The following is a 288,358-nucleotide window of genomic DNA, read 5'->3' as shown; positions in this document are numbered from 1 at the left end:
ATGTGACCCGGATGGTCTACATGGGTCCCACTTGTTGTTCTTTTATCTTTCTGGACCACAGAATGGGCTCTGGCACAGAAACACGGAAGAACAGATGTCGTGATGACAGACATACACTGTGACGTGGTGTGGCCTCAAGACCATGACTTCCTAGGCCTCTGGAAGAAAATTGTTCCCTAGAGGTTCAAATGATGCTTTGATTCCAAACTTGTAACCTCTAAAACCACAGAAGAGCACGTTTAACTTTCTTAATGCCACCAACCTTGTGGCAGTTTGTAACACCACCCACCGGGATGAGTTTATCTTTAAGATGGTGTTTTCCAACATTTGTGTGACAACCCCTTTAAAGGGTCACACATGTCAGATATTTCACATGTCAGATATGAAGTAGCAATGAAATTAATTTTATGCTTGGAGTCACCTCACATGAGGAACTGTGAAAGGACTGAAGCATTAGAAAGGTTGAGAACTGTTCACTGCTCTCAAAACAAATGGCCATGACCTCCTTGGCAGTGGTCTCTTGTTGTGATTCTTAGGGGCTGTCTGACTTCAGAGATTCATGGAGGGAAATTCTTCCCATTTGTTGTAAGTGATACTCATTAAGGGATGCTGTTGATGCTCACAGTACTGTTGGGTGGCTTTCACAGTGGGAATCGAGCTTGGTGGGACTTATCCAAATTGTTGCTATGGTAAAACTTACCTATTTTCCTAATGTTCCATGAGATGGGAAAAGTTGTGGCATAACTCCGAAGAAGAAATGCACACCTGCATGCATATATACACACCCATACGGACATCGCATGTATCCTTGATGTGACTTGAATATAAAATGTCCCCCATGGGTCTATGTGCATGCACACTTGTTCCGCGGCTGGTAACACTGTCTGAAGTTGAGTATTGTTGGAGGAGGTGGTTCACCAGGAATGGGGCTAGAGGTTTTCAAGCCCATCTATTCCCATCTCTTCTCTTACCGTGGATGTTTATTGATGGCAGATACAATATGGCCAGTTGCCTCATGCTCTGACTGCCATGTCACCCCTGTCGTGATGGGCTTACCACTTGCCTTGGTTAGGGTCTCTATTGCAGTGAAGAGACACCATGACCACAGTTAAAGGAAAGCATTTAATCGGCTAGCTTACAGTTTCGGAGGTTTAGTCCATTATTATCGTGGTGGCACATGGTGGCGTGCAGGCAGGCATGGTGCTGGGCAAGGGGCTGAAAAGTCTACATCTTGATCCTCAAGCAACAGGAAATGGACTGTCTCACTGGGTGTAACTTAAGCATATGTGCGACCTCACAGCTCACCCCCACAGTGGAGGACACACTTCCTCCAACTAGGCCATACCTATTCGAGCAAAGTCACACTTCCTACTGGTGCCACTCCTGATGAACTTACGGGGACCAATTACATTCAAACTACCCTGTCACTCAAACTCTGAGCCAAAATAAACCTCTCTGAAGTTGCTCCTTGATAAATATCTGACACAACAAGAAAAGTAATGGACACATCCATCCATGTTCTTGATTTTGTTTACCTGGCTTAAAAAGTTTTTCTTTCTTTCCTTTTTTTTTTTTTTTTTTTTTTTTTTTTGCAAGACAGTTTCTCTGTGTAACTGCTATGACTGTCCTGGAACTCACTCTGTAGACCAGGCTGGCCTCGAACTCACGGAGATACACCTGCCTTGACCTCCCAAGAGCTGGGATTAAAGGCACGCGCCGCCACCGCCCAACTTAAAATATTTTTTAAAGATTCGTTTATTTTATGATTTTGTATGTATCTGAGTTTTGTCCGCATGTGTATCTGTGTTCCACATATGTGCCTGGTCCCCATTGAGCTCAGATGAGGACATCAGATCTGGAGTTAACAGATGGTCACGAGCCACCACATGGGTATTGGGAATCAAACCTAGGTCCTATGTAAGAGTAAAAGGTGCTCTTAGCAGCCGGGGCAACTCTCAAGCTCCCTTACTGTCTCTAAATTCCTAGACTGACTATTAGTTTGTCCTACTATTATCTTTATGGTCATTTCTCTCTGTTTTGGTGGTGGTGGTTGTTGGCTTTGCATCTGTCTGTCTGTCTATCTATCTATCTATTGAGACAGGGTCTCACTATGAAGCCCAGGCTGGCCTTGAACTCATGATGGTACAGCCTAGCCTCTCAAGAGCCAGAATCATCAGGGTGCCCCACCATGCCCAGCTTCTCTGTTTTGTTTACAGCTTTCAATGTTTAAATGTTAACTAGGCCAAGTTCATCCCAGATTGCTTTGGGTGGTTTTGTTTTCTTTGTAGTTTATAAGACTTTGTCACCTAAAATTTACCCTCTGTGCTTCTTGTGTGTGTATTAAAAGAATACTTCTGTTCCCTGTCTTAAAATTGTTTGAAAAAACATGCTTTTCCCTTAAATCATACCGTGTTTTATGTATGTCTCATCAAGAATCGTGTGTGGCTTGACTTTGGGTTCCCTCTCTTTGTGGTCTGTTTAGGGGATGAACTGAGCTTTTCCACTTACATTTGTCATCATAACTGGTCTTTCCTTTCTTGCTTCCAGCGCTGTTTTGTAAGTTATTTGTAAGTAATGCATCCTCAGTTCTCCTAGTCTGATTTTCTTTCCCTTTGTGACTACGAAGGTGGAAGCATCATTTTAAAACTCCCTTCTGGGCAGGACACCTACCAGCTGCCCCAGTGCTTAGGAAGTCACCCCTTCCCATCACCTCTAGCTACCCACCCTTCTGCTACTTATATAGCACATACTTTGCGTACACATGCCATGTACCAGGCCCAGTGCCAGGTCCCAGGAGGCAGAGATGAACAAGGCAAGGCATCTCCAACATCAGGGCTGAGGATTTGATGGGGAGAAGACCATAATTATTCCACCTCTATTAACAATTTCTTTTAAAATTGATTTTATTTCGTGTGTGTGCGTGTATGTGCATGTATGTGCGTGCGTGCGTGTGTGTGTGTGTGTGTGCATTCATGCATGCAGAAGTCAGAGAACCACTTTGTCATGTCAGTTCTCTCCTTCCACATTTTACATGGGTTCTGGGGCTGCAACTCTTTCACGGCAAGGGCTTTTACCCACTGAGCCGTCTCACTGACCCTCCACTAACAATGCCTGTAGGCACAGTTCCCACAGCCTCAACTGCTTTCAAATTCTACAGCGGTGGGACGGTTGAAAATACAGCTGGACTTGCTTGTGAATGCGAGGATCTAGACTTTAGAGGATAAAGACTCCATGGGAACGAGATCTCAGGTACCCACTTCTCACAGGCATGCCACGTTCTGGAAAAGGCCAGCCGCCCTGGGCCTGGGAGTCTCTTGGGAACCTGCCCCGAGTCTGCTGGAATCTCTTCTGCCCATGTCTAGTGCCCCACACCCCACCCTGGCCCTTTACCACTACAGAGATAGAGCTGTGGAAGCTCGGAACTAGTAAAGTTACGCTGTGAGATGACACGCCCACCATATCTGTTGCTCTGAGCTGCCTCGATGGGAGAACGGGGACAGTGGCTGGTTAGAAGACGTAGCAGATAAAGGTTTTAGCGGACAGAGGTGACTTGAGTTCAATCCTTTGTCCTACAAGGTGGGAAGAGAGAACTGACTCTCCCAAAATGTCCTCTGATCTCCACACCCACACCATGGCACCTGTGCGTGGGTGTACACACACGCATGTATATATGTACACACACATGCACATGGACATGTGCACATATAAATAAGTGCATATAAACAAAACTATTTTAAAATTTTAAATTAAGAAAAGAACATAGGGGCCAGGCATGGTGGTATATGCCCTTAATCCTAGCACTCAGGAGGCAGAGGTAGGTGGCTCTTTGTGAGTTCGAGACCAGCCTGGTCTTTACAGCAAGTTCCAGGTGAACATGAAGGCTATATAGTGAGACTTTATTTAAAAAAATAAACTAAAAATGAATAACACAAGCAGACAAGCAGTGGGAAGGCTCACTGGGTGAGGGTGACTGACACAAAGCCTCACAAGCTGAGTTCTATCCCCAGAACCTACAAGGTAGACAGAAAAAAAGAAAAAGAAAACAAGTCTCAGAAGTTATCTTCAGGATGTGTCCCGCAGGTACACACACACACACACACACACACACGCGCGCGCCAATAATTACACTTAAAATGCTTATGTGTATGCATGTTTTGCATCTGTTCTCTGTGTATGTGCAGTGTCTGTGGAGGCCAGATTAAGGTATCAGAGCCTACTTGTTAGCTGCCACATGGGTGCTGGGAATTGAACTCAGGTCCTCTGGAAGAGCAGCCAGTGCTCTTAACCACTGAGCCATCTTTCCAGTTGCCAATTTAATTATTTTTACAAATATGGTGAGTAAATAGGTTGTTCTGTCTTCTGCCATCAGCTTCCGATTCCTTACTGTGCCCTGATGACCCATGGCAATCGCATCATCAGTAATGGACGTGGATAAACGTCAGACCTTTGGAAGGACCAAGGGGTAGCAAGAGAGAGGCTGGGTAAGAATCTGTATCCTCAGTAGAGGAACACGGAAGGCCATCCCAGTGGGGAGCTGGAAATTCTGAATCCAGAAATAGATCAAAACCAGCTCTGGGCCAGGCCTCTGAGGAGGCCGGCGGTTGGGCACTGGAACCCAAAGGCTTCTACGCTGGGAGGGTGAGATGGTCTTGGGGCCCTACCCAGCTCTCATGCTGTGGTTCCTCCGTCCTAATTCACTGTGGTGTTCTGGAAACACACAGCTCTGGGGCAAGGCCACGAGGTTTCCTGTTTCGCTTTCCACTGTGATCAGTCAGTGCCAGTCAAGTTTTCCAGTGGCACTCCCTTGCCAGGGGCCGACGCAGACCGTGAGAGGCTGACTCACAAGGACCAAAGTGAGCCCAGTACTCTGGGATCACAGCAGAGGTAGGGCTGACAAGCACCTGATGGGGTCCCAGCAGAAGGAGACCGAGCTACAAAAGGGAATCTAAGGGGATGGGTAAGCAGAGAGAAGTGGTCCAGAGACCCATTGAAGCCCATTCCAGGGCTGGCAGAGTTTAGCATCTTCCCCATCATCGTCTCTTCCTTCACCCTGAAGACAAATATTTTCAGGGAAGTCTGAGCTTGAGGTGGGAGTAGCAATGTGGAAAAGAAAACGATTCACCGTGTGCCCTACAATTCTGCCTTCCTGCAGAACAAGCTCCCCACAGGAAGAACCGTAAATAAACAGGCCCGACCGGGGAAGATTTTGCTTTTCACGTTTCCTTTTTTTTTTAAATTTTAAATCTGGTGTTTATAATCCCAATTGGTGTAAAGTTTCGTGATGGTTTGCACATCACATTACCGACACTTTGGTACGTGTGACTCACTGCTAAATAATTGACTAGCTTCGTAATTTGGGAAGTAAAATCGCATTTATGAGTCCCCAGAGGTGAGAGTCTATATTGTCGTGCATAAAATGTAGATAAATCATAAAAGCAAAATCTGCAAACATTCCCATTAGCAGGGGTCCTTGGCATGAAGGTGGGGCCTCTTAAGAGAGCACAGCTGTGCGCGATCAGCCGAGGGCTTTAAAACCGAGCCCTGTTTTATCTTGACGGTGAAATTACACACTGGTTGCTGTAACCCCGTCTGTGTCAGTGGGCCAGCCACCCTCCACATCCTTTTCCATCCTCACTTTCCATCCCAGCTCACAGCATCCAGGCCACATAGACTCCGCATGCTCAGTGGCCACTGTGGAGGCCCATCAAGGAGAGCCACTCCCCAATTAAGCCAGATTCGATTACAAGCAGCGTCCCCAAGTAATAAATAGGTGTGGTGGCGATTTGGGGTTCAACAAAGCCACAAAATGATCCTAACAAGACCCGACAAGGTTTCTTTCTTTTTCTTTTTTTTCCCTAGTGGTCGGGAGTCAACTGTTATTATTATGTCCTAACTACATACATGCATGCATTTTTAAGCATATCTATTTTTAAGGGCAGACAGTCCACACAAAACCCAAAGGGCAAGCGCAGGCCTGTGCTGTTTTGTGTGGAATCCTAATTGTATTTTTATGTGCCGTGATCTGAAATCTAGAAGTCCTGGGATTTTAAGCCTCGGGTCCTTTTCCCACTTTTCCAGAGTGCTGTAAATTAGTTTAGTATGCTTGAAAGAAGGCCTAATTGCGACTGCTCTTGTTGACATATCAACTTGAGGCCGCCCAGAGCTGGCTTTGGGACTGCTGCCCTTGGTTTTGTAGTTACAGTGGGCTTCAAGGGCCTGACAGGTCCGGTGCTAAGATGTTCTGAATTAGATTTGAATTACAACCGCTAAATGCCCTTGTCAAAGATTGTTAGCCCTGACACTAGCCATATCCCCTGAGCTGACTGTTCCGATGCGAGGCCGACGGTTTAAACAAAGACATGCACCCAAGTTTCATTCTGAATTGTCAAAATGTAATTGAGTTAAAACGAGCAACTACAGCCTAAGCATCGCAATCTTTACTGCTCCTTTTTTTTTTTTTTTTTTTTTTTTGCTTTGAAATAAATCCAGCAAACAATTTAGCGGCATTGTAGGCACAGAATGAGAAGAGCACTTCCACCGTGAGGTTCACAAGAAAATCAAAACAAAATAAATCCAGAACCAGACCCTGTGGTTCAGGATCAGAATAGCCTAAGCCCCTTTCACGTGGCATTCAGTTTGGGATTCCATCCTTTCCGAGCAAAAGAAATTAAAATAACTGCCTAGACCACTGACCCAGCACAGTGCCTGCTACATGATGGTCACTTAGCAAATTGCAGCCCCAGACGCGAGCAGAGGGATTTTAAGGCAGGCGTATGAGATGTTGGAGCCAAACGACCTCAGATGAATCCTCTTCGTGCAGCCCCGATAGGACTGGCTGCTTCATTTCCTGGAGTCTCATTTGCAAACTTGAATATAGCCCCACCCCTTTTCCAGGGTGTCGCTGTTAAAGCCAGCCCAGCGCAATTCCATCCTGAGTAGGCTTCCTTTCTCCCTTCAAGAGCTTGCCCAGGATGGGACTTTGTGAAACTGCACTATAAATTTTGCCTCAGAAGATCATAGAGGAGCAAGGCGCATGCAGACTAGACTAGCGTACCCAGCCAAGGGAAGATGGGGGTGCAAAGCCACATGGGAAGCTGCCAGAGTCACACAGACATACTGAGGCTCACGGTAGTCACAGAGCACCTGGTCCATCTTTAAAAAAATCCGAAATTCAAATTTCAAAGACATCATCCAAAACAAACTTTGCTGCCGCTGGATCCAGTCAGGACCTCCATCTGCACCTATAGGATTTACACCTTTTCATTTTAAGAGAAGGCAGATGGAGGGCTGCCTGTTGGGCTGTCAGGTAAAAAACAGAGCACCCAGTTGAGTCTGACGTTCAGACAAATCTTTCTTAGTATATGTATAGGTTCCAAATATATCTTGAACAGACCTGAAATCACTCGTCATAGGTCTGAATCGCGACTTAGCTAAGCATCTTCCCCTTGCCCCCTAATTAATCTGGCATTCCTCAGAGTGCACCACCCCCCAGCCCTGGGTGCTGCTGTAGTCAATGCTAACATCAGCCTAGGTGAGGGACCCAACACCCTATTTCCAGGGGCCATGAGATGCCCCATGGATGGCCACTGGGACTTTTATTCCAGAATCTTCAAGTGTCACAAAAAACACCAAGGGCAGAAGATGGCTTTCTTACTCTAGTGAAAAGTCTCTCCTCCCTCCTCCCTCCTCCCTCCTCCCTCCTCCCTCCTCCCTCCTCCCTCCTTCCCAGGGAAAGTATGTGATCTCTCCACAGCACAACTGCACAGGGTATAGAAATAACAGGTGATCAAATTGCAACCGTTGGCTTCTTGGACTTGAGCACTGAGCACAAATCCAAGTGGCTTAACATGAAGAGGGTTGGGGAAACGCCCCAGAGAAGACAGTCCGTTCCGGTGGCTTGTTTGGGGGATCCCCATCCAGGTCCAAGTGGGTACACTGAGGCTCTGGGCCACATCGGGAAAGGCCATTTTGTGCCCCTTGTGGGTACTCTGGGAGATCCTTCAATCAGGGAGAAAGGGCAGGGGGCAGACAGAAGTGGAACAGGCATCTAAGCAGGAGGATTTCCCGAGACCTGGAGTACAGGGAATAGCCTCCCTCCTGGTCTGCAAGTCTCTTCTACGCTTTCAAACGAATGCAAGAGAGGAAAAAAAATCATTTTTTGTGGGCTATGCATAAAGCCAAAGCCAAAAGTCCTTTAAAAAAAAAAGCTGAAATGATGAAGCACGCTTCTGAAATTACCTACCTACTGTCGTGCCCTTCAGACAAGCAGCTTTATGAAGGTCAAGTTCTTGGCTAGAAGACTCCCGACACTTGTCTCCTGGCCCACCGGCTCCAGTATGCAAGGCACGGTTTGGGGGTGGGAATTAGCTCAGCCTGACACCCCTTCAGCCCCTTCACCCCCTTCCTAAAGTTAATTTCCCGATTCCATTAAGCAGCCATGGTCCCCTGCAGCCCCTCCTCCCTGTCCCCAGGCTGATTTCAGATGCAAGGCATACATAGCCTTGGAGTTCAGGCCGCCGCCGTGTAAGGAAGCCCACTTTGACACAGTAATTACAGGGCTTGAACGATGCTTTACATTAGAGTATAAAACACTCATTAAATTAAAATTCTTCCATGAAATCATGAAAATAAACAGTCTGTCCAAACTGGCATCAACAAATTCGCAGGGCGCCTCTGCGTTTTCTCAGGCCCGGCCAGCTCCAGGCCGCATTTAACCACAAAGTGTGAACGGCTCACACGCCTTTGAAGGCGGGCATTCTGCTTCTCTTTAACGTTATTGCCTTAATTGTTTTTACAACTTGTAAGATTTTAAAGCTATTAAGCTTCAAAGTTGGGGGGAGTGGGAAAACTTGAAATGGGGACCCTTGCACCCGGCCCAGGTTAGAGGTGGGGGAGGTTAGCATTCCCCAGCTGGAGACCCTTCTAGGACAATGAAAATACAGGGAGGAGAGGGGACCGGAGATTTCTCCAGGATCCCTTGGGAGACAGAAAATAAACCTCACATTTCAAAGGCTCAAGCGGAGGCAGCGACAGCCTGGTTGCCTGACAAGAGCAGGCGGTTCAGACCCAGCTACCCTGCTTGTGAACTGGGGGCAGACCTGAGCTCAGTTTCCATAGGGGAACACACAATGGGAAGGGCCAGGAAGTGCAGTAGCTTCCCCTTATCTCTGAGAGTTACAGTGGCCGGCACAAGCATCAAATTAGCAAACATGAAGTCAGCATTCCCGGGTTCCCAAATGCCTTGCCACTGATCGGTACCCAGTTGTGTTTTCCCCCTGATCTGTTTGCTTGGCCTCATTGAACAGGTGTCGTTGGGTTATTCACGTGGAACTCACAGCCACAGCACTGCTCCTCAGGCCTGAGCAAAGGAGACCTAATGGATGGATTCTCTCCACACGCTAGCCTGTGTGTGATCTCTGCGCGCTCAGAGGCACACTAAGATGCCCAGATCATCTATCAAGTGAGTAGCAAAGACAGACACCGCACAGATGGCAGCAAGGACATGTGCATGCTATCGAGTGTGACCTTGTCCATCCACAACCGGAGGACTGGCAGTGACACATTTTTTTTGTGATTCCAAACGTGTTCCTATGTTCCCCGGTGATTATAAGCATGGCACTGTGACTGCATTTAAATTTCTGTGAAGGAGGCCAATTCCTAAACACAGAGCCATGAACAATTAGGACCAACTGGACTTTAGAGGCATGAAGGCTGGGAGCTGGGAACAGCAGAGGTCGCACCTTGCTCTCCAAGCAGAGGGGTGAAGAAAGGGAGTGGGGATGAGAAATGGCATCTATTAGCTCCTACCAGAGAAGAATAAACTGGGCTCTGCTGTTACCTGCAGAGCACTCATGCATGAGTAAGTGGCATGCACGCATGAGTGGAGAGCACATGTGCACACACACACACACACACACACACACACGCAGGCACACACACGCATGCCCGCACACACACACACCACACACGCGTGCGCACGCGCACACACACATAATGACAAGACTGATAAAACTGAAGAAAGGCAGGTTTTGAAACTCAGTCTCAGATAATTAGTCTTCAACAATATTTTCTTAACATGCCAAATGTGGGGAATGGCCGGGCGGTGGTGGTGCACGCCTTTAATCCCAGCACTCGGGAGGCAGAGGCAGGCGGATCTTTGTGCGTTCGAGGCCAGGCTGGACCGATAGCCTCCGAAACAATACAGAGAAACCCTGTCTCGTAAAAACCAAACCAAACAAAACAAAACAAAACAAAAAACAAATGTGGGGAATGATCTAGAAAGAGAACCAGTTGTAAGTAAAGAAAATCTAGGTTCCTGGGGTTCTTGGAAAGAGTTGTGGAGAGCAAGCTGAAGGGCGGCACTGCCAAGACAGACCCTCTAGAGCAGTGGCTCTCACCCTTCCTAATAAATACGGTGACCCTCTAATACAGTTCCTCATGTTGTGGGTGACCCCCAACCACAAAATCACTTTATTGCTACTTCATAACTGGAATTTTGCTACTACTACAAATTGTAATGTAAATATCTGATACGTGACCCACAGGTTGAGAACCACTGCTTCAGACAAATGTTGCTGGAATGGTTCATCTTCATTGTCAACCTGACTGGATTTGGAGTCACCTACAAGATACATTTATGGCAAGTGAAGGTGTTTCCAGAGAAGTTTAACTAAAAAGAACGGAGGGGGCAAGCAGGACAGCATCCGAACCCCACCATTCATCTGCCTCGGCTTCCTGACTGTAGGTATAATGTGACCAACCACTCCGTGCTCCAGCCCCAATGACTCCCCCAGGCTGATGGACTGTATCCTCACACTCTGAGCCAAAATAGACCTTATTCTTCATAGCAACAAGAAAAAAAGCAATACAGAAAATTGGTACCAAGAAGTAGGATTGTCTCTATGGTAAACTTGGCTATGTAGCTCATGGGCTTTGAGCCTGGTTTGTGAAAAGATGTGGACAAGTTTGGAGCTGTGGGCTAAAAAACCTCTAGATTATTCTAAGTGAGGCTTACTAGGCCATTCTATGGGAGTCTGGAAGACCAGAAATGTAGACAGTGGAGGCCCAGCTAATGAGGTTTCAAAGGAGAATACCGGCTTTCCTGGGCTAGAGAGCATCTGTGTTAGATTCCAGGAGAGAATCTGGCTGCATTCTGCCCATGTCTTAAGAACCTGAGTGAGGCTAAATTCAAAACTAACAGACTAAGTAACTCGGTTACACTCGGGCTGTGGCCTGGTTACTGACCACTGTTCTCTATCAGATTTATAGTGAAAGAGAGCAGAAGAGTATGGCGGGGGGGAGGCTGTAGTTTGTCAAGGAAAACAGCTTGAGAGAGACAAAGCTAAATGGGGAGGCAGCAGCTGTAACATTTAGAGAAAGCAGCTCTGTTAACGATGAGTCTTGTTCTCTGTACTGAAGAAAAGGGTCCTGCCTATGGAAGGCTCCTGCTTGTAACAAGGTGAGTTTATTGGAAAGAAAAGAGCCCCAGTTGAGATCGCTGCAGAAAGTTTCCTGAACCTGAAGTCAGGCCATATGTAGCAGGAAGGCCCCGAAAAGCCATTGTATGAAGCTGTAAAGGTGAGATCTAACTTGCAGAAAAAAATCCAAGACTGAATATGCCAGCACTGTGAGACATTTGCCAGGGACAGTGAAGACTTAGAATGAGAACCAATTCAAGAGAGAGCTTTGCAAGTGTTTATACAGCATAGCTGGACATTGGGGATGCCCAGTCCTTTAGGAGCCCAGGTGATTCTATCATGACTCCTAGATGCCAGTCATGGATCTTCAAGATTTGGTGCTTGCCCTACTGGGTTTTGGTCTTGCTTTGGGTCAGTATTTCCTTGCTATATGTCTCCATTCTTCCTTTTTGAGTAGGAATGTTTGTTCTGTGACATTACACTTTGAAAGCATGTAAGTTGCCTTTAGACTTTACAGGTGCTGACAGTTAAGAGACTGCCTTGAGAACCAGGCATGGTGACATACTACCACATGGAGGATTAAGTTTCAACATACAAATTTGGAGAGCACACACATTCAACCATAGTAACAGCTTAGGGATATATTACACACTTGAGACCTGGGATACATCTGACAGCTGTTTAGTGTTATGATGTTTTCCCACTTTAAGCATCCCTCATCCTCTACTCCATCTGAGATATAAGGGGTACCATATGGTAAACTAGGTGTGATGGTATACACCCATTATTCTAGCACTCTAGTGACTGAGAAAGGAGGATTTTAAGTTTGAGAGCAACCTGGGAGTATTTGCCAGGGTTCTGTACATACAGGAACAGAACTCACATAGATATATTCATATATATATATATACATATATTCATTCTATGTGTGATTATATTATAAAAATATAATCTTTACAACAATGGCTATCTACCAATAGAAGGCCTAAGAATCCGGTAGTTGTTTGGCCTATGAGGCTGGATTCTCAACTGATCTTCTATATATCCTGGAATCCTGAAGAAGTAGATCCCAATGTCAGTGAAAGAATGGACTTACCAGAGAGAGAGAGAGAGAGAGAGAGAGAGAGAGAGAGAGCAAGCATCCTTCTTCCATGTCCCTATATAGGCTGCCAGCAGAAAATGTGGCCTAGATCAAAGGTGGAACTTCCCACCTCTAAAGATCCACACTAAAAATGGGTTTTTCCATTTCAAATGACTTAATGAAGAAAGAAAAATCCCTCACAGGTATTCCCAGCAACTTGGGCGCTAGTTAATCCAGATGTACTCAAGTTGACAACCAAGAACAGACATCACACCAGGCTATGTAGGGAAACCCTGTCTCACAAAGAGAATAACTAATCAGAAATATTCCAAGAGTCTGGAGGTCTAGGGCAGCCATCCTATTCCATGATGTCATTGATGGCCATGGTCCCCTCTGTCTACTTTTCCAGCTCAGGATGACTTCCAGCCTCCTGGCTTCAAAATCATTCCTTTGTAGAGCAGAATGCAATAGTTTCCCAGACTTAGAGTTACAGGCTGCCATTTGCTCCTCACTGGGCCAAAGAGCAGTGCCAACCACAAGTGAGTAATTTTATGCTGAGGACACTACTACCCTAAACAGAATCTGGGTTCTGCTCACAAAGAAGGGAGGAAAATTGTGCTGAAAGAGAAACCGAGTCTGTCGGTGAAAGTTGGAAGCTATCAACTGGAATGTAGCTCCAGGATTCTGTCATGGAGAAATATTCCAAAAAGATTTTATTCATAAACAGTTTTATTGCTGAATTAGCTATAAGTAAAAACTTGAGAGCAACTTGAGGATCCAAAAATAGAGATGGGCACTCAGTCAAGTTCTAAGGCACACGATACATTCATTCACTCCACGAAATATTATACAGCCATTAAAACTTCTCTTAAGAAGGCAGGGAGGCAGCATGGAAAATGTTTATGCTCTTATGGTAAGTGGAAAAGCAGAACGTGCAGTTATTTCTGCTCATGAATAGCATACTGTGAAGAGTGTAAGCAAATGAAAAAATACTGAAAGTGGTTAACAAAAATATTAGCTCTGGGGGCTGGGGAAATGGCTCAGTGGATAAGAATGCTTGCCGGGCAAACACAGAGACTCGAGTTCAGATCCTCAGCACTCAGATTCTAAAATAGTCAGGGATGGCTGCATGTGTCTGTAATCCTAGCAGTGGAGGTGGATGGAGACAGGAAAATGCGGGGGCTTGCTCAACAACTGGCCTAGAAGGAAGGCAGCAAGCTCCAGATTAAGAGGGAGAGGGAGATCTTACGTCCTTTCTCTAGGGCAGAAAGTGGCTGAGCAGGACAACCAGTGTTCACTACCATAAGCACTCATGATCTCATACACGATCTCTCTCTCTGTCTCTCTGTCTCTGTCTCTGTCTGTCTCTCTCTCTCTCACACACACACACACTCACACACACGGTATCTCTGATGGAGTGGCGGGGTGTTTAGTAACAATTTTTTTTCAAATTTTCTGTTATGCTATTAGACTGTTTTCTTCCGACAGAAAAAACTACACATTAAAGAAAAACAAAATCACCCTCATAGCCCCAGCAAAAATATTTGTCAGAATCCTGTGAAGGAGTGATTGCTTTCTAAGTTTCGAAGCCAAAAAGCATTTCAGAAGAGAAGAAATACAGTTTGGATGAAACCAAATATAAACTCACAGCCAGATGCAATCCTCAACAGATCCACTTAACTTTGCAACAAAAAAAACTGTTTGAATGGCAGATAAACTCCTGGTAATGTTATGTTGTAGCCCAGGGCCAGTTAAGAAGGGAAGAATTGATGAGACTGTGGGGGAAGACAGCTTGGCAATGTATCAAGGGCTGTGACTATAATCCCAGGCTTGGGGCTGGTGTTACAACCCTGGAGACAGCATGCTGAGGACAGACTGCAATGGATGGCAATACTGTGGGCACAGGGCTAGTCCTTTCAGTAAGTTATTCCTGCAAGGTCCATCGTGGGCTTGGAAGTGCATGTGCAACACTCATGGGATGCTGACAGCCTCACTCTGAAGACTGTGCTGGAAATGGAAATGTGCTTTGACAAAATCATGGATGGTTATGGCATACAAGCAAGAGTTGAGGGTGGAAACTTTGGCTGGACATAGTGGTACAAGCTATGAACCATCACCTGGGGATGGAGGCAGGAAGTTCATGAATCTAAGGCCAAACAGGACTGCAGGGTAGGACTCTGCACTCAGTTAATCAATCAATCAACCAAAAGAGCAAAAGAAAGAATTGACTTTGTCAACTAAGTTTTACCTTAAAGTTTATTACAAAGTTTGTCTTCCTGGTGTGAGGTAGGGCGCTAGTTTCTTTGTTTGTTTTTATCCCATTATAAGTCTGATGGGGGATGTTCTTCTGTATATATGTTTCTCTTGTTGGTTGATGAATAAAACATTGGCCAATAGCCAGTAGAGGCAGGAAGATAGGCAGGGCTATGAGACAAGAAGAATGCTGTGGAGAGAGGCAGAGAGATGCAGAGAAGATACTCCATGTAGTGGAGGAAGGAGTAACAGGTTGGGACCCTTCTCTGGTAGGATAAGACCACGCGGAAATACTTAGATTAATAGAAATGGTTTAATAATTAAGACAGAGCTAGCCAATAAGAAGCCCTAGTCATCGACCAACAGTTTTACAATTAATATAGCATCTGCATGGTTATTTGGGGCTGAAAGGACTGCGGAAGCACGCAGGACAAAGGGAAAAGAAAGCATCTAGGAGTTTAATGGAAATGGCTTAGATCCATCAATCAGTTTGGGAGGAGTTGGTGTGTCTATGAACTGTTTCATCTTGCTGTCCACACAGCTGTGTGTTTGGCATGTGCTTGGTATTTCAAATGCCTTCCAGTATGTTCTCATTGGTCAGTCTTGAGCTCTTGCATTTACCCCACTTTGAGACTCCTTAACCTTGGCCACTGCTGGTGGTGGCTTCTTGCTATTGATTGCTAGTGTATAGAGACTTGGGTGGCATTTGCAGGTACGGACACATGTTGGGTGCCTTACACAGCAGGCATTATTCTCTCATGGTTCTGGAGGTCAGAAGTGCAAGCTGGAGTTGCTTCTGAGGCTGGTTTCTGGTAAGGCCTCTTCATTTACATTGCAAGCAGCTGCTTCTCTCTTTGTCCTAGTGTGGACTTCCCTCTGTCGCCCACATGGAAAGAGGCAGAGAGCCCAGTGTCTTTCTTCTGCTTACAATGATCCTTATGCTTAAGGGTTAAGGCTCTGACTCCACAGCCTGATTTAAGTGACATAGTCTCCTTTAAACTCTTGTCTCTGAACATGGTCATTTGGAAGTTGAGGGCTCAACACATGAACTTGAAAGGGACACAGTCTGATTCAAACATCACACTGAACTGCCAAACTGCTTTGCGATTTCTAATAAACGAGCCCACGATTCTTTTCTGTCTTCCACATTCGGAGAATATCACATATGCAGACCATAGCTCCTGGTTTTCTCTCCTTGCTTCCTAGCTTTCTGCACTGATATCTCCAGTTACATGGTCAGTAGAAGACCCAGTAGGAAGCATATTTGCCTTCTTGATTCCAAAGAGAGCCTTCTTAACATATTTAAAATTTCACCCTTGAGTGGGGGTATGCAGTGTGGAACTGACAGGTACCCTTTATGGGAAGGAATGCTCCCATAGTTACTAAAGGCTCCAGACTTGACTTTAATCCCATGTTTTCCCTATAAAGTCAGTGCCCCCTCTAACCCATACAGGAGACATTTTGAGACCCTGGTGGATGTCTGAAACTGAATTGTACCAAACCATACAAATGCTGTTTTCCCCTCTACACCCACACCCATGAGGAAGTTTAATTTACAAACACACCAGTAAGAGGTTTGCAACAACTAACAGGAAATAGCATTCTTAATAAGAACTGCAGTAAAAGTTACATGGATGATCTCTCTCATTTTCTGTCTCTCTCTCTCAAAATGTCTTCCCCATTACTCACACAGAGCCTATAATGATTAAGGTGAGCTGGGTGACAGAGCAATCTGAGGCAGCAGAAGCTGCTATTGCATCCTAACAATTTGATAGCAGAAACACATACTGGGAGGGATCCTGGACCCAGGCCATCTGACTGCAGTTGTCCTAGCTCATGAACGGTACATGGGAAGGGATTTTGGATCATTACAATTGTGCTTTGGGGCCATGATTAAGTACACGGTGACTTGACTGAAAGCGTTATTACTCCATGGTCCAACACCCTCCAGCACAGCTGCTAATAGCTGATGGGAGAGGCATAGGCCCCATGTGGATTTGCTAAAAGAAAAAATGCTTCACTTTCCAAGTGGGGTAGAACAGGGCCAGGTGAGACCCCATTGTGTTCTTCAGGCCTGGTGACTCATCTCTGTCATGCCAGCAATCAGGAAACTGAGTCAGGACTGTGAGGTGAGGGCAAGCTTAGGCTACATAGCAGGTCTGAGGCTAGCCTAAACTGTAGAGTGAGACCCTAGCTAAATAGATGTAATCTTAAAATGTATGGATGATTTTCTTTCTAGAACTTTCTGTTTGATATTTTGGACTACACCTGACTGCTGGTAGCTGAAACTGTTCTGTGAGTAGAGCTACTGCATCAAGACAGCCTTGTGGCTTGTCTTCCTAAAGCTGCCAATAACACAAGTTTTCTGTATGCATTTTCTAATATTGATTCTGCCTTGCATGCCTGGTATACACCTCATTTAATCGTGGTTTATTTTCTTTTTTTCATCTTTCTGAATCCAATTCACTAATATATAAGATTTTTGCAATGCAGTTCCTAAGTGGTATTAACCCATGGTTTTCTTTGGTATATTACTTTTATTTTGTTTTATATGTGTGGGTGTCTTATGTGCATGTATGCCTGTAGTAGCTGAGGAGATCAGAATAGGGTTTTAGATCCTGTGGAAATGTAATTACAGACAGCTGCAATCTGCCATGTAGGTGCTGGGAATTGAACCTGGGTTGCCTGCAAGAGAGGCCAGTGCTCTTAACTGCTGGGCTATCTCTCCAGTCCTAATCTCCTAATATTTAGTAGCTTAAAGCAATACATTTGTATTATCTTCTAACTTCGATGTTTACCTTATGTAGAAGTCTCAGCCATTAAAAAAATTAATTTGTGAGATGGTATCCCACCATTCCTGCTATATCCCACTTGTTAGAAGTGAGTCTTCTCACCCAATGTCCACACAGGGATCTGTCCCAGAGCATGAAGCCCAGCAGGCTGGATCATGGGAGGTGGTGATTAAGCGAACAGTTAAATAAATGGTCTTACTCCAAAGAGCTGAGGAATTCTTGTGTATGTGTGTATACGTGTGCAGTATGTGTGTGTGTATACATGTACAATGTGTGTGTGTGTGTGTGTGCATGTGTGTGTACTGAGGGGGAGGGTTGAGGTCCACAGGAAGCCAGATTCCAGCTTAAGGGCTGGGGGAACCTAGGCCCCGGGACTCCAGAAACCTTGGGGTTCCCATGTAGCATGGAGGGGATGTTTAAAGTCATGAAGCGCCAGCCAACATGGCAGCTTGGGAGTGTCTCGATGCTTCCATGTTTGAAGAAAGCGCTTTTCTCATGGCTCTCACTTCACCTTATTCAATGTTCTCAAGTCAAGAGCCACAGTGTCTGGTGTTCATTATGTCCTAAGACCCTGTCATGGAGGAGGGTTCCAGACCACAGATGTCCTTGGAAGTTCTTCTTTCCTTGGAGGGACAGAGGGGCCTCGCTCGGATCTCTTTGCTCCATGGCCCCTTTCTAGCACCTTCTCTCCTTTTTCTAGCAGCCTTTCCTCCAGGACATGGATGAGCCTGCTTGACAGCAATAGAGCGGGCACAGACACCCATAGGTAGGGGCCCCCAGCAAAGCGCCGAGACTCCAGCTGTGCTTTGGGGAACATTGCCCCGCAGTAGAGAAGCCCTGCCTGGGATTCTGAGAGGGCTGATGCAATCAAGGCGGTTGGTCTGATCTGCCTGGAACATTCTTGGATCATCTCTGCTCCATGAGTCCACAATTATGGTGGCCAGCTTGTCTGAAGCCATTCCAGGAGATGGGCTGCCTTGGAAATTGCACCATTTTTATCTCAAGATGCAGATCAGAGCTTGAGCTCCCAGCCTTATGAAGTTACAACCAATATGCTTTTTTCGTTTGCCTAATATAAATCTGAAACATACACACTCTTACAGTTTGACTCCAGCTGGTGAGTGAGCATGTGCAACTCTCAGCAACAACCAGTATGCTGGCCTCAACTTCCCGTCTATCTACCCAGTTGCGCCCATAGGACCATCTGGAGAGGAGCAGGAGCTGTTTCCTGGGTCCTGTCATTCCCAGGAAGGTCTTTGAGTCCATGCTTTGCTCCTACATTCTGGCCACTAGAGACAGTCACTGCACCATGCCAGGCCATAACTACGAGAGGATCTAGGACAGATCTACAGTGCCTACCCCCACCCATCCCTGGACCCTGTGGTTTTTCCTTCTTGCTTCAAAACTTGCAGCATCCCTAGTGTGACAGGACATGACTGCGGAGCCTCGGTACAGAGCCCAGCGCTGCCCTGTCCAGTCCCCAAGGCTTAGACTCACGAGCTAGTCACTCTGAGCTTCAAACCAAGCCAATAAATGTAAATGGAGTTATCAATTGGTCCAAATAATAAGAACCTGGAGTCAGATATAGAGGAAAATTCTGAGATCAGAGAGAAGAAGGAGCACGCCAGAGCCACCTTTACCTCATTAGCTTCCCAGTGGAAAAGAGAGCGAGTTACAGTTTCTTCCCACTTATCTCCTCTCTCTGCCCAGCCATCTCACTTCCTTTCTCCGCCTAGCCATTTCACTTCCTGTGTGTCTGTCCAGACCTCCAGACCTCTATGGTTAGCTAGTAACAAGCTCTATCCTCTGATCTTCAGAAAAGCTTTATTTGTACAAGCGAGATATCACATCACAATAAATAAATAAAAATAAATAGTCATTTTACACTCTGATCTAGGATGTTCAAATGCCTTTTAAGTTTCTGGGACCGAGATCAAGTAATATTTTCCAAACTGAAAACTCCTAAGGTGTTCTGCAGTTGGCACCTGCTGGGCTCTGTCTGCCCAGCACCGCTCCCTCTGCTTTCAGGGAAACAGCTGATCTAGCCCTTTCTCCATCACCTGCTTCATGAAGTTGGCTAGGTGGTTTAAGGCCTGCCCAGGAGAGTCCCTCTGGCACTTCTCTGCCTCCTCTATTTGTGAGAAAATCCACTTTCTGCTGTGGCTCCTGAGTTGGCCCAGACATTGAACACAGAGGGTCTGGATCCAGCCTCCCCTAAAGTCATCTACCCCGAGACTCTGGGTTAGGTTTCAGTGCTAGAAACAGAAAAATTATAAAGAATAACAAAGTTAAAAAGAATATAAAGTCAGTTATCAAGAATATCCTGGGGACAGTGCACCAGGGAGCCCATTTCAGGTAAGGTGTGTGGTCGGTCATGGGGTTTCCAGCTTCTAGAACAGAAAAACAGTCCCAATGGCAAAGAGCATGGATTTCTTCATCCAAACAGAGTTTAGTGGAGCACAAAGAGTCTGACTCCTGTTGGTTCCCATCTGGCACGTCAGTGGGTTCCTGAATATGCCCCTTGGCTGTCACCATCCCAGGCATCCATGAAAATGAGCAAGACAATGACAATGAGGGAGAGAAGGAAGGAAAGGGGAGAAAAAAGAGAAGGGGATGGAGAGGGGAAGAAGAAGGAACAGCTGGTCCCTCCCTGTATCCAGTTTCTTAAATGCCCTCTGTGCAAAGCCCACCTGGCTTCCCATCAAGAGTCTGTCCCAAATCCAGTGACAGTGAGGAAATTCGGGTTCCCAGAGCCTACCCAGCCCTCCCTGCGGACCCTAAGCAGATCCCAGAACAGAGACTGACTGGTGCCCGCAAGTAGGCGCGTCTGCTCTGGCACTAACAAGTTCATCCAACTGGCCAAGTATGTTGTCATCTATTCACATACCCAGCAAACAGGCTTTGGTGCCAAGCTCTGCCCTGTGTAAGACACTATGGCTGTGAATAAAACAAGAATGAAAGAGACAAACACCAATGCCTGCATGAAAATCTATGACTTAGGGGCTCCTGGTTTCCAGGGACCCACCTGGCCACCCAAAGAGCACAGACAAGCAGAAGCCATGGGGTCCTTTGGGCACCCACATGAGGCGGCAAGGGCCTTGGGGAAGGGCTCTGGGGAAGGCAGGTGGAGACCAGACAGAGTCCAGGGCAGCTCCCCAGGCATGGCAGGGATCTCAACCCAAGGTCCTCACATGGAACAGGGAATGCCTGGTTCTATCCAGCCCAGGCAGGTGGAACTTTCTGGGCCTGGCAGAGATGGGGACTGCTACAGGATTGGCAAAGTTACCCCACTGTACAGAGGAGAAAACTGGAGCGCAGGAAGGGAACCTTTGGGGCATATTGTACTCCTGGTGTCGTTAAAGAAGGCTGAGAGTGGTGTGCACTGCAGGGACACTCCCAAGATGCACAGGACCAGGGTCTCCACTGCATGGCCCTCAAACTGCTCATGTATGTCCACCAAGAAGCCCCTTCCCACTGGCACTTGGTGTAATTCTTCAGGACCTAATATGGGACTAACCTTGCTTGTCCCTTGTCCATTCCTCCTTCATCCAATCCAGGAGCAAAGCCTTGGAGCTGTTTGTGTCCTAAAATTCTTCCTCCTGGACAACAATAATGCAATCCATCACTTTACTCTGGGTGTGCAGTTCCATGGTCTCCAATATTTCCACCATGTGAGCGATGCAGAGACAGACATCCAATCCACCACAGCAGGCACTTCCCCACTCTCTCTTCCCCAACAAGACTCAGGCAGATGTTCACATGTTTTCTGTCTCTGCTAATTTGCCTGTTTCCCAGAGAGGCCAGAAAAGGATGTCAGAGCTAGAGTTACAGGTGGCTGTGACCCCGTGACATGGGTGCTGGGATGTGAACTCTGCCCTTGTGGTAGTCTGAGTAAGGAATGTTCCCCATAGGCTAGGGCATTTTTTGAACACTCGTTGGTGTTGCTGTCTGGGGGTGGAGACTGGAAGTGCAGCCTTGCTGCAGGAAGTGTGTCACTGGAGGTGGGCTTTAAGATTATATAGCTTTGTCCCACTTGCAGATCCATCTCTCTGCTTCTTGCTTGCTCTTATCCCTTTGGAACTATAAACCCAAATAAACTCTTCCTTCTCTAAGTTGGTTTTTGGTCAACGTGTTGTAGCACAGCAACAGAACAGCGGCTGCTATAGGCCCTCTGTGAGAGCAGCAAGTGCTTCGCCAGCCCCTGGGCAAGTCTTATGGCTGGAATCACACTCTTTCCAAGATCACCCATGTGGTAGCAGACATCAGTACTTCATCCCTTGTGTTGCCTAGTAACATTGAATTATGCGAAGCCGGGCGGTGGTGGTGCACGCCTTTAATCCCAGCACTCAGGAGGCAGAGGCAGGCGGATCTCTGTGAGTTCGAGGTCAGACTGGACCAACAGCCTCCAAAACAGAGAAACCCTGTCTTGTAAAAACCAAAAAAACAAAAAAACAAAACAAAACATTGAATTATGCAGACATTTTGTTCATTTAGCTATCAGTTCATCACCCTTGGGTCTTTCTTCTTTCATGGCTATTAGAAATAATGCTTTTGACAACATTCACTTTCAGGTTTTTGAGTGGCTGTACTCTCTTTTTCTCTTGGACATCTGTGCAAGAGTGGACTGTTGGGTCATACGGCAATGCAATGTTTAACCCCTTAGAGCATTGCCTTGGTGTTTTCTGAAGTGGCTGTGCTACCTGGAGATGCAACTGGCGATGAGGGTTCTATCCTACTAGTATGACATGGTTTTTGATTTGCTTGGAGAATAAGTGGCAAATGCTCCCCATGCTTGTCACCATTCTTACATCTTTCTTATTTAAATCTGTGTGTGTGCACGTGTGTGTTCGTGGGGGATGCACACATGTATGTGTGTGGTGGGGGTGCCTGTTTATGGAGGCCAGAGGATAATCTGAAATTCTGCCTATCTCTGTCTCTTGTGTTTTGAGGCAGAGTCTCTCCCTGGCCTGGAACTAGTCAAGTATGCCAGAGTAACTTATCAAGATGACACAGAGATCGGCCTAGAGTTGCAAGCTCTGTCATTCACTTCTTGCTCTTTTCTATGAGTTCTGAAAATCATATTGAATTAATGCCTTCATCCAAGGTGAACACTTTACCAAGTGTGAGCTATTTCCCCACACCCACACCCTTTGCTTTTTGTCTTTAATCATTGAGTTTATTCATATGCGCACATACTTCAGACCACCACTAGACAGCTAGTGCAGTGCCAGGCATGATGGCACATGCTTTTGGTCTCCTTTCCCCCAGTGTTAGGGAGGCAGAGGCAGAAGGATCTCTGTGAGGTTGGGGCCAGCCTGATCTACACAATGAATTCCAAAACAGCCAGGAAAGTCTGTCCATGTTCAGTACAGATGTAAAATTCTGAATTCTTGCCTACAGATGACCTAGTCTAAGTGAAGAGCCCACAGAAAGGAGAGGCAACTGCAGATACAATTCTAGAAGCATCAACTGAGATCTCTGGGTTCTGGGAAATCTGTCTGCTCAAAATAAAATTACCAGTCAGCTTTTGGAAGGAGCTAGGGCTTCCTTGAAGGCAGGCACCACCCTAAACTGTGCTGGATTGATTCTCTGTGCCTACCCCAACATCCCTGTGACACTGGGGAGACAGGGTGTTCCCCTGAGAGGGGCCTCAGCCATAAGTCAGTGAGCACTTCAGGGTCTCTCAAAATGCTAGACATTTCCCCAAGTGTGGGAAGGGAAATGAACCACCTATCTGGGCTCCAGGCTTCCAATCTGTTTCCTTTAAAACCAGCCAAGTTTGTACTCTATGGGAGCCTCTTAAAGACAGTGGGATTTATCCCATTGAAATTGAGTCTGTAAATGCAAAACATTAAGAAAACACGACGAATCGGTATTTGATATTCCTATATTTCACTATTCCTTTGATATTCCAATATGAAATGTAAACTGCTGGGGTTTTATGCATTCTTTGTCTTTCCTTTGATTCGGCTCAACTCACTGCTTTGAGTAGGTCTGCTTTAATCACCCGACCATGGACGTGCGTCTTGCTGGAGGAGGGGTGGGGTGTAGCCATCTGGGCCCAGAAAAGGACTGCCTTCTACATCTTCCTGCAGGGACCCGTCCGAGGCACTGGAGGCAGGCCCCCAGGGAGGGGCAGACCTCCCTGGCTCTGCTCCAAAGCAGCCAGTTGAGCCTCTACCTTAAATTTAAAGATATAACACAAGAGTGCCTGCAGGTGCCAGGGCTGGGGACAAGTTCCTAGGACATCTGATGCGCAGTTGATCTGGAATAGGCAGTTTGCCAGCTGCCAGACTCAAAGCAGGACAAAGAGAGACACCTGAGGGGAATCTGTCACTGGCTAGGCAGCCACAGAAGTCCAGCCTCCATGGCCATGGTGACAATGACGTCACACGTGTAATGATGACAGCTGCAAAGGTCCACATCAATGAGCCACTTACTATGTGTCTGGCATGGTGCTGCACCTCTTAGAGGGACTGTCTTATTTCACCCTTACAATTGTCACACTTGCATTTCTCCACAGTGCGCTGTTGAGTACTGGACTTGGCACTTTCACTTGGACTGGCCTGGGAGGGATAGACAGGCAAAGTTGGGGGTGGTGATGCCAAGGGGCAGCTGGCCTCTGCAGGCTGCTGGCTGGCCTTGGTCAGGACCCCCAGGATTTTGACTCAGACACACCTTCAAAGGTTGATTTGGCTACTTTACTGAAAGCAGGCCCCACCCGGGGCAGCCCACACCCAGTGACTGAATAAAATGGAGGTGTAAAGGGTCAGCCCTTCCGTATAGCAAAGCTCTCCATGATGCTAAATGAGGGTGATGCCTGAGGGTACCAGTGGAGCTGTCTTCCAGCGAGCACTCTAGATGCAAAACTGTTTGGGTCTAATTGATAGTTCATAGCAGCAGTAAGGGGTGGGAGGACCAGAGCAGCCTGCAAAGGCTCTGCTCCCTGCCAGTGTCCCCACAGGCCTCGGCCACACCAGGAGAGAGGGCAGTAACTCTCTAGCAATTCCCACGAGGAACAAACCAGTGATGAGCATAGGCAGACGGCCATCACCCAGGGACATAGGCCTGGGTTGAACTCCACCTGCTTCAACAGCAAGTGACCCTGACATAGGTGACAGATATCTGTGTATGTGTGTGTGTGTGTGCGTGTCTGTGTGTACATATGTGTATGTGTGTGTCTGTCTGTGTATGTGTGTCTGTGTGTGTGCGCGTACGCATGTGTCTGTTTTCGTGTACGTGTGTGTGTGTGTGTGTGTGTGTGTGTGTGTGTGACTCTGTGTCTGTGTGTATAAGTGGAGACCAGAGGTCAATACTGAGTGTCCTTCCTGGTTGTTTTCTACTTTGTTTTTAGAGACGGGATCTTTCCAGCTAGACTGGTGGGCCAGGGAGTTCCAAGCATCTTCTGTGTCTGCCATGTCAGCACTGGGGTTAGACTAGACCCTGACTTCTTACCTGGGAGCTGGGGATCTGAACTCAGGTCCTCATCCTTATGTGGCAAGCACTGTACTGACTGAGCCAACTACAGACACACACACACACATGCATGCGCACACATGTACACATACATGCACACTCATGTACACACACATACACACTCATGCCCACACACATAAACACACACACCCAAGCAATTCTTCTGCCTCAGCCTCCTAAATGAGATGACAGGCATTACTCCCCAAGCCTGACTATAAATACTTTATTAACCCCATTTTCTATAGGGCCATGGAAAAGACTAGAAGGTGCCAGGCAAGGAACGCACACGAACCTCACTCGGAAAGTACCTGCTTACCATGATCCATGTGTCTACCATGGTGCCTCCAGGGAGAGGGCAGATAAAAATAACTACACAGTCTCTGTCCCCAAGAGAGTTATGCCAGATGTAAGCTGCCACACCCATGACCCTGCATGGCAACTGTTACCAAGAAGTAAGCAGAACAGGGAGAGGGATGGGATTTCCAGACTCAGCCAAGATGGCTAGAGAAGCTTTCTCAAAGGGGTGACATCTGTTTGAGGTGTCATTGCTGCATATCAATTCGTTTATATAAAAGTCAGCCTCGATAGTTAAGAAAAACTTAGTAAGTGTCTGCCCGCAGAAGAACCACTTGGATCCCTCCAGGCCTCTCAGTATCTTCCTAGCCTCAGGCCATGGCAAACCCATAGGCCATGGTTTGAAGAGCCAAGCCACCCAGATGGACACCTCTCTCTCTCTCTCTCTCTCTCTCTCTCTCTCTCTCTCTCTCTCTCTCTCTCTCTCTCTCTCTCTCTCTCCTTCCTTTTTCCTCCTTCCTTCCTTTTTCCTTCCTTCCTTTTGCATATGCATGTGTATGTCACTGTGTGTGCATCTGGAAACCAAAGGTTGACATCAGGTAGCTTCCTCTCTCACTCCCCACTTCGGTTTTTGAGGCAGAGTCTCTTGCTGAACCTGGAACTCACTGATTTGGCTTGCGGGTAGGCAAGCCTTGCGGCTCTTCTTATCTCTCTCTACCTTTGTGAGTCTAGAATTACAGGTGCATGCTGCCAATCTTGTATATTTTCACATGGGTCCTGGGGGTTCCCAGCTCAGGTCTTAACTTGTGCACAGCAACCACCTCCCAGGACCAAGGTGGATACGTCTCTAAGCATAAAGGAACTACATGGGTTTCATTGGCCTAGCAGTTCATAGTCAGGAAAGCAGGAAGTCCAGGGATCCCCCCCAGAAGGCCACCATGGCTGTGCACAGGCCTCTCCCTGGCCAATAGAAGAAGTGAGTGTTGGTCCTCACCACTACTCAGCAAACACTGAAACCACTGAGCCATCTCCTTACCCTTTTCCGTGACTCATGCATGCCTCTGTCTTGATGGAAATGAGGACACCCCTCCACCACTGACCTACACAACCACAGCCCCACAAATGTTAACGGACTCTGCAATGAATCCTTTCCAAAACTCTTGTGGTTGACTCTATCCAAATCCACCAAAGACACTACTCCACACATGCCCGTATGAAGTACATTTCTTAAAGATGTGAGTGCCAAAATCACTCCTCAGTCCAGCAGCAGAGCGGAAGGTATGCCCACAGATGTTCAAACACCCATCTTGCTGCATGGCTCCATCACTGGTAGGACACCAGGTGTGTTACCAGCAATGCTCTGGGAGCCACATTTTCCCTAAGGGATTGGTCTCAATAACAAACATGAAATATTTAATAAACCATGTTGTAAGCAGATGTGCTGTCGGCTGGGCTTTGCTATTCTTAGCACAGGCCAAAGGTATTTTGTAGAATTCTTAAGGGGCCTGGGGTTTTAGAATGGCAAATGAGCATTGGCTCCAACTGTGAGTGTGGGGGTGTTGCACAGCCAGGTATGAGGCTAGTGTAAGTGTATGAGTGTGGAAAAGTGTTCCTGCATTCGCACCTACAGAAAGTCGGCCTGTTGTGTGCTTTGAAGTCAAGCGCTCAATTATGACGGTCCTTATTGCTACCTCCCTCCCATAGGAGCCTGTTTGATCTCCACTGAAAATCCACTGGTTGGCAGAGCCACTTGACAATGGTCTCAGCACGTCCTCTGGATACCTTCTGGGAGCTTCCATACCAGCATCCCTGGAGTCACCTGTACTTGCATGTTACAGAGACAGCCTCTTTCCATGATCCTCATGAACTGACCATGTGCACTTCAAAGATTCTTCTGGAACTACCTCCTTTTGGCATTCACAGAAGAGAAGGGAGTGGGGGTTCAGCTCTGGCCTGGATGTTGGCTAAGGGAATGCTGTCACTGGTTCTAGGAATGCTGTCACTGGTTTGATAGTCTGTGAGGGTCACTAAGAAACCCTGCACAGGCACCCAGTGTGTTTTGCTTTCCAACATGTGTGTGCTCGCCCGAGGAGCAACAACTCTAACTCCCCTCAAGAACTCTCCCTTTGCCAGTTTGGCTGTTTGAAACAAGGAGGCTAGGGTTTGGAAACAAGGGAGGCAAAAGGCTTACCCAACATGGAGTTGCCACAAAACTTCATGTAACAAGCACAGGATCATCCAAGCACAACTAAGGGAGGCATGCTTGCGTGTAGGTGTCTGAGGGAGTTATCAGGCTTGGCCATGGACTGTGGAGGCTAAGAACTCTCACTATTTGAGGTCTGTGGGCTGAGAAGAGCTGTGATGTCATTAGATCCCTGGCCAATGGCCTAGGAGCTAAGGCCAGGTGGGTAACACATGCTCTAGAAGATGAAGGCCTGAGAATTTGGGACTCCACTGCTTGAGGCAAATATCTCATCTCACTGAGTGGGAGGGGAGGAAGGAAGAGGAGAGAGGAGGAAGGGGAAGTTGGAGAGAGAGATAAAGATGGCCTTTCTTCTCCCCTCAGACCTTCTGTCTGGTCCCTCGGTGAATTGTATAGTAGCTGCCCACACTGATGAGGGCAGATTTCTCTGCCAATGCACATGACAAGCTTCCAAAGACAGCCTCCCAAAGGAAGACTCACCCAAAAGGAATGCTGTACCAGATTCCAGGGTTCCCCTTAGCCCAGCCAACTTGATATGTGACATTAGCCATCACAGATGCTCACACTCTTCTGAGTAAGGAAAAGTATGTGCTAGAGGTGGGGGAGGTGGTGTGTGTGTGTGTGTGTGTGTGTGTGTGTGTGTGTGTGTGTTCATGAGGGTGCAGATGAGAACACGGTAATTGCCTTAGTGTTCCTATTGCTGTGAAGAGAAACCATAACCATGGCAACTCTTGTAAAAGAAAAGCATTTAATTGGAGTGGCTTACATTTTCAGAGATTTAGTCCATTACCATCATGGTGTGGCATGGTGTGTACAGGCATGGTGATGGAGAAGGAGCTAAGAGTCCCACATCTTGACCTGGGAGCAACAGGAAGTGGTCTGAATGTCACACTGAGCAAAGCTTGAGCAAAGGAAACCTCAGAGCCCATCCACACAGTAGTGAAACACTTCCTCCAAAAAGGCCACACCTACCCCCAACAAAGCCACACCTCCTCATAATGCCACTCCCTATAAGCTTATGGGGGTCAATTACATTCAAACTGTCACAGTAATACATGGCACTGAATCTGGGTTTGGGTGCTTATACATGTGTGAGTGTGTGACACGCTGGGCGTGAGGCTAGTATGTGTGCAAGGGTGTGGAGGGAAAGGAAGGATGCTGGAACCGAGTGGGACTGAGTGGGACTAAAGGGACACAGCTGTTACATATTGGAATCCAGCCAGCCAGATAAAGGCTCAAATAGCAGGTCCCATTTTATTTCACCCCCACATTCCCCCAAAGCCTTTAAAAGGTTGGAGGTGTCTTAGCTACTATCCTATTGCTGTGAAGAGACACTATGATAAAAGAAACTCTTACAAAGAAGCATGTAATTAGGATCTTCTTTACAATTTTAGAGGGGTAGCCCATCAGTGATTGACATGGAGGAGTTGGACAGGCGTGGTACTGGAGCAGTAGATAAGAACTTTACATTCTGAACTGCCGGCAGCAGGCAGAGAGCAGGAGAGAGGGAGACAGAGAGAGAGACAGACAGAGAGAGAGAGAGAGACAGAGAGAGAGAGACAGAGAGAGAGACAGAGAGAGAGGGACAGAGAGACAGAGACAGAGAGAGAGACAGAGAGTGAGAGACAGAGAGAGAGGGACAGAGAGAGAGAGAGAGAGAGAGAGAGAGACAGAGAGAGAGAGAGAGAGAGAGAGAGAGAGAGAGAGAGAGAGAGAGAGAGACTGGGCCTGGCATGTGTCTTTGAAACTTCAAAGTCTTCCCCCAGTGACACACTTCCTTCAACAAGGCAGGCCACACCTACTCCAACAAGGTCACACCTCCTAATCCTTCCCAAACAGTCCACCAATCAATGACAAAGCATTCAAAGTGTGAGTCTATGAGAGTCACTCTCATTCAAACCACTGGGGTAAGGGGGTGAACAGGCAGCAAGTGAAGCTAGTGTACAAACTATAACACCATCATTAAACAGGGAGACAGCTCACACTGTAGCCTGGGTGGCTGTCCCCCCAGCCAAGGGCTCAAGGATGGAGCTGTGGCCTCTTCAGAGAAACTTCTCTTCCCATGCCTGCAACTCCAGAGATGGCCGCTCAAGCAGGGGAAAGGGATCATCTCTCTTCAAAGGAGGAACGCTGGGAGCGGAGTCAGGCTTACCAGGCTGTACATCCACAGCTTCCATTCTCCATGGCCCATTCCGAGTGGTACAGCTTCATTGAGAAGGCAGCCCGGCCAAAACCAATGTGGGCGCTGGAGACTAATCATTCACTTCCCTCTAGTCAGCAAAGACCTGTGTCCTCGGGCTTCTCAAGTGTTTACAAGGCAGAGTGGAGGAAAACCAAACAAACCTTCCTGGGAAAGAATTTGGCTCAGGACAGGGCAGGGGTCCAGAGCCCTTGCCCTGGGGTGATTTTAAAACAAAGAGTAAGCATTTCTGGGTGTGTCACAGGCACGGGAGGGCATGGAAGAGCCCAGAACTGGGGGTGGGAGACAGTGCGGACACTGAGGGACCACCCCGTTCTACTTCCACTTTGACCTGTGCCCAATAGCCCGAGGCCTGTTTCTTCCACATGACTGTGACACAGATCAGAACAGTTAGTCAACCGTCAGACAACCAACTTACCCTGCCTGGCTCCAAACCATAAAGGACTATGGAACATAAAAAGACACATGCAGGGCTGGGGACATCATACAGTTCATAGAACGCCTGCTTAGCATACGTAGCCTGGGTTTACTCTCCAGCACCACATAAACTGGGTGTGGTGATGCACACCTGGAATCCTCACACTTGGAAGTTGGGGACAACATGTTCAAGGTCAGGGCTGGAATGGCGGCTTGGTGGTTAAGAGTGGATACTACAGAGGACCCGAGTTCTCACAGAGGACGACTTATAACTGCCTGTAACTCCAGCTCCAGGGGGATCCAACTCCGACGGCTATGAGCTTCTACACTCATGTACACACACACACACACACACACACTTATCTTTTTAAGTTCAAGGTCATCCTCAGCTACATAGTAAGCTGGAGGGAGGAGTTGGTATCCTGGCATTATGCAGACCCCGCTCCCTGACAATCGACAGGTAGGCACAACTGCATTCAGGCAGATACTGAGACAGCTCAAAGGGCCCTGTGTTGCGTGGCTACACCATGGCTACGTCATGGCTACATCATGTGTTACGTTACTGTATAAGGACTCTGTACCCGCATGAGCAAGCTTCCCCTATTTAAACCTGTACCTCCCACCCCTTCTCTCTCTTCCATCTCTACCGCTCTCTTTGTTCCCTTTTCCCAATAAACTCCACATGGGTTTGTTGAGTTTTGTGGTTCATGTTTCATCAGCCACAGCCTTAACTAAAGCAAACATCAACAGGAGGGAGGGAAAGAGAGAGGGAGGGAGGGAGAAAGGAAGGGGACAGAGTGGGGGAGGGGGAGAACACCTAAAGGGCTGGGGGTGTAGCTTATTTGATGGAGTGTTTGTCTAGCACGTAGAAAGCCCTGGGTTTCACCTCTAGCGTGGCATAAGCCAGGTGTGGTGGGTGCGGATGCCTGCAATTACAGAATTTTGGAAGTGGAGGCAGCAACACAAGTTCAAGGTCATCCTTGGCTACATAGTGAGTTTGAGGCTAGTCTGACCTTGACTCAAAAAATGACACAGAGTGTAATGGGAAGAGGGACAGACAGGACAGTGGCAGGCAGTGGTCAAGCTAAACAGGACACTCTGCTCTTAGTGACAAAAGAGGGGACTGGCGTGATCTAAACAGTTATTCCATTCCACCAAGAGCCATAAAACGGAAAACAGATGGAAATGGGCTCTCTGGGTGAAGGAGGGGGCGCCCAGGGGTGCCCTCTGATATACCGCGTTAGCTAGGGTTTCTACTGCTATGATCAAACGCCATGACCAAAGGCCACTAGGGGAACAAAGGATGTGTTTCACCTCACAGAGTGAAGTCCGTCATCCAGGGAAGTCAAGGCAGGAACTCAAGCAGGAACCTGAAGGCGAGAACTGATGCCGACACAAGCCTTTAAGCAGCACTGTTATCTGGCTTGCTCCCCATGGCTTACTGAGCCTGCTTCCTTTCAGCATCCAAGACCACCAGCCCAGGCCTGGCACTATCCACAGATGGAGGATGTGTCTTGACTTCAGAAACAGAAAAAGGTAGGAAGAGAAGAGGGAAAACCAGTCATCTAGGGGAAAGAAAATATGGAGGTCTCCGGCCCACAGACCTGCAAAACTGTGGTTTCTATGCTCCTTGCCTGGCGACATGCTTTTTTAAAACTCCAAAGGTGAATGTGTAGCATGACCACAAGCTCTAAAAGGTGAATGTGTAGCATGGCCACAAGCTCTAAAAGTGTAAGGATGTACAAGGGGAGAGCCACAGCAGCCTTCCCAGCGTGAGCCACCCGCCTCTCTGCTGTGTGTAGACAGACCACAACCATTGGCACCGCTTCCCATGTCCTGGTAGACCATCCGCACAGCCACCCAGCCACCCAGCCACATAGCCACCCAGCCACCCAGCCCCGTCCACATGCTCTGACCACAATCACTGGCACCGCTTCCCATGTCCTGGTAGACCATCCGCACAGCCACCCAGCCACCCAGCCACACAGCCACACAGCCACACAGCCACACAGCCACACAGCCACACAGCCACACAGCCACACAGCCACACAGCCACCCAGCCCCGTCCACATGCTCTGACCACAATCACTGGCACCGCTTCCCATGTCCTGGTAGACCATCCGCACAGCCACCCAGCCACCCAGCCACCCAGCCACCCAGCCACACAGCCACCCAGCCACCCAGCCACCCAGCCCCGTCCACATGCTCCTGGGGGAGGAGACACTAAGGGAAGTTCAAGAAAGGGGAGAGATATTAACACACACCTACACGGAGCACCCACCCTGTGCCCCTGGTTTGTTACGTTCTACGTTGAGAAAGCTACCCAAGGCCCCACCTCTTCCTCCTTGTGAGAGAAGATGATTGAAGATGGCTGTAACCCTGCTGCCCCCACATCAGCCTCTGGGAGGGAGCTACATGTGTGATGTCCTACAGGCCATTCCCCGAACTTTGTTAGACTGTGACTGTATCCCGCCCATTCCACTGACAAAGACACAGGGGCCAGGTGACGTCAAGTGTCAGAGACGGTCTGAATTAAGCTCCTCTCCCCAGGTCCCTGCTCTCTGTCCCAGGTACCCCTTTTCTCTACAGCCCATGAATCACACAGACACCAGCAGCTAAAAGACATCCCATCCTCCCCAGAAACTGGGCACTCTGCAGCCCCTGTTCATGCTTGTGCCACCTCCCAGCTGGCCACTCTGCCCACAGTGCTTCATTTCCCCTGTGAAGACCTTAAACTGGACCAACAAGGCCACGGTCACAGAAAGATACCGTGACTTCCAGCTATTGGCAGAATGGATTCCCACAACATCCAGCAAGTCTGGTCATTATAAAGTGCAAACCGGAAAATGCCCTCTCCAGTTTAAAGTCCTCCAGTGGCATCTCTTTGGCTTTAAAACAGGGCTACAAATGACTGACCCATCGACACCCACCCTGCCTGGTCTCACTTAGATCATTAAGAACTCAATGCTCCTGCCTTCTGTCCATGCCATACCTCTTTCTGGCCTCGGAACACTCCTAAGGGTGTTCTTGGGCCTGAGATGCTGTCTTAGTTAGGGTTTCTGTTACTGTGAAGAGACACCATGACCACAGCAGCTCTATAAAGGGAAGCATTTGATTGGGGCTGGCTTACAGTTCAGAGGTTCCGTCCATTGTCAGCGTGGCAGGGAGCATGGCAGCAGGCAGGCAGACACGGTGCTGGAGAGGCAGCTGAGAGTTCTACATCCGGATTGGCAGATAGCAGGAAGAGAGTGCCACCTTGGACCAGGCTTGAGCATCTGAGACCTCAAAGCCCACCCGCCCCCAGTGACACGCTTCCTCTATCACCACTACACCTGCTCCAACAAGGCCACACCTCCTGATAGTGCCACTCCCTATGAGCCTACGGGGCCGTTTTCATTCAAACCACCAGAGATGTCCTTGTCTTCCACCAGCCAGCTCCTCATCTTGTTCACTTCCCCAGGCAATATTGCCACAGTCATCCCGCCCAGTGTTACATTTGTTTCCAGAGCGACCTCAGATCTTCATTCTTAAGACCTTCACCAGCCAGGCAGTAGTAGTAGCACACGTCTTTAATCCCAGCACTCGGAGGAAGAGACAGGCTGATCTCTGTGAGTGCAAGGCCAGCCTGATATACAAAGCAACTTCTAGGACATCCAGAGCTACAGAGAAACCCTATCTTGAAAATCAAAACAAAAAACAATAACAACAACAAAAAACCCTTTCACCAAATATTAGAATTGTGTCTTTTTCCTCTGTGGAATATATAAACGCTCCCCTGAGCCATTGGCTCACAGATGCCTGGAGCTGGTTGGGTACTGTTTTGTTCACTGCCATGTTGTTGAGGCTGCGCACAGTCTGTGTCACACTACGAATGTGTGGATTAATGAGTAGGAACAGCCCCAAGTCCTCGGCCTGGGGTTTCCCTTGCTAACAGGACAAGGCTGGTGTCCTTTCTTATCACTGTGTCTTAACTGCTCCCCATGGAGTTGAGTAGACCATTTTGATGGAATTTGGATTAAATAAACTATCAAATTCATAACATGGGCTACTGCTCCTCGTGAATACAAAAGAACCAACCATTGATCCATACAAGAACTTGGATGATCACAAAGGAATTTTGCAAAGTGGAAAATGCCGGTGTCCAGGACTAACCTATTGTGTGAGCCCATAGATTTAGTATTCTCAAACCAGTCAAATTACAGGGATAGAGGAAAGAGCAGCAGTCACAGGGATTAGACATGGCGGGAGGGCGTGGCTGTGGAAAGGAAGAGCAAGGGAGCCCCTTCATCATGGCGGGAGGGTCTACATACTGGCAGTGGTTATGGAATCTATACATGGGATAAAATGTCAGAAAACTGTACACAAAGATACACCCAAAACGAAACCACATGGAAGCATGTGAGAGCGTGTGAAATCCAAGACAGGGCGCACTCCAGTTAATTATAGTGTATTGTGAGGGACAATGCTTTGGTTTGAGTGATGTGCCACAGTCACAGAGATGTCACCCCCTGGGGGAGGCTAAGCAACGGATCCATGGCACCACTGTGCACTATTTTTGCAAGGTCCTATGAGTCTGTAATCATTTCAAAAGAAAAAAGGGGGGAAAGAATCCATAAAACCCAGGCTCAGAAACAATCCCAACTTTCTCAGCCTCTGCCCTTGGGCCACGAGGTGATTTCTACACCTCGGTCTGCCATGCCCCCTTAAGTCCCTGCTTCTGATTCAGGCCACCCCATGGGCCACTGTCCTTCACTCACGTAGTCAGAAGTCTCTGGCACACACAGCCACACCTCCCTGCACAGCTGGGGCAGGCACGCAGGCATTAGGCAGCCACACTGCTCCACTTGCCGTGAATTTCAAGAGAGGATCTGGTTTATTTCCAATGTAACCTGAGGGAAATTTGGAGAAAACCCCCTCTGGTCGACTGTTAGTTGACACCCAAGCCTGAACCCCCAACTCTGGGCCTCAGAGTCAGTGGGGGGAATGGTCAGATGGGAGTCCTCCCTTGAGTGTAGAGCCACCCCCAAAGACCCAGAAAAGAAAAAAATGGCATTTGACTGAACTGGTTTGTCCTCCGTGGCTGGGACTTCCTTCATCGGCCGTGCCACCAGCAGAAAAGGTCCTGGTTTTCGTTATGGGTAGAAGCATTGCCAGCAATCACCGTATTCCGGCAGAGGATGGATGCTCAGGAAAGCCTGCTTAGCTTTGTGGCTCGGGGATGAGATGGCAAGTCTGGTTTGGGTGGGGTCCAGATCCTGATGGAGGAATAGAAAGGAGAAAATAGCTCTCAGCTTGCAGCAGCCACGCAGCAAGCTGCAGCCGTGCCCACCCGCAAACACAGCCATGTGGGCACAGTGGCGTCTTAACCCTTAGGGAGACCCTAAGCACCACTTATCTAGTCAAGCAAATGCCAGCAGGGGTGACCTATGTTGTGTTAGCGACCTTGGCATCGCTGGGACGGCATATCAGGAATAAACGGTTTAGGAGGAGGAGGGGAAGGATTTGTTTCAACTCGTGGTTTTGGGGGGTTCAGTCCAAGATCGCTTGACCCCCAGCACTTGGGAACAATGTCATGATTGGAGGACCATGTTCGGAGGAGGGTCTCACCTCACGGTGGATAAAAAGCAGAGAGAAGAGGGAAGAGTGCAGGAGAAGCTGGAGGAAATACGCCCCCAAGGACCCGCACACAGCCACCTGCCCCTCAAGCTAGGCCTCATATCCTAAAGCTCCGATAAGTCCCAAAATACCTCCACAAGGCTGGAGACCAAGCTTCCAACACAGGAGCCCTTTAGAGGGGACACTGCATATCCAGAAGGTCACAGCAGTGATTCCAGCAGCTTGGTGTGGTGGGCAGTTGGTGGGGACCCCCCAGGCTCTGCCACAGCTCACGGTAAGCCTTTTCTTCCCAGCCCCCAGGTGTCAGAGTCCTCAGCTTTGAGTGCCGACTTCTGAAGGCCTCAGCTGACCTCAACATTTTCCCAGCCCAGAGTCTCTCAGTCATACTCAAGGAGCTCTCCATCTTGTCCTGTGTATCCCAGGATCTCAGGCAGCAGACCTGGCTTCTCATTATTAGACACCTAGAGCAACAGTATCCCTAGACACATGTTTCCCAGATCCAGGACTCAGCTGCACACCGGCTAAGGAAGAACAAGAGGCCAGGCCCAGGCCTGGGATAGGAGGCCCCGCCCCTCCTGCTTCAGACAGCTTTCTGTATGGACACCCATAGTAGGGTCCTTCCCTCCAGGGCAGCTGTTTGACCAGAGCCTGCTTCACCAATTACAATTATCTGAAAGCCCCCTTCTCTTCACCAACTGCTCTGAAGGCTGATAGGAGGATGGGCAGGCAGAAGGAAGGCAGCTCAGCTCTGAGAGGGTGCAGCCCCCACAGCTGCCCAGAGCCCCAGCCTGACAATTGCCAAGAACAGAGTCCTGGAGAGGAGATGGAGATCTGCAGCCTGCCTCCCTGCTGAGTGTGCCTGGCTCTGGGCTCAGTGCCCTTACGCAGTCTGACCCTTTGTTTGGTAACTTAGGCCTCTGATGCTAAGACACTGAAAATGCTTTACAGGCAGTTTGATTCCACTAGGGCTGCTCTATCCCCATAAAATCTCCTGATCTACCTAGGATAATAGCTGCAGTAGTCTGAATGTAATTGTGCCCCCCTCCCCAAGCTCATAGCAAGTGGCACTGTTAGGAGGTGTGGCTTTGTTGGAGTAGGTGTGGCCTTGTTGGAGGAAGTGCGTCACTGTGGGAATGGGTTTTGAGGTCTCCTTTGCTCAAGCTTTGCTCAGTGTGACCCTCAGACCATTTCCTTTTGCCTGCAAGATGTAGGACTCTCAGCTCCTTCTCCAGCACCATGCCTGCCTGCATGCCGCCATGCTCCCCGCCACGATGATAATGGACTAAACCTTTGAACTGCAAGTGAGCCACCTCAATGAAATGTTTTCCTTTATAAGAGTAGCCGGGGTCATGGCGTCTCTTCACAGCAATAGGAACCCTACGACAATAGTCTAGAACATCCCCCGGACATAAGAATGAGCCCATACTATGGGAAGGGTCTCCTCTGAATTGACCACATAGGCCCAGCCTCCCGTCTTCATCTTTCTCGGTGCTACCCAAATGATTCCCACCACCACACTGTTCCCCTTGGTCTCACACGAGGGCTTTGTCTTGTTCACAGATATGAGCCCACCCATTCGCCAACATGCTCCCACATGGGTGCAGCACATGTTTGTGAAATGCACGCAGACATGGCAGGAGACCTCACTGTGAAAGTCCTTTAGGGACATTGGAGTTACAAGGGGCCACTGTCTAAGTCTTGAAGATCCCTGTGAGCTGGTATCGTGGCAGAAGACAGCAGAGAAGTCAACCCTTGGTGCTGGGCTTCAGACCCATGGCACAGGAGAACCTTGGTGAAGGCTAATTGGCAATGAACTTGAAGGTTGTAGTAGTGGCTCTTGCTCAGGTGCAATCCTTAATCTTCATTATGCCTTCATGTCTCTCTCCCCCCTCACCCTCTTTCTTTCTCTCATGGCTTCCAGAGAGAGAGAGAGAGAGAGAGAGAGAGAGAGAGAGAGAGAGAGAGAGAGAGAGAGAGAGAGAGAGAGAGAGAGACAGAGACAGAGACAGAGACAGAGAGAGAGAGAGAGAGAGAGAGAGAGAGAGAAATATGTGAATTTGTGTGAGAGTTCAAGTGTGTAGAAGTCAGAGAATAACCTCGTGTGTCGGCTCTCATAATTCCACCTCGTTTGAGGCGGTGTCTCTTCACCACTGTGTCAGCCAGGCTTCCTGGCCCTCATGCTTCTGGAGGCTCTCTTGTCTCTACCTCCCATTTCCCATGGGGACACTGAGATCACAAACATCCGAGCTATTGCATCTGGCTTTTCGTGGGTTCCAGAGATCTGAACTCAGGTCGCCAAGCTTATGTGGCAAATGCTGTACTCACTGAACCATCCTCAGCCTGATCTGCAGTGTGTTTATCAGTTTTTATGGACATGTAACTGAGTACGTTAACCAATACATGGATGCAAACTTGAAGTCTATTAAATATATTCCAGCATGTGTGCATGACATACACTAAATGATTTCATCAACAACGTTTCATTTCTCAGCAATCCTCTGTCACAGTGGTCCGAAACTAAATGGGACCCCTGTTTGGTCCACAGTTTGACATCTGGATTCCCATCCTCTTCCAGCGGTGTGCTCCTCAGAATCATTAGGCCACTGGCGTCTGTCCCTTTGCTGCATGAGCTTGTTCTGTCCCCATCATGTCCCTGACCTCATCCCATTGCTGTCCCTCCGCTCTTACCTCCAAAGACCTCTGCCTGCGCTCCCTCCCAGCCTTTGTCTCTCCTGTCCCCTGTGCCTAGACCCCCCCTCCATGCTGACAAGAGTGTTCCCCCAACTGCTCCAACTTGTCTTTCAAATGTTCACTTGTTCACTGAGCACTCCGTGGCCACCAAGACACTAACACCCACTCCTCAGCTCCAACTGCTGTTCTTTGTTACAGCACTGAGTTAGTTATCCAGAAACAAAAGCTAGAATATCCCCTTGGGGACCCTAAAGGGGTACCCTAGATGGGCCCATGCTACCCTAGGAAGGCAAGAACTATATAGCTTATGGTAGGAAAATCCAGAACAAAGTTTAAAAGATAGCGGGTGGAGAAAAAACTTGAGGGGAGGGCTGACACATCTCTCAGCTATTTCCTCTTCTCAGAAGAACCTGCTTCAGTAGACTGCGTCCTCCACCACAGAAGGTTTGGAAAAGCCCAAATTCAAGTCCTGGAATGGGTTAGGTGCACAACCAGGGTCAACAGGTTAACCTGTCCAAAAGCTCATATCTAGAGACAATAAGAGTACAAGTCAGAGACCCGAACACCCTGGGGGTTGTGACACCTCTCCCCAGCCCACTCGGGGATCTCTAAAGTCAGGGTGTTAGGAGCATTGGAGGGACCTAGGCAGTGGGGCCTGACACTCTGGGGCTACAGGCGAGGTTTAGCCCTGCCAACAGAAGCCCAAGGCCCTGCCCCACTCCTGCCCCCCACCTTCCAAGCTGTCTGCTCCCATCAGGACAGGGTTTCTGACGTACAAAACCCAGGCCCTGCCTAGGGCTGGTTTCAGGTTTCTCCAGCACAGTAAACCGGCATGTTTTTATTTCTCCATCTGTAAACATCTCTCCATCTAATATGCTAACTGCTGTTCATACAGAGCTATAAAAACAGAGGTCAGAACACAATACGATTATAGTCTTACTTCAATACATCCAACCCGTAATAAAATAAAATCTTACAAACGATCCCGAGGACCCGTTTAGGGGTTCTTTAAGAATTAATGTCTGTCATATGTAAGGGTTCTATTTGGGCATAATATTTTCCACAGCTGTCAAGAGCTATTTAAAAGGCAATATCCTTTCACTGGCACTCTAGCTAGACTCTGTTTATGCCGTGGGGAGGGCTGTTAATTCTGCGATGTCTGACTCAGAGAGGTGTTTGATTACAGGAGGCCACCACCTACAGGGTGACATATGACATGGCTGGTGCAAGGTTGGGAGCAGGCCCTCATGGCCACTGAAGTGCGCCTGTAGGGGTTGCAATGGGTACCAGGAGGGGGAAGAGTTCTGGTTCCTAAGCCGGTGAGGTGATAGCATAAAGAATTGTGGCCTCAGATGAATAGGATGTGACCCAACCATCCACGGGATGATGACTTTGGAAATTCACTCTCCAACTGAAGGTCAGTTTCCCAGTTAGGAGGTGGAGAATGTGCCTTGCCCCCCCAGAACAAACATGCTGCTTGCCCTCCCATCCCCACAAGACTCCACTAAACCAGGGGGACCCCAACCCAGCCCCCAGACCACTCTCCCTCCTGCAAGCCTCCCCTTATAGAGAGTGTCACTATCCCAGGAAAGGCAGAATCCATTGTCTTAGCCACAAAACTTGGAGACCTCCTCAAATACTCTCCTGCCCCACCCACACCCAGTTCATTAGAATACCCCTTCCCATTGGCTCCATTGCCATCTGTCCGGAATCCCATCATTTGCCACTCCCTGGAAGGTGCCCTGTCCAGCAGACCCTGTAGCATAGCATCTTCCAGCCCTCACCCCTTCTTTGTCTCTTCATGGATGAGTTCCTCCTCAACCACACTGTCTCACTCACAGCTCCCAGGCCTGTGAGCTCCTTCCATCATATGCCCCAGTGGCACTGGTCCTGCCTGGACTTACTATTATCTGACATCAATTTATTTACTAATTGTCCTGTCTCTTCTGCTTTTCCACCTCTGGTTGGTACGGGGACGGACAGGTATTCAGTCACAATTGAACAGACAGGTATGCACTTTGACTCATCAGCGGATGAAGATGAAACCCGAGAAGCCACAAATTGGTTACTGAGTCAGGACATACCAGAGTTTGAGCTCTGGGTCCCACATACCCTGTTAAAGGTCCTTCAGAACTCTGTCTGGTGGACGGTCCACTTGCCCTCAGATTAAAGGGCTAAGATTGCTCTGGTTCTATAGGAGTTCCTTGAGGGGGGGGGTCACAGACCGTATCATCTGAATTCCAGAATTCTGGCAAAAAAAGTATAAAGATTGAGCTAACAATACATGCTTGAGAACTGGAATGAAGAATGGATAAAGGCATGGGGAGGGTAGATTGAGGAAGGAAAAGGATGGATGACTTTTGAGTATGTGCACATGCAGTGACGTGTGTGTATCTGTATGTGTATGCTTGTGCAGTTTGAGGTGTGTGTTTGTATGCATGAATACATACAGAGATTTATTGTATGAGATAGACACCCAATGCATGACACACACTGCAAGTGGCCCCTCAAACTGGAAACTCAGAAAAAGCTGATGTTGAAGTCCTAGACCTTCTGTTGCACAGCTCCCTCTGATCAAGGGTGGGACAGGGCAGTTTTCCTCCTGTTGAGCCCTTGTTAGATTAGATGGAGCCTACCTACATTCTGGAGGGCTGTCTGCTTTGCCCAGAGTCCATCCGTTCACACTGTCTTTTCATAAAAATGCTCTCTCAGAAACATCAAGAACGTTGGGGTCTGTTGACCATGCTGCCTCTTTCCAGCAGGCACTAGGAAAGGGAGAGATTAGCCAAGTCACCTCATATGTCTGAACCACGGATGGAATGGGACCACTCCAAAGAGCAGCTGGCATGCAGAGATGGTCAGGGAATATAATTCCATATCAGCAGCAGTGTGGAAGCCCGGGGCGCCCATGGAGGCCTGCCCTGGCGCCTACTCCATCTCTTACCCCCTAGTCCTCTGTGTACCTAGCTCAACCTGGATGTTGCTGGAACTTCAGTTCTGCCTGACCCCCTCCTTAGGAACATGTCAGCTTCTGCCTCCCTCCCCACAAACTGTATACAGTAAGTGCCTCATATGTGCACCTTATTGTGACTGACTTGTGTTTCCAGAGTGGAAACACACACACATCCCCAGAAGTTGTCAGTTGTGGGGTTGCACAGAACACGGAAGCATTTTGCTTGTGCAAGCATTTTAGTGCTACTTTCAGACCCCCAAAGATATTTTCACAGAATAAGTGTGAGTCTGGTCTCTGACTGTCCAGTTTCACTGGCATGTTTAGCTGCTCAGGAAAATAAATACAAACGAATCTGTGGACACCAGGAGATGAACTCCAACCAAACAAATGTGGCAGTCAGCAGTCCCATTCACCAGGATGGCAGAATCTCAAACCAGATGACCTGACCTGATGTGACTGCCCTACAGCTGGAGGATGGACAGGGCCTCACAGCCCATTCTTCACGGGTGACAGGATCCTCAGCAGAAAACGAATCTGCCTAAGGGCACATGACAAGATTTTGTCAGCCTTCTTAGTTATCTGATATTTTATATTACGCACACAGTAATAAAGTCTTTTTAAAGATCTATTTTTTATGTGTATGTATGATGTTTTGCCCATGAGGGTACGTGCATACCTCGTGTGTGCAGGAGCTGATGGAGGCCAGAGAAGGCATTTGGTCCCTTTTGGAAAGGACTTACAGGCAGTTGTCAGCCTCCACGTGGGTGCTGAGAACCAAACTCAGGTCCTCTGCAAGAGTCATGCCCACACACTGATTCTGTAAACAACATATTCCCTACAGCTTTCTGGGGGATCCTCTGTTGATCTGAAAGTATTTATTGTCAACGTTTCACGGTCTACATTCACCTAAGAGGAAACATCTCTGGGCATACCCGTGAGGGATTATCTAGGTTGGGCAAGCCTCTGGCCAAAGCCTGTGGAGGATGCCTTGATTACACTGCAGTGGAATCTGATCATGCCCTAGCCCCCCCGGGGCTTCTGGACTCTTTACACAGAGAAAGTGAGCCAGGCATCCGCGTGCGTTCCCCTCTCTCTGTCGTCTGAGTGTGATGTGACCCAGCTGGAGAAGAAACCAAGACAACGGAGAGTGATTCTGTCTGGGTCGTCTTACCACCACGTCAGGCTTCGCAACCACAGGCGTGCCGTGGCCACCATAGTCCACTAGGGTGGGCTACCACGCACTGCAACAGGAACCAGTCACCCGTGCACCCCCCCCCCCCGCTGGATCTCACATACACGATGCCTCAAAAGAGGTAGGCATAGAGGGCCAAAGACCAGGGACAGCCATGCAGGCTCTGAGAGGGGAGTGGGCATGGCAGAGACGGCTATTCCTCTTCCTTGAGAGGTCTGTCCCCAGCGCTTGATGGCCAGCCCTGAGAGGGTCAAAAGGCTGGTGTGGGATTCTTACGTGGAGCATCTGAGTGAGACAGAGGAGGATGAGTACCCTCCTGTCAGCATACAACACCATCATCTGCAGAATCTGAGCAGGCACAGCTCCTGGGAGAAACACCACTTGAGTAGGAGAGGAGAGAGAAGCAGGCCCAGTTACCTTTCTGTCTGCCTTCCGGTCTTGTCCAGTATTCTGCAGCGATGGGCACTGTGGTCAAATGTGGCGTCTCATTTGAGGTGATGCCCCATCCATGCTTCCAATAGAGAGGGAGATAAGATCTTCTCCCCAGTCCGCAATCAAAGGCTCAACACCTTGTCTTCCTTGGGATACAAGCCTCAATAGCAAACCCTGCCTCCCTCTCCCAGACTTACCCCAAACTGTCTCTGGAGTCCCATGCCCATGACCACATCCAAGGAACGCCTTTTCCTGCCCAGGGCTCCACAACTTGAGGACTTGGAAGCCTTGAGACCTGCAAGGCCACCGCAGGTCCTGCATCAGTGAAAGCGGTATCCAAAGAGACTGTGTCCAGGTGAGGCAAGCCCAGGTGTCAGTGGGTCATACAGAGCTGGACCAGGAAAGCCCTGGTGAGAATGTTAAATGAACAGATAGAGCAGAGGCCTGAAGGTGGATAGGACCACTGATGTCCTAAGGACACCATAATGAAGGGACCTACAGTGAGTGACTTCAAACATCAGAATCGATTCTCAGCTCTGCAGCCCTAAAATCTAAAATCAAGGTGGGGTCATAACTTGACTCTCCTTCCTTCTGGTGGCTTTCAGTAAACAACGGTGTCTGTTGCCTAGTGTCAGGCTAAGCCCAGGCCCTGTGTCCATGAGGGATGTGGCTTTCACCTCACTGATTTTTTTCACATGCTCCTCATTGGGACACCACCGTGGGTTTGCAGTCACTTTGACCACACGGCCTCATCACAACTCCAAATACCTCGGGTCCAGATGCCAGGACATCTTTTAGGGGTACACAATTCCAACCCAAGTCAGGCAAAGCCAGAAATGCCCAGTTAGCCCCAAGTCAGCACACTGGTGGCACATCCCTGGTGTTCTCGCTCAGTTTGTACTCTTGCAGGGAAAAGTTCTGCCCTCCCGGTGGCCTCCCCAGACCATCTCACAGTGGTTCCCTGACTGTGAACCACGGCCCATTGGCTGTAAACTGTTTGTAAGGTCTTAAATAAACACAACCAACCTTCTGAAGCTGTGAATCATCGCTTACCCAGCAAGTCCCACAACCCCAAGATTCAAAAAACAAACCAGCAGGCAGAGCCAGCCACCCACGGAGGACAGCACTTAGGGTCTCCGAGGCAACTGCATAGCCACGGCCCCTCCCGTGGTGACCCTGTTAGAACAGGACCAAGGGTGTGGATACAGCTCAGGATACAAAGGGTCCAATTGTCGGGGGATAATTCAAGAGAAAGGCTTTGCCTCTTGATGAACTGAGCCCACAGTCAAGCCTTTCCCTTTGCTGTCCCAGAAGCTGAGTTAGCTTAGTTTCTCCATCTGTCTTCTAAGTCCATCCAAAAGATAGTTTCAAATGATGTCACTTTATAGCCAGGACCACAAGCCTGGGGGAAAGATACAGGCTCTGAACAAGGTTGGTTCAGTCATTCCATGGTAGGCTTTTAATAGTGACCAATAGTGTGTGTGTGTGTGTGTGTGTGTGTGTGTGAATGTATGTGTGCATGTGTGTATGTGTATATGTGTGTAGGTGTGTTTGTGTGTGTGTAGTGTGTATGTGTTTGTGTATATGTGTAGGTGTGTTTGTGTGTGTAGTGTGTATGTGTGTTTGTGTGTTTATATGTATATGTGTGTATGTGTGTGTATGTGTATATGTATGTGTGTATGTATGTGTGTATATGTATGTATGTATGTGTGTGTATATGTATATGTGTGTGTATGTATGTGTGTATGTGCATGTATGTGTGTATGTGTATATGTATGCGTGTATGTGTGTGTATGTGTGTATGTGTGTATGTGTGTGTATGTGTGTATGTGTGTATGTGTGTGTATGTGTGTATGTGCATGTATGTGTGTATGTATGTGTGTATATGTGTGTATGTGTGTGTATGTGTGTATGTGTGTGTGCATGTATGTATGTGTATATATGTGTGTGTATGTATGTATGTGTGTATGTGCATGTATGTGTATGTATGTGTGTGTATGTGTGTGTATGTATGTATGTGTGTATGTGCATGTATGTGTATGTATGTGTGTGTATGTGTGTGTATGTATGTATGTGTGTATGTGCATGTATGTGTATGTATGTGTGTGTATGCTCCTGTGCTGAGGGCCACTTGTGCCCTCCTTGCTCTTCGCCGCTGTTTCCCTCTTCTCTGCCCGAGGAGGGCAGTGACCGGTCCTCTTGCTTACTTCACAAGTGGGTGGGCTAGAGGCCTGCCAAGGGGACCAAGTACTCCCAAGGAGCAGTGGGAAGGGAAAAACAGGCTGGACAGCTAAGGCTCCCTCTTACCAACATTCACAAGAGATCACGTGGATGACCTTTCTAATGCTGTTTCTGCCAAAGGCGGTGAAAGTAATAATTACATTAGCTCGCTGTTCAACCTGAGATTAAGTCTTTTATGTTCCCTGTCTCTGCTTCTTCATTCATAAAGCAAGGTGTCATTTCCTCCAGAGTCCAAAAGGACCAGGAGGATGTAGGGAAGACAGTGGTCCCAGCAAGTTCTCCAGGCCCCTTTGAGAGCTGGAACCTAGCCTGTACTCCTGGCTGTGAGGTCTCCGGGAGTCGTCCAGCTTTTAAGCCCATCTGTAAACAGAAGCCACTGCAGGGGGATGAGTGGGCCCATCAGCAGAAGACCAGGCATGACAAATGACCCGCATGCCAGCAGCAGCTATTTTATTGCCACCATGGCTGTTGTCCCTGTTTCTGCTGGCAGCAGACTCTTCTATCCTCATCTCAGTCTCCCAGGAGCCAACAGGGCTCCGATGTGGGCAGGTTGCGGGAGGCAGGAGGATTCCGTGAGTTAGCAGGGGCCTAGAGAGTTAAGACTAGAAGCAGGGGAAAACCACCAGATCTCCAGCCACAGTGCTGGACACTGTAGACAACACATACTTAGTCCTGCCAGGACAGCCTGCAGCCAGTGCTGCTCCTGATCAAGGCAGTGGAGCTACGGATACCTTGCTCCCTGAGCTCCTACAGGGTGGACTCTGGTGTGGGGACCAGACAGCTGACGGTGAACCGGGGCCTCCGAAAACACCAAGGGAGCCTACGGCCTCAGGCTTCTCTTTTCCATTGGTGTAATACACATTCAGGGCCTGAGGGTATGGACCAGTGGTAAAAGCCCTTGATGTGCAAGTCAAAAGACTAGAGCTCAGCTCCCCAGAACCTATGGAAATGCCTGGTGGGTGCCCCAGTCTGCCTGTAACTCCAGCCTAAGAACACGGAGATAGGCGAGCCCTGGAACAAGCATGAGAGCTCTGAAACGAGCTCTCTAGATTTGACTGAGAAACCCTGCCTCAAAGAATAAGGTGGAAGAGCGATGGAGGAAGGGCTCTGACATCAACTTCAGACCTCCATACACATGAGTATGAACATCACACACACACACACACACACACACGCACACGCACACGCACGCATGCATGCACACATGCATGCCCCTGAGATCGTCATGATACCACTTATAAGAATGGTGCACCTTGCTCTATGTGTTCTCCCAGGGATGGTGTGCATTAGCCATGTACCGTCTACATTGCATGGGTGGGGAAACTGAGTCTCGGAGCTCTGTAAAATAACCAAATAACACACACTGGACGGGAGAGCTTCCACGGCAAAGCCCACAGAGGCCATCAAGAAACTCCTCTAAGTGTTTCATTCAGGGAGGCAGATGGGAGTCTCGGAGTTGTCCTGGGAGGGAGGGTGGGCGGTCAAGACTTGCCTGCTGGGGTGGACATCATGGTGGCTGTGTAGTTTGGGGATCACAAAAGGCTGACGTGGAGCAGAAGAGCTGTGGGGGAGAGAAGGTTAGTTGGACGGAGGACCAAGCCTAGAGTTCAGCTGGAGAAAGAACTGTCAAGGACGAGGGGCTTCCTGGGGATGGGAAGCATAGGATGAGGGAGTTGACAGATATACCTTTGAGACCTCAGTCCGGGCACTTCAGGGATGGGATGTCTTTACAGTGCGGACCTGTGAAGATGACTGATTTTCAGTCCTCTAGAGAGATGCTCCCTGGGTCTGGTACTGAGAAGGCTTCCTCTGTGCTGCAGCCTTGGACAAGAAGAGGACAAGGCAGAAAGAGCAGAGCCAGGGATACAGCTAGAAGAACTCACTTCCAGGGCCAGGCAGAGAGGAAACCTGTGTGGGAGATGGGGCTGCGGTCCCCAAGGCCAGGTGAGAGAACCCTTCAGAAGGGACAAGCTAGAGAGAGTAGAACACTTGTTCCCAGGGCCCTACCTGGGCCTAGCTCTCATTGGCTACTTTAAAAACGTATTTCTTAGGAACTGGGGAGAGGGCTCGGTCAATAGTGCACTTGCCCCACAAGTACAAGGGCCTGAGTTCAGTCCCCAGTTTGTGGATAACAAGCCAGGAGCAGTGGTACATGCTTGTAATCCCTGAGCTGACAAATTGAGCAACAGAGACAGGCAGGTCTTTTTGAGTTCCCTGACCAGCTAGCCCAACCTGCTTGCCAAAGCTCCAGGCCAATGAGACACCTGGCCTCAAACAAAAACATAGAAGGCTCATGAGAAACAGCACCCAAGATTGTCTTCTGACTGCCACATGCATGAGCACACAGATTTAGTACACACACACACACACACACACACACACACACACACACACACAATGGTCTCAGTCACAGGCACACAGATAAGCTGCTTGTTATTGGTTTGCTCCTTGCACAGTTTTTCTATAAGGATCAACCTCATGACCCTTGCATAAGCAAAACTAAGTAGATGCAGGGGTCTTCTGAAGCTGCAGCAGCTGGGTAGAGAATTGAATTCATAGATACTGCACAAGGCAAGGATGAGAGCAATAATCTGAGTCCTTTCCTGGCTCCCCACAGCTCTGCCTGACTCTGGAGGCCAAACGGGGTACTAATTGGTACCCCAGGGTTAAGCACTTTCCCAGAGCCCTGCCCTGCATCCCTCCTGTGGCCTCTCACACCACTTACTCCAGGCTAGCAGGTTGCACCAAGAGTACATTTGTGCACAAAAAAACTGATTGGTTTCTGACAAATCCAGCTTGGCCTCTTTTTAGCACCTACTCATCCCCAGGGGCAGGAAACCCGATACACAATGATTTGCTCCAGACCCACTGGGGTGGGGGTAGGGGTTTTATGGAGGGAACACCTCCAGGGGGAGGCCTGTAGATGTGATTAGCAAGTGAGGGTTCCAGGGGCCAGGAAGTCAGGTGCTGTCAGCACAGAAAAGGCTGCACTGGTGACCCGCTTCCAGCTGGGAGTCTAGGCAGGATGGGCTGGCTTCCTGTCTAGAGAAAGATAGACTGGAGGAGAGGCCTCTTTTGATGTGGCTGGGCAACCTTTTTTCCCTGTACCTGCATCGCTGGCCAGTCATTGCCCGGCTTCCCTGCACCTTTCCATCCTTTTTTTTTTTTTTTTTTTTTTTTTGACTCTAGATGAGGAAGGCACAGACATTTTCCAGCTTTGTCTAATAAATGAAAAGAAAAATCTGAAATTCAGTGACTAGGAAGGACTTTTTCTAAGATTACAGCGAGTCAATATAACCATTGTCATCATCATAATTTTCATCTCCAGACCATCATCATCACCACCACCACTGTCACCACCATCTTCACCATCACCACCAGTCACCACTGCTATTACAATCAGCACCATCACCACTATTATAATTACTTTTACTGTTTTAATCACCATCATCACCATCGTTACCTTAATTATCATCACCACCAACAACAACCACATCGTCACCGCCGCCTTTACAGTCATCACCATGCCAACCACTGTCACCATCACCACCACTGCCGTAATCACTATCATAACCCCTCCCTTTACCATCAACATCACCGTTAACCACCATTGCCATCATCACCACCATCAGCAGTACCATCATCGCCGTTATCCTCGCCGTTATCCTCATCACCTTCATCATCATCACCATCATCTATTTACTGCTGTCCAACCTTACAAGGAAAGGATTTAGTCCACCTCGGTCTCAGGCACCACAAATACCAGGTCTGCAGGCCCGGGAAGTCTTCCCTCCCTGTCCTACTCCCCTCTGCGTGCCTCCCTGCCTCTGGTGACCTCCTCTTCCCCACTCTCCCACAGCCTCTACTCCTCACACAGGCACACTGCTTCTCAACCAAAAGACCTTGAGAAGAAACTCCCGCACGTGAAAGGGCCGGGGCTGCGTGCGCATGGAGCGACCGCGGAGTAAGATGCTCTCCAATGCGCAGGAAAACCACTTTCCCTCCCGGCACCCACGAGGAGAGGAGGTGATGGGTCGCACTGGGAAGGTTCCTCAAGTCTTAGCCGGCTCTGTCTTTCTCACTCTGCAGTGGGAAGGGAGGGAGACACCCTCGCTGGCTTCCCTGAGAAAGGGGAAAGCAGCCTTCTTTATAGTCCCTCACTAAGGCGCTGGCCTTGCGGTCTGGACTGTGCCCTGCGTCCTACCGAGGAAAGAGGGCTCCCGCGACCAATCCCTTGACAGCCATTCCTACTGATTGCCACGCCCGAGGGCCTTTTGGCTACTCCCGGGAGGCAACAGGGCCCAGTGTCGTCAGGGGTAAGCATACCAGAAGGGCCCTTGGCGAGCCTATGCCCCCTTTCTACCCTTCCCACCCAGATTCCCAACTGTGTATCCCCACTCAACCTCCTTGGCTGGGCTGACCTTGTGTACTTAGAAGTCCAGGGTTCAACTTCAAGGATGGGGTTGGGCATAAACAGGGAAACTCCATCTGTACATATCCTTGGGAGAAGTTTAAAAGTCCGCCCCTTCCTCTTGAAGTTCCCGCCCCCCCCCGACAGGAGGGACAGAGACGACTTCAAGCCACCCACCCACGGGCCCCAGGGAGTCTAGTGCTCGTGTGTCGGCCAAAGACTGAATTATGCCTGGCACAGCGAATCTGACAGCCTGGGCTGACTGCCTTCCCCACAGCTGCCTAATGAGGCCCTCTGCGTGGCTGCGGCGGCGAGGAGAGTGGCCAAGGTGATGATGACATCCAGGGGACCAATTTGGTCACTGAATGACTGACCCAGCCATCGTGCCTCCTGGAGCAATTATTCCCCAGCCTGCCTGGCAGCTTAGGGAAGCTTTGGAGCTCAGAGTTCCCCGGGGTAGACCCTTCAGGAAGAATGAGTCTGAAGTCGCCCTGAAATAAAAGGCAGCGTCCCACTTTGGGGTAGGGGCAGCTGACCGTGAGACACAGTTGTCTGTAAGACAGTGACGTAAGTCCAGACCTGTTCATCTCACATTTGCCCTGCATCAGACCCTGGGCTGAGCTTAATACTGTGTCTCCTGCTGTTTTTGGGGACTCCTCTGTAGTGAGGTATGTGATGCTCAGGCGCAGTTCCAAAGTCACTTGTGACCATGTATGACCAAATTCTTATGTGAGCCAGGGCAGGGGTGACGTGGGAGAGTGGGAGAGCAGATGGAACAGCAGAGGGCAGCCTCAGATGGCACAAAACCCTAGCAGATACTTAGGCTAAGGCTGGCAGCCAAAAAAAAAAAAAACAACCGCTAAAGATGTATGGCAGAGGCCAGGCAGGTAGAAGGCGGCTATTCCCAGAGCAGAAGCCAAGGCTGTGGCAGGGTGTGAATTTGCTCCAGTTTGGGTCTGAAGGCATCTGCCAACCTACTTGGAGCAGAGCTGGCAAATAAGGCTGACCAGACCCTGCATTGCCTGGTAGATGCACCCCCGTTGCAAAGCTGCAGGCCTTGGCAGCAGCATTCCTGGCCCCCTGCCAGTTGACATCAGTGTCCAGTGGATGGGCTTCCTGAGTCTGGGCTCTATGCAGGACAGCCTGTCCCTGCCCAGCCTCAAGGACAGCCCCCCTTTCAAGGTGATACAATTTCTGTCTCTCTGCTTCCCCTTCCAGCTTCCACTAGAACTCATCACTCCTTCCTCTCAAATTGTGGGGGATTGTGTTACCTTCTTAGGGGTACAAACTGTGTTCTTTCTGGCTGGCTCTCATGGACATCTAAGCACTTCTTGACCTCTCTGGGGAATTGATGAGAGTTAGAAGCTCCAGAATCAGACTGCCTGGAAGAAAATCAAAGAGATGATGTTTTCTGGAAGAGTTGACCAAACTGGGTCTTGAAGGGTGAATAGGAGTTTGTAAGATGCAGGAGACAGGAGGAAGAAGTCAAGGAAGAGAAAGTAAAGGAAACAAAGTTAGAGGCGTGAAAAGAGTGTGTGTGAGCAACGGTGAGAAGCAGTGAGGCAGAGGTGTGGGAAGAGAAGATGAGCTACTTATACGTGGAGAGCCCCGGGTGCCAGGTGAAGGAGGAAGGAGTCCTCCCTGTGCTCTAGCCAAGAGCACCCAGCAGGTTCCCAGTGGCCGTCAGCTGCCCACTATGCAGATGACACCATGCCTTCAGCCTGCTCAGCCCTCCAAAAGCAACAACCTTGGCCAGCGTTCTCCAATAGTTCCTGAGATGGAGGTGCTCCCTGGCTGGCCCGGCTTAGCCCTCCTCCATCCCAGGGCTCAAGCATGTGGTTCTATTGCCATCATCTTTTCCTCATTCATTCGCTCGCTGATCGTTATCCTCCGACCCTTCCAACGCTTCAGACAGGCCGTCCATTTAACTTCGTAAAACCAAACAGCACGCTGCTTCTCTCTGGATGCACAGTGAGTGTGATACGGTCTGCGGAATGTTTCTCAGCGCAGTGAAAAATTTAATTTTTCCCCCCAGCATCAAGATGTGTCAAACATAATTTATGCCTGGACATAATTCATCCCCAAAGATAAATATTGAAACCCAAGAGAAGAGAGGCAGCTGCAGAATTTTCTGGGGCAAGGGGCCTGAAGAGCGGGTCCCCCTCCCATTCTGCCACTGACAGGGTGAAAAGCATGGAGGAAACCAAGGTAAAGTAGCTAGCCTGGGGTCTGGCCTCAGTCTCCTGGAAATGCTGAGTGATTTTCTTTTTCTTTTTTCTTTTCTTCTTCTTCTTTTTTTTAACAGGCCTCTTTGGTGTCTGTGGACTGTTGCTCTGTCTTGCATAAAATCTCTCGCAATAGAAGTCTTCAATTAAAGTCACCTGCTGGTCTTCGTCAGTTGAACTTGATGCTGTCAAATCACACAGACTCCTTAAGCCAATACAAGTCATTACAGAGGGAGTGAAAAAGAGCCATGGCTGGCAGGAGCCCTCTGTGATCAATTGATATCTTCCTTTGCTTGGGTCTCTGAGTCCTGCTCCCCGCCGCCTCATCCCCTCCACAGGGGCCTGAACCCCTGGATCCAATTAGACCACAGCTCGGCGGGTTTGAGGGTGCGCTGAAAGGCCATCGGTAGGCGAGCCCATTAATAACTCGCCAGTGCCCTGCGTATTGTAATTGTCAGTCTGCAATTTACAGTAATCCTCCCATGCAAAAGCCCAAGTCGCTGCAGCTGATTGGAAATTCATACGCCCGTTTGAAAGAGAAAAACACAAGCTGCATGGGTTAAAAGGCCACAGCGTGCAAGTGTGTGTGTTGAGTGACAGACATTTTAGTACTAGCCTGGGACCATATTTTAAAAGGTCACTGAAAACTCTTGGCTTGGGCTCTCTGACAAACAATGAACGTCCTGGGTATTTATTTGCCATCTCTTTGTTTTTACAGCATGCAGAATAAATGACTTAAATGACGTTGTGCGGGCCTGCATATTGTCATCACAGGTTACAAGTCATTATTAAACTCCGTCAAATCAAACCAAACCCGGTCAAGGCAATGAGACTAAGAGTTATTTGCATTCCTTCTGTCATAAAAAATCATATCCCCTTACTCAAGACTTTCAATTCGTTATTAAATGCAGCCACAAGAGTATTTCAGGTCTGGCAATATAAGCCCAGGGAAACCTTCTTGGTATAACTCAGTGTAACAGCTCAGACCCGATCCCACTAAAAAGTCCCAGTTGAGCGTATCTGGGCATTCAATCAAGACATACATATTACTTTTAAATAAGATTAGCCTCTATATTTTGCTGCTTAAGTTAAAACTTTTCATGTCTTTTTCTGCTTTTATATAAACTCCAGCATAATTCTGTTTTAGAAAAATACTTCAAACAAATTAAAAACCTCAAGTTGAATGTGTCCTTAACAAAAACTTTCTTAATGGCATTGCAACGTGTTTGCTGACGTTAAAAACACTTTCCCATAGATGGGGTTTTCTGTGCTCCCCACCCCCCACTTCCTTGCCTTTGTAACCACAGCAGCACAGCGACTTCCTTGGCATGGCTACGGCATGGGATCTGACCAGTCACTTTCCACTGACCCATAGTATCCATTTTAAAAAAAGTATCCTATCCTATCTAACTGTAAGTAGGTTCTGTGTTAATTGTGAAACTGAAAGCCACGGGCAGGGTATTTGGGAGGATGTAAGGGGGGAGATTCGGAGTAGATACTAGTTTGGGACCTGTGTCTTAGTTTAGTTTCTGTTGATGTGATAAGATACCATGACAAAACACCTTAGGGAGAAAAGGTTCGTTTTATCCTATAGTTCAGGCTGCTGTCCATCGCTGAGGGGGAAGTCACAGCCACCGGAACTGGAAGCAGCCAGCCAGTCACACTGCATGGGCAGGCAAGCAGCAGGGAGCAATGAACTAGCCAATGCAAGCATGCCCGTGTTCCACTGGCTTTCTCCACTCTTACAGGTCAGAGTTCCGCGCCTAGGGAATGGTGCCACCCAGGGTGGGCGGGACTTCCCACACTGATGAATGTAATTAAGATAACTCCTCAAAAGCCTCCTAGACATCCTTTTCCCTGGTGATTCTAGTTTGTGTCAAGTTGACAAAGCGGAGTATCACATATGAGGACTGTGAGCTGTAGTGGCTTTCTGATCTTGGAAGAGAGGAGAGGAATGTGAGAGCTACATCCATTCCTAATCCAAAAACAATGGCTGTGACCGCTATGAGGTGGAAGGGTCAGGACAGACAGCTGCTGTGAACAGCAAGTGCCCAGTGATTCCAGTGATTCACTCCATAGCGCAGCAGGAAGATGGCACCTTATCTGACACCCTGCCTGTGAGTGCAGGCGGGGCCCAAGAAGGTAACGCCTGCCATTGCTGTGGCAGGCCTATGCACTCTGGCAAAGGTGCGAGGGTTTGCATCAGGGATTGGGTTCCCTGCTCAGCGGACTGAGTTCATGGAGATAGAGATGCCCTAGGTAGAGCAGGCCCTTTAGAAGCCAAACCAGACCTTCCTGAGAAGACAGCCATGAAATTGCGGGGCAGGGTGCTTGTGGGCAGTAAGCAGACAGGAACCTGCCTCTGCAAGATTGTGGAAGCTACCAGCAGCCAGAGTCCAGGTGAGCCCAGCAGAACCCAGCGCTACGGGGAACCTTGACTACAGCTATGCTGTACTGAGACTGCAGAACAGAGAGAATGCCAGCTAATATACGTGTCTTCTGAGCCGCTAAGCACGGGGGCTTGTTATGTGGCAAGAGAAAATGAACAGGCACGGGAAATGAACTCCCAACTTCCTGACCCGCTAGCAGACTGAAGCTGTTTCTCAGCCTCTCATTTGGACTCTCTCATATGGCAATCTAAACATTACATTGCTTTAAGACGTCTTGTTCTTAAAGACATTTATATAAATAATCTACTTCTTGATTTGGCTGTCACTGTGTTCTCTAAAACAAATACCTTTTCCTTTTTAAAGTCCCGGACAGGCAGCACGCTTGACATCAGTATAAAATTCTCGTTAAGCCCCCAGAAATTAGCACTTATGAGAAAAGCTGTACCTTAAAAAAAAAAAGACACCTGACCAAATATTTCATAAAAGCAACACACAGCCAATTCCTAAGGTGGATTCTCTGGATTTACAACCATCAAACTATATTAAACTTAACAATATCAAGATTTATCCCCTATTAAGTGGAGTCTCGTTTTGGTAATAGCTCACATTTGGTCCCAGAGGATCTCAAATACCTTTGGCCCTTCACCGGGTACTCCGTCATGAGTCATAGCGAGGTGTTCAAAACCCTCTTTATGAGGCTGTGTGGCTATGCCAGGGTGTGACATACCCACCTGGAAATGGAAGTGTGGAAGCAATGCAGAAATGGCACCAGGATCTGGCCATGCAGGAGAGGAGAGGCACCGAGTGGTATCCCTACAGGCTCCTGTCCCAGGGCACCGAGTGGTATCCCTACAGGCTCGGGTCGCAGGGCACCGAGGGGTATCCCTCACAGGCTCATGTCCAGGGCAACGAGGGGTAGCTCTCACAGGCTCTTTCCCAGTGCTGTCAAATGTCAGTGTCGGGCTGAGCTGTCTCTAACAGTGCCATCAGAAAAGCGCAATCCACAGAACAGATAGAATTGAGACAGCTGTGGGGACAGACAGCAGCATCACCTCCGCTCAGGTCAGTGTCTGCTCATAGCTGTCCCCAGTTGGCTCTACCATGAGGTCCTCAGGAAACTTCTGAAGGAAAGTGCTTGGGCTACACCCAGAGATCCCAACTGTGTTGTGAATCACTGGTCTGGTGGCAGTCATCCTACATCTGGGAACCCAGAACCGAGCGAGGGAGAAAGATTTTCCCAAGAAAACACAACTTTGGATTGTAGCTTGGAAGGGCAGAGCCCATCCTCAGAGCTGTAGGGATGTGCGACAGCCCGTACTGGAATCGCAACTTTGGGTAGAAATGTAGAAATTGATTTTGAAGACTCTTAGTGATCAAGCACCTTTAAATAATTCTTCTAAAATTATTTAGGGTTTCGAGCTGGTGTTGCGGCTCAGCTTAGCATACATAAGGCCCAAACTCAACCCCCAAACCTGCCAGCAAAAAAAACAAGTGAGCTCTTTATTCTCTCATACATGGCGTCCTCAGAGTGTGCACGGCCTTTCATTAAAAAAAAGTCTTAATATTTGTTCTTTTTGCTGTGATAGAATAGTTCGAGCAAAAGCAACTCACAGGTAAAGTTCTGGCTCATAGTTCAAGTGTGCAGTCAAAAATTGCAGGAAGAGCCTACATGGCGTCCGTGGTCAAGAAACAGAAGACAAATAAAGGGATGCCAGTGCTCAGGTCATTTCCCCTGTTTTATTCACTCCAGACCCCATGACCAAGAAATGGTCCCACTCACAATTAAAGTGGGACTTACCACATTAACTGGAACCCCACAGGCATGCCCTAAGGACCACCTACTAGGTGAGCCTGCATTCTGTCCAGGTGACAATTAGCAACAATAAGCATAGTGAACAGCCTACTGAAAAGATGACACCCATCCCGGTGGGTGTCATTAACCACGGTGTGAAGTCCTCTGTGTGAAGAACTGTTTGTCCCTCCCTCAAAACACAGCATGTCTTCCTCCTTGTGTGGTGGTTTAAATAGGAACAGCCCTCATAGGCTCATAGATTTGAATGCTTGGTCATTATGGAGTGGTGCTACTTGAGAAGGATTAGGTGTGGCCTTGTTGGAGGAAGTGTGTCACTGGGGGGGTGGGCTTTGGGGTTTCAAATGCTCAAGCCAAGCCCACTGTCCCTCTCTCCCTGTTGCCTTTGGATCAGGATGTGGAACTCTCAAGCTACTTCTCCAGCACCATGTCTGGCTGTATACTGTGATGACAATTCACTAAACCCCTGAAATGTAAGCCAGCCCCAATGAAATGTTTTCCTTTGTGAGAGTTGCCGTGGTCATGGTGTCTCTTCACAGCTATAGAACTTTGAGTAAGACAGCAGTTGTGGATGTGTCCTTATGCTCTAGCCTTCTGGACCCTACCCTGATCAGTCCTTATCAACTGTTACATGTGCCTCCTCAACCAACTCCAATGTACAGACAAGGAGACAGAACCCCAAGAGGTCCACAACCTAGCTGAAGAGTGACAGAGTGGGGCTCCCCAGGCATGATCTCCATGCTCCCCACTGTCTCTCTCTGGACCTGAAGGGTTATAGTTAAGGTGTCCTGGGACATGTGTGGGCCTCAGATATTCTGGATACCCAGCGCTGCCGGCTGGTTGTCAGCACCTCCCCTTTGTCCACACCAGTGGTCTCCTAGAGCATCAGGTCTGGAGAGACTCCATCTTGTACTTATAAACCAGACCACAAACTGGCATTCTGGCTTGTTGGAGAGACTGACTCAGCCTTTCATAGCAGAAAAGGTGAATATAATTTAAGAACTAACCACCATGGGCTGTGGAGGAGGCTCTGTTAGTAAAGTGCTTTCTATGCAACTCAAGGACCCGAGTTGAAGCCCCAGTACCCATGTAAAATGCTCAAGATCCCAGTTCTGGGGAAGTGGAGGTAGGGGCTACACTACTCAGCAAATTCCAGGCCTGAGAGAGACCTTGCTTCAAACTAGGTAGACAGCGTCTTAAGAGTGACACTTAAGCGTTCCCTCTGGCCTCCACACACATGCCCATGCACACACAAGCACACTCCCATACCAACACAACCACTGACCCAAACCCAAAGTGCCCTTAGAGCTCTAAAGCAAAACCCAAGACAAACAGCAACAAAACCCAGAAAGTCCAGGTCCCTTCCCATTAAGCTACTGCTTAAGGCACAACAGGAAGCTGAGAGCACATACCTTCGAGGTGTGGAGAGCCAGGCCTGCACAGAGCTGCAAGGGCTGTACCCCCTTCACACATACCCCCCCCCCAGGACAGACCAGCAAATACAAGATCAAGTCGGAAGCAGGGCCTGAGGGATGCAGCTTGCTGCCTCAGGCCTGCCCCACCCATCCTGGTCAGCATCTGCCAGCTCAGTAGTTTACTTCATCAATACATCTGAGACTGAGAGAATCCTCTGTGCTTATCTGCTGCCTGAACCCATTCCCCCAAAGAAGCCACAGCAAGAGAACAACAGCCCAGATGTTGCTACACAACAGGGTGGAGGCAGGAAAGGGAGAAGTGACTCCTGGTCAAACTGCTTTCTTTGTTCCCACATGGTAGATCTATTGACTTGGCTATAGTTTGTTTTCCCCACAGAACATAACTGCCATTGACCATGTCAGGGTCATGTTGTTCACTGCTTTGTCTCCAGGGCGTTGAAGAAGTCAACGGAGATGCTAGGCAGTCAAAGTAAAAAGGAGAGACATCAGCTACAAGATGCAGTATCCATCCAGACCAAAGCTCTAAGAAAGAGTCAAGCCTTTTCTGTTCTCCACTGACTCCTCTCCTTTCTACACATCTCAACTTGTGTACAACTGGCCAGGAGGTTCTACCGTTCTCCTAAGCCCACAATGCACTGAAATTTAGAAGGGCCCAGTTCTCACTTCCTTTGGCAAAAAGTGTTAAAAAGGCTGGAAAGTTGGGAATTGTCCTGGTCCCTCTACACCGCATTTCTCCAGGAACCATTCACACAGAGGCACTGGAGGCCAATTGAATGAGGATTACATTGCCTTTCAGCTACACACAGCCTGAGGCCTGGAACATGGGTGATTGACATGTCCTCTGTACCTCAATGGGTCAGACAGGTGATGAGATGGTGCCATTACATGAGTGGGGTGTGAGGCATTGATGTGGGCCCAGAACAGTGGCCCCAGATGAAGAGGGGTTGGGCACAGGAGGCAGCATCCAAAGTTGCAGCTGGGGCTTGTGGGCTGGTGAGGAGTGAAGTCTCAGGGCTGGCAGGGCTCCTGGAAGCTGCAGAGTGGGAATAATGTGAAGACAGCATCCCTCGTTCTGAGCTGGATCAGGTGCAATTCCTCCAAGATAGACAACCTTCATGGGTCATGGTCACATTCTTCTCTGTGACAATCAGGAGCCAGCCTGTAGATGCAGGAAGACGGTTCCTATATAAAATCTATTCAGTAGAACCTTTGCTTCACGGCTCACTGCACCAGAAATGGGTCCCCTTCTAGCCCAATGGCAGGGTTGGCTGCTTTCTGGTGTGAAGTACCAAGGTGGGGTCCCAAACTGCTTCAGAGCTGTTTGACCTTGCTTGGGCATGTCCTGAACACTAACTACTCAGGATGCCACCAAGCATGCAATTGCAGAGGGGTCTGTAGTTAAAGAAGTTAGAGAAATGCTGCCCTCTCTGAGACTCTGTGCACTCAGGCATAAATAAAACTCGAAAGCCTTGCAAAGAACACTTTGTTTCACCCACAACTGCCTGAATATCATTAACAAAGCAGCACATTTTTAATATATACCATATCACATCTGTGGAGATCTCTAGAATGCGCTCATCTCCATTCCACAGGGCAGATTTACACACTAAGGGAAGTGAAGGATATAGGCAAGCCAAACTTCAAAACAAAGCCAAACAGGGAAAGTTGAAAGTGAGCAACTTACTAAAATTAATTTCTCAGAAATGCCAGAAAACATTTGGAGATGTGACTAGCCCCACCTCAGCAGCTCACAAGTCCTTAGCTAGATTCTGCTCCTTACATGCCAAGCATCACCATTCCCAACTTCCGCCACGAAAAGTTGAGACAGTTACCAGACCTAGAATACCCACTGTGGGCATGCGAGAATGCTGTAGTGGGCATACCGTGCTTTTGCTGTGAGGTGCGTGCGTGCATGTAGTCTGCACTTTGGATCTGAAGCCAGCATTGCTCTCTAAGTGGAAGAGAACACTATCTACACTCCGCTCCCATCTGTTGACCAACCTGTGCCCCTTCTGCTTGCATTACTTAGCTCTTGGGCAGAATCCTTGACAGATTTACTTTGCTCAGGTTCAGGTGACAGCCAACACTTAGCACAATCTCAAGCTCACTGTTCCCTTCTCCATGCGTCATCAGTCCATCTGGGAGGGACTGTACTATTAACAGGCCTCTGGGAGGGACTTACAGACAAATCAAGCCTGATGTCCTGGCTTTCATAGAACCCCTTTACCCCACCCTGCCCCAATGGGCTCCCTGAAGCTGACTTTATGGTTATACACTTTGGCACAGGCCTAAACCTAGTACTTCTCTCTACATCTTACTCATGGCAGGCCCACGAGCCCTTAGCTGAAGTTCTTGAGGCCAATGCAGGCTCCACTGAAGGATCAAAGTTTACTCAGCTCAGAGAATTCCCATGTATCACATAGAGCCCATTACAGTCCCCCTGCAGGTGGGAGAAGCCTATAGATGCTCACATTGGTGGGATGGAAGACACACAAGTTTGTCACATTTCTTACTAATTCTATATGCTTTCCAGACTTGAGAATTCAGAACCTGGATTCATGCATATCCATGTGCTCAAGAGAATTATGGCTTCCTTACGATCAGCAAGAACCAGGTACAACACAAAGATCTGCCAAGGAGCAGCTACCAAGGAACCTTTCTAACATGCTTATGACATTAACTTCCCAAGGTAGGTGGCTCTCTAGGTGTGTACACACACACACACACACACACACACACACACACTGTACACATAAGTGATTACAGGTTGACAACACTATGAATTACAAGGAAACAATAATAAGCAGGCAACCCTGACAGACTATTCTGAAATCTGCTAAGGTTTTATTAAAAAGGAATGTGTGAGTGTGTACTTAGAATGCTACCCTGTAAAATGGTAAGGGCATGCTAACTGCTGGCAAAACATTCTTAAAAACTACATCTTGCCAGGCGGTGGCGGCGCACGCCTTTAATCCCAGCATTCGGGAGGCAGAGGTAGGCGGATCTCTGTGAGTTCGAGGCTGGGCTGGACCGATAGCCTCCAAAACAATACAGAGAAACCCTGTCTCGTAAAAAACAAAACAAAACAAAACAAAAAACTACATCTTACTACATCTCCTCCCAACCTGACGACCCCTCTTCATGTTACCAACTTTCAAAAATGTTAAAAGTTTAAACAAATTAAAATCTTCACTTAACCAGCAATGCTGGAAATGTGTTCTAAGATCTGGAAGTGAACGTACTGTCCACTTAGTTTCAAAATAACCCATTTCAGTAAGGAGCATGTCAAATATGTGAGAAAATCCAGGGGTTGGGACACATCAGTCAGCAAAGCACACCGTATGATACAGGTCTTTAAAAAAGACAACTGTGCCATTTCTCAGAACATGAAGCAAAACTTGAACACTTAAAATACACAGCTCACAAGTGTCCCTATGTGATGAAAACCTTCCAAGACCACTACAGCTACCACAGCTTACCTGTTCATAGTGCATTGAGTCACAACATTAAAACAAAAAGAAAAAAGACACAAAGTGAACAGACCATAACTTTATTGGCTACAATTATTAAAAAGAAAAACTAAACAAACAAACAACTAAAGGTAACTGTGATCCATGAGTGCTGACCGCAGATCTGCAGTGACAGCCATGTGCACGAACTACGTTTCTTTAAAAATCAGCTGCAGCATGTGATGGCCATTGGCTACTGTCAGCGGAACCGCCAGGCTGACTTCGCCTTAGTCATTTCCCTTTATTTACAGCAAAGGCAGATGTGTTCTTCCCAGCCACCTCTGCACTTCTGCTACAGAACCAGCGGCTGAGGTGAATTCTGGGGGCATCTGTAACATTTAAACTGTCCGTGGTTGTTCTTCAAAGAAAAATGGACAAGAAAAAAGTAAAATGAGTAAAATAATATATGCAAGTTAGTTTGAGGTGTTCATTTTCCCTGCTAGTGGACAGCACACGGTCTCCATGCCACACACGACTTTTACAATCATTTTAACTATCCTTGGTCTTAAAACATATCTTTAAAATGTCTCATGTACAATATAAAATACAAAATTTATTGAGAAATAATTAAATTCCAGAAGAGTAATCAGCAGGTGGGAACTATAGGTTCTTAGAAGCTGTTAAATCAAGCACAGAGGCAGCACACAGAACCTGTGTGCCCCTGCAGACAAGAATCAGTTAAGGACGAGAATGCAGGCTCAGCTCAGGTCCATCCGTGAAATAAAAGGTGCAAGGCCTCGGTTTGCTAATGTAAGTTTGTGGAAGGATTAGATGCCTTCACTGAGCGAGGATTCGTTTTAAATCAACAGGCCCCTACAAGCACACCGGGTGGTTGTGGGGTTTTCACTGTTTTCGGTGCTCTGCAGCCACTGTCTGGTGGTGAGTGACTGCACACAGGAACTCAACAGCGGAACAAAGCAGCCTCAAAGCCCCTGCTCATCAGACAGCACGTCTGAATCTTTCCGAGGATGGGCTACTGACAAGAAAGTAAAACATCAGTATTTTAAAGGATAACTATAGGAGTGTTAGACAGAGGTCATTTGAAATTTAATCATTTCACATAATACAAACAAACAAACAAAAAAGAAATGTAACCAAACATTTTAAAAGCATTAATTAAGTGTTCAGTCAACAAATTTCTGCCATGCTTTCACTTTACAAATAGAAAAAAAATGCCACAGACAAAATAATAGTTAAGTTATGCAAGTGTGTGACGAAGGACAGGCATCACAGTATCTTCTCAAATTTGGAAGTCAGAATTGCAGCAAGGACCAACCATGTCCCCTCCTCTGGATTACGCAGGAGTTCCTGGAAACCAGGTAGAGCACACGAAGCACTGCCCTTGCATGTGCAGCATGCACAGGACAGAGGACAGAGCCACACATGCAGCATGGCTGGGACTGCAAAAGTGGGCCACAGAGGACATCCCAACGCTGCAGCACCCCGGCGAGCGCCCGTGCCTTTGCAGCTGCTTCCTCCAGTAAACCTCACCAGTCTACAGGCGCCGGCCATCTTCTCTACCTTCCACTACACTGGCAGAGGAGGCACAAAGTCACCGAGTGAGGTGACAGAGCAACTTTTCTCTGAAATGCAAAGCCCTGCAGCCAGTGGGAGCTGGGGAAACTGCACAACACTGAAGCATTCCTGATCATCGTGTGTCTAACTTATGCTTTTATTTTTCCAACTTGGTCTCTGGGTGAATCACAGAATGCTTCAAACTGTGAGTCAAATTATCAGGTACTTTCATCCAACAAGAAAGAAAAAAAAAAACAAAAAAAAACACCCGAAAACAGCCCAAGCTTGCTGTGGATATAACATTCTGAATAATGGCAGGAAATCTGAGCCCTGAGAATGGATGATCTAATTATATCCAACTCTGAACTTCTCAATATTAACAAAAAATACTCTCCTTATGGTTACAAAATATATTGAGGCATTTTTCTCCCACCAGGAATCGGAACTGTGAAACAATCTGATTTTGGTGCCAGGATGAAAGCGCATCCCATGACACAGGGATAAATGCATGAGTCACAATGCAAAGGATCAGGTAGTTTATAAATTACCAAGAGACTGTGATAGGACAACAAACTCCACCTCCCCAAATCCCACCCCTTTACTGTCTGACTGTACAAGCTACAGCTACAACATTCAAAAGATCACCTGGTTTGAACTTGCTATGATGTCTTGCATTAAGGTTTGTGTATGTGCATGAGTGGGGGTGCTTTAAATCAAACAATCTCAAATCAAAACTAAATATTTAAAACAAGAGGTCCAAATTATTTTCTCAAAAACTCACTTAATAATTTAGATTCCCAATTGAAGTTTAAGATCAGTGCCAGCAAATGATCCTAGAGAAATTCACTCTCCCCCACCTGAGGTTCCCTAGGAAGTGAGGCCAACAGCTTCTGTGTGTTCACACACAGAGTGTCTCTTCCAGGGTGGAAGATGCACAGCAAAACCAATGGTAATTTAACCTAAGTGCAGCATTACATGAAGCATCAGCCTCAGAAGGATGTGGGAAGTAGGAGCCATCCTGGCTCAGCTTGCTGAGACTTCAAGCATAATAGGGCAAATTGCAGCAAACCTCTACTGTATGTCGATGGAAGGGCATGGCAGCCCATATAGCATTTTAAAAATGTAAATTAAGAGGTATTATAGTCACAGTGCAAAAAATTAAACTTCAAGCATGATACATAAACATAGCACCAACTGGGAAAATGCAGGCAAGGGGGGGACTGAGGTGTGTGAGTGAAGAGTGCCTACAGACCTAATCAAGAAGCTTCAGCAAATGCCTAGAAAGCTTTAGTTCCTCTTACTGAGACAGAACTAATGACCTAGTCCATCTAAACTAGTGACTTCCATCCCAGGTGTCAGTCCTGGCCTCCTGCCCGTCTGTCTCAATGCTGACCCCAAGCATACACAACACAGCTTTGGTGATGCAGCAACATTGCTGGCACAGTCGGGACCTGGGCAGGAGCAGGAGATGCCCTGCTGTGCCGCTCTCAATGAGCCTCAGCTCCACTACAAGCCTGCAGCATCTCTAGGCACACTGCATCTCAGGGTCATTTTGTTACAACAGCTGACAGGCAAGCATTTCCATCACCGCAACTACCTGGCAGGAAGGTCTGAGGGAAACTGGGCACCTACTCACACATCCTGCCTATAATGATGTTTTAAAAATCCAACTACTCACTCTGGCTTTTAGAATGTCTTCAGGGTATATACAGGTGACAGAATCCTATCTGCAATCATTCTGCTGCAAGTACTCTAGTGAGCTGTGTCATCCATCTCATCTAATGCATAATAAGATAAAGGAAAGGGGAAAATAGTTTGTTCCCAAAAGACCGAAAAGGAAGAAAACTATCAAGTCTCTACTTTTAAGGCAAGAACCCTCTCTGTGCAGCATGTGGCATCAGAAAATCTGGCCTTGACACCAACTCAAAATCTGTCCCTTACTATTAAGGGCAACAGCGTCTGGGAGTTTGCTCTGCCCCAACAACACTGGTGCTTCTGTCACAAACTATTCTGCTCTGTTGGGCTCAACAACTGCCGCAGGACAGGCACGAGTGCTGAGGGACTGCAAGGCCAGAGGACTCTCCCCACTTCAGGGACTGCTAGAGGGTAAGCTCCACGACCTCTTAATACCAAGCAAAGGCAACAGAAATGAAATGCAAAAACCCAAACAACACAAAAACCCATCAAAATGATTTCAAGAACTTGCTAAACACCGGCATTAAAGCACTCTTGTGATTTAAACAGAGCAGAAGTGGGGAAAGAAGACAAGATTGTGTTTGCGCAAAAAACTAAAACTACAATTAGTTCCAAAAAGTTTATACACATATTAAATGTTTTATTCTGTTATCTATCTTGTTATCAAACTTTAAATTCTGCCTTCAGTCATTCTGCTCCGTGTCAACTCTGAATCCTCCTTTGCTGTATTTCTGTGATGCTGGTTCATCGTCTTGCTGCCTGCGTCTGGAGGTTTCAGCTGTTAGGAACCTGAGGCTGGTTAGCTTTGAGGCTGCGGAGGGCTCGTCTTGCTGCAGCAGACTTTGCGATCCTGTAGCTCCGGCCGACACCTTTAAATTTCCCCTTTCCCACCACTTCCACGGTGACTCTGACCTTCCCATCGTAAGTTCTCTCCGCCGGGCTGCAAAATCCAGACAGTTTGAATTAGAAGTCGGAGGCATTTGTTGTTATTGTCAGTCAGCACCTCTAGCTGTCTCGGGCTGAGCGTCCCTCCTATGAGCTGACTGTGTATCACACACTATCAATGCAGGCTACTCTTTCCTCCTTTATTCAGCTCTGCTTTATAAAAACAAAAAAGCAAAAGAGCCGCCAGTCAAACCAAAAATGCAAACTAGGTCACAGCACATCTGTGTGGACACTCTCAGAGTCAGTAGTTATAGTTTCTTGAGAACTCTTGTTTTTAATTACATTAGTTTTTCAGGTCATTCCCTACTTACCTAAACTTGGCAGTTTCTGGTTCCATCTCAAGCAATTCTCTCACTGGAGAACGGGGCACATTTGCAGAAAACTTTTCTATAATCAAAATGAAAGATTATATAACGTGACCAAAAACCCTAGAGGCATTTTAAATAGTGTTCTTAAATACACAAAGGAGGAAGAGCCGGCACTGTACCTATTAGTGGCCGCATCATTGGGTAGTACACCTGCCAGACCACCTCCAGAGACATCCCACTGTCCATATAAATGGCACCAGCAAGAGATTCAAAAATGTCCCCCATGGCCTTGGGGACTTCGATATCCTCTTCTTTCTCCTCATCCTCCTCGGATCTCCTAAGCTATTGAAGAGAAGTGACTTGTCAGAAAAAAAGGCACTTTCAAAGGCTGTCCATAGACTGGTTTCCTCCGCTGACTTTTGCTATTTAGCAAGAGTGGCCGACCATGGCATGCCTGCTTCCCAGCAGTGGGTATCCCCAAACTACCTTATCAAAAACAAAAAAGAAAAGTGACAAGTAACTGATGCCCAGCAAAGGGGAAAACAAAACAAAAACTACTTCTAAATTACAACAATTTAAATTTAACACAGAACTAGAAGTTAAAAATTTTCAAAATCACCAGTAACCAAATAACTGTATTTATTAGAACACCCTTCTCTCAGCACCCAGCAAGAGCAACAGTGCAGGCACGAGAGTGAAAACTGTCACTTCTAGGGCACAGAAATCCTTTCTGCAGCCCTTCCCTTCCAGGCTCCCGTCACTAAAACATGAACATACACTCTCTATGACAGCAGAGCTGACACAGTGTGTACTTGGATCAATGGAATAAAACCTTTAATGCTGTAATACTATCTTTGCCAATAACTAGCTGTATACACAAGCCTATGGATCATACTTATATTCACTAAACGCCTTAACTAAAAACTACTTAACTATCTCCTTAGAAGGACCATTTAAAGAAACGAGCCATCTCAAGTTGAGTGTGTGATCAGCACAAGTCAGGATGCCAGCTGGTACTGAGAGCTGCAGAGCATATCAAGTCCAAGACCAGCTGTGGTGTGCAGCACCCCAGCATCTCTACGTACTCTGAGTCTGGACACAAGAGCAACAGTGTACCACCCAGTACCAACACTGACTATGAAACCACATCACCAGACTACTTCAATTTTCTCTCTTTTTTGTTTACTTGCATTTTCTAAGAACAACAATAAAGCACAAATTATTGTGGAAGAGAAGAAGAAGGGAAAATTTTAATTTGTACACAAATTATTTAATACATTCAAATGCTGGCTTCTATAAGATACTCATATCCCACGGCTCTGGGATATGAAGAAAATTTAAAACCTGGTAGGTTTTATTCTCTCTCATTATAGCTAAGGAAGCTAAGGCCCAGAAAGATAGACTTCCTTAAGAAAAAGCATTGCTGCTTCTATACATGTCCATACAGACAAAGGGCAGTAAAAGAAGAAAAACTAACAGCCAGTATGTCTCACTGGCATCAAAAGAGAACCTGCATTTTACTAAACTCTCAAACGTAGAGCTTAACTATTTGTAAAGAATTCAACTAGAAACGGACGTGGATGGTTCCCTTCGTCACCTCACTGCTTGCTGGCTGAACTCTGGCAGGGAGTGTTAACAGAGCAGAGTGGGGAGCCTAAGTCCTGCTGTGGCTGCTAGGGCTTCAATCCCAGACTCTACACTCTCACAGAAAGCCCAGAAACTCACTGTTCTCCAGGGGCTTGGGGTGACTGCAAAAGAGACAGTAAAAACTGAAGTCAGAACAGTGAGCTGAGAATGAACCCTCGACTGGAATGCAAGTTCCTTGGCACCGGGTGCAGAGGGGACAGGGCAGCTGAGCAGTGCCCCTGCCTAAGAGGCAGAGCAGTGCAGCATGCACACATTTGAGCCAGGCAGCACTGAAGAGCAGCGATGCCTCCCAGCACCCAAAGCTTACAAACAACAGCTCCCATTTCAAACAATGCAAGTGTACATCTGCAAGGCTTACCTGAGATGCTACCAAATATTTCTGAACCAATTAAGAAAAGACAGGAACAGATCATCCTGTGATGGCAGAGAAGCGAAGGCCACTTTGGGGCATGGGAGGAGATGCACTTCTACAATTTTCTATGCCTGCTGTAGGAGCCTCACTGAAGGAACTGAAAATCCAGGCTCCTCGCCTGAATGACCACTTGGTCCATGGAGTGGGCAGCCAAGTCTCAAAGGCCCACCTGAGTGAGGCAAGTAATTCTTAGTTCTGCTTGGAGATCCCGCAGCATGTGGGCAGCCTGGCCCTGGCCTGTAACTATCCCTCTGGACAACCATGAGTCAGAGCTCACACTGCCCAAACACAGCTGGCTGCTTCCCTCAGCACTGAGCTCACAGTTTAAACAGCACTAACCTCAGAGTCCATCCCCTGCATCTCGTTCTTCTCAAGCTGAAACTGCACAAAGTCGTCAATGACATGGAAGAGCTCGGGAGAGACAGCTTTAAAGTACTTGTGGTAGTCATACTTCACAGCCAAAGATGCAAAGATGGTGTTATTGACCAGGGCAGAGCGCAGGTCGGTCAGGACCCCTGGGGAATGCTGACGCGGGTCTTCATAAAGGTGCTTGGTTATGAGGTAGTCCAAAATCGCATCTCCCAGGAATTCTAAGCGCTGGTAACAATCTGCGCAGAGATCCAAAGTGCAACGGTGAGCCTGCATGAGCACATGCACTTTCTGCATGCTCTGTCTGCATGGGAGCAGATGGAAAAGTTGCAGTCCCAGGCTCCTTTCGAGACTTCTACCAAGACATTTTCATCTACCTTCCTCAATGAAATTATTGGACATATACTTGCTAATGCACCTGGAAGTTAAGTTTTAACAGCAACTGAAAGCATATGTCTTATATATAAATTGGGTCATATAATCCTCAAGTGCCCAAATAACATGTTTGTTTTGGAGGAAAAAAGCCACTTCCAAGACACAATAGAAGTCATAGCAGCCCTTTCTGTGGGTACTTACATTAGCCAGACAGGCACTGGGCATCACTCCTGAGTCTCTATCACATGGTGGCATCTCAGTAAAGCCACACATGGCACACATACCTTCTGTGCACTGTCATCAAGGCATTGTGTCCTATACTCTGCAACGTGTGCTAAGTGGAACAATTCCTTAACACTTCAGGGTTATACGGGACATGAGATAACAGCAGGGAAAACATGACTTCTTCAACTAACTAGACACACTGAACCTAACACAAACCAAGGAACTAAGAAAGAAGTTGTGCACTAGAGCAAAACCCCAGACAAAAAGGGTTGCTTGCTTGTCAGAATGAAAAAAGCTACCGGTGCTGAGCAGCACTCTGATTTCCTCAGGGCCATTACAAGAACTCCCTGAGCTGAGAAAACTGAGGCTAGGACAGGAGCTTCATTCCTGGGTGCCACAGGGCAAAGAGGCAGGAAGAGCCAAGCCACCCTGGAATCCAGGCCTCACGGCGTCCAGCAATGTATGGGAACTAGGCCATTTCCTTTTCACACAGAAAAGAGGCTTTAGTTTAGAACATCATTTTCAGGGTTTATATTTTGTAAACGGCCTTAACCTATACAGCTTTTACTATCCAAACTATAAACTTTTTATTTTGCTTTGGTATGTTTGATATTCTTATACAAAAGGCAAAATAAAAACTTTATCTGGGTCCAGAAGCTGAAGCTAACTGATTCTGGGCATTCTCTTAGGTATTAGGAGAGAACTAAATAAAGGAGGAGATAACCACAGAACAATGGGAAGTAACCAGCCCTTCCTATAGAATAGTTATGTTTAATCTCATTTAAAAAGACCAGAAGAGAGCACCTTTTTGTCTAGGAACAACAAAAAGATGTGGAAATACAACCTGACTGTATGAGTAAATCAAGGAGCAAAAGCAGCAATGAATCAGCCCAAGAAAGGAATTTAGTTAGGAAAAGACAGGAAACAGCGAAACACCCGGGCTTCAGTTTCTAAGCACGCAGCACGTAAGACTCCACACGTGAGACACTGTAAGAGCCCCACTTCAACTGTCACAGTCACAGAGCATGCCTACTCCCCAGCGATGGAGAACATAAAAACATGTGCTTTGTGTGGCTCCCACCCCCTGCCATGCATACTGAGTGCTAAGACTGCAGACACACATCTTATTTGTGCACAGCCAGAACAGAACAAAGCAATAGACACAGTCTCGTTGTTGGGACTCCTTACCAGTGATAGTGTTGTAGTGGTAGGAGGCATGTGTAAAAGCCTGCAGAAGGTAAGCCTTATTCTTGAATCTGTAGTTGATTTTCTTCTCAAAATTTTCAAATCCAGATATCAGGTGGTTCAAGGTTTTCTCTGCATCTGGATGGTCAAACATACACCTTGGTGGGATCTTCAGGCAGCCGTACTCCAAGTCTTTCCCTGCAGAGGAGCGTGGGCTGGCTGCGGCGGCAGCACAGCTCCCTGAAAGGCTCTTTTGTTGGCTGCTGAAGTTCTCCTGAGCAGGGTACAGGGCCTTTTCCCGGCTGGTCCTTTTGATGACTGGGAGCACCTTCAGCCCCAGCGAACAGAGGAAAAGCTGAGCAGCCCTCTCGCCGCAGCTGGTTAAATAGCAGCCCAGCAGGGCCTCCACACAATCTGCTATGCTTTTGTCAGCAATGCACTGCTCCGTGTGCAAGTCGTAAGAAATGGACTGCTTCCCTGTGTCAACGCCACAGTTTTCTTCTGATGGATTCCAGAAACCCACCACAAAGTCATCCTCTTCAACTGCTTTGCTAGGATCCAGATAGCACATTGCATCCCAAGAGCTGTAGTCAAAATCCTCGAGGTCTGAGGAAAATGGCATACTGCCTAAGGAGGACTTTTTGGGCATTTTCCATTCATAAGCAGAATCGGAGGTTGAAAAAGGAGAAAGAGAAATTTTCTTCACAAAGGCTCCTGACCCCATTAACATGCTGTCTATAAACTGGATGTGCTCCTGATCATACTCCAGGAAGTCGTCTTCATACTCAGCCTCCTCCTTGGGTGCCCTCCACGTCAGGTCCTCCCCCTCCTCGCAGTCCTTACCTAGTTTGCCATTAGCCAGCAAGCAGTCTTTTGTCTGAAACGGGCAATGGGGAAAGGAGGAGAGACAGAGCCGCTGTTTTTAAAAGAGTTTGAAACTCAATAAAAGCAAGGGTTATGGATAATTTCAAATGACAACCACAAATACTGAAAGGCAACTTTTAAAAATCATGGCCATTTGCTTTCAATTAACATTAAATAAGTTATTTAATCATATAAACAAAGTCAAGCAAGCTCTTTGAATGCTCATTTTCTAAGTTATAAAATGACCTTTATCTAGTATAAATCTGTAAGTGAAGAATTCTGAACATGGATAAAGTTAAAATTGATGTCCACCATGCAAAACGTCAACTGAGTAGCCCTAACTCTGCAAGGAGAGAGGCCTTGTGTGTTGGTCAGAGGCCTTCCATTTAGCTGTCAGAATTTGAAAATATGGTAGCATGCCTTTCAAACCAACAAAATGAAATTCCTGATGTAGAAAGAACATTATCTTTTCAACTATATGCATAATATAAAAACAGACAAAATTTTTAAAAACTTTAACTATTAAAAACTACAGGAGAGTTTTATAATACGTTCTCTCACTATTTCCACTTCAAATCAAAAATCATTTGCTACAATTAAAATTAAACTGCTTTGCTTAAAAGAATGAATGTGACCACTGAAAGAGGGGATGAATTTGTGAAATTATTTTTTCACCCTCTATTCTGAGCCATGGTATTCAGGCCAACAGCGCATAACAGACAGACTGACAAAACAGAAGAAAATTTAGACTAACATGAAACGTAACAATCCCATTTCTGTCAAAAAAATCTTTGCTAATTCCAATATCTTTGGCAAAAGCTTCTTTGTGAATGATAACCTTAATAACGGGCTATGATTCAGCAGTGATGTAACCTCTCGGCAATGCTAAAAAGATGCCCATAAACACAAACTCACATGGGCAGAGCCACCACCACTGTACTTGGGGCAAATACTGGACAGTAAGCTTCAACTTTGACTGGGACAACTTTCCTAAGTATCCTGACAAAACACTTTCAAACTATTGCCCAAGTGTTTTCAAAAGAGACATATATTTCATTTTCAACCAGACTCAAAAGAGATAGAAACTCTGTGTTTGCCTGAAAAAAAATAACAGTGAGTCTAGCCCTGTAATCACACACAGTCCACTGTTTTAAAAAATACAGCAAAATCCTTTTGAAAAATAAAGAACACCAAACTATCAAAGGGTGGAAGGGATGGCTCAGAGATTAAGAACACTGGCTACTCTTGCCAGAGGACCTGGATTTAGTTCCCAGCACTGACATGGCAGTTTATAACCATCTGGATCAACACCCTCTTCTGGCTTCCACAGGTACCAGCACCTACTAGATACATACATATACATGCAGGTAAATCACTCAGCAAGTAGCAAATCTCAACAAACTGTCAGAACCTTTGTACCTTTCCAAGATAAAATGAGAGGCTTTTTGTTTCTGTTTGTTTTGTTTGAGACAGGATCTCACAATGTAGTCTTGGCTGTCCTGGAACTCACTGTGTAGACCAGGCTGGTCTTAAGCTCAGAGATCCACTTGCCTTTGCATTTTTCCCAAATGATGAGGGGGGGGGGGGAAAAACCATGCACCACTACACCGGCTCTATTATTTGAATCGTAAGACAAAATGGGTCAAGTTTAAATTACTCAATCTGAGCTTTTAAATTGCAAAGCTTCTCCATAAATCATTGTTTCTATAACATGGTGGGTTGTCTTGTGTGTCCCTTGCACTATTCATCCTCACATGGAAGATGCACAAAAACCCTCTAAAGAGTCTATCCCGGACAGTACAGTCTACCTAGGCTGCCCTCCCTCCTTCTCTTTGGAGAGGCATTAAGACATCGAGGTGTGACCTGAACAGAAGAAACTGTAAGGATACAAGTCAAAAACAGTTTAAGTAAAGCAGCAGATGAAAGCCTGAGGAGTACGTTAGTGTACCTAAGAACCAAATTGCTGAGTCAGCAGAAAAGGTCAGGAACCAGAAGTCCGTGTTGTAGCATGTAACTAAGGAAAGTCCTGATATCTCCCTGACACCTGAAGGAAGGATCAAATGCACATAAAGGAGGCCTGCTGACTGTTTTTTTTTTTAGAAATGAAATACTTTTTCTAAGGTTCAAATCAATACATTTTTCTACTAAGGTGTGTGTATACATATACATGTATGTAAATGTATATGTGTATTCTAAATAAGTAATAAATATCATCCTCAGATCTAACTTGAATCAAATATTCTCTTAATGCTTTTCCATCTAAGCTGAATTTCTGTGACAGTCAACTCCTACTTGAGTTACAAATACACTCAGCAAACAGACCTGTATCAGAACAGCCTCTCAGACCACATTACAGATGTTTAGGACTTATTAGGATAAAAATGTCAGAAACGAGACATGAAGATGTTGCTATTTAGAAACCTGTAAAGGAAATGGTGTTATCATTATCAGCCTGAAGTAACAATGACGGAACAGGAGCCCATTAATCACCAATACAAAACAAACCTGGCAAGCAGAGTTGCCTGAACAAATGGTTACTTCAAAGAAGTGTAAGACAGCTCTCTCCCAGCCACTAGCCCAGGGCACACAGCCCTCCCAGCTGCCCCCTGGTGGCCTTTGGGACAAGACAAAGGAAGCTGCGGCTGCTAAAGAGATGAGTCTTAAGTTTCTGGCAAGACTTAAATTATTTACAGTACACTACAGCCTTCCCATATGATGATCTGTTGTCCAGTTTGCAAGGGGAAACAGTCCCAAGCTAGCCCTGTGTTGCGCAAGCTAGTGTGCTGCAGTGAATTCTTCTGGACAGAGCCTGGCGATCACAGGCCTGCAAAGTCACTTCAACAAATAGCTAAGGATACACTGTGACATGAGAGTAAAGAGCTGACAGAGCTCTGATTTTATTTTTAAGCGGAAACAACAAAATTTTATACCTTTGGAAAAGAAGGTAACAGAAATTACATCCCCCTAAAACGAACACTATTTCTGAGGTCAGACAGCCTACCAACACATGAAATATCGACTATACTGTAAATGTGCTCAGTTAACAGAAACGGAGGTGCTGCTTACTGAGCGCTTGCTTACCATTTCATCCTTTTCCCATTTCTCTGCGTTACTTTTGTCTTGATTGACCACATAACCAGGAGGAAGCCAATTCACAGGAGGATCAAATATGGACACTACCATGCGGCTGGGCAGCCCCTTCTTCTTGCCAAGGCGATACAGGTTACAGTTGCTGACCTTGGGTGAAAAAGAGTCACAAACACTTACCCATAAATGGCCATGGCTGGAAAGCACACATGCCAATGTCCTTTGTATTATGCAACCAGTCACCAAATATAAGGACCACACAGTTTTACTACCTATTTATAACAATGACTAAAAATTCCCAAGTACTGGATATCCTTTGGTGTCATCAAGTAAATATTCACTACAAAATGGAGTCACAAAAACCTAATGTATACAAATTCCTTTCCTTATACACGAATCAGAAAAAGTTCAATTTCAAAGTTGTAAAGCACAGATTGATAGTATGAAATGCAAGATGGCAAGTGCAAATGGGTGCAGAAGATGTCAAGATGCTGTGACTCAAGATGTCATGATATTCTTACCGAGTAAGGGGAAGAACATCGTGTTACATGAAAACTGTCACTGTATAAAACCATTTTATTTCTCTAGAATCTAAGCACCAATACAACTCCAATCCTAACATTCTCAAATACTGTTCTTTGGTTGTGGGTAGCATTTCAAGACACTGGAATAAAAGGTGTTACAGAACGTTTGTTGTACAAGTACATCACTGAGGCAGCTTTATTATCTTTTCTCTAGTCCACTTGCTTTTCCTAAGGGCTCTACCACATCCCTAACCTACTTAAAACATGACATTGCTATCTAGTTTTCACTTGGACACTGGGCTCTAATACCATCAATCTCATTTCCAGTTTCTAAAAACGCACTGGAATACTCCAGAAGCCCTTTCCATATAACTCAAGTACTACTTAGTCAGCATGTGGTACCCATGATCAGTACTGGCTAGGCAATCTGGTAGAAAGCAGGTAAAGGGACAGAGAAGAGTCCTTACAATGTGTACAGACTGACAGACAGCTCTGCCTGGGACTGCCACGTGCCGTGCCAAAGCATTTCCCAGCTGTCTATAATGGAGCCAATGTACATAAATGCTGGTTTCCTTTTCCATGCTATACAAGAGCATCCCAAGAGAAGAGGGAAATAAGAGCTCAGAGAGGGAAAATATTCCAAGTCAGAAATGCTTGGCAAAATGGAAAAGATACAACTAAGGACTTGATGTGAGGCAAAATTCAAGGTCGAGAGAACCAGCAGGTAGCAATGAGGAAGATCACAGTGAGAGCCAGCTTGATCCAGGACACAGTCTGTGCAATGAGCATGAGGCTTGTATTAAGAATGGCAAGCAAGAGCCTGGTCAGAATCTGTCTGGAAGAGTATTCTGAACACACCTTAACACCAGGCAGAGGAAATAATTATTTCTGCAAGAAACCAAGTCAAAAGGCTCTGGGTAGATGAATGCATTCTTCCAGTCCCTATACCATGAGGTCTAAATACCCAATCCTGCCTGATGCCTCACGCTGTCTTCCTCACAGCACTCACCACTGCTACTCTCCACTACTTGCAAGCTGTCATAATTGTCAGGGCATTGCATCGGTGGCCTGTCTTAAGCTCGCTGGGAAGTCAGCCAGCAGGTATGTGGTCTCTAGTCTCAGACATACTCCTAAATATCTGGGGCTAGTGAATAACCTCACACAAGCTAATGTCACTATCTGGACATCAGTTTCTTCATCTGCAAAATGGTGACACATCTCACTGCAACAGAACTGAAGAGATAAAGTGTTGTTTGTAAAATGTTCACAAGTCTGGTGTTGGAAGCTAGCTGCCACTGTGACAGGCAAGGAGGTCCATAGCTATAGTGTCAGCTCAATCCCAGCTCTGCTCCCTACCACAATGTTTTCAGGCAAGTTATCCCTCTCCTGCCTCATTGTCTTGCCTATCAAATGGGGATATAAAAACATACACCTCTCTAGGCTATTAGAAAACTTACATTAAAGAAATTAGTATTTTTCTCTATACCCTCACGTATATGTTCTATATAAAAGGAACTAGAGTAGAGTCTAGTAGAATAAGAAGTTTGTCGAACTAAAATGATTTTTCCTGAATTACCACTCCGCCAGTCCTCTCCGTTTAGCCATTTTTGTTCTGCTTTTGGCTTGGCTGTGCTCTGCAGCTCATACTACATCCTGTGCCACACCAATCTCTCTAACAACCAGCCTACTATGTAACATCTCCTTGCTCAAACTTCCTCTCAAGAATCCACAGCATGCACACCATGCACAACCTCCTCTGCCAAATTCTCTTCCCACAGCTGGGGCTCTTCTCATGTCCTCCCTCAGCTGTTTCCCAGCCCCCAATGTCACTGCCTTCTTTCTTTACTGAGTGCTACCACACTCTGCAGATGCAGCTTTGTTTTGTACTGTAAAGTGTTGATGGATGTTTCTGTCCCACCTGGTCCCGCAGCTGTTCACTACCGAATACACACAGAGGCTTATATTAATTATAAACTGTTTGGCCAATGGCTCAGGCTTCTTATTGGCTAGCTCTCTCTTAATTATTAATCCATTTCTATTAATCTATGAATCTATGCATCTCCATGTGGTCTTGGCTTACCAGAGAATGCTCAGTGTCCTACCTTCAAGGTAGCTAACATGGCAATTCATTCTCTCTCTCTCTCTCTCTCTCTCTCTCTCTCTCTCTCTCTCTCTCTCTCTCTCTCTCTCTCTCTGTCTCCTCATTCTCCACCTTCCTCTTCCCAATATTCTCCTAATCTGGTAGCCCCGCCTATACTTCCTGCATGGCTACATACTGCCTGTCCATTGGCTGAAACAGCTTTATTCATCAACCAATAAGAGAAACATTCACAGCATACAGAAGGACATCCCCATCAATAAGGTTTCCCATGAGCACCTTCTCTGACACACAAGTGACATTCCATCCTACTTAATGTCAGGTCATTAGCAGCTTTGTAAATTGTCAGAGTTCTGCTTTCTATTTTATGACCATTTAAATATTTTACCTTAATTACTCTTCTTCCTCACTAAGCTTATGAACTAAGCGGATAAAGTGCTTGCTCTGTAAGCATGAACCCCTGAGTTTAGATCCCTGGCACCAACATACAAACCAGCACAGTGACACTATCTATAAGCCCAGTGCGGGTCAGGGTAGGGGCAACCACACAAAACAGGCAGATCCCGAGGGTTTGCTGGCTAGTTTGGCTGAATAGTGAGTTCCCAGCTCTGTGAGAGATCTTGCCTCAAAAAACAGAGCTCACTGATAAGACACCCAAAGCAGACCTGCAGCCTGAACAGATGCACACACAGCTGAACATACTTGTGCGCTTATGCACACACATAAGCATGCACATATGTACACGTAGGAAAATAAAAAGAACTTACTCTTTCTCAGGACTGTGGAACAACAGTTCAGAACTATGGGGCACCACTGTCTACACTGGGTAAAGCCTGATGCTCTTCCCTTGCCTGGCTCCCTGAAATTGGGAAGAAGTGCAACTCTGGGAATGACTGCATCGGACTTGTATGCACACATCCGTTTACCAAATCACTCTCCTAACCAAAGGCAAAAGTCCCTGAACAGTAACAATGGCAGTTTCTACCCCTTCACCATCTAAGAGTTCCACCCATTTAAAGCACAGAGGTTTATTTAACCTAAACTTCTATCAATAGAGAAGGTTATCAGCCAACCCCACAGCCTGTTTGTACTGTTGGTACACAGCTGTCATGGCATCTATGGGCAATGCTCCATGGGCTTGGCTGGCCCAAATATACTGGAACACAGCTGCAATGACTGGTGGAGAAAGTTCCACAGGTAACCTGCCTCATTTTCAGGCACACTGAAGAAGCCTCCAGCTCAGAATAAAAACCGTGCCTTACCTTTTTGCTTCTCATATATGAAAGGCGGCCCTCGTGAGCATCAGGGTAAGTGCAAAAGAGATATGTGGTGATAGCATGCTTTAAAAAGGAGTCGCCAAGCATCTCAAGCCGCTCCAGGTTAAACCCATCGCTAGCATTTGACAGTGTCAGAGCCTGAAGAATCAGTCCAGGGTTGGGGCCAAGAGTCCTCGAGGAGTACCCAACAGAAGGGCGCTGCTCAGAATCCATCCTGTCCTTGAGTGCTTTCACAGCACTCATCACGGCAGGCATCGTAGACACCGCGGGGCTTCCATCTGAGGTAGATGTGTTAGCGTTTCCATCAAGGTATTTATTACTCAGTAGAGTACATTCATTGCTGGGCTTGGGCTGGTTCTCATAATGGTATAAATTCTGAATGGGATATGAGGTAGTTGGTTGCACAGGTATTTCCTGCTTGAAGTAATTCAGCTGATTTCCTTGGCAAAAGTCTCTGTTAACTAAATCATAACTGCCATTGGCAAGATTTTTGTTGAAAGAAAGACCATTGATTGCTGTAAGATCCGTTGAAACTTCAATTTGGAGCTTACCAGGTGACTCAGCAGGTAGCCTTCTGCAGTTCACAGACATTTGGTCATGGTTTTCTAAGGGGGTTCTAGTAGCACCTTGATGTGCAGCATTTTCAGGGACTATAATTGTGCTGTGCTTACAGTAATTATCATTTTCAGCCAACGAGGAGTTACAAGTTGAGATGAAAGACTTGCTATCAATAGATTTTTTCCACCCGAAGTCTAAGTTAGGGTATCTGTAAAGACATTTTTATAACTTTCTATCCATTCTTCAGAAGGGTAAGCTCAGAACAGCAGCATTTTGGCTTAAAAACTAACAAAGCAAGCAACTCTAAAAGTCCTCCTACTTTCGAAGAAAACCAATCCCAAGCTTAAAAGAACATAACTAGAGGTTCTGCACAAACTCAACTATAATACACAACAGTTTGCTCTTGGACTTCTGTTTATGCGTCCACAGCAGGGGGACTGAGAAGATCCAAGAAGGAGGTACCTGCAGGACCTGGAGTCACACACTTTCTGCTTAACCAAGTAAGCAGCTTCAAGCAACTTATAAACTGCACTTGGAAATGACTTCCTATTCAGGACAGGACACAGAACAGAATGAGTTAATAAAAGCTATGTTGTTTAAACTAGTGTTTCATACTGAACCAAACACTCAACTATTATAACGTGATTATTATCTTTAAGTTCTTTCAATCCCCAGAAGAACCATCTATATACCAATTTTAATTTGAACGATTAAGTCAAAAACTTCTTTGGTATATGGAACTTTACTAACAGGGAAAAAATATGATAAAGATAAGAACAAATGGATGAGGCTGGAGAGATGGCTCAATGGTTAAGAGCACTGACTGCTCTTCCAGAGGACCCGGGTTCAATTCCCAGCAACCACATGGCAGCTCACTACTGTGTGTAACTCCAAGATCTGATACCCTCACACAGACATAAATAAGAATAAATAAATTATTTAAAAAAGAACAGATGGAGGCTGCTTTCTAATATGCAACTCACACCACTAAAGAAGAAATGACTGTTCTGTCTTGGGAGCTTGCCTCTCTCTAACTAAACAAGAACAAAAAGCTCAGTGACCCAGTCTGCTACTTCAGGGACAAACAGTACAGTATGTTTTAAGTGTCCACTTTTTTTTTCCATCTTTTAATAACTGTAAGAAAAGGTTTTTGTTTTTGTTTTTTTTCCCGAGACAGGGTTTCTCTGTGGCTTTGGAGGCTGTCCTGAACTAGCTCTTGTAGACCAGGCTGGTCTCTAACTCACAGAGATCCACCTGCCTCTGCCCCCCGAGTGCTGGGACTAAAGGTATGTGCCACCACCACCTGATGAAAAATATAATTTTGATTTAATTTTATTTTGTTGCATATTAAATTTCTGGCCAGCAACACAGGCATACCTAAAATCCGCAGGAAGTGATCTGACTCCCACGCCAGCATCGCTGGCTGTCTGAGCTCTTAGCTCCTCTGCAGTCAAAAGGCAGTGAAGGCGATAAAGTATGCTGGGGAGACAAACTGCTTTTCTCCACAGTGATGCTGGGATTGGATGTATAGCACAGAGTTCCGGAACCAGTATCTAGAGTAAAGAAAAACACAGGCTGATTAATATAAAGCACACAGAAATAATAATCAAAAGATCAATTTCACTAAGATAATATATTAAAATCTAACTTTAAAAACGAATCTATTAGACCTAAACTAGATTTATGAGGGTGATTTCATGGATGCATCAATGGACCAATGTTAATAGCAAAACTCAATCCTTACCAATAAGGACATTCAAAATAAATTCAATACCCATGGTGACCTCCCAGAAATTCACAGGTCATTGTTATCAATATATTATTGAGACTTAAAAAAAATAGGTCATGTTTGAATAGATTGTATTTATGTACACACACACACTCACACATACACGTATATATACACATACACACACATACATACATACAACTAATGAAAAAAGATGAAAAAAGAGAGCATGAATTTGAAAGAGAGTTAGGAAGGGTACATAGAGTGTTGGGGGGAGGAAAGTGGTAAATGATGTAAGTATATTATAATCACAAGAATAAAAGAACCAATTAAAAACCATTAGGTCATGCTAGTATCAACTCATTACCTGTTTGTTCTGCAGACTTTCCCATTTGGCTTTCCTCTTTTCAGCACTGCTTAGAGGAAGTGCTTTCCCCTTCTGATTCAAATGCCGAGGTGTCAAAAGGTTAAGTCTGTAAAAATTTAAGAGCAGTTTTATCAAGCAGGCAAACAACAGTACACCCTCACAGTGGCTGGACTCCAGCTTTGGTATGCCTACAAGCCCAAGTTGCTCATTCAGCACAACCCTCTACTACCCAGGCACGTCTTTGTGCAAAGGATCTCTTGACTCCAAAGTCCATGGGTAGAGAGGCACTCTGACCCTAGAAAGCAGGCTGCCCCTCCTCCCGCCCCACACACACCTAAGTCACCTCTGCAGCTCTTACCTGGAAGATGTGTGGTCGACATCCAGCAGCGGCTGGTTGAGATTGGTCAGGTCAAGGTTGTACTTTGTTTTATAATATTCCGCAAAAGTTTCATACTCGGGGGAAGGAAATTTACTGAGTGGGGTAAGATCAGTATACACATCAGCTACATAAAATCGATGAGGCTGATCAAAATTGCGATATCTAAAAATAAAGAAAATCAAGTTGCCTTTTTGTGCAAATCAACGATTCTCAAAGCACAATTAGTTTAATATGAAAACATATGTCATCATTAAGAACTCAAATGGCTAGAGTACATTAATAAAATTTAAATAACATATATTTCAAGAGTTTGAGAATAAGAACTATATTTCTATTAAGTAAAAAAATTTTTCCACTTGTTCTCCTGAGTATCTTTCCTTTGACAACATGAAAAGCTAAATTCCTTCAAGTATCTGTTTTCATTAATACAATAAAAAGAGAAAGCTTAGCAACATCCTATAGAGGAAATTCTTTGCAAACTACTGTTAAACACAAGACATCAAAACCAGCATGCTAATTCTTTGCAAAGTATCCGCATTGACTTTATTTCCTAAAGACTTCCATTCCCTAAATTTTGCAAAGTAAGACAAGTGCTCTTGCCATCCTTGATAGGCTACTAACAATAATCTCCTTGGAAAGCTTGAGGCGCAAACATCGCTCCCAATGAACTTCTCTTGAAAGACTTTGGAACTAAAGGGGTAACATCTTTTTTTAAGTCTATCAATATTATTTACATGAGAAATAATACTTTTCACAAAGTAAAGCCTTTCACCTACAGCATTTTTTGAGTTCTTGTCTGAATGAAGTGAACTGGAGAGACATGTTCACCTCGCTAGCACTCTCTACGCGGCTGTCACGCCACACCCACAGTCATATGAACAAGCACACATTTTGCAGCAAGAACTGCCATTTTCCTTTCCACTGAAATACCTACCTTGGAATGATAACTGCATCTTGGTAATCTTCTAACTTAAAAACAAATGGTGTTTCTTTTGAATACTTAGTGCTGGGAATGCCTATTCGAGCTTCAGACTTCTCAATATCCTCCATGAATGTAAAGTCAATGTCCAAAGTGCTAGAGTCATTAACTTAAAGAAAAAGACACTTTAGCATGATAAATATAACACAGGTAAGATTCCTATGTAAGGTACACAAATGTGAGTCTCCAGCTGTCAGTAAAAAGTATTCATAGGATACACAATAAGCTAGTTACCAGCAAAACTCTCACCGTTCAGCTATAATAAATGAGCTCCTCCTTACCAACATTAAGAGGTAGAACACAGTATGCTGACTCAGCGCCTGTAGGTTTAAACTCTAGGGCAGGTTTTTCAAGCCGAAGAATGTGTGAGAATATATACTGGTGGAGTCTTGTAATCAGCTCGAGCATTTGTTGAGACAGTGTGAAGCCAGACTTCTTCAGCTCAATGGATATGGTGACCTCTCCAGAGCGTGTGTACACAGGAAAGTGAGGAATCTTAGCAAAGAGAAAAGCTCCTTTTAGTCCAGAGGCATTCTATTGCATTAGTTCATTTAATCTCTGGGTACCAAGTGGCACTTTCAACAGACATGGCTACCTGAGGTATGGGTTTGGCTGTCAGGATCCCAAAGCATCTTGTGGTGTCCTCAGGAGGGTAGAGTTTCCGTCGCCTGAAGTTGAGTTCATCAGGGAGAGGGGTAGTTAAGACCATCCCTATCACATACAGGTAGCAAGGCTGACCAGGCTTAGGGTAACTCTCCCTCAAGCACTCTGGGATCTAGAGTGGAAGAGAAGAATTAAGTATCAAGCTCTAGAACAGATAGCCTTTATTCTAGATGCTGGTAAGAGTGATTTCTGTTAGGATTTCAACAAAGCCCAGAGGGCACACTCAGTGATAAGATTTCTGGTATGTCAACACATGTCAGGTCTGGGTTTCACACTGGCCTGTTTACCTATGCTATAATATACTGCTCATTATACTTTTATGGACTATCAAAAGTATATAAAATGGTCTTTAAAAAATTAGATCGCCTGGAGGTAGTGGTGCATGCCTTTAATCCCAGCACTTGAGAGGCAGAGGCAGGCGAATCTCTGTGAGTTCAAGGCCAACCTGGAACGAGTTCCAGGACAGCCTCCAAAACAATACAGAGAAACCTTGTCTCAAAAAACCAAAAAAATAAAAAATAAAAACTAGATCATTTTATCTATTTCTTTTCACTGAAAAACACTTTTATTCCATGATTTTTCAAACTACTTACGTACTACAGAGTATTAGAAAAATACAGGTAGACCAGTTTTTAATACTATATATAACCCCATCATTCAAAGACAGTATTCAGATATACTTACTATATGATTTCTAAACTATTTTATTACAAGAACACTTTTTTTCCATCATACAAATCATGTCTTTAGTACCAATGGGACAAGAAAAATTATATTTTTCAGAACAGATAGAGTCACTTAACACAGACTGAGATGAGGTATGAGGTATATGAGCAAGAGGGGAGGGAGGGGAGAGAAGTGAGGGGGAGAATGGAAAGGGAGGAAAGGTTGGAAAGAGCAGGAATGTTTTGTCTCAGTTACTACAATGGGTCCATCTTTCACAAGTCAGTGTCGCCTTTTAAAATGTATTACCTTTATTTGAGAGAAAGAGAATGTATGTGTGTGATGACACATGTGCCACACACGCTTGTGGCAATCAGAGAACAGCCTATCAGAGCCAATTTTCTAGAGGCATTCGGGCTTGCTGAGCCAGGTCTATGGCTCTAGTACAATTTATAACAGCTCTCATTATGAGAGTGAATCATAATCAAATTAGCTCAGATTTTCTGAGCTTTCAATTTTAACAGACTCATAGATTAGGGTGCTACAGCGCTGAGATTCACTGGCATACTGCACTGGTAGTTCACAGTTACTCCTATTACGTACTGGCTAAGGGACAGTTCTAATTATCAAAGAAGACAAAATGGGTTGGTCCAGGAGGAGACAAACAGACACCATGGAGTCTCAGGAGAATCCCAAGTGGCATTTATTATAACAAATTTGTCCAACAGGAAAAGTGAATACAAAATGAAAAAAGCTATACACAAAAAATGGGTAACATTCAGGATTTGAAAAAAGTATGATTTTTAAATCTTGAGAATGCTTAATTGGGTACAGATATTTAAAGTAAACACTGAAAAAACAAAGTAAGAATCACATACTTAGGTGAAGATAAAACACAATGAAAGTTTGCTTTTGTTTGGGAACCTTATGAGCTAAAAATATTAGTATTTTAAAATCAACACTTGTGTCAAGCATAAGATATTGATATTTGAGCTCTGCTGGGGCATCACAGGTCAGGCAGACTCACAGTCTAGCCTGCTCCACTTTCTGAATGCACCTCCCATCACCTAAGAGCAGCCTTTTCAGCTACCCAGTTCACCATGTGACTCATGGTCTAAGCAGCAAGGGCTGATAGGCTAGAACCATTCCACTAAATAAGTAAGTCAAAGAACATCAGAGTAGAACTTAATAAATGACTCAAGCATTCTTTTGAAGGGAAAGACAAAACCAAACAACAAACCCAGCAACAGTTAAAGTAGAGGGAGGCTCTGGAGACACTATGCATCAGGGGAACCAACTGAGACACACAGTTGGGCTGAGACAAGGGTCTGAGCAAACACCCAAGTAGAGCAGTTTAGAATTTGAGGTAGCAGGAAATAAAGTCAGAAAGGCCGATTTGTATTCAGCTCTAACCAATACTAACTGCTTTGGGGTAGCACTGCCTTCGCTTTGTGGACCCTGGTCTTCCTGGAACACTGGTTTCCTCTTCATCATGTAAGTCAAGCTCTTCTTCATATTTAACAGTCTCTTTCCCAACTGGCATCAAATGTTCATCCAGTTCACCTAAGACATTTAAAAGAGCTTATGTCAGCAACCCAAAAAGTAAATAACCTAAGACAGCACTATACTGAGGAAGCAAGTGAAAGAGTGATAGCAACTGAAGGCCCTTTGCCTTTAAAAAGGTAAGATATGGCTCAGCAGTTAAGAGCAGAGCACCCAGGTTCAGTTCCCAGCACCCACATGGTAGCTTACAATCATATGTATTTACAGTTCCAGGATCTGATTCCTTCTTCTGTCCTCCACAGACACCAGGTACATACATGGTGCAAACACACTAAGGCAAATGCAAAGCATGCATACATATAAAATAAATCTTAAAAACAATGTAAAGTGACACTGTAGAGGATCTATCTTTGACACTTGTACATTCAGCATGGGCAAGCTTGCAAGGCCAGCCCCCACACATCCCTTTTAAACAAACACAAGCTTTATTTTCTTCACCAATACAGACTAACCTGAGAGTCTAACAAACCATGTGGATGGTTCAGGATCCAATAGTTAGAGCATTCTTATGTATTTAAAAAGGGTCGATAACAGAAGCAAAAAGCGGCAGCTGTTTTTAGTGAAGAGCAAAAAGTCAAGAGCCCTGCCCAGCACTGTAGGGTTTCTGAGTTGTTCAATACTAAACCAACTAAAGATAGCAAAAGCAGCAACAAGGCCACACCCTGACAAGCTCCAGAAACCTGTAGAGGCCGCCATGTGCTTTTGTTGTATAATTGTCATTTTTTTCACTTACATTATGTTTTCAAACATGCTACATACCAATTTTGTGCAGTTTTTCACAGCAAATGAGAGCTACCACTCTTTCAGCCAACCGTACACAGCCCATTGGTGGACCCTGAAAGAAACAACAAAATACTTCTAGATAAAGTTTACCAAGCCACTGAGCAGCCTTGGAACCTCTGCCCTGGAAATGGTGATGTCCAACTTGCCAGAACCAAGTATTTTAGTTTGAAAATACCAACAAATTTTTAAAAATTCTAGTTAGTTTTTTTGTTTGTTTCCCTAGATTTTGGTGGTGCTGGGGACAGGGGAGGAATCTAGGGTTATCGCACATATGAGGCAAGGGCTCCACCACCAAGCTATATCCCAATCCTGAAATACCCATCTTTTAAAACCAGGACCAGTAAAAAAATGAATTTATAACTAAGATGTTACAATTTCAAGTAAATGTGCATTTTAATAAAAAATTTAGAGTATTATTTTCATTAATCAACAAATACAAAACAAAAAGGTAAAAACAAATTAGAATCTAACTATGGTATATTACTTTGGAACAACTTTTCTGTGGACCTGAAATTACTCATTTGGAACATCTGCAAATTAGTATTGGAATCAAGGAAAGGGCAATAGTTTATAAAAGGCAAATCTCAGCCAGAGCAGCTGAACTACATTTAATGAATTCTGTGTCACTGCATACAAAGTCACAGTAACTGATATCTCAAAAAGATTCAAATTATTAAGAGCCCAAAGGGAACTTGCAGGGGTCATCTGGTCAAGTTCTAAGAATTTGCAGAGTGTGATCTATAAAAACCTGAACATAGTGCTGACTATGCGACTTACAAATGATTTTTCAGAGTATAACTTGGATGTCTAAAGAAGATAGACAAGCGCTAAAGGCGTACTTCAATGCAAGTCATGTCTTTTTCTTAACTTACAACAATGGAGGCTCGAAGAGGTGAGTTAATCGGAAGATAAAGAGTTGAATAAAATGTACCATCAGGCAACTCTTGTGTTCTACATTTGGGAGCTAGATGAGTAAACGGATCACTTGGTAATCGAGCACAATATCTGTGAAGAAAAGAATTCTGAAATTGAGTCTACAAATGAGAAATGGACAGAAAACTGTCTCAACATTCAAAACATCTGTTAGGCTGCCATTCACATAAGGAATGTTCTTTGTTGCTCCTTGACCTTCAATAGGACAGATCTGGGCACTGGAAATGAATGTGTGTAATTAGGAATCTACATTAGTTAAGCTTATTTTAGTTAAAACTGAAGCTTGCATTTAAAGGTCAGCCTGCACCTAGTGATTTTGCACAATACAGAGTAGTGCTCTGAATTAGCAACAAGAGTGCATTACCAGTCTTGGCTTCTTAATCATCTTACACTTGCCAGGAGCCATGGCATGTGTGAGGAAGGTAGCAGGACAGCAGGACAGCCTAGGGTGAAACCAGGAAACAGAAGCTCCATCAATGGTAGCACAAAATGGTGGCAGAGCATGAAGAAGGTCCAGAGAAAACTGATCCAAGGAAGAAAAGTGTTGGGAGGGCAAGCAAAGTCACAGGGGAATACCTGTGCAGTTGGAGCGCTCTGAAGACAAGAGAGGCAGCGGACAGGAAGGCTGAGCACACCTGAGTATAGTGGATCAGACTTTTCACCACAGAAAGAGGGAAGTGCAAAGAAAAAAAAGAAATCTAGAATGAACCTAGAGCCACCTAGAATAAAATGGGGGCAGCAGAAGCAAGGAATGAGTCATAGGAATGTGTGCACACACATAAGTAAGCAGATGCCTGGCTTGGCTTACAAAGAGGCCTGGCAATAGGACACCCCAGCGCCTGCTGAAGGTTCAGCTCTTTCCCATTAAGTCCATTTGCCAGCACCGTTATCATTCACTCTCCATTAACAAGAAACAGGACCTCACAGAAAACAGCAACAATTAAAACACAGGCAAAGAATGTATTCCACTTTAAATTTTTGCATTGTGCAGTGCTGAATTTTCCACTAACAATTAAGTGTAATTATAATTTACTTCTTCCTGAGCTGCTAGCATTGCTAAAAATTAAGAAAAAAATAGTTACAGACCTAGTTTATATACCAGGATAAATCTCATTTAAGGGCAAAACAAAGGAGCAAATGTAAGATTTAATTTACATTTTTATTTGAAAACCATTTTAGACTTTAAAATGCTGTCAGGGTACTAGGGAATTTTCATCTGACCTTCACCCAGAAAAACCTTTCAAGTTTCTAGTCAAAGCATGCAGCCCAGGAGCAGAGGTCGCACCAGGCTGTCACATCCGCCTATCTTTGATCTTTCCTTGGTCTTAGTGACCTTGCTTTGCAACTCTTGAAAGCTGTGGGCCTATCCTTTGGAGCCCACCTCTCAATTTGAGTTTCCATGAGATTTTTCTCAAGATTAAACCTAGCTTATACATTTTTGACTAGTATGTTCTGAAGTGAAACTGTGTCCAAGCTGCTTCATTGTTGTCACTGTATCTTTATTCTTCTTGGTGGTGGCACTGAGTACAGTCTGCCAGTGTCCTGCTGTAAAGCTGCCATTTATTCACCAGTAGAGACAGACCACATGATACCTCCAACACTGACATATGATCTACTCCCTTACCTGTTAATATGTCCAATGGCAGTGTTGATTGTGACCCGTGGACCCCCATCATCAGGCCTCAATACATATGGTGGGAAAACATCATCATCATCTACAACGGCATCAACGTCAGCCTCAGCACCATCCACTGATTTGGAACACTTGTTTCTTAAAATCTGAGCATTCATAAACAAGATGTAGGGTAAGAACAAGTATCTTCTTTCCTACATGTTAGCTTTCTGCCTCTGTATTTATAGAGAAAACTCTACCTGGGCATGGTGATGCTTGCCTATAACCCCAGCATTCAGGAGGCTGAAGCACAATGACCATGGGTCCTAGACCAGCCCAGGCTACACAACACCACCCTGTTCTAAACAAAAATAATATTTTGATATATACTGCGTGACACAACCAACTCTCCCAATACACTTCAAAAATTCCAAAGCCGTTGCTGCAGCAAAGCTCTCCACAGAATCCTCCCAGCTCCATCCATATGGAAGCACACTGTACAAGGATTATCTGGTACTGTTCATGCACACACAAAGGACACTGTCAGTCTCACGCTGTTGGTAAACTACTGTCTCATCATTCTCTTGCCACAGTGCCCTCCTCAGACACCCCTCTTAAACGATCCACAGGACTTTCGCACTGCTATGTTGCCAGGGCATTCTTTGTCTCTGTAATCATCTCAACTTCCTTACATGTACACACCACTGAGACTGCCCTCTGAAGAACAACCTTTTTCTCTTTTCATACACGCAAATAAAAAGGAAGACAAATGAACTTTCTCATCGCACCTTTTCTATAGCTTTGTAGGTCTTAAGGTCTTCTTCAAAGCTTTGTATCTTGTCTGTATCGGCCAACATCACATAATTAGAGATCGGGGCTCGGGCTCGTCCTTTGGACTGAACATATGATCGATACTCCGTGGGCAAATCAAAACGAACCACCAAATTGCACTTGGGAATATCCACACCCTCTTCTACAACACTTGTTGCAATGAGCAGGTTAGTCTCGTGTGCTCGAAATTTCCTAAGTACCTGAAAAAAAAAATTCACCAAGAGGAAGCAATTCTAAGAAATTTCCCAAAGAAAACATTACAAAATCATTAACAGTGGTCATTTCTGGCATATTCCCTAGGAACACTACATCTCTAAGGTAATGTAGGGACAATAACAGTGTTGCAGAAACAAGACCACAGTCACATGTCCACGGGCCTTTACTGAATGACAGGACTTTTCACTGAATGCCTTTAGACTTCAGGCTTCTCTTTACTACCCACAAATATATCTAATCAAAGAAGTGTTGCAGTGAACCCCTTCCTGGGGATCTGCTGCTAGTCTGTCCTGCCACAGTGGCCCCCATTGTCTGTGAGACTGAGTCAGAGCTCCCAACACTAAACTTTCCAAATGCACTTGGACTTAAAGTCACAAGTAGAGCTTTGCTTATTTCCTAGCACCTGAGAAATTGGTAATCTAAAGAAAACAAAATTGATTAAAACAAAGGGCAAGTGTTTTCACACAAAATTTAAGATCACATTACCCTCTGTGATGGCTGATCCTAATTACGCAACTTAATAAGATTCAGATCAGATCACTTAGGAGGCAAACCTCCAGACCACTTTGTAAAAATGTCCAGAGGCTTGAGTTCAAGCAAGGTAAAAAGATCCACCTTAGTTGTAGGCAGAGCAGCAGTGCTCCATGTGTTGGGTCCAGGTCTCAGCAAAAAGAAGACAGCAAGCTAAGCACAGGTACTCATCTATATGCTTCTTTACTACAGCTGCAACATGACCAGCTGCCTCAAACTCCTGCTAGCATACCCTCCCTTCCACACCAGAGGACACTCTCAAATCAGGAAGCAAAATAAACCACTCCTTCCGTAAGTCGCTTCTGGGGGGACTTTGTCAGTTATAAAAAAAGTAACTGATATTTCCCAACACAGCTAAGTTAAATAGCACATGCTGTTCTTTAGACAGAGACATCAGACTGGCTCTTGAAATTCCCAGACCTGGAATCTGCTCAAAATGCTAAGATCACATTCCGGTAACATATGATTCTGCTAATTTTAAGTTAAGTAGAAAACAAACAAATGGATCTTGCCTGCCATAACACTTAGATTTTAGCATCTTTATATGCAGTTTCCTATATGAGATCTTTAAAAGCATGAACAATTTTAAGCTACATTTGCAAAATACAGTGGTCTAGGATACATCAAAAAAGGCAGGCCTTCAAAGGGAAGCATAAAAGACACCCTGAGAAGACTACAGCTTCTTGCTCTGCAGGTCTGTGGAAGCTACAGTAATCATGGTCTCCAGGCTTCATTCTCCAATGAGGTGTGGATATCATATAGTAATTCCGTAAAGGAAAATGGACTGCTTAATGACAATTAAGAAAAATTAATTCCCCAGAAGCTACTCTAATTCTGAGCATATCAATAACTCTTAGTCACTTTATGAGAACAGAAGATTTCTTCATAAACAAATAATGTATTATATTATTACAAAGAAAGGAGAGAGGAAGGGAGGGGGTTAGGAAGGGAGAAAATGAAGTAATTGCTGGGGAACTATGAAGAAGAGAGTTTTCATGGTCCAGGTTTCTCAGTGTATTAAGAACTATTGTTGTCATTGTTACCTCCTCCTGTTTTCTGAACTCCGCTTCCATCTGTTTGCTGCGAGGCTGGCTCTTGCCAATGCCGTGTCCAGTTATAAAGTTGCTGCTTATATAAGCCAGCTCTGGGTCCTGCTTGCCAGCTTCCTTTATCAACCTAAGGATGTGAGACACACATGGAGCTAAATACTTCCAAGTAAAACCCATTTTAACTTTTGGATTTTCCTGCTTTTAGTGTGCACATGCACAATGCTTGTTTGTTTGTCTGTGCACATGTGCACAGTGCCCACAGAGGCCAGAAGAGGGCAGAAGAATTCCTGGAACTGGTGTCACAGACTGTTGCTAGCTACCTGATACAGCAACCTAACACTGGTCCTCTGGAAAACATCCCTAACAAATAGTTGCTCTAGCTTCACTTCTGTTGCTATGATGAAACACTCTGACTAAAAGCAATGTTGGGGAGGAATGGGGTTATTTCAGCTTACAATTCCAGATCACAGTTCATAATTGAGGGAAGCTGAATCAGGAACTCAAGGGTAGTCCAACTTGCTATTCCACACAGCATGATTACCTCTGGTCAAGGAATGTATTCTACAACCAAAAGGTACAGCAGGAACAACAGAGGATGATGTTTACAGGAAAGCTGACAAGCCAGCTTATACTCAGCAGGAGGGTACTACCCACGGTGCATTGGGTCTTCCTACATCAATTAACAATCAAGGCAATCCTTCCCATTCCCCATACCATTTGACCTGGACAATTTCTTAATTGAGAGTCTCTTCTCAGACGACTCTAAGCTGTGTCAAGTCGGCAGTTAAAGCTTGGTAATCTCTTCCTACCAAGTTTCAAGAAAAAACAGTGCCATCTGTAGGCTGGGTATTTGCAATGACAAATACAAGGCTGGCTTACACTGACAAGTGAAAGGGTTACTTTACTTCCAATCTCCAATTTAGTGATGGTGACTTAACAAAATGGTGTCCCTGGATGGGACCAAGCTAGTGAAAGAAGCACAGCCCCAGACTAGTAGAGATGACAGACACCTACAAACCTCTCCTCTTTGGGGGTACTTGCGAGCAATGAGTGCTGAGTATAACCTCGCATGCTCCTCCACAGGCATGACAGTGGCCCACCCTTGCTCATCTTACAACAGCAGGGTGACTAAGAGCAGAGTTCTTGGGAAAGAAGGACCACTCAAATCCTTTTGCCCCCCAGGCCATGAGTCACAGAGTTCATGCTGTAGAGTCCTGGGCTTTTCCACAGCAATGCTAAAGACTTCCCACTACATTGTTAGGAAGGAGCCCCATCTATGGCCCCTTTCCCACCTGCTCCTTGGCATGAACCTATAGTGCCACAAACCCAAAGGGGCCTTCTTACTAAAACATGGAAAAGAGCTACAAGACAGATCACATTACATAGAACGAAGTTAACAGCCAGTGCTGCCATTACAGCTATTTGGAAATACCCACATTCAAAGACTCAGCACAGGATAAACGGTTCCACACCTGACCTAAGTGACTCCACATGGTCCCTCTGAAATCATGCTATATAGTATAAATTCCTAATGGAAAGTTGCATTTTAAAGTCAAACCATTCTTATTTAATGTATACATGAAGCAGGCTAATATCAAAGGGCTGGCAAAACGGAGTGGCCATGTAGAGTATTTGTGCCCCCGGTCAGCAGAACCTTTCCTGGCCAGAGTGTTCTGGGGTTCAATGACTTTAAACACTTAGAATCAGAAGCTTCCTGATCAACCGTTCCAAGATCTGTGTCATTATTGTGATGAGCACCTGATGTCAGCAACAAAGAACAGAATCACAGGAAAACAAACAGCATGCCCCAAAGCCCCAAATCTGAAAGAAATTACCTTAGAAATAGCATGTCCTGTTAGTTTTAGTTTACTTAAATAAGCATTAATTTGAATGTAATGGGAGGTCTTAAAATGCACTTCAAGTTACTCCTAATTAAGAATGTGCTTTGCCCAAATTATCAAGCTGGCAGGCTTCAATTAGCTGAGAAATAGAATACTAACAGGAATTTATTTCTCTTTAATGATGCTGACATTGAATTGCAAAGCTGAAGAAACATGGACATTAATAAAAATTCCTTGCAAGCAATAATGAAATGTTACATATGTGTGCTGTTAACACTAAGCAGAAAATGATTGCTCAACTAGACTAATGTAGAGAATGCCTAACCATGACCCAAGCCTAAGCCACGAGCTTCAAGGAAAATAAAAGAAGTGTCTCCTGTCCTCAGCAAGTCGCTAAGTGATTAGCACAAATTTCTTGAAGAGTTCTTGGCCGATGATGGAACAGGTGAGAAGGCCCTGTTCTTGTAGATATTGAAAGGGAGTTGATAGCTACGGGCTGAGCTCCATGGTTCTCCCCAGATCCATATGAGAGTAAACAGGCAGGTTTGTCAAAGACCTCCCCAACTCACCAAAGACCTGTATTCTTGTAAAGTTCCATAAAAATAAACTACTAAGAAAATGAAACTTAAAAGCACTAAAATTCAGTTGTATTACATTCAGGAAGCATAAAACTCTTGTCAAGTTGCTTCTCAGAGTGTCCATACATGTACTTTTCACCTCTCTTCTCAACTCAGGCAGAGGGAGGGCCATGCCATGTGCCACATAGTGCCTCTCCAGGTAGATAGGATGGCATGACCAAACACAGATATACATGAAACTAGATTATGAAAACTGGTTTTGATCATACATGCTACACAATGCAGACACAACAGAATGAACATGCTTACACACAAACATCTAAAATGTCTACCATGTACCTGAAGTACATTACAACACTTTCTACTAGTGTCCCTTAACCCTTATGCTATCTTGTCAATGCAAGCAAACCAAACATAACTCCTGTATGAATCTGCCCAGCTCCAATCCTGACCCCCAGTAGTCATAGGACAGTTCACTGCTTCTGTGTACACAGATATCTACTAACAGCAAGAAGGAGGAGTATTTAGTATTTTATAGATGCAGATGTGTAGGCTTTAAAATTAGGTAAATTTACAAAATATGTGCCTATAAAATGGGTATAAAGAGGAGAGGAAGTCCTTTGCAAAACTGGCTGATTATGGCTATGGCAAGAGAAAATACAAGAGCCTTGTAAATATATATAACAACACATTATAATATATATTATGCATATAAAACAACACATTAAAGTAATCTGCAAAGCCCTATTACGGTAAGAGCAAGTGAGGAAGTGCTCAAAATACAAAGGAATGAAGGTGTGTAAAAGGAGCAAACAAGCCACCACAAACAGCTCCTAGTGGCCCAGGTTAGAACACCTGGGCAGCTGAATTAACAGCATACTACTGGGTTATGATCTGAAATTTAGACATGGGGTCACACTGATCCAATAAATCCAAACAGAAAGATAGTAAACAGGATAAAGAAGTCAAGGGCAATTCCAAACAACAGGCATATGTACACTGCCTCCCCAGGAAGTGGAGGTTAACTACTCCCTCCTTCTGTAGATAGTCTAGATGTGGAAACTTGCTTCCAAAGCATAAAATAAGAGAAACCTTCACAGAAGGAAGGCTGGCAGATAGTAAAAGGACGCTTAACATCATCAGTGACAGTTTTTGTTTGCCAGTCCCTAATCTGGTATGACCAGAAAGGAGTGCTACCTCTAGAGTTTTTTTTTTTTTAAATCCCTGTCCCTAGCTTAACCCCAAGACTACCATCAACCAGCCCAAATGGAGCAGCAGCATATAAAATACCTGACCCATATTCCTAACCCTCAAGACCACCAAAAACAAGGAAAGACCAGAGAAGACTGAGATGCCAGCAAAATGCTATAGGGTCCCTGGGGGAACAGGAATGCTGAGATAGTGGCACACACCTACATCAAACTAGTTAGGAGGAAGAGTCAAGGTCATCCTCAGCTACATAGTGAGCTTGAAACCAGCCTGGACTAAATGAGCTCCTGCCCCCCTGCCAAACAAAGCAAAAGAGGCAAGTATGTAACCCAGCAAATGGCTACGACAGAAGGAGCACTAGTGTGAGGAAAAGTCTTGACTACATCTCAAAGTGAAACCACTTGGAGGACAGGAATGGAAAAGTGGCAAAACAGAAACCCAGGGTTCAGTGCCTAGTCTGCACTAATGTTGATTCCCTGGTTGAGACACAGGCCTTAGTCATGGGGAAACTGGTGAGACAACACAGGACTCTATCCAACTGACCGGTAAATCTAAAATTAGTTTAGAAGAAAAAGTACTAGGGAGGGAGAAGTTGGAGATAGACAGGATGTAAACTCCGGTCTGTCCAGCGGCAGTACCAGACAACCCTAGTAAAGCAGAGTTAGAAGAAACTGCACTTAGCGCCTGGGCACCACCTTCTGATACCTGTGTTCCAGACAGGGTGCAAACATCTACCTTCCCCACATGGAGTGAGTGCTGTGAACACTGCTGTGAGGGTACACAAGAGGGAACTGCAAGCATGTGAATGAGCTGTGCTTGCAGCACGCACAGCGGCTGGTCAGCGGATGAACAGCCCGTGTGTTAAGAGCTTCTACTCTGCTGTATAGGAGGCGTTTCCTCCTATAAACAGAGGGGAGGAAAGACTCCAGATTGCACAAGTTTTTCTAAGCTTAGCTTATTAGAACAAAACATCTACTGTACCTTTAATTAGATGCCACGAAGTTAACCCTCAAACTGCTCTTCATTCATCCTAGGACACTAACTCCAGCCACATTTTATGAAAGCTGATCACAATTAATCTGATCCTTAAGTCGACAGGAAGTGACTGATTTTAGATAGACTTTCTGGCTAATAATTCTGCAATGAAAAATGATCCACCTCTGCATAAAACATATGTAGATCCCAGCATGAGTTCTTTAAAAACTCTCATAAAGGGGGCAGAAAGAAGGTAACTCCCATTCTCTCCAAGGCCCAGAAAATGTTCATCCCTGTCCTGTGTGTGACTGCATAAGGAGTCTATCCAGTGTGGCACTGAACTGTGCTCCTGAAATGCCATTTCCCCAGTCTAAGAAGTAACACACACACCCCTCAATCAGCCACATGCTTCTAGGTCCCCTGGCTTGTTTCCTGCAGAGTGCACTCGGTCCTGCTGCTTGGGGACACCCAGGAGCATTATGATTGTAGAAAGAAATGGAAACTGGGAGGTGAGTATTAGGATTCTAGAACTGTCTCTGCCACTGACTAGCAATTTAACTTTTAGCAAATCACTTTTCCTCCTGCGGCACTTTTTTTTTTTTTTTTTCAGAACTAAGCAGCTAGATTAAATGCTCAGTGAGGTTCCTTCCATCCTGAATGTCCTGTTAAATATAATTCTTTGCCTCAAGTTATTTCACTTCATAGCCATCAGGCTCAGTGACCAGCAAAATCACCCAACTAAAAACTGCCAGATGACTGCTATCCAGTCCAATTTCCCATTACTCAAAAAATTTAAAACTCTGAAGCAGTTAAGAAAAGAAAAAAATCCCAATTACCTCAGGAAACAAAGTTTAATTTCTCCTCAGAGATGACTACTTTCAAAAAGACTCTCAGGGATGGAACTTTAGTCAATTAATGGATCTCCCAGAAAAGTACAGCCTTAAGTACAAAAAAATAAGGACCCTCTTTAGGAAGAAAATTATAGAACATCTACCCCAAAAAAAAAAAAAAAACCCAAAATCGCTATACGGTAAATGACCACCTGACATAGGTAAGCACAGCTCCATATTCAGGGAGGAAAAACAAAAGCAGCATTTATTAAAATAATATAAACAGGAACTAACCATTATCTTCACCAATATTCTCAGAACTTTATAACATTCTCTTCCAAGTCAGAATGTTTTAATATGTAGACTATAAAGCAAACTAAATTGTGAATCTCTAAATTCTCACCAATGCAGCTTAAGACTGAACAATGGTTCTTCCTCCTATGTTCTCAAACACGAAAGTCAATACAGAAGGCTTCCGTGAGCTCAGAAGGCACAGGATTTTCCCCAGCATACAAGCAGTTCTACAGAAGCAGACATGCTGCTGCTTGTGTCTTCTAACTTAATTTGATTCTGGCACTATCAACCTGGAGATAAGATCAGATCCCAAAGTCTGAAAGGTTCAGTCTCCAAGAAATGCTCCTAGTTTTCAGATGCCAGTCATAAGCCCCAAGTAGGGTCTTCTTCAGAGTGGCCAAGGGTCCAGGACACCGCTTTACAGATGAAAGGGTGCACAAGGCAAGACGTGTGAGGAAGGGTGCACGACTTCCACCTTTGCTAGGCCCACCCCATCCAGGAACTCTAGTGATCTGGAAAGCTCTCTCCCCTCACTTTCTGGTTTTATGAAAGTGCTCATATCTATCTGACTGGTTAAATCAAAGGCCGCTGGCCATCAACTCAGCCTTCAGCCTCTTCCGTCCCCAAACGCTGGGGAAGGGCTACCTTCCAATCTTGTCTAGATGATTCCAGATCAACCCTCATCCCAAAGCCAACCAATTCTTGAGCATATAAATGACACTTAGCATTTTGAAGGTTCTAGGACTTCAGGACCTGTATGCCCAGAAACCAGAACAGCACTTCATAGTATCACATTTAAGGGGAAATTTTTTAATTAAAAAAATTTTCACCCTCAATACTAAGATAAAGAGTATCCTACGAGCATGTAAAGAAAACAGCTGTGTGAGAAATGCTCAACATAGAGCCTAAATAGTCAAATGCTAATTGACCACTGAAGTGAACCCAGCACACAAATCAAGATATGCTTCACTTCAACTCAATTGTTCTGCATGTTCTCTACTTTGGATTAATAGAATGAATGAGCATCCTTAAAACAAAAATGTCAGTGTCAAAATTAGTCTTTAGAGAAAGTGACTATAGGCACCCTCATTGTTAGTTCAGGGACAGCATGACACATGGATCCCAGAGGAGAGCTTGTAGACAGAGACAGACACGAATGTAGGCTCTTCAAGCCTCCCAGCGCTGCCTCCCCACACATACCTTTGTTCAGCAAGGAACAGACACTGACCCAGACAGTTACCTGTTTAGGACAACTGCTGTGTATCTTCTTTCCACAAAAATGATTCCACACAAGATATTGGTAAATGGAGAAGGAAAATTTGTCTCTGGCTTTTCTTTTTCTTCAATTTCTTCATCGTCATCATCATCCTCAGAATCACTCCAGGACACATAATTATCTTGATTCCTATTATTGTACCACTCAACACTTTCAAACTGCTGTCGCTCATAGGGCTTGTATTTGCGCAGGATCTCGAGCAGTTTCATTACTTTAGGAGTTACATACTTCAGGTCAAGTGAGGCAGGTGAGAAGTGCTCTTCACATAGTGCATGTATTTTCCTCAGCAGAGTGTCTGTAAACAATAAGAACTTCCTGTGCAGCTCCTCCTGCTCATGTTTGATGTACTTCTGCAGTTCTCTTACCATCATCCCAGCTACTTTGTCCGCACACCAGGGTCCCAGAACAACCAACACCGCACGGCAGTCTGAGAGTATCTAAGAAAAGTGAAGAAAGTCAAAAGCTGGATAATCATCACATACTTCAAATAGCTGAACTCCTTCAGCAGTCATAAAGTGCTCCTTCAAAACCAGTTTACCCCAACAGAAACACAGAGGTTAATCACCCAACATCAGAGGGAAGCTTAATGATCCACCCAACTTCCCTTTCACAGATCTGTGCTTAGTTCCATTTCCTTTCTCCCAGCAGAGACAAGAAACAGCAGTTAAAATAAGCAACCGTACAAGATCTAAAACCTGAAATTCAGATGCAGGGCTTGTCAGAACTACAACTCAGTCATCTGGTCCCTGCCTGGCTCTGTAAAGGGCTATGGAGTGGAGTAGCTCAGGACAGCCTACCCTTCAAAGACCAAAGCACTGTCCCTTCTATTGAACTCATGTTCCACATCCCCTACACCCATGTATGTTTTCTATTATAATAAATATGAAAATGAAATGCTAGAAGTATTGCTTAAGTCTGACCAGGCTAGTACCAGAACTTCCTTCTACAAAGGCTGGACAATTCTACACCACTGTGCATTGTCCCCTCTGGCTTCACTACAATGAAAGCACTCAGTAAAATCCAGAATCTCATCTTGGAGCCTGTCCAGAGTAGCCCAACATATAACACCTAGTCCTGCAGGAAGGGTTATAATATACAAATGCAAGTGCCTGTCAAGCAAACCTCACCCTGATCCTAATGTGCTCTCACAAGTTCAATGAAAAATGTCCAGAGCTCATAACATAGTTTCCAACTGAAACGCATGGGAAACAGCCTCAACAGAGGTATACCATCATTGCAGTGTGCAATGGAGAGATGCTGCACATACTTACTTGTTTGGAGATCAGAGTAGAATCTCTTTCCTTTGAATGTACAGATACATTACAGTCATTGATAAAATTAAGTGCTTCTTCTAATTCCATCAGCAGCCTTTCATAAAGCCCACTTTTGTCAGTAAATGGTCCACAATCTACCACAATCTCACATGGCTGAGAAGCGTATCTTTAAAATCAGAAACAAATTGTCAATGTCAGTGAAAATGCATAACTGCTTTTTAAAAAACAAGGAAAGGAAGATAGTAAGGAAACATTCCAAAGTGTTAGCAGTATGGTAGAATTTTACGTACTTATTTTAATTATTTTTTTCATATTTTTGAATTTCCCCACAGAGAATAAACAGCCTTTTTTTGTTTTTAAATAAATATTTTATTTACAAGAGATTTTCCTAAAAGAAAAAGGAAAGAAAAGAATGCCAGTTAGATGTTTGCTGTATCTCAAGTATGCTGGAAACTCTACTCTGACTTAATCCAAATGCAGGGAGGACCGAAAAAGAAATGAGTGTCAGCAATATTAGGTAAATTAATACCATCAAAACAGAACCAACCACCTTCCTTTGAAGGCTCTTTCAGCTATAAAGTTCCTTACCTTCCCTAAATGCCCTTTGCGTCATCTTTTAAAAATTCAATACAACATTCTCATTCATTTACCTCCTCTATCTAGTTTGAGTTTATGTCTACTTAAGCAAAAAGGCATACTCACAGCATGCCTTCACCAGTTATGTGCAAATAATCACTGTCAGACTAAGGTTCAAAGAACTCTGTGAGCAGATTTCACTGGAGTCCCAGAAGTGGTTTTGGTTTGTACGTTGACTGCCATCTTTAGCCCACTTAGGCAGAATGGAGAGCAAAAATGTTCAAAATATTCAAATTATTTTTCAAAACAGAACTGATCAAAAAAGGTCACAGGGGAATGTTTTATTGTTAAATGTACAGATTAGCATATGATCTGAAAACTTTTATTTTTAGTTACTTTTCATTATGTAAGATGTGTGTGTCTATGTATGGATATATACATGAGCACAGATGCCCAAGGTTGCAACCTGACATGGATAATGCAAACCAACTTAGGTCCTTTGGAAGAGCAGCAAGCACTCTTTAACTGCTCATCCATCCCTTCAGACCCCTATGTAAAGTCTTTTAACATCTATAAATCTCAATGTAAAGTTTTTATTTATTAATTTATTTGGTGTTGTGTCTGTATGATGGGGTACTATAATTCATGAGTAGGTGGGCAACTTTGTGACGTCAACTCTCTCCTTCCATCTTTATGGGGATGAAGTGACAGTGCCATGCCACCCATTCTGAAGGAGGGACAGGAGCTTAGAAGGGACAGAATCCACGTATTTAACTCAAGTAGGCTTCATCTGCTGAGCCATTTCACTGACTTTGTCAATATTAATGTATTTCTGTAAAGTAAACTGCCTGCTTTCATTCATTTCTGATGTCATTCCTTGAATCTACTGTGTCTTTCACATATCAAGGCAACCCAAACAGTACATAATACGTTAAAAGCATATGGATGATTTTAGTGAGTGAAATACAATAAAGACACATTTCAAATGTCTTTACGTTTCTTTTCTTGTTGTGAGATAAATTACCCTCACAGAGAGAATGGATTCTTTTGAGCTCACAGTTCGAAGAATGGTACATCATGGTTGGAATTTCAGTCAAGGCAACAGGAGCTTAAAGCAGCTGTATACTTTACCACAGCAACAGGAAAAGAAACAAAGACACCAAATCATCATTATTCTGGTGTAACCTGAATGTTTTACTTACTTACAAACACAAGTCCATACTCACAGTTTATTCCTGCTCACAGTAATCGTATCCCTACTAATTTATAATTTATTATACACACACACATATATATATGTATACATGTGTACACACACATACAACACACAGCTTCTGTGTGAGTCTTTGCCTCTGCTGTTAGAAAGCACCCTGACCAAAGGCACTTCAGCGGGGAAAGGGTATTGTAGCTCAGTTTAGGGATACAGCAGGAAAGTCAGAACAGCAGGAAACTGAAGCAACTGTTCATATCACATCCACAGTCAAGAAACAGAGCGCTGGATGCCTATTTTCAGCTCTCTTTCTCCTTTTTATTCAGTCCAGGACCCCAAAACCAGGGAATGGTGCCACCTGCTTTTAGGCTGAGTCATCTCACCTTGATTACTCAAGTAAGATAACCTGCCAGAGACCTGACTCCCAGGTAATTCTAGACTCTGCCAAAATGGCAGTTTTCACTAACTGCCACAGCTCCTTTCTATAAAGGTAAGCATATTGGTCAGGCTGTGCACATGTATCTGCTTCCATGTCAATTAGGTTACAGAAGCTGAAAACCATTAACTCCTCAGCCAAGACAACTTACAGAGCACAATCAGCATCTTTCTCAGAAACATGCAACCAATCTTCAAAACAATAGGGTATTCTCAAACATTTTGAAGCATACTGCTGAATTCTCTAAGAATCCTTCAGTGTGCCCTGAGAGATGTCTAGGTCAGAATAACAAAGTGCACACTGATGGTGTGTCCTTTACACTGAAGGTAAATGTCTTGATAAAAGTCCCCAGTCTAGCAACACAGAGAACAGGATGGTATGGCTGACTTAGTTTGGGTGACGATTGTTGCGATGTAACACTGAACAAAAGCAACTTGGGGGGAAAGGGTTTATTTTGCTTACACTTCCGTATCACAATTCATCGTTGAAGGAAATGAGTACAGGAATTCAGACAGGAAGCTGGAGACAGGAGCTGTTGCTGAGGCCATGAAGGAGTGCTGTTTACTGGCTTGCCCTCAGCTAGATCAGTCTGCTTTCTTATGTAACCCAGGAAGAGCACATCTCCCACAATGGGCTGAGACCTCCCACATCATCACTAAGAAAATGCCCTACAGGCTTGTCTATTTACAGCCCAATCTTCTTAATGGAGACATTTTCTCCATTAAGGTTCCCTTCTCTCAGATAACTACAGCTTGTGTCAAGTTGACATAAAACCAGCCAGCACGCCCACGTGCAATGCCATCAGTGAAGGTGGCAACACTCCTATCTAAGGCTCTCTGCAGAAACAAGGGTAGATGCTTGTGCTTGCAGGTAACTAACTGAATTTAAAAAAACAAAAACCTATCAGTCTTGTTCATTCCTTTTAGCAACCATTTGCTCACTGAAACAGGTACCAAATACAAGATGCTACAAAGACTCCTCACTGGTCAACCCAGGCTTCTTAGAGCCAAGCCATGAGAAGCGCATACCTGTCTAAGACCACCAGGTCAGTGGCAGTCTCAGCATTACTCTTAAGAATCTTCTCCAGTTTCTGAATCTTTTCTTCCAATTCCTCTGGATCACATTTCCCATTTAAGATGGAAGCAGTTAGTCCCAAAATTCGAGGGCATGATGGACAACTTTCACAGAGCTAACATAATAAAAGATACAGACAGTAAGGACTTCCTCATGCAAGACCACAGCAAGGAACAATGCCACATTCAAACACAGGAAAACTACTGGCAGTTACTAAAATCCACTTCTGTGGAAACAGCAGCATAATACTATAAATTACTACATTTTTTTACTTGTTTAAAGATCTACTTTTCAAAAAGTACATTTGGATACTCTAAGGATATATCAATTGATATTATGATGTTAGAAACAGATTAAAAGAACACTAGTTTTAAGATTCATCTGTATACTGGAGTCAAGTTAACAATAATGGTAATTAACACCACTGCCCTCTGACTTTTTTTTTCTTTTCTATTTTTTTTTTTAAACACAGCATAAAAGAGCGGGAGAGATGGCTAAACAATTAAGAGCATTGGTTGCTCTTCCAGAGGACCCAAGTTCGATTCCCAGAACTCAAATATCAGCTCACAACCATATGTAACTCCTGTTTCAGAAGGACCCGACACCCTCTTCTGGCCTCTGAAAATACCACACACACACACACATGCAGGCAAACTCCTATACACATAAAATTAACATTTTAAAAAGTTAAAATTGTATATACTCAATAACTTAATAATTTGACCATGAATTATTGAAGTTGATAAAGTTTAAAAACCTACCTTCATAATTTCTCGGTAGGGGTGGTCTAGAATTGCAAGATGACACTCATCAAACACCAAAAGGTTAATGTCTGACAGTGACAAGTAACCATTTTTCAAAACATTCAAGGCGACATAGCAAGTCATAATGAGAACCTAAAACAAAACTGACATCAGTACACAAACACCATTAACCTGCCTGGCTATATCTCTACCAGAGACCAGAGTGTCAGTATATGGGAGGGAAGACTATGAAATTCATGGGTCAAGATTAAAGCAAGAAATTTACATATGTAAAACATACATACAAACACAGGAACCAAGATGTAAACAATGACAGCATGGGTAAAGATTATGAGAAAAACTCCTTAGAAAGGGAGACTACATCCTTATGATAAGTTACTACTAAATCGACTTCAGGTTTCCCCAACTATAATTGAAAGATGAGACCTGTAATTTAGTCCAATAATAAAAGAATGTACATTGAGCTGACAAGGTTTTCTGAAAGATTAAATTTTATACAGTTTATTGTCCTGTGGACAGGCTTTATTTTAGTGGACCCATTCTAAAATGTGAGAAATACTAGTGGTTAGTAGGTTGTTGAATGTTAGTTACAAAGCAGCCCTCAACCGTCATGTATCTCCTAGTATCACACACAAGAAGCCCTTAGCACATGTTACCTACTGAAAACATGAAGGCAGAGGTAGCCTCTCTCAAAGACCAGGGATCTCAACCAAAGAACTTTCCCAGTTTCAAAATACCTAACTCAAAAGTACATTCTCTTCAAGTTGAATAAGTCACAGGTCTTTGTCTCTTTTCTACCCTCTGAATGACACACACATTAGTAATTTATTGTTCATACTGGTTTCAGATGAACCTTACAGAAAGAGAGAATGGAAAGGGACTGGGAAAATGTCATTTTCTTACTACCTCAACAGCTGAGGCTAATGTTAATCAAATCAAGGACTTGTAGTGTCCGTACAGTGAAACATCCCTGCAGGGCTCACCTGGTGCTTAGTGAACTCTTGGCTCCATCTCTCTTTTGTCCAAGATGCATTTACTTCTAGGTTTGAGTACTCCCCAACCTTGAGGTCTGAGTGAGTTCTGACAGCTGAAACTTGTTGAGCAACCTGGTTTGCTGGTCACAAAGATAACATGTAAACAGGAACAATGTACCCAATTGGCTTTCTGAACAGTTACAAAAATTATCAGTTATACCTAGTCATTGATTTTCTTAAATGGCTAATTTAAAAATCATAGTTCCAAGAGCACCCTCTAAAATCACTGATGAGACCTGACACTTCCTCTTCTATCGCTTCCTCCAGACAACCTCATATCCCCTTCACAATTGACTTCCTCCATCCTAAGACCTAAGTCCTTTTCAAAATAGAAGGATATCTACTCTATATCTGTCCTTCCTGCTCTCCTCACTGAAACCAGGTCAATCCACCAAGAAGTCGTATTCAAATCACACAATTAAGTTGAGACTGTCTTTAAAAAAAAAGGGGGGGGGGATTCTGGGTTCCCAGATTGTACTTTCATGTTGACAATCCTAAACATACAGACATCAGTTTAAGACATCAGACACTAAGCTTCCTCAGTAACTTTACTATAAGTTTCCAAAACTGCTCCAGCAAAAAAAACATCCATCAAGTAAAGTAGGTTCCTATCTCTAGTCAGCCTTCAACATGCTTTATGGAGTGAACCAAGAATGAAAGTAATTTTAACAACCTAGCCATCTCCCCAGAGCAAACCCCATTAGGAGAAATGCAGAGTCTGAACTATTGAGAGAAATGCTACAGAGAATAAAATAGTATTTGGCTAGCAGGGCTTCAGTAAGCTCATTACTTGCCAAACTCTCTTTACTTTCAGTAATTTAACTTAATACCCATAGAGATAACCTATTTAAATTCAAAGTCTCATCCAATTTTCTCCTCATATTTGGTAAATAATGTTTGATTACCAGAGTTGACGAGGAACACGGTCCTTTTTGCACGTGGGTTGAGGTCACCCCTGATCTGATGGGCCAGCTCTTTGGTGAGCAGGACTGCGATGAACGTCTTCCCTGAGCCGGTGTTCAAGCAGACAATGGTGTTATGGTCCAGAGCTGCTTCCAGCAGCTCAACCTGAAACATGGGAAAAGACCACACACTTCTTAACGAAGCATCACATTTTAAGAATTGACTTTTGTTTTAAATAGAGAAACCTCCCTGTTTTCTAAAATCTAAATCTGCAGTCAACTTTACAAAAAGAAAACCACTGTCCTCACATTTACTCAAGAATAACAGGGGAGTAAAATGGCTGTGACACACAGCTGTGCTGCTGTAAGCATATATTAAAACGGTACTGACAACTTCATTTCAGAGTTATTTCTGCACGTTAGTTCTCTAGAACAACAAATATAACTAACAAATACACTAGGTATGTTTCTACCAGCTCAGGGCTGAATACTTTCAAACCACTCTCCATCGCTACCCAGCTCACTAGAACTGACACATCCAAATGGACGTAAAGGAACCGTGTGAACTGGAGAGGGGATGAGGAACTCACAGACAGAACCAACACAGTCAATTACCCAGCAGACGTTAGAACAGAAAAGAACAATTAAGAACAAAAAATGCTTTAAACAAGAAATTAATCAGAAGAGAGAGGTTTGAAAGAGTAAATGAGTTTTATAAGTTGTGTCAACTCTACTAATTTATTCTATTTTAGTGAAAAATGCTCCAGTATTAGTGGTTTCATTAGTACCTGGTATTTTCTTGGCGTATAAATGTTATCATGAATTGCTTCTTGTTGCCATGGCAGTCCAAAGAAAGGACCCATTGGTGAGGAAGCAGGGGTCATGAGCTGCAGGCCTGCCATGCTGAGGGGCTGCAAAGCAGGGCTTTTCATTCATCCAGTGTTTCTTTCATTGCATTTGTTCTAGCACAGCTTACTACAAAAGGGAAAAAGAATACCATTACACAACCATGCGGGGTTAAAACAAAAGAAAGCACAGGAACAAGAGAGACATCAGACTACTGCTCCAGAGAGCCTCTTCAATTCTTTCTGTGGTTGGTTCATTCTCTTTTGAGATCAAAGAGAATGGTTTTAAAAGTCAAGCAATCTATACTCAACCAGGCAATCATACCTAGAAGCTTGTCTAAAGAATGAACCAAACAATTGTTCAAATATAAACACATCAGTTTGTATTGTTACATTACTGCAAAACAAGTAGTAGCTTTAAAACTAGCAGAAAACCATGCTGTCAAAGAATCTAAAGGAATTCTTTAAAAATATTCATACTCTCACATATCTATATTTATTGGCAAAGGGTAAATTCCTTATTAAACCCTTAAAAGAAAATATGTACCATATGATGCCTTATTAAACATACCTACAGGTAAGTATGTAAATATACGCATTATATTGTAAAGCACAAACATACAAAAACAAACTCTCCATAAGTTCTCTAACATTATGTTGACAAAACAATGAGCCAACATACAGGCAGGCACTACAGATGCAAACCCCTGACCTGGCTACATCACATTATTAAAAGGGGTGTTTTGCTTAAGTGACAATCTACAACTACACAGCTAAAACTATCCTGATAAACTGTACACATGACATTCCCTAAATGGAAATTTTTCCATGACATCTAAGCACTCTCCCATTTTCATACATTCTTTTCCAGAAGAATTTCATTATGTAAGCTGGTAAAATTAAAACTGATCTTTTAAGAGTTATGTGTATGTGCACACGTATGTTTATGTGTATGCTAGTGTGTGCAAGTATAGAGGTCACAGGTCAACACTGGGTGTCATTCTCCAACTCACTCACTTTTTGAAACAGGGACAGCCACCCTGGTGTTACAGAGCACTGTCTTCTGAGCATAACAGTTCTCACCAGGACAGCTGTGACTACTTTTAAGACAGTCCCAAAGCAGATCCTGGGGAGTGATGGCCTTCCCTTAGAGAAGCAGGCAAGGAGTCAGTGGATACTTACCTGGGATTCCAGCTGCTCTCCCTACCCCTCCTGCCATCGGTATAGAATCCTGTTCTAATTTCACATGGCCTCATGGCCTCAGGAGGTCTAGAGTGGAAAATTAACAGGAGAGGGGGACTCCATCTATGTAGCTATAGGAAGCTGCCATCCATGCTGGGCTGAGAATTTCCAGCGGTGTGGCTGCTTTGGAGTCACTCTCCTATAAGTGACCCCTCACTGATGCTCTGTAAGTGAGCCCAATAAATTGACAGCTTTCCCCCAAGTTAGACTTTGATGGAATTGTATTTTGGTTTGTCAATGGAGCCCTGGAATAAAGGGACAGAGATCTCAAAACATTTGACATAGACTACAGGATCATAGTAACTGGCTGGCCACCAATACCTCAGGATCTGCCCATCTCTAACTGCAACTACCACATGCACAACCCATCCTACCCCAATTCAGATTACAGAAAATCACCAGGTTCCTGGCTTTTACACAGGTGTGAGGGATCAAAACAGATCCTCGTGTTCCCACGGCAAGCACTATTCTCACCAGGCTACCCATCCCCAGCCCAATCTTCCTAAAAGTCTCAACCAGAACAGAAGGCTAGGATGTCAAGACTGTGAAAGACCATCACTAGCCCCCTCAATGAGCAGCATTTACCAATCCTGCACTTGGAATGTTTACCCTACTCTGCTCTGTGGTCTTCACTACTGTTACTCTATGAGACTGGAAGAAATTCAGCTCTTGGGTTTCCTGAAAACCAAACATGTTACTTCCCAGTCTCTTTCATAATGTACAACACAGCTCATTCAAGGTACTGTTGAAAGGAAGCAGTACAGAGCACTGAGAACCTCATAGACAGCTTGTCCACACACCAACGAACATTAACATTCTTACTACACTTTTCAATGGAAGGAGACAAGAGGTAACAGACCACCACCAGCACCATTATTTGATCAAAGAAACCATATTCCTCATAGGAAATAATCAACTCACTTTCTACTGGAATCAAAGTCTAACATCCATTCCTTGAACCCTACACCTGACACAGTTCCCGATTCCAGAGCACACAGGACTCAAGAGCCTCACATGGAGTCAAGTTCACCTAGCTTCTAAAGATCAAGAGGCCACCCTGAAGGCCTACCAACTAAGGCAGCACTTTCCTGAGCTCCCTGGCTTGCCACCACTCTGTGTGCCTCCTTCACAACCACAGCTCTACGACTAGGAACCCTTGCCCTTAAGCCTGACCCACACTTTCACTCAGCACACAGGATGATCTAGATCCATCAAGGCATCATGGAAGGTTTCAACAAAACTAAGTCCTGGGGAATGGGAATCTAAAAGGAAGTTTTGAGAAAAGACAGCAACAATGAAAACAGCCAACATGTCTTCTTTCACTTCCAAACACTACCCACATGAAACCAGCAGCTCCCTCCTGTCTATAACACTTCTCGATTTTCTTCTCAGATAGACAACCTAAGTAATAATGAATAATCTAGAAAAACAAACCACAAAGCAAATAAGTATGCTCCCATTTTTAAAACAGAAGGAAACTATTCTGTAAAATTCAGTATCATAAAATACAAAAGAAACTATGAAAATATGCCACAGCAAAGAAGACTGTAAGAGGCATGACAACAAAACATACTAACTGATCTCAGGACAGATCTCAGACTGACAAGTTTTTCAGGATGAACCTGGCTATATTAATGGAATGTTATGTGATACACACACAATGAGCTGGCTGCCACAGTCAGTCTGCTCACCCACAGTTCCTATGTCTGGTGTGCCAAGAACACTAAGGCACACTCAGCAGACTCAACTATACAATGCATTCGGTATTACCAACTGTAACCACTATTAGATCTCTAGAACTTACTCTCTGCAACTGAAATGTTGTACCCTTCAAGCAACATTCCCTCACTTCTCCCGTCCTCTACACTTGACACCTATGTTTTCCCATTGTCAGAAGGACTGTTTACTAATTCCACTGCAACATTTGTCTTTCTAAGCCTGGCTTGTTAGCATAATGGTTTCTCTATATAGCTAGGTATTCACAACTGCCAGCATTTCCTTCTTTATAATAATATAATATTCCTCTGTGTGTGTGTGTGTGTGTGTGTGTGCGTGTGTCTGTGTCTGTGTCTGTCTGTCTCTTTGTGTGCCCACTCTGTTGACAGACTTAGGCTGCTTCCATATTTAGCTCCTGTGAATATGCTACAATACGCATACCAAATAAGACAAACAAGTGTTAAAACACCTGGAAGGTGGTAACTTGATTGTATGTATATCAGAAGACAGCTATATTCTTCCGAATAACTCAATGAAGCATTTGTGGACAAAGGGTCGTGTCTGGAAATTAGTCTCAAACAGTTGCTAAGCAGAAGCCACACAGATACAAACTAATAAAGTAAGTGAATGGGTAAAATACGTATTTGCTATCTTACTCTAATTCCTGCAGCATCGTTCTTTATTTTCTGGATATTCCCAATGTCTCTGTGCATGAGTGTGTGTGGACAGGATGGCAGGTATGTATGTATGGGCGTGTCTGTGTACTCCTATCTGCTGTCAAGGCTGTGTTTCCAGACTTTCGAATATCTACCTTCAGCCCCATCGCATACTCCTTTCTTTGGGCTAGGAACTGGTTCATGCTAATCCAATGACAAAATGTTTGGGTCTTTCAGTCAGTGGCTGAAAAGCAACTTTTCTCCTCGAACATGGTTCAAGAAACACTAGCCCTGTCTGCTGCTGAAATTGTCCAACAGACATCTAAAAGATGTACTTCCAACAGCAATACTAAAGAAACTCAGTCCTTGGTTACATCAATAAGCAGCTCAATCAACCTAAAGCCCAGCCTAACAACATCTTTACCAAAGGCATGAGCCAACAATGCAGCTCTGAACAAATGACACTGTAAATCACCATTACTGCTTCTATAAAAGATCTAGATAGAAAAAAAGGAGAAAAGAATAGAAATAAAGGAGGGAGGGAAGAAAAAAAGAAAGCCATCAGACTAGAAACCTAGTTTTCATTTATTTTATGTACAGTGGCTGGCCCCAGTAGAACACTTTCTATTTAAGGAAAGCAAACTCAGGATTAAAACATCAATAGGTAACCTAATCATGTAATAACAGAAAAACCTGTAATTTTTACTTTCTTTGGTATGTTTTAACTTAGCCATAAGTGAGTAAGAATCTGATGATATATAGGAGTGTAAGTCTCATGGATGAACCACATTAACTTCTTCAGCAGAACCAAAGGATCAACCCCAAGTGACTATTTTCAATTACAGGTTTTAATTATTTTTGTCAAATAATCTACACTCGTGAAACTGGCAAAACTGTTTGCCAGCTTCAGTAGGTCACACACTTAGCAATACTTTGTGAGGCAGGGGTACAGTGTAGGGCAGAACACTTACCTAATACAAAGCAAGGCCTTGATTCAATACCCAACACCACAAAAACAAAAGCCAAACAAACATAAAGAACAATGCAATAAGACACAAAAATAAGCCCTTGTCCTCTTTCCACAGACAATAACCCAGATTTACCGTTTTAATGTCTGCGACCTCTGTGTTGCTGCTGTCTGAACTGCATTCTGACATTGTGATAGTTATTGGAAAATCACAGCATGCCCAAGCTTCTGCTCTAAAACAAATGTAGAAACAGTCAAGTATAAGATTCCCATAAACCAAAGGCACACACCAGAGTCCCACTCAGATGAGGAGCTCAATAACAGGTTATTATTTTGTATCAACTTTTAAACAAAAGACATTTGGGATATTTCAGAATGCCAAGTCTTCTTCTAAAACAAAGAACAAAGAGTGAGCAGCAACAAAGGCAAGCCTAACCAACAGAGAGAAAAACAACAGCCACGCTCCAGAAAAGATTTCAAAAATACATGTGACTCAAACATTAAAGATCACGCTTTACATATTACAGAAAAGTAAAATAGTAATGACGCATTACTATCTAGGTTCCCATTAAGAAAAACAAACAAAGATCACTAGAAGTACTTGACTGAGAAATCCAAATAACCTATAATAAGTCTTTAGTGTGTGCCCGAAAGCCAACAGTAATTCCAATTTAACAAATGAGTTAAAAACAAGCTCCAAGGACTGTTAAACCTATTCTATTCACTTGTCATCAGATTGGCTTATAAGACAATTCAAGGCTAGAATGACAATGCTAGTGTTGAAAAGAAATTTAAATCTGGGATGCCTTTCCTAAGTTATTATTATGATTCAAAAACAAAGAATGCATGAGGAATTGATATGAAAAGCTTAATGAGATCAACAAACACTGATCTTCTTTGCTTTATCACTGGTCTTAAGCTTGTTAGCTGACACCATCTACACTGCCAACATGAAGGTAAACCCTCATTTTGTACACATTTTTTTTGTTTTGTTTTTTTGCTAGCTAGCTGTTAATAAATCAGACTGGGACAACCTTAACACTACTTTAATAGATATATATTTACCTCGAAATGCTGACTCTAAGTTCTTTCAGAGTTTCCAAGTCTGTATTTATGCATACCCTAGGTAACCTAAAAGCAATCAGAGAGAGTATTTTAGAAGAGACAACTCATTTAAAACAAAAAATAACCATTAAGAAATTGACTAGTTAACAAATTAGCTACTTGATAATTTTTATAATTAACATCAGAATAAACACCTTTACAAAATTATCTACTAAAAGAAACAGTACATGACTGAAATAGCTGCCTGTTAAAAATAAGTATTACATTCTAATACAAGTGTAAAAAGGAAGCAAGCTTGTTATACAATCCTTTTAGGTACAAGGGAAAATTCATGGCACAGCACAGCAAATTTCCCTAGTAAGATCTGCCTGTAGAATGGCTAAAATCAAAAATACCAATGACAGTTTATGCTGGAGAGCATGTGGAGAAAGGGGAACACTCTTCCACTGCTGGTGGGAGTGCCAACTCATACAGCCACTTTGGAACTCAGTATGGAGATTCCTCAGGGAAATGGGAATCAGTCTACCACAAGATCCAGCAATTCCACTCTTAGGCATATACCCAAAAGATGCGCACTCATACAACAAGGACAACTGTTCCACTATGTTCATAGCAGCATTATTTGTAATAGCCAGAACCTGGAAGCAACCTAGATGCCCCTCAACTGAAGAGTGGATAGAGAAAATGTGGCACATTTACACAATGGAGTACTACTCATTGGAAAAATAAAACAATGGAATCCTGAAATTTGCAGGCAAATGGATGACACTAGAAGAAACCATCCTGAGTGAGGTAACCCAGCCACAAAAAGACAAACACGATATGGATTTTAGACATGGAGTAGGGGAGTGCCAGCCTACAATCCCACTGCCAGAGAGTCTGGGAAACAGGGGTGATTCTAAGAGAGATATGCATGGTACCCCTGAGAAGGGGAATGGGACAGGATCTCCTGAACAGATTGGGAGCATGGGGGGGGCGGGGACAGGGAGCTGGGAAAAAGACAAGGAGAGAAGAGGAGGGGCGAGGAGGACATGGGGAAGCAGGAAGGATGAGAGATATCAAAATAGAGGGAGTCATGATAGGTTTGAGGAGAGATCTGGCACTAATGAGAGTTCCAGAGATCTACAAGGATGACACCAACTGGCAATCTAAGCAATAGTGGAGAGGCTACCTTAAATGCCCCCCTCCTATAATGAGATTGATGACTACCTTATATGCCATCCTAGAGCCTTCATCCCGTGGCTGAAGGAATCAGAGGCAGACACCCACAGCTAAACACTGAACTGCAATCCTGGAATCCAGTTGCAGAGAGGGAGGAATGGTGAGCAAAGGGGCCAAGACCTGGGGCTGGTGAAACCCACAGAAACAGCTGACCTGAACAAAGAGGAGCTCATGGACCTCAGACTGATGGGACTGATCCAGATCCCCTAAATTTGGGTGTCAATGAGGAAGCCTCAGTAATCTGTGGCACCTCAGGTAGTATATCAGTATTTATCCCTGGCATCCGAATGGACTTTGGGAGCCCATTCCACATGGAGGGATGCTCTCTCAGCCAGGACACATGGGGGATGGCCTAGACCCTGCCCAGATGATATGATAGACTTTGGATAGCCCCTATGGAGGGACTCACCCTCCCTGGAAAGCAGAGAGGGGATTGGATAAGGGGTTTGGGTGCAGGGGAGGAGAGGAGGGAGAGGGAGCTGGGATTGACATGTGAAGCTAGCTTGTATGTAATTTAAATAAATAAATAAATCTGCCTGTAAGCCTACTTAATGAACACTATGACAAATCTTCAGTACCATGTGTCTTTCCTACCTCTCAGAATGTCTGTCTTCTAAGGCTATCTCATCCTTCACTGGATTTTTAATCATATTATATGCGCCACCCAATAAGATGCCAAGCCCATGCACAGCCACATGGCAGTAGGATATGGTCCATGAATGAAGCTGTACGAGTAGATTTCTGAGACCTCCTGAGAAGACTCAAGTAAAGAGTCTTGTAATCTCTGTTCCTCCATAGCATGGGTTGTTCTTCCATGTACTTTCAGGTACACCAGCTAGGAGTGAGTTCACTTTAGATTACTAATTACAACTAGCTATTGGTATTTATTTAGATGCCTCTCTGGAAAACAAACAAACAAACAAACAAAACATGTTTTTGCTAACTGTGGCTTGTCCTTGTGGCTGCACAACTTACTGATGTGACTCTTAAACTGTCTGATGCTCTGAATAAAGTTGGCTATCACATGAGACTTTACCCCTCACTTGCTGGCTCCATTCTCCCAGGTCCCACTGCCTCTAGAGGTGGTAAACAATGTTTCAGACCTGCCTGTTTACAGCAATGCTCTAACCAAAAGTCAAGTCATCCAGTATAAGATTATCTGGTTATCTTGTTACATCACTAGGCAATGTATACACATAGAGAGTCCATCTGGAAAGTATAGGATAGTGACTTTTGTTGATAATAAAAATTTAAGTGGTTATCTAATCTGTAAAATCCCATTTCATAGGCCCCTTTAAGATAAGCTCCAAATGATACAGGTTTGAATACAAACAAAAAACTCCCATTAGCACCCAGCTATGCATGGGTGCAGTTAGAAACAAACAGCTCTTCCATCCCGAGTATGAATTTTCAAAGATGTTAACAGAATTTCAGATGATACGGGTTTGAATACAAACAAAAAACTCCCATTACCACCCAGCTATGCATGGGTACAGTTAGAAACAAACACCTCTTCCATCCCGAGTATGAATTTTCAAAGATGTTAACAGAATTTCAGAGATTCTGTCACTACTAACTAACTTTACAGATTTAAATCACACTCACCCTACTCTTGAGCTCCTAATGTACAACTTCCATAAAGCCACTGGTAAGCAAGCAGGAGGACTCAGCAGGAGCACTACAGCATTACATGCAGTCAAACTTGTTAGCACTGAAAGGGCCCAGCAGCAAAGGTGCTATGGTGGATCCAAACACTCACAGCAAGCCAGTCTAGCTCAGGAGCCCCATGGGGGATCCAAACACTCACAGCAAGCCAGTCTAGCTCAGCAAGCTGGCCCAGACGACCCAGCACCAGCACAGGAGCCCAAGTGACAGCTTGAGATGATCACTTGGCACAAGGTGAAGAGAATTAGTTTCTATAAATCTACCTGCTTGTTTTCAGAATTCTCTTCTTTCCCTTCAGTGTGCTGTAACAGGACCTATTAGTCACATAGGTCCTGTTATAGCACCTGTTCTCAACTCCAACAAGTTTCCCACAAAAGAATGCCGACTGCCTTGTAACCAAGTTTGCTCACAGAAGTCACCACTGCTCCTTACCTTGCTCACAGATTCTAAGCTATCGCAACATCAATTCTTAGGACCTTCTTGCTTCCTGTTTGTGGGTTTGGATTTATAGATACCACTTAAGTACATAAGGCTAACAATCTTCCTGTCTTCAGAGTTGGCCTTGATACACACTGGCCTAGTTTAATGTACTCAATAGTGAAACTATTTTCTTTTTTTACTTTTACCTCTGTGCAGAGAAGTTCTGTTTTGGAAGACTTGTTTCTCCAACATGGCTTTAAAACATTTTAAATACAGCCCAATTCTCAAGCAAAACTCATGCCAAATATCAAATTTCACTTCTTGGAACTTAAGTACCAGAAACCCTAAAACATGTTCTTCAACAGCACAGAGGGAAAGTTTAAAAATAAAAACGGAACAAAGTAGGCCAACATTGCTACAGCAAAAAGGAACTCACTCCCAAATCCCCTCTTCTTCTAAGTTAGTCAGGACAATGGCTCAGTTGTCCTTAGCAAGGCCAAGTCAAGTCCAGGCTTTGACCTCTTCACACTAACGTAGTCAGCTGTCTTCGCAGCAGGCACCATGAGTGTGAATAATGTAGAACATAGGGTTTTTTTTTGGTATCTGAATCCAGCAAGGCACCCATCAGATAGGTCAAGGTATGCGCATGTCAAGTACAACTACCCCTCTAATATTGTTTCCTGGCCCCTAAAACAGGAACATATATTATGATGAAATGAGATCTTAAGCTTGGTAAAAGGAACATAGAACTACACTTCTTAACCTAAATTTTAAAGAATTCTTAAAGAAAAGCCTAAAATACAATTAACATTCAACACAGAAAATACAAATTTGTGTGTAACATAAAGCACAAGACTTTACATAGTATTTTCAGCCAGATTAACCTCAAGAAAACACAGATTTACAACAGCAATCAAAACATACCACCTTTAAACATGCACCTGTGGCCCAGAGATTGAGTTCAAGCATTAACTAAGGAGCAACAGATTTAGGAAAAGGTCTCTCCTTCCCCTTTCTACCAAAAATTAAGGTATAAATCCCTCCAACCTGCTTTAAAGGGAAGAGATCAAGTCCAATACTAGCAGACAGAGATGGCCCCATGATAGTCGGGATGAACAAACTTCAACCTTTAGCCTCCACGAGTTCCTTCTCAATACTTTTAGATACCACCTATAATTTTCCAGCCCTAAAGGCCCAATCCTCTTTCTTATTATTTCACATTTTATCACACTTAGCTGTGACTGTAAATAAACCAGGCTAGCTGGCCAGTGAGCTCTGGTGAGCTGTCTGTCTCTGTCCCCTTTAGCTTGGAGATTACATGAAGGCCCAGCAAGGGTTCTTACCCAGGAGCCATCTCCCCAGTCCCATTTGGTTTTTTTATTTATTACTTATTTTTTCTTCTTTATTTTCAATTTATGTGTATGGTGTTTTGCTTGCATGTAGTTACCCCATCTTCACAGCAGGTGCAATGATCACCAATTTTTAATTACAGACCATCATTAAGATCTGCTTGGGTGTTAGTGAAACCCTGAGAAAGGAAAGAGATCATAGGAAGAGACTTCGCAGAACACTGAGGACTGACCAGTGCCACACCCACGGCCTTTCTATACATTTATTTACATTTTAAATTCCCCTACAATTTGAGAATGTATTATTTCAGAAATGAAGAATAAACTTTCAAACTAGGGGTGATCTGTAACAATACAATAGTTAAAGATCTGAAGAAATACAAGTTTGATTAAAAACAAAAACAAAAAAACTTCTTAAACCACTGAGTGTAGTAAAATTTATCCCAGAATCTGTCATTCACAATTTCATTTTATGCCCTTCTCTACAAGCACAACAAAGTTCTGGAGTTTTCTAAATTTATAATATAAGTGATTTTCATTATCAGTACAGTGGTAGTGTTGGTTTTGATTTATCTGATACATGTTTCATGTAGACCAGGCTGGCCTCAAAGTCACTATGTAACCAAGGGTAACCCTGAACTGATTCTCCTGCATCCACTTCCCAACATGTGGGGACCATCAGGACTGGCTCTGTGTAACATGAATATATTATGCTTAGATTTTCATTATATTGTCCCAAATGAAGTTTAATGTAAGTAAGATGTCATTTTTAACAAGTTCAACACAGCAAAACTGTCCACGTAGAAGTATCCCTAAGCTCCAGTCAATTGCCTACTTCCTTGAGCCCCTCTCAGGAAAATGACATGGTAGCCCCGGAAGAGCACAGACCCCTCCATACCTTTCCAAATGCCTTTGATGACAGCTACTCTGCAGTTTTGTTTTGAGAGGTAAATACTTAACACACCACCACTAACTTTCAAGGTAAGTTTCAGGCTCGCACTTGATTCTAAGTCTCTGTACCTTACTCTTAACACCGTGGAACAAATGCGCGCGCGCGCACACACACACACACACACACACGGGGGGGGGCCGAGGCAGAGACAGAGAGAGACCACTTAAGAAGGAGTTAATCCTGCAAAGCAAATCAAAGTGACTACCATATGTAGTGGATGTTTAATAAATATGAAAAGACAGCAAAGCTCCAGGCAAGAATAAAGCTGTGTAGCACCTGCCCATCTGTCCTCCTCACAACACAGTCAATTACCACTCCCTATCACCCATTCACACAGCTCATGCCAGTTTTCTCTAAGAGACTGTCACCGTCCCCATGCATGGGCTATCTAACCATCCACTCAGGTTCTATTCCTACAATGCCTTCCAAACTCTCAAGATCTCTGAATAGAAAGAACCTCATCCTCACTTACAATCCTACTAGCTACCACTGTCCATGACTTAATATGCTCATCTGGTAACCTACTGTGAATTCCAAACTATGTCTGGAATGCAGGAAAGCAATATTTGTAATTCACTGTCACTTATTAATTCTAAGAATAAACTACAGCTCCAGTACTTCCTACATTCTGTAATCCACTCAACAAACAGCACTAGAGAGGCTGGGGCAGGATTCCAAATTCAAGGCCAGTCTGAGGACATGGGGAAACCCCTGTCTTTAAAACACACACACATACACACACACACACACACACACACACACACACACACACACACACAAACTCTCTTGCTCTAACCTTAAATTCATGTCTATTAAGACACAAGCAGCTTTCTGTAGTTAAAATACAAAACTCAGTTTAGATATCTGCTATTTCCACAAGACTTTAAACAACCTGAATTATTTTAACAGGTTAACATCTCCCCCCTTGACACTCCAAGCCCCATGGAATGGCTACAATGAAACTGTCAAAGCTATAGAGTATCACTCTGCACAGCAATCAACGCAACATCATACAACTACAGCTATTCTCTTCTGCCTCAAGCAACTGTTAACTACTCAAAGTTTGCTTCTACATTAATAAAAGGTGATCTGGGTCTATCCTTGAAGACAGTGGAAGACTGAGATGAAACTTTTCTACTCAAAATACAATGTCTGAATCCAATCACCAGGAAACAAAACCAAATCTGATACTCATCTCACAAAACTGAGACCCTTGCAGATTAAGAAACAGGACAACTAAGTGAAATGCACAATCCTAAAATGAATCTACACAATACCTTACTTCTCTAGTTATATAAGAAGTGGTATTTTAAGAGAAATTATTAATATAGGTTAAGTAAATTTACACCCTAGAAACTACAAGTCCTAGTGTGAATTCTTCACGTGATATAGACAATGCAGGTAAGCATCTTACGTGGGCATTCGCTACTTAGGCCAGGGTCACAATAAGTGCCTACATTAGTGTATATGTTTTTCTTTATATCATTTATATTTTCTTATATCTTTATACATTTAAAATACTATACACATACACACATATACATACACATACACACGCATGAAGATACAGTTGAAATAGCTCATAAACTCCCAATGAAACCAGTTTTGCAAAGCTTCAGGCATCCACCTGGAGAGAGGCTGGAAGCTAAAGTCTACTGTAATAAGAAATTACCCTGAAGATCCAAAGTATTGGGAAGCCCCAGTCTACACACCAACTCTGCTCCACAGTGCATACACATTTTAGTTCCTATCACTTCTATCACCAGAAGTTTGTCTTCTACTTAAAATACTCACAATTATGATTAGCCTGACACTACCTGACTTTATTCTATGTAACGAGTACACATAAAGATTTAGACTGGGGGGGGGCTAGATAGAAGGCTCAGCAGTTAAGAGCACTGACTGCCCATTCAGAGGTTCTGAATTCAATTCCCAGCAACCACATGTGGCTCACAACCATCTGTAATGGTGCCTTCTTCAGTCATGCAGGCATACATGCAGGCAAACACTGTATACATGAAAAAGAAATGGAATTTGGGGGTTTTAACCCCCTTTTAATATTTAGTTATACAGCATACTATCCTGAAGAAATGGGCAGCATCAATACAGTGGCATATGCAGGTAACAAAGTATAAGCATGACCACGGACAGGCTTCTCAATGCACTGCACACTGTTTGCTATACTAGAGTGCAGCAAAGTTAGGAGTCTGTCAGATTCAGTCAGCAACACCAAGCTACACTAGAACAGACAGAACGCCATCTCTAAGATGCTACCAAACCACCCAAGGCTTTCTCTAGTGTTCAAACCTTACTTCCAAGGCCTCCAGCCTTCATGCTCTGCCCAGAAAGTCTCGGTTCCATCACCTCCATGTTGTCAGCCAACAATTGTAAGGTTTGGCAAAGGTAATCTACCCAGATCTTATTTTTAATGTACTGTCTCAGTCTGAAATGGAGAAGTCCCTAGATTATGGGGTGTTTAAGAGATTACTACTGTAAGGTATCTGAAAGATCTAGCATACTTATGAGAAAAAACAAAAATAAAACAGCAGCACAGGTTGATTTGCCCTTAATGACAAACCAAATTACAGAAGCAAAGTCAACTAGAATAGAACGTGAGCCTTGGTGCTCTGAGGCAGAATCTCACTATGTAGCCCCAGTTGGCTTTGACTTCATGATCCTCCTGCCTCCCAAGTGCTGGAATTTCAGGTGTGTGCTGCTGTCATTTCAGCTTGGCCATAGGTACTTATTTGTTATTGTTTTCAGGCAGTGTTTCTCTGTGTAGGCCTTACTGTCTTGGAACTTGCTCTGTACACTAGGCTGGTCTTCAACTCACAGAAATTAACCTGCCTCTGCCTCCCAAGTGCTAGGATTAAAGGCAGGGGACGCCACTACTCAACTGACCATATGTTTTCCAATCATGCCTTAGTTTCCACTATCAGTTAAGTTTCAAGCATATCTGTCCTGAGGATATTCAGAATTTTGTCCCTATATTAGCCTATTACTTGTTTATGAGTAGACACAGCCTAACTCAAATGTCTACTGACTTGCCTGTATCTCCTATTATTTTATATAAAATTATAGGTATAGATGCATATTTTGGGAGGGGGGATAAGTCATATATCCCATTGAACCAGAAGTGTCAGGTCAAACAATACATAAAAAGGCTTATGCCAAATTGAAGTACTATCTCAGAGTAGCACACTTATTCATGCATCACAGGTGAAGAAGGGTATTTGGGGCAAGTTGAAGACACTTAAGACACACACCTGGTAACACTGTTACAGAGATACAACTGACCAGTGTAGAAGAGCCTTGTAGAAAACTGTCTAAGCAGCAAGGCCCTATTGCTGAAGACAACATCTACACAACTCATTGAACGTGGAAAGGTTAAGCTGGTGCCTACACAGAGTTCTCACCCTTATGTGCTAGCATGCTAGCAACTTTTGTACAGGAAGGTACTCTGCATGCTATCAAAGGAGAAATGTAAACACCAACTTGGTTACAAATACTCTGATATACAATGGTGTCCTGCCCGCAAAATATGCTGGTGCAATAGCAAAAAGCTTGTGGGAGTAATCAACCAATATCTGATTTGACTTAAGGCCCATGCTAGGAGCTAGAACCCACAACCAGCACTGCTTGGGTGACCAAAAACCTGAGACTAGATAGGCCAGGAGCCAAATACTTAAATCAAATACTAATGTTCTACTAAAGGAGCATCAATAAATGACTCCTAATGACACTCTGCTATAGTTATAGATCAGTGCCTTGCTCATCCATCATTAGAAAAACTTCCTGAAGCAGATGGGAAAAATTTTGGGACCCAGACAACATGGAAGCAAGGCTTTCTAAATCAACATGATTGACACACAAATGAACTCAGAGACTGAGGCAGCACACACAGGGCCTTCACGGGTCTGCACCAAATGGGGTCCTAGAGCTCAAAGCAAAAGTAGACATATGCCCCCCAGCCCTAAGCCAGAAGCTATCTCCAACAGATAACCACTTGCAAATGATAGCCACTTTTCTCTAAGGGAACCTTAGGGGAGAAACAAACTACTCTTTAGGGTAGGCTACATGCCCAGAAATAAGACAGCCAACACAAAATTAATTCAAGGGTATCTTTGGAGAGTTCTTGTCTCAACATGTGTCAGGGCTTTTAAAGGATTTTTTTCTCTCTCTACACTATAGGTCCTTTTGTATATATTATGGTGTCTAGTTCAGTGTGAACTAGTGGGTCTCAGGGTCTATATCTGTTTCTTGTGCCTTTTCTTGTGTTCTTTTCTTTCTGTTTGTTCTGTCCTACTCTAATGTGTTAGTTTTTGTTTTATCTTATTATATTATGTTTTATGTTATTATTATCCCTTAGAAACCTACTTGTCTTATAATGAGAGACAGAAACAGAAAGGGGGTAGATCTGGATGGGAGGGGAGATGGGAAAGGATGAGGAGAAGTAGAGGAAGGGGAAACTGTAGTCAAAATATATTATGTGGGGGGGAAATGCATTTTCAACAAAAGGGAAAATATACAAAAACTATATGTATATATGTATACATATATATATTTACATCACTTTTGTCATTCCCTTTCTTCCCTCCAGTTCCTCCCATGCCCCCTACTCCCTCTCAAATTGATAACTTTTTATTTGAATATTACTGATACTTACATATGTACATAAATATAAATACAAAAAACTGTCTATGAAATTGTCTTTTTCAGACCATCTTCCATTATAAAACTGGATATGTATTTCAATATTAGTAACACAGGAGTCATGGCATAATCTAGTTACAAGAATATAGACAATACCATCTAAATTTTTTCAAAAATAAGAACTAAGCAGAACTGGGTAGAAAACTATTTCTTCACAGCTTCAAGGAACCAAGAGCTTACTGAGGAGGACATGGAGACTAAGAGGCCACTAAGTGCCCAGTGTGTCTCAGTGATAAGCTACAAGAGTTAGTATTAATACCTGGTCCTCCAACACAGAACATTAGCTCCTAAACACTCTTAAAATGCTACAATAAAGCAATGATGGAGTCATAAATGGATGAAACACACAGCATCACTAAGATGCCACAGATGAGTGAAAGCTGTGCAGCAAGATGTGGGAAAGGAGGGGGACCACAGGCTTGTCCATGTTTACCTTTCTTTTCCAGCTTCGCTGTTCCCAAGTAAAGACAGAAACTTTGACTTCAAGTATCTTCAACTGTTAGATACCTCTATTGTTTACCTTTTCCCTCAGATGGTTAATGATAAACCAGTATAGTGGCCCTCTTTAATCCCAGCAGCTATAAGTCAAAAACAGGAGGATCTCTGCAAGTTCAAGGCCAGCTTGGTCTACATAGTAAGTTCCAGGCATCCCAGGGCTACATAGTGAGATCAGGTCTCACACTGAACGAATGAATGAATGAGTACTTACAAATTTAACTCTTAAGCAGATAGCTTTCTTCCATCAGCTCAAAGGTCAATTTTCAGTCATGCTGGGACTTGAAGCCAGAGCCTCATGTACATCAGGCAAATGCTCTACCACTGAGTTTCAGCCTCAACCCAAAGATTGTGTTTTTAAACTAGCACTCTGCTCTCATTATTTGGATTAAGTGTATTTTTTTTATTCTAAACTGATTGTTTTATAACACCCAAGAAAAAAATTTTAAAACAGGTTTTTAAAATCTTTATCACGCCGGGCGGTGGTGGCACACGCCTTTAATCCCAGCACTCGGGAGGCAGAGGCAGGCGGATCTCTGTGAGTTCGAGGCCAGCCTGGTATACAGAGTGAGTTCCAGGACAGCCTCCAAAACAATACAGATAAACCCTGACTTGTAAAACAAAAACAACAACAAAAAAATCTTTATCACATATACTGATCTTTCACTCAAAAACACAAGCCAGGATTAGCCATTTCAATAATGAAAATGTCTCCAGTAACAGTAAGTCTCCAAGAACTGCAGCAGTTCTCTTCCACAGTTCCAGATACTTCTCCCAGTCTGCAGTGCTCAGTTATGCATAGCTCATGCACAGGCAGAGAAGAGCCCTAGGATGCCAGAGGTATTCCTTCCCACAAGATTTCTACAACCTTCAAAACGTTTTAGAAAGATAAACTAATTTACTTACTCAGCAAAACCAAATACTCTTTTACACAAGTGCTGTGTGTGGCAGTGACAATGAATGTAGTACTTAATTCTTGTGATTCTATAAGCCTCAACATAGCTAAGAACATCCCATGTTACTGTGTGGCTGGCTTCTGTGTCTCAGTAGTCAAGACTCAGCAAGTGGTCAAACTGAAGCTTCATACCTAAAAGCTACCTAGGCCTCTTCAATGTCCTGTCATCTCATCTTAGTCACCGATTTGTATGTACGAGAGCATCAGATCAGGAGTACCAACAATTAGTCAGCCATTTTAGAGAAAAGGGAAAGTCACGGTGGACCAGATACTCAACAAAGGCTTTCTCACATGGCCAAAATTTCCCATTTCTCTAAAGACACCTCAAACATACACTTTTCTTTCTATTCTCTTTTATTTATCAGGTCCAAACACTACACAACAGTCCTACTTTTTCACCCAACACAGACTCCTGAAGGCCAGCAAAATTACCACTGTTTGCAAAGTCCTGACTGACTCTATTGCCCCAGAGGGTACATTCATCAATACCTCTTATCTGCCACCAGTCAAAACCTGCATGCCTCAATGGATACTTCAACTCCAGTGGAGATGACATTACCAGAACTACACATGCCACCTTACCAATGCCTTCTGACTCTGCCTTCTGCTTTTGACTGGGTTTCTTCATAAGGGCATGGGGGAAATGTTTATCACCTATAAGGGTCAATATTGTCTCCATACACTGACAATGTTATTTGTGGAAGAAGTCAAACAATTAATCCCTGTTCAAAAAAGGGGTTAACTAGTACACTTCCTTCATTAATCGGAACTATAATTAGCCCTGGTTCTTCTTTCACTTTGGCAAATTAAAACAAAACAAAAAATCAAAAGTACTTGAGTTACATGTAAGCTGTGAATTATCCTTATTTGAAGCTCTTTACCTAATTCTCCCATCCATGGACTATTCTATACCTGCACTAGTATTTTCATAGTTCTCTAAAACACCTTTTTATTATCATAAGGATATCCTACATCCTATCTCAAGAACATATAATTATTACACAAATGCTCATTTATGTACAGAATTTTTCTAAAACTACAGTCTCTTTAGCAGAAAAGTTGGTAATCATCAAAGAATCAGGAGACAAGGGCTAAAGGGTCCAAGCAGCACAGACTAAAGAAGTAGAATACTACAGAAATATTGTTAACTCCAAAGAGTACAGTCTATTTTGAAGATATTGCAAAGAAACCTGTAAATAAAAGCCAGCACAACACATACACACACACACACACACACACACACCTCCCTCCCTCCCTCCCTCCCTCCCTCCCTCCCTCCCTACCTGTTGGTTTTCAGGATGAGCTGAATTCTTGAATGCCCAAACAACAGAGCCTAAGATAAACAAAATAATCACCTGGCTTCAACTTTCTATTTGTACAAGGTACACAGAAACCTAGCAGCCCCTTCCTCTAGCTCCATCAGGACATAACAGCCTGCTGATCCACTGAACAAATTCTGTGATAAGAATCCCTGTTTGCCTTACTGTGATAAGAACAAAGAGTCTAAAAGTCAGTAACCCGTGGACTTGGAGAAGATTCTAGTCTTTTATTGACACAGAGGAACTATTTGTAGAAGATTAAGAGTCTGAAAGAAACCTTAGCCTAGTGTTTTGATCTAATGACCAACAAGCAATCTGACCACTTTGGGGTATATGCCCAAAAGAAGTGATGACAGCAGGCCTCAAGCACAGGCATTCATATCAGTGCTCACATCTTCAAAGTTGAAAATACAGAACTGGGAAAATGTATACTCAGCAAATCAAACTTTCTAACTCAACAACAAAGTACAGTGTAAGGTATCATTGGTACCCTTCATGATCACATGGCTGACTAGGACAGGAAAAAGAATCAAAAATTCCAAATGTAAAGAGTAGTTTCTACTGTAACTGTACATTTTCACACGTCTTAAAGCTAAAACATGTCAAGATAAACCATTACAAGCTAGGGACCATCTGTACATACCAGAGAATATCAGTCAACCTTCCAAAGTGAGGAATCTGATGCATGCATGACATGAAACCCAACTATACTATGTAGGTGTACTATAGCAGCACAAGCACAAATACTGAATGACTATACTTACATACCTTTCCTAGCACAGCCAAACTCAGAGAAGGAAAAGAGAATAGTGGTCGCTTAGGAATGAAGGGCAGGATGTGGGGTGTTTAGGTGGGGAAAGTGCCCCAGTGAGAAGTTTAGAGACGGATGGTGGTAATAACTACAAAAATGGGGATGCAATTGCAATGTACACTTAATGGCTAAAGGTGCAATCGTGTGTGTTCTGTCACATTTTAAAGCAACTGGAAACACTTAGAAAAGCAGAAGTGACCCAAACACTCACAGTTTGACAGAGCTTCACTCACTCCACCTATATTAACTGAGGACGGATCACACTTTGTGCAGATTACCTACAGTCCACTTGTACAGCACACTTTGAGGAGCAGGCACGCTGGTATTCTGGAACCAAACCATGATTCAGCCAAGGCTCAGGCAGACCAAAGAAATCATCACTGACTTCTCACTTCCCTGGCATATAAAATCAGGAAGGAGGTCACTATATCAATGAGATTCAATGAGAAAGTGTGAAAAGAACCTGACGCAGCTTGGCACACACTGATGTGTGCCCTCCATCAGTGTGTCCTCCATACCGGCCACAGACAAGCATGTGTAGGCTGTAGAGAGGGAATAAAAACGAGCACACCCACCTTCTCAAATGATGTCACCATCTCACATCATCAGACAGCAGCAAAGAGTAAGATATGGCAATGCTATAACACAATGCTATAAAGTTATCCTGCCTGGAAAGCAGAACTAAAGCTAAACACTATTCATTATACACCACCACAAAAATCACTATCCAATCAGAACCAAGAGAGTCAGGCCTGGTGGTGCCTGCGTGTAATCCCAGCACCAGAGAGACTGAGTGAGGCAGAAGCATCCTTTGAGTTCAAGGAAAACAGAAATAAGCTACATCAAAACATTTCCTAAAACCAAGACAAGAAAGCTCAACCACAGGAAGCGAGCCTAGCTATAAAACTGCTACCCAGAAATGCTACCATAAATGAAGTATTCAGCATGGGAAGTAGCTTCAGGGTCTTTTATCACCCAGCTGAAACCAAGAGTCATCCTCTGGAGTCATGAGCAAATTCACAGACTTAGGCTATGACCATACTGAAAGCAACCTTTGGTGCTGACAGTTCAAATAAAATACGCTCTCCGTTCATGAGCATGTGCACTGATACCGTGTGCCACAGGTTGCCTGAAAGACACTAGGCAAAAGAGTCTTACAGAACTCAGTTCCCAAAGATGCCAGTAATATCAAAACGACACATGCCTCGCCCAGAATTCAGCTTTTAATAAATTTGTGAGCTCGTGGTTACAACGTAAACTTTACTTAGAAAATTTAATGCTTATGCCAACGAATTTCCAACCTTGTGAACGCATTTTACAGTAGGTTTCATTTTTCCCGAAGTTGCTCAACTTTTGCACCCTTTTCTAGTGACTGATAGTGGGGCTCCTCAGAAAACTGACAATCAGGGCTTCGAAGACTCAGAAACTCAGGCAGGGGTGAGCTCCCAAGTAGTTTTCTTTCATCAGATGAAGGTTTCCAACCCTTGGTCATCATAATACGACATCATATATTAGTAACTTAACCCTTTAACTACAACTCTCCACACAAAAGCAAGACCTACAGATCAAAGACTTCCCAATCACCCCTTAAAGCAAATCTTCAGGACACTGGCGCTGTCCTGCAGGCACAGTCACAAGGGCAGCTCAGCTCTGCTAGGGCAATCCACACCAATACGCTGTGCTAGCTTGAAATGCACACCAATTTGTCCAATGAAAGCCCCTTCGCAGGGTTAAGACACAGCGACCCGAGAGGGGAGGGGGCAAAAAAGATGGCCCCGGCCACCAGCCAATAAACACACAACAATCCTTCCCAGGGCTCCAGCCGGCACCTCGCCCGAGGCCTTGTCCCCCTCCTGGTCCTCTGAGGTAGGTGTTCAGGGGTCCCGCGCCATTCGGCAGGCCGGGTCGTTCCCGGGGACGCCGGCCCGCGTGTGCACCTCCGGGTTTCGAACGCCGACCAGGACCTGTCAAAGCCCGCTCCTCCCAGGGCGGGGGCGCCGAGAGGCCCCGGCTCCGAGTCCCTGGGGTGCCCGAGGTCCGCGTGGACCGTCTCCCGCCCCAGCTCAGCGTCGCGGCCTGCTCCCGGCGCCCGCGCGGGCCTCGCTCGAGAGGCGGGCCGGGCATTGCAGTCCCCCGGGCCCGGACACAAAGCGGCCCAGGGAGAGCCCGCCTCACCTGCAGCACTGGGCGCCGCGGGCCTTCCAGAACCATCGGACCCCGCTCCGGCGCGCGCGTCACAGGCCAGGCCTCCCGGTGCCGCCCGGCGCCGCCGCCGCCGCCGCCATTTCCTGCCGCTCGCCGTCGCCTCGTCCCCGCTGTCAGGTTACTCCATTTACCTGAGCCCGGAGCCGCCCGCGCCTCACCGCGCCGCGCCCCGACCCCCTCCCGCCCGCGCCTGCGGAGACTGCGCAGCGCCCTGCTCGCCCGCAGCCCGCGCTCGGCCCGCGGCGACGGCGCACAGCGGCTTGGAGAATCCCACCGGCGTCGCGCCGCCGCTCCGCGCCCCCTCGCTTGCTCGCCCCGCGGCCACATGAAAGCCGCCCTGTGATTGGACGGAGTGCGGAGGTGAAAGGTTAATCCTGGCCCTCCAGCCACTCAGGAGCTAGGAAACAGCAGTCTCGGGCCGAGGCGGCGTCTGCGGCCCAATGCGAAGACCTAGCTGTGTAAGGCAGTTAGCCCAGCCGGGCAGCGGTGCTTCTGACCCCGCCGCAGCTACCGCTGTCGCCGCCGCGGGCCACGCAGTCTGGGCTTGGTCAAGAGGAGCCTCTCAGCGCTTGGGGACACCCCCCCCCCTTGATGGTGACACCTTGACGGGCCCATGTCCCTGATCACAAGCCCTGCTGCTCGGCCTTTGGGTCCTCAGAATTGAACCAACCCTTGGACATCCAGAAAATGTTGTCGGTGTGCAAAGGCTTGGTCTGAGCCTTCTGCCGCTCCTCCTTGCTCAGAGGCTAACTTAAAAAACCATCTTAGTGATGGCCTCTCCCTGCTTCCCGATGCAGGCATCTCTTCCAGATGATCTGTTGGCATTTCGGTTGGATCGGGATGGGGATGGGTCAGGTATCCTGGAGCTGGGGAGCCACAGAATACTGAGTGTTACATAGCTCAGATGGAAAGGTATCCTGGAGCTCCGGAGCCAAGGACCACCACAGGTTGCAGTAAGTTTAGCTGCTTACAGCCTTGCCTCAGAGAAAGGCTTCCAGGGTGTATCCGCTCCGGTGGGACAGGGTCTCCCAGCTGGGGATGTTCACCCAGTGTAACAGTTTTACTGGGCAGGAGGTTTCTCTGACGAAGTTGCTACCGTTCAGCTCTGCTTCTGGAGAGCAGAGAGCGGAGCTCTGCCAAGGGAAGGTTTCCCCAGCAAGTGTTACAGCCCTGCTTGCTCTGCTCTGTCTGCTCTGTCCAGGGTTGCCTCTGTTCTGTCGCCACTGCAAAAGATCTTCACCCAAAGCTCATCCAAGGGGTTTATTGGGAGGGAAGGATCCAGGAGAGTGGCTGCCCTCTGCCAGAGTGACAGAGGACAGCTGGGTAGAACAGCCACAAGCTGAATAGACACAGGGTTTATATAGGGCTTCCAGGGTGGGGATTGGTCAGATTTTAGTGCTGAGCTCAGATTGGCTAGAACTCTGCTTAGGGATTGGTTAGTTTTCTACACAGGGTTAGGGTCAGATTTGGCTCTGGTTTCAGGGCCAAAGTGTGTTTCTTTCTCTGGTCCTTTTTAGCTCCATTTTTAGGGCCAGGGTGCATTTCTTTCACTGGCTCTGATTCCAGGGACAAAGTGTGTTTCTTTGGCTCTGCTCAGGGTGTGTTTCGTTGACTGGTCCCTTTTCCCTACAATCTCCCCCACAGTCTGCTATACTCCAGGTGAGGGAGGGACGGGAACTAGCACCTGGCTTCTTTCTGTTCCTGGAAGCACTTAGTGGCAGCTTACCTTCCTCACTGGGGGGCTGTTACCTGTCTGAATTAAGGTGGAGGCATGATTTGCTACTCTTTATGCTTACAGGTTGCAGTGGTTTATTTGTTAGAATGAGCACGAATCATCTGTTTGATTTTTCGTTACTATGATTTTGAAACCAGGTCTCACTGTGTCGATCAGACTGCCTCCACCTCCCCGTTGTTGGATGTATACCACCTGATAAGTAAAAAATAGCCCCCGGTAGTGGATAACTCCGCCAATGCAACAAGCCAATCGAGCCGAATTAAAGTCCAGATTTTAATCTGAGCAAAACATTCCCGCGTGGTCACTGGAAAAGAAGGGAAACCCTGAGGCTGCTCCCAAGGGGTGGGCCTTAAATACCCTCCAGAAAGGTATTTAACCTGCTTGGTGGTTTCTCAGGGGCAGGGTCTGGTGAGAAACAGAGAGGTGAGAGTTCTACCTTAACAGCACCATGCCTAACTTAAAAATAAAAGGGGGAGGTCTGTTCATGTATGTGTATGACTGAGAGTACACCTGAGATGTCTGGCTTAGAGCTAGGGTCCTCATGACTTCACACCAAATGCTCCTAACCTCTGAGGCAGCTCTCCAGCCCCCTGTGCTTTCTCCGTTGTGAGCAGTTTTTAACTTTCCTTGGCTGGCACTGAATTTAAGGCTCACAGGCCTGTATACCTTATGTGTTCCCATTTTAACAAGGTAAAAACACCAGAGTAACCTCCAGGAAGTCTGCAGCTAAGGTATGAGCAACTGAGCTTTGAGTCTTACACTGTCTTCTGAGCTGGTATGTTCGCTCCGTCCTGTGCTCAAATATTGGTCATGTATTTATCATGAATTGCCTTGACCATTAACCTGAACATCATGGGTCAATTAGGGAACAAAGTGGTTTGGGCTGACCACATTTACAAAATGATGTTTCTCAATTTAAAGAGCACTGCAGACAATAGATCTCCCCAGTGAAGACATAAAGGGTTTTTTAAGTGGTCCTTCAGTTAATTATTTATTTATTTTTGGTGGGTTTCCCTGTGTAGCTTTAGAGCCTGTCCTGGAACTCACTTTGTAGACCAAGCTGGCCTTGAACTCACAGAGATTTGCCTGCCTCTGCCTCCTGAGTGCTGGGATTAAAGGCATGGGGGGGCAGCTGAAACTGGTCCCTTATAAGCAGAGTGGAATCTAATGAAAGCCTAGGGCCACACTGAGGAATAATACCTGCAGCAGAGTTGTGTACGGGCAAAACTGATGTTTCTTCCTGTTGTCCTTCCATAGTCTCTCAGGACCAGCTTAAAGCCAGCAAGATGACTCAGCCAGTAAAATGCCTGCACTGCCAAGTCTGACAACCTTGAGTTCAAATCCTGGGACCTACCTAAAGGTGGAAAGAGAACTGACCCCTTAAAGTTACCCTCTTACCTCCACACACATTGTTGCATCCTCCTCCCGGCACACACACATCTCCAAAGTAAAAGCTTTTGTTTTTTAAAGCCAGCTGGGCTTATCCATTCGCAAATGTTTCTGATTTTATTGTTCATCTTTAAAATAGCTGGAGATTACTGTGGTCCATCTGTCTTTCAAATTAAAAAATGAGTTTGGACTATCTAAGCACGAGGAGGAGATTGAGATAGCAAATTCACAGATGAAGGCCAGCCTGAGCTACATACCAAGGCCCTGGTACATATATATATATTATATATATATATATATATATATTGTGTGTGTAGATGGATGTGTGCATACCCATAAAGGGTCATCTTGGCTTATGAGTTGGACAGTGTCCTGCTCTCAAGAACATCGCCTTTCAGAAGCACAGCTGCAGCAGGGACTCCTCCCAGGGGCCACCTAACTCACACACTGACCTCCTCTGGAAAGACCCTCACCAACAAGCAACGAATCAAAACGCACCAGTTTCTTCCCATGATTCAGCCTTCTAGTCCTCAGATGCACCTCACTTTCCATCAGGAGTTCCACGTTTTAGAACATCGATATTTGGGACTAATCTTCAAGAACTGTGAATTCGGGGCTCCTGGTCATTGAACCCAGGCCTCATGCATGCTAGGCAAGTGCTTTCTATATACCTTGCTCGGTTTGGGGGTTTTAGAGCTGACCCATAATAAGCTTTGAGTTTTTGCAATATTCAGGACTTTAGCATTTGAGATGCATTGTACAGGGTTATGATCAGCAGCCATGAAAAATAAACAGTAAAAAAAGAGTCTGCTCCCTACACCCATTCTCATGCCCCAAGAGCAAGCCATTGTTTCCTACTCACTCTTCAAACTTGCCTTCACACACAAGTCAAGATACTGATTTATTCTGTCTTCTTCATCTATAAAAACCCCAGTGTGCATTTACTACATCTTGTTTTTAATGTAATATGTACCTGTACAGGAGAGATATCTACCACAGTGTGGAAGAGCTCCTGGGTGTGCTGTAACTAATCTCTGATACAGATGTGCAGACTGTGAGTCTTGCAATTCAACACTGATCCAGTGTTTGGGATGAGGTATGATTCCAAATGATCCCCCACTCCCGGACGCCTACACAATTGCCCCTGTAGCAGCCATCTGTAGCATATCTGGGTTCTGAACTTTCCCATTCCAGTGGTCTATCTGTTCACGCTCCAGTTGCTGGTGTGTTTTCAATCTGGAGATAGAAAATCTTGTAAGGGATAGAGTTTCACATTTTGTTTGGATCTCCAGGAATCTCAGAGCTGATATTTCAAGCCACACTGAACAATGGCAAAATGCCGTGTGCAGTGCATTTTCTGTGAGCTAACTTTTATTTTCCCTCAGAAATTCATGAGTCCACATTGATACAAAAAAGAGTAACTGAGGAGGAGAAAAAGCTCTTCCTCAACACAGAATAAGTTTAGAAGGAGTAGTGGGATGGCAATGATTACCATTTGGCTATTGTGTTTACTAAATCTGGTGGATAAATGTTGACCAAGCATGAAAGATCTTCACATAGCTTCATTGCACTCTTTGTGAGTTCTTCTTTGAGAGGTGATAACTTTACAAAAGAGCAATCTAGCAGATGCCATGTCACCCAGGTAAAGTCAGCTGACTTGAGAAGGGCTCACAGACACTCCCACTAGAGTCACATCCTCCATCTTGTCCACATAAACTTCTAAAGTGTCAAGTTAGAAGTGCAGTTGTGGCAGGGGCTTTCAGGAGAAATGCTCCTTCAGAAAGCAGCAGAGTACATGCAAAACAAACTCCGATCTTAATTATTATGCAGTGTGGGTGAAGCACAGCTGTGTGTACCCTGTGACCAAAGTCCCAGCAGGACAGTGTCTGCTTTTGCCAGCAGCCTGATGTGCAGGAAACAACCACTGCTCCATGCTTGTGTTAGCCTGACTGGTTTTCTAGTTTTTCTTAGTAGAAGTCTATCAAAGAAAACCCTGTATAATGCTTTAGGTACTGTGTATGTCAAGGGCCAAGGTCTGTCCATGGGGAGCCATGGAAACAGCCTTGTCTCCCAGGAATGTAAACATTGGTCCAAGGGCTTGTCTCTCCAAGGTTCTGCTTAGTCCAGCTCAGCCAAAAGTCAGCTCTGCCACCAAAGAGGGAGGGTATGAACTCCACGGTCTTTGAGATCCATCTTCTGTCATTAGTGTCACCAGAGATGACCACAGTATCAGACTGATAGTGTTTGGGGGGGGTGCAGTTCTTTACTGTTCCCTAGCATATAACTCATAAAATCTCTGGAATTTCAAAAGGATGTCTTTGTATGCTAATGAGGTAACTGCCAGCTGGCAGCCCCTAAGTAACTTCAGGCTGAGCACTGTCAGAAGGATGGAACTGCCAGCCTCCAAGGAAGAGGGAAGGGTGAAGGTGAAATTGATCACCGGTAGCTAATACCTACGCACTGAAGCCTTCATAACAATGTAGACAGCTTTGAAGGCTTCAAGACAGAGCCATATGGGGGTTCCTGGAGAGTGACATGTCTTGAGGGGGCGTGGAAGGTCCATGCCCCTTTCCCCGTGCATTGCGTTATGAACTTCTTCATCGGTCCTGGGTAATACCCTTTATAATGTCAGCAGACAAATTTCCCTCCATTCTGGGAGCTGCTCTAGTGAATTTGTAGGAATACCAATTTGTAATTGGTTGCTGAGCAACAGCCTTATACTTGACATCTGCGGGTGATGGGGAAGTCTTGGATCAGATGCTTCTACCAAGCAGATAATGTGAGAAACGAACGGGATTAGAGGCAGGACCTGGAATCTACTGAGGGATTGCTTGCTGGCAAACAAAAAACTCCACACCCTTGGAAATCACAAGCCTAATGATTGCTGCAGTGTGAAAGCACAAATCAGTTTGTTTGTCTAAAGCACCCAAAGCTAAAAAATACTTTGAGATAAATCTAACAAGTATGCAAGAGTTCTATGCTGAAATTGGAAAGCATTAATAAGAGAAAGTTAAGGCAAAATAAACAAGGTGGTGTACCATGTTCATAGAACAGACTCAGTATTAGAGAAAAGTCAGCTCCGCCCCATAAATGCCTGAGGCAGGTGGAGAGCTGGCCCTGAGGTCATAAGGCAGGAGAGCTGCTCTGCCCCCCCCCAGCTGTACACTCTGCACCTCCTGTGGGCAACACAATAGAACCAACCCCATTGGCGGAGGTATGGGTGAGGCAGCCCTGAAGTTGTGAGCATCGGAGAGGTGTTCCCATTAATTATCTGTCATCTGGCAGTACGAGCAACACCTGAGACAGATGGGAGCGCTGTCCCTGAGGTCCTAAGAGCAGGAAAACTGTCCCTGCCCCTCGTCAGCTGCAGCACTCGGGAGATGGTCACCAAGCCACACCTGGGCAACACAGTAGAGCCGGCCCTGAAGGTGTAGGTGTGGGAGAACCGACCCTGAGGACACGAAAGCAAGAGAACTGGCCCCGCCCCTTGCTCATCCATACAGGGGGTTAACTAGCCAGGGCAATCCTGGAGAACTCATCCTGGTGGTGAGGTGTAGGGAGCAATCTTAGGTACCTGTAGCACTGGCCACACCCCTCTGGGCATGGTCACAGGTATGTAGAAGATGGGGGGAGAGGGGAGGGAGAGGATAAAGAACTGAGAGGAAGGGGGGACTTGCTCTCTCTTGGGGTTCCAGTCAGGTCTCAGAGAGCAGCAGAGCGCTGACCTTGGGTTCTTGGCATCTCATGTAAGTGATTTCTCCCTAATAAAATATCATATGACATCCCTATTCTCTGTAGGTTAATCTTCCTCAACAGTAAGGACAAGGGAGAGTTGGAAGACTGACCAACCCTGCCACTACCCACGTCCAGAACCAGGGTTATGAGTTGACCTACCCTAACATCTACCCCATCTGTGATCTGTTGGAGCTCATGAAGGGATCAGTCCTACAGACCAAAAGCTGCAGGATTTCCATGACACAGGACTACAGCAGGATAACCAAAAGGAGTTCCAGTGAGGACCAGCATCACTAGTGTAGCAGAAACCAGAGGCCTAGAAGCAGACCAATGACTTTCTGCAATGAACACATGCAAGTAATGACATATGGACACAGGGGTTTACTGTGTGACACACTGAGTCTCACCACAGCTTCCATGACAAGATTGATTTTTCCTTCTCTTTTTTCATCTTTTTTTCTCTTAGACTTTATTTTATTTTAGGGAGGAGGTTGCAAGGGAAGAGGGTGAATACGAAGGGACAGGGAATTGAATGGTTTGGAGATGCATGATGTGAAAGCCACAAAGAATAAATGAAAAGAAAGAAAGAAAGGTCAGTTCTCCCCCGATATAGACTGTGAGCAGATGAACAGCAAAAGAATGTAGATAGCAAATAAACATATAAAAAGTTGCTCAAACTGACTCCTCTTCCAGAGGTCCTGAGTTCAATTCCCAGCAACCACATGGTGGATCACAACCATCTGTAAGGAGATCTGGTGCCCTCTTCTGGCTTGCAGGCAGAACACTGTATACTTAATAATAAATAAATAAATAAATGTTTTAAAAGTTGCTCAACAGGCTGGAGCAACTCCAGCTCAATGATTAAAGTACTGGTTGCTCTTGCAGAGGACCTGGGTTTGATTCCCAGCACCACACGGTGGCTCACAACCATATGTAACTCCAATTTCAGGGAATCTGACACTTTTTTCCGCCCTCTGTGGACACCAGGCATACACATGGTACACACACACAGACAGAGGCAAAACACCCACACACATAAAAAAATAATAAATACATTGAAGCTGCTCAGTTGGCAGGGGGCTTTTGAATCCTCAAAGACTGTCAGGAGAAACTACAAACCCAGACTTCCCAATCTAGATGGAATGAAAAGCTTGAAGAAAAAGGTGTTTCGGTTTGCTATAGTAGCAAAATCCCACTAGGAGATTTACTGGACCAATCTATATTTGCCACCTTCCAAAGGGACAGTGTCATGTTGGGTTTTGGGTTAAGACAACTAGAGTGACCTATAATTAGACTGGATATGATGGCCAAGTCACTTCTCCAAGTCCATGCCTCAGCTCCCAGGTTTGCTATTGAATGGTTTTCGGTTTGCTCTCGATGGGGGCAAGGTACTTGCAAACAGTCCTGTTTATTTTGAAGGTGACCCTTCAGAGACGTGTGCTGTTTCCTATCTGACTGATGATGCAGCTGCCTGAACAGTCATTTGATGCTGCTGATGCTGGTATTGGTGGGGACAGTGAGAAGGCAGGAGAGGAGGGGCTTTCTGGCTGCAGCACGCACGCAAGGAGCCTGGCAGCAGGACAGGTCTACACCTGCCTTGCTGGGCATCCTCACTTCTTCAGGAAACTGAAGTGGGGAAGCTGTAGAAGGCCAGATCAGGACAGTGTGAGCCTCCTTCTGAGGCAGCCTAGACAGTAGGCTTACTCACCATTAGAAGAATCCTTTCTGCCAGGGAGAGACACGGTTTGGTGCCAAGACTTCCAAGTACATGGAGATGTTTGTCCAGCTGTCACACTGGGCACAGTGAACACATCACTTCAGTAAGCTGGTATCTTCCAGCATCATCAGGGTACCAGACAGGACTGAGCCAAATCAGACTTCTCCCAATACCTCAAACACTGAACACATTGTCCTGTGTGTGGCACTGGGAATGGGGATGGCATAGCACTGCAGGACTGACCAATATGTCAAGTGCTTTTTGCCTCCATTGCAAAGTGTGGTTTGAATGAGAATAATCCCATAGACTCCTATCTTTTGGGGGAGGTTTTTCCCCCAGATGTGCCCAGATCCAGGCTTGGGGACCCAGCTAGACTCTCTCTTCGGATGGTTAGCACCTCACGTATGTCATCTTGAATCTTCCCACAATCCACAGGGACTGGACAGACAGTTTTTAGTCAACAAAACCATACAACCCGGCATCTTGTCTTGAAAAAGAAAAACCAAAACCAAACAAAAGTCCACACTATTCCCAGTTAACTCTCTCTCTCTTATGCTGTGGATCAGTTTGGGATGTAAGCTCTCAGCTACTGCTTTAGTGCCGGGCCTGCCTGCTGCCATGTTTCCCGCCATAATGGTCATGGACTTACCCTCTGAAATGTGACCCCAAATATACTCTTTCTTGCTTTGACCCTGGTGTCTTTACAGCAATAGAAAAGTAAGAAAGATGCACCTTTACGTTGTTTTCACAGGCATTTGTCAAAGCAGGGAGAAGCTGACTAGCATACCAATCTTTCACTGTAATTCACTCAACCCCACAAACAGCCAGAGAACAGTCTCTTTCCTCCTTGGTAGCCGTGGCCAATGGCTTCACTCAGATAAGGAGACAAAAGAAGATACGGTGTGTGATCCTTCTTGGACACCTGCAGTGGTGGCTCACAGCTGTGATTTCCTCCACTATGTAGCATGGAGCAGGGATGTGCTGTCTAAATATACAATCTCCATGTCAGAGCATGGGGTTGGGAACCACAGTATAGGAAAGACATAGCCTTAGGAGATCCATGAGCGGCTGGAAGAACAGGTCAGTTAGTAGATGAATCTGAAGGCTTTCCAGACAGAAGTGAAAATGAACTTCTAATTTTTTTCTTCTTTTTCTGTCTTTGTGCACATGTGTGTGCCTGCAATATGGAGGCCAGAAGTTGACATTGGGTGTCTTCCACTATTGAGCTCCACCGTATCTTTTGAGACACTGTCTCTCACTGAACCCAGAGTTCATTGATTGACTAGACTGGCTGCCCATTGAGCTCTGGGGATATTTCTATCACTGCCCATGCCCCGCCCCCCAGTCCTAGATCACCTAAGACCATCAGAAAACACAGATATTTATACTACAATTCATAAGTATAGCAAAATTAGTTATGAAGTAGCAACAAAAATAATTTTATGGTTAGGGGTCACCACAGCATGAAGAACTGTGTTAAAGGGTTGCAACATTAGAAGGTTGAGAACCACTGCTATAGATCATAAAGTAGATCTTAAAAGTCAGGAGCTGCAGCTCTGAACCATAGAGCTTACTACTGTGTGCCAGCCCCTTGTGTCAAGGGTTCTAAATATAAGGATTGGACCACCTGGGGAATACACACACACACACACACACACACACACACACACACACACACACACAGCACACAGCATGGACAGACTATCTTCCTGTCATTATTACCCAAACAATATAACAACTGTTCACATAAGTGCGCATCACAGTAAGTATCATGAGTAATCCTGAGGTGATTGAAGTATAAAAAGAATGTGTGAAGTTTACCTGCAAATATCACACTACAGTATTTTCAACCTATGTATCTAAGGACTGTGGCATCTAGCCAAAGTCTAAGAACCAGCCTCATGCAGCCACTTGGGGATGATGCACTGTTGTTATTCCTTCCTGGAACTTTGCTCAATGATACTCAAGAAAAGTAGGCACAGCTGAACATCTTTATATTTATATAGGCTTTATATTGCTGTGAAGAGACACCATGACCACGACAACTCCTATAAAGGAAAACATTTAATTGGGACTGGCTTAAAGTTTCAGAGGTTTAGTTCATCATCTTCACAGCAGTGTATAGGTAGACATGGTGCCGGAGGGGCTAAGAATTTTACACCTTGATCCATGGGCAACAGGAAGTGAACTGTTTACCACACTGAGCATAGCTTGAACATAGGAGACCTTGAAGTCCAGCCCCATAGTGACACACTTCCTCCAGCAAGGCTACACCTACTCCAACAAAACCACACCTCCTACTAGTGTCTCTTCTTATGGAGGCCATTTTCTTTCAAACCACCACACAGAGGAAGACTATGTTTCCTATGAAGGTATATGGTAAAAGGACTACTTTTAGGAAAGGAAGGACAGTGTCATTTCTGGTTGGAAAGAACACATGTGCGCTTATACACACAGGCACACAAATACACATGCACATATGTACATATGTACATACTCAGAAAGAAGTTATCAGAGAAAAGTGATCAATTCAAGAAATTTATAATGAAAGTTTCTCAAGAATACATGTGATTTTACAAGGTCATTCGTCATAGCACCAGGCCCAAAGTTCCATGATAGAAAACTGTCAAGTAACAAATACTCCAGGGGGGTTCCCACAGGTATAAATTATGCAAATATCCATTTATATCTTCATTTACAACAATCAATAAATAAGAGCGTACATTCACACAGCATATTTTTACACAAAGATCCTTTTTTATATAAAGCTATAGCTATGCATACTAAATAGACAAAATAATCCTTGTACCACAAAATAACATTTTGCTTTTGTCCTCAACAGTTCTGCAACTTTCAAGCACAAGCCATGAGGTTTTCTGCCACACCATGAAAAAAATGTTAATTCTGTTAACTCTATCCCAGGCCCTAAAAGAACAGAACACTCATCCCCATCCAAGGGGTGTTCAAGACAGAACACCCTACTGTCTTGAGGCTTCACAACCTGTCCCAACATTGCTTTGGAGGGAGTAACATCTTCCTATTTGTCTTTGGCCGGTATCATCAGCATAAAAGTAAATAATGCAGGTAATATTGTAAGGTCCAATTTCAAGGGCAGAAGGGAGGTGCCCCTCACTGTAGAGCCCATTCTCTCAACTGCACCCTCCTCAGGGATGCTCTACACAGCTCCCTTTGCTAGTGTAAGAGGAAAAGGCTGGGAGGGGTGGAAAGATCCAGGCAGTTGCCTATAGCTAATTTTTCCTACAGCTAAATTCTTGAATTTCAAAGAAATTCCTACTGGGACACTGTCTAGGGTGCTGACTTAGAGCTCCCAGGTTCTACTTCAAGCCTTGTAACAGTCAGGCCACCCCTGGCTTACCAACCCATCCCCACCTCCAAGGCACCTTTTTCAGACATCGAACCTGATGCAAACTCTTAGGTTTTGGCAGTTCATTCATTTACACAAGTGTATTTATTAAGGGAATGGGCTACATACAGAGATGAAAAACAAACAAAAAGACCTTGCTCAGCCAGGAGTTTTAAACCTTGACAGGACTTTGTGGTCCTCCAACCTTTCACCAGAGAGGTAAGTAAGTGCATTATCAAAGGGGTCCTTGGCTGAGCCAGGGTGTGGTTCCCAGGCCAGCGATAGCTTCTACTTGGGAACTCCCCAACTTTCCTTTAAAACATGTCTCACATGGCATTCAAGAACACAATGGCTTCTCTTCCCACACAGCCTCGAAGTCTTGGTTCCTACTTTTGCCGTGCTGGAAAAAAAAGCATTCGCTGTCAGTCGCAAATGAAACACGCCCGCGACTAAATGAGATTCTTGCATTTCCTTTTTTTAATAATGCAAAAATTCTATGACTTTTAAACTTAAAGAAACAATGATTCTCATGTAAGAGGATGATTATAACTTTATCCAAGGAATTCATGGTGTCTCCCCTGCCCCTTCTAATGCTTGCAAAGGTTTATTTGGGGGGCTTGAGAACTGTCTCAGGGATTCTCAGTGCTGGCTGCTCTTGCTGACGACCTGGGTTTGGTTCTCAGCACCCACATGGTGGTCCCAAACCATCTGTAACTCCAGCTACAGGAGACCCAACACCCTACCCTGGCCTCCACGGGCACTGCACACATAGTATAAATACATATATATGGGCAAAACATTCGCACACATAACATAAAATAAAATCTTTAAAGTTTATTTTGTGGAGCTTTCTTTTTTTGTCTGTTGTTTTTATTTTCTTCTCTTAAGATAGGATTTCACTCCTTAATCCATGCTGGCAACCTTCCTGCCGCAGACTCCTCAGTGTTAAGATTAGAGGTGTGCACTACCATGGCAGGCCTTTAAGCCTCATTCTTCCCTATGCTCTTCTAAATCCTTCTCTCTGGGTTTATGTTTGAAGGAGAAAGCCTGAATTGTTTTTCCACGAAGCACTCATTGGAGGCAGAAACGGGGAGCAGTTGGGGGCAGGACATGGTACTGACTGAATCTACTGAGGGACCATGTGTTTGGTTTGGGGTAGTGAGCTTTTACTGATACAAGTGAGAGGCCAACAGTTTTTGTTGTCTTTTTGTTTGTTTTGCAGTAAATTTACATTTGTAGGTTAACCATGGGTTTCATGGGATTTAATCAGTTATGCACCAGTTGGGTCAAAGTGTGCAAAAACTTGGGGGGAAGGCAGTGGGTAGGGAGGGTACAAGGGTAAGGAAAAACTGACTCAGAGAATGCTACCACGACTCCCCAGTAGACTGGTGCCCCAGAATCAGAATCTCCTCAAGTGGTCACTTTGATTTTCGAAGCAGTAAAACTCATCACAAAAGCCAGCTTTAAGAGTTAGCTCTAGGCAGTGACCACTGTATCTCTTGATCCAGGGCTTTTGATCCTCCCTGAAGAAAATACTTCCCTGGACTGTTGGCCAAGTGAGTTTACAGGTATACCATGGCTTAACACTTCCTCTTGTAAAAGGCAGTCTGGGAGTAGAGAGAGGGAAGTTAGTCACATGACTGTCAGGGATGGTGGGCACAGCCCAGGCAAGGCTGTTTTGTTTCGCGTTGCCTAATGGGTAAGGAAAACCTCCACAGCAGTTTTCAGCCAATGAGAGAAAGATACCAGCACCAAGTCTTCAGCCACTCAACCTAGATCCCAGATGTGCTCATGAGAGCAGCCCCCTGCCCAGGAGACTAGACTAGTAGATTCACCTTCAACTCGGCTACAGACCCTGGATGTTGCACCTGCCTCGCCTTGGGCCCATACAGGAAAATCAATGGAGATCCATAAGGACAGTGTCTCCAAGCAAGAGGAAGGCTAGGCCTCAAGACTCCACTCAGCCCTCTAGAGTTTGAGAAGATGAAGCCACACGAAGGAGTTCACATCATCATGCCAGTGGCATCCAGAGGCAGCTCTCAGCATGGAAGCCAGGTTATGTTCTTCCAAGGTGCCCCCTATTCATTGGCTTCTATGAGTGCTCCAGTGGCGTTTGGAGGCCTCACTGAGGGTGTCTGGAGTTTGATGCAAACCTTAATTGGGGAGGAATGACCATCCCCAAGTCACTGGCTAGAAAAGCGATGAGGCTCTCTTTCTTCATTTTTGTTTTCTTTAGGTTTTGATTTTTTTGTTGCTTGCTTGTTTTGTTTTGTTTGTTTGTTTTGTTCTTGATAACACCTTACTGTATTCCCTGGACCGGAACTGCAGCTGGAGACTCACTTGATCCTTCACCTCAAGAAAGCGCTGGGCCTTCACATGGTCTCCAAGGCCACCAAACAGACTATGACTTGGAGAATCCTTGACTTCTCAACACCATTGTTTACAGCGCAGAGGCGCACCGCTGGACTGGTTGAGCCCAGCAGTGGACAAACGGGACCTGGGTCGGAGAGAGGGTTGGAGCACATTTCTCCAGTAAAGCCACATCTGTCCAGGAGCCCCTAGACTCTGTCGCCAACAGCTAGGAAAATCACAAGCTTTTAGCGGGAAATCCTGCCCAAACTCCAAACACCAACTGGTCGGGAAGTTGCCTGCTGTCTGACAAATGCCAGTGTGGACAACCTGTTCCCTACAGGGGAGTCGGGTACAGCCAGGCTAGAAACAACATGACCACACAGACTGAATCTTGTGAGGATTTTGAAGATCTAAGTGCCTGCAGGGGGCAGCACTGAGGAACCTCTCACTTTGGCACCTAACAGGGGTTGAGAGTTGGAATGCTGAAGGCAGGGTAAGACCCAGTGCTAATTCTTGGGCCTCTCCTGCAGGCAGATGACAGTTTTGCCTCCTACTCACAGAGAACAAGAGAAGCGCAATCCAGGGACACAAGATTAATCAAGGCAGGAGCAACTTCAGGAAGTTACATGGTGATTACTGAGACTGCCTTCTTCAAGGCCAGAACTCAGTACTCAGGGGTCTGTAGGTCCCATTCTATGGTTGTGCACTTGGCCAATGGATATGTGGGAGTTAAAGCCCTGTTTTGTCCTAGCTGAGGACTGTATCTGCTCAGAGAAAGAGAAAACAGCTGCCCTCTGCCAATTAAAACAGGGGTGTACGGTGGGTGGCTTCTTGCTAAGCATGATTGGAGACGTGCCATGTGGTGACATGACAGGCACACTGCTCTTGCAGAGGACCCTGATTCAGTTCTCAGTACCACATGGGGGATCTTTGATACCTTCTTAGGGTCTCCATAGGTACCTGCCCTCATACACACATGCATGCACACTCTTATGTGCGGGGACACACACACACACACACACACAATTCAAAAATAAGTCTTTTGAAAAAAGATGTCAAGGGGTTGGATGGCTTGCCCAGCTTCCCATATCCACTCTCATCTATACAACCCTCCATGAAATTGTTTTCCCCCTTTAAAATAAAGTCAACTTTCTGCCAGCCTGGACCCAGTGGCTCTTCAGCATCTTGCCTGTAGACATTTTAAAGGCTGTCACACGAAGCTGTAGGAGGTGAGAGGAGCAGTGAGCAGGGACTTCTGACCAAGGTCTAGTTCCATGAAATAAACGATTCGCATTTGGGTCAGCTCTTCTTTGGTACCTCATCTGGGCGAGGACTACAACGTGCGAGGTCATGAAACATTCACACGCAGAACATTCATCATCTGTACTTTTGAACCTCCACAAGGACCAGGGAGCTCATTAAGCACTTCTCTTTCTATGGAGCTTCCGGCCTGGCCTTCAACCTGGAATTGTTCCAAGCTCCTGAAAGCTTTCCCCGTTGGAAAGACACAGTTATTTATGGGAGGGGAGGCAGATGCCAATCAAAATGGCTGAGAGGCTAGGTGTTTGCCTGCCGTGACTCAATGTGCTATACAAACCATTTTAATCGTGTTTAAAAATCAGCAAGTCTTTAGCTTGCTTAAGGAGAATGACTCCCAGACTAAGAACAATGCTCACATGTCAAACACAAGATGGGATGTCCCATCTCCATTGTTGATTTGATGGCATTTAGCTGTCACCATGGAAACACACCTCTGGATGTGACGCAAAAGGTCTTTCCAGAAAATCCTAACTAAAGAGACAGGCCCACCCTGAATGTGGGCAGCATTATTCCATGGACTGGGGGCTTAACTAAAGAAACAGGCCCACCCTGAATGTGGGCAGCATCATTCCATGGACGGGGTTCCCAGACTGAACCAAAAGGAGAAAGTGGGCTGAGCACCAGCATCCATCTCTCTCTGTTCCCTGACTGTGAACACGAGACGACCAGCTACCTCACAGTCCTGCTGCTATGACTTCCCCTTTATCATGGATAGTCACCTGGAACTGTGAGCCCCAACCTGCCCCCCTTCAGTTGTTTTTGTCATAGCAACAAGAGAAGTGAGCAGTACACAATCCTTTACAGCTATTAAGAACATTCTAGAAGGAGCTAAGGATAAGCTTGAAGGTAAAAACAACAGGTCTAAAACTGATGCCTTTTGTTTGAGTGAGGGCATTTTACTTAGCCTTTTCAGAACGTTTATTTACCTGACTGGAAGTTTTCTACAAAAAAGGGACAGTTCTGGACTGGGGTCACATGACCTTGAGGACCACAAGGCCTGGGAACTCTTAGCCAGTCTGTTTCTGCTGGGCTGTGTGACCTTAGACAGCCTGCTCTGGCTTTCTGAGTTCAGCTAAGCAAGATGCTCCCTGAGGTCCCCTCCTGACGAACAGTTTATAGGTTTTTTTTTTTGCTTGTTTATTTATTTGTTTCTGATTTTTGTAGACAGGTTTCCCTGGCTGTCGTCACACTCAGAGATCCCTCTGCCTCTGTCTCCCAAGTGTGGGATTTAAGGTGCCTGCCACCACTGCCTGGCTCAGTTTACCATGAGGGCTGCCTAGCTTGCGGTGTTTGAGAGGGATGGGGCGGGGACCTAGAGTCTTCCCAGACCTTTGCAGAGGAGAGGGCAGAGGATGCTGGGGCGGGGACCGAGGACTACAGGAGGGTGAAGAAAGAAGCCCTTCTCTTCCCAAGCCCTGGTCTACAGCCTGGCACTTTCCAGAACGCCTTTTCAAGATCTGTTATGGTGACTGCAAAGGATGCTGGGGCTAAGGTGAGCATCCTGAGCCCAGAATCCTGCAGAAACCCTTCCAGCTCCACCACTCGTGGATTCTGACCCAGACACTTTCAGCACCCTGGGCTCCTCAAGCCACCCCTCATAAGGACTTCAGACTCTGTACTGAAAACTCAGCAGGATGGGAGGGAGTCTCAGGGCCACCAGAGCCAGGCAGAATGCCTTCAATGCCAATCTAGACTCTCCCCTTCCTCCTCTTTCATCTGATGGTAGGTAGTCCTACTGACAGGAAAAAGTTTGTAAAGTACAGCTCTACCTCCATCCAATCAACACGAAAGTGAATTAGGAATGCGACCCTCCAGGAAAACCAAGGCACAAGAATGTGCCGTGGCTCACCACAAAGCTGGCAGAGCCCCCTCTTCTTCGGAGTCTGCTGACGCCCAGGTGTAATTTCTGGGGAGCAGGCAGGTGTGTGCTGTTGTGTCCCCAGTGAACACAATGGGTCATCAGGCTGGGACAGGTTCATGGGAGCCATAGGCTCTCCACTCAAACGTGAGGAAAACGGGGCAAACCTTTCTTCCTAGTATGGATTCTATTCATTCATGAAATCAGGCAGACCCTCCCCTGAGATAAAAGTAGCTCAAGCTCCTCCAGGAGCTTAGAAACCTGCATGTCCACATGCCAAGACCCGGGTTTGGGGTATACATTAGTAAGAACCAGCATCTGATCAAACAAGGCACATACGGACGAGTCCTGTCCACAGACCCAGCCTCCAGCCTGAGCTCGGAGCACATCAGGGAGGTGAGCATGCTCTCATGTCTTAGGGAATCGAGGGGAAAGGCAAACAAAGACTGGACCAGACACCAACAGGAGGTGGAGCCTGCGCCCCCTCTGAGGTCTTCCATCTCTGCAGAAGTGGCTCGACCCTGAACAGACAGTAAGATGCAGGAGGCGGACTCCACCCTGGCCAGGGTCCTGTCTTTTTATTCTCCAGACACTCGTTTCAGAGCCGGCTGACATCAAGCTGGGGGAAGAGCAGCAAGCAGTAGACCAGGAGCCACAGGAAAAGAATGAAATAGAACACGTCGGGCTGCTGGACGAACTGTGTCAGGGAGTCATTGGGTGGGCTCTGGCTCCCCAGGGGCACAGCTTCTCCAGAAGAGTTGGTGCCAGTCCTGCAGAGGGAAAGAGTGGGGACAGGATGGTCACTGGTGGGGGTCCCTAGGAGGGAGGACCACATTCCGAACCTCAACCCAACGCCCACCTGCAGACGAAGGTTCCCATGACACACCAGGAGGTGCCCATCTGTGTGCGCACCCCAGGAAGGGGTCCATCTAGGCAGGGCAAGCGTGGAGCACCCGCACAGACCCCAGCTGTCTCCAGGACCCTTAACAGAGGGAGCTGCCCAGGCTCATTTCACAGATGACCACAGTGACAATCCTGGGGCAGCAGTTGTCACAGGTCACACAGTTACTTTGCGACATCTCCTGGGACACCTCAGAAGGAGGAGGTAGGTCTACCCGCTCTCAGCTACGTCTCCGTTAGTAAAGGAACTTTGTCAGGAGATTTCAAAGCATGCACCAGAAACAAACAAAATCTCCGCAAGTTTAGCCTTTGAAATATTACCTTCAGAAGAGCTGCTGGCTTTGATTTGAGGTCAGAGTTACCTTTCTTTTATGTGGCGGGAGGCAGCGTTTAACGTGCCGTTTTGCTTTTGCCAGGCAGGTAGTAAACGGCGCTAGCAGGAGAGTGTGCTAAAAACCAAACCTCAGACCCCAGCATACCAAGGGCAAGGTGGGAGGGGTGGGCTTGGACTGATACACAGAAGCCTGAAATATGAGCTTCTTGGAGCCATTTGCAGGGCTTGGATGGGGGTTATGAGGAATCCAAACCATCTCCCAACAAGTGATGGGTGGACTGTGGCATCTGCCATAGAGTGATTTATGTCTGAGTAACAGACATCGGACAAAATTTCTCTGGCTTAAAGTTGTCTGTAGAAGAATATAAACTATATTTGTTGCTGGGGGGTAGGAAACACTCCTGCATATGTCAAGTTCTTGTTTCTTTGAGAGCCCTATCTGATCAAAGCTAAAAGCATGCTCTCCCTAGCAGAATGCTCTCTTTGGTGGAAAACTGAAATTAGCATTTCTGTTTTAGGCAGAATGGGAAGCAGGACATCTTGCTTGTATTTGTTTTTAGAGTGGGGAGGTCTAAGGCCCCTGTGCCCAGGGCGTTGGGCAGAGACTACCAACTCTCCCTCCCCCATCTACATCCTTCCAAACCCACAGGGTGGGGGCAATAAAGTACATCTGTGACTTTAAGAGGGGTAGGGCTGTGTCAGAACTAGAGAGATTCTGTTCCCGCCCCTCGGGTTCTAGGTAGACTGGTTTACGGTAGGTAACTCGAGAACAATCGACTAGGCAATCTAGCTCTCCACCAGTAAGGAATACTTTCATAGACAGCCTGGCATGTTTGTACTCCCGCTTCATGTCTGCTCTGATGCCGTAAAACTGTAAAATCAGCTCAGTGAGCTTCTGAGAATTGTACCTGCAGTGGGACAGAAGGGACACAGGGTCAGGTGCTACATGACAGGACCGTACAGCTCCACCTCTGGCAAACTGGCTTCCACCTCTGAACTATCAATCCTAGCCGTAGACTCAGAACCCAGGCCCTCTTCTCACTCACACATTCTGAACCCTGCTGGCACTGCCCCTCTGTCCGCACCCAAGAACATCTAACTCTCCCCTCATCGATTTACATCCACTTCATTTGGAAGAGCTATTTCCTGGTATTTTCCCAAATTATTAACAACATGGTAAATAAACCGTAGCTAAAAAAATAATGGCCCCCCATGAGGTAGTACACACACACACACACACACACACACACACACACACACAGGTATTTAAATGGACATTTTTATTTAGCACATCTATATTTAAATGCCATAAACTTAGGGAATGAAGCCACCAACCTGTTTAACACTCTGTTTCTCCTCTCATCCAGATCGGCTGCGTTCCTCAATTGAACATAGCTAAAATGGTCCTACAGTGAAATTTATAAACAAAACCCCGCAACCCAATTAGTAAAGATGAAATCTCTGAAACAGAAAACAAGGTGATTTTAAGCTTACAAAGCTGACCATGCCAGGCTTTTCTCGATACTGCAGACATCTAGTTTCAAAAATCAAACGGCTAAACAAGAGATACCGCCCTACCTCCCCCACCCCCTTTGCCTCCCAGCCCAAGGGTGACTGGGAAAGGTTCTGAGGTCTCAGCCCTTGCAGATGTCACAAGGATCCTTTAGTGACTGGGCACCCTTAGTTTGTGATCTTTCTAGGTGTGGGTGCAGGGTTGGGGAAGTGTCTTGGGTTCATTTTTTTATGACAAAGAGGCCTTTGGGCTTTGAAATCAATGCTTTATTTACACCTCCTTCTCGCCCCATCTGGATATCCAACTGGACTGTGCTTAACAAGGTTTCAAGTGTGTCTGTCTTCTATCCCAGTGTAAGGTTGGTGCAGGTGGTCAGTAATCCCAAAGCTCAGGGCTGGGAGAGGGAGGAGGATGGACCGAGAGGTACTGATTAGCGGGGGCCAGAGGGAAGAAGAAATTCACATACTAACCAATTCCAAAGACCTATTAGCATGTCGCCGAATGTAAATGCTGGAGTCACTGTGGCTATTCCTGAAAAGCAAAGACATGTTGTGAATGGGCATTGCCTCGGGCACAAGTGGCCCAGTCACATATCACCCAGGTTACCCCATCCTGGGGCCTTCCAGAGTTGGGGTAAGCACAGCCATAGCTTCAGACCCAGAGACAGTTTGTATCTATTAATCCATACGATTGAAACACACAGCCAGGTGTGGTCACAGACACTGGGCCCTCATCTATAGCAAAACAGAAACCAGGATTTTTGATAGAAAGCAGACCACATATTTCTAGAAGTCCTAGGATTCAGGCCAGGACCGGGGTCTTTATATACAAGCATCCCGAGGTTTGGGGCTTCACAGTCCCCTGGAGGCTGGACATTCTCTCTGGTGTTCCTTGCTATGTGGCTACATTCTACCAATCTAGCCCTAGGGGATACCACCATTTTTTCCTTTCATACACAAGGAAACTGATTTTATGACATCTCTGAGGTTCACATGGAACGTCCCTCGGTCTTTTGAGCACAGCTGATACTCCTGAAGTGGAGGCAAAGGACTCCTGGGCCATCTCCTGGCCGAGAGAGCTCAATGCTGGTTGGGAACTGACATCCCTGTTCAATGCTCTCCCTCTGCAGAATGGACCATTCCATCTGCTTCAGAATGCCTTGGGTCCTGGCTTGTTGCCTGGCAGAACTAGGTATATGGTGAGCGTTATGCCCTGACATAGTATCATCTCAGTTCCCTTGAAGCAAGCTCACTACATTGGCTTCCAGGAGCCTGGCACTGGGCCTAAGTACATATTCTCAGAAAGTCCCTGTAAGGCAACCTTGGTATCTTTCAACCTAGGTAGTGCTACACACTCCTCATTGCTACCACAGCATGGGCATGAAGCAAAATGCAGCCTGAGAGTCAAAAGGAACCCTGGGGTCTAGATCTCAGCAGTGTCCCGAGTGACACGGTCCTCTATGGTGCAATGTTGGGTGCTGAGGAACCCCTTCTTACCCTTCTGTGTGGGTAATGCTTCCTAATTAAAAAGCACATTCCTGGTGAGAGGGAATTCTCTCTCTCTCTCTCTCTCTCTCTCTCTCTCTCTCTCTCTCTCTCTCTCTCTCTCTCTCTGCTGCTTTGCTGCAGCAAGTTTTCTCTCATGTCTTTTTACATTACAGTCTTCAAATGTGAGCCTAATAGTGAAACCAGGTGCTGAGGACCCATCTCCTGACCTCCAGAAGACAGGGGAAGCATAGCCATACATACATCATCTACCAAAGAACTGAGTGCCCACTGCAAGCCAGAGCTGCGCTGAAGTGAACTCCAGGCCTCGTCTTTGCCTGGGCTACAGAGTGAGTTCAAAGCCAGCCTAGGCAACGTCCTCAGAATAGAAAGCCAAAAGAGGGCTGGGGAAGCAGGTCTTTAGTAGCCTAGCTCACTCGCCTAGCAGGCATGAGGCAGTCAAGTCAATCCCCAGTGCTGCCAAGCATGTCAAAGGAAAGAAATGACTGCTCTGTGGAAAAAAAAAAAACAGATGCTATGATACAAGAACATATCAAAAACATTTGTGGGAAACCCAAGACACCTGCTTGGAGGAAGTGTAATGGAGTTGCTCCCCAGAGGCTGAGCTGGAGTGATCCAGGAAACAGAGCTGAAGGCAGAGAGAGAGCCCTCCAGTTTGGAGGAGCCTAAAGCAAAGTGTGAGCCCAACCGAGGGCAGAGAGACAGGGCCAGAGGTGTGCGGTATAAGATGAATAACCACATGGGTCCTGTGGGTTCCTAGGCTTCTTCCTAGCCCAGAGGAAAACTACGTAGGGGAGTTCAACCGAGTTGGGACCAGAAAAGCATTTATTGCAGAGAGGCATCCAGAGAACAGTCCTACCCTGTAACCTCGGGCCAGGTGCCAACCTCCCGGAAGTTCTGTTTACCCCGAGGCCAGCAGGTGGAGGCTCCAAGCCTCACTCACACAGATGAGCTCACCTCAGTGCCGCCTGCTTACAATGGAGCTGCAGAGCTCTCTGAGCTAACAAGGTCCACCCATACCATAGCATCCTTAACCATGATGTGCCTGAGTGAGATGGGAAGCAGGAACCTGGAGGTAACTGCGACCTGTTCTGTGACTCGTGACCAGACTCTAGTGGCCAAGCAGGCCTCATGCCTTGCCTGTTCTCCTCAGCCCATCTCCAGGGCGTGGGCTTTGCTTGCACCCCCCCCCCCCCCGTGCACTGTGTAACCAAGATGCCCACTCACCTCTAGAGAGTAAGCCCCTGCCTCTGTTTCTAAAGTGAGAAGATCTTACTGACATACCTGGAAGGGATCTTGTGTTCACAGGGGTTTTCTTCCAGGTCGTCTGAGGAGCGGACAGTCCCGGGGGCTATAAATAATGAGTTTTCTACTTGGTCCACATGCTTCCTTTTTTCTTTCTTTTTACTGCTAGTTGAGGCTTCCGTTGACTTTTCTTCTAATGGCTTTGTGGGGAGTTCCGGGTTTGGGGGTTCTTGGGGCTAGAATACAAAATAGCCGAAACACAGGTCAAATTCCCCACTGAAGGAGATGACATCATTACCCAGGCTCGACTCCAATCCGGCCAGGGTCCTTTCCAGTTCTGTTCCAATGTGGACGGCCCAGGAGAGAAGCCCATCTCAATTCCTGATCCTTATGCAGAAGTCAGGGGCTGTTCATTAATGGAGGGAAGGCAGAAAGTTTTGGAGTCAGGGAGCTCAGTGATAGGAAATCCTGCCTGAGTCAGCTACTTGACCTTAAGCTATTTGACGGTCTCTCTTTGAGTCTCACTTTCCCATCTGGGCAATGGGTACAATCACCATCGCCCTCTTCCCTCAGCAGTACATTCCTTGGAAGGATGTCCCTTACCGCAGGCAATGGCTGAGCTTGAGCCAGGTGACCAGGTGCAAAGGTGTTCTGTGGACCTGGAGAGGGACAGGCACAAGCAAAGGCAGAGCCTGTGGGAGGACACTGACATTGTGTCTTTGGTGGAAGGGACCACAGGGTCACATCTGGTACTTCCTGAAAGGGGAGCCCGTAGCCACTGTCACACCATCAGCCACGCCCCCATGGAAAGCAGCATGGAGAACCTGCTTAACAGAGGCCAGGAAAGGGTTGTGGAGGCCAGGCCAGCCACCCTGAACAACCTCCTGTAGAACCTGAAAGTGCTCTTAGCCACATGAGACTAGTGTCCTTCATGGTTGAGCAGAGACCTTTCCTAGAGGGAAATAATAAGAGGGACTTATTTATGTTTTTTTAATGATTAGAACAAGAAAAACTTGTCATTCTCTAGTCTTCGGCTTGCTCGGGTAGTCTTCCCTTTTCTTTTTGAAAGGAGGACCAGGCATCAACCCTTGTCTGGTAGGAGACAGACTCAGGGCTCGCCATCCCATGGTCTTGCCATCCCATGGGCTTTGCACACCCCCAGGGTGAAGTAGGGGCTGCAACTGGGGACCAAATGCTAAGTGGGGTTGGAAGCAGCAGGCAAGGACGGTCATGGGTCAGAGTTGCGATGTAAGCTGTGTCAACATTGCTCCTTCTGGATGCAGGGAGGCTGTGCTGGGGAAGGAAGGCTGATCTACACTCCCAACCCCTCCCCTCCCCCTGCTGCTCACTTACTGGTGAGGAAGACTCGGAACAAGACGAGATTCTCAATCTTCTCAACGACCACGATTCCGCCCACCCCTAACCACCCCCAACTGTCCATCTAATGCTCTGCACATAGTAGGTGCTCCATCTGATTTCGGCAACTACTGGCAGAAAGCCTATAAAAATGAAGGGCCAGGCGTTGGGGATGTGGCTCTCTTAGTGGAGAGCTTGCCTAGCATGAAAGAAGCCCTGGGTTCTACCCCCAGCACTACCTAAGCCTGGCACAGCGGTACTTAGAGGTGGACACAGGAGGATCAGACGTTCGAGGCCATTCTTGGCTACAGGGTGAGTTTGAGGCTAGGCTGGGGTACATGAGAGCATGCCACAACCAAACAAACAAGCAAGAATGAAGGTCCAGACTGGCATTTCCATAGGCCGCTTGCCCAAGGTCAAGGCCAGGATGCAACTGTACTCTCATCTACCTATTCAACTCTTCATAGCTTTCTGTGCCCAAACTCTCTGGGGAATCATGCCCCTTGTCCTCCATATCACCGGCTTAGACATAGATCTGACTCACTGAAGACAATGCCCACCCCTGCTGGCTTCCGTCATTTTCTCAAGCAGGCACTGCTGGGCGGAACTGGCAGCCTGGATCAGGTGTGGATGGAGCGGCTCGCGGCACTGGGGGTGGGGGGATGGGACGGACAGGGACGGACAGCCCGGACAGCCGTGTCTGGCACCTCTGGAACCACCAGCCCTCTTCTGTTGAGCACATTGCTCCCTGCCCTGTCTCAAACAGCCACCCACAGCTGAGTACTGACAATTCTCTCCATTGTTCCCGACTGGCAAACTGAACCACTGCAAGCTCTGACGACGGCCGTGTGCCATCTCAATCCTAAGCATCTCCGAGGGCTCCCAGGCTGCCTGCAGCCCTCCAGAGTGGAAGGCTTGCTTAGCCCTCCCAGGACCACCCATGAGCCCACCCATGCCTCCCCATTTGTCTTCCTGTTGCATCCTCAAAGCAATATGCATTTGACCCCTGTATTTGGCAGACCTTTCCAGGCATCGCACTGGTCTCTAGGGTTCAAGGATGAACACACAGCTGCCTACTTACTCTTGGGATGGGGTAAGAAACCACGGAAATAGGAAAGAATTGCTTGAGCGTGGCTAGCACCAACTAAGACAGCAAGATCCCTGCAAGGGCGGGAGTCGGAAGGAGGTGACCTCGGTACAGAGCTCTGACGGGTAAACGACCACTTGCTAAATGTTGGGTGGGGAAGGACCACCCAGGGCATGGTTATCTGGGAACCGGGAGAAGCTGGCTTCACTGGAAGGAAGGGAGGGAGGGGTGGACAGTCAGGTGGGAGAGAAAAGAGGGTCAAAGGTCATGCTCAGGAAGTAGGAGTAGAGGGGGAGATGAGATGACACTTGGAGTCTGGGGTCACCCCTCTGTGGGGCAGCTCAGGCCTTAACTGGGAGGGATGACAGGTGAAACACTGAGGAAGACATGAAGAAAGGAACGGAGCCGATCTGGAATAAGCTGGCTCCGCTCCTAGCCTGATTCTGGCACTCAGGGAATGCCCCCCTCGGAGTAGCTCTCCCACACCCTGCAGCCTTTCTGGGTCTGAGGAATCTCCCTCTGTGGAACCCCTTGCAAGGCCACCTCCACATCGGGTGCCACATTCTCTGTGTCCACTGATGGAGGAAGTCCTGTGTATATGTCAATAAAACACTGTTGGTCAATAGGGAAGCAAGACAGGTGGGACTAGGAGTCAAGGAGGATTCTGGGAAAGAGAGACAGAGTCAGCCACGATGTAGCTGCCATAGGGATAAGAGGTCCGGACCGAGTTCTCCGGTAATAGAAATACTTAGATTAACAATTATGGGGTAAATACTTAAGTCAGAGATAGCCAGTAAGAAACAAGCAAGGCCAACAGCTTCATAACTAATGTAGCCTCTTGTGTGTTTATTTGGGACTGATGCAGCTCTGGAACCAGGCTGGCGGGAAGGCTGCACTCTACAGTCCACAGCACTGGGTAGTGTGGCACAGCCCCCTTCTCTCTCACTGTGCTATGACCCTGGTCACGATGCTCCTTCCAGAGGGCTGAGCCAGTGCTTCTCAACCTCCCTAACCCTGTGAGACCCCTTAATACCGTTCCTCATGTTGTGGTGAGCTCTGACCGTGCAATTATTTTATTGCTACTTCATGGCTGTAATTTTGCTACGGTTATGAATCGTAATGTCAATATATGATCGGCAATATATCTGATAGGCAACCCTGTGAAAGGGTCGTTTGGCCCCCCAAAGGGGTCCCGACCCACAGGTTGAGAACTACTGCTGAGCTGCCAGGTTAGTGAACGGCTGGAGCTGAGTGCTGGTCCCTGTCCTCTCACTTGTCTCTGCAATCCAGAGGGCTTGCATACTCTCCCACCCACCCACCCCTACCCCCACCCACCCCTACTCCCACCCACCCCTACCCCCACCCCCGCTCCAGAATTCCCAGGGCTGCAAGGTTCTTTGTATGAAGACCTTCCCTGCTTCCTGGGGCCTCAGGCCAGGGCTCTGTGCACCTGTCTCCTCCCTGAGCCACTGGCTGGATAGAGTAGGAACGTAAGAGGCTGACAAGTGTGTTCTCAGTTGCTGAGCTTAGAATGCCCCCTTCTTATCTACACAATCCATAGCAAGTCACAGGGACCAAGAACATGACACCACCAAGGGTTCTAAGAATCATGATGGAGCCGGGCGTTGGTGGCGCACGCCTTTAATCCCAGCACTCGGGAGGCAGAGGCAGGCGGATCTCTGTGAGTTCGAGGCTAGCCTGGTCTACAAAGTGAGTTCCAGGACAGCCTCCAAAGCCACAGAAAAACCCTGTCTCGAAAAACCAAAAAAAAGAAAGGAAAAAAAAAACAAAGAATCATGATGGAAACTAACGTGAGTTTGCCCTGTTCTCAGGGTGACCGTAAGAGATGACCTGATAGCTCACTTTCAAATGATCACCCACTACACTGCTGGGCCTTCGAACACAATCTCATTCACCCTCTTAGAAGCCCTTTGAATAGGGTGTGGACTGGAATAAGGGCCTGGGTGCAAAATTTTAGGAGTGTCTCCCATTTGGATGTCAACCCAGCACTTGGTGGAACTTCCTGGAAGGACATTAAATTCTATGCCTTATGGGTTCCCTAAGGGGAGGCTTACAGAGGGAGAAAGTTCTGAATCCCCAAACATCAAGTACCTGCTGGCTCTCCACAAGCCCATCCTCTTTGGTTTCCCTCTCTTGGTGGTCCTCGTGGGAGGATGGGGACTCAGGTCCTGAGGCTGTTATGGGCCCCTCAGAATTCCCATCAACATGGGACACCTGGTCACCGACGCTGGGATGGCCGTTGTCAACAGGCAAGGAGAAACTGCAGCTGCTTTGGGAGCTGTGGGCCTCCTCCTCTTCCTCCTCCCTGGAGTCCTGCAGATAACCCTCTTCTGGTTCCCCTGGCTCCACTTCTTCACCTTTCAAGTCCTCCCCACCTTCTGCGTAAGCCTCCAGCACAGCGGCCAGGGGCACCTCATAGTGCGGGTAATAGAACAGGTCGTGGGGGATGACGGAGATCTTCGAGAGTGGTGGAGAAGGCCTGAAGTCCAGCCCTTCCTCGCTGTGACTCCTGAGGGTTTCCAGGCTGACGCTGGTACTTGGAGGGTTGGATGGCATTTCTCCGCCAACCCCCGAGAGGCCTTCTGTTTCTCCTTCTTCCTCGCTGCGGTGCCGGGTGGACTTCCTCTTGGCCTTTTCATATACTTCGGGTTTCTTATCTGCAGGTGTCTCTTCTGGGGGCAAAGGATGCTCTTGGTCTTCTTGTTTGGGGCCCCTGGGAGGAGGCTCGTGGCTGTCAGGCTCCTCTTGGGATTCGGGTGCCTCTGTCTCTGTGTGGGGAGACTTTGACTTCCTTTTCCCCAGTTTCTCAGCATAATTCTCAGAACCCTCTTCCTCCCCAGGTGCCTTCTCATGGGTTGATGGATCCTCACCAAAAGCCTGGCTGGTGGAGGCAAAATCCGCAAGGTCCCTGTTGAACTTGGAAGCCTTTAGTGGGATGCCTTCAAAATAGTCATCTTTTTCCATAGGCTCGACAGTCAGCAGCTGAACCTTGAGCTCAGTGGAGTTGGCCAGGATAGTATGATCTCCAGGGGATGGAGGAGAAAGGCCTTTCTCGCCTTGGCTAGCCACACTCTCTACTGTGCCATTACAGAATGAAGGGTCCTGCGGAGGCTGACCATGATAGGGCATGCCATCCACACCAACAATGTCTCCAGGGCCCTTGTCTGAGGCAGTTTCCGGAACTGACCTGGCTTCCTGTTCTGTCTTCTTTTCCTTGGTAACCTCAACAAATGAGACATGGCCATCCTGCTTCGACAGCTCCTTTGCTGCCCTTGGGCTCCCCTCAAAGCGGAAGTCTGAGCTGTAGAAAGGGTCTTTGCTACAAGAGGCATCCTTGTGCATGTCAGCCTCAAAGTGGACGGACTTCTTGATTGGCAAAGAGTTGGACCTCCGGCCATCCTTTCTGGATGATAAGATAGAGGATTCTGGAGCTGGCTCGTTGGTGGGTCCAGCTTTTCCTGGGGTCTCCTGGAGGACTTGGGCGATAATCTGGTGCATGAACTCAGTGGCGCTGTCCGATAGACTCTGGCTGGGAACAGCACTCAGACAGAAGCCCTTCTCATTCTCAGACTGGTCACAGACGAAGACTTTGGCAGGTGGTGGGTGGCTGGTTTCATGATTGACAGTGTAGGCCCTCTCCCCGTTCTCACTGAGGAGGAGGACTCGGCTCTCCTGTTCAGAAGGGCTTTCTTTGATTCGGACAAAGGTGGACTCAATGGGGGCTTCTCTGTCTGGATTCACAAAGTCTTCCTGCTGAGAAACAAGAGACAACATGAAATCATAGGTTCCACCTTCAAGCACAACTTTACTTTATCCGTATTATGTTTGCCTATATGTCAACTGTGTTTGTGTGAGCTGCCTACAGAGGCAGAAGAGGGTGACAGGCCCCACCCTGGAACTAGTTGTAGATGGTTTAGTGCCATGGGGGCACTTGGAACTGAACTTGGGTCCTTTGGTTTTTTTGGGGGTTTTTTATTTTTTGGGTTTTTTTTTTTTTTGGTTTTTCGAGACAGGGTTTCTCTGTATTGTTTTGGAGGCTGTCCTGGAACTCGTACTGTAGACCAGGCTGGCCTCGAACTCACAGAAATCCACCTGCCTCCCAAGTGCTGGGATTAAAGGCGTGCACCACCAACGCCCAGCGAACTTGGGTCCTTTGTAAGAGCAACAAATGCATTTAACTGCTGAACCATCTCTCCAGTCCCAAACCTCTCTTCTTTATACGCTATCTAGCATCTGGTATCTTGTCGTAGCAACAGAAGATGTATCTTGTCGTAGCAACAGAAGACAGATCAACATAGAAAAAGAAATCCATCTATCTTAGTTGCCAGACTTATTTTGTATACTGTCCCTGCCATGAAAGAAAACACAATTAGAAACAGGGAAGCAGGAGAATGAAGTCTATAAACAAGGGAAGCAACAATCACCAAAAATAGACCCAGCTATTACTCAGGGTTGGAATTACCAAAGGGAAGGCTCTAGAACAACCAATCTACACTGCAAAAAATACAAAAGACAGTCTTTAGGAAATGATCACAGATGCAAGTCTGGACCTGAAGAGGGACAGAAAGATCTCTCAGAGGGTAAAGGCACTTGCCATGTAAGCCTGAGGACCTTAGTCCCATCTGCTCCCACAAACTGTCCCCTGACCTCCATGTGCTCACCCTGCATGCACACACCTCTGACCCTCCCCTACAATGTATACAACAGTAATAATGACAATAAAATATAATTTACAGTTTCCTTTAAAAGCCTACTCCTACTGATGACTTAAAGCAAAAAAAAACACAAAAAAAATATTAAAGACTAAGAATGTAAAATCAACTACACAAAAGAATGTATCCCACATACCCCAGGATGAAACAGGAGGTTCTGCATAACCAAAACCCTTGTTCCAACCATCATGTCCTTCTCAACTCTCTACCCCAAGCCTTGGAGAAGCCACACTTAGGTTTGCTGAATCTTGACCATGACTTTGAATCATACCATTTACCATCAATTTTTAATTCAGTGGTTCTCAACCTGTGGGTCACAACCCCTTTGTCAAACCTCTATCCCCGTAACAGTAGAAAAACTATAGCTATGGAGTAGCAACAAAAATAATTTTATGGCTGGGGGTCACTATGACATGAGGAACTGTGTTAAAGGGTCACAGCATTAGGAAGGTTGAGAGCCACTGTTTTCACGGTTTTTAGGTTCTGCCTCTGGATTAGAAGCTCAGGAAAACCCTGCTACCCAGTATTCCCAAAATGGAATTCTACAAGCAATTACTGCCACTACCTCTTGCTGAATGTCCATTCTGAGCCACAAGCAAAACCAGGTTCTTCACACAGATAGTCACTTTTTGCACAAGGCTGAAATGTGGGTGATGCTTTCCACTTTAAAGGGAATCTGATATAGCTGTCAGAGAGGCCAAGGAACCAGTTTAGGGTCACAGGGCTTCAAGTGGCAGCCCAGAAACTCCTCTTAAAAAATACCACGGTGCTGGAAGGAGTGAGAACCACACACTCAGGTCAGGCACTAATCTAACGCACAGCTCAGAGGGCCACTGGGAGTCACTGCCGTATAAAATAAGGCTCCAGTCTCAGGGGTATTTTTAAGAGAGGCATGAACATGAACTTTGGAAACAAAGAGTCAGCCACAGTCCTATATTAGATGGCTGTGTGATCCTGGAGACCTTTAGGCCTCTCTGGGCAGTGATATTCTCATCTGCAATAAGAGGACAATGGTGGTGAACCACAGAGGATTGTAGGAATGACGGCTGCAGACACAGTCTCTAGCTACAAGAGGGCCCCTGTCCCCGAACATTCTTCATTTCTGCATGTGCGTATTTTTTCCCTACCAATCACTGAAATCTGCTGGGAACTATGATGCTTCTGCTGGTGTGCTAACTGTCTTCTTTGTTAGAACAATGCTGCATCACATTAGGCAATTCATCTGTCCAGCTGATTTTGTCCTGTTTTTTTTTTTAAATGAAGTTTTGCATAACTGGAGATCAAACCCAGGGTTTTGTGAGTACTAGTCAATGCTGTAGCACTGAGCTATAACCAGGTCCAGTCTAGCTTCTTGCTGAGTTCCCTGATAGGGTGCTAGGCATTCAGTAAGTGGAAGATGGCGTCCACACCTGTGGTGATATATTATTTATGATTTATTAAAGCAAAGATAGCCACAAGCCATAGAGGTCAGACAATGGTGATACACACCTTTAATCCCAGCAGCCATACTAGCTAGCAATAGAGCCAGGCAGTGGTGGCACACACCTTTAATCCCAGGACTCAAGAGACAAACAGATGGATCTCTGTTAGTTCAAGACCACCCTGTGCTACAAGAAATTGATCCAGTCCCAAAGAGAAACAGCTCACACAAAGGTGATCTCAACACTTGGGATCACAGGCCTTTAATCCCAGGATTGAGAGGTATAAAAGGAGAGGAAGCAGTCTGAGGTTTGGTGGAGACAGGATTATAGTCTGAGGATTCCTGGAGCTAGCCGAATTGCCCCTTCAGTCTAAGGTAGAAGTAAGAGCTAGTCTTACCTCTCTGGTCTTCAGCTTGAACCCCAATATTTGTCTCTGGGTTTTTATTTTTCATGTTATATCCACCAAAGGCTGTGGTTGTTATTCTCATTGTTACTACTGTCTCAGGGTTATATATACATGTGTGTGTTCAGTGAAACCATGACAACTTCCATCCATACCCAAAACCTATCTTCAAGTGTAATCTGGAGTTCTAAAAAGTAAAAGGGGTGGTCAGAGAATAGTGGCACATAATTGTATTCCCAGAGTGAGGAGCCTGAGACAGGAGGATTGCTGCATGCTGAAGGTCAGCTGGGGCTATAACATAAGATTCTGCCTCAAAAGTGCACTTCCCCAAAAACGTGCATCCCCCCACATACTTCAGAAGCATGCTTTTAAATGCTCATTATATGTTATAATTTTCAGGACTGATAAAACTTGGTGAATTGCTGGGCTGTTTCATTGGGCATCTAAAGAGTGAAGTCTGGATGACAAGGGAGCATCTGTCACCTTGATCAAGTTTGGAATGGGAAGAGGTTTGTGTGAGATGTGACTGGCTTTCTGTCCCACCAGAGAGCTTGATGTATGTCACAGATGGTTTAGAAACTAAAATAAGAAAAGGCAAGGAACTTAAGGTCACTTTGTTGGCCATCAACCACATAGACTGACTCAGCCCAAGACTCAGTGAAAATGGGTAGTTTGTGAATTAAAGGTAAAGGAAAGGAACGTACGGGCTCCAACTCCGGAAAGCGTTCTAGAAACTGGGCCACGTAAGTCACAATGGACTGTTCATCCGGCATGTCAACCATGATGTCTGTTGAGAGAGACACAGCATTAGCAAAGACACCTGCTTTCCCCATAGGACCACAGGGCGTTGGTGAGGAAGGGACACCCACATCAGCGAAGGGTTTTCCCTTTCCTTTTCCCCTTGAAGAAATTTTGGCTCAAGAGGGGGGCAATGTCTTGGGCTAAAGTCCGCAGCTGGCTGAAGGACAGAGGAACTGGGATAGGGGACCCTGGGAAACTGCACTCAGGATCCCTCTTTCCTCCAGTCTCGGTCTCCTTCACTGTGGGCTGGCAGTCAGCTCATGGCTGGTGAACTTGATATCCTGCTGCAGACGGTCCCAGATTAAACAGCCAGTGTGGAGAGCAATGTGGACAAAACAGAGTTCTACACCTTTCAAAGGAGTGTACTCCCCCAACTCTGTCGTTCTGCAGGTGGGAACTGGTCCCTGAGGGACAGTCAAAGGTATGCTAGGTAAGTAAGATGCTTACGGTCACGCTGTATTCAAAAATGATCCTTCCTTCTTCCCTCCTCTTCCTCACTTTTTTCTGTCTCTCTCCCACCTCCCTCCTTTCCTGTATTCCTCCCTTCCCTCCATCTACAGAATCGGGGATCTAAGCCATGGCCTCATACTTGCCACTGAGGGAAAATTTCTGAAGTAACCTCAATGACTCAAGCACAGAAGAGCTAGATAAATTTAGTATGTCTACAGGTGGACTATTGTGCAGCCAATATAAATATGTAACCAGGATATTATAGAAATATGCTAGCTAAATATTGATATTATATATGATGAGTGATAAGAGACAAAAATTACACACATTCCAAATGATATAAATTATGGAAAAATACTATAATTAGATGCACAGAAAAAAAAGACTATAACATAGGAAATAATTTTTTTCTTCATTAGGCTTTTATTTTTATTTTCTGAGCTTTCTACCTGGAAAAACAGATGGTATATTTGTAATAACAATAATTAAAGGGACAGAGAGGGTCACTATACCTTCGGGCTCCAGGAGCCTGGGGATGTGCAGGGAATCATGGGCAATGCTGAAGGCCTTCTCTAGATTCTCCCGGGTGGAATCTTCCAGAGCCCGCTTCATGTCCACCAGGCTGGGGTCAATGGCTTTGATGACAGCCAGGAAAGCCAGCCCACTCCTCCAGCTGCCCGCAAAGTCCTGGACCGCCACGCCATACCTGATGGGAAGCAGCAGGGACAGCAACAACCCAGGTTAGTAAAGGAACCTGAAGAGGAGGTCAACACTCAGCAGCCGCGCTGGCCTGAGGGGCTGGGTGCTGTTCATCTCACCCTGCAAAGACACCCCGGCCCTGACCACCATGAGGGTCACCCTGAGCATTTTCCAAAAGGAGCAGGAGGTGTAGGGTATCCAAAAAGGCAACCAATCCCTCGGTTCCCAAGTCTCTAAATACACAGAGGAGAGATTTTTACACGGCACGCATCATGGATGACAGTGAAAAGCATGGGGATGTGCTCTATAATAGACAGAGCCAGGAAGATCCAAGTTCCTGTATCAGCTGCCCCTCTATGCTTCGGGCTCTGTGGCCTTGGCCAGGCACACACCCTTTCTGAGCCTCTGACACTTTAGTTACAAAACAGGGTGGATACAGGATGACCTCGTGTGGTCCCATAAGGCAGGAATACAAAAGCCACACAATAAGTGTCAGACACCAGCATTATGAATACATACATACAAAAATCACAACTTTTCCCCTCGTGTGTGGTGTGTGTGTGTGTGTGTGTGTGTGTGTGTGTGTGTGTGTGTGTGTGTGTGTGTGTTGGGGGCACACATATGTGGAAGCTGAAGACAAACATCAGGGAAACTTTCTTAATTGTTCTCCATTGTATTCACTGAGGCAAGGTCTCTTGCTTGAACCCAGAGCATACTGACATGGCGAGTCTGGCTAGCCAGCTTGCCCTGGGGATCCCTCTGTCTCAGCTTTCTGAGCCCTGGTATTACAGACAGACCACCAAGCCTGTGGGTGCTGGGAATATGAACTTTGGCCCTCAAGCTTTGCCCAGCAAGTGTTTTAACCAGGGAGCCCTCTCCCCAGCCCTAAAAATTCAAAGTGAGGGGCAAAGAGAATCATGCCAGACGTGGGTTCTCCTTAGACTCCACCCTTTCATTTCTTACTATGCTCATGGAATTAACAAAAAAACTAACGGTTTCCAATGTAGAAATAATTTTCAGATTCCCAACAGGTTACAAACCCTCTAGGCAGTGCTCAAGCCTCAAACCTTGGCCCATGTGACCTGAACAGAGTACATTCTAAAAGCCAGGTACCCCAGCAGCCATCTAGACAATCTTTTTTTTTATTTTTTATTTTTTTTACAAGACAGGGTTTCTCTGTATTTTTTGGAGGCTGTTGGTCTAGCCCGGCCTCGAACTCACAGAGATTTGCCTGCCTCTGCCTCCCGAGTGCTGGGATTAAAGGCGTGCGCCACCACCGCCCGGCTTGACAATCTTTAGTAAGGCTGTAAGCCAAGCCAAAGTCACCAGCTGCCACGTGCACCTGCAGAGACGCCTGGGTCAGCTGCCACGTGCACCTGCAGAGACGCATGGGTCCCCAAAGTGGGGCCACAGGGCTCCCATCTCCCCAGCTGCCATCTCTCTTTTCGCATTTGCACTGGGCCCAGGCAATGATCTCTTTGGCGTGATTTATTTTTAAACGTTTCCTGTTTTTTTTTTCCACAGTAATCTATTCTAATCATTCACACTCAACTCCTTCCATCAACTCCCCAAGGGTCTAGCCTCTCCCAACTCCTGGGAGGTGTACAGAAATGTATTAAGTGGCCGTTAGGAGAGGTGCGAGCTGCTCTCCCCGATTCTGTCAAGGCTGTCTTAGAAGGCAGTGAATGATGTCACCACTTAGCAGGGGAAGCAAGGCACCAGAGACCGCCCCCTAGGCTGAACACAGAGGAGCTGGAATGTCCCTGAGTGGGTGTGGCTTCCTCTACACTAACCTGGCCCCTCTGACCAAGGCCCAAGATCTGCCAGTAAAAGGCCTGACGGAAGACTGCTTTAACTGGGCTTAGGGAACAGTAACAACGCTTACTGTAGGAACCCGGAGACCTGAGTTTGAATCCCCAGCTCCCACATAAAAATCCAGGCATAGCTGCCCAGGTATGTAAGCCTACCCCTGGGAAGCGGAGACCGGAGGATGACAGGAACTTGCTGGCCAGTCTAGCGGACATGGCAAGCTTCTGATTTAGTGAAAGACTCTGTCTTAAGAGAATAAGATGGAGAGCAGTAGAGGACGACACCCGATGCTTGCTCTAGCCTCTACGTGTGCAAGTGTGTATGTGGCCCACACACTCACAAACACACACCACACGCAAATGGAAAAGCATATCATATTCCTGTCCTACGGTTTATGCGAAGCATAGGGCCCGTGGGCACCTGGCACCTTAGCAGATGGAATTTGATCTACCTTACCCAGCCACGGTCATGAGCATCACTTCCCAGGCCTGGAAACAGCCTTGTGGGGTGCGGCACACCCATGGTAGACACCAGGGGGCCTAAGGCAAGGGGATAGGCTGGGGAGGGGGAGACTGCAGCTCACTTCCTTGTCTTCCTCTGCACCCACGCCAGCAGGGTCTTGATGGCTTTCCTCTGGTCTTTCACGGATACCGCCACACTCCTCTCCGTGGTAGGGGTAGGTGGGTAGGAGGAGTCGGAGTCTGTGCCCCCCGAGCCAGGTGACAAGCTGGAAGATGGGGAACTCCTGCTGAGGTTGCCCGTGAGCTCCTTTATCTAGAGAGAAAAGGGCAAATCAGACCCAGTGAGCCATACGGACTCCCGGCCAGTGGGCACGTCTGACCTGCGTCCATGAGACCCTGGTTGGAGACTCCGGGTTGTGTAGACCTGGCTCTCAGTATGTGAGAAGCTTCTCCTGAGATTCCCATAGCTCTCACCAGCCTAGGCACACACGCTTGTCCTGGCCAATCTGTTCTGTTCCCCTGTAACCTGGCACTCCCAGAATGCATCATGCTCCTTACTGTCCCTGTCCACTCTGGGCCCGCTGGCTGGATGTCCCTTTCCACCAGCATTGAACTGTTACCGCAGAGTACATGTGAGAATTGCAGGCCTGCCCTGCAGATTAAGACGGCATCTTAGTACCATGCCCGGATAATTCGTATGCACAGTAAGTCTGAGGATCATTGCTCAGAGCACACTCCTATTCACACTTCAACTGTGGTCACTTCCTTTGGTATATTTTCCTCATCCTGGACACCCGTTTGTGGCAGCTGTTCCTGCTTAGAGCTTTTACAAATCCTGCTCACACCTCAGTTGTGACCAGCGCCCTCTAGTAATATGGAATGTATGTACCTTTGTGATTCCTCCAAGAAAGTAGAGCCCTGTCTCTCTAGCATCTGCGATATTGAAAAATTCAACAGACATCTACTGGACAAGTGAAGGAAGCTCTGGGCTGTATTTAAGGATTTAACACATTTCCCAATGTTCCCAGCATCTCTCGGGAAGCCAGGCTACAGAGAGACCGTGTCCTGTATAAACTTGGTGTATAGCTTGGTGTGGCAAAGCTATCACACGCAGCATGTCTCGTGACCACTGCCGCATTGGCAGATGCGGGGACTGAGGCTCAACTTCAAGGCGTATACAGAAAGGGATCCACAGCTCCAAACTGTGCTTGTACAAGTGCCTCTGGACAACACCAGCCCCAATGCCCCTGTAAGCCTTCCCTTGTGGATCGCCTTTGTAACTAAACCATGACCCTCAAGTCTTCACTTCTGGTTCTCATTCAGAAAACAGAGAAGTCTGAATCATGGAAACTAAGTCTCATAGTGTCCCTTACATGTGCATGCTGTTCTGTGGTTCGAGCAACATTCAACACGGTGACCGAGCACATGCTGGGGGACGCGGGCTTACCTGGAAAAATAGAATGATGTTCCATATCAGCCCGAGAACCAGCGAGGGGTTGCCGTCCGCTATTTCTGCTGCATCGATGCTAACCAGTTTGACCTGGAAAGATGAGCCGCGATGAGCACAAAGCTCTGAGGAGTCTGATCTACCACCTCCACTGCGGTCCAAAGCCAGATGCTGCTGACTGCCTGCTGCTATTTGCCAAAGACCACCTCTTGGGGGACACCCAATATGTAAAACTGTATTTGATAAAAAACATACATAGTGCTTACCATGGGTAGACACCACCCTAAAGTCTTACAAGCACTGACGTCCTGTGACTCAGTCTACCCCAATCACAAGCCTATCGTATATGCACTTTCCTTACCACTGTGCCGGGGCGGGGGGCAATCGGACAGGTAAATACAATCTGCCAAGAGCCATAAGTGTGCAAAGCTCCAACCATTCTCTTCCCCAAAGGGACGGTGATAGCTCAGGAAGGCTGCACGTCATATGAATGCCATCAAGCCTGATTTAGCGCACCCTGGACCAACTCGGAGCACCAACATCAGCCATCAGAAAGATGGAAATAGTGAGCGCGCCACAGCAGGGGCTCTACATCTATACAGAATGTTCTACGGACTGGCTATAACCTGCCAGCCTGAGAAATCACCCGGCGGTGACTCGCTCATTTCACCTGTGTCTGACCACGCAAAGATCTTCTTGGTGGACCCCTAAAGCTACTTGCGGCCCCTGGAACTGCAACATCCCAGGGCCTAGTCAGGGAGGTGCATTTCCCCGACACCCACAGTCTGCATTTCATGTCTGTGTATGTGGAGGCTAAAGACTTCTACCCTCTCTTCCTCTGCCAGGCTCCACCTTATTTTTAACTTTTTATTTATTTACTATTTCACTTTATGTATTTTTTAAGGCAGGGTCTCACTATGTTGTCCTGGCTGGCCTAGAACTCGCTCTGTAGACCAGACTATCCTTGAACACAGAGACCAACTTACCTCTGCTTCCCAAGTACTGGGACTAAAGGTGTGTGCCACCATGCCTGGCTTGCTGCCTGGTGTTTCTTTTTAAGACAATGTCTCTTGCTGGGCCTGGAACTCACTGATCTGGCTACACTGGCTGGCCAATGAGCTCTAGGTGTCCCTCCCCCCCATCTCTGTCTCAACTTGCCCTGGGGGGAGAAGGGCAGGAAGTAGGACGGGGGCGAGGGCGGGGGCGCGGATTGCAGACATAAATCACTGCCCCTGAATTTTTTTTTTTTTTGGTTTTACAAGACAGGGTTTCCCTGTATTGTTTTGGAGGCTGTCGGTCCAGCCTGGCCTCGAACTCACAGAGATCCGCCTGCCTCTGCCTCCCGAGTGCTGGGATTAAAGGCATGCACCACCACCGCCCGGCACCCCTGTATTTTTTATGCAAGCTTTAGCTATCAAGTACCAAAACTCATGTTGTCTTAAGCAGCAAGGGCTTGACTCCTGACTCACTGAGCCACCCTGCCAAGCCGGTTCAGCATTTAAACACACACAGAGTTTCCTGTATGGGCTCAGGATGGAGGGTCAGCGCCTACATCCATCATGTCACTTTGCAAACAGCATCTGAGTCTGAGGTTCCACCTTCTGCCGGCCTCTCTGGAAAGGGCCACAGAGTGAGCGGGTTAGCACGAGCGGGTTGCGCAGGGCAAGCGGGGTGAGCGGGACTGTGCAGGCCGCACAGGCCTCTCTTTCGTTTCTCCTTGTCAAGCAACACTTCACAGATATACATAGTTGCCTTCAGGGGCAAGGGAGATGAAGTGTGCTACTCAGAACAACCTCTTAAAACCCACACTGCACACTTTATCCCGGGACACTTGGGGGAAGGAAAAACCTAGAGAAGCTGTCAAACAGCAGTTTCCCTCTCCATCACGGGTCTTTAAACTGCTTTGCCTTATCGGTTTATTGGGGGGCTCTGACAACACCAGTTAGGCCTCGGGTAGCCTAATTGAGACTGACTGCCCAGCTCCCTGGTTGATGGGCCGTTCACAGCTGCTGCCAAGAAGGTAATTGAGACAACACGGGCTCATCGCCGGCAGACTGGGGGGGAGAGGGGGCAGGAAGGAAGTTGTCAATACTGAGAGGAACTCAACGCATCAAACTCGGAGCCAATATCCAGCCCCTGCTCCCCATCACCACTTATGCCACACAAACAATCACGTGTTGAGACTCCTGTCTGTTCTCCTGGTCCCAAGTCCTCCGGATTGCAGGCTATAGAACATTCCAGTGCAGTGAACCACAAGTACTTAAGGGACTGTCATCCTCATCTTCAGTGTACAGCGTCCCCTGGAGGAAAGAGCCTTCTTCCATCCTTGGTGATGGACAGGACAGTCACCACGCTTCAGATCTCCAGGGACAGTGCCCCCTTCTTTTCCCCTTAACTCAGCTTGTTCTGCCACAGTGAATACCAATGAACCCACTGGGCTATGGGACCACCATTTCTGTCTTCCACGCCGACAGATTCAGAGAAGTGACACAGGAGCCTTCATGACAATGGCTTCCCAAGTTAGTTCCCACGGTGCTCTCAGTGCCCCCATTTCAAAGGTGACAAAGCCAAGGGTGGCTTGAGTACCTTACTGGGGGTCCAACAGCTAGCCCCACAGGGAGGCTATATGTCACCCAGAGTTGAAGGGAGGGAAGGGGCACACTGGCTGGTCCTAGGGCCCCAGAACAGTAGGTTTGGTTGCTTTTGACACCTATTTCCCACCCAGCTCTGGGCACTGCCACCACGGACCCAGCAGAGCGACCGAGACCTGCCCTTCCTGTGGTCCGCGCAGCGGCACAAAGTGGAATAAGGCTCCCTATGTAACTCTGTGCATTCTGGGAATGGGACGCAGCATGTCTCTGAGGAGGGGGTTATCTTGTCCCATCTTTGTCACCATCTTCCTTCTAAGCCATCATCCCCCTGCATGGGAAAGGGAGCCAAATGAGGCACTGAGCTAACGTCATGCATCCACGGTGGGATATTTCTAAGTATTGCTATAAAAAGACAAATAAAGGGGAAGGCGGGCAGTCACGATAAGGCAAGGCTGATTCTGGCTCAAGCAGAGGCTGACAGTGTCCCTGAGCCCACAGAGGGAGCCCTTTAGTGGATCTGGGAGGGGCTTATATTTTAAATGGCTTCACGGAGATGAGGCCCAAGTCACCACTAACCCACTTCCTCTAAAGCCATTTCCCTGTCACAGAAATTCCACGTGGAAGGAGTCATGTCAGAACCACTCTTCATGTCTGTCTGCCTGTCACTTAGTGTACCACGCTTGAGGTCCTACGTCATAACATACCCCAGCACCAGACTATTTTTCACAACCAAGTAATATTCCACAGGGTGCTGATCCAACTGTCAGCTGATAGATTCCTGGTCTGTTTCCACCTTTAGGTTCTGATATCAACGGCGCACTGGGGGTGTTCTGTGGTCACCATCATCTGAACCTTTTGCATCCAGAACTTTCTCTAGATGTCACCTCCACTTGTGTGATTCCCCACTCCACTTGTATCTTGGTGTGGCTCGGCCCCAGGTTTGGCATCCACATCATTCTGCTTGGGATGACATTGCGGTGGTGAGCACCTTCCCCAGGCTCGATGAGAGCAGCCAGACGTAGGAAAGCAGGGTCACATCTGCTCCCGCCCTGTTCTGAGATGACTCAGGTACCTGGTTTTCCCCAGGCTCCATACTTGTATGATCCTCTGGGTCCTTTCATCAGCTACTGGACATCCTTTGTTGCACCCTTCCCCCATGGGGGTCTGTTGACCGCTTGTTACTAGGGGCTTTTAGCAAAACACTTCTTTTGCCTGCATGCAAGTTCCTGTTTATTGTCTAAAAGCTAATTCCTGTTTTTGGCCCACCCCTTCGCGGGAGGGACCTGGGAAGGTAGGCTTCTGACCTTGGTGTCATGCCTGCCTTTGGTATACAAGGCTCTACCCTTGTAATAATAAAGGCCATTCTCCTTGTAAGAATGAGCCGCTGTCTTTGTGTTTATTTTCATCCTTAGCCCTTAGCCTCGGATCGTTGTGAAGTATGCTAGCACTGTAGCTGTGAACACACTGGCTGCTCGCTACAATCCTTCGCCCAGTTCCTTTTCTGCCAAGATAGTACACACCTGCCTGTCTTACACACAGCCTCAAAGGACCCGCGCCTCGGGGTAATGTTTTACTCTGTGCCCAAGGGTCAGACAAGTCGAAGACTGTTTTCACCCAGATCAGTCCAGAAACAAACCTAGTGAAAGGGGGCTTTGGGGACGTCACCCCGGGGCCTCCCCTTCTCACCTGTGAATGGCAAGAAACAGTTCCAGATGCAGATCATGACCGACTGGCATGTCCTCAAGTTCCAAGAGAAAGTTACATTTTAGCAATCGGTCTGCTGGCCTTCTCTCAGAAGGCACAAATAGGGTGGGCAGGACACTGGGGTGTCCTGGGACTCTGAGTGACTCTCCTTCACCCTAGACTTGGGAAAGGCAGGCTATTTCCATTATTAAGCCTTCCCACGTAACCCCTGCAATCTCCAAATTCTGCTGCCCTTTCTCCTCCCCAGGGCAAGCTTGTGTTGCTGAGATGGACTTCAAACACTTACATTGCTATCTTCCAGAAACTTAAGTGCTTTTGCTATGTTGTTCAACCGAAAAATACGATGTGATGAGGATTTGTATTCATGCAGCTGGAAAACAAGAGAAGACACCACTAAGAAGGTGCCAGCAAGACAGCACCCCAGGACCACAATGGGCGCCTCTCCTTTGTCACTTGATTTTGGAGAATGTTAGGGATGGTGTTGACAACACCCACACGGGAGGCATCCAAATAAATGCCACTGGGATTTGACTCACTAGTGCTGGTGAACAGGGAATCTTGACATGGGACAAATGTGTCTAGTGTTCTCTCCAGCTAGCCTCCCTCTCTCTAGGGACCTGCAGTAACATGTGACTTGGTGTCCTCATCACCACTTGGCTCAGCCTTCCCAGGGACAGCAGCAGATGTGGTTTGTTTCTGGCTAAGAACTTTTTCAGATGGGGCTTGGGGGAGAATGCATAGAAATCAGCGATGGACTGCAGCCCCATTCCCAACAGCGTGAGTTCTGCACGGAGTGCCACGGCGAGCTCATCTCCGGAGAACACATGTGCCAACTCCACCAGAAAGGACCTGCTGTGCTCCACTAATGGGCAGTGGAGGACTCTTGTTTGCTGAGCTGCAGGGTCAAAGGCCAAGGCCATGAAAGTTGCTGCCATGTGCCCTGGCTTCAAAGTGGGAGTCTGCTACAGGGAGAGGGAATGAGGGGCCAGAATGTGCTTTCTAAGAAAGCCTTTGGGGGCCCTGAAGCTCGTTCACTGAGACCCACTGCTTCCTGCCCCTGAATGCACTCACTGGCATCTTCTACTCTATGAGTGTGAATGGGTATGACAGGCCTCAACCCCACGGATCTGAGAAGAGAAGTAGCCTTGGCTGGCTGGCTGGCTGGCTGGCTGGCTGGCTGGCTGGCTGGCTGGCTGGTTGGGTGGGTGGGTGGGTGGATGGTTGGCTGGTTGGTTGGTTGGTTTTTCCAAGACAGGGTTTCTCTGTGTGACAGTCCCCGCTGTCCTGGAACTTACCATGTAGCCCAGGCTGGCCCCGGTCTCACAGAGATCACCTTGCCTCTGCTCCTGAGTTCAGTGCCACCACGATGAGCGGGAAGTTATGCTGAGTGGGAAGTTATGCTTTTGAAGCCAGGTCCAAAGCCAGAGTGGGCTGCATTGGGCTACACTTGTCACTGCGTTGACACACCAGCATGAAGGGCCACCAAGGCCACATCAAACACTCAAGCTTGACCCAGTTTCTCAAACACATCTGGCCTTTTTAAAAATCTCATTTTTATTTATGTGAGTGCGTGCACGCAGGTGTAGACGCAAGCGGAAGCGGAGGCCGGAGGCAGGCTTCAAATCCTCTGGGGATGGAGTTGCAGGCAGTTGTGAGCCACCCAATGTGGGTGCTGGGAATGAAACCCCAGCCCTCCCTCTGCAAGAGCCGCAATCACTCTTAACTCCCCAGCCATTTCTCCAGCCCCTGTGACTGGCACCTCGGGCGGTGGGGAGGGGAGCACATCTGAAATGCTTGGGAAGATTTTCTTGGTTGTTACACTAACGGGTGCTCCTAGCACTGAGGGGTTACCTAGTCTCACCCAACAGCCTCGGGATGGCTTTCCCTAATTCTCAGCTGTAACTCTGGTTAGCGCAATGCGTAGTCGGGTAACTTGACCCTTCAGTTTCGATTCTTAACCGTCACAGGCTCACTGAAAACACGGGGCATTCCTTTACTTATTTACAAACTAAAATAAGGTTGCTTTAAAAACAAACAACAAACTGAAAAAGCTACGGACCAGCAGGCAAAAGTGATTGTCATGCAAGCCTGGTGACCTGAGTTCAATCCCCGGAACCCACAATGGAAGGAAAGAACTAACCTCCTCGAGCTGTCTTCTGACCTCTATATGTACATCCTGTTACATGCATACCCCTCCCTCACGCACATGTGTGCACAAACAACACAATGATAAAATAATAAAGAAAAACAGATGCTACTCAGTTATATATGTTCACATCACTGTGAGAGCCACTTATTTTTATTTTATGCATGTATGTATGTGTACCGTGTGAGTAGTGTCTGCAGAGGCCACAAAAGGCATCAGATACCTTTGACCTGGAGTTACAGATGGTTGTGATCTGCCATGTGTTGCTGAGAATTGAGCCTGGGTCCTCTGCAGGAGCAGACAGTGTTCTTAACTGCTCTCACGCCACTTCTTATTTTAAATGTGTTTATGCATGTGTGACTGTCATCTGTGTGCAGGTACCCTCAGAGGGCAGAGAAGAGTACTGGGGCCCTCTGGAGCTGGGGCTAGAGGCCATCGTGAGCTGTCTGATGTGGGTGCTGGGAACAGAACTCAGGTCCTCTGGAAGAGCAGGAAGTGCTCTTAGCTGCTGAGCCATCTCACCAGTCCCCCACCTCGTGTGATAAAAGAATGTTACCCTTCAGTATTTCCTGATACTGAGTTATACTCTGTCTGACTGTGTGAGTATGTTTATACCCAATGTCATGGTTGCATCTGGGATGATTCCCCCAAGACCACACACTGAAAGTCCCAGGTGCTATTGGCCTATACACACTAGCTATAGTGTATGGGGCTACTGGCTGGTGATGGAACCTTTAGGGGCCTGGTGGGAGGAAGTTAGGTCTTTGGAGGTGTGCCCTTGAGGATGATATCGGGATTCCTGACCCCTTTCTTTTATGAGATGAGAAGCTTCCAGCTGCACATTCTTGTGATGTGCTGTCTTTCTCAGGCCCAGGTAATCACAGCCACTTCTGAACTCGTGAGCCCAAACAAATCCTTCCTCCTTTAAATAGTTGACTTGGGCACTCTGTTACAGGGATGAAAAGCTGATGCCCAAATGAAGAGGAAGCCTTTGGAAGTACTTCCTTTTGCATTTTTCCCCAACACACATACCAGATTTCTCCCAGAGAGGACTTCTAGTAAAGCCATTAGGATTTTGCCATCTTGGATATCAATGAATAGGTCCGTAACTTCTAGAGGTGGATCACACTGTGGGACAGGAGGAAAAGAAACCAATTAGTGGCCTGGATGATCAATAGAACTATTTCACAATGCAGTTCTTGCTCAAGAGAAACTTGCAGGCCTGGAGAGATGGCTCACAGGTTAAGAGCAATGGCTGTTCCTCCAGAAGACCCGGGTTCAGTTCCAGCCCCCACATGGCAGCTCACAGCTGTCTGTGGCTCCAGTTCCAGGGGATCTGACACCTTCACACCAATGCACATAAAATAAATTTTAAAAACAGAGTGCGAGAAACTTGCAGGCAGAAGGATCATCTGAGGATGAGAAGCCCTGGAAGGGGCCTCTGGTCAGCAGGTGCTGGGCAGCTTGGCAGGAGAGTTGTATAAGGGATTCAGCAACAGGGAACTGAATAAGTTCCCACCTAACATGAGATCTCAGCCCCCAAGACTGGATCACATTCATTCAGGCTTCTGTTTAAGGAGAGAAAGAAATAGTATCTTCCATAGGCTTCCAAAGCATAAAGAAATTTTGGGTCCAGGGTGATGATAGCTTAGTTGATAAAGAAAGTGTCTACTGCTGGGCAAGCATGAGGACCGGGGTTCAACTCCCCAGTGCCCACAAAAAATATCTGTTATCCCAATGGTGGGAGGTTGACATGGGAGGACCCCTGAAGCTTTGCTTAATCAGTGAGATCCAGTCCCAGTAAGAGGCACTGTCTCAAAGAACAAGGTGGATTGCTTCTTAGAAATACCACCTGAGGTTAACCCATATTCTACATGTGTCAGCACACCTACACACACACACACACACACACACACACACACACACACACACACACACACACACATGCACGCACACGAATTCTGTTAGGGCTCATGGGAAATGACCTAGTGTAAACCCTCACTTCAGATTTGGGGAAACAGAGGCTCAAAGAAGCTGGGTGATCATTTGGTAAAAACCCTGTTTCCTGCATCTGGCCTTCAACAGTTGCAATGAATGCAATGGAGATTGATGCAACAGGGGATCAGAAGCCTGCATTCTTGAGCTCCTGCGGCCTTGGCCAGAATTCCTCCTTACCTTTTGTCCAGGTTAAGGGAGTGAATGGATGCTTCATGTACCCTCAGGGGCAGTTGGAAACAGGATTCAGTGCCCCTAGCTAACTGAGGCAGTGGCACACACCCAGTGTTAATTCAGCCAGCACCTTCTCCTCTGGGAAGGACTCCTTCCTTCCGTGGCCCCTTGGTAAACCTGTGTTTAACTGTTTATTAAGGAAGGTGGCATTTCCTCACCCTTTATATGCATCCCAGTCCCCTGACCCAGTTAGCCAAAATAAAGGATGAGGCTACCTACAGGTGCACCAGAAAAGGACACTGTCTCGAGGGGGCATCAGTGAGTTTGAACCAAAGGCAATGGATTTTCTTTGCAAATCCTGCAGCCTCAGCCACATTCCAGGCCTGGCAGACTGCTTCCTTTTAAGAGACCCCTGCAAAACACCCCTGATGAATGAGCTAACAAAATTTCCAGTTAGCCGCTTGACAGGGGTTGAGCCTGACCCGAGGCTAATTTCCATGGCTGTTCCTGGAAGGGCCTCTGCATCAAACACGACCTTGGCCAGAGTCCACCGCTGGACGGCAGGGGGTTAGACTGAAACTACTCCAGCCCAAACACTCCCTGGACCAACATTCCCCAGGCTTCAGGAGTCTGCAATGGATGGAACCACAGTACCCCTTACCTCCCCAGGGCTTTCTGCATGATCGAACTCCTTCTGTAAATTAAGGAATTTTTCCAGAAGCCAGAGACTCAGTAAATATTCCTGACAGCCTTCAAATTGCAGTTAAGCCCAATTCACCAAGGACTTCCTAGGTTTCCTTCGCTTGAAAGGTTGTTTTTAAAAGTCTCGGGGCTGGAAACAGGGCCGTTAATTTCTCTCTGCTTATTATGCACCGCTCTCAGGTGCTGTCTGATTTATCCTCGGAATGGGTGCTACATGCTACCTATATGCCTACCCCCCAAAAGGGACAAGGGCAGGCCTGGCTGAGGGGAATGTCCTTGACATGACAAATGCCTGTTCAAAGAGGCTCACACTGGGTGGCAGGTAAGTGTGGGGCATTTGTTACCCGACTCTCTGCTCTTTTCAGTATTTATTTATTTTTACTAAAAAAACAAAGAAAGGAAGACTTTCTGGCTCTACCCTGCTAGGAATTCTCAGCCAGGCTGACGTGCATCAGGCATTAATTTAGGGGCTCTCCGAGCTCAGATTTGGGGACTGGTTTTCCCTTTTTGTCCTTCCCAAACCCCAGTAATGTTTCACTTCAAGAGCAATGCCAAAAATGCGTCCACAGTCAAAACAACCAGCAAAGGATTTATCATGCTTCAAGTGTGACTCCTTGTCATTTTCTATCTCGTGTCCAAGAGGCTCATGGGTGATGTGACAGCGCCATGTTACCCATTCTGACGGAGGGACGGGACACATGTGCCTGCTCAGGACATAGTCAAGTGTAAAAGTGAGCTCTGCTTCCTGCTTTTCAGTAACTGTGTGGGTTTCTTCCAAGCCAGCGGTTCTCAACCTTCCTAACTCTGCGACCCTTTAATACAGACCTTCAAATTGTGGTCACCTCCAGGCATAAGTTATTTTCATTGCTGCTTTATAATTTTAATCTTGCTACTGTTATGAATTATGATATGACTATCTAATATACAGGATATCTGATATGTGACCTTTGTGAAAAGATCATTAGACAACCCTTGGGGGGGTCATGACCCATAGGTAGAGAACCTCTGCTCCAGACCATCAATGGTTTCTTTGAAGAGGAAATAAACGTTTGACATTTCCTACAGTGGGAGTACAGCAAGCTTCCTGAAGTCAGGGGAGATTGATGTAGATGGAGAACAAGAGAGTGTCCATCGGGGAGAAGAGGGGGTGTTGGTACAAGAAGCATCAACTCACCTGGCTTCTTCCCAAAAAATAGTCTCGTGTAGCCCAGGCTGGCCAAGGACAACCTTGAACTTCTGATTTTCCGGCCCTCACCTCCCAAGTTGCTGGGATGACGGGCATGTACCACCACACCTGGCTTTGGGGGTGCTGGGGGGTGAAACCAAGGGCTTTGTGCAGGCTAAGCAAGCACTCTACCAACTGCTCTCCGTCGTCATTTCAATAGATCAGCTTTCTTAAAAACGGAGAAGTGCATTTTTTCCTGCAGTCTCAGGAAACTTAGGACAATTATATTCCCGGGGCCCACAGGTCCAGCGTCACGGGCGCGGGGGTGGGGTGGGGCGAGCTTGCACTCCTACAGGCTCCCCTTCCTTTTCTCACTGAGCGTTGTTCACCGGCTCGTCCCTTCTCCCCTCTCCTCCTCAGCTCCTCCTGCCCGGGACTCCATCAGCTGCCTCAGTGCTACGTGTACGGCAGCAGCTTGCAGACACAATGTAAAACTCAAGCTGCACGGCCAACGAACGCGAGAAAGAACGGGAAAGAGAAGAGCCACCGAGAAGCTGCGGAAGAATTCGGGAAAGCCTTGGGATTCTAACAGTCTACTCTGGGTTATGGGAGGCGTCACGGAGACCTGGCCTAAAGCAGGCTGCCTGACGCACAGTATGGCTCTTCAGCAGCAATGTTAAAGTGGCTTTTGCTAAGGGATGTTCCCAGCTCCTGCCTAAGTCGGTCCAAATGGCTACCGATGGCTGCTAACAGCCCCAGATCAGGTCTGAGCTGGGGGGTGATGGTCTTCTGTCCGTGGATACACTGCAATTGTTCAGCATGGAATACCTTCTGCTGTTCACTCGTGGAGTTCCCTTCCCAGCTACACTGGTAATCACAGAACAGCCGTGTCTGCTCCCCATACTGAGAGTGGACAGCAGTGAGAAGACACCCATAAAGACACACATGCACAGAGCCATGGGGTGGGGACACGGCTTAGTGCACAAAGCCCTTGCCATACAAGCAAGCGGGAACCAGAGCTCCAACACCCAGAACCCAGATGTGGTAGTGCGCACTTGTAACCCCAGTGTACTTAAGTAGAGAAGGGAAGTGGAAATGGGAAAACCCACAGAAGCGCATGGGACGGCTGGCCTGGCATGTACAGCAGTGAGCAAGAGAGCCTGTCTCAACAGGCAGAAAGGCAAAGACTGACACCTAAGGCTGTCCTCTGACTTCTACATGCTTACATACATGAACACAAACATGCCCCCCCACACACACACACGGACACGGACACATGGACACACGGACACACGGACACATGGACACGGACACACGGACACATGGACACGGACACACGGACACATGGACACGGACACACGGACACATGGACACGGACACACGGACACATGGACACGGACACACGGACACACACACACGGACACACGGACACACGGGCTGGGGGAATTATGTCTCCTCCCTGCCATTCTACAGAACCATCAGTGTAGTGTAGTTCCAGGCAAATATAGGCGATTGCGTCATTCACCAGCTCCCAGACCCCCACTTGCCTTTTCGAGGTGTAGGTTTATCCATCGTGTAAAAGTCCTCTTCTGCACATTTTCCCTCTCAACTGAAAACAAAGAAATTCCATTAACCAGGGCACAGGAGAAACATGGGCAAAATCTTGCCCTCCCTTCCCAGGGAGATTGCATGTAGACAGATGGCAGACTGAATCCTGCAGGGCCCCTGGCATGAGCAGAACGCCTCACAGAAGGGGGCCACCAAGGCCTTATGTAGCACCTGATCCCGGTTTTCCAGCCCAAGCTTGAGCCTCTCAGCAGCCCACGGATCCAGACTGATCTGGAGTGTCCAACCACCTGGCTGTACGGCGAATAAGCTCTGGTGGGAAGTGCAACGGGCACACAGGACACGGACGGGATCCACGCAGCTGCCTGGAGGCAGAGGGACAGAGCCGCGGGATGGGGAGATGATTCAGTGGGCAAAGCCCTTGCCAGGCAAGCATGAGGACCAGAATTAGGATCCCCAGAATCCAGGGAAAGCCAGACATAGTAGGATGCATCTCTAGTCCCAGAGTACCTCTGGCTACATCCCAGGCTGGGATGGAGACAATGGGTTAGGATGGGAGCTCTGGGATGTGCTGGGATGTTAGAGAAACAGTCTCCCAGTCTTAGGGTCAGACTTCCTGTCTTGTCAGCTTCCAGCTTCCCGAGTTCAGACCTTTCTAGCATCTCTGCCTCTGCTCAGCAAGTTGAAGATAAGGAGCCCACTCCCAGGTTCATGGAGGGAACCTGGGGTTCTGACCATCACAGCAATAGAGTTGTTTTTCTTTGCAGGTGTTTTTGAGATAGGGTCCAGGGTGGCTTCTAACTCAGGACTCTCCTGCCTCTGCTTCCAAGTTCTGGGATTATATGCATGTGTTGCCATGCCCAGCTTTAGTAGCTCTTATGTTTAGAGCCAAGAATAGAAGATTCTGCAGGCACCTGCTGCCTAGTCGTGGTGAGTGGACGGTCCTAAATCATGGGGACAGCACTCTCCCACGATGCTTCTTAGTAAGAAGTACTAATTGTCCAGATAACCGCCATTCATCCATTATGCTCTGGGCCAACTCTGTTCATCTGCTGACTAAACTGTAGGCCTTACCACCCCTGCACCCACTAAGGAGAAACTGTCCTAAGGATGGACAAAGGGAAGCAGACCTGGGAATCATCTCAGGTCTGCCTCCACATCAGCGGTTACCCTGGAGACAGGAAGTGTGTTCAGTTCCGGCTCTCCCAATAACCTGTAACAGCAACGATGACTTTTAAGAAATTCACTGAGGGGGACCCGGGGAGATGGCTCAGTGCGCAAAATGCTTGCTCTGTAAGTATGAAGACCTGAGTTCAATTCCCCGGTGCCCATGTAAAAGCTGGGTGCAGCAGTGTATCTCTGTAACTCCAGTCTGAGGAATCAAAGAAAGGTGGATCCTGGGGGTCCCCTGGCCAGCCAGCCTAGGTGGTACAGAAAGCCTCAGGTTCTGTGAGAGGCCTATCTCAAATAGGATGGAGAGCATCTTCCGGCTTCCATATGAGCATACCTCGGTAGGTACATACCTAACTCACACATGTTTTATACACAGCCCACACACAGTTTATATACACATGTTTTATACATGACACTGACACATATTTTATATATGCACACACGTTTTATACCACACATTTTACAAATGCATAAACTGGGGTTAAATGCCCCACACTTCCACCCCTCCCCTCTGGAGCTCTGTGGTCCTAGCCATCCCAGACCCATCAAGGACCTAGGTGGTGTTCCTCTGGGGGTCATAGCACCAGAATCTTTATCTTGATGCATGGTGGCCTGCGGCGGCTGCCACCTCAGTGTCCAGCCACCATTCCTCTCAGGAAACTTCCCTAAGGTGCTGAGCCACACAGCTCCTAATTTACTCCCAGATTACTAAATTCTGGATTTCAGCACAGTAGAAGAACGTACTATAGATGCCGGAAAACATTTCCTACTCCTTTCCCAAGGAGAAAATGAGAGCCAATTTGTCTGCTGCCAGAGAAAAAGACTTCGCTTTTCCATAATGACTACAGTGCCTTTTTGGCTCTTGGCCACATTACTGGGTAGATAGTGGCACCCATAAATCAGATTTTAATATTGTGCCTTTCATGCTTTTTAATTGAAGAGCCAGCAGACAGTAATTACGCGTGTAACTGCTTTTCTCTCATGTGTCTCCTTTTCTAAAGGTCCCTGACAAGTAGGCATGGAATTTAAAGCTCTGATCCCAGCAGGCTGTGCTTCCTGGAGAGGAAAAGGAACCATTGATGGGAAGTAGGAGTTGGGACAAGAAGGCACTTGCTGAGGTGCCTGAGTCCCAGAATCCCAGCAAGTCCTGGAGTGGTCCATCTCAAGCACCAACTGAGAACTGTCTGCCTCCGGACACAGATCTAGATTGTTCTTTCTGGTGGCTGAAGTTTTCCAGGGTACCTACTGGGTTGCCATCCCCTGCTCAGTGGGCATTGTGACTATTTTTAATCTGCCACCAATAGAAGTGACACACCAATGGGCAGTCTGTACCAGCCCCCCCCCCAGCACACAGCGCTTTGTACACAAGCGTACGAATGCATTTCCCAACCCTGACAGCCCAAAGTGGGGCTGCTGGGTCTTAGTGGTAGGCACATTTAAAATTTTAATAGCCACTTCCAAACTACCCTCCCCAAAGGCTGCCGGAGTTTATACTCTCACCCCCATCTGTCTTTAAACAAGTTTATGGGGATTGTAAAGTATTTACACACACACATTCAAACACCCAGCCTTGCTTCTCCAGCTGGCCTCAGAGAAAGCAAAGCGTAGCCCCTGAAACAGAAAAGCATTTAGTAAGAAGGCTGAGAGAGAACTCACAGCTTAGCTGCATGCAGGGAATGCGACTGTGAATATGGGCGTCTGTTGGTCTACACACGCCCTACCCATCTACCATCTATCTACCCACAGATCCACAACCACACAGTCTATTCCATCCATCATCCAATCAACCAACCAACCACTTACCTCCTACCATTCCTCCGTCTGTCTATCCCACCTATTCACCTGCCTGACTTGGCATCTTCTTACCTACTCGACCATATATCTGCCCATCCATCCATCCATCCATCCATCCATCCATCCATCCATCCATTCATCCATCCACTCAGTCATCCAAACTCCTAGCTGGTATTTATACAGAGGTTACAAGACACTGGAGTGATGCCAGGCCCTCTGGGAAAAACCAGCAATGAGGAATTAATCTGCACTCCAAGAAACAAAGGTACAACGTTGTACCATGCAAGGGAAAATGGGTTAGAAGAGCCCAGGACGATGAAGGTGACGAAAGGTGACTGTGTATTCCACAGGGTACTCTACTTGGGTCCTACAGGAGAAGTGGGACACAGGGACTCGTGACGGCAAAGGCTGTGTATTCAGACCATGCTCTGATTCAGAACCAGCCCTGGGGTGGCTTTGTTTCTGTCCCCAACAATCCCTGTGGGCAAACCTGAGCATGCATCATCTTCCACAGGAGGGGCATGTATGGTGATGACTGACAGCTAGCAGGGGACAGTCAGACACAATCGCAAACAGCAGACAAGCTCCGAATTGAAACAGGGTATGCAGACGTTATTTTCAGTGTTTAAAACCGGGACACATAACTCAACACACACAAGAGGGTCTGAGGGAGCTCCAGACTGCCCAGCACAGCCAAGTCATGCCACACTGTACAACCCTGGGCCAAGTTCACACTCTATAGAATGAGGACAGCCATGCCCACCTCCAAGGAATGCTCTGGGGGTGCATGAGGTCACCCTGAGACCATCTCTGGCAGCTGCTGTACCCGGGCCAGTTTCTCTGGCCCCTGGCTCACACAGCACACCCTGAGCTTAGGGATTTTTGTCTGGTGTCTCGACAGAGGCCCAGTACACTTGCACAGCAGTCTCCATTTCAAAACGTGCCCCCCTCCTACAGGCATTCCTACTTCGGGGCTGCCAAGACTCCATAAACTTTATATAGTTTCCATAAATCCAACGGCCCCTTTTTTCCTCTCACGTTGTAAAGGTGTAGGAAACTGTTTCTCGGGAAGGGTCTGGCCTGCGCACCGAGTGGCTTGTGGGGCCCAGGGTGGGCAACAATGAAGGAATAACAGCGCTGTAAAATTGCCATCCCAGCTCTGCCTGGCCAGTGGGGGTGCAGGAGAAGCAGGCAGGGGGGGGGGGCAGAGGGAGAACTCACCAGGCCCAGGACCCCAAGGACTAGGCAAAAGAGGGGCAGGAGACAGGGGAGGCCTTGCTGTTTAGCTCAAGGCCACAGGCCTCTAGCTTTGCCAAAAACAGAGTGGGAGGTGGGACACTTCCCGTCTGCAGGCACCTAGGGGTATGCAGGCTCAGGAGCTGGTAGTCACCGAGGAAAAGGACACGTTCTGGGAATTAAAATAGATTCTTTCAGATATAAGTGTGGTCAGCCCTCATCCCTCATCAAGGAAATTTCTCTTGACAATAGACAGAGATTATCACAGAAAACCACAACCAATCAAAATGCAGAGTGTGGAGTCCAGTCCCAGTGGCTACATCTACAAAACACTCCTGCACGTAAGGTTTAGGGAGCACTGTGGGAGAGAGGGCGGGAAGACTGTGAGGGCCAGAGGATCACAAGAGCTTGCATTAAATTGTGTCTCCTAGGAAATGTGAGAAGCCACACCCATAAAGTCTCATCACCATGACTGCCTAAACATGACTGGACCAAGGATGTAACAAAAGACATGCTAACCTGGGCATGGGGATAGGGAAGGGGGAGCCCAGCAGGCTTCAACCCTACATAAGGAACTACAGGCAACTGAGGAATGTCAAGAGGGAGGAGAAACAGTCTTCCCCAGGGAAGAGCACACCAACTGGTTATCCAATACCAAATGGTCGACCCTGAAAACACACACACAAGTAGCATTATACAGACTCAGAGAGTTGCTTTTATGTATTGAGGAATACATATCTTTCTGTGTGTGCATATATGTATGCAGCACCAATGAATGAAAACAGAGGCCATGGATTTGAAAGAGAGCAAGGGGGGTACATGGGAGGGCTTGGAGGGAGAAAAGTAAGCATATTACTCTCAAAAACTAGAAGAAGTAATTAAAAGAGAGAGATTCCTTCACACCTGTGGTCTTTCGTCTCTCTAGTCATATGTCTCCAAAACTTATCTCACAAGTTATTCCCTCTGCAATATATCTGTTCTTCCCAACCTGGGGGAAACACTTGATAGCTTTTGCTACTTACAAAAAAATTATACGATCGTTATAAAAATTTTTAAAGTACAGAGCAAATGAAAATATCTTTAAATTTCATTGTGCCCAGAGAAAACATACAAGTATGCTGTGTGCACATACAGCTAACAATGGAGATCCTCACTCAAAACAGTTTCACTGTGATCAGGCATGACTCGGTTTCTCAAAGTACTGCCCATGCTTACTGACAGAGCCCCTGGGGTGACAGTTAAAATGCTAATTTCGGAGCTCCATTCAAAACCTAAAAAAAAAACACTTTTATTATTATTGACATTTTTAATGTGTAGTGTCTGTGCTTGTGTTAGCATGGGTGCCGTGGAGACCAGAAGAGGGCATCAGAACCCCTGGAGCTGGAGGTATAGACAATTGAGAGCCAACTGACTTGGATACTAAAAACCAAACTATGGCCCTCTGTAGGAGCAGCAGGCACTCATAACCATTGGGCCATTTCTCTAGCCCAAGATGCTTTTCTTTTAAGACAGAATTCCACAGATCCCAAACTGGTCCTGAACTCCCTATGCAGGATAACCTTGAACTGAGGAAATGGGCATTCACTGCTCTACCTGACACCTGAGATGCTAGAGATAGGACCCCGGGGTTTCGTGCATGTCTGCCGAGCAGTCCACCAAGTGAACCACATCCCCAAACCCTGTTCAGACCTTCAGAGTCGCATGCTCTGAGGCAGGAGCCTGGGAGTCTGCACATCACTGCTCGGTGGCTAGAGAGCCTGCATCTTGAAAGAGGAAATCACAGACGGTGTCTTGGTCTTTGGAAGATACAGGGAACACCAATAGTTGTGCCGGGCCGGTGGGAAAGATGCAGAAGTTTCAAGCCTGGTCAGCTGTACTAGACCCCTAAGGCCATCTGACTCTTCCATGCCTCTCCAGGCCCAAAAGCTCCAGCTTAATGGCCATTCAATATAAACAGCACCTGAGGAATGGCTTGAATGTGCCAGGCAAGAGTCATTTTCTTATTCATCCCTGGACTCTTATGATGGATGATCAAGATGGATGTCTTTACTGGTGAATCTGAGAGGTCCCTGGCCTGGGGTGAGGGGCAAAGGCTGTGGATCCAAATATCTGTAGGAAAACAGGCTTTGAGATCAGCGGCACTGAAGGAAGGAGATAAGGGGGACCAGATATATAATGCCTTCATTCCACTTAATGTCCTGAGTGACCTATAATGGCGGCAGCTGGTGAAACTGAACTGGGCCAGCATAGGACTGAGTTCAGAGGGAAGACCTGTAGAGCCACTTGGAAGACACACACGAGCTTCCTTCTGCCCCGGGATGTTACAGAGGAAGAGAGATGGAAATTATGGAGCCCACAGACAAAGAATGGGAGACTCAGGGAGCTGAAGTACTGTGGCCACTCTGGAATCCCAGGATTGAAACCTAGCCTGCCTTGGCTCCTGGCTAATGCTTACCTATGCCTGCAAGAGACTGAAGTTCTGATGCACGCTCACAAAACCGACAGGGCATCAGCTCCTTACCAAGCTTGGCCTCGGGCGGTACCCCAGCTCACCTCTCTGTTGGGGTCCCTCAGCCACACCCATGGCCAGGAACATCTGATAAGGTTTAGAATTCTTCAAGTGTGGCTCAGTCACTATTGTCAACCAAGGTGACTACTCCCAGGGACACGTGGCGATGTCTGAAGGTGATTCTGATTCTAACAACTAAGGGAATGCTGCTGGCATCTTCCAGGGACTGCTCAATACCCTGTGATGACCTGGACAACCTCCCCAACACAGACTTGTTGGGTCCAAAATGTCAGCAGGGCTGAGGGAACAAGCCCTGGGGTGGAGTGCTTGGAGGTGACCGCCCCTCTCAGCCTTACTCTAGCACACCATAGAGCAGTTTCAGTGAGCAGGAAGGCTCTGCCCCCTCTGAGTGACCATGAACTAAGTCAGATCTGCTCTCATGGCCTCCGATTTCCCATCTGAGCAATAGGGATCATAAAACCTACCTCAGGACGTTGGGAGTGTTAAATTTATTAGTGCTGTGTTCTTGCAACACAGGGTTTCACCCCATCCTGGCAATGAGGCCTCTTGTTAACCAAGGTGTTAGGCTCTGGGGGAGGGTGTACAAGCAGGTAACCAGGGAAACCAGAATGGGCCAGTTAGGGCAAGACCTCAATGGGACCCCAGACTCGGAGACCTTTTAGTAAAGGACATTGTAAGTGCTGCATACACACAGTGTTGCTGCTGCAGTACACCCTGGACAATTAGAGGCTGATTGTCTATAGACAATGTTCCCCTTCTAAGGCTGCTGGGAAATGATACTGCCTGTGCATGTCAGATGCTCCAACGACACCCAAGTAAACAGGTTCACAGACCTTAGGGCTGGCCTTCCATTAACCATCCTCATGAGCTCACAGTTTTTTTTTTATAAATCGAGTTGGTGGCCAGGGAGGGTAGAGCCGGCCCAAGCTGGTGGAGAGCTGGTGGGAGGGTGATGTGGGAGCCAAGGCCCCTGCGACTCTTCAAGATCTGGAAGGGCAGGGACGGCAGGGTGGTGAGATGCTAGCGTGCCTACGCCTGCATCCTGCCACTGTTTCCCACAAATGGCTGTATTTTGCACAGAGTTGGCTCAGCATCAAGTAACAGACAGAGATTCTGCCTGTCAGGGACAATCACCAGGTTTCCTCTGATGCTCCCTGGACCAGAAATCTCTTGCTTAAACGTATACACAGTCTGTCTCCTGTTTTTGCATCCTTGGGGTCAATCACATTAAAAATAGATATTTTTAAAATTCTATCCATCCTGAATAAGAACATGCTTCCGTTTCTATGCAATACAGTAAAATGACTGCAGACATAGACCCCACATATAGGGGGCTAGGTATTACAAGTTAGCTACAGGGGAATTAAAGAACATGAGGGTGTGTTTGGCCTGTGGGGACACTAGACCACCTTATACAATGGATTTGAGCAGCTGGCTATTTCACACAGTCTGTCTCCTGTTTTTGCATCCTTGGGGTCAATCACATTAAAAATAGATATTTTTAAAATTCTATCCATCCTGAATAAGAACATGCTTCCGTTTCTATGCAATACAGTAAAATGACTGCAGACATAGACCCCACATATAGGGGGCTAGGTATTACAAGTTAGCTACAGGGGAATTAAAGAACATGAGGGTGTGTTTGGCCTGTGGGGACACTAGACCACCTTATACAATGGATTTGAGCAGCTGGCTATTTTGGTGCCCATCTGGATGCTGGGACCAATCATCCCCTTAGATACTGACACACGACTGCATCAGAGGACCTGATTCTCGCCTGGCTCAGACTCTTCTCATCACTAGGGCTACTCTGTGGTTCACTGCAGACCTCCTTACCCCCTCGGCTCAGGTTGGCTTTCCTCTCTGGGGACCTCAAAGGCAACTCTTGTCCATGGCAGCATGGGAACAAGTCCTTGAGCAGCTCTACCTCCCTCCTGTGCTCCACATGCTGACTCCTCCAGAGCCCGTGCCACTTGGAGAGGTCCATACCCGCTCCAGATGAGACCCAGCTCCATGGTTTCCCTCCTCTCCCTGTCTTTCAACACCTCCCAGAAACACAACCTCATTACGGGGCCCCATGCTGGTTCACTTGAGAAATAAAACTCAGAAACAAATTAAATGGCAATTTCTTTTTAAACAGGAGAGAGACCAGGCTTTGGGAATACCAGGCCGACGTCCTTTGGTTCCGACTCTTGGGGAACCACTTCCCCCAATGGCTCTGGCAGTATTAAAGTCAAGGCCTCTGTGTGGTTTCTCGCTAGTCACGATTTCGCATTTAATTTCCTTTGTTTTTTCCTCCATGAGTATTTGCTCTGACCCAAGTCCCTTTTATCGAGGCTGGTAATAAAATGTGAAACCCTCGTAGGGACCACAGGCCAAGCAGCACAGAAATACTACAGACAGGGGTGCAGGCAAGCCTTCTACACACAGGACTACAGTGCTCCGCGTATCCTCTCTCAGTATGCTCTTCTCCCTTCTGTCTTCTGTCCCTCCTGCATGCTGGGGACAGTCTCCACGGCAACGGAGCAGAGAATAACCTCCTCCGGTTGGTGCAAACCAGTGGTCTCTGTATACATGCCCCCTCAGACTCAAATAAAACTGCCAAGCTCATTCTAACAGGGGGGCTTAGATCTAATTCTCTCACAGGTCCCAGAGGCCACCAATTAACATACCATGTCCTGCCCTGCCTCGCCCCTGGTTCTCAGCTGCTCCAAAACACATAACCCAGGGCTCCAAAGAGCTAGTCCCAATTACACACCAAATTAAATTTTAAGCTATATACATATATAGGACCAATGCCTGTAACTCAAATAAAAAAAAAAAAAAGCACTCCAGTTTTCTCTGTCTAAGCTCAGCACTAACCCTCAAGCCACCTTGATTTACAGCCAGTGCCGCCAGCCAGCCATAAAACCATAAGCAGACAAACAGGGATTTTACATTTGGCCAGATGGGCAGGCCTGGGCGACAGGCCCAGTGCAGGAAGACTGCCCCAACGTGTCCAGCTATGACCCAGTCATTCATAAAGCCATGCAGGGAGCAGTTGGCAATGACTGTACTCAACTGTAAATAATAAGGTATGGGCCCTTGCCCTCACAGGTTCTCTTTGCAGCTCACTTCTTGATTCCAGGATACCGAAGCAGGAGGATCCCAAGTTCAAGGCTACAGAGTGAGACCCTTTCTCAACAGAGCGAGTGAGGATGGGGAGGAGGGGAGGGTCTGGGGTTGGAGGAGGGCAGGGGAGAGAGGGGGAGAGAGGAACACCCTGGTTTGATTTTACTTGTCCACCCAAAGCTCGCTGCCAGCCGGTGATGCTCCTGGGAGGGGACAGGCTCTTCAGGAGGAGGCGGGGCCTACTCCAAGGACATTAATTCACTTGAGGACTCGCTGTTGAATAGAAAACTGGGACTTCGGCCCTTTTCTCTCTCTGTCTGCCTTTGGCTGCAATGGGGTGGCTGGCTTTCCTCCATCAAATGATCCTGCTACGAAACTCTGCTTCCCCACAGTTCCAAAGGACCATGACGGAGCTACCACAGACCGTACGAAAGCCTTGCTTCACTTTTCAGATGGTTTCCTCGGGCACTTTGTCACAGCAGCACGCTCCTTTTTCTCATCCCATGAAGACTCTCTGGGAAGGGTACCACACTCAAGTCTCTTGAGACCCTACAGAGCAGGTGTCAGCAGGGGCCCGTCCAGAAGGGCCTGCTTTCTGGGGCTAATGCAGTCCTAGAAGAAGTGTCCTGCTAGGCTGTCACTCAAGAACAGAGCTCCATGGGCCCAACGGGAAGAATCACTCTTACCTCTGCATTGCTGCTCTTAAAAACCTGAATTAAACACACAACCTTGCACTTGCAAGCACACACCTTAATTTGCAAGTTGAAGCCCCCCCCCCCCAGTCCCTGTCCTCCCAGGACTGAAGGTATCTCAGCAAGATATTGGGTGCTAAAACTGGAGAAGTGCCAGGCACACTGAGACAAGCTTGTATCTAGGACAGCAGGCCCAGAGCGGGACTGGTGGTGGCTGGGGGTGGGGGGGAGCAGGTGGTGGAGGCAGAACAGGTCCATATAGAGTAGGAAGACAACGCCAGCAAGCCGGCTGGATACACTTCAAAGAACAGAACAACAGTGACCCCAGAACTTCCCATTCACAGTTTCTGCGAGCGAGAGAAAGCGACAGCAGTGAGAAAGTAAAGACTGCAAACTGACTGGAAAGGTGAGAGGCATCACACTTCCCTCCAGCTGGGACAACAAGACTTGACATTAATTAGCACAAGACAGGGCTGCCACACCAGAGTCTGCAGAAGCCAATGTTCACAGGCCACCGGGGCCTTTCTGGAATGAAGTCCCCTCAGGCTTGGCACGCCCTGGGAGATGCTCAAACTCCCACCGCTTCTGGGGCTGGTGATGTGAGCGGTGATCCCGAGTAGATCCTAGAGGAGGACGAGCTGGTGCTGGGCCTAGCTGTAGCTGCTGTGAACCCTCCTCCCTCCCTCTCCTCCTCTACGGCTACGCTTTCTTTCTTTCTTTCTTTTTTTGAGATGGAGTCACACTCTGTAACCGAAGCGAGCCTTGATTTCCCTATGTAGCCCAGGCTGCCCAGAAGCGCACAACGGTCTTCCTGTCTTAGCCTCCAGGGTGGTTAGCCACAGGTGAGGGCCATCACATCAGGCCCAAAGCAGGGGGGCTTCTGCTAATCCTCAGTTGAGTGAAGGGTCACCATAGCTACGTCACTGCAAGTCTCAGCGGGGACTGAAATCCTCTATGCCAAGTCTACTGAAGTCCACGGCTGAGCCACCATGAAGGGATTCTTCCTCACCCAAACTCAGGGAGCGTGGGCACAAGTCTGCACACACTATATCCTTAGGCACACACAGTGGCCCGGTGGAGCGCTGGGCCCAGGCTCTGGAGTCTCTGCATAGAGCTTAAATAAACGACTGTCCTCCTGGAGGAAGGGTGGTCTGCCCTGCAGCGGCATTATACATGAAGTAGCCGCCCCTACACTGTTAATGTTTTCGCTGTTGTTTTCTGAGGCTGCGGTGTACAGGGGCTCACTGTGGGTGGGCTCCTTGTTGTGGTCCTCACATCTTCTCCTCTAACCTGGCTATTCTGAGGAAACAGGGAGCACCATCCTCCCTCCTTGTCGTGATCCGTGGGATAGAACAGTGGGGACCCTGGGGACCTGGGGATTCAGGCAGAGCTGGATTCCCGGCTGGTCCCTGGGAGGGAGGGGTGGGATGGAGGCCACTTACCACCCCGTGGACTACAAAGCAAGAGATCAAAAAGGACTCAAGAAGAGAGAGGAGGAGGAGGTGGGAGGCTGAGGGACCTGCAAAGGGATCGCAGCTCCAGCCTGTTCCCAAAGGCCTGCCACCCCTGCCCTTGGGTTCCCAGGGACCCTGGCATGAGAGCAGCGCCAGCTGTCTTGCTTAAACGCTGCTGGTTTAGGCAGGGTGCAATGAGAACCATCCTAGCTAGTTTCTTCCACCGGTAAACCCCGTGTGGACAAAGATACGAAGAGCAGCAAGAGGCCTGAAGACAGAGCCTGCACCACGTGGTTTTTACTGGGCCCCGACTTAAGGCACCCTAAAAACAATAAAATGAGCAATGGCAGTCCGAAAGCGTGCAACCAAAACAAACACCTGGGCTACTCAATGCCAAAACTAGGGAATTTAAATCAAGCAACAGGTGTTAAGGTCAACAGTACAAGGTCCTTGACGAGAGTGTTCTGGCCACCACTTTGAAACTGTACTAAGCAAGGCAGGGAGAAACAAGGTCACCCATTTAGTGAACGACAGAGCCAGGGCCTGAACCCAGTAGGTCCCCAGAGCTCACATCCCTAACCATTACACATACTTCCCACCTCACAACCCCTCTCGAGCCCCACTCAATCTAAACTACCCAAGTCTTTCCAAACTAGGTCGCACACAGCCACTCTGATGGGTCCCTCTGCAAGAGGGTGCTGCTTTTTCAGTCCAGATGTTATCAGCTATTTGAACTATTTCAGCTATAGTTCTGCAAGGCAAGAGTCCCAGATTCAAGGCTTGGATGCTGTCACGGTGGGAGGGGGGATTCCTGGAGATTTTAATGCAGGGAGACCTGCGGGAGGGACACTCACCTTTTATTATAAGCTTGTCTGAGTACTTCATTTTGTGTGTGTGTGCATATACTTGATAGGAATTCTAATTTGTATTTAAAAATTGATTACTAGGCTGGGCCTGGGAGTGCAGTCCCAGATACTAGGAAAGCTCGTGTGAACAATTTAGGAAGACCCAAATTCAAAAGTGAGAAGAGAGCTGGCCATGAAGCGCAGCAGTAGGGCGCGTGTCTTGCATGCATGCAGCATCAAATGAATGAATAAACAACAGTTTCTAGTCATTCGCCCCCGTGCAAGTAATTCATTTGTCCTCAATACCGCCTATGCAGAGATATTTACACATGTGTACCTGACAAGAAGAGTTTTGCTCTTCGTAAAATGATTAGCCATCTACACTAGAAAAACCCAACACGAAAGGGAGGGAAACTTCTCAGGACAATATAATCCCCTCCACTCTTCCCTTGCTATGTGCCTTAGGTTTGCTGCTTCGCTGTACATACGCAATGGGAGCCTCCTCTCTGGGTCTTCCTCCTGCCCCTCCTGAATGGTTTATCTCACTGATTCTTCGTCGCTGTGTTACGGTTGCCCCGGAACTTTCTTTGACTTTGTAAGCACAGCAAACGACCTCGGCTTTTAATCAAGTGTGTAATCCTGAAGAACCAGACACATTCCAACCTAGTGGGAAGCTGGCATGGGCTCCTGTGAGCTAGGCTTAGCCTGGCCGCAACCCCAGTGCGAAGCCTTCTGTTGTTCTCTCCAAGGAGAAACAGATCAGTTCTGTGCAGGGGGGAGAGGAGGTGCTCAGGCTTGCGGGGAAGAGGACGCAGAGTTGGGGCTATGGACCACGATGCCCTAATATCTATGCCCGTCTCCGTCCCATTCCTAAGGGGATCCCAACTTTGAGTCTGCAATCTTCTCAGCTGGGAGACAGGTGGATCTCTGTGAGTTCGAGGCCAGCCTAGTCTACAGAGTGAGTTCCAGGTCAGCCAGGGCTATACAGAGGAAGCCCTGTCTTGAAAACAAATAAAAAAGATTAATAATAATAAAAATAATAAAGATTTTTTAAAAGAAAGAATGTGCACAGGTGAATACATGAGAAGTTCAGCCAAGAAAGTGGAGCTACAAACAAGGGCACGGAGCTTCCCGGGATGTTTTTAAAGAGAGAGAGCTGAAGACACTACGCACCTTCGCCTCTAACCTGCCCTGCCTAGAGAAGAACTCCAAAGACAGAAAATTCGGCAGTGACCACTAAGGATGACCAAGAAGGAAGTAGCTGGTCCCTCTGCAGCCCTCCTGAGTGCCAGTACGGCCCCAGGCTGCTCATCTTTGGGCTTCTGTCATGACATCAACGCTTTCTGAAGAGACCAGTGTGCTTCGTAACTTACAACTGGACACAATCCTGACACAAGAGAGACTTCTGCCCTTGTTACCAGTCTATCAGTAGTGAGTAAGAATGGGACTCAAACCATCCATGTGACCTTACGGCAGGAAATTTACACACATGCCCCTTGCTGCTATTAATGGCCCAGTAATAAGCATTTTGATGCATACATGCCTATGGACCCTTATATTCCTCTAATCCTTTAACATTTGCAAAATTCTCTCACTTGCCACCCCCCACAAAACCAGAGGAAACTAAGTCAAGGAAAGATTCAGCAGTCCGGTCATAGGCAACAGGCTGTCCCTCTCTTTAAGTCCCCATGACATCTACACTCTGTTGGAAAAGCCAGGAGCTTGAACACATAATGAGCTATCAGATACAAACAGTGACATACCCTGGGGGCTGAGGGAAGGATCTGCCCGAGTTCTAAAACTACAGGTCAGTTCTGTCGGAGGCCACCCCAAGAAACCTGTCTCCAGCCTCAAGAGCAAAGAATGGAGGGAGGAAGGAAGGAGATTCCCTGCATATCGCTTGGGGCCTCGAGAAACACAGGGACTGAGCCAGCATCTCATGACCATAACTCAAGGCTTATGCGGGGTCTGGATAAGCAGGCAGGGGCAGAATGGAAAGGACAGGCACCAGGATAGGTGGCAAGGACCAGGAGAGGCTGGGCCCCAGAGACAGCACAGGAAATCTGTCCGAGGGACCCCAGGAAGCCGAGTGTCACCCCTGACCTCTAGATTCCTCAATGTTACTTGCTATTTGCCATGTGGCAAGACACGTGCATTCCGTTCATGCCCTGAGCCGATCTCATGTCAGGGAAGGAGGTACAGGCCAAGTCGGTGTCATCTTGGGTTTCAGAGGGTGGCGATGAAACACACCATATTAAATTTGGATCAGTTTCACAACTGTTTTTGATGGTCATTTTGTGGATGACATCCCATTGGTCAAGCTGGGAAGTGAAGTGACTCTTGCATTCTCATGGCCACCACAATAAAATCAGATGTGGAGTGAAATGGGACTTGCCTCCTAGTCAAGGGGCCTTCCACGCTTTTTAACAAGTATGTGTATGTGTATGCATGCATATGCCCATGTGTTGGTGCACATACATATGTGTACATGTGTGGCAGTCAGGGGCCAACGTGAGGTGCTGTTACTCAGATGATAGTCTACCTTGTTTGGTTTATTGTTTGTTTGTTTGTTTGTTTGTTTTAGGACAAAGTCTCTCATTTTTTTACTTGGGACTGACCATTTTGGCCAGGCTGGGTGGCCAGAGAGCACCCAAGTTTGGCATTTCTGCTGTCCCAGCCCTGAGATGACGAACGCACACCGCCATACATACCTGCCACTTTTTACAAAACGTGGGGTCTGATGGATTGGACTGGGTTCTCATGCTTACACATCAAGGACTTTGCTAGCTGAGCCAACCTTGGGCCAGTTTTTGCACTCTTTAAAACACATTTGCTCCACGCTTGTTTAGTTTGGAATATCTTCATTTCCATAAACAGAACTCATCTGTAAGAGTAAGGAGGACCTCGAATGTAAACTCCAAATTATCTAAGAGCCTCACATATGGAAACCAGAGCCTGCATTTAAGTGATGCACACTGTGCAGAGCATGTGTGAAATGTATATTTTATACAGTGTGTGTGTGTGTTTGAACATGTGTGTATTGAACTTAGAGCCTCGCCCATTTTAGGCAAGCACTCAAGCCCTGAGCTATATTCCCAGTCCTGAGACGTGTATTACTATCTCCATGTCACAGATGAAGAACCTGAAGCTCAGAGCTGGAAGGGAACACAGCATTCAGACCCACACATGGAAAAAAACTCTACAGGTCTTGGACAGATTCCCAATACATGGAGGGGTTGGTGTCGCCTAGAGGACCCCGGGCTTCTGCTGGCGGTCTCTCCTCTCCTTTCTTCAGTCATTTGTTTCATTAGATGCTCAGCTGGGTGTCTTCTGAGACACATTTGTTTATTGTCAGATTTGGGGGTCTGGGTCCCAATCTCAGGGCCAAGACTGTCTCCACGATGGAAAGAGTCGTCTGCCCTCGGCCCCTGCAGAGGAGAGGGATTAGCAAGGCAAAGCCCAACTTGATTGAAAAATAACTTCTACCCAGCCTGTTCTCTGGCTTCAGGCCTCTTCCGGTTCTCGCCAACTATGGCCATGAGGCCCAAGACCCGTGGACTCAGGGTGGTCCTTCCTTCTCCGAGGGGCCGGAAATTACTGAAGGAACACCAGGGGTGCTGAGCAGGCCATCTGACAGAGCAGCCGCTAATTAATGTTTTTTAAATTTTAACAAGAAAATCAGGCAGGTGTGAGAAAGGGGTCAAGAGAGCATGTATTCTGGAGCCGGGTGGCCCGCCAGCCACCATGATGGCTGGCTGGTTTCTTCCCTCATGGTCCCTGCAGTGCTAATGATAGCCCCACACACCAGGGAATTGTCGTAGGGATAGAATGAGAGCTGGTCCTACAAAGGAACTCGGATCGAGCGTATAGCTGAGCACAGAGGGTGGTTGGCCCAGCCCTGGGCCTAGCCATTGCTCATGCAGCCATCAGGCAACCAGAGGCCGTCGTTCCAGCATGTCAGGGTGGTGAAGAAGTAGTCTTTCTCAAAGAGAAGTCAGGCTAATCTGGGTCACATCTAATAAGAAGTTCCTGCTCTGGGTGGCAGGTCATACTGGATGCTACAGGGGGACTGGCCATTCCAGAAAGATCAACCCTGAGACTAAGGATGGAGGCTTTGTGTCACAGTCTTGGTGGCTCTGCAGTGGCCATCGGTCAGTCTGTCAAGCCTGTCTTACAGACACGCCCTGATAATAACCTCCAGGAAGTCTCGGTAGCTGCCAGCACCCTGTGGGCTGTCACGCACTGATGGCGGGAGGGCATCACTGAGAAGAGACACAGCAGCTCTCCACTGGGGTCCTCCCTGCCTCTGCTCCATGCAAGCGCTCTGGCTGGCTGGAATTTTCTCCCTGCCCTATAATGAACCATGACAGTGAGAGAAGGAACTTCCAGGCATTCTAAAGGAGTTGGTGGATTGAGGCTGACACCAGGAACGCCTACACTGGTCGCTGGTGTCAGAGTGAGGATGGCATGTGGGGATTGTTCTGGAACAGGACAGTCTGGCCAACTCAAGTCCACTTCCTAGACACAAACTTTCCCAGGTTCCACACCACAAGCACTAGGATCAGAAAGAACAAAGGAGCAGAGGAAGGGAAGTGTCGCTGCACTGGGTGACATGCTTTCCAGATCGGACCTCATGGGTGGCTTGGTTTAGCACATCTGAAAAAGGGAAGCCACGGTGCCCACCTCTCCAGGTTGGGACCTAACCGAGACTCCCCATTAGGGAGCAAGAGTGCACACAGTTCAAGTCCATGGCCTGGATACTCTGCACAGTCCTTGTGGCATCTATGGAGCTGAGGTCAACCCGGAGGTGACAATCGTCCCTTCAGAAATGGCACTTCATATATTTCAGCCATTACCGTGACAAAGATGGTTGGGCTGGCAGGCGGCAGATGGAAGGCAGTCTCACTAGCATTGCCGTTACATCAGAGAATGGCCTGGCTGATTGTTAATACCCCTGCCCGGGCCCGGGCATGTGGAAGGAACCAAAGATGTACTACCAGACGAGCCTGGGAATCTGCATGATAACATCATACTGCGGGCTCAGTTTCACCCAAAGGCCTGGTTTCCCCTTCCCAGCACCACCATCAGGCAAGTCTTGGACAGGAGGTTCTGAAGCCACCTACATGATGGGTGACAGCCACAATTGTCCTTTTCTGCTCAGAGGGACAGACCCAGCACCCCGTGACTCATGGTCACCTGTAGACTGAGTAGCGCCCAGTCCCCTTCAGACTCCATTACACTGAGACTGGGTTAATAAAGAAGCTGACTGGCCAATAGGTGGGCAGGTAGACGTTAGGTGGGACTTACAGAAGACAGCACAAAGAAGAAGAAGAGGAGTCTCTCAGAATCAGGAGGAGATGGGGAGAGAAGGAGATGAGCTTGCACTGAGAAGAAGAGCCATGTGGCAGAGTGTAGATAAGAAATACGGGTTAATTTAAATGTAAGAGTTAGCTAGCAACAAGCCTGGACTATCGCCTGAGCATTTATAATTGATAATAACTTTCTGTGTGTGTGTTTTAGAGAGCAGCTGCCAGAACACAGAGAAACTCCACCTACACAGCACACACTGTGCAGCTGGCCACTACATGCTCGCACACACTGTGCAGCTGGCCACTACACGCTCATCAGAAGCAAGTTTGTCTCCCAACATCAGCCGTGCGCCGTGGGTAACTTCAGCACAGTGCACACTAGGGACCGGTAAAAGCATGATTCTTCCTGTAAGAAGCACTTAGAAGATGCACTAAATTCCTGACATTGTTCTGTTAGGACGGCCATTCAAATTCACTTCTGGTCTTAGGCATTTCTACACATCTAAACATTTCCACTGTGTTCTGTTTTGATTTTGGTATCTTTCATCTTCCATTAGTTCTCGTCATATAAGCTTTTTCATCATACAAATTTAAATATACCAATAATGCATTAAAAGTAAAACAATGGTTGTGTGCAGAGAGCAGAACTTGGCTGACTCTGAGGCCCTAGGCTCTGTGCCACACCCTTCCCAGGTCCATAGCCAAAGCTCTTTTATGGCTATGTGTCATGTTTATCTTAGTATTTATAGATTCCTTAACTACTTAGCAGGTGTAAAACCATGTGGTTCTTTGGGGTTCCTGTGTGTGTGTGTGTGTGTGTGTGTGTGTGTGTGTGTGTGTGTATCATACCACTGAGGAAATTTCTGAGTGTCCTGCTCCACCCTTTCTTCCTCATTCCCATCTCCTCATTAGCGTGGTGACTTTTAGAAGCAACTGTCCCATCACAGTAGATGCGGCAGCCTTTTCCAAGTATGTCACCGAATCAATTCCTTTAATCCTAACTCTTCCAGGCAACTTTGGCTCTTACCTCCCTTTACACAGAAAATCTTATCTACGGATGCACAGCGACAAGGGAGCAGAACACAGACCAAAGCAGCATTCTGTATGTGCATGTACTGTCTTCACGTGTGTGCACATGTGTGTATACATGTATGGAGGCCGGAGGTCAGTGTCCAGGTCATCTTCAATTTCTTTCCACCTCACTTTTTGAGACAGGTTCTCTCGATAAATCTGGAGTTTGCCAATTTAGCTGGGCTAGCTGGCCAGTAGGCCCCAGGGAGCCTCCTATCTTTGCCCCCTCAATCCGCAGAGCCAGGATTACAGGTATGCACCATGGTGTTTAACTTTAGAAAGAAAAATTAACATGAATTCTAGGAGATCATACTGGGGTCTTTGTTTTTCAGATTTTTTTTTATTATGTACACTTTTCTGTCTGCATGTATCCCTGCAGGCCAGAAGAGGGCACCAGATCTCATTACAGATGCTTGCGAGCCATCATGTGGTTGCTGGGAATTAAACTCAGAACCTCTGGAAGAGCAAACAGTGCTCTTAACCTCTGAGCCATCTCTCTAGCCCAAACTGGGGTTTTTAAGCTTAAGTTTTAAGCACTTTAATGACTAGGTCACCTCCTTAGTCTTGAGCAGTATTTTTTTAAAGATTTGTGTGTGTGTGTGTGTGTGTGTGTGCGTGCGCACGAGCACCTGTATTTATGCGTACCACATGCTTGCAGGTGTCTGTGCAGGCCAGAAGGGGGAAATCAGGTCCCATGGAACTTGTGTTAGAGGAGGTTGTGAGCCGCCTGATATGGATGCTGGGAACCAAGCCTGGCTCCTTTGCAAGAGCAGCAAGTGCTCTTAACCACCGAGCCATCTCTCCAGCCCCTTCAACAGTACTCTTAGCCAGTAGGATATACAGTGGTTGGGCAAGTATACTCAACACACAGGCCACAGGCCAAAGGTGCTCCAGAATAGCTATGAATGTAGCCCAAAACAAAACCATAAACTTATTTAAAAGATTGAGGTTGCTTTTGCTTTGTTTTTTGTTTTGTTTTTTTTTTTGTTTTTTTGTTTTTGCAACTCAAACCACACAGCTCTTAAGTGTGAACTTTGAAGATGGCAATGTCACTTGCAACATCAAAAAGTTGGGCACAGCTGCTAAAGGAAATGTTGTCCCCAGGTTTTTGCTCCCTAAGGGCAACCTCCAATCAAGACCCCAAGACCACAGCACCCACTTGACTCAGCTAGGAAGAGCATTGTGGAGTTACTGGCTCCACCATAAACGCAGCATTATTCTCAAAAGCACACGCTGGATTGGGCTTTAGGAAGGTTTGGTGGGGCCCAGTGATCCTGTTTTGTCAGTAACAACAACTCTCAGGGGAGGCAGTGGCAGCAGGTGGCTTTGCAACTCAACATAAAGACAACACTAAACACTCAGTCACTCCCAGCACCTCTGTGCTATGCGGGCTCATGCTGTCCCCTGGAGGGAGTGGGCCTGCTGAGACAGACCTCCTGCTGCTGCCAGGCCCCAAGAGACTAATTCCCCACCTCCATTTCTCCAAGATCCATTCAGGATAGAACCATGCAAGCATGGAAACAACTAGAAGGAACACCAGGTGGCTCCTAGCAGGAGGCTCCTCAATCCACTCACTTAAAAACCAAGCTGAGCAGCATGTGGGCCCCGGTATGTAGGAAATAATGGGGTAGGGGTGTCACTGAACACAACAGACATCAGGCACATGAACCTCTGGTGCTTCCTGGGTAGGGTTGAGGCCTAGAGGGGTCCACAGGTAGTAGAGACAAGAAAGCCTTTCCCAGAACTACATTGTCTCCAGAGAGAGCCGTAAATGGGGTGCCTGGTATCGTCCAAGTCCTCTGTCAGTCCATATTCCTTGATATGTGTGGGGAAGGAGAGACAGATACAGCTGGCATGGGGGCCACCCACGGGATTCTTTGGACCTAGGGCCATTGCATAGATTCACCCTATTTCAACCTGGAATGAAGCTACTCTAGAATTTGGGAAGCAGCCCAAAGCAAGCCAAAGCTAGAATAACCAGATGACTCATGCTCCGTCCATCCAAGTCAAACAACTGCCCAGGTACCTGTTTGGAAGGGGAAATACTCGTTACCACTTGCTCCTGGATGTAGAACAGACTCGGGGCTGGGAATGTGACTCCGCAGTAGACCACTTGCCTAGCAGTATATCCTAGAACCCGTGTTCCATCCCCGGCATAGAAAACAGCAGCAGCAACAAGAAAAAAAGAACGGATTTCAAGTGTTCTCCGAGCAAGCAAGCGGGTGAAGGACACAGACTGCAAATGACAGTTTGTTCTTTGACACAGGCCCAGCAGGTGTCATGGGAAACACTGGGCGCAGAGGATAATTATCCTGCTCAAGTATTCACAATATTTTAACAAGACCTCATTAATTCAAATTAATCTTCTCTTTCAAATAGCTGGCAGGGCTTAAAGGGGAGAGTGAGGAGAGGAGTCGGGCAGCTGGCCAAAATCTCTCATCAACTCTATCTCCGTCTTAACAATGATGGTGTGCTCACAGTCCCTTCCTCGGGGTCTCCTTTGGCTCCCTGCCTCCAGCCACTAGGCTGTCCAGGCTGCAGGGACTGTGTGACTCCACATTCTAAGCCACAACCCTCCCACACACTAGCTGTGAGGACACTCAACCCAGGAGGGGTCAATGAGCTTCCTTCCCCAGGAGCTTTGAGCCCAGGAGCCTCAGCTACAGCTGAAGTCACGATACCTGAACTTGGGGGCAAATCCATGCACTGATTGAAGGTCTCAGATCAAATTACAGAGAGAATCAAGCTCAGGTCCCTGGTGTCCTTTCTCCTAGAGTCAGCTGCCCCTGGCCAGCCCATGCCTCCGTCCCCATCTCTTCCTAGAAGTCCTTAAGCAGCTCCTTTGGACTATGTGCTTCTGTGACTTGCTACCCAAAATTCTAGACATCTCACTGTCTCCATCTCACTAGGAGAGAAACGGGACTTGGGGCAGGCTCCCAGCCACGGTGCTAGAGGGTCTTAGAGCTAATAAGACCCCCAAATCTCTCCCCATTTTCGACTCCCATCTTTCAGGGCATATGGCAGGAAAGACACTACTGGTCCTTCTGATGGGAACAGGGACTGTGGAAGAGTCCTGGGGTTAGGAACAGTCATCCGCAGACCTGGGAAACTTACTCATTCCCTCCTTTCCCATCAAGCCCTTTCCTCTTGACCACCCTTAAAGGAGCAGAGGACCCTGGGGCTGCGTCAGCAGGTGCTAGGGCCAGAAAAGAGAGTGGGGGGGGGGAGAGGGAGAGGATGTGTGTGTGAGAGAGATATAAGATAATGCAGGACACAATGTGTGTGTGTGTGTGTGTGTGTGAGAGAGAGAGAGAGAAGATAATGCAGGACACAAGGTGTGTGTGTGTGTGTGAGAGAGAGAGAGAGAGAGAGAGAGAGAGAGAGAGAGAGAGAGAGAGAGAGAGAGAGAAGGAGAGAGAGAAGATAATTCAGGACACAATGTGTGTGTGTGTGTGTGTGTGTCTGTGAGATAGGATAATTCAGGACACAGTGTGTGTGTGAGAGAGAGAGAGAGAGAGAGAGAGAGAGAGAGAGAGAGAGAGAGAGAGAGAGAGAGAGAGAGAGATGTGTGTGTGTGAGAGGGAGAGAGAGAGAAGATAATGCAGGACACAAGGTATGTGTGTGTGTGTTAGGATAATGCAGGACACAGAGGGGGTGTGGGTGTGTATGAGAGAGAGAGAGAGGATAATTCAGGACACAGTGTGTGTGTGTGTGTGTGTGTGTGTGTGTGTATTAGGATAATGCAGGACACAGAGGACAGGACGGAACAAGCGAGGCCAGCCCACAAGGCTGGGAAAGGAAGCTGACCCTGTGTTAACGGCATAAACAGGCCCTCTTTTGCCCTAAGCCAGAGGCAAGAACGACAGGTTTGTCTGTGACCTCCATGAGAGACTAACGAGTCCTGCCATGGCTGCATACTGGCAGCTCCTTCTACAAGGCCTGACCTGGGATACCAGGGCAGAGAAAGACAGGCTGGTGCAACCCTCTAGTGGCCAGAACAGGCACCTTCTGAAGAACCTCCCCCTTCCCCGTGGCGCTCTCCTGAGTTAGGGAGGAAACAGGTCAGGCCAGTGGTTCCCACGGAATAGACTGGCTGGGTACAAGTCAGGAAACAAGATCTCAATCTGCAGCGACTCCTGCTTTTGTGCCTGGCTGGGGCCGGAAAGGAGTTTCCTTCTAAGCAGCCCACCTGCCCCCTGGGCTGAGTGCTCCTGAGGACACAGCCTGCTCACCCTGCCTTATCCTGGGCGTCCCTGTCCCAGCAGAGAGCACTGAGACCATACCTGCCCCAAACCAAGAGCACCTACTGTCACAGAAACATCAGTCCAGACACACTGCTCGTGCTGCCTGGCACACCCACCCTGCACACACACCCCCACACTTGCTGCCAGGAAGGGTTACACACTCTTCACTCCTCAACACCATAGCATCCCCATAGCAACGCCCTCATCACAACAGCTTCCTGCTCTCGTCTGGCACACAGCAGGTGTTCAATGAATATGCCACTCATTCATTTATTCGGTTCTGCCTTTATTTGGTCATGAGAAGGAAGCCAATGAGCCAATCAATGAATGCAATATTTGTTGAAAGACTGTCACTATCGACATGACCTATTCTGAGCAGGGACACTAGCTGAGATCATTCACAGCCCGAGGGGGCTCTGGCCACTGTCAAGCAGAACCACGGCCAAAGTGACTAATGTCTTGTAGGTATGTATTAAGTCAGTAGCTAACAGAACATATGTTCAGGCAAAATGAGGCAGAAAGATACTTGGAGGCTGGGGTGACCATGGGAGACTTCCCCGAGGAGGTGGCTTGGAGTCAGGTGTGGGGTGACTGAGCCCCAGCTGACCCCTGTAGTGCCGTTTGAGTCTCATGTTTACACTAGAATGTTCTTGCCAGTGCTAAACTACAGGGACCACCACTGACCCCAGAGGAGACTCAGGCCGAGTTACTGTGGATTGCTGGTCACACAGTCACATTTGAGTTAAAGATGCCTCATTTAGTAGGCACAGTCGCTGACTCCTGACTACCGACCGAGCTCGCATTCACCGCCCTAACAGTTCTACAGAGCGCCTGAGCGCAGCCTATAGAGCACATGCTCGTCCTCCCCAAGGCCTCCCTCGTGCCCACGCTGTGCCTGGGGCCAATTTAGAGCAATGACTTCAAGAAAGAGCTAAAACCCGGGAAGCTTGAAGCAGAACTAACCCGACTGGTGGCTGAAGCAGGGCCAGGCCATTGCTGTCACCAACGTTAGCAGAGAGTATGCCAGGTTTTACATTTTACTTTTATTTATTTACTTATTTATTTATTTTTATTTTTCTAGACAGGGTTTCTCTGTGGCTTTGGAGGCTGTCCCGGAACTAGCTCTTGTAGGCCAGGTGGTCTCCAACTCACAGAGATCCGCCTGCCTCTGCCTCCCGAGTGCTGGAATGCTGGGATTAAAGAAGTGCACCACCACTGCCCGGCTACATTTTAATTTTAAAATTAAATTGATTGTTTGATTGTGAGAGAAGAGCGTTGCCACAGCAAGCATGTGGAGGTCAGAGGGCAGCTTGAGGAAATCGGTTTTCTTTCTCCTTCTTCCTTCTACCTAGGCTGTGGTAGGTCCCAGACTGAACTCAGTTTGTCAGACTAGTAGACAGTCACCTTGAAGGATGGAACCATTTTCCTAGGCCTCTCTTTCTCTCCCCTCTCTCTCCTCTCCCTCCCTCCCTCCTTCCCTCCCTCCCTCCCTTTTCCTCCGTCCCTTTTCTCCCAGCTTGTCCTCTCCCCCTCTCTCTCCCCCTCCCTCTCCCTTTCACTCCCCCCTCACCCCCCACCCTCTGGCCAAGGACCACCACCATGAAAGAATTGTGGTTACAGACTTTGGAGTCACAGATAAGTGTGTGGGTGGATGCGTTCTTAAGTACAGCCTCCTGGGAGAAGAAGAACAGACTGAGGGGCTGGCAAAGAGCACTTCCTGAGCTTCCTTGAATTCTAGTCCCAGTACCCACATCAGATGGCTTACAACTGCCTACAACCAGCTCCTGGGAGATCCGGCACCTCCACCTCTGTGGGCACTTGCATTCATGTGCAAATACCCACGCACTCACACATAGTTAAAATGATAAAAATAAATCTTAAAAAAAAAAAACAGTGATTGACAGCATCCTTGCCAGTCTCGAGAGTATGGAGTCACTGAGGTCTTAGGGGACCTGTGCTTCAATGGTACACATGAGCAATGTTGACAGGCCAGCTCTTCCAACCCAAGCCAGTCTAGGCTGTGGTAGGTGTCTGGCTCCTTGATTTGTCACAAGGTCTGTCACGCTATAGATGACCCAGGACCCTACAGTTCATTCCTACAGCAGGAACCCAGAGGTCAGCAGAAGCCCCTCACTGCCTGCTCTCAGGGCATCAAGAACGGGCCCTAACAATCGCTGAGACACTTACTCAAGCAGACACCTTTTCCTGGGAGTTTTCCCATGAGGAGGTGGCATCAGAAGGCCAGATAACAAGGGCTAGAGCTGGGCTGGCATCCATGTCCACGTTCTCAAATGCCCCCAAACATGACAAGTCAACACATAAGCTCCATGCGGCTCCCAGTGTGGGGAGCCAGGGATCAAGCGTTCCTCATTACCTGTTCAAATGCATTAAAGCTCATCTCAGAGCCACTGTTTTCTCAGATGCCCTATATGACCCGGGGTTGGCCAGCTACTGTTCTGCTATAAAACTTCACCTTTGTCCAGCTGCTCTGCTCCGCAAAAGGCAGTAACCTCTCCAAACAGAAGTCAAGCAAATAAACCCATTACCAAACGGTGGAGCGCCATGCAGCAAGAGCTGGGCCGGAAAACAATCTAGAATGAACAGAGTGAGGCAAAAGGTCTTCCCAGCATCTACTGCATGCCTACAGAGAGAAGATGCTGCCTCCTCAGCGCAGAGCGAGTGCCACGCAGGTACGGCACTCAGGGTTTCAGAGACGACACCTTATCCACTCACCGCTGTGAAGCAGGGATGGGCAGGGCAGGTCATGGGTCTAAAAATTACAGGGCGCGGTGGTTAGAGTGAACTGTCAACGTGACAGAATTTAGAATCGTCTGGGAGAAGGGCCTCTGAGTATGCCTGAGGGAGTTATCTTGATTTCACTAACCGAGGTGGGAAGAGCCATCAGATGTGGGCGGCACCATTCCCTAGGCAGAGGGACCCTGCACTGTGTAAGATGGAGAGAGCCACTGAGCCCTGGCATGCCTGCATGCACTACTGTCTTGTCCTGACTGGGGACACAATGTAACTAGCTGCTTCGGGGCTCCTGATGCCTTGATTTCTCCACCATAATGGGCTATAACTTAGAACTACTGAGTTAAAAATATGTTGCTTTTGTCAGGGTATCTTGTTATAGGAACAAAAAGAAACTAAAATACACAGTTTGTCCTTCTGGGATTCTAAGGAAACCCCTTAGAGTTCAGCTGGAGTTTATAATTGCAGGGTGTTTGCTGGCACCCCAGGGCTCTTGCTGCAGGGTCCCATCCTATAGCTTACTGGGGTCTCCTACCTCACAGGCCTGTGTGACCCAGAAAGGAGAGCCAAAGTAGCCACAGGCACTCAAGGAAGAGGCTGGCTCCATCCAGCTTCTGTGGGAGAAGGCCCTCGTGGATTTGCACTATGAACAAACTCAGATCGGACTTGTCAGTTGGAAGGGCATGAGGTGATCTGGGTGGAACCCAGAGCTGCTGGAAAAAAAGGGCCACAGAGGAGCCCGGACACCTTGAGCTTGTCCTTCGAGCTGTGCCTCAGTTTCCAGGCAAGCAGAGGCGGCAGCAGCACCCATGTGAGGTGGAGGAGGGGTGTTGCAAGCCTTAAAAGAAGGAAGCATCAAGGAAGAGAGCCAGAGAGGGGTTTTCCGACACTCACTAATCACTGGTTCTCAGGGCCACAGGGGGGCAGCCCCATCACATCCACAGATCTCCAGACCTGCACCTTCACCACACGAGGAAATCCTCTCTCTGGCCTTGCTTACCCACTCAGTGGCCTACAACTTCTGATCAGCCTCAGAACCACCCCAAACCACACACAGAGGCCATGCCACAGGCAGCCACGGAGAACAGGCCTCCATCCCTACAAGAGGCAGGTGGCACCATTAATACTCAACCCTCCCATTCCCAGGCCTCTGGGAACAGCCACCCCCTCAGAAGAGCAGCTAACTTCACAGGTCAACCCGGTAAGCTGCCCGCTATCCACAATGTAGGCGGGCCTCATCTAATCAGTCACAGGCATGAATTGCACCAGGATGGACCGCTGTCGTGGAAGGGATCCTGCCAGTAGGCAGCCTTCATACTTGAGCCTGCAGAGTTCGGACCTGCTGTGCCTCCATCGTTACATAAGCTTGTTCTTAAAATAAACCCATGTACAAACACACAGAGTGGTAACTGCTTCTACAGCCAATCTGAACTCTTCAGAATAGGTGTGACCCCTGGCATGGGCCAGACTGGTAGGGGGAGGAGAAAGCACTGCCTATGTATCAGACTTTTTGTGGGGAGTGACTTGCTATTGCCCTGACCAGATCAATTTCTCATTTTCACTTCCTGGTGAATCATATCCCAGCAGCTGGCTAGAATGAGAAGGAACAAGCCATTCTCTTCATGCCCAGACAGAACTCTGTTTAACATTTACTTTCTGCCAGCTTGAAGGTGGCACGCCTCTGTGTGTGTGTGTGTGTGTGTGTGTGTGTGTATGTGTGTGTGTGTGTGTGTGTGTGTGTGGCATGCGCACCTCCCCATCCCTGTGAAATTCCCCAGCTTTGAGGAAAAGAACAGACTGTTTTAATGAGCTACAGTCTGGGTGTCATCAGAGTTCTCCATAGCAACAGCCCCCGCCCCCCAGTCCCCACTCTCCCACCTCCCTGTCCCACATGGGTCTCAAGAACCCCACTTGCTTCCTAACAGAAACTGGACATAACATAGGTGGCTACTGCAGAAGCTACTGGACATTCAGGAACCACAAGGGTTCTACATTTCACTCCATTCCATTTATTTTTCAATTTTTTGTTTGTTTGTTTTTTGTTTTTGGGGGTTTTGTTTGTTTGTTTGTTTTTGGTTTGGTTTGGTTTTTCCAGACAGGGTTTCTCTGTATTGTTTTGGAGGCTGTCCTGGAACCCTCTCGGTAGATCCACTCTGCCTCCCGAGTGCTGGGATTAAAGGCATGCACTACCAACACCTGGCTATTTTTCAGTTTTTTTAGACAGTATATTTTGGTCATATTCTTTCCCCTCCTCTAACTCCTCCCAGATCCTTTCCATCTTTCTACCCATCCAAATTCAAGTTCTTTCTCTCTCAAAACAACAATAAAATATGAAAACAAAATAAAACAAACAATAAAAACACCCTGGAGTCCATTTTGTGTTGGCCTGGGCATGGGGCCTGCCCTGGGGTGTGACTGAGAGACACACAGAGACACTCCACTGAAGACAATCGATTTCCCTTTCCCATCAGGTTATCAACTGCAAACAGCTTCCTGGTTAGGGATAGGACCTCAGTGCTGGGGATTCTGTTTGGCTTGACAAACACAGGTCATGTGCAGACTGTCACAGTCCTGTGAGTTCTCACATGCAACAGTCCTGTTGTGTTTATATCTGACACTGCTAAAGTGGCCAAGAACCCGAGACTAGACAGGCCGTGGGCCTAGAGGACTGTTGCTGTGAATCTGCTAAAGGAACACAGCAACAAAATGATCGCTAATGGCATGACACGGCACCCACAGACCAGTGCCTCATTCAACCCGCTCAAGGAGTCTGCTCGGGCAGCCAATGGACACTAACAGAGACGCACAAGTGGGAATGTACAGAGAGGGAGAGACTGGGGCACACTCAGCCTGGATGTCTTCAGCAAAGCCCTCCCCTCAAGGCTCAGGGACCTATGCACAAGAGGTGACAAGGACAAGATTGTGCCGGCTGGAGGTGGTGGATGACTCTGGGGGGCTCTGCTTTAGGTCACAGCAGGGAGGCAGCGCTAAACGTGGGTGGGGGAGCAGAGAGCTCCCCATAAGGACACGGGCCACTCCTTCCGCTGCAAAATCATGACGGCAGAGGTGAAAGGCCCATGTGGGGACTGTGAGGTCCCACATGTCCTCTGAGGGTGTGCCCTCATCACAGTGACTGACAACGTGCCTTACTGGGTGGGCTCCTTCACAGGAGGGCTCCTTCCCAACCCCTCTTCCCCAGGTTGCCTGACCCTCTCTGTACATAGCATGAAGACATTCTTGGAGGCCTGGAATCTCCCAACCCTTGCCTCTGGGTGGGATCAGGTGACAGAGTTTGGGCCAATGGAACAGGGACAAGATGTGAGTCTCTTGTGGACTGGCCAATGGGTACTCCTGCCTTCCCTCCCTATGCACTGGCCTGAGGACCCCTCCTGTTTCTTCAGACCCCATAGCGTACTTTGCATGAGTAAAAAAGTAACCTCTTTGGGTCTGGAGATGTAACTTAGTCAGTACCCTAGCATTCATGAGCCCTGGGCTCTACCTCCAATATGATGTACACTGGATATGGTAGTACACATTCTTAATTCCAGCACCCAGGAAGCAGAAGCAGGTGGATCTCTGAATTCAAGGCCAGGCTGATCTACATAACCAGGCTTAGGCCAGTCAAAGCTACATAGCAAGGCCTTGTCCAAAAAACAAACAAAAAATAAAACAAAAACAAGATCCTCAGGTACACAGTAAGTTTGAGGTCAGCCTGGGCGACATAATACCTTGTCTCAAAAAATAAAAATAAATTAGCTTCCTCTAAGTCACTCTGCTGCAATATGGAGGCTCTCCTGGCATAGTTATCTGGCCTTCTTCAAACATGTTCCTGTTGTATGAATAAGAAGCAGACCCAGGAAGGTAGGATGGCTGGCCAGGGTCAAATCCAGGCACCTGAAGAGGCTTCTTCTTCCAATACATGCCTAGCAACTGTCAAGCCATGAGAGCAATACTACCTTGGCTATCTACCATATGCATCTAATCCATGTTTTTCAGAAACTTCACCAGCAAATACCGTATTTCCTATTAGTTCGGCTGCATGTCTCTCATTTCTGAGATATAACTCAAGGATGAACCTGAATCCTGACTGAGTACATAGTTCAGGGGTCTCTGTGCCTGAAGATCTCCACCCATCTCCAAAGTCTAATTTGAAAACACTTTTTTCCAGAGCTTGGGAAAAGCACTATCTGCCCTTCTAGGGGACCCGTGTTCTATTTCTAGCATCCACATGATGGCTCACAACCACCTGTAACTCCAGTTCCAGGGACCTGGCACCCTCTTCTGGCCTCTATGGGCATTGCACACACATGGTATACATACATGCATGCAGCCAAACACTCACATACATAAAAGAAAATATTCTTTTAAACACTTTACCCAAAGGCAATGCTAGATCTCCTAACAAGCCTCCTATTTCTTCTCCGGGACATCTCCAGCGCTAGGCAAAAATCACACTGTCTGTCTATCTGTCTCTAGAGACTTGGCACATTTCATATCAGTGGATCGATACAGCATGCGGCCTTTGCGACTGGCTTCCTTCAGTTCCCATAATGTTGCAACATCCACCAGTGTTTCATTCCTATTTACAATATTCCATAGCATGTAGATTATAGCATCTCTTGTGTTTTATCCCTTTTGGTTGTTGATTAATATTCCATAATGTGGCTCTGCCACAGTTTAAGGGCCCAGCATGACCTGCAGTTTATGTGACGGACTTTGAAATTGTTGATGGGCATTTGGGGCTGTGATTCTGCTATGAACACTTGTGGGTTTGTTCTATGTTTTGAGACAGAGTCCACTGTGATAATCCCTTGCTGATGTGTTTGCTGTCTGCCACCCTCCCTTGTAGCACTCCTTGCTCTCGCTTGCCCTGTCTTAAAAGCATCTTGGGTCAGATCTCTGCAATCCCTGATTTCCTCTCCACTGCTCTCCTTGGAAATGCCCAGCATTTTCCTTCCTCTTCCAGCAGCTCCACACTGCGCCAACAGCTTCCAGGCTTCCCAGGGCTGCATGGCACCCCCCAATCCTGGAGTCCGTCAGCATGTGTGCCCATTCTGCCCAGACATGGTGGCCGTAAGCCTGTGATGAGCTGGCGTGTAATCTTGTGGTCAAGCAGCAAACACACTGTCACATGTCACGTCCTGTCAGGTTCCTGAGCATCCAGGGACCCCACTCTAGCCCTGGGTAGGAGGGAAGCATCCCTGAGAGCCAGATGCTGGTCCCTCCTGCCGTGCAGTCCCTGTGAGCTTTTTTTTTTTACTCTCCATGTAGCTGCTTGGGGAGTAAACTCCCCCCTCTCACCTCCTTGGTCTAGTGTGTGTCTATGGGCAAGTCAGTCTTTCAACAAACATTTACTAAGCTCAGAGAGAAATCAGCCTGTGGGGCTGGTTCTGAGGACACCACAAGGATGCACCCTCACAGGCAAGGTTGAGGACTCCGGTACAGAGAAGTCACCAGGCAGTGGGAGAAATATGTGCAAGGCACAGGTTGTACCAGGGACAGCGGTCAGTGAGCAGGGAAACCAGCAGAGCAGGGAGAGGAGGAGGAAGAGGAATGGGGGAAAGGAGGCTACAACGATGCCTCAACCTGGGAGGCTCCTGTGTCACACACACACACACACACACACACACACACACACACACACACACACACACACACACACGGGGAGGGGGTGGACATCTAGCAATTGCTGGAGACATTGTAGGTTTTTACATTGGGAGGGCAGAAGCTAATGACATGTAGGTTTCAGAGGCCGGTATACTACTGTTTAGCTGCAGAGCACAGGGGAGATCCCACAGAGAATTGTCCTGAGCACAAGAGCCCCAGAGCTGAGCAGAAGAAGCCTGACTCAAAGGAAGAGGTCACTGGATCTAGAGCCAGGGAAGCCAGAAGTGGCCCCCACACACGCACGCACTTCATAGGCAGATGGTCCCCAACCCATGACCATCCAATACCCAGTTCCTCACTTTCAAGAATACAGCAGAAAAACCCCTTTTGCGTGTAAACCTGGCTCCTTCCCCAGGCCAGCTATGTGCCTCAATCATCCCTGGATGTTGAGCTGCACTAAAATGCCCACGCCACAGTTAACTCTCTATGTACCACTCTATGTGGTAGAGCTGGAACATGCAAACATCAGGCACAGCGGACACATTTCCTACGGACAATATTCACGGGGGTTCAGTCAGAACATGGGCCCATCCTAAGTCAAGGAGTACTCAGCTCAACTCTTCTCCGGGTCCTGTCTGGTTCAGCACAGTGAACATTGCAGCATGTTCAGGACATGAAATCAACACATGATGAGGACTGACTGGCTGCAGGAGGAGGAAGGACAGATGGACAGAACCAGAGTTCACATCACCAGATGGTGCTGTGAGCCTCCACTGGGGTGGAAGCCAAGGGACTAAGGACTAAGACTTCCTGGAGAAAAACCTCTGATACCTGAGAGACAGGTGATGCCACCAAATACCTCAGGTTGTCCCCTGTTCTGAATCTAGTCAGGCTCAACTCCAGTGGCTGCTTGGGACCACGTGGGTCCTGTGGGTCAGGGGCTAAGAGGCAGCCAGCCTGCTCACCCCATCTCACACCCAGCAGTGGTGAGGCAGGCAAGAAACATCATAGTTGGCCCATATAAAACCCCAAGGTGTCCGTCTCAACTTTGGAAGAGGTGTCTTTTAGGATGGAATTTTAAAATAATGTAGCCTTCTGAAAACAAAGGTTCCCCCCTGCCCCCTCCCCACACACGGGTGTTAAAAATACCATGCCTCCCATCTAGAGGCCCTCGGCAATGGCTCCCAGACACAGAGATCAGAATGCTCAATTCCACTAACCCACAGTACAGGGGACTGCAAACTGTAGGTATTGGCTAGCTAGAGTGGACCACGGGGGCTGTGATCATCTCTGGTCCCTAGTGACAACACCCACTCAGAGCTAAGCACAAGTGGGTGCTTCCTGTCCATCCGGGGCTTGGATCCCATGAAGGAAACCACCTGTCATCTCACAAGTCCAGCAATGGCTCCTTCCAGACTCTTCCACCCACCCGGCTCTGCAAGTAGAAGGCTCCCAAGTTACTGCCACTAAGCGCCTTGACAGCCGCAGCCCGGGCCAGAAGGAAAATAAAACCCAAACACTAGCATGCTCCATGGAAATGTCCCTGGCCACAGCAGCTGCCTCCCCTCCCCAGAGGTTCCTTATTTGCTGAAACAAGTGCTTGTTCAGGAGAACTCTACCAAAGGGACCAGCTTGCTGGGGAGGCTGCACCTGGCTCTTTGCAAAGTGGTACCCTCCTAATAAAACAATCTAGCCATGGTTTAGAGCCCCAGAGCTCAGGTCCTCTCTTCTGTGACCCAGTATCTCTCCAGGTAGGCACATGTCCTAAGATGTCACCAGAAATGGAGATGAGAGAGAAGATGCCGAGAGCTCATCTGACCTGGAGGGACCAGCAGAGGGACAAACCAAGTGGCCAAGAGCAGCAGAGCCACCACAGGGGGGCACTCACACGGCATAGGGCAACATGAGTCAGCACAGGACGCAGGAGAGGTGGTGGCACAGAGAGGAAAAAGTGGATGGAATTCCAAGAGTATTGCACAGATGTCCTAAAAGTAAGGACAGAATACATAGGGTGACTACTATGCTCCTGGTACCAGCCAACGAGTCTACCCATGACTGAGTTTGGGAACAGTTCCCAAAGGCGTTCAGGGCCTGGGGACAGTTGAAGAGCCAGCGTGAGGTCACTGAGAGTATCAGCCCCACACCACTCCGGTCTGAGCACGGCACGCCCTCAGAAAGGTCCAGGAAGAAAATACATCACGTGAACAGTGAGTGAGTCACACAGGGCGGCTGCAGGCGGATGATTTGATTTCTCCCTCTATGTTTTTGATATCATCCATAGACAACGGACATGTACCACTTTGCAAACCAGAACAGATGCTATTTTTACAAGTCTCTGGAGAGTTCACCGCCTCTCCTAGAAGGGCTTAAAATAACACCACAAACTTCACTACCGCCATCTCCAACCAGCTCCATGACAAGAAGCACTCCGTCCCTAGGAAGGCAAAGAGAAGCAGAACAGTGACAAAAACAGAGATGAGGACAGAAGATGAAATGCCCCTGGCTGTGGAGATGAGGAAGGAGCCACAGGCCAAGCCAGAGGAGACACACACACACACACACACACACACACACACACACACACACACACACACACCTTCCCAGGGTACTGGGAGACACTGGCTCTCAGGGCAGCTGCTGTTGTCAAGGCTCCCTTCCTACCCATGTGCTCCAGCAAGCAACAGATGCTCCATGAGACTGGCCCTACATCAGTGGTCCAGGGTTAAGGATGAAGAGAATACGGGGACACTCACAGCAGGAAGCTTGGGTGCTTGAGTTCCTAGACCCAAGACTCAGGCTGCTCATTCTCCTCACTCCCTGTCTCACTCCTGATTTTCCCCTTGTTATTAGACAATGCCTTGACTTGAAATAGGCCCAGGGGAAAACCTAAGAACTCTTGGCCCTCACATGGTCTCAAGGGGCACCAAGCACCCTCCCATCTCACCTGCTCTCAGATCTCGGCACAGGCAAAGCAGGAAAACTCTGCTCTCTCAGGATCCAGGACTGACTTGACAGGGAAGCCAAGGGCGCTGAGAGAGGAAGGAGCTCACAGCACCAGGAGCCAAAGAGGCACAAGACAGCCAAGAACATGACTGCTCTGGTCCCAGCACAGGCCACCAGCCGTGTGCCAAGGCCAGACAGTAGGAACCATGGAGAAGCGAGTGGGCAGAAAAGATGAGAGCAGAGTTGAGGTCAGATAATAGAGGGGAGCGGAATAGCCAGCGGAGAGAGAGGAAAGGAACAGCCAGGGAAATGGCAAACTTGACAGGAACGGAGGGGAATGAAGATGTCTTCTCTCCCTCTGTCCTCCTTTCCTCCCTCCTGTCCTTGTCTTTCCTGCCCTTCCCCTCTCTTTCCCCAACCCCTTCCTCCTTGTTCAGACTTCTGTTGCTCCATCCAACCAAATGCATACACACATTCTTAGACCCCCTCCCCACAACCCCCACCCCTGTGGTCTTCATCAGCAACCTCTCTGGATCCAAGGCCCCTCCCCCATCCTGGTGATGGAGCTGCAGGGTGTACAGGCCCAGGGAAACTCAGACGTCTAACCCTAACCCTAACCCTACTGGACCGTGGTCTTCATCAGCAACCTCTCTGGATCCAAGGCCCCTCCCCCATCCTGGTGATGGAGCTGCAGGGTGTACAGGCCCAGGGAAACTCAGACGTCAGAGTCACCCACCCCGACTCTGTGGAACCCTCTGCTTGGGAAATGAAACAACAGAGTCACGATCATCATGAGTAGCACAAGGTTCCGGCCCTGCCCAGCTCTCCCTGGTTGAGGACAGGGCCCAGGCACCTTCTCCCCTAAGAGATCCAGGGGCCTGGGGTCCCCCACAAGCCTACAGTCTCCACAGAACAGCACTGATATCCCATAGGAAGCGGGGTAGAGAGAAGAGCCCAGCGCCTTCTGCTCCTGCCAGCTCTCAACATGCTGGTGAGAGTCGGCTGAATGCCAGCAAGAGGTACCAGTCTCATCTCGTGGCTGGCATGGTAAGCACGGGGGACGACAGAGCTGGAAGTTTGCTGCAAGCTGCTCCCTTCCCAAGAGTCCTCCCCTCCCTGTCCAAGCATCCAGAGTCCTTAGCACTCTGCCGTTCATAGTCCAGAGTGGGGTGAAGACATCTACACTTCTGACAGAGCCAGCATTCATTAACAGATATTTTGCCTCTTGGGCATCAGGCTATGAAGAGACAGACGTGGAGGAGAGCCAGGTTTCACCCCGGGCAGCTGCCCAGCCGAGGCCACAGGTATATTAGCAAGTGGCAAAGAAGGACAAGCTCTAGAAGAGCTAGAAACAGCAGGGCCACAGAGGGCTCTCAGTGGACCTGCCTCTTGAGATCAAGCAGCTCTGTGTGCTGAAGGAGCTCTTGGAGTAGAGGGAAGACAGCCTGAGGGAGAGTGTGCAGGGACAAAGGTCAGAAGTCTCCTGTGTACCGGAGGCCTTGGCCACCTACACTGACCGAGTCGAGTGCTTCCGGCCGCCCGTGGGATCCTTGTTCTCAGGGTCTCCTCTGCCCGTGGCACTTTTCTCTCAGACTATGCCCGGTTTGTTTCCACGATTTCATCTCCTCTGAGAGACTTTCCCACCTCCACAGAGAGTCTCTCCTATCATTTCCCACTGGTTACTGTAAAGAATTACCCCAAACGTGGCAGCCGAAAACAACACAAACGTATCACAACCCTGGAGCTCAAATGCCAGAAATGAGCCTCAGCCGGCTAAGTCCCGGGCTCCCTTTTGGAAGTTTTAAGGGGTGTTCAAGTATTCCGTCTTTCTCTTCGTTCCCCCTCCCTAGTCTGTGGTAGTTGCTAAGACAGTGGGCCTGGACCTCACTTACTTAGTAGGGTAGGCCGCACAGTTCCAGGGGCTTCAGCCATGCCTGTGTCCAGCCCATAGCACGGCATGCGGGAGGGGGTGATGGTTTGGGTATGAACGATCCCCCCCCATTGGCTCACACGCTGACCACTTCACCCCCAGCTATGGCACTATTTAAGGAGGCTCTGCAAACATGAAGGTCCAAGACCTAGCATACCTGTCTGCAGTCCCTTCCTGTGTCTCTGCCTCCTGCCCACCACGGAGTGAGCGGTGCCTCCTCCCCACACGCCTGTCTCCTGAGGTTCCACACTGGCGCCAAGGACCAAGCGGTCACATCTACACCCTCTGAAACCGTGGTCAGTCCTTCCTCCTTCATAGCAAAATATGTAACTGACGACCCCAGGAGACGGCCCACCCATCGGGAAAGAGCGCTTGCTGAACAAGCCTGGGGACCTGGGTTCAAACCCCCCAGAAGAGAGGTAAAAATCTGGAGTAGGGATGGAGCGATGACTCAGGAGTTAAGAGCACTGGCTGCTCTTCCAAAGGACCCAGGTTCAATTCCCACCACCCACATGGCAGCTCACAACTGTCTGTAATTCCTGTTCCAGGGGAACTGACGCCCTCACACAGATGTACATGCAGGCAAACCACCAATGTACATAAAATACAAATAAATAATTTTTAAAAAGAAGCCTGGAGTAGACATGCACCCAGTGCTGGGGTTCAGGCGACGGGGCTGGCTGGGGCTTGCTAACCACCGGCCTAAGCCCTAGGTTCAGTGAGGGACGCTGTGTCAAGGGAATAGGGCGAATTAGATAGAGCGGGACATCCAAAGTCTTCCCTTGGCCTCTATGCACGCGCACGCGCGTGCGAGCACGCGCACACACACATACACACACACATACACTTTTTTTTAAAGTAACTAATGTAGATGGTGGGCGTACAACTGAAGCCCAGGAGGCCATCAGCTGGCAGGTGACAGAGCTGGCACACACATCTTCAGATTCAGTCATGACTCTGAAGAATTCTGTTCTGATGGGAAGTGAGATAAGCCTCCATGACCTTTCCCAGACCTTCTCAGTGAGTATGGTACCCATTTGCCCATCCTACCCACCATCCCCTAAGATGGACGCATAGCTTGACTCCCACACTGAGCCCAACACCTGGGTGCACAGCCTTACGACCTGGTGTCCTGTCACTGGCCATGTGATCTTGGTCAAGTCCCTTGTCCCCTGAATGTACAGACTCCCCTGGGCTCCACGGGACAAATGTAGCATGGCTGGGGAGTGCTCACAACACTACACCACACAGGCTTCACAGAGGGAACCAGCTGGCTGCCACAGCCTGGTCACCCACACGGTGTGGTTTAACGCTGGGGTTACAGGTGTGCCAACCTCAGGGTTTCCATGAAGGTACCAGGATCAGAACCCAGGTCGTCAGGCCTAAGCAGAAATCTCTTACCCGCTGGGTCACCTCCTCATGCTAACATCACTGTTATTGCGGTACCTGATGCTAACATCACTATTATCGTGGTACCTGAGGGAGCGAGAGACTAAGATGTGGGGAACCCCCGCCCCCAGCACGTCCTCAGCTCACCCTGCTCTCTGTGGCACCCGTGAAGCAGAACACCAACAGCCAGGGACAGAACACAGTGGAAGTAACAAATGGTTCCCATGCTGTGTCAGGCCAGGCCACAGCTATGCCATCTGTCAACTCTAGTTCCAGCCAGAGGAGATGAAGATCTAAAGAGGCCAGGACTGGACGGAGGCCCTGCTGTGGGAGCAGGGGGGTTACAGAAGAGACACTGCTGTCCACAACCATCCCACAGCTCCCTTCTCACCTTCCTCCATGGCTGGGAACCCCTTGTTGGCAGGAGAACCCCATCAACCAGCCTCCTTTGCAGCTCCTTGTAATAACATTCCTGCCAATGAGAGCTGAGCAAGGATGCTACAGGGTAGTTTTCATATTTTTCCACAAAACACTGACATTTACCCCTCATACTTATCTCACTTCCTTCCAACCTGCTCCCCGCAAACACTGACGTAATGGCTGGAGCTCTAGCAGTCACCTTGGACGATGATGTCAAGATCCATAAGAGGAATGACAGAGATGTTGGAAGACCTCAATACACCCCCCTTGAGAGCTAGAAGGAGCCCGGGTCCCTGCCGGTTTGGGGGAACCTGCCACACGGTTTTGGACTGCATGCATAGAAATGGTCTTCTGTTACAGTACCGTGATTTGGGGTTCTGTAGGACTAGCAGCTAAACGTTAGAAGATCCAGAATGGCTCCGGGTCTGTCTGAGGTGGAAGCCTATGTTCTTGAGCCTCCTGTCAGGCAGTAACAAAAGAATGTGTTCTTTAGGAAGTCACTGGTGAGGGTAAAGGTATATCAGCTGGAGCTTCCGGGACAGCTCTGGGTTGGGGACCCCAAGAGTCAGGGAGTGAAAGGCAAGCCAGCAGACCCCTCCCTCCCACTCTCCTGAAGGTCTGGCTTTACCAGTCTTGAAAGAAGTCGGTAAAGTCTCCTTGACAAGGAAGTTCTGTGCTGAAGAGTTTATGAGCCAGAGATTTCAAAGGTCAGCTTGCTTATGACATCATCCGTCACAGAACCCAAGCAGAGTGGCCACCCTTGTCTAGTCTGGACCAAACCATACAAGGAAACAGGTCTTTTGAGGGGCCATGTAGCCACCAGCCGCAGGCCGCAAACAGAAGAGCCAGTCATGTAGAAATAAGGAATTTAGTGACAGGAATGTGACGTCCATGCATACCACTTGTGATGACCCCTACATGCACACTCTTTTTTGGGGGGCAGGGAGTGGGGGGTGGATGTTGGTAGTTCCTCAGGACAGGGTCTCTCTATGTGGCCCTGGCTGTTCTGGAACTCACTATGTAGACCAGGCTGGTCATGAGATCTGCTTGCTTCTGCCTCCCAAGTGCTGGGATTAAAAGCACATGCCACCACACCCAGCTTCTCTATGAAGAAGTCTTATAGCAGTGTGTGTGTGTGAGTGTGTGTGTGAGAGAGTGTGTGTGTCTGTGTGAGTGTGTCTGTGTGTCTGTGCGTGTGTCTCTGTGAGTGTGAATGTGTGAGTGTGTGAGAGTGTGTGTGTCTGTCTGTGTGCCTGTGTGTGAGTGTGTGAGAGTGTGTGTGTCTGTCTGTGTGTGTGAGTGTGTGAGAGTGTGTGTGTCTGTGTGTCTGTCTGTGTGTGTGAGTGTGTGTGTGAGTGTGTGTGAGTGTGTGAGTGTGTGTCTGTGTGTGCATGTGTGAGTGTGTGTGAATGTGTGTCTATGTGTGTCTGTGTGTGTCTGTGTGTGAGTGTGTGTGTCTGTGTGTGAGTGTGTGTCTGTGTGTGAGTGTGTGTGTCTGTGAATGTGTGTCTGTGTGTGAGTGTGTGAGTCTGTGTGTGTGAGTGTGTGTGTCTGTGTGTGAGTGTGTGAGTGTGTGTCTGTGTGTGTCTGTGTGTGAGTGTGTGAGTGTGTCTGTGTGTGAGTGTGTATCTGTGTGTGTGAGTGTGTGTCTGTGTGTGTGCATGTGTGAGTGTGTGTCTGTGTGTCTGTCTGTGTATCTGTCTGTGTGTGTGTCTGTGTGTGTGAGTGTGTGTCTGTGTGTGAGTTTGTGTGTGTGAGTGTGTGTCTGTGTGTGTGAGTGTGTCTGTGTGTGAGTGTGTGTGAGTGTGTGTGTCTGTGTGAATGTGTGTGTGAATGTGTGAGTGTGTGTGTCTGTGTGAATGTGTGTCTGTGTGAATGTGTGTCTGTGTGAATGTGTGTCTGTGTGTGTGTGTGTGTGTGTGTGTGTGTGTGTGTGTGTGTGTGTGGCCTGCAGCAAGTGAACAGTCCTGCTCTACAGACCAGTGCCTCACAGGCCCTGAGGACAGTGCAGGCCACGCCGACACCAGGCTGTCACACCACCATCTTACCGTAGAGTCATGCAATGACCTGCTCAGGCCACAGTGCCCACTCAAGCTCTGAGCTCCTGCCCACGAGCCCTGGGAGGGAAACTGCACTCGCTTCCCAGCAATGTTAATTCCTTCCTCCCTGTGTCCCTGCTGGGCACATCTGGCCAGTGCTGACTGGAGCCAAGGTAGCAAGTGTGGCAGGCCCTCCTGGAGTGACAGCTCAGCGCTGAGGTGGGGGGGTGAGGGGAGGGGGAGGTGCTTCCACTTGCTTCGCAGCAATGATACCCCTTGAGTTTCAGCTTATCCATGTGGAAAGGGGCATGGGTGGGGGTGGGGGTGGGGGGAGGTGGGAGGAAGGGGACCATTCCCCACTATTCGTGACTTGCTCTTGGGACCCTTTCCACATCTCGCCTACTCAGTCCCACAGGAACAATGGTGGCCGTGACTCTGGTTGCAAATGAACCCCCCCTCCCAGTTGTGGTCTGTGGAGAGCACTGTGCAGCGACAGAAGGCTCACCTGGGCACTCTGTTAGACACTCATGCTCTGTGTGGCTCAGACATCTGCCTGGGAGGAGCCCTGCAAGGGTCAGGTTCCCCCTGGTATTGGGGCATCATTCCCAACTATGGTTGATGTATTCCCGGAAGAGTATTAAATGGTACTGAGACCTCCACCCCACCCCACCCCCTACCTCCCAGAGAAAAACAAACAAAAAACCACGCCCCTGAAGTCATGAAACCCCAAGCCTCTTCAGAGGTTACCAAGTCTCCCTGAAGACTGACTCTGCCTAAGGTAAGCCCAGGCCTAAAGTCTTGAGGGCTCAGCTGGAGAGCACACAGAGAGGGTCCCTCCCTGAGAACCCAAAGAATCTCACAGGGGAGGTGCCCCCGGGAGGAAAGCCCCACAGGTAGCTGGAAGGTCACAGACTAGTCATGGTACACTTTGTTGACAATGAGGTACCTGGCTACCAAGGGGAGGAGCCAGGGCTGGCGCTCAGATCCCGAGTTCTTGACTCACCACGCCCCTTCCTGCCGGGACCATTTCAGGTCTGAGGGCACAGCTGAGTCCCAGACCTGCCCCTTCCTTGTTCCTCAAGACAGCTGCTTCTTACCCTGCAGTCAGTCAGTGGCTGTTTTCCGGAAGTTCAGCCATTTGACTCCTCCCTCCAGTCAGGCTACTCTGGGGCCCTCCCACATCTTAGGTAGCCAGAAAACGCTGACCCTGTGACCCAAGTCAGTGCAGGGAGGGGCCGCTCACCGGTGGCTGCTCCTTGGGATTTGATTCCCAGGTCTTCGCCTCCTCTCACACGTAATGGGGTAAGAGGTCAGGGTTTTTATGGCCTGAGGGCAGAATGAAAATAGTGTTCCGAGGCCAGAAGCCTATTCCCCAAAGGTGGCAAAGGGAAACCCCAACTTTGAAATCCACCTCAGGCCTGGGTGAGATGGCTGAGCAGATCACTTGCCACGAATCGGGGAACCTAAGTGAGAACCTTGCCAAACACGCTGCAAAGGGAGAGAGCCGACTCCTGCAAGCTGCCCTCTGACCTCTGCCCACGCATGGTGACAAGTGCATATCCCATGACAAGCACAGAGAATCAATTAAAAGGAATGAAAAATCTACCCCAAATGTTGAGCAAGAGCACAGGCCTTCCCTTCTCTCAGAACCTACCCTGAGAAAACACTACCTCGGGACAAGTTAGGCATTCAGGACAAGCCTCACCTGGGGCAGCTCTGTCTGGAAACAGGCATACATGTCCCCAGGAAGGGTACAAGGAAGTTACAGCCCACTGCTCAGCAGGGCCTGGTGTGCCCCCTCCATAGATGCTGCTAGGCCAGCTCCAGGCCAGCTTGGACCAGCCAGTCCCCAACAGGCAGCCGAGGAAGTGACAAGAGCCCAGGTGACTACCAAGAGCAGAGTGGTCAGGAAGGGCCACCCAACACTGTTGTGGATATTTTGACCCCCCTGACACTCCGGAGACTGTCCATCAAGTTTACTTTGAACCAGAGGGCAGAGACAGCTACTAGCTGATCAAAATTAGACATAGAGGTTTTGGAGGCCTGCGGACGCCAGCGAGACACCAACGAGAAAAGAGAGGGACTCAGACATACCGAATGCAAGAAAGGTAAGAAGCCACACGGTAAAATGCAGATGATAAAGTTAATTTAAGTTATAGGAGCTAGTGGGACAAGCCCAAGCTAAGGCTGAACTTTTATAATTAATAAGTCTCCGTGTCAATATTTGTGGACTTGCAGTCCTGACAAGAGACTACTACTACACAATACGTCTAAGAAGACCCCAGGCAAGGCAGATGGCAACCTTACACAGTGCAGCAGTGGGCACTTGAGGGAGTCCATGACAAGCAGGCCTGAGACAGCAGGCAGGTAGATGATGGAAAGGGAACAGCAGAAGACAAGGCTGGTGGTCCAGAAAAGTGGCTATGTGGCCTGGTAGCCACATAAAAACAAGGGATGTGTAGATGTATAGATGAACAATGTGGGTCACCCCCCTGCACACGGCACAGCCACACCCACCAAGTGCTATCTAGTGCTGGTGTTGCGTTCCAGGAGGCTTGAGAGGTAAGTGCCTAGAGACGCAGGGACCAGCTGTCAAACCACACCCGGCTTCCATGTGTGACTGGTCATGGGTAAAGACTTGGATTTAAGACAGGACAACACTGTCCCTTCCCTCTGCCCATCCCCACAAACCCCCTGATCATCAGCCAGCCCCAGCCCAGTGAACCCTTCAGGCAACCTTGTAACTCTTCAACCTCATGTCCAAGCCCTGGCTACTGGAAGACCCACAGATGGGTGGAGGGTATCTAAGGCCACCAAGGCAAAAGTCTAGAGTTCTCAAGCCCTTTGCATAACCACAAAGATTTCCTTGTGGCAGCTGTGTAGTCAAATCTAGACCTACTCACATACATACACCCTGCATCCAGGTTAGGTCAGCCGGCAGTACCTACCTGACTGCCAGCTGGACCACTGATGGAGGGGTGTGGCTCATTTGACTCAGACATTATCCCCTATGGATTTGGTTAGAGAAATGGTATGACTCTGGGAATGGTGCCAAACGTATATGCTAGGGCTAGGGAGATGACTCAGTCAGTAACAGTAAAAGGCTTGAGGACCTGAGTTCAGATCCCTAAAACCCATGGATAAAGCAGGGTGTAGACGTCTACACCTCTAATCTGAGTGCTGGGAGACAGACAGGTGAGTCCCTGGAGCTTCCTGGGCAGTTGGCCTAGATGAACTAGTGAACTCCATGTCACAGGGAGAGAGAGAGACTCTGCCCCAAAAACTAAGGTGGAGAGTAACTGAAGACATCAACCTCTGCCCACCCCCCACCCCCCACATGCATATATGCATGAACACATACACACCTATACACCACACACAAAGACAAATGCTTGTGTCATAAGGGTGACAAATGTCAGCAGAGGGTGCTGAACAGGGGTGAAGCTGCTGCTGTGGGGACACCGCGTGTGTATTCTTTCACAAGGTCAATCTGGAGGAAGGGCAGCATCCACCAACTTTGCAGATGGACTCACACTCCATCAAGGGCTGAAGTTGATGCCGGGGCAGGAAGGTGTCTCTCCTCTGGTGGCAGTAGAGGTCAGGCTGGACAGCATCAAGGATAATCAGGGGAATAACTCAGGAGGCCTTCCGGCACCACACCTCATGTAAGGAGGATGAGAGCACCATGGTCTAGGAATCTCAGAACGTCGTGTCCTCTGCAATCACAGCTGGCCCTACACACTAAAGATACTTGGACAGGAAGCTGCATGGCATGGGTACCTCTCGATGCCATTTCCTAAACAGAACACTACACCAGCCATTTTGTCGACTTGACAGGACCCAGATCTAGGAGACAGCCTCTGGCATGCCTGTGAGGCGTGTATAGACTGGGCTAGCATGGGAAACCCACCCTGAATGAGGGCAGTGCCACTCCTGACTAAAAAGAAGTGATCATCTCTCTCTCTCTTCCCTGGCTATGGATGCCATGTGACCAACTGCTTCGGGTTCCTGTCACCATGCCTTCCCCACCACGATGAACTACAGCCTCAAACCATGAGCCAAACCAAACCCTCCCTTCCTTGAGCTGATGTGTCGGGTATTTTGTCATGGCAGAGAGAAAAGCAAAGGATACAACCAGTCAGACCGAGCACTCTGGAGTTATGTAACAGGAGGTCAGCACGGATTCAATGCGACACCGTCCCATTTGATATGAGGAATCTGAAACCATGAGCATACCTCACCTCAGGGGCTCAGGCATCACGGTACTGCTTAGCCTAGTCCTCCTGGGTCCACAGTGACACCACAATGGTGCCCCCTATGTGGGCAGTGCGGTTCTGACCCACTGCAGAAACTGAGGTCCAGTGCCACCAGCTTGCACCTCGCAGAACCAAACCCAGTCTCGGTAGTGTCTGGCTTAGTGGAGAGAGTGCAGGCTTGTGAGATGCACCTGGGGTCAAATCCTGACCCTGCCGTGAATGAGCCATGATGCCATGAACCATGGACCAGAGTTCAGAGAGCTCCCATTTCCCTTATGAAAAATGGAGGTAACCCCCCTGCTCAGATAGTTCCTGGAGAATTAAGTATAAAAAATCCCACGGTCTTCTGTCACACAGATGCTCAATGACAGCAACAGCAACGTGGTGACAAATGTGCCATCACCATCAACTTCCCTTCCCCATCATGTCAGTCATCCGCAACCCAGATGCCTGACAGATGTGCCTTTCCATCTGGGGGACAGATCTGCCCAGGATGGGGGAGGTGGGCACTGGGAAGAGGACATGGCCTTTGGGGTACCCTCTATACCCCAAAGCACTAAGTCACCCCAGGTCTGTATGACTGCATCTGGGCTGACCTGTGTTCTGTGTGCCCGTGGCTGGGAAGGCCTTTTCTAGCAGAGCCCATTTGGAAGAAAGTGGATCCCAGACTTCTGAGTGCACAGATAATAGCCAGAATCCTGGGCTATTGCCTTGATAGGTGCAACCGGTGCCTCTGCCTTGGCTTCGTGGTAAGACAGGACTCCACAGCTACACTCCCAAGGTGCCCTTCAGGTCTATAAGCCTCACTGGCACCAGTTTTAGGCACAGACAAGTGGACTCCCTTCCAGCAACTTCCATCCTCTCTTCCCATCTCAACACAAGAACACCTGACCCAGGGCTCTAGTTCAGGACCCTACAGTCATGTGCATATCTTAGAAGGGTCAAGTCCTTCCTACCCTCCTCTCTACCCCTCAGAGTGCTGTGACTAGACAGTGTGTATGTTACAATAAAGTCAATTGGAGTGTCAGAAGGACTCTGGCCGGGTTGACTGGAAAACAGTCCATGTTTTGAAAAACAAATAAAAATTGCAGCATGCACAGCTGATGCATTAAGTAATTTTCCATGGTGTCATCCAAAGGGTCATCATTATCATGTCCCTATCTTGGATTCGTCCCATAACTGGAGAGCACTGAGTTATAATGGACACGATTCATGGCAGTTGTGACATCATCTATTGACTTACCAGGGACCTCAAAGCTGGACCTTCACATCAAAGAGCCTTTTGAATGTGGGGCACAGGGACATAGCTGCCCCTTCATTTGCGCTCTTGGGCAGGTGGTCCCATTTCCCACTGGGATGCTCAAGGGGGAAGCTGGTGGTAATTAATATGAATGTTACTTTGTAGACTCAGTTAAGGACACTAAACCTCCTGCAGGTCACTCTCGGAAACCCTCTGTGATCTGGAGCCAGACACACCCAAATGGCACTTGCATATGAAGGAATGCTGGCCTCCAGTCTAGCAAATGCCATAGGACGAACAGAGCCCAAAAGTCCACAGCCTTGTCCATAAGCTCCAAAACACCATCCCCAGGTTCTCTTTGTCCTGGGCTGGACAGGCCACCTCCTGATCTCTGGAGCACCCTCCTACACATCTCATAGCCCCTCATCCACCAGGCTGCCGCCTCTGCCCATGACCACCTGCCACAGGGACCTGCCACAGGGCACCTTCCCCATCCTTCAGCCCCAGGATCTCTCCTATCCACCAATGACTTAGGCCTCAATTAGACACTCGGTGTTTGTCAACCCTCAACCACATGACCTAAATCTGAGATGATACAACACAAATCCCAAACCCTGCCTAAGTGAGTAATTCACTCACCTATCCCAGCTAAGCTCCTGTGAAAATACTGACCACCACACCGAAAGGAAAAAACACCACCTTTAGTTTTGCATGCATATGTGTATATGTGTGTACATGCTCATGCAGATGCAGACGCTTAATGTATATGCCTGTGTGGGCAAAAACAATCTCAGGTTTTCCTCAAATGGCTCAACAGACAGACAAATAGGATCTCTCACTGGCTCACCAAGTAGGCTCAGCTAGCAATCAAGGAGCCCTGTAGAGCCAACAGTCTCCGCCTCTCCAATGCTGGGATTACAGGCATGCTGGACCATACTCGGCTTTTGTTTTTAAGGCGTGGTTTCCAAGGACAAAACTCAGGCCCTTTGCAAGGATTTTTACCAACTAAGCTATCTCCCTAGCTCCAGACATCATAGGCAGTTATTTTAAATAAAGGAACAAATGTTGACCCAAAAGGCCTAGTGACATCACTAGGTGGACACCAATACCACACATCACAGACAGAAGAGACCAGCACACCACAGGGGCAGGTATTCTGGCTAAACTTTTGCAGCCACCACAGGAAGGAAACTCAAACCCTGGGCAGTCTTCAGGCCCCACTCTTCCCATCCAACAGGCACAGGCTGTCCTTCCTTGTTCCTTTTGTTGTTGCTGGGTTTGTTTTGACCCCACCCCTGCCCCCACCCCAGTCAATCAAGGGAGTTTAAGCCACCAGGGCTGCAAAATAAAAGGCCTCATTCGGGCAGCGCTGAAAGACCACACATCGATTTGTTCTTTCCTGGAACCTCCAAAGGATGCTCCCCCCATCCAAGGTACTCCTCCTTGCAGAGGGCCTGAACCCCTCAAGCATCTAGCAAAGAGTTAAGGTCAGTCTGGCAGCATCTGGTGAAGGCCAGGCAGTTGAGCTATCATCTCACCAGAAGCAAAGATTGCTTTAAAAGCTCGTCGCCAGAAAGCCTAAGGCTTCGTCGGGTTGAAGCAGATTTATAAAAGGGGGCAGAGTGACAACACTCAACAAGGTAGAACCTACACAAGGGTCCCACTGGCATCATGCTTTCCGACCCCACTGTGCCCAGGCTCCCTGTTAATTCCCCAACTAGCCTATGCTACTGGCCAATCAAAACTTGGCCTGCCAAGTTGGGTGGGGCTTGCAGCTCACTGGTGGGTGAGTGGAAGCCTTGGAAAGGGAGGACCCCAGGGTAAGTACTCGGCAGCCCTGACTCAGTCCCTGACTCCCAGGCCTTGAGACACCAGCCACAGGGGAACTACAGTATGGCTGAGCAAACAACCATGAAAAGTGGCCAAGATGCTCCCAGAAATCCCTCCATTTCCCCTGGTAACTGGTATTCAGCAGGAACCTGCAAGCTCATCAAAACAGAACAAGACCAACAGGCATTGGTAGATGTTGAGTGTCCAGAGTGTGGGAGACCAGAGCACTCACTTGCCAAGTTTCCCGCCAGCCACCATGGCTCTAGATATAGCAACACAACATCACTACCTGCCAAGCTCATATTCAAGAACTGTGCAATCGAGTTGCTGAAATAAATAACTGTCATAATGACTTAAGTGTGTCATTCTGTGATGTGCCACCTTCCTAGCAGGGTTCTGGGGTGAGGGCAGCCCTTCAGCCACAGGTGGAACACGCCTGCAGGCCCTCTGCCTCCAGGACTCACACAATCCTGGTATATACGTCAGTACCAGGCTTCCCACTTCATATAAGGTGCCTTTGTTCTTAGGACACATCTGAAAACCTTTCTCCAGACCACCAGAGCTGGGGTTTCAGCCCACCGAGTAGACTGCCTCTGGAGGTCTCCCCTCATCCTTGGCAGCATCAACCCCAGTGTGGGAGGGCAGGCTTCACCTCTATAATAGTTCCTGCAAATTAAAAATGCAATAGATAAAACAAAGAATTAGAAGTGGATGAAATCTCCCAGATACAGAGCAAGAAACAAAGAGATGGAAAATAGAAAAGATAAGAATATTAAAGATGGAAGGCTGCCTGGGCTGCTATCTAAATAGAGTTCTGGAGGGTCAATGAAAACCAAAGAACGGACATCATAATAGTATAATCAGAGAGAATGTTCCAGAACTGAAGAACAGTCTCAAATGAGAAGAATTTAGTAAATATTCAATGTAAGAGACAAAATGAAGCCAGCACCAAGGTGGAGCCCTTGAAGACTCAGAGCTCTGGGGACAGAGAAGACCCAGAAAGCTTTCAGAAGAGAAAATAGCTTGTCCACCTGGTTCAGGCATGGCTTCATGCCTCCTAACTGCAGCCCTAGGAGCCCTTCAGTGCCCTGGAGGGAAGGACTGCCAATCTTGAACATGATCAGCTAATGAATCTATCAAGTACTAGAAGAGAGGAAATCCAATTTCCCAGGTTCAAGTTCTCAGACAACATACCACCTGGTACCCATTCTCAGCAAGGATGTGTGCCAGTATCCAAAAATTAACACCATCAGAAGACAGAAAGCAGGAGAGAGGTAAAGGGAAGCATGAGTGATGGTGACTGACAGTCTAGCTGACAGCCAGGTCCCAGATGTGGGGGGCAACAAGTCCAGACTAGAGTAGGCGGAGGACCAGGATTGACTGAAGAAGTTGGGGCAGAGACAGAATTCACCTGGTGTCCCAAACAGCCAAAGGAGCCATCTAGGGCAGAAAGAGTCTAGTACAAAAGCTCCTAAGAACCCATATGAGGCCATCACCAGGGCAACAGCCCAAAGCCCTCAGCTGTGGTTTGGAAAGTGTGTGTGTGGGGTTTGTTTCAGATCAGATTCAAGTTCAAATTAGTCAGGCTCTCCCGGGCTAAAACATTGGGCCTCAGAGTATGTGTACCGTGGGGACATGACACCAACCTCACAGGGTGACGTCAGAATGAGATGACATGACATAAACAGAGACACTGACAGCTTTAGAATCCGTCATCACCATCACACACCCAGGGTAAAGAGTAAACGACAGCTCCCATGGCCACCTCTAGTCACTTTTGCTGTCATTAAGTGACAGGAATCATATTCTTCAACTGCTGGAACAGGGAGCCCTTTCCAGTACATTATCAGTCAGGAACTATGGGCTGAGAGTTTGGCCTTTGCCTTTATAGTTGGTGTTAACAGTGTGTAAGTGACAATGAGCGTTGCTGTTGGAGCCAGGTGGCGAGCCCGCCCAGGGTGGTGACTTCTTGCCTAGTACCATTTCCCATTCAATCAGCTGGTCCTCGATACCCGGCCAAGTCTCCACGCTTCCTCCCCATCCCAGCCCTCGCCTCCTCTTAGAGCCTCTGCTCTAACCTCATTTTGCAGACTTAACTCTGATTCCTGATCCTAGCGCTCAAAAGTCCAGCAGCCAACACTCATGGTCTTGTTTGGCCTCGTTTTTCAGATATAAATAATAACCATCACCACAGGGACACAGCATCCTGCAGTGAGGTCACTCCCAAAATCGCTTATTTTACAATACAACTCACTGTAACGAATAAAACCACCAGTTCTAATTTAATTCTGTTGCTCTGATAAACTCCACGAGTCTAAGTAGCTGGGGAGAGAAAACTGTTTATTTGGCTTACACTTCCAGGCCACAGTCCATCATTGACAAAAGGAAGGCAGGAAGCCAGATAGAAATTTGAAGCAAAAACCATGGAGGAATGTTGCTAGCTGACTCACCCCAGCCCATGCTTAGCTAGCTTTCATACACAGCCAGAACCACCTTGCCTAGGGAATGTGCTGCCCACAGTGGTTTGGGACCTCCCACATCACTAACAGTCAAGATAATTCCCCATAGACTTGTCCACAGGCCAATCTAATCTAGGCAATTCCTCCACCAAGGCTTTTGTCTCAGATGACCCTGGGCTATGTCAAGTTGACAAAGCTAATTAGGACACCACCTCACCCACAACCTGCATGGAACATCAAACATATTACAACATAGCCCCAAGCCATCCTCTGTAACTCTGACTAGACAGTTCATAACTCAGCCTGACAACAAAACAGCTTGCCCACAACACTGGGCTTTTCTGGGCTCCAGTCATCTCCATGCACATCCTACTTTAACAAACAGTGTAGAGACAAAAGCAAAGAGTGCTTAACAATGACCATGGCCGGCACCATAAACTCTCCATGGAGATCACAGTAGAATAAGAGCAACAAGGCCGTATAGCTGACCACGTGATCTACCAGAAAGGGAGGAGGTGTGGGGACAGGAGGTAACCCTGGGAACACTCATGTGGCCATTCAGACAGGTTTCCACTCAAGACAAGACCAGGACACTATTTTCTGGGAATGGAAATCCCTTATAACTTATATATCTAGACTGGGAGTTTTAAAATTAGTGTATATCCATTGCATTTTAAAAAAGTGATGGGTTTCATTTTATTTCTATGCATGTATATCAGGGACTTTGATCATATTCATCCCTTTTACCCTCTCTTGCCCTCACTCCCCTTCATCCTGCTGGTGACCCTCCTTTTCCAAAATAGTCTCCTTTCTGCTCTCACAGTGTGTATGTCTGTGTGTGTGTGTGTGTGTGTATGAAAAATATTTTTAAATCTAGATCCCACAGATGAGAGAAAACATTTAGTATTTGCTCTTCTGAGTCAAGCTGTCTTCATCCAACATGGTGAACCTCCGGTTACAACAGTTTTTCTACAGACCCTAGCACTGCACTCTGGAAAGAGTGAACACCCAAGCACTAAGGTCCTTTTTATCCGAGGAAGGAGCTTCTCCCTGAGGACAAGAGTGTCTGGTAGAGGACAGAGATGTCCAGAGACTAAGGCTGCAGCGATGAATCTGGCCTAGGGGCCTTGAAGGCAGCAAACTGTGGATCATACAAGGTGCACAGAGGCAGGGAAGCTGGAGTTGCCTAAGTCACTGTGACTCCAGGGTCAGGACTGGCCTGCCCTGGATGATGAAAGGGGCAGCGGCTAATGTCATACTGAGGGTAAAGTCAGGTCCTGTCCCCATCAAGTCAGAGGTCTGTCTCTGAGGCCCTCTCTACCTGCTGCCCCACATCCTACCCAGCGTGCTCAGAGCGCTGCCTTTTAAGTGCGTCCTAGCAGAGGGTTAAAATAGTCTAAAAAGAGGAGCATACAAAGTGGCAGAGGCTCCAGCTGATGAGAAGCCCCCAAGAACAGGAAAGCAGGGTGGGGCGTGATGTCACTGGGCTCTGCCAAATCCCACCGGAGCTCTGAAGGAGCTGAAACTGCTCCCCAGCATCTCCTCATCCTCAAGCACTCTGGGTGAAATAATCTCCAAGACGCATCAAGGTCCAGGGCAAAAACACAAGTGCTTGGGTTTCTGTGGGTCCACTGCCCAGCTCTCTGCCTTTCGATTCTGGCTCTGAACATGGCTTCAAGTGTGTAAATCCATTTAACAAAAGGCACAGAATGCACACCAGGCATGCCGTGGCCCTGTGGTAAGAATGGGCAGACAGCTTTACCCACCGTTAGCACTCCATGTTCATTCTGCTGGGAGAGCTCCTTCCCTGGGGAGATGGAAACAAACGTCTACCCCTCCTTATGAAGTCCCAAGAACAAACCAAAGCACAATCCCAACCAAGTCCAATTTGGGGAGCCAATGACTTTACGGGCTTAGTTATAGAGGCATGGTGAGTGGTTACTTACAAGAGCCTGAGTGGCCCCAAAGCTGCAGTATGGAGCAGCTGGAATGTCAGCCTTCCATGAGGGAATGTCAACGGTCAATATGTCTGCTTGGGATCTCCTGTGACCAGTCACAGATGTTCTGATAAAGATGACAGTTGTTAAGCTCGGAGGAAGCACTCTATAGCATGTCCCTAAAAGCAACTCCCGCTGTCACATGTCGTGAGTCTTGCTCTCAAAAAAATAAAAATAAAACAGTTCCCACTATCCTACAGGAAGTTCTCTAGGTTTCCACAGTACTAATAGGAAGTCTTCAACACATACCAATGTTGGACATAAGCTTGCTACATCACACAGCTGATCCGCCTCCCTGGATCCCTGAGTGTGCACCCTGCTTTGAACGAAAGGTGACCCCGCATGCTGTAGGTGTTAGCATGACATCACAGCCTTAGCCAGAACTACTTCTGGACAAAAGCTGTTTTGCAGCAGTGCAGAGAAGGCATGTGTGGCTAGCATGTACTTCAGATATGAGGCCTGGGACAACTTGGTGGGTCATGTCTAGGATGAAGTAAAATGACTTGGCAAAAATGTTTATCCAACAATGGTCATGACTGGCACCCAAATTGCATATGCATAACACATAAACCTCCTCTTTCCCCTCCCCTGCCAAGCACATACCTCTTCTCCATTCCCCAACTTTACTCTTTTTCTGCACCTGAATATGTTTGGCCTTCTGGGTACCTTCATCTCCCCTGCTCAGCCATGGGTAATGTCCAAATGAATGAGTGTAGCTACATGCCAATAAAACGTTATTTATAAAACAAGCAGCAGGCCGGGCGTTGGTGGCGCACGCCTTTAATCCCAGCACTCGGGAGGCAGAGGCAGGCGGATCTCTGTGAGTTCGAGGCCGGGCTGGACCGATAGCCTCCGAAACAATACAGAGAAACCCTGTCTCGTAAAAACAAAAACAAAAACAAACAAATAAAACAAGCAGCAGGCCAAATGTAACCTATGGCTAAAGTCTTGGAATGCCTACTCAGCCAGAAGAAAATTAATCAAAGAGAAGCAAACATACCAACGGGGAGGAAAAACTGCCAGGCACTCCAAAGGCTGCTTCTATTTCCTTCTATGACAGACATAATCTACCAGTTTGGGTTTGTTAAGGTTTTTTTGTTTTGGGTTTTTTTTTTTCAAAAGACACCAAGAGAAGTGAAAGAAGGTTTCTATGGGAACGGGAGTTTACTTTTAATGGCTCAACCATTATAAAGACAATTGCTTTATTTTTCTTCTTCCCTTCAGACACAGGGTAGGCGTAACCTATGACCTGTTGGGCAGGATTTTGCCCAGGGCTCTTCTGTTCCAATAAAATATGAAATGCCACAGTGTTCTGCAGGCCAGAAAGGCACGTCATAAAAGCCAGGCTGCTTGGGCAAAGGCACGTCCCTGGAATGGCTGATCTAGTCCCATGTTCTGCCTTGCCCAGGAGGTTTTGGTACCAGCGAGCAGCTTGGCTGCCCAGAGGAAGATTAGGCCCCTTGAGTGGCTACCAGCTTCCTGTGTTCAATCCACTTCATAGGTCAGTTGCCAACCCCCCAATGGAGGGCTTGCCTCTACCTATACACACCCCATTTCCAAGGGGGGCATCCAGTTTACCTGACCCCTGAACACTCTTGCTCCTGGGTACACATGCAGACAGGAGCCTCTGTTTGTTTAAACCATTGACTGGCCACTAAACCTCCCAGCTTGATCAGTGGGGAGGCGGGGCACGGATGGACACAGGACAGCAAACGAAGAATGCCCACCATTTACTGCTGCGTGTCTTTGCTGTGGAAAGCCTTCCAGACGCATCTTTTCCGCGTGACCCCCGGGGGGAAATGGGTCTCTGGTACTTGAATGTGAAAGAATCCAGGAACGCAGCCAGCAGAGCTGCATGGAGCCAGGAGGCACACACGCGGGCAGCCCACGCCCCATGCGCCATGGATTAGAATGCAAATGACTCCAGGCAGACAAACAGTGCCTAGGCCCAGCCTCTCTAGACACCACCCTGCAGGAGTACCTCAGAGCTCCCAGAGAGCCAACTCTAACTTTGCCAATGAGAAAACTAAGAAATCGCAGGCAAAAGAGATTTCTCTGGATCCCATAGTAAGTTAGCCAGGCCGTGGCTTCCCTAACTACACAAACACCCCAAGAAAAACCTGTCCCAGACCATGGCCAGTGCAGACCAGAGATGACTCAGAGTCTGGGGTCTGACTGCTGTAGAACCAGAGGAGGACATCCTCTGGGAGCACAATTCACTCCTGGGAAGCAAGCTCGCGGCCCCGGTGCCAGTGACCTAACAAGGCAGCTCCCTGGGGACACAAAACACCACATCTGATTTTTCTCCGGTTTTTAAATGGAACCTTCCAGGGTACTAACTGTGCTGAGAGCCAGGGGAGGAGAGCAGAAAGACCATTTCCTGGGCTCTTCCCTCTCTGCCGGGTCCCATAGCACAGACCGTCTAGAGGCAGGAGAGGAGCAGAGCGGGGAGAGGCTCTAGGGGAGAAGGAAGCAACTGAGGATGAGGAGGCTGGTGTGGCCCCCGCAGACCACAGATGGCCTCAAATACCAGGCCATGCCAACCCAGCCTGTTCTCATCACAGCATCCATAGACCATGACACCACTGGTCCAGGGATGGACCAAGCAGCTATTCAGGTTGGGATGCTGTCCTCATGCATAGCATGACCACTGTCATCTTAATCAGAGTATCTCGGCTATGCTTCACAAGACAGTGTGCCCCTTCTGGCATCCCTGAGATGCCAGCTACACTCCCTCTCTGCGAGCTCCTGTGTCCCAATACCCATAGCACACGGTCTCAGGAAATGCTAACGTAAATAGGAGGTGGCATGTCAACTGAACGGGGACTCCAGTTTTCATGAGCTGTCACCCAACGTGGGAGGACAACTTTATAGCGACGCAGCTATTCTGGGCTTACCCATAGTCCTGTAAGTAACAGTTCACCCCTGCTTCTGGGGATGAGCGCAACAAAGTCACTGGCCCACTGAATTTGATCTGTTGTTAGTGTCCTGTGTGGATATTTGCTCATGTCTTTTCAGGGAAAATTAAACCATCGCCAGGTCCCTGTTGCCACGACCAGATCTGCAAGCTCTTGCCTTAGTCCACAAACTCACAGGAGGGTTTAGCAAGGACACCATGGGGTGGCTGGATGGTGGATGTATAAGAGGAGGTAAAACCAGGCCAAAGCCTTAAAAGGCCAGTGAGAAGCCCACGCAAGTTCAAGCAGAGTGTGCATATGGGCCTAGGCCAGTGACAAGGATGGGGAAACAATAGCACAGACAAGCATGGATCCTTCTGGAGCATACACGTGATGCCCTACAGAGGACAAACCAATCCAAGTGAAGTTTACAGTCAGCCTTCAAAGTTCAAATTCAAAGCCCCTCTTGGAACCTTCTCAGCCACCATCAATGAGGTTAGCAGCCTCTTACCCATGTACTTATACCCACAGGATGCTTGTCCTCGGCCTCACCTGGGTTCAAATACCAGCCAGATTTACAAGTCACATGACCTTGAGGGGGTTCAGACTGAGGGCGGGAATGTCTGACAGGGACAGCAGCCAGCAGGGTCCAGGCAGTGGCAGGGATGCTGAGTGCCCCTCAGAGGAGGGATGGGGCAGCCAGATGTCCGTCCCATCCACCTCACCTATCCCTCCCTGATAGCCTAGTCCAAGCCAAGCTGTTAGAGAAAACACGAGGTTCAGGATCACGGCATCAAGTCTTTAAGGTACCAGACAGTAGGAGAGGGCCACAAAATAGGGATGACCTCCACACAGCCGCATGGAGCAACTGACCCCTGCCTGTGCTGGTGCCTGAGATGGTGTCCTACAAGGTTCGATGTACCTGGCCCACATCAGTCAAGGAGAACAGAGAAAACCTGTGGCCTGGGGGCCAGTGGCCTGCTCCTAACAAACAGAAGCCTCCCAAGCCCTTGTTCAGAGTGGGTCACTCAGCTGATGCAAAGAGGATAGGAAAACCAACCAGCATGGTCCTCGGGATGCTAGAGACCGCCAGGGGACAGTCTACGGAGAACTAAGGCCGGGAGCAGGCACCTGGCCACCTCTAACCTCTATGCCACCCACCATGGCTCTGAGGACAAGTGGGATCAGCAGGCCTATGCTTTGGATAATCCTCCCATGTGTCATTTTCTCCTCTGTGAAAAGGTCAACAGCCTGAGTCACCACCACCTTCCCCCCCCACTTCCTTGCAAGGACCCTGGTAAGGTTTCATAGGCAGTCTGTGCCCAGGAATACCATGCTGCTGCACCAGACAGCCCTGGTGACAAACACCTTGATGGCCACCATGTGCTCCTGTCTGACAATTTCACCTGCTGTGTGACTGATAATGGAGGAAAGGCCCCCTGAGGGAGGGCAGATTTTCCACCCACCCCACCTGGTCTCGCTTCACACCGGTGTTCCTCTAGGGAAGGTTTTTCACACCTCAATCACAGCCTGGATTCTAGAACCTCACAGGCCCAGGTGGAATGCAAGGACAGAAGTCAACATGCTTCCTAATAAACGCTCGGACACACGGGAAGGAAGAACCAGCTAACTCCAAGCTGTTCTCTGAGATGCAGCATCCGGGGCCTCACCTCAGCTGCCTTCATTGCTGGCCCCAGAACCACCTCGCCACCTCGTGCCAGGAACGGAAGACTCCAAACAGGCCTGAAGGACCTGACAGAGCAACTGCCTGTGCATGGGTACCAGGAGCCTCCATCCCTCTGATTACATACCCTGAAGTCCCACTGTCTCCAACTGTGAGCCCCAAGACACCATGGCCACCTTCACTGGGAACAGTCACAAGCTTATACAACAAACCCTATGCCAGGCTCTGCCTGCCACCCCCGCCCACAGCCCACCTGAGCTCAGAGGAGCAAGGCCTTGAGGCAGTCCCCAGCCTGCCCATCCAGACATAGGATGCCTTCCGGACTTGAGCCTTTAGTTGAGACCATCCAGGTACCACAGGAGCAAAAAGAGGTATGTCTGTTAGGCCCCAAAACAGAGAGAAAATAGAAGATTCCTGACTTGAACGCCATTCTCGTTTTATCTCAATAACACCAGGCAAAACAGATAGTGCCACTCAACAACTGCACACAACTAAAGTCTACCCCCAAGACACCGCTGGCTTCGTGCTCATAACATTCCCCAAACTGCAAACAACCCAAAGGTCCTTCATCAGCTGAATGGAGGATACAATGGTGGTATAACCATGCAGGGGGGTAGTACTCAGCTGTTAAAGGGACCATACAAGCCGGGCGTCGGTGGCGCGAGCCTTTAATCCCAGCACTCGGGAGGCAGAGGCAGGAGGATTTCTGTGAGTTTGAGACCAGCCTGGTCTACAGAATGAGTTCCAGGACAGCCTCCAAAACAATACAGAGAAACCCTGTCTCGAAAAAAACAAAACAAAACAAAAAAAAAGACTATACAATAGAAAAGGCTGCACGGATGGATCTCACTAACGTCAAGTTGATCAAAAAGGGGCGAGATCCAGAGGACACACTGCACCATTCAACTTCAATGCAGGTTCCAGAGGCAAACCAAACCTTCGGGAATTAAAAACAAGGGATCAGAATAAAGGCTATCTTGGTGGTGGGCGGGTGAGGTTACTGTCTGGGAAGGAAGATGAGGTAACCATGGAGGGATCTGGGAATCTATACATAGGTTGCGATTACCTGAGTGTACCCACATCTAGAAGCATGTTGAGCTCACACTCTACATGAATCTACATTACACGTGTGTGTCATACATTTGACACTTGAGACTTGAAGTTTGCCTCTTAATAACAAAGTCCATTGCTGCTCAAATTATCACTGATATTTGCCTCGAAGTGTGGTAGGGTGGTAATCTCAAGTGAGGAGCCAACACACCTAATTATAAACTCCTAAACTTTCCAGACCCATCTCAAACCATCGCCACGCCGTGCAGTCCTGTTCCTCTGTGACACTTTGTCGCGTGTTCCTTCACAATAACTGATCTTTGCACTGGGGGCTGACCCTGCAAGAATTGCTGCACCAAATAGCTCTGGTTAGTACATGCTCATTAAAATGCCTTGCGATTGCCTAAGGCCTCAACTAGATACCGTCTCAGCAAAAGGTATGACTGCCCATCCCAGACCGGATTCAGATTCTTGTCATCACAGTGGCTCCAGCCCTCCTCCCATGACACAAATCACAGCAGCAGGGGCCAGCACACAGAGTTCCCAGTGCCCACTCCCTGAGGTGCCTGCTGGCTCCTTTTCAGGTCACCTCTGCAGACCTGCACTGTCCTTGCCAAACCTCAGTTGGAGAGGGCCACGTGAGCTCCCAGGAAACATTCTCTCAGGTGTAATGTTTAATCTAGACTCTTCCCCACCCCCAGCAGGGGCTCCCTGCCCTGCTGGCAAAGGGACACCCACCTCCTGCCCCCACCTCTGTCCAGACCTCCCAGCTGGATCCTTGCGATTTCAACACAGACACACACACACACACACACACCAAGTCAGTAGGGTTAGTGGCTAAACCAGCCTCACCTGTCCACAGGTCCAGGCTGGTGAAGAGGCCAGAAGTGGACTTTTGTCTAGTTCTGCAAAGCCCCCACAGGAGAGAGAGGACTGGAAACCCCCTTGTACCCACAGAGTCTCAGGCAATGGCCTTTGAGTTGAAGGGGTGTGGGTTTCTGTGTGTGTGTGTGTGTCTGTGCGTCTGTCTGTGTGCTAAGTTACCACACCCAATACTTTCTTCTGAGAGATACATCATATTTATAAGGTAACAGAACCACAGAGCCCACGTCTGACGCACGGGCCACCAGGAGTTTCTTCATCTTGTCAGCTGCCTCAGGCAAGGGTTTTGGTCCCAGCTCCTTCCCAGTCTGTGGGCTTGGGTGGGGAAGATCTATCCTCAGTTCACTGGGATCCACAGTGTGCCTCCACCACCCCTGGGGACGGACTATGCCCCCTCACTCCTGGTCCCCAGCCTCACAGGTACTTCGGAAAGTGCGAGCCAAGTCTGACACAGGGTACACACAGTGGCACTTTCTCCTGACCCTGACCTGGGCCACCGCCCCGGGAGTCCACGTACAAACTTCTTCGAACTACCAGAGGCGGGAGGAGGGGGGTGAGGGTCCCCTGCTGGGAATGGGGTGCACACGTGCGCGTGCACACACGCGTGCACACATACTCACGCCCACGCACCGCCCCACCCCCTGAGCTCTGCAAGCCTGGCGCAGGCCAGCGACAGCCGGCTCCGGGGCGCGCGAGGGACGCGGCGGGGCCCACGGTTGGAGAAGGCGGCCCCTCTGAGGAGGCCGGGGCCGCGGTACCTTGCAGGTTCTGCACACGGATGTCGCTGATCTGGCCGATGAGCTCTTCGCGCTGGAACCAATCCCACTCCTGAGCAGCCATGGAGCGCGCGCGGCGGGCCGGGGTGGCGGGCGGCGGGCGGCAGGCGCGGGCAGCGAGCGCCGGGCCGGTGGGCGGGCGAAGGGCCGGCCCCGCCGCGGGCGGACGGGCTGGCGGGCGGGCGCGGGCGGCGGAGCGGGGCGCCCGGCGCGCGCTCACTGCCCGGCGGGGGCGGGGGCCCCGGGCGGGAGGGAAGAGGGCGGGGCGGGGCGGGAGGAGCCGGCCTCGGGACAGTCCTTTTTTTTTTTTCTTTTTTCCCTCCCCCACCCTCAGGGTGGGTATTGGTTGGATTGTTTGGTCGCTAACGCACAATGATGAGGCCCGGGGGTCGCAGCCCCCAGATTGTGATGTCTCAGAGTGCGTGGGCCTGATGACGCAAGCCAGGGTGCTTGCTCCAGGAGCTGGTCCAGGATGTCTGCCCCTTCTCCATCCTGACCCTCTGAGACCCTTCCAGTCGCAGTAGGAACCCATCCTATGCCTGGATCACCTCTCTGCTACAGGTAGCCAAGCCCTGTCCATTCTTGATCCCCGAGGACCACGGAAACTGAGTGATGGGCTAAGTAGTATAGAGATTGAGTTTCCATAGGGGGCAGGCGGGGTTGGGGGTGGTGGAAGGAATTCCTTCCTTGATTTAGATTAGAGGCTACTTCCGGTTCTGCCCAGGTGTTGGGAGAAAACAGCCTCCCCTCCCAGGAATGGGTACCTTTGGGGTCTTGGCCACAAGTAACCTATGGTTTTATTGAAACCCCAAGGACAGGCTGGGGCCAAAGCCCAGATGGTACTTCACTAGGTTTCCATGCCAGCAGCCTTGGGTTTGATCCCATGCACATCATAAACAGGCCTTTGCACACACCTGTGATCCCAATACTCTGAAGGGGGAGGCGGGAGGAGAAGTTCAAGGTCATTCACAGGTACCCTGGTGAGTTCCAGCCCATCCTGGGATACCTAGACAAAACAATCCTTTATGGTTCCCACTCTGGGCCCCCTGTCTTTTAACCTGAGAATTCTGGATCTTATCTTCTTTGGGGCCCCACTGGGCCTGTGTATCTGCAGCCAGAACTCCTTCATTTGTTAGTCAACAGAAAATCTGGGAGTTTGTCTAAGGTGAGATGACTTAGGGTATCAAGTCTCAGTGTCTTGATCCCTGTTCAGCTACTACCGCTTTCTGTACATCTAAAGTCATCCAGAAAACAGAGAGTGCCTGAATTCCAGGAGAGAGAAAGTAGACAGAGCTCTCTGAGCATCCAAACACACCTAGGCCTGCTGCTCACTGCCATGTCCCTTGAAAGACCAGCAACTCACCAATAAGCAAGCAAAGATAGAGGTCCCAGGCCTTTGTCTCCTGGGTAAAGCAGGCCCTAAAGGGGAATGAGAAACCTTCAAGTCATCTGTGTTTAACCCAATAACCAACTGAGATGAGAATTAGAGCTCAAAGTGAGCTCTAGAAAGGAGGAAGTCAGCTTGGAGCAAGAAGCCAGTGTAGAAAGGAGGTCACTACGGCTCTACAGCTTGACTTTGGAGCTGAGCCTAAAGGGGCAAGAAGCTTGTCCCCATCCCCTGGGGCCAGGCATCAACCCAGCAGTGTGGGCTCAGTGGAGATCATGACTACCTGAGACTCTGACTGGACCTCCTTGTCCCTGCCTTGATTCATAATCGTGTGGTGGCTTCACATGTGTGTCTGCCTTCTATAGAGCCAGGGTGGCGTTACCGGGAATTGCTAACACTAGCCCCATCAAGCCGTCACGCAGAAATTTGTTTTCTTTAATTGCTGTGGGCTGAAGCTGGGCTGAAAATCCTTTCCTTCACAAAAACAAAGCTCTGAGAAAGACAGCTTCGCTCCATCGTGAGACGGGTGGCCAAGAACTTGATTTGAAACTGTGTGGTTGAATGTGGTCACAAGGACCAACCACCTGTCACGAAGCACTGATGATGACTCTTGGGAATGAAGGGGAGGGACCTGGCTCACCACTGATTAACACCAACTGTTTATCAGGTGTTTCTTTGGATCCAAATGGAAGAAATTTGAGGTGGTTTTCCAAGTGGCCTGGGAGCCAGAACTGTGATGCTGGCCCCTACCAGCACCTGGACAGTCACTGAATGAATAGGACTCCTTCAGGATCTCTGAGATCTTTGGGAGCACACAAGGTCTCTCTGATCCATGCTTGTGCTATACACTTCCTTGTCAATCATGGTTCTCCACTGTGATCTAATGCTACGAGTTGCTGCAGGCTCTGGCCACTCCCAGTGCTTGTGGTCTGGTGTGGTTTGTCCCTCTTGGATTCACGTCGGGAAGCCTGGCCCCAGTGTGCTGGCTATGAAACCGTAAGAGGCGTGCCCTAGTGAGAGGTCATAGGTCCTGATGGGAATGTTCTCCTCAGAGGAGATTAAGATCACTCTCTTGGGACCCTGGCTGTCCTTACCAGATCAAGTTACAACAAAACAAGGAAGCTACAGGTGGCTGAGTGACAGAGCACTTACCTGCTCTGCGCAAGACCCTGGATTCCAACTCCAGCACCACTAAAGGTCCCTCCAACTCTCCAACTTCCTGATTTGGTTTGGGGGAGGTCTCTCCCTGTCACTCATTCCCACCATGATGTCATCACCACAGTGAGATTATCATTAGGGGCCTCAGAACAGCCACTGCCATGCTGTATGTACTTTAATTCTTCCAAGTTGAAGAAAACAAACCTCTCCTACTTATTAGTTGTAGGAACAGGAAAGGGATTGATAAACACGGTCACCCCCAGGACTTAGCTTGTTCCCTTTGAAACCACCCTACCCTGACTTTTCCCTTTCTCAGTGGTTGCCCCCTTAATCACAACACCTCAGGAGAACCTTACTCATTCCTCGGCTCCAGCATGAATGAATGGCCCTTTTTGTAGACCAGGACTTGGAAAGCAGGAGGACTGGTATGACCAACAGCTGACCCTCATGGCCAGGCCCCAGCAAACTGGAAGGCAACCAAGATATGTTTGCATATCTCTCTTGGCAAAACATATATGCTGTGGAGAAATAGGCACAAGTGCCAAGATGTGGTATGCCTTCCTCAGGCAGGTCCGGCTTTCTGGAGGATGTGAACTTGCAGGGAAAACTGGGCATTTGGCCTCTCGAGTGACTGAACAGTACTCTTTCTCTTTTAGATTTTTTTTGGGGGGAATGAAAAGTACCCTGCCTACAGGCTTGGCTTCCTGGGAGTTTCCAACAACTGATTTTTCTAGATGTTTCCCAGTTCTTCCAGAACCTTGGTCATTGTTTAAAACTAACTTCTCCCGAAGGAAGGGCTTGGAGGATTGCAGAGTTGCTGGGCTGAGTTTTGGACAGCTCTGAATCCAGCCCCCTTCCCTGGCCCACAACAAAGATTGGCCATCCTGCCCCCTGCTTCTGGGAACAGCTGAATCCAGGCAGGAAGTCTAGATGCCGGTTCTCATCTGTGTGCCCCAGCCTACAGGACTAGCAGGTGCACTTGAGAAGCAAAAGAGTAAGATAAGCCCAGTGTTGCTGTGCAGCCCCACCGGGAGGGTTGGGAAGCAGCTCACCTGGAGGGAAGCTGCCCTCGCTGGAAACAGCCATCGACCTATGTTAGCTGTTCACTGCTGTGACAAAATGCCTGAGAGAAACTTGCCCAGAGGGCTTCATACGGACGCATGGGCTTGGAGGTTCCACCCCTAGTCAAATGACTGTGTGGCTGTGAGCCGTAGAACTTCATGCTAGAAGGGTGTGGCAGAAGCGAGCTATTCCCGTGATGGAATCTGGGAAGTGGAGGGACACCCAGGAAAGGAGCTGGAGACAAGGTGTGTGCGTGTGTGTGCGCGTGTGTGTGTGCGTGAGTGTGTGTGTGTGTGAGTGTGTGCATGCGTGTGTGTGCGTGTGTGCATGCATGTGTATGCGTGTGTGAGTGTGTGTGAGTATGTGCGTGCGTGTGTGTGCATGTGTGTGCGTGCATGTGTGTGCATGTGTGAATGTGTGTGTGCGAGTGTGTGCGTGTGTGTGCGTGTGTGTGGGTGTGTGAGTGTGTGTGAGTGTGTGCGTGTGTGTGTGCATGTGTGTGTCTGTGTGTGTATCTTTCTAGGTCACACCATGAGTGATCCACTTCCTCCACCAGGCCTCATGTCTCCATTCCCACCACCTCCCAATGAGGCCATTACATTACGAATCCATCGAGGGGTCACTTGATTGATTAGATCAGAGCCCTCAGGATCCAGTCACCTCATCAGAACTCTCCAGGTGGGGACCATGCCTTTAATGCATGAGCCATCGGGACACCTCTCAACCAAACCGAAATAGCCTCTTATGTATAGACAGAGATAGCCTTCTTCAGCCTTGGAAGGGATACCAGAGGCCAAAGAGGTAGGAATCCTTATTAGAGGAGCTTTAAGTCTGCTAAGTAGCCTACTCAAGGTCCCAAACTGAACCCCTTGTCCTGTAGTCCTCATTGCCTACTGACAGCTCTCTCCAGGGTGACTGAAGAAGGACTTGGGCCATAGGCCACACTAACACTTGGTGGTACACTATTAGTTATGCATATAGGCAGGTTTATATAATTTAAAATTCTTATCTCAGTCAAACTCGTATTCATTAGTGTGTTAAAACCTTCAGGAGCCTGGGGTAGTAATGCAAGCCTGTAATCCAAGAATTCCAGAGACTCACAAGGAAGGGCTATGAGTTTGAGGCTAGCCTTGGCTACACAGCAGAAACTGATCTCAAAGACAAAACAGAATGAAACCTTATGAATTTCAATGGCAAAGGTTTCAAAGTTAGTGGATCCCAGCTATTTGACCAGTGATTGTTGTTCAAAAAAGACCAAGACATCTCCTAGTCAGCATTATGATGTCACCAGGCTGCACTGTGGCATAAACAGCCCTGGCCATCTTCATTCAACAGTCCTAGGTTGAGCATCTCACCGTGACCAGGGCCTGTATATAGTGCAGCCAACTCCCGAGTTTGACCTCAGCACTGAAATGGGGACCTTTGATGCACTAAACTGGGCCTCTTAGTAGTCACGCTGTTAAAGATGTCAGACACATGAGCAGATGTCGGGACGCTCCAGCAGATGACCTAGTGGGGTGGGTGTGAGTGGTTGGCAGCCTAATCAAGCAGAGAGACAGATTCTTGAGCTATTTAGATGGAGGATTTGGCAGTGCCAGGTGCCTGCTTAAGGAATCTTGTAGCACCATGCCCATATGCCTCTGCGTCTAGCATTCTCTGTCTGTCACGCCCACCAGGGTAGCCAGCTGCTTGTTTCTCTACCAAATCCTGGAGCAGATCAGCTTTTGAAGAGAAAAGGTTGGTTTGGGATCACAGTCTGGAGGGCTCAGGCTCTGGTTGGCCCTGCTGCTTTAGGCAAAGCAGTGCATCATGGTAGATGTGCAAGGCAGAGCAAACCCAGCCACTGCATGAGCAGGAAGTGAAAAAGGAGAGCATCTGGCTCTTAATGACCTAAATACAGCTCACTATGCCCTGCCACTTCAGGGTTCCACGTCCTCTCAGTAGTGTTGCGAGAGGGACTACTCCTTTACCCCCAAGACCTCTGGGGACACTTAGATCCCAACTACAGCGCCCACCTTACTTAAATCTCCCGAAAAAAATGTCATGAAAAGTAGAGGTATTTTATCAGAGTAAACAGTCAATGCTCAGATAATGTTAGTTGCATTCACACACAAACATTTAAGCTTTATCAGTTACTAACTCCTGATTCTTGCAGAGCCCAGGAGCCCAAGACAAGTTGGGGGTCTCTTCATACCCCAAGACTGCCAGGTGCCAGTGCTTTCCCTCTCCCTATCTCCAGAATTCTGGGGGACATGACTCGAAGACTGTCAGCAGAGAGGTGCTAAGACAGAGTCCAGGGGCACACAACAGGACAGAGGGCATAGGGGTTGTATGTAGCAACAGAAATGGGATTTCTCCTGCCCTGGCTCCTTGATGGCTATGTGAGCCCAAACAACCCATTAACCTCTCTTGACTTCTGTCCTCTTGACTATGAGTTGAGGTCCACAGTGCCCACCTGGTAGAGGGTATGAGCACAAGGATGTTTATCTGCAGAAGGACTCTTTGTTGAGACCCAGGTCATTTCAACAGCTCAAAACAAACAATATCTAGAAGCTAAAGTGCCCCTGACTTTAGGAGATAACCTATAATACATGAGATTAATGTGTTACCTAAGATTTTATTAATTTTTTGGGTATGCAGAGGTGTTGGTGGGTGGTTAAAAAAAATCTGCTTCCCTAGGTAGATGGTACCGGATGTCCCAATTTCCACAAATAAAACCCTTCATTTCTCTCGGTTTTGAATAGTCAAAGGCTGCTTCCCTGGAGACAGGGCAGCTAATTTTTTTTTGTAGGCATAAAACCTCTATTTAAAGAGTGTACATTTTCCATAGAAGCTGATGCTAACTAACCCTTAGCACCACCACAGAGACAGATACTGACCCCGTGTAACTTGGAGAGGGCTGCTTTACCTTCACAGAGAGAAACACAGACAGATACTGACCCCGTGTAACTTGGAGAGGGCTGCTTTATCTTCACAGAGAGAAATACTCGTAGCACCAGGTGTTTGCAGCAACATTGCAGAGAGAGTGTTCTTTTCAGCATTTCCTAATCAAAAGCGAGTTTCTCCGCAGAGCATCCCAGGAAAAACAGTTCAAAAGTCAGAGCCAGTATGTATAACCCGCCTCCTGGGCTTGTCCCTAGAGCGGGCATTCTCTGCATGACTGGGGAAGCCATGTCTAGTTTTATTGTGTGTCTATTGTCTTCCCGTGCAGCTGCCATTTAGGACTTGCTGCTGCCAAGGACCCAGTCAAGTGCATTCATGACCTCATTCACTCCTCCCAGCAACTCCTCTGGGGTGGTGCTATTCCTGTCTTGATTTTAGAGATAAGGAAACTAAGGGCCCAAAAGTCTAGCAGTGTCCCCAAAGTCACTGAAGTCCTTAAACTGGGAAGAGATTCAAGTCAAGATTTGGGAGCCTGATCTTTGTGCTCCATGTCCTATCAATAGTAGCTTTGAACCAGGCAGGCTCCCACATGGAGTTGTGTAAGAGAGAGCCCTCTCTAGGCTCCCACATGGGGCTGTTTAAGGCAGAGTCCCTCTCTAGGGAGTGTTTTTTGCTGATTTCTGGCCTTAGCTCAACCAGACCAGCAGGGCAAAGTTCACCTTCAGGCCAGGAACAAAAGGGCTCTGCGTAGGTTCCAGGGAGATCCCCACATCTGACGCTGGAGGACCCCAGATAGTCTTACATCTTTGCTAAGAACCCTCAGTGAGGCCTTTGTAGAAGGTGAATTTGTGTGTGACATAATGAAGGGATACTGCCTGCATTCTGCTGAGTGCATTATTGCCAGTTTTGTCCTTGTCGGAGCATCTTAAGGTGTATTCACACAGACTAAGCCTGCTGTGACATCACTGGGTGCTAGATTCCTAAGGGACCATCAATCAACATGTAGTTTGTTGTTAACCAACAGATGGTTATGTGGTGTGTGGCTCTGTATGTTCTACACTGTGTAAATGGATTTGCATGTAGATTCCCTAGAGGAAAAGGAAGAAGTCTTTAAGTCGGTAGCAAGCCCCACCCACTTCATGTGATGATTCCTCATCCCCGTGTTATCTATCCTACCACCACCCATCAGTTTTCCCTCCCTGCTCTTCACCCTGTTCCTTGGATCTGGGACTTGCTTGAAAAAGGGAACATGGCAGCTGTGATGCCCCTCTGAGGTTGGTCATAGAAGCCCTGTAGAAGCTGGGCGGTGGTGGTGCACTCCTTTGGTCCCAGCACTTGGGAGGCAGAGGATCTCTGAGTTCGAGGGCTGGCAGGAAACTCTGCCTCAAAAAAACAACAAAAAGAAGCCCTGTAGCTCCTCTCTGGACTTTGTGAATGCCCCTTGGATGAGGGCAGCTGCCATTTATTCATTCATCAGTATAAATCTGCGTACTGGGAGGAAATACAGGCATGTCCCATGAAACAGGATGGACAGGAAAAAGCCCTTCCCCACCACCCAACAGCTAGAGTGACTGAGGTAGCAGCCAGACATAGGGAGAAGCTTTGTTCCAGGGCCCATGTCCAGTCCAACTGAGCTGTGGAGGGCTTTAGCCCCAGCAATCACTGAATTACACAAGAGACTACGTCCAACACCACAGAAGAAAATGCATGAATGCTTCAAAGTGGTAGATACCATCACAAAGTACTGGAAAGCCAGAGCCCAGCCCCGCCTCTGTCTCCAGGGCCCTCTGTTCCAGCCCCTGATACAGCCCCCCACTCCCTTCACCACTGCCTGCTGGTGTCCTCCCCCCCCCCATGGCCTCCACCCTCCTCCTCATCAACTCATCTCAAATCATCATTAGAGAAAATTGCTTCTAATCCTTCTTGGTGTGTCCACAGTCCCTCCCTCCTTCACCCACTGTGTTCTCCCAAACTATCTGCTCCCATTAGCTCCTCCAAAGAGCTGCTTATATACATACTCTTCAAATGCTCCCCCAAGGTTGAAGGCTCCCCCAGTTTGAGAGGGCGGGAGATATAGTTCATGCTGTGGAGTGCTTGCCTAGCATGCATGAAGCTCTGGGTTCTAGTCCTAGCAGCCACATCAGCTGCCGCGGTGGCATATGCTTCTAACATCAGCACTTGAGAGTGGAGGCAGGAAGATCGGAAGTTCAAGGTTACCCCTAACTACCTAGGAGCTTTGAAGCTAGCCTGGGCTACGTGAGTCCCTGCCTGGGGGCAGTGAATGGACAAAAGGTATGAAATGTGTCTGAGGGTGCTCACCACCTTGTCCTCTATAGCCTGAGTACCTTGACTCCCATGAGGAAGAGAATGGACACATCACAACATCATATTTATCAAGGAGACAGAAAGACACAGGTCACTCTTACAAACACACCATGAAGCGAAAGAATCCAGACACAGAAGTGTGCTCTGGAGGGCTCTGTTGATTAAGAAGTCCCAGTGCTGGTGATGGAGCATAGCAGAAGCCAAGGGGAAGATCTGCCTTGGAGGCAGAGGGGCAGGAAGGTATCGGCAGCCCAAGAGTCCTGGTTTCTTTTTTTTTTTTTTTTTTTTTTTTTTTTACGAGACAGGGTTTCTCTGTATTGTTTTGGAGGCTATCGGTCCAGCCCGGCCTCGAACTCACAGAGATCCGCCTGCCTCTGCCTCCCGAGTGCTGGGATTAAAGGCATGCGCCACCACCGCCCGGCAAGTCCTGGTTTCTTACATGATCTGATGACACACATTGGTGTGGGCAGCTCTAACAGACCAATTTACCCATTTTCTGGGTGGATGCTCAAATGAATGTTGGGGTGTTACTGTTCCACCTACCAACTGGCTCTCACATTCATTCTTTTTGTTCTTCTTCTCTTGGTCTTTCTTTGGTGAACTCCTATTGGTTGTTCTAAGCTAGCTAACCCAGTTTTCCCCTTCTTCAGGGAAGCCCTCTTCCTATTGTATCGGTCAGCTGTGACTGCAAAACAAACAGGGCCATGAAATGACTCAAAACAATGGCTGTTAACTCACAGTTCTGTATTTGGTATGTACATGAGCAGGAATGTCAGACTGGAGGGCTCCATCCAGACAGTCAGTACTCAGGGATAAAGCCATCAGGATGTGGCATAGGTCAGCTGTCTAGGCCCCTCAGTGAACGGATGAATCAAGCTGTGATTTCCATCCTACACAGGTTCTGATCCCAGCCCCACTACCCCTTCAGCTTTGGGCGGGCCTGGACTTCTGCCCTTGTAAATGGAGTCACAGAAAATTATAGAGGCAGTGAATATGCAAGTGTGCAGAGCTGCCCCCCACACATAGCAGGTACGTGGCTAGGACCATCCACCCTTCTTGTGTCGCAGGCTAATGTCCCTCAGAAGCAAGGACAAGGCAAGCTCCCCAGCGAGAAGGGATCCTGAGGCGTCCAATGACCTTGGCACCCTCAGTTCCACAGTGGCGATGGCCTGGGGCAGCTGTGACTGGGTGCCCCTTCTCTGAGTGCAGGTGCTGGGCCTGCAAGGGCCTCCAGTGTGTCTCAGTAGCCAGCCACATTTTTGAGCTATTGCTGAGTTCACCAACAAAAAAATTGGTCTAAGACAAACTGTCTCCTTTGCTAGTTACACAAACCCTCCAGGTGCCAGGTTAGCAAGGCTATATTAGCCTCACTTTAGGGCTCGCCCTAGGGTGTGGTCAGAGGCAGCCAGGCACTACCCACCTCGAGCAGGGTGGACCACAGAGTGGTGCTAGAGGTGGAGCATGTCACTATGGGGTGGGCAGGAGCCCTGACTGTCGCCCCTCCCAAACTTGGGAACTGCCTCTCTCTCTAACCAGTTCCCCTACCCTTGGGGTCATTCCCCTGCCTCAACAGGAAGCTGGAAGAGAAGATGGGGAGGAGGAGGAGCCTGGAGAGAAATGGGGTCAGTGGCCTCGACAGCAGGGACCCTGGCACTTATCTGGAGTCCCAGGCTGCCTGCCTAATTTGTTGTGCCCTGTTCTAAGAACAGGCTTATTTTTTTTTAAAAGGAGATAAAGGGGATACAAATAGGAAAAGAAGAAGCCAAACTTTCACTATTTGCAGATGATATGATAGTTTACATAAGTGACCCGAAAAACTCTGCAAGGGAACTCCTAGAGCTGAGAAACACCTTCAGCAAAGTGGCAGGATACAAGGTAAACTCAAAAAAAAAATCAGTGGCCCTATTATATACAGATGATGAAGTGACTGAGAAAGAAATCAGAGAAACCTCACCCTTTACAATAGCCATAAACAGCATCCAATATCTGGGGATAATGTTAACCAAGGAAGTGAAAGACCTGTATATCAAGAACTTTGAGTCTTTAAAGAAAGAAATCAAAGAGGATATCAGAAAATGGAAAGATCTCCCATGCTCTTGGATTGGTAGGATCAACATAATAAAAATGGCAATCTTGCCAAAAGCAGTCTACAGATTCAATGCAATCCCTATCAAAATTCCATCACAATTCTTCACAGACCTGGAAAGAACATTAATCAACTTTATATGGAAAAACAAAAGGCCCAGGATAGCCAAAACAACCCTATACAATAAAGGAACTTCAGGAGGCATCACCATACCTGATTTCAAGCTCTATTATAGAGCTATAGTCCTGAAAACAGCTTGGTATTGGCACAAAAATAGGCAGGTAGACCAATGGAACCGAATTGAAAACACTGATTTTAACCCACACACCTATGAACACTTGATTTTTGACAAAGTAGCTAAAACTATACAATGAAAAAAAGAAAGCATCTTCAACAAATGGTGCTGGCATAACTGGGTACTGGTATGCAGAAGACTGCAGATAGATCCATGTTTATCGCCTTGTACAAAACTTAAGTCCAAATGGATCAAAAATCTCAACATAAATCCAGCCACACTGAAACTTTTAGAAGAGAAAGTGGGAGATACTCTTCAACGAGTTGGTACAGGAGACCACTTCCTGAACGTAACACCAGTGGCACAGACACTGAGATCGACAATTAACAAATGGGACCTCATGAAACTAAAAAGCTTCTGTAAGGCAAAGGACACAGTCAACAAGACAGAAAGGCAGTCCACAGAAAAGGAAAAGATATTCACTGACCCCACATCTGGCAGAGGGCTAATCTCCAAAATTTATGAAGAACTCAAGAAGCAAGTCTCCAAAACACCAAAGGATCCAATCAAAAGGTGGGGTACAGAACTAAACAGAATTCTCAATAGAGGAGGCTAAAATGGCTAAACAAACCCTTCTATAGGAGGACCTGCCCACGGGAGCATAACCTGCCCTGGGGCCGATCATTGCAGATAGCCCACTAGGGAGATCAGGAAACTGGCTCCTGTCAGCTCTTAAGGTCAGGCTGGGTCCTCCAGCATCCCCATCCACAAGGGCCAATGTGTGTACCACACCTCTGGCTGCAGGACCTTTTTCAGCATCACAACAAGAAGCCACTGTCCCAAGAGGGTGCAGCTCTCACTTCAGGTCTCACTGCAGTGTGGGGACAGGTGTGGAGTCTCAGTTCCATTTGATTCTGACAGAACATGGAACAACTGTGGTCACAGAGCATCCCTGACCTCATGGCTCATTGTTTCATAGCAGAATCCATCTCCCAGCCCTGTACTTCCCAGGGGGCTGCTGGGCACTCAGTGAAGATGCTAGAGGGACATACACATTCATGACAGTGGGGCAGCAAATGAGGGTCTGCCGTCTGAACCGCAGGGACACTGGGAGGAAGATAGGGGAGGTGCTTGGGGTGGGCCGGAATCTAGAGCTGTGGATAGAAGGAACCAAGGGCTGAGAATCCCAAAGATGGAATGGTATCCAAGTGTGGACAGGGGGAACCTGGATATGGCGATGAAGTCTGGCTTAATGGGACATGGTGTGTGTGTGTGTGTGTGTGTGTGTGTGTGTGTGTGTGTGTGTAGGGAGTGATGGGACAGGATACTCAGCACCCAGACTTTCCCATTTGTCCCCTGTTGAAGAATGTCTCCATCTTCCCAGGACTTCTTGCATCGTCCATCACTCATTTCCTCCCTTCCCTTCCCCCCTCCTTCACCAAGACTCAATGGAACTCAGTCAGCCACTGTGTGGGGCACAGGCAGTCCCATGCCAGTCCCTGCCGCCACCACTATGGGGCAGTAGGAAAGAGAGAGGACACTTTGTAATGCTCCCGGTGGGTGGGGACAGATGTGGTTGTAAGAACTCTTTCTTTTGTTTGGTTATTTGTTTTTGTTTTTGTTTTTTTGTTTTTGTTTTTTTGAAACAGGGTTTCTCTGTATTGTTTTGGAGACTGTCCTGGAACTTGATCTGTAGACCAGGCTGGCCTCGAACTCCCAGAGATCCGCCTGCCTCTGCCTCACGAGTGCTGGGATTAAAGGCATGCGCCACCAACGCCCAGCTGTGAGAACTCTTGACACATAGAGGTAGACTTCCTTCCCTCATGTTCTAAGTTGGTCTAGGAACATTAGCAAATGTGACCCACACAGAGACTGAAACAGCATGTGTGAGTTCAGACTTTTGCCTGCCTTTGGGTTGCTTGGAATTCTGAGACCAAGGTGTGAAGAGCCCAGGTAAGCGAATCACAGAGGCCATGTGGGAGTGTGCCCCGGCAACTGTGTGCCAGCTTCCTTGCACCCACCCATGAGAGGCCTGTTGGACCATCCAGCCTCGGGCATTCAGATATGAGAGGCAATGTCTTCCTCAAGGCAGTGCTCTCACACCCCTGTTGACTGAGGAGATCTGCCATCCTGGAGATGGACTTGATTCACAATCTCACCTTTTGCAATTACTAGTTAGTTTGCATGTGGTCAGGTTTGTTTCTTGCTGAAGATTTACACAGTTCTGAGAATTTATCCCAGAGGAGTTTGTGAGTGAAGAATTATCCTGGTTCTGAGTTTGCAGTTGTTAGAGCCTCAGTTGCCGAATAACCAATAGCACATCTGGACCTATAGCCCCATATCCATGAATGGGCTATGCTTGCTTCAGGATAGTCTTGCAAGCTGGAATCCAGGCCTGTGGAATGCCACTCAGTAACAAAGGCTAATGCATATACTCTCTCTCTCCCTCCCCTCCCTCCCTCCCTCCCTCCCTCCCTCCCTCTCTCTCTCTCTCTCTCTCTCTCTCTCTCTCTCTCTCTCTCTCTCTCTCTCTCTCTCTCTCTCTCTCTCTCTCTCTCTCTCTCTCTCTCGGCAGACAGTCCAAGAAAGGGCAGTTGACCTTTTCTAATGAAGCCCTATGGCCAAACCTCACCCACCCTTCTTCCTCCTAATCAGTGGGGATGGCATTGTTTCTTAGCTGCTGCTAAGTGCAGTGACAGTCTCAGGGGGAAGCAGGGGGTCTTGTTAGCTCTCTGAGATGTTATCTCCAGAGGGTCCCAGCAGTCCCTACCTGGGAGGAGGCCAGCTTCCCTAGGTGAACTGACTACATGTTGTCTTATTTTTCTTTGGTTTCATGTTTCCTTCAGCCCTCAGAACCATTCTTTTCCAAGAAAAGCAAATTTACCTTTTTTTTTTTTTTTTTTTACCTGTCAGGAAAGTTTGAGGGGAAGGCCACATGGCAGCGTCTGGTGCCTCGTTTGCCCCTGAACACCTCAAACGAATCCTGGTACTACTGCTTCCTCAGAGAGAAAGCAAAGCCGTGTGTAAAGCATAAGGCTCACAGGAGTTCCATGGGGACCACAGGGACCTGGTACCCCACAGGGCATGTGAGCTAATTACTCAGACGGTCACCATGACTTCAGGGCACCTGTATCCTTTGAGCTCCGAGTCAGCTCCTAAGGGACAGTGGACTGACGTGAGGATGGAAGACCATGAGTGTTGGGATGTCCACCCCTCTCCGTCATGGGAGGAGACACCCTCTGAGTTCAGAGAAGCGGCCATAGACATCCAGTCCCAATGGCAGGAGCATACAACTGTCATAACAGTCACAGACCCAGGGAGGCTGTCACTGTACTGTATGACACTCTACAAGCTATGTCAGGCACATGGCTGCTCCCACCTGGTACCATGTTTCCATTGGGTAGGCATGACCATCTCCAGTTTGCAGAGAGGACATGGCTGAAGAACAAATGTTGGTTCTGCCTGTCCGACATCATGTACGCTCCTACTAATGCAAGCAAGCATCTTTTCTAGGCTGCTGGGATTCTCTATCAAGAGGCTCGTTTTAGTCACTTTTTTTTTTACCGCTGGGAAACATCATAACCAAGGCAACTTGGAGAAGGAAGGGTTTGCTGGAGGCTTGCTAACACTTTCAGAGGGTGAGTCTGTGAGCATCATGATGGGGAACCTGGTGGTACATAGACAGGTGTGGCTCGGAAGCCATAGCTGAGAGCTTTGATCTTGACCCACAAGCACAAGGCAGAGAAAGCTAGCTGGGAATGGCATGAGCTTTTGAAACCTCAAAGGCCCCTCAGTGACCCCCCCCTTCCATCAAGGCCATACTCCTAATCCTTCCCAAACTGTTCCATCAACTATTAAACATATGAGCCCATGGGGTGATCATTCTTCTTCAAACTGTCACAAGATGTATTTCTTATAGCCACAGAACAAAGATAGGACCAGCTTAGCCCATTCAGAACACTCCCTCGTGTAGGTGTTACAACTCTGAGGGGGATGGTATCCTGGCAGTAGGGAGTCAAAGCTGGAGTTTTCCAGGGTGGGAATTGGGGGAACTTCAAGTCCTGAGCTTAGGGTGAGCTTAGGGATTGGTGGGATTCCGAGCTCAGATATTGGTGGGATTTCAAGGTCTAGAAACGAGCTTAGACTTCTGACCCTACACCTCAGTCCCTAAAGTTTCTGTCTTGAGCAGAGGGAAGCAGCGCTAAAAATGCAAGAAATTGACTTGTCCAATAAGAGGACAGAGAAGTAACCCAGGAGACCTTCCCAAGAGTTCTGCTGCCCGGACTGCTTTGCCTCACCCCTACCCACGAGGCCCTAAGCCTGATGGGCAGTCTCTTGGAACTGCCATTTCCTGAACAGGGCAGCCATGCTGCCGGCTCTTGCTTGCAAAAGAATTCTGACACAGGACATGATTCCTCAGCATCATCCTGCTGATGAGTGACTGGGTGAGAGCAAGGGCCCCAATATGTCACCAGGTCCCCGGGCAGACACGGTTCCCCAGTGCCCACACGTGGTCTGGAGGTGGCCCTGCTGCAGCGAGAACCTTTGAAGAGGTGTGAAAGCACCAGGAAAGGCTTTGATGGGATGACACCTGTCACCATGGAGCAGCTGGGGAGGTCCACGCTCCAGTGGGAGCATGACTACACGCCCTCTCTGCCTACAGTTAACAGGCTATCTCGATTGTTCCTGTCAGCAAGCTATTCTACTATTCAAGCCTTCCAATCATCGGCTTTTAAAAGCAAAATCCGAGGCTTCGCTGATACAAGCTTCCTTGTTTACTCAATAATGGGGCCTTATTGACTGAACAGGGACATTCTGTAAGGAACATTCCCTTTACAGCCTCCTGCAGGATCTGAGGCAGAAGATGGGTGGGACAGGGTGGGGGAGCAGCCCCAGGGTGGCCTGGAGTCTTGGAGCCTGTGGAGAGAGCTTCCTGGGCTGGAAGTCACTGGGCTGTCTGGGTTCTTTAGTACCCCTCCCCCAGCCCCCGTTCTTGGTAAGGCAGGCGTAGCCTCTGGCACCAGCAGAGGCTCAGGGTCTTGCTTCCTCTCACGACTCTTCGCCCAGTGGACTCTGTGACCCTCTCTTGTCAGGCTCTTGGGGCAGAAAACCAGCATGTACCTCTACTGAGAGGCAACTACAGCCACCATGACAGCCAGTCTCTGGAAGTCACTTCTTCCCCTCACATAGGTTTCAAGGCGCTCTGATTCCTTGATTCCCAGATTCCATTTTGCCCATCTCTGAACCTGTAATCCGTCCTGAAGTCTGAACTGTGGTCAGCGGAAGTGTCCCATCAGCCCCGCCACAGGCAACTCTCACCTTGCTGTCAGACACACGTCCCTCGGCAGTGTAGGGGAGCCAGCAGTCCTCATGGTAATAGCCATAACTGTGGCCAATTTCAGTAATTTCAGAATTGCCAGGGAATTCCAGCCTGTCGCAGCCACTCCTTACTACTGCCTTTGATCTCCAGTAGTCCCTGTGAGACCCAAAATACTGTTGTCATCTTCAATTACCCGAAAGGACAAGGTGGGCCTTGACCTTGCCACATGAGGTAGCGGCTGTCATGGAGGAAGGCCAGGCTCTGGACAAGGGAACTTCCTCAGGTCCATTCTGGAGGCTGGGGCTTTTGGAGCTACAGCTTATATTATGTATGAAGATAAACCCCAGCATGGAGAGCTGGTGGCCTGGGTTGCTGATGTCTAACTAGAGCTGGTTGCTGACACCTCCTGTGTACCGGCATACTTCCTCTGCAATGCCTCTTCCAAGATGTATTGCTATCTGTGTAGCCGTCGTGGAAACTGTGTCCCAAAGAATTATACAAGTTGGGGATGGTTTAGTGGTCAGGCCATCAGCTCTACCCCATTTGATTGCCTCAAGTTCAGTTTGCTGTAACCTGCTGGTTTGTTTGAACCCAGAGCCTAATGCAGGCGAGGAAGCCATGTTATTGCTGAGCTGTATCCAAGCTCTGCGTTTTATTTACTTTTTTATGGTGGGCCAGACTTATACCACGTTGCCCAAGCAGACCTTGAACTTGAGACCCTCTGGCCTCAGCTTCCCAAGGTGCCAGAATTACAGGCTTACACCACTAAGTGTAGCTGGGCTGAGTTCCCTCCATTGTTCACAGTCTTAGATCTGGTGGCATAACGAAAGCCCACCTCTCCTACTGGCTTTCCAAGATCAGAAACTGACTCTCCCCTTCCACGGCCCCTGTCAGAGTGAGGCCCTGTGTTAGTGTGTCCCAGTCAAGCTCTGGACTTAAATGTCCTTACCACACACTGGTGTGTGTTCTTACTACACATGGCTGTCCCAAAGAGCACCTGTTCTCATGACACCTAAAAAGCTTGTCCGATCCCCAAGCCTGCCCCTTGTGTTCCCTCCAGAGCAGTGGTTCTCAGCCTGAGGTTGCAACCCCTTTGGGGTGGAGCAACCCTTTCACCAGGGTTACCCGAGACCCTCAGAAAACACAGATATTTGTATTACATTTCAGAACAGTAGCAAACTTAGAGTTATGAAGTAGCAACAAAAGTAATTTTGTGGTCGGGGGTCACCACACCATGAGGAACTGTATTAAAGGGTCACAGCGTTAGGAAGGCTGAGAACCCCTGCTCCAGAGTAACCCTCCTTTAACATCTCCCAGACCTCAAGTGAAGCATGCTGTCCTTCTGGCCATCCATGTTGAGTCCCCTTCCTCCCTCTCTCTCTCTCTCCTCACCTGACTGCTGCCTCCATCCCTCCTAAGACAATGGTAGCCACTTCCTTGTTGGTTTCCCACACCTGACTTCCCACTGATCTCCTTTATCACTTAGGATTCATGACCGCCCCCTCTTAGATGCCAGGCTAGTGAGTGCCAACCTGAATGGCTTATGCCGTGGGCTGGTCTAGCCGCTCCCCCACCACACTGCCACTCTTGGGACCTAGTTGAGTTAGGCACACACCCAGAGACCTTTGCACTGTGGAAGGTTGTTCGATGTGAAACCCTGCATCTTTCTTGTCCTACCAGAAGTTTCTGTGTACATAGCACTGTAAACCATGCCTCCACTTCCTTGTAGAAGCCAAGGCTGCTTTTATTCTCTTCCTTCTATGTAAATTCCCTGGAAATATTTCTGTGGCCATGTCCTCTTTCCCCATTAAAAGCGAGACAGCCTTTACCACAATGTTCACACCTATGTTTTATAGGCATATGCACCTGGAAATCTCTGTCCTGTATTTAAATTTCAGGAGGAGCTGGGGTTGGAAGTCACATAAAGTAAGAACTGTCGGTTATTCACCTAATGTAGGGGAGTTAAGGGTGACCTGGGGCATCCTAGCTCTCTAAGTAACCTCTCCTCCGTTCAAGGAGGATGCCTTCAGGACTGGAAGGACAGACGTCTGCTCCCGCCCAGTATCAGAAGGGCAGATGTCTGTTCCCACTCAGTTTCCTTGGGCAAGCTTCACGCTGCCCAGTGTGCAATTTCTTCAGCAAACAGTAATGATGGTGTTCACCTGACTGGATCTACAAGACTGACGTCACAGAGCCCACAAAGGGCTCAGCACAAAGATACACACCCGGTTAGACCTCACTACTCTGTGCGCTGTGGTCACACTTGGGCAGCCCTAGTGGGGGGGAGGGGTGCGCTGTGGAAAGGGTTCGGTGCTGCACTAAGAGGTGGCTCTCTCCTGCCTGGGACAGACTCTTGCTGTGAGATCCCAGACCTGAGCTCTGGGTACAGCCAGAAAGCGACCAGCTCATACCCGCCATCATCTCGATGACACTTCCCCAGGAGCTGGTGTGACACAGTGTAGATTTTCGCCACCTCTCTGTTTTAGTTTTGTTTCCTCCCACCACCAATCTAACGGCTATCACTTTGTATGTCTGTGCTAGCCCCACCTTGGTGAGCATGGGAAAGGGTGTGGCTTTGGAACAGGTTCTCCATGAACGTGTAGGAAGGAGAGGACAGGTGAGTTTGTTCAAGCTCGTGGAGAGTCTCAAGACTGCCTGCTACTGTCCTAGGCACAGGGTGCAGTGAGGAGTAAGTAAACAGGAGTCTGCCCTCAGAGAGCTCTAATCCTGTATGGAAGGCTGAGTGGAGGAAGATACAGCAATGACATGGCCATGGGTTGCCTGGGTCAGTGTTCTATGCTGTGGCAAATAACCTGGAAAAGTCAACTCAAAAGAGCAAAGATGTGTTTGGGTGCACACTTTCAAAGTTTGCCGTCTGTGATAAGCTGGCTCCACTGTTCCCAGGTCAGCAGTGACGAAGGACATAATGGTACCGGTGCTTGGTGGAACAGACTGCTCACTTCATGGCAGCCAGCAGGAGAGGACGGGAGGAAGAAGAGGAACTGGGGACAAGCTATACCCTTCAAAAGCATGACCCCCACCCCCATAGTGGCCTATTTTCTTTAAAGTCACCCTCTAGCGTCCATTGCCTCCCAACAACATTGTTTATGACTCTATCAATGGGTCTTTCCATTGATAAAGACAAAGCCTTCTCATTTACTGATTGATTCATCTAATCTGTTCATGGGTTCATCTATACTGCCAATGCTCCAGCTATTGTGGGTGTGTGTGTGTGTGTGTGTGCATGTGTATATATGTTTATGTGTATATGTGTGTGTATGTTATGATGGGGGCAGAAAGCTTTGTGCATACTAAGTGAGTACTCCACCACTGAGCTACACCCTGAAATATTTACTCAGAAGAGAGGCATGATATAAGTCGCTGTCTTGAAGGACCATGCTGGCTGCTGTGTGGAGAAAAAAGTAGGGCAGGGTGGAGCAACGAGGAGGCCTGTGAGGAAATAATCCAGGCAAGGACTGATTGTAACTTGGGTCAGCGTAGAGGTAGGGAAAAGAGACACAGATTCCAGAGCTACTTTGAAGTTACTGCCTATGGAATTTGCTGATGTAGAGGTAAAGATGAGAAAGAGGCAAGAATGATGGTGGCCTGAATATTTGGGTAGATACTGAGGCAGGCAAGGCTGGAGTGGATAAGTGGGGAGGTGACCGAAGTCCAGTTAGAGGCTTCCAACAAGAGGAGGCTGCCAGACAGGCTTCGTGAACTGAAGCTCAGAAGAGAGAACATAAATATTTGAGAGTCATCAGTGCACATGTGATACCAAATGCCTTGAGGATGGGGAAGGTCGCTGAGGCAGTGACGGGGGAGAAGAGAGGAGAGGGAAGGGGAAGGAGAGGAGATGCAAGGAGAGGAGGAGAGGGGAGAGACAGAAGAGAGGAGGAGGAAAAGGTGAGGAAAGGATTGTGGAAGACAAGGGACAGTGTTAGGCTTTCTAGTTTTGTTTATGTTCTTACTGCCGTGACCAGATATCTGAAACAACTTGGAGATCTTGTATTTAGTTCACGGTTTCAGAGAAGTCGATTGGCAGTTACCTGGCTCCATGCGTCCTCTCTGCCATGAGGCAGAGCATCATGGGAGTGGGAGAATGGTAGGAGTGTCTTCTTGGTGCCCAGAGAGCAAAGAGAGGCAAAGACCAGAAGTTGGGGGTCTTTTCTTTCCCCCTTTTCCTTATCACTCCATCTGGAGGCCATCTACACCCAGGACAGGTCTCCCCGCCATCCCCTCTGTCAATCTTCTCTGGAAACTTCCTCACAGACCCCACAGGTGTCCCTCAGCAGTTCCCTAAGGGCTTCTAAATCCATTCAAGTTGATATTGAAGATGAACCACCTCAGAAGGAGGGGTGGTAGGGGAGAGGAGCCGAGAGAATGATCAGTTAAGGGGGAAGCCGAGGGGGTGCAGGATGGAAGCAAAGAGCGTGTTTGAAGGCGAGGGCATGGCCAGTATATGTACCGGGAGCTCCAGGAAGAGGAAGTGAGCATGGGCCACTGGATACTGTAGACTGGAAGTCTGAAGACAGGGAAGAGGCAACGCATCCCACTCCTGAACTGTCAGAGGCAGGGCATGCTCACTTCCTACGGGACCCATTGCCACAGTCACTATGACCCCACTAGCTGTACTTCAGGAATTACAAGGATGTAATAAACCCCAGGAGAGATGCAGGCCAGCCATCAGCACCCAGAACACTGGCTTTTGCTCTGGGATACTGTGCTGTGATGACCTAATATGAGCCACACATCTTCCATAGTATATCTTGTCCATAGCTCAGGGTGGATGGGGCAGAAAAATCTAGGTTAATTTTTATGCTGAGAAATTCCTTGGCTCTGTTTAATCACCAAGGCGCCTATTAAAACTGCTCAACTGAGGTGGAGTGAAGAGCAAAGTTCTCCCAACCCATTAATCATCCATGATCAATGAATTGATTGACTCACTGATACACACATCCATTCATTATTCACTCATTTATAACTCATCCATTCATAAGCCTGGTGTGTGGGCGGTGAAAAAGACAACCGGACTGTGGCGTGCTGGCCTTTGCCTCTCTCTGCTTTCTGAGTACCGTGAAGAAACTACTGCCACATGTGTCTTAGTTCATAGTAGTGTGTGTGTGTGTGTGTGCGTGTGTGTGTGCGTGTGTGTGTGCGTGTGTGTGTGCGTGTGTGTGTGCGTGTGTGTGTGCGTGTGCGTGCGTGTGTGTGTGTGCGTGTGTGTGTGCGTGTGTGTGCGCGCGTGTGTGTGCGCGTGTGCGTGTGCGCGTGTGCGTGTGTGCGTGTGTGCGTGTGTGTGCGTGTGTGCGTGTGTGTGCGTGTGTGTGTGCGTGTGTGTGTGTGTGTGTGTGTGTGTGTGTGTGTGTTGGGGGGTATGAGAACACAGGTAAATTCCACACAGTGAGGGGAAGCAAGCCAGGGATCCTGGGGCTCAAGCATAGTCTAGGGAGTTCCATCAGGGTGAGCAAGGCTTGCCTGGGGCTGGGAGGAAATGGCTGCATCCTCCAAGTGGGGCTAGCCCCAGGCCCCAGGACAAGTAGAACAGCTGAAACCACAGGCTTTGGAAAGCTCCCACCCAGCAAGGGCAGAAATCTAGCCAGAGCTCAGCCTGCCTGGGGAATGATGAGAATCATTAGAGGCAATCACTGAGTAGATTAAGATTTAGTCACTTGACTGAATAATGTTTCCTGGGCAACTTCCCATGCCAGGGTCCTTGAATGGAAAGGACATTATCTCTAGGTGTTTAGACACATCTATCACCCTCTGTATTTATGAAGGCCATGGGCTGAGGCCCCCATGAATACCCCTCTGTCTCATAGAGTATAGATCAGACCCTCTGGGTAGGACCCCAAAAGCATAACTAGGCTCGGATTTCCTGATTGTCCCGGTGCTCATCCACAGCAAAGCACAGGTAGGAGCCTGGAGACTTCGTACATACAGAACAGGGAGCCCATTCACCCACCCAACCTCATGGCCCAATCTCTCTCCAACCTGGGGGTGTGGAAAGTGCTTTTCTCTCATCTGAAAGTAGTAAGACCTTGGACAGTGGGAGGTGTGTTCTCTCCAACTTCAGGGATAGAAATCTCAAAGGAATGACAGGCCTATAATCTAGCACTCAGGAGATGGAAATGGGAGAGTCTCAAACTCGAGGTCAGCTGGAATATGTTACATGGAAGGATCTTGTCAAAGAAAGAAAGGAAGTGTGGGTTGGGCTGACAGGTCACTCAGTAAATGAGTGCTGTGCCAGCATGAGGACCAGAGTTCAATCCCCAGGACCTCTGTGAAAAAAAGCAGGGTATGGTGGCTTATGCTTCTAACACCACTGCTGGGGAAGCAGAAAAAGCAAATCACTCAGGCTTGCTGGCCAACCAGCGTGCCTAGCCCAGTCAGCAAATCCCAGGCCACTGAGAATCCATGTCTCACAAGATACATGGTACCTGAGTTCGCCCATGGCCTGCACACCTACAAACGTACACACACAAGACCGAAAAAAAGACAAATGTCAATCTTTAAGAGACTTTCTGAAGTGATTGACATCAGAGGATGGGCAGGCCACATACTCTTGTGACAATGGAACTCCAGATACAGAGTTCCCAGAAGCCTTTGTGTCACTTGGCCCTGGCCCTGCACTCTCTACTTCACCAAAGAGGAAGGGATGGTTCCGCTGTGACTGAAGGTTGGTAGGAGTTTTGTTACTACACCGAATAAACTATTTACTAATCTGAAGTCAGGGAACCAATGGCCTCAGAGAAGTATTTAAGAGTGAGCAAGAGCCTCCCCGCCCCCAACCAAGACTCATCCAGCCTCTCCACCCAATGAAATCCTACACATCCTTCTCCAGGGTCTAGGCTGATACATGTAGTCCTCATTCCTCATCAAGGAAACTTCTCTTTACAACAGAGACCATTGCAGAAAACCTCAGCCAATCACAAGCTGTGGAACTCAATCCCAGTGTATATAGCTACAAAACAACTCTGGCATCTAAGACTCAGGGAACATTGTGGAAGAAGAGTCGGAAAGACTGTAAAAGCCAGAGGACCAGGGAGTCTGCTCTGAGATTGTGTTTCCTGCGAAGGTCAAAAGCCACACCCATGAAGTCTCATCAGTAAGGCCTGCCTAAACGTGAGCTGAACAAGCACAACAAGAGACATGCTCATTCGAGCAGGGGAAAGACCTCAGCTCCACACAAAGAACTACAGGTCACTATGGAATGTCAAGAGTGGGAGAAATTGTCTTCCCCAGGGAGAGCACATCAATTGGCTAGTCATTACCAAATATCAGTCCTGAAAACACACAAGCAAGTGGCATTGTACAGACTGAGCAGGGTGCTTAGGAATGTGTGCGTGTGTGTGTGTGTGTGTGTGTGTGTGTGTGTGTGCATGCGCATGCGTATCTGTCTCTGTGTGTGTGTACATTTACAGATATGTATGTAATAACAACTAATGAAAAGAGGCCGTGAATTTCAAAGAGAGAAAGGAGGAGCAAACGGGAGGGTTTGGAGGGAGGGAAAGAAGGGGAATGATGCAATTACAATCTTAAAAAGTAAAGAATAATTTTTAAAAAGTGAGTAGAGGACTTCATGAGGACTGCCTAGGATTCCTTCTTGGGGTAGCGTGGGCCTCGGGAACAGGGTTGAGCAAGTGACAGAAGGGACCTGTGTATGCTGGGGTGGAGTGGAATGTTCCTGGTTACACCTGTAAACCCTGATCGGTCGCCGCAAGTTCGGGCCCCTCCCCTCAGTCCCGTGATACTCTTTGAGCAGCCTTGTTATCTATGGCTCTAGTACAGCAGATGAGGGATGCGGGTGAGAAGGGCTTGCAGCTGGGATCCAGTGTGGTTAGCTGCCGGGATGGGGTTCTCTGGAGTGAGGAAACATAAAGACTTGAACAGGAGCCTCTCCCGTCAGGACTTTATTATTTATCTGCTGGACTGCACTCCACTCCATGTGGCATGTCTCAGGAGGGAGGGGACAGGCAAAGGTGGGGGTGGAAGTGGTTACTGCGCCTTCCCCAGCTGATTTGGGGGTTGCCGCTAAAGGAGACTAATGGCGCAGAAACAGCTTTCCTGCTGTTTTACACATGGGCTGAGCTTAGTGCTGGGCAAGTGTTCTACCCTCAGTTTTACTTTGAAACAAGGTCTTATTAAGTTACCCAGGCTGGCCTCAGATCTCTGGTCCTCCTGCCTCAACCCTCTGAACAGCCAGGGTTTACAGTCTTTGATAGGAAAGTCTAGGCTCTGGGACTGGGCCAGGTACAGAGTCCAGATATTTGTAATAGGACTGAAGGAAGAACTCTAGAGAGGCAAAGGGTGGACTCCCTACCCTTCTGGGTCAGAAGAAGTGAGATGGCAGAAAAAGGCTTGCCCAGCTACTTCCAAAGCAGCAAGTCTCATAGTCATGGGCAGTGCAGGCTCCAAGATGCAGGAAGAAGGCAGCCAGAAATAGGAGCCCCTGGAGAAGTCAGCCAGGGAGTCTTGGTTGTTTGCACAGTCTTAGAAAGTAACTCCCAGGGAGAGGAAGGCAGGAGAAATGGAACAGGGTGGGAAAACCCTAGCAGGCTTGCCAGCTGCCATTCTCCTAGTCCCACGGGTAGGCCGGCATCACCATTCTCCTAGTCCCACCAGTAGGCCGACATCATTGTCCAAGCTGCATTCCAGTTCCTTTACTGTTGTGGAACCCTCGGGAACACCTAACTTTGGGACAACCTTGGAAAGGTGGGAGGGGAAGTCAAAGGTGAGTCCCTGGAGGCTTCAGTACATCAGAAGAGAGCACCCTACCCCGTTCCTGCATGCCTTGACTCCTGGAGATGACCTGCAGAGTCTAAAGTCAGATCTTATGATTTGATCTATAGGTAGCACCTTCTCCTCTGATTTTTCTCTAGAAACAGACTCCTACGATGAGCTGAATCCTTTTCCTGGGCTCCAGAGCCCAAGTTTTTAGTACGAATGAATGTAAGGTATGCTGGATAGACTCTAATAATGGGAATTACCTTTGCATCTCTCATACCTAGTAGAGTGCCTGAAACCCAGGTGATGCTCAGTACACCTTTGTGAAAATGACAAAGGAATAAAGATGCACTGGACAGTAGATCTATTAAATAAACACAGCAACCAGTAACACCTGCTGTGGATCCAGGAGAGAGGAAGGAGTTTGATTTCAGACTTTCTATTTCTTCTTGAGTCAGCTCTAACAGGCAGCAGGCAGTTAGTCAGTTCTCTGTCTATTACACTCCATCTAAGCTGTCAGATGCCCCCCAAAAAACTGTCCCCTAATATCTGCAGCAGCTAGCAGATGTTCCCTCCTCTGCTGATTTGGGAAGTTTGCTGAACACAGCAGCCCCTGTATTTTAGTATGTCACGCTACAATTTTAGTATGTCACACACAATTTAAGACACTTCTTAATTCCTCCAGAAAATGTCTTCATTGACTTTGAAGCACTAAAACCGTAGCAAAATTTTAAAGATGAGTCTATAATGAGGTTGTGCCAACAGACACTGTCATGAAGGCGCGCGGAAATGCCTTCGATACTGATCTTTGCTTAATTTTTTTTGGTTCATCATGATTTCATGCATTGTTTTATTATTTTATTGTATGTGTATGGGCATTTTGCCTGCATGTATATCTGTGCAGCATGTGTGTGCTGTGGAAGCCAGAAGAGGGTATCAGATCCCCTGATATTGGAGTTAGCGACTGGTTAAGAGTCACCACATGGATGCTGGGAATTAAACTCAACTCTCTGGGACAGCAACCAGTGCTCTGACCACTGAGCAATCTCTCTAACCCCTTATACTATTAATTGTTTTTAAATGTAATTTGTCTTGGGCTGAGGTGAAGGCTCCGTCAGTAAATCTCTTGCCTTGCCTAGCATGAGGACATTTGGTTCTTCTCCAGAACCCGTGTAAAAAGCCATTCAATAGTGTATGCTTATAAATCTCAATGCAGAGGCTCGCTGGCCAGTCCAGCTGAAACAGAGTTGCCTGTCCAGTAAGAGACCTTGCAAAAAAAAACTAAGGTGAGAGACATGTGACCCTCTAGGAAAGCGCACCTGCACACACATGTGTACAAATTCATGTGCCACACCCACTTATACCATCAGGTGACACGCCGTGATGTTTTAGCCAATGACAGATCTATATAAGACGATGGTCCCTAAGATGATGCCACCTAGTGGCATTGTAGTTATCTTAGTTTATATGGGTATGCTGGATGCTGTTCACAGGACAAAACCTCCCAAGGCATGCATCGCAGAACAAGTCTCTGTTACTAAAGCAACACCAGACTGGATTCCATTGTCTCCCCTTCTGTTTCTATGGAAGAGGCTGCTGCCACCCTTGTTATGGATTCCTTTCCTCTTTTTTACTCTGGATACTTTTTAAAAAGTGGGTGTGTTTTCTTCCTCCCTCCCTCCCTCCCCTCTCCTTCTTCCCTCCCCGTTTCTCTCCTCCTCCTCTTTTTTCTTCATTCCTTCTCTCCTTCCTTCACCCTTCTCCTCACCCTTCTTTCTTCCTTCCTTTTTGCTATGCTGAGGATCTAACTACCTCGGGCTCAGTTGCTAATTCTAGTGCTCCTCTCTAGTTTTGCTTTTTGAGAATTTAATCATTGTATCAATTCCTCTACATTCTAATTTCCAGGGTTGAGCTTTCCCTGAAACTTTGGGAAAACTCTGCCCATTATTTCTCCGTACATAGTTTTTGTTCCCTCATCCCCCTTCTTAGGAACTTCTGGGTGCACACATGTTAACTTGCTGGACATTGTCCTACTGTGGGCTGAGACTTTATCCATTGGTTTCCCAATATTATTTTCTTAGTTTGGATCATGTTGTATTATCAACTTCACTGACCACTTATGCCATTTCCAATCTGCTTTAAGCCTGCTCAATAAATGTTTATGCTTTTATTGCTATCTAGTTGGCATGCGATTAATCATATATATTTAAAGTATAGGCTTTGAGTTTGGGCCCAGGTATTGCCATGGAAACACCATCCCCCCAAAGTGTCCTGTGCTACATTACAATCTATCCCCTCTCTCACTCTTGATCCCCAATGACCACTGGGCTGGCTGCTTACTGAATTGCATTTTCTGGGACTTCAAGTGATTGACAGTGCCCATTAGCACACATCTGATCTTTCTGGCTCCCTCAAGCAGCATGCTAATTATGTTCTAGTTCTGTGCAGGTGTCAGCTCTGTGCTCCTGTCTTACAGGCAATGCCAGTCCCCGAGGTCATTAACCTGCTGATGGACGCCTGAGCTGTTCCCTGTTTCTCTCTATCAGAAATGAAACTGCTGTGAGCATTCACGTCTTGGTCTTTGTGTGGAAATAAGCTCCGGTTTCCTTTGTATAAACACGTAGGTGTGAGATGACAGAGTCATAGACAAGACTTCGGAAACTGCCCAGTTGTTTTTCCAAAGGGGTTGTACTGTTTTACATTCCCACTAGCACACACCCACAACAGAGCAGAAAGGTGATGGGATGCTTAAAGTATTGGCTTTAAAAGAATTGTGAAGTTTATGACATGTACACTAGGATGTATGTTAAATTAGCACAATGGCCAGGGACAGCGAAAGCACATCATGCTAAAGCTCTCATGCAGTGTGAAGCCTTACTGTAAAAAAGTGTGTGCCATGATGCAGCTACCACTAACGGACAAAAAAAGGCATGGCTTAAAAGATGATGTGGAATCATAGAAATGTCTTCCTCAAAAACATACAGACAGATAAAGAAAAAGAGGGACCAAGGTGTGTGTGATAGGGCACATTCAGTTGGCATGACTTAGTGAGCGAATCCCTCACCCAAGGCAACAGGACACACACTAGTTTCCAAAACACAAGGACCACCCACCAAGGCGAGCATCTATTATGCTGGAGAACAATTCTTGATGGGTACAAAAGAATTGTGCAGAGAACTCATCTTTGGTAAAGATGTTCAGAAAAAGCCACTGTGGGAGGAATGAAATAACGTGCATGTCTTAGGGTTACCATTGCTGTGAGGAGACACCATAACCCCATAATCATGCCAATTCTTCTTCTTCTTCTTCTTCTTTTTTTTTTTTTTTTTTTGGTTTTTCGAGACAGGGTTTGTTTTGGAGGCTGTCCTGGAACTCGCTCAGTAGACCAGGCTGGTCTCAAACTCACAGAGATCTGCCTGCCTCTGCCTCCCGAGTGTTGGGATTAAAGGCCTGCGCCACCAACACCCGGCTCATGGCAACTTTAATAAAGGAAAACATTTAATTGAGGCTTGTTTACAGTCTCAGAGGTTTAATCCAGGTTATCATGGCAGGAAGCATGCAGGCAGACATGGTGCTGGAGAAGGACCTGAAAGTTCTACATCCAGATCTTCAGGCATCAGGAAAAGAGTGAGACACTGGGCCTGGCTTGGGCTTTGAAACCTCAAAACCTACCCTCAGTGACACACTTCTTCCAACAAGGCCACACCTCCTAATTTCTCCCAAGTAGTGCCACTCCCTGATGACTAAGCATTCAAACACGGGAGCCTATGGTGCCATTCTTATTCAAACCACAACATGACCCATTAGCATATGTCAAACAAGAGAGTCTTTCAAAGGGAATGCAGATGCACAGAAAAATATAGAGCATTGGGGGGTCATTAAATAGAAAGTTTAAATCACCTAGGTTTTCACCTGCAGGAAAACCAAAATGAAGAGAAAGGCAATTAAGATACATTTAGAAAACAATGTAATTGAAAATCAGAGACATGGAGAAATGTAACAAAACCAAAAGCTTTTCCTTTTGGAACAACAAAATTGTATTTTCTTTAAGTGGTTTAAAGTTTTTAGTTATGTGCATGCAGGGTGGGGTATGTGCATGAGTGAGTGTGGTGCAAATGCCTACAGAGGCCAGAGAGGGCGATAGAACCTCTGGAGCTGGGGTTACAGGCGATTGTGAGCCACCCAATGTGGGTGCTGGGAACCACACTCAAGTTCTCTGCAAGAGTAGTTGTGTTCTCAACCACTGAGCCATCTCTCCAACCCCTTTTTATTTAGTTGTGTCCCCACCAGACTTAATTTTCAGTACCTCCAATATTTGTTGGACATCACACACACACACACACACACACACACACACACACACACACTTGTGACTCCAATTGAAGCAGTACAGAAGTGCTGTCATTCTTGTTCACTGTTCTCAAAGTATCCAAGAATGAGGCAATCCCATAATCACGTTCAGGAACTCCTAAGAACTGGTTCTAGTAACTCTGATGAATAAGATCAGTGAATTTCTGTTCAAAACCCTCCTTTGCTTACTGCTGACGTGTGATGTAATGACATAGAGATGACACTCCCAGTCTAACTGGACTGTCCTTCAGATCCTGCCTCAGTCTGTTACGGTCGTGACCTTGGATATGTACCTGCGGTTCTTGTGAAATGGGCTGGTGGGACTCTCCAGATCGCCGTGGGGTTAAAGGATGCATAGAAAGCAGCCATCACGGGGTGTAGCCCTGCAAAATGGCCTTCTCCCACCCTTTCTCCTTTCCTTCCTACTCTGGAAGCAGTCATCAACTTACTCTAGATAAATTAAGAATGTTTCAAGATACTAATACACAAATGAGCCCAGGCAGTCCTTGAACTCAGGATCTTCCTGCTTCAGTCTCCCAAGGGCTGGAATCACCATCATGGGCTGGCTCATTCAGTTTGAATTGTTCTTCAGTTGTGTGCATTCTAACAAATTGGGAAGCATCAAAGACCCTGTTCAGTATAACACATCTCTTCCCAGGACTTGTGGTACACTGTTGATGCCTCGCCTGAGAATACAGTGAAAGCAGAACAGTAGGTTCTGTGCAGGGGTCTTCAAAGTCCCAAACCCAGCTTTCTCCCAGTGAGTCAGTTCATGGCTGAGAAGCACGAACTTGGCAGCTTTAGGGCAGTATGGATGCTTTTCTGTTGCTTTGGAAGCTGAAAGTGCATGGAATGTGGGTGAGACTCCATGATTCTGGTTTAGGTAGGTGTCCCATGAAGGCTGGCCAGTGAATGAATGAAGTAATGATGAATAACTGAATGATGGAAGAATGCTCAACCAGGCATTTTGCTCAGAACCCTTTACAGACCTTTGAAAGCTCAACGGCATCTCTTAATGCTCTTGGCTTACTTCATTTCCTTTAGATAAAAACAGACAGTACAGGTAGAATAACAGGCAGGTAAAATATGGGTTTATCTCTTCAGACTTTTGGGACCGTAGTGAGCCCTACCTTGTTTCTGGGGTACCTAGCAACACTTCTGTTGGGGCCCCTGCCTGTCTCCCTTCTCCACTTTGAGCACATTGCAGTGACAGGTCACTCACCATACACCAGTTGGGACCTAGAACACAGCCTGGCCATTTCTTCAGTGTGCTACCTTCTCTGTGGCCCCCTGTGGCTGCCCTGGCTTCTTCCTCCCCAGCATCCACCCGCCTTGAACCATGCCAGCCCAGAGGACCTCGGCCGGTGAGGAAAGATTAGATGGATAAACAAATGCACTCATGTTCCGAGTGAATGGCTTTGGAAAACACTCTGGGCTTGTTCTGGTTCAGTGAAAAGTGACCGTTTGGCTGCAGCTGGGGGTGCATTCCACTCTAGGTTCCTGGGCTGTCTCCATCCAGGACTCAGCAGAAAAAATGCGGAAAATGCACTGCTCTCAGAGTTGGGACTACTCAAAGGTCCCAAAAGCTGCAACGAGTGTCTTCATCAGGGCCAGAGAGGCAACTTCCCTAAATCCCCAGAACCCTGGTCCTGAGACAAGTGTCCCTGGGGCAGCAGTAGAGACTGCAGGCATGTCCCTCTCTTATCTCCTGCTCTAAGGCTGACCTTGATCTCTGTCCCTTGGCCACTGGGGGCTGGCCTCAAGACAATGCATAATGTACAGGACTCGGGCAGCCCTGGGATCGTCACAAATGCAGCATTGAGCTGCCGTGGAGCCAGAGAAGGGGCTCTGAGGCCTCTTTGTTCTAGGGTTCACATGGGGTGGTTGCTTGGCTGTCCACACAAGTATTCGAAGACTCCATGACCCTGGAGGTGGAGAATACCTGCCTGGGCCAATCAGAGCAAGGATTAAGTGCTAGGCCAAGGAAGGTGGACAAGGGAACAGAGTTGAGCCTGTCCTCCGAGGTGCACCTGCAGGCAGCCACTGGGTGTCATTCCTAGCCAGTAGGCCCACCACAAAGCAGACCTTGATGGATCTATTATTAGGCAGGGGACGGGGAAAAGTTGAGGTTTAGGGACAGTGCTTCAGTAGGGCCGGTAAACCTGAGAACCGGAAAACACTGGTCCCATGGGCTCACAGATGACATGCCCACAAAGGGGGAAGGGGAGGTTACAGAAAGCTCCTGTTTGTTTTGGAAAGCGAGGGGCCTGGTGTGTTACGTGGGAACTCTGCAGGGGGTAGCAAGGTATGAAAAGAATGTAGGCCTTGGACCGCCTGGCTTCCAGGCTTAAATCTGGTCTCTGCGTGCTCCAGCTGTGTGATCTTGGACAGGCTGTCTGACTGTTCTGTGCCTCCAGAGAAAATATTATACTCATGACATCTTGTGAGGGAGTCCAGCACAGCCACCCCCAGAGACAGGCCCCTGTGTATGTCTCAACCGGTGCTGTTACTACTATTTCAGGACCTCCGAACAGGGTCCCTCCAAACTCCCAAACTACCAGGCCAGACGCCTTCCAGGCTGGGCTCCAAGTTGCCTCTGTGAAAGATCAGATGGTAAAACGACAGGGCTGGAGCAGGCGTCTCGAGAGCACACCGTGTGCTTGTGGAACAAAGCTGTCTTGTCTCACTGCGCTGTCCTGGGCATCGTGGGGGATGCAACAGCTTCACTGGCCCCTGTCCATCAGATCTCAGAAGCTCCACCCTTCCTAGATGTGACCGTCCACAATGTGTGCAGATATCGTCAGATGTCCCCCGGAGTGGGTAAGAAGGCAGGCCCTGCTGTTGGACTTGGGCTTGCTGTGCTCTGCAGGCAGTAAGCCAGCTCCCCCGGCCTTCCCCTTCAGATAGAAAGCATCCTATCCGAGCGCTCGCCCATCCCTCCTCCATGCCTGAGACCCTAGTGAGTCTGGGGTTCAAGTCGGAGTGCTAACCCCTCCTCCAGGAATTCAATAAACTCCCCCAGACTGGGAAAGGGGCTAGATTCAGTTTGGTCTCCCAACACCTCCTGACTCAGGACTCAGTTAGAGATGGTGGGGCCACTGTCTTGTGACATTGATGGCTGATGTCAGTCCCAAAGAAGCAAGGGGTGATTGAGCTGTGCTAGGTAGGGCTGATGTGGGCCCCCTGGGACTGCTACAGGACCCAGAGCAACCTTCACTCCTTGGGAAGCTAGGACAGCAGCCACATTGAGTAGTTGTTGAGCTAGCCCATGTGGGGTCAACAGTGCCCCCTACTGGAAAGTCTACAGAGTGCAGGGGCAGGGGGCTGGTCACTTGGACTTCACAGAGTTGTCTGAGCCAGTCTGGCACCTCAGCTGGTTTGACACAACCTTCCAGTCAAGACTAGATCATGAAGATTGTCTCAGTGCTAGCTCCTGGCCAGAGACACTCTTCCAACGCCTGCCTTTCTTGGTCCAGTCAGGTTCATCCTTGCATTTCTCAGATTTAAATTTAGCGTCTTCCTCTGGGGAAACAGAAGCAGATGAGCTAGTGGTGACTGCATACCCACCTGCAGTTCCCGCTCTGAGGAAGGGGGGGGGGCTGTGCTCATGCTCAGTCAGTCAGCAGAGCAGTTAGTCCTTCCTCAGCAAGAGGGAGCAGGCTCCCTTCTCCATATGGACAGCACTTTCTCTCCAGCAAGTACTTACTGAGTTTGCCATGGGCAGTTGTGGGCACCATCACTGGGCACACAGAGAAGTCTTTGACTCTCCCTGAGTGGCCTCTACTGTGGTCCACTGGGCCAGAATGTCCACGGACTTTCTAGTCATTTTTTGCAGAGGACGGGGGTTTTCAACGTGTGTGTGCGAATCTGAGATTGCCAGCTAGAAAGTCACCTTGAAGCCTCCTCTTGTGGGACCCAGAAATGTCCTTGCACTGGGAGCTAAACTTTGTCACCCAGGCAGGCCCCAAGGTGCTTTTCTGGAGAGAGGGATGACCTCTGTGTCTTTATTTCTCCACGTGTTGGGAGCCGACCTCCAACACTCATGAAGCCGTGAAGTACATGCTTACGGATTTGAAGGAAATGGAGGCAGATCACAGGGGTTCGCTCGGCTTCACTCATCTGCCCTAGGTCTGCAGCATCTCCTGCGGGGGCCCCAGGATTGCTGGGGTGGGGGCGTCCTCCCTTGCTAGGCTCATCCTATGACTAACCCTGTCCACACATAAATGAAAGGTTCCTCACCAAGCTGCCGGGGAGCCATGGGTGCCTCAGAGGGCCAAGGCACAGACTGTCCAGGTGGCAAATGGCTTGTCCTCTTCGCTGACATCCACCAAGAGAGTCTCCTGGCTCTCCTCCAGATCACCAACTGGCTTCTACCCCAGGCTGCCAATGGCTTCAAGGAATTCCTGTCACAGGCCTTGAACTGGGCTAGCTGGAATTTTCAGTCAAATCTGTGTAAGGAAAACTGTGTGTTGGGGAGTGGGTCTTTTTTCAGACTAACTATAAAAAGCAAAATTGAGAGATTCAAATGGATTTTGCCTGTAAGTTGACAAAGACACATTTTAGTATACATACCATGAAATGTTGAAGGGGGGTTCCTATTAAAACCTATTTTGGAATGGTTTTTTTTTTGGTATGTGTCTAAATCCAAGTTCAGCTATGCATCTTATATTTGCTTGTTCAACTCGGGTTGCCTACAGACAAATAAACACACACATGTGTGCATGTGCCCTCTCCATACCCGTGTCCACTGTATACAGCTCCCTTGGTATCCATGGAGCATTGGCTCTGAAGTCCCCTCAGATACCCAAATCCACTAATACTCAAGTCCCTTATGTAAAATGACATGACTTTTGAGTGTCACCTGGACACACCCTCCCATGAACTTTAATGCTATGTAAATATGCTATCTGGCACAGGGAGCCATGAGAATGCACAGATGCAAATATTATAGGCCTGATTGCATTGTTTTTCATCTATGACAGCATTTGGCTGAATCTACAGACAGTTTTGCATTCTCACAAAGAGGGACTGCATGTACACACGTGACTGGTGTGCCTAGTGACTGGATTCTGATTTACACATATGTAAGCAAACACACACTCTCTCTCTCTCTCTCTCTCTCTCTCTCTCTCTCTCTCTCTCTCTCTCTCTCTCTCTCTCTCTCTCTCTCTCTCTCTCTCTCTGTGGACCAGCACACTGCATCTCCAAGGTGCCTTCAAAGCTGAGTTTATAGCCCCTAGGCCTACAGTTGTTTCCTGGGGCTGCTTCCCCCTGGATTCCTCTAGGAACCTGTAATTTCTGGCGGCCATTGCTCCTTCCTGAAGCTCCCATGGAGTTAATGGCTTGTGCCTGGTTTTGGAGCAGAGGCCTGGAGAGGTGGCAGACTCCCTCTCCCATCCAGCCATCTTGGCCTCCCTCTCCCTCATGGCTTCTCTATTACTTTCTGGCCTGTGGGCTGTGAACTGGTGGGCCTTGTCAGGAGCAGGCCTCTTCCCTCCCAATCCCCAGCTGCTCATAGCTGGTTTACGTCCGGGCAGTGCCTACAGGGCCTGCAGCCTGGATGTTCTGAGAATTTTATTGGCACCTCCATCAAGCTGAGGGCTGTGGGGGTCCTTTGGGCCTTTCCAAGCTCTTTATTGGAGCTGGCCTTCCAGACACAGCAGGGAGCAGCCATTTCAGGGGAATCTGGTTTCTCTGCAGGCTTGGGCTTGTTTCCTCTCTGTTTGGCTTGGCAGGGCCACAGCCTGGCCTGTTTTGATCTGCACCTCATGTTTGGGCTTTTTGTAGCCTGTTGGTGAATGAGGTGGTGTGGGGTTAGCCATTTCCCCCAAGCCACAGGGACACAAACAGAGCTTTGTCAGGCGGTGGCAGGTGGAATGGAGTGGAAGGGAAAGAGTTCAGGCCCGTCCAGGGCTCAGGGGGGACACTCTGGAGTTTGAAGCCATTAAAACACAAATAAAAACACAGCACCTACACCTTGGGAACTCAAGCTGGCCTTTGAGAGGACTGAGTGACTGGGTCTCAATTACCACCAGCTCCTTGGGAACCCGGGAGAGGAAAGAGGCAAGAAGAATTAATATTCTGCAAGGGGATTTAAATTTTAAAACCTCTCTGGGGGTAAAGTTCACTGCCAGGTCTGAGCAACAGATGGCCAGCATGTCCCTGGCATTTGAAGCTGGGGAGGGCAGGCTTAGGAAGAGAGAGCCCTGAGCCATCATGGCGTGGCTAAGGTAACTCTCTCTGCATTTGATTGGTTCCCAAACCAAATGAATAACAGTCTACTTGAAATAAAAGGTCTGTGGTATCTGACTGGCATTCCTACCTCAACGCATATTTCAAAATCTACTCCCCATATTGTGACTAATTGAAGACACAGGGTCTTCAGTGAGATAGTTAAATGAGGGCATTAGGATAAATCTAATTCACTGTAGTTGTGTCTTTCTTTTTTTCTGGTGTGTGTGTGTGTGTGTGTGTGTGTGTGTGTGTGTGTGTAAGCCAGAGATTGATAACAGGATGTCTTTCTTTCTTTTTTTGTTTTTTTTGTTTGTTTGTTTGTTTTTTGAGACAGAGTTTCTCTGTATTGTTTTGGAGGCTGTCCTGGAACTATCTCTGTAGACCAGGCTGGCCTCGAACTCCCAGAGATCCGCCTGCCTCTGCCTCCCGAGTGCTGGGATTAAAGGCGTGTGCCACCACCGCCCGGCTCAGGATGTCTTTCTTGATCACTCCTCCAGCTGATGTTTTTGAGGCAGGGTCTCTCATTCAACCTGCATCTCACCATTTTAACTAGACTAGTCGTCCAGCGAACCCTGCCGCCTGTGTCCACTTGTCTCTGCCCTTCAGCCCTAGAGTAAGAGGTGCCCGTCTCCACACCCAGTTTGTTACATGGGTGCTGGGGATTCAAACTCCACATTTGCACGGCAGAACTGTTCTGCAAGGGGGTTTAAATTTAGAAACAGCAAGGACTTTACTGACTGAGCCGTCTCCTCAGCCCACAACTGTGTCTTTATAAGAAAACGGTTGAACACGGACACACGCGGAAGATCACGTGAGGCACAGGGAGAAGACAGCATGGAGAAGCCAATCGAGGAGCTTCATCAGAACCCAGTTCTATCCGCCCTTGATCTCCAGAGCTGGGAGGAAAGGGAGCTCCATTGTTTGAGCACTTCACTGGACAGGGCTAGGGAGCTCAGAGAGTCAGCGACAGGAAGGGAATCGGCCTAGCTTGCCTCTCCATTGCAGGGAAAAGCACTAACTGAAAACAACTTGAAGACTAAAGCAGCTTGCACTTCCCAGGCCACAGTCCATCAGTGAGGGAAGTTGGGCAGGAACTGAAGCAGAAACCATGGAAGAACACTGCTTACTGCCTCACTCCCCTCTGCTTCATGCACAACCAGCTTTCTTACACAATCCTGGCCCCCTGACCAGGAGTGGTGCTATCCAGAGTGGGCTGGGCTCTCTCACACCAATCCCCACAGATGTAGAGGGCTACAGGCCAATCTGATCTAGGCAATCCCTCAAGCGGGACTCCCTCATCCGTGTGTGTGTGTGTGTGTGTGTGTGTGTGTGTGTGTGTGTGTGTGTGTGTGTGTGTGCCTGCATGCATGTCTGTGCGCCACATGTGCAGAGTGCCCACAGAAGCCAGAAGAGGGCACTGGATACCCTAGAACTGGAGTTACAGATGGTTGGGAGGCACCACGTGGATGCTGGGAATCAAACCTGACTCCTCCGAAAGGGCAGCCAGTGCTTTTAACTGCTGAGCCATTTCTCCAGCTCTGTCTAAATGACTCTTGGTTGTGTCAAGTTGACTTTAAAAACTAAGCATGATAGAAACTTCCGGGTAAAACTCTTCTAAACTTTGCTTCTTGCTCTGTGGATTTGGGGACCTGGGCTCACACAGTGTGGTGGTGAAGCCTCTGGTACACAGAGCTCAGGATGTCTCCTCCACCCTGAGCAAACCAGCCAGCTCTGCAGTCACCCCTGCTGTCCTCAGAGCTCAGCAGCCATCCACTGGTGGCTGAGCCCTCCCAGAGCTGATGTTGACTCATGTTTGAGGAAGTAGGCCAAGAGTGAACAGTGGTCAGAGGAGCCCAGATCCCTGAGAACCTCTCAGGCAGTAGCCCTCAACCTTCCTAGTGTTACCATCTATTAATATAGTTCCTCATGTTGTGGTGACCCCCCAAACCATAATATTATTCTGTTGCTATTTCATAACTGCAACTTTTCTCTGTTATGAATCAATGCAAATATCTGACATGTGGAATATTTGTGTCCCCAAGGGGTCATGACCCACAGGTTGAGAACCACTGCTCTTTGGGCTTTTTTGAGGTACCCTTCATAATTGCTCCACAATAGGGCAGGACAATGGAGCCTCCTCTTAGTCACCTTGCCCCCTTTCATGAAGTATATTGGTCCCAGGGTTACTCTAACTGCTGGAGAAGGTGACCAGGGACCACCAGATGGCCAGAAAGATAAGGACATGGAAGGTGAGTAAAGAGGCAGGAACAGCATGAGGAAGGAGTATCGGGTGTTAATGGCCCCTCCTCCCCACCACAACAGTGTACCCCCCAGGATCTGGCTAACCACGGGGCTGGACAGCAACTCATGCTGGCCAGAGCAAAAGACAGGCCTGGTTCCTGGATTCTGTCTCCAGGAAAAGTACGCCTACCTTGCAAAAATCTTTGTGCTTAACTTGCCCCCATTATCAGGGGCAGAAACCAACATCTCCTCTCTAATCACTCCTCACACCTTTGGCATCAGATGTGTGTTTATGAGTGTGGTTTCCCCACACAGCAAGTCTTCAGCAGACACCATCCGGGCATCCTGTAATCCAACTCTGACACAGGCTTCGTAGGTAGCGCTAGGTTACCACAGGTGGAATGTTTGGTCCCCTGAGGTCTCCACCTCTTTGTCACCAACCACAAGCCCCGTGTTATTTTACCAGTGGTTCTGACTGACCGGCTATAAAGAGATTGATTTGATCTGATTTGATTACTTTGCTGAAGGAGCCCATAGACCTCAGGAAAACGGTTAACCATGGGTCATAAAGGGTGTAACCCTGAATACAAGTGAATGGGCACAGGGCCACTGCATGGGACACTCTCCAGGAACCTCAGTAATCAAACAAAGCTCCCCTGAACCTGAGCCCTATCCAGTCACCTCATTAGCATACAAGAGACTGTCATCACCCCCAGAGCTCTATGGGACACTTGGAACCATGTGTAGACATCAGGTAAATCTCTTACTGTGTCATTGAACCAAACACACTAAACCCTGAATCTATTAGCCGATCCTTTGTCCAACACTCCACCAGTGCTCTCATGCTGGAGTCTAGCATTTGTGAGACACCCTCATCTCATTCCCCTGGGACCCTGGTATCTTCCTCTGGGTTGTAGAGTGGTCCCAAGGCCTGCCTTGTCAAGAAAATAAAGTTTTCCTGATTCCCCTCTCCTTCCTTGCCTTAGGTGTGACACTGTTGGGAGTTGGGGAATTGAAGAGATGGGCACAGTGGGAAATTTTAGCCTTTGGAGTCATGTTGTAGCATTCTGGTTCCCTCCACTCTCTTTCTTGCTTCCTGGCCTCCACCAAGTGAGCAGTTTTATGCCACCACAAGGTCCCCACCATGACGTACTGCTTGCCAGAGGCTCCAAAGCAATGGAACCTCCCAACAATGAGCTCTAATATGAGCACAAATGAGCTGGTTGATTTATCCCAGGCATTTGTTATGGTAATGGCAAGCAGATAGACACACATTCACCTCCCATTGTGTGTCTCTCTAAGGTTTTACATTTCCATTTCCCTTTGGGAGGAGCCTAAGAGCAGAGCTATATCACAGGGAAGTTTCTAAGAACTTTCCTAAATGACTCTTCCTTCCTACAGTCCACCAGCAATGCCTGAGCAGACCAGCTGCTCCATACGCTGTCTGCACTCGGTGTTTTCAGGATATCAGCTGTTTCCAAGGCTTTGCAGTGATATCTAATCTCTACCGTGCGGTCACACATCTTTGTCTGCTCAAACCTTTCTGCCCTGTCTTTCAAAAAACCACGTTTGTTTCTTTATTATTGCATGGTGTAATGCACAGCTTGGGAGCATTTGACCTAGAGTCACAAATCCTCGTACGTTCCCCAATTTCCCAATATGTTTAAGCAATAAGGAAGCTCATTTATAGCAGCTTTATTGAGGTTATACTTTATTTTCCACAAAATCCACTTATTTTAAGTGAGCATTTGTGGTAATTTTAATTTTTAATGCTGTAAGTCGTTTTAGCTGAATGACGTCTGTTGATTATTGTTTTTCTTTGCTGGTTAATAGTCTTTTCATCCTAAACATTTTTTTTTCTATCTCAAGCTCGTGAAGATCTTTCTCTTCTTTCATTTTCTTCTGCAAGTTTTCCTATGTGAGCCCTAACATGCACATAGCCGTTTGAGTTGGCAGCTGTTCATTGTGATGTGTTCTAGGTAGGTCTTTTCAGTGGACAGTGTCAGAACATACGTAATACGCAAAAGCAAACAATTCCATCAATCACAACTGATGTTCCTAATTTAGGATATGCATTCCTATTTTACTTAACCCATTTCTATCTAACTTACTTTCTCCATGTCAGGTGTCATGATGGTCAAGGGCTCAAGAAGGAGATTAAAAATAAGGCTTAAGGAGATTTAAACCCTAACAGCTTACATCTCCCATTATTACCCATTGAATTATTTGACACACTGCAATCTTGTGACATTAATACCTTCACCAAATCAGGCATAATGGTGCACACCTTTAATCCCAGCACTCTGGAGGCAGAGGCAGGCAGATCTCTATGAATTTAAGGCTAGCCTAGTCTATAGAACAAGTTCCAGGACGACCGGGGCTATACAGAAAAAATCCTGTCTCAAGAAATAATAGTTGTTAATAATAATAATAACAATAATAATACCTTCACCAGGCTGTGGCTGTGGCTCAGTTATCAAGGTGCCTTCAGCTCATTGGTTGAATTTATGACCTCATCATGCTGCCCAAATACTCTACCACTGAGTTGTATCTCCCAACTGTAGCTTAGTCACTAAAGATTGCTTGTCTAGTGTGCACGAATCCTTGGCTTTGACCCTCTAGCAACCACCTAAAACTGTGTGGTGAATCTCACCCATAATCCCAGCACTTGGGATTTGAAGGTGGCAGAATCTGAAGTTCAAGGTCATCTTTAGTTACACATTGGTTTCAAGTGTTGGAATAATCTTTTTGTATACTGTGTGAAGACATGCCTGTTTAACCTCACCTGCCTAAGGCACTTTCTGATTGGTTTAATAGAGAGTCAAATGGCCAATAGGTAGGTAGGAGAGGGTAGGCAGGACTTCTGAGGAGGGATAGGGACTCTGGGAAAGAATCTGAGTTGGGAGATTTGCCAGCCAGAAGCAGAGGAAGTCGGACGTACAGTAATGGGGCGAGGGAACAAACCACATGGCAGAAATAGATAAATATAAATGGGTTAATTTAATTTATAAGAGCTAGTTGGGAACAAGCCTAAGCCAAGGCCAAGCTCTCATGCTTAAAAAGAAGTCTCCATGTCATTATTTGGGTTGCAGTCCAAAGAAAGACCTACTACATTTAAGGCTATCATGGGATACCTCAGACCACATGTCTCATAAAGTAAAAATGATGATGGTTGTAATGCTGGTGGTGGTACCAATGATACCAATTTTTTTCTTTTCTTTTTTTTTAATGATACCAATTTTGACCACTGAAAACTGTTAAATATTTTTTCCCTTGTGAGGCAAAGTATTGTTGTATAGATCAACCTGGAATTATACTCAAGATTCCCCTGCCTCAGCCTCCTGAGTACTGGGAATACAGACATGAGAATTAAAGCATGGGAGCTACTCCTGGCTTACAAATGCTTTCGTATCCATCTCCGTCTCCATTAGCTTTCTCTGTCTTCCCTGCGGCCATGCCACGCCTCCTTGCTGAAGTACATGGCTAGCGTGTCTCTCTTCGTAGGTTGTGTTGGGTGACCACACAGCCCCTGTGCACACTGCACCCTCCTCTCTGTCAGACTCCGTGGGAGAACTCTGCAGCAGTGACTTCTGACTCCCACAGATTGGGGACTCTAGTTCCCCTCTACACGATTCTCCTTCTGGAAACTCATTTTCTTGAACATAAATCTCTCTGCTTGCATTTTTCTCTCTTGTACATATGAACCGGAGGTATTATATTTCTGCCATAAATTGTTGTTAGTGAGAAAAAATAATCTGACAGAAACACCACTTTCTTTACCTCATAAATCACACATTCTTTGTTCCTAAGTACTCACAGGAATATCTTCTTTCCTTTATTTTTTCTTTTCTTTTCTTTCTTTTTTTTTTAAAGGCGGGATTTCTTTTTTTCTCAATATATGTTTTTATTTAAATTAGAAACATGCTTGCTTCACATGTCAATCCCAGCTTCCTCTCCCACCCCTCCTCCCTTGTCCCTCCACCAGTCACCCTCCCAGCCCCCAGGCCAATCCCCACATCATTCCCCAGGGAGGGTGAGGCCCTCCTTGGGGGTTCTCCAGAGCCCTTCCCCATGTGTCCAGGCTGAGAGAGCATCCCTCCATGTGGAATGGGCTCCCAAAGTTCATTCGTACCCCATGGTGAACACCGATCTACTACCCAAGGCCCCAGAGATTTCTGAGACCTCTTTACTGACACTGCATTTGTGGAATCTGTGTCAGTCCCCTGTTGGCCTCTCAGCCATCAGTCTGGGGTTCAATGGCTCCCCCTTGTCCACTCAGCTGTCTTTGTGGGTTTCACCGTCATGGTCTTGACCCCTTTGTTCATCATCTGCCATCTCTGTCACTGGGTTCCAGGGGTGCAGTTCAGTGTTTATCTGTGGGTATCTGTCTCTGCTTCCATCAGTCACTGGATGAAGGTTCTAGGATGGCATATAGGGTAGTCGTTAACCTTATCATCAGGTAGGGACTATTAATGTAGTCTCTCCACTATTGCTTAGTTTGCCAGTTGGTGTTATCCTTGTAGATCTCTGGAAATATCACTAGTGTCAGTTCTAATGACTCCAACTATTATGGTATCTCTTATCCTTCTCTCCTCTATTCTTACCTCGACTCAATCTTCCTGCTCCCCCATGTCTTATCCCCTCTCCTCTTATCCCCCTCTCTTTTTCCTGGTTCCCTGTCCCCTCCCTCCTTGTTCCCAATCTGCTCAGGAGATCTTGTCTCACTCCACTTCTCTGGGGTATTATGCGTATCTTTTGGGAATCTCCCTGTTTCCCAGACTCACTGGCACTGGGATTGTAGGCTGACACTCCCTTGATCCATATCTAAAATCCATATATGAGTGAGTACATACCATCTTTGTCTTTTTGTGACTGGGTTACCTCACTCAGGATGGTTTCTTCTAGTGCCATCCATTTGCCTGCAATTTTCAAGATTCCATTTTTTTCTGCTGAGTAGTACTCCATTGTGTAGATGTACCACATTTTCTCTATCCACTCTTCAGTTGAGGGGCATCTAGGTTGCTTCCAGGATCTAGCTATTACAAATAATGCTGCTATGAACATAGTCGAACAGACATCCTTGTTGTATGAATATGCAACTTTTGGGTATATGTAAAGGCAGGCTTTCTTTATGTAGTCCTAGCTGTCCTGACTCACTCTGTAGACCAGGCTGGCCTTGAACTCACAGAGATCCGCCTGCCTCTGTTTCCGAAGCACTGGGGTTAAAGCCATGTGCCATATGCCCAGCTAGCACTTTTCCTCTCAAAGGTGGTGGTTTTGAAAGACCAGTTCCCTTAGGTATGCAGGGCACTTTGAACAGTGCTTGTTGTCTTTTTTTTTTCCTCTAAAAGGTGTTCTTGTATGATTTATTTTTCAATTTCCTGCTGTTATTGTATCTGTTATCCACACACTGGGTCTTCTTGGACTGCTCTAAAATCTTTAAAAATCTCAGGCCAGTGAAATGGCTCAGCAGGAAGAGGCACTTGACACCGAGCCTGATAACGTGAGTTCTGTCCCTGGGACCCAAGTGGTGGAGGAGAGAAGTGTCCCATGAAAGCTGTCTTCTGACCTCCACACATGTGCCTTGGCATATCTGTACCAACACAGACACAGACACAGGCACACGCACACACACACACACACACACACAGACTAAAATAAATATAATTTTAAAAATTCTAAAAGTCTTCCTGCTACCCACCGATTTCCTTTCAGAATTTTGCTGTTGTTTCTGTGGAGTTTTTCTGTTTATCTAAGATGACTCTTGTATTTCAGATTGAGTTGTGTCTCATACCACTGTTGTTCAGGCTTTGACATTCTAGCTTAGTTTCCCTTGTGTCTTGTATCATTGCCTTTAAAAAATGTTTTTATTATGAGTTACTTAGTTGTGCATGTGTACATGTATGTGTATGTAAGGAGGTGCATGTGTGTGGAAGTTAGAATCAGCTTTGTCCTTCAAGCATGTGGGTTCAGGAATTGAACTCGGGTTGTCAGGCTTCGTGCTGGGCACCTTTACTTGCTGAGCCATCTTGAGGGCCTCTGTGTCTTATTATTATATTCTTTTTTGCTTTTTTCTTTTTGTCTTGTCTTGTTTTTTGAAATTGAGTTTCTTTGTAGTGCTGGCTGTCCTGGAGCTCTCTATGTAGACCAGGCTAGGCTTGACCTTGTGGAGATCTGCTTCTGCCTCCAGAGTGCTGGAGTTCAAGCACTAGAGTTGTATTATTCCGAACACTATTAGCTTCCATGGTAGGTTGCAGTTTGGTCTGGTTTATTAGCATGTGCATGCAAGTCTGCTTTTCATTGACTATTGGGGTACCATCCTTCTCCTTACTCTCTTTCCCCTGGTTTATTCATTTATTTGAGACAAAAATCTCAGTAACCTAGGCTACAGCTTTAGACTGGTTATGTAGCTGACCTTCCTACCCCTAAGCATTGGGACTCCAAGCACACATCATGTCACCACACTGGTTTGCCCTTTGCTGGGGGTTGAACACAAGACTTTGTGCACACTAGGCAAACACCAGCTAACTGAGCCACATCCCTGACCCTCCCATGATGATTTCTTATCATTTATTATAGTGCTGACCTTGTCTGTTTGAGCTTTTCCAGGTAGGCCAGCTTCAGATAACCCTCTCCGTCTTCACAGCGCTCTGTCTTCTTTCCTCTTCACATAATATTAAAAAGACAACTTCCCACTCTTGCTGGCTATTCTGTGGTCTCCATGGTTCCATTGGTGCCCCGTTCTGACAGCCTTCCAGCAGTGTCCACAGTACAGGTTTGATGCCTGTGTGGGATGGGGTAAGCTGAAGAACACTGCGTCTCTGTGTGAGAAGATGACTAACCCACAGGAGGAAGCAGACTCCTCAGGGACACAAGGTTGGGGATGGTTTGACTTGGGAATTTTGGATGGAGGTCTGTTCTGAAGTTTACACACAACAGACACAAGCACTTCAGGGGTTTCCATTGGTATAGGCGTGCACTATGCCCTGAATTTTTAATACTTCTCCTCCAGATTTTCACACTGAAATCCTAACTCCTAAAGCCATGGTATTAGGAGGTTGCATTAATTAGTTTTCTACTACTGTGACAAACACTCAGGATAAATCAACTTATAAAGAGAGAAGGGCTGTGCTGGCTCCTGGTTTTAAAGATCTCAGCCCATGATTAATTGGTCCCATTGCTTTGAGCTTAGATGGCCCATCATGGCAGGAGCCTGTGGTGGAATGTCTGGTCACCTCAAGGCTGGGTGTGAACTAGAGGAAGAGGAGAGACCAGTGTCCCATAACCCCTTATGGCATGTCCCCAATGAACAGAAGAGACTCCACTGGGCCTTACTTGTAAAAATTCCATCGTCTTTCTAATGGTACCAACCTGTGGACTAAACATTTAAAAAAATGGGGCCTCAGGGGACATCCCAGATAAAAACTGTCACAAAGGTGGAAGTGATTATTATGTCTTGGGTAGTGGAGTCCTCATGAATGGAATAGTGCCCTCAAAGGGGTGGACAGGAGGAAGCTCTTCATTCCTTCCTCCATGTGAGTTTAGAGTGAGCTAATAGGATCGCACCAGAAACCAATCCAATAGGGATCTTGGACTTCCAACCTCCATAACTAAGAGAAATAAACTTCTGTTGTTTATAAGCCACTCAACCTATAGCATTTTGTTATAGTAACCCACTGAGACTCTAAAATGTTTGTCACACGACAATGAAACTAACAGATATCGTCTTAGTCCATGTTCAATTGCTGTGAAGACACACCATGACCACAGCAGCTTTTTTGTTTGTTTGTTTGTTTTTTTGTTTTTTTTTTTTCAGACGGGATTTCTCTGTATTCTTTGGGAGGCTGGCCTTGAACTCACAGAGATCCACCTGCCTCTGCCTCCCGAGTGCTGGGATTAAAGGCGTGTGCCACCAATGCCCGGCCGACCATGGCAACTCTTACAAAGGAAAACATTTAATTGGGCTGGCTTATAGTTTCAGAGGTTTAGTCCATTATCACCATGGTGGGAAGCGTGGTGGCACAGAACTGGGGAAGTTGAGAGTTCTACATCTGGATCTGCAGGCAGTGGGGAAAGAGAAAGCCTGCGGGCCTGGTTTGGGTTTCTGAAACCCTAAACCCCATCCCCAATGACACACTTCCTCCAACAAGACCACACACCTCCTAAGCCTTCTAAGTAGTAGCACTCCCTGACGACTTAACATGCAAATATATGAGCCTATGGGGACCATTCTTATTCAAACCATCACAGAGATATTTGAGGACAGGGATTAATTAATTTATCAAACAAATAATGGGTGAACATCTACTATATGTCATATTTGTGCCGGTGACTGGGGATGGAGTGGTGAACAAGGTTGTCCTTGCCTATAGAATCCCAGGCCTCAGGACTGGAGACGCAGGTCAGTGGTTGATTTAGTGCTTGCCTGCATGCATGAAGCGCTGAGTTCCATCTCCAGCTCCAGAGGTGACACACACTTGCACTGGGAAGCTGGAGGCAGGAAGATCAAAAATTCAAGGTTGTCCTTGACTAACACGTGAGTTGAAGGACACGTGAAGCCCAAGAAGAGGAAGAAGAGGAGGAGGAGAAAAAAAAGGAGGGAAGGGGATGGAAGGAGGAAGGGAGAGATGAAGAAAGAAAGAAATTCATCCCAGGCCTCTTCTGTTTGCAGACTGGAAACTTTATGCCCCTTGGCAAAACATTCCCAGTGCAGCAAATTGACAATATTTGCAGCCGGGAGCAATGGCTCCTGAACAGTTTCACCTTGTTGGAAGTAGAATTCCTCTTGGGAACACATTCTCATTTCTTGTCGTGAATAAAAAAACACAAACCAAACAGAACATGGCCTTTCATGTCATGTCAGTGTCAGATTTGTGAAGCTAAGCAAAGTTCATCAGGGACCGAGATGGAACTGGGATTTTATACTGAGTCCATCCCCCTTTGTTTGATGCCCGTTGTCCTCTGCCTTCCAGACGCTGTTCCTATGATCTCCGTTCTGTCCCGCACTGAGGCCTGCTTTATCGTGAAACCAGATGAGGGGGCCAAAGGGTTGCCTTTTTATCCCAGAGAATGCTAAAACTTCACAAGCAAACGCTTTTTATCTGATCACTGGTTGGCAGGATTTACAGCCTCCTGCAAGGAGAGAGGTCAGGAGAGGCCAGCAGCCTACTTTGCCTGCAATTAGGGAAGCAGAAGGCTTCAAAATAGGATTAGTTATCTGCTTGGGTCCTTGGGGTGCTCGGCCTCCCCAGGGGTCAGATCAATCCTCGAGGCATCTTTTTAGCCAGGTGCCGTGCCGGTGCCGTCTTCCTCAGAGTCAAGGCAGCCCAGCTTTGAAAGCAGGCCGGGCCAGAAGGAGACCGAGTTTGTCTCTCACCCTCTACAGACTGGCTCAGGGCTTCTCATACAAGACAACAGGGGCATCCTTAGCAACCCAAAATCAAAGGTGAGTGATGAGGCCAACACACTGAGGTCAAATGTGGTAAGAGAGGTTCAGGCCCAAGGCTCTCCGAGCCTATGTCTCATATGTCTCATAGCAAAGCCCCGTGGGGGGAAAGGCAATGGTGACTGCCTGTGCTTGTAATCCCAGCACTGGGGGATGAGGGCGGCATGGGACGCAAAATTCTCTGAGGCTTGGTGGTCAGCCAGGCTAGCCCAACCAGTGAGCTCCAGGCCCAGTGAGAAACTGTCTCAAAAAACAAGCTCCTGAGTAATGATATCTGAGATTGTCCTCTGGCCTCTACACACACACACACACACACACACACACACACACACACACACACACACACACACACACGCACATGCGAACATGTGTATGCATGTATACTCTGTCTATGTGTTTTTCTAATATAGTTATCTATTCACATGCCTATCTACCCTCATATAATTCTGGTCTATTTACCTATCATATATTATAAATGATATGTATCACATCATATGTATGATATGTATGATGAATACAGCAGATACACACACACACACACACACACACACACACACACACCCTCATATAACTCTTGATGCCACTCAGTGCATTCTAACATCTTCCTGCAGGCTAAGCAGCCTCTGGGACTTGGGTTGGTCAGACACAATGAGGTCACCAACAACCATGACTTCTTCTAATCTTCTGTCCCTTATATAACCCAAGAGCAGCAGTGGCCAAGCAGCACTCATGTAAACATTGTTCTCTGGCCAACATGCGCTCATCCAGTTGGTTCATCATCTGGTCTTCCTTCTTCTGGGAAGCCTGGCTGATCTCCCACTCCCCACACGGACATTCAACATGGGGCTTGTACAGCTCTGGCATTGCATTTGCTTGTCCTGGCACCTGTGGAACTAGAGGTGAAGGGTCAAATGGAGCACTGATCTGAGAGCAGGGGGGAGGGGAGACGACAATGTCATAGTCAGTCATAATGTAAAAGATGGGGGAGAGCATGAAAGGCCAAATAACAGAGCATAGTCTATTGTGGGAAGGCTCTGAGGGCTCTTACGACATGCTAGTCTGGGGACCTTCCATGCTCAGAGCCTGGAGGGGACAGTGACAATGTGAAGCCCACCCACAGTTAGGACACTTAGCTGGTCTCCAAGGCTATCGTTTGTTTTCCTGCAAGTATAACCACCCTATGGCTTCTGGAAGGTCATGAGTGGGTGCACACCATGAAGCTGAGTGTCCCAGGGATCCAAGGCACCGAGGAATCAGCTACGAATCCTGGGTCTGACACTGGGTGAGCATGGGCTGCCACCTGATGCAGGCAGCCTGGCTGTCCAGCTTGTGTGGGGTGAAGGTAGGGACACAAAGAGACGTGTTCCTTGACTCAGCATGGCCTACCCTATAGCAAAAGACTGGGAGAGAGTCTGTTGTTTCCAACATGATGCCTAAGTCTGTTTCCCTCACCCGGAAAACCTGCACCTCCCTCCACTAGCCCCGCCCCCGACGTGGCCTTCCGCAGCAGGGGTGGTAACCTCACACAGCTCCTTTGGCGGCACCTCTGTTGGCCCTCCTCTCACACTGGAGCTCAGGGTCAAACTGTGGTCCTGGGATAGAGCACTTGCCGGGAGTTGCAAGCCCTCCAGCTGGTCCGTTGGGAAGTCTCGGGTGCCGATCTGCTCATTTCAGTCCTTCAGGCTGCCATCAGGACTGGCTCTCCCAGTTCTCTTCTTGCCTCTGCCAACTAGTCCTCACAGCATCTGGCTGAAGCCCAGAAGTTCACACTGCATACACCCCCACCCCCACTCCCACTCAGTGCCTGCAGAGGTCCAGGCCTCCTACAACCAGGAAGGCCTGCGCTTTCCACTCCAGCCCTGCCATGGCAAATTCCAGAGACTGCTGCATGCTAATTGCTCCTGGGATCCCTAAGCAGACTTCTAAAACTTTCCCCATTTGCAACTGCTTTCTCCTGAGCCGTCTTTGGGTAATACTTGCTGTAGAGAGATATAACAGAAACAAATCAGACATTTGCTGATAGTAATTCACAAGAAAAGTTATTCCCAAACAATCCTTTGGAGCCAGGTATGGTGGTACATACGTTTAAGCCCAGTACTCAGGAGGCAGAGGCAGGTGGGTCTCTAAATTTGAGGCCAGCCTGGTTTACACAGAGAGTTCCAGACCAGCCAGGGCCATAAAATATTCATATATATGTATATATATAATCAATTATATATCATTTTACTGTTTATTAAAGATCAAAGCAAATTTGCATAGCAATGGATAGACATACTTATATTTACACAAAATGAAGTTTTGGTTGGATACTTGATACTGTAGGATGTAGAACATCGTCATATTATTCAGAGTTGATGGATACTTTGATCTTTTTTTTTTTAACGAGACAGGGTTTCTCTGTATTGTTTTGGAGGCTGTCTGTCCAGCCTGGCCTCGAACTCACAGCAATCCGCCTGCCTCTGCCTCCCGAGTGCTGGGATTAAAGTCGTGCGCCACCACCGCCTGGCAGATGCTTTGATCTTATAGTCATCATTTATATTCATCAATACTGAGAACGCCATCTTATATAAATACACAGTACAGAATTGCAGAAGCATGTCTAGGGCCATCAGAAACTATTGGAAATTCTGTCTTTGTCCCATGCCTTGTAAAATTCCAGCCAGCAATTCAGATGACAAATTTCTAAAGTTAAACATTCTAATATAAGACAATCTAAAGATATGTTAACTTGAAACATGATGAGGGATGACAATAGGAAAATATTAAACATTTTTGTTTTCTGTAATTAAACCATTATGTTTCTAGTAGAGTAAAAAAAAAGTTTTTTAAAGTGTTATCTATATAGCTTGGTCTGTCCTGGAGCTCACTCTGTAGATCAGGCTGGCCTTGAACTCACAGAGATCCACCTGCCTCTGCCTCCCAAGTGCTGGAATTCAAGGCATGCGCTACCTTGCCTGGCTCAGAGCAGGACAGTTTTATGTGCAATAAAAACACTGCAGTTTGGAGCACACTTTAGCCTCAAACCTGAGCTGAGGTGTTTCAGGCAGAATTCCGTGGGGTTGTGTAAGGATATACAGTGTAAACGTCTCCTGCTGTGTGCATTCTGACCAAAACCACTAACGAAGTCACACGATACACCACGAGGGGACGCAGCCAGTGAAACTTTCTTCCTCTCCTGTTGCTGTGCTAATGTACTCTGAGAAAAGCAGCTTAGGGGATAAATGGTTTAGCCTGCTCACCGTTCAAGGCAGAGTCCATCGTGGTGAGGCAGTCAGGACAGCTGATCGTGTCCACAGCCAAGAGCAGAGAATGAACGCGTGTGTGCTGACGCATGTGTGCTTACTCTCAGCTCGCTCGTTCACTCCTTTTCATTTAGCCCGGGTCCAGCCTGGTGAAATGGTGCTGCCCACATTCAGGGTGAGTCTTCACACTTCACACACTTCACACCTCAATTAAAATCTCTTCACACTTCACTCTTGAATTAAAATCTCTCACAGGAAGGAGCACAGGGCAGCCTAATCTAGACAGTTCCTCCCTTCCCAGGACCTCCTAGGCTGTCAGGTGGACGGTTAAAACCAAGCATCATTTGACTTCAGATTCATTTATGGTTGTTGTGTGTTTGGAAGTCTCTTACTCTTGCCCAAACTGTCACAACTGCCACGGTGAGTTACATGACTCCTGGGGCCTGACACAGTTTCAGAAGCTGCAGTCTAGAACTTCATACCCCGTAGAGCTTGCAATCTGACCTGAAGCCAGGGAGTAGCCTGGAACATGACCCTTGCTAGAATAACCAGGGAGCTTCCCCCTCCTGGTCACCACAGGCAACGGCTTGACCCTAGGCATGGCCTGAGGCAGGTCAGCTGATGTGGATGATAAAGGGTCACAGTTGCAAAGACCTCTAGGTGTGTGATACCTCATCTTAGCCACCTTGGGGAAGGAGATGTCTTCCTCCTGCCTCATCAGCTAGAACCCCAGCTTGAGAATGGTCACATTGAGTCTCTTGGGTCTCCCTTGTCACTACATACATCATGGTCAGAAATCTGGGAGGGGCCAATCTCCTTGATGTGTGTCAGGTGACCTCTTTGCCTGGGGCTGGCTAGCTCACCCCACAGCATGGAGGACGCTAGGAGGGGAGCTCTTTTCAGATCTGAACCCCAGAAGACCAACATTTTAAGATGGGCTGGACAAACATGGCGGGTGGTTGTGGCACCTCCCCTGCTGGGGTACAGGTTGGTGGCACCTAAATTGGCCATGTCTGTTCCCTGCCTCCTTTTTCTGTCCCGTCTGTCCCTAGCGGATTCTTCCATGCTGTCGTGTGTGTGTGTGTGT

The 288,358-nt window shown here is 47.4% G+C and overlaps 3 protein-coding genes and 2 long non-coding RNA genes across 14 annotated transcripts; 3 read left to right on the top strand and 2 right to left on the bottom strand.

Annotated features, from left to right (window-relative positions):
* Positions 1-61,064: 61,064 nt before the first annotated feature.
* Dicer1 (dicer 1, ribonuclease III) lies at positions 61,065-127,385 on the bottom strand. Of its 5 annotated transcripts, XM_013112161.3 has the most exons (29): positions 127,261-127,385; positions 111,186-111,251; positions 110,257-110,353; positions 105,483-105,669; positions 104,698-104,860; positions 103,742-103,872; positions 102,756-102,890; positions 101,949-102,109; positions 98,696-98,864; positions 97,389-97,861; positions 90,416-90,548; positions 88,583-88,825; positions 87,807-87,961; positions 86,122-86,254; positions 85,226-85,301; positions 84,327-84,466; positions 82,173-82,352; positions 81,859-82,072; positions 81,533-81,686; positions 80,578-80,760; positions 80,220-80,325; positions 79,501-79,676; positions 77,551-78,331; positions 73,661-73,816; positions 69,719-70,592; positions 67,901-68,169; positions 65,682-65,844; positions 65,506-65,581; positions 61,065-65,189 (listed from the first exon to the last, which is right to left on the bottom strand). In XM_013112161.3, the coding sequence occupies exons 4-29, from the start codon at positions 105,624-105,626 to the stop codon at positions 65,024-65,026; spliced, it is 5,754 nt and encodes a 1,917-aa protein (XP_012967615.1). In that variant the 5' UTR covers positions 105,627-105,669; positions 110,257-110,353; positions 111,186-111,251; positions 127,261-127,385; the 3' UTR covers positions 61,065-65,023. The 5 variants fall into 5 exon arrangements, with proteins under 5 accessions (XP_012967615.1, XP_012967617.1, XP_005068415.1 ...); XM_013112163.3 differs by lacking the exon at positions 110,257-110,353; XM_005068358.4 differs by lacking the exons at positions 110,257-110,353; positions 111,186-111,251 and having other exon boundaries at positions 127,261-127,365.
* LOC121139543 (translation initiation factor IF-2-like) lies at positions 118,188-131,358 on the top strand. The gene is made up of 3 exons (XM_040743404.1): positions 118,188-118,193; positions 126,956-128,243; positions 130,283-131,358. The coding sequence occupies exons 1-2, from the start codon at positions 118,188-118,190 to the stop codon at positions 127,631-127,633; spliced, it is 684 nt and encodes a 227-aa protein (XP_040599338.1). The 3' UTR covers positions 127,634-128,243; positions 130,283-131,358.
* A 40-nt stretch (positions 131,359-131,398) lies between these two features.
* LOC121139258 lies at positions 131,399-135,065 on the top strand. Its single transcript, XR_005876162.1, has 2 exons — positions 131,399-131,510; positions 134,213-135,065. It is a non-coding gene; the product is annotated as an uncharacterized LOC121139258 (long non-coding RNA).
* A 10,258-nt stretch (positions 135,066-145,323) lies between these two features.
* Positions 145,324-236,705, bottom strand: Clmn (calmin). 6 transcript variants are annotated; one of them, XM_013112155.3, is made up of 14 exons: positions 236,559-236,705; positions 176,949-177,010; positions 172,398-172,493; positions 169,506-169,589; positions 164,925-165,017; positions 163,600-163,790; positions 161,021-161,214; positions 159,962-160,044; positions 154,813-156,474; positions 150,297-150,493; positions 147,978-148,038; positions 147,330-147,400; positions 146,810-146,902; positions 145,324-145,530 (listed from the first exon to the last, which is right to left on the bottom strand). In XM_013112155.3, exons 1-14 carry the CDS (start codon positions 236,638-236,640, stop codon positions 145,359-145,361), a joined length of 3,141 nt encoding a protein of 1,046 aa, XP_012967609.1. In that variant the 5' UTR covers positions 236,641-236,705; the 3' UTR covers positions 145,324-145,358. The 6 variants fall into 6 exon arrangements, 4 of the variants coding, with proteins under 4 accessions (XP_012967609.1, XP_012967610.1, XP_012967611.1 ...); XM_013112156.3 differs by having other exon boundaries at positions 154,813-156,471; XM_013112157.3 differs by lacking the exon at positions 146,810-146,902.
* Positions 236,706-236,903: 198 nt separating this feature from the next.
* Positions 236,904-256,187, top strand: LOC121139454. Its single transcript, XR_005876408.1, has 2 exons — positions 236,904-237,137; positions 255,937-256,187. It is a non-coding gene; the product is annotated as an uncharacterized LOC121139454 (long non-coding RNA).
* Positions 256,188-288,358: the final 32,171 nt, after the last annotated feature.

Source organism: Mesocricetus auratus, unplaced genomic scaffold (genome assembly GCF_017639785.1).
Source record: "Mesocricetus auratus isolate SY011 unplaced genomic scaffold, BCM_Maur_2.0 Super-Scaffold_15014, whole genome shotgun sequence".
Taxonomy (NCBI): domain Eukaryota; kingdom Metazoa; phylum Chordata; class Mammalia; order Rodentia; family Cricetidae; genus Mesocricetus; species Mesocricetus auratus.
The sequence above is the reverse complement of the archived record's forward strand: the minus strand, read 5'-3'. Positions and strand labels throughout refer to the sequence as shown.

Excerpts from the sequence above, each read along its gene's own strand:
- Dicer1 (XM_013112161.3), bottom strand. The coding sequence starts at position 105,626 with ATGAAAAGCCCTGCTTTGCAGCCCCTCAGCATGGCAGGCCTGCAGCTC. Across the intron at positions 80,326-80,577 it reads GTCGACCACACATCTTCCAG|ACTTAACCTTTTGACACCTC; the intron begins GTAAGAGCTGCA and ends AAATTTTTACAG. Across the intron at positions 78,332-79,500 it reads TCACTTCCTGCGGATTTTAG|ATACCCTAACTTAGACTTCG; the intron begins GTATGCCTGTGT and ends ATGTCTTTACAG.
- Clmn (XM_013112155.3), bottom strand. The coding sequence starts at position 236,640 with ATGGCTGCTCAGGAGTGGGATTGGTTCCAGCGCGAAGAGCTCATCGGC. Across the intron at positions 169,590-172,397 it reads TCCTCTCTGGGAGAAATCTG|CTGCATGAATACAAATCCTC; the intron begins GTATGTGTGTTG and ends CTTGTTTTCCAG. Across the intron at positions 146,903-147,329 it reads AGAAACAGAGTGTTAAACAG|GTACAATTCTCAGAAGCTCA; the intron begins GTTGGTGGCTTC and ends GTCCCACTGCAG.